The sequence below is a fragment of the Gopherus evgoodei genome, chromosome 3, assembly GCF_007399415.2.
Source record: "Gopherus evgoodei ecotype Sinaloan lineage chromosome 3, rGopEvg1_v1.p, whole genome shotgun sequence".
In the NCBI taxonomy this organism is placed as follows: domain Eukaryota; kingdom Metazoa; phylum Chordata; order Testudines; family Testudinidae; genus Gopherus; species Gopherus evgoodei.
This window is the reverse complement of record NC_044324.1, coordinates 8455302-8743659: the sequence shown is the minus strand read 5'-3', so window position 1 is coordinate 8743659 and position 288358 is coordinate 8455302. Positions and strand designations below refer to the sequence as shown.

Below are 288358 nucleotides of genomic sequence, written 5' to 3'. Positions count from 1 at the left end.
TAATCTTTTTTAAAATAAACTGTTCTGTGTTTGCCCAGCTGTCTGTGCTGTCAGCTCAGCAGATGTGTGGGGCTCATGGACGGCTCCCCAGCTTGTGCAAGACCAGAGCTGGCAGCAGAGGTGATGTGTGCCCTGCCCTTCTGTCCCAAACTGCGCTGATTGCCAACAGCCCACAGGGCCCAGGCACAGCCCCACCCCGCCAGCAAGGGCTGGAATGGAAGGCGTCTGTGCACTGTGGCAGTTATTCACTGAGTGTCTGGAGCACTAGGGCTGTCAAAACCCTTGCATTTGCCCCTGTGTCCAGCAGCTTCCAGGCCCCCGCCATGGCAAAGTCCTTTGCTGCATTATCTCTGCAGGTGGAATGATGGACGTTGGAGCTGAAGGTTCGAGGTGAGGAACTTGCCTTGAACAGTCCTGTGTTCTAGAGCTATGGGGGCACCCCCTGCCTTTGCTTTAGGCATCACATCACCAGGGCACTGACAGCCAGGAGCTCTGGTGGGCATTGTCCTTGACTCTATAATCAGCTCCCTCCTAGTGCGATCACAGCATCCCTGCACCTCCAAACGTGGTTTGGCGGCATTCTGAGAAAAACAAGGTTATGGCACAATTCTCACACCAGGGAGCAGAACTGAGCTTTCTGGCCGGGCTGGGCAGTCAGTCCATTCCTGGGCGTGTAGCCAGCATGGCATGGAATAACCATTCCCCTTTCCCCAGGGCCTCTTTAGCATTTGGTACCCTAGCATTCTGGCTGCTCTGCACCACCTGATCAGTAGAGACTGAGGGCCTACGCTTCACCTCTGCAGTTCCCGACCCTGGGGCCTGCAGGCTGCTCTAGCTTAGTCTGGATGCTAACACTCCCCAGGGCAGAAACAGGCCAGAGTAGTAGCAGGGCTGCTGGCCCCAGCCCACCTTGTCATGAGAGAGGGTTTGTTCTAACTGCAAGTCAACTCCTGCCCCTCTGCTGAGCTAATGGTCCTGTGGCTCCATGGCCAGACTGCCGGCAGCATGGCACAGAGTAGCCACCTCGTAGCCATGCCTGGCCCACAGATGTCTCATAGACTCATAGACTCTAGGACTGGAAGGGACCTCGAGAGGTCATCGAGTCCAGTCCCCTGCCCTCATGGCAGGACCAAATATTGTCTAGACCATCCCTAATAGACTTTTATCTAACCTACTCTTAAATATCTCCAGAGATGGAGATTCCACAACTTCTCTAGGCAATCTATTCCAGAGTCAAACCGCTCAGGCCCAGCATGCACCTGCCAGGCCACACACGTTACTGTTCTTCATCATCATCATCATCGCTTGGGTGTGTCGGAGCGCGTGGGGCCAGGGGGAGGTGGAGGAGTGCTCAGGAACATGGAAGTGGGGGGCAATGGGGCCTGGGAGAGCACATGGGTTCAGGCATATGGGGAGGGAGTGTTGGGCATAGGAGGGAGTCAGGATTCATGAAGAGGAGGTGTTGGATGTGTGGCACTGAGGCAGCTGGGTATGTAAGAAGGAATGAGGGCAGGCCTGGGGAAAGAGGATGGCAGGTCCATGAGAGAGGCAGGCAGGTGGAGGTGAGGGGGTAGGTGCATGGAACTGGGAGGGGATTGGGCACATGGATTTGGAGAGCTTGGGTGTGTGTGTGGTGGCGTTGAGCACGTGGAGGTGGAGGGGTTGGGGGGTTGAGCATGTAGAGGTGGAGGGATTAGGGAGGTGTGGCGCTTGTTGGTGGCCTGCGGTGTGGTGTGAGGCGTGGATTGCCAGGCACAGAGTTGGAGCGCTACGATGGAGGCGGAGGTAGCAGGTGCAGACACACTGAGGATGACCGGATGCGGTAGCTGCGGCATGTACATGGTCCTAGAGGGAGCACCTGAAAGGAGTTTCATCTGCATGAAGTGCCGCCTGATAGAGCTGCTGGAGGAAAAGGTAAGGGGACTGGAGATGCAAGTGGAAACTCTGGCTGAGTTTAGAAGGGGATTCGAGCAGTTGATGGAACACAGACATGATGAGGCACAGGGGACAAGCTCAGACGAGCGGATAGAAGCAGGACCAAAGGACTCTGAGGAGGGGCTGCTGGGTGAGGAAAGTGGACGGTGGAAGCATGTGTCTAGGAGAACCAGGCAGAGGAAAAGACGGGCCAACGATGGAGAAATAGAACTCAGGAACAGGTTTGCTGAGTTGGGAAATGAAGATGGAGCACAGCAGGCTGCTGAAGGACAAAGGGCGAGGAAGAAGAGGCGAGCAGCTAGTCCTGCAGAAGGAGGGGAGGAGTCGATGGAGGCGACACCAAGTATGAGCCCTAGGAGGACTGTAAGGGCGAATACAAACCGAAAGGAATTGCGACCACCTGCTGTGGGGGATAGACCGCAGAATCGCACTGTCGCCAGGAAAAGGCAAGTCTATGTGATTGGAGACTCTTTACTGAGAAGAGTAGACAGGCCTGTAACTAGACCTGATCGGGAGAACAGAAGGGTGTGCTGTCTGCCGGGGGCTAAGATACAGGATGTGGACCTGAGGCTGAATACGATCTTAGCGGGAGCGGGAAAGAATCCGTTGATTGTGCTTCATGTGGGAACGAATGATACGGCTAGTTACTCGCTGGACTGTATCAAGGAGGACTATGCCAGACTGGGGAAGAGGCTCAAAGACATCGAGGCTCAGGTGATCTTCAGTGGGATTCTGCCAGTTCCTAGAGCGGGGCGACGAAGGAGTGACAAGATTATGGCGATCAACAGATGGCTTAGGGAGTGGTGTTATAAGGAGGGCTTTGGGATGTACGGTCACTGGGAAGCGTTTACGGATAGACGACTGTTCGCTCAGGATGGACTTCATCTAAGCAAGGAGGGAAATAGAATTCTAGGATGGAGGCTCGCTGACCTCATCAAGAGAGCTTTAAACTAGGAAGTTGGGGGAGATGGTTGGGAGATGTTCGGGAGATCTCCACGCTGGAATATAACCTGGAGAGGAAAGTAAACAAAGTGAGAGGGGATACCCTTGCGGTCCCAAGAATTGATCCAAGGAGGAATAGTGGAGAAACCAGAGTAACGGGTGATGCTGGTGGTAAAAGGTCTCTGCATGATGGGGGAAAGAATGTCACTGACGCCAAACGCCGAAAATTAAAAGGTCTGTACACTAATGCGAGGAGTCTAGGTAACAAGATGGAGGAACTGGAGTTACTGGTGCAGGAAGTGAAACCGGATATTATAGGGATAACTGAAACCTGGTGGAATAGTACTCATGACTGGAGCACGGGTATTGAAGGCTATGTGCTGTTTAGAAAAGACAGGAAGAAAGGCAAAGGTGGTGGAGTAGCCTTGTACATCAATGATGAAATTAACTGTAGCGAAATAAGAAGCGATGGAATGGATAAGACAGAGTCTGTCTGGGCGAAAATCACACTGGGTAAAAAAGCAACTAGAGCTTCCCCTGAGATAGTGCTTGGCGTGTGCTACAGACCGCCGGGATCTGATTGGGATATGGATAGAGACCTCTTTAATGTCTTTAATGAAGTAAACACAAAGGGGAAATGTGTGATTATGGGGGACTTCAACTTCCCGGATATAGACTGGAGAACGAGTACTTGCAAGAATAATAGGGGTCAGATTTTTCTGGATGTGATAGCGGATGGATTTCTTCATCAAGTAGTTGAAGTACCTACGAGAGGAGATGCCATTTTAGATTTGGTGTTGGTGAGCAGTGAGGACCTCGTAGAAGAAATGGTGGTAGGGGACAACCTTGGTTCGAGTGATCATGAGCTGATTCAGTTCAAACTAGACAGAAGGATAAACAAATGTAGATCTGGGATTAGGGTTTTTGACTTCTCGAGGGCTAATTTTAAAGAGTTAAGGAAATTAGTTAGGGAAGTGGATTGGACGGAGGAATTAGTGGATTTAAATGCGGAGGAGGCCTGGAATTACTTTAAGTCGCAGCTGCGGAGACTGTCGGAAGCCTGCATCCCGAGAAAGGGGGAAAAAAACATGGGCAGGAGTTGTAGGCCAAACTGGATGAGCAAGCAACTCAGAGAGGGGATTAGACAAAAGCAGAAAGCTTACAGGGAGTGGAAGAAAGGCAGGATCAGTAAGGAAAGCTACCTTGGTGAGGTCAGAACATGTAGGGATAAAGTGAGGAAGGCTAAAAGCCGCATTGAACTGGACCTTGCAAAGGGAATCAAAACCAATAGTAAAAGGTTCTACAGCCACATAAATAAGAAGAAAACAAAGAAAGAAGAAGTGGGGCCGCTATACACTGAGGATGGAATGGAGGTTAAGGATAACCTAGGCATGGCCCAACATCTAAACAAGTACTTTGCTTCAGTTTTTAATAAGACTAGTGAGGAACCTTGCGATGATGGAGGGATGATAAATGGGAATGTGGATATGGAAGTGGATATTACCGCAACTGAGGTAGAGGCCGTACTTGAACAGCTCGATGGGACGAAGTCGGAGGGCCCGGACAATCTCCATCCGAGGATATTAAAGGAACTGGCTCGTGAAATTGCGAGCCCGTTAGCGAGAATTTTTAAGCAATCGATAAACTCGGGGGTTGTGCCGTATGACTGGAGGATTGCTAATGTAGTTCCTATTTTTAAGAAAGGGAATAAAAGTGATCCGGGTAATTATAGGCCTGTTAGCTTGACGTCTGTAGTATGCAAGGTCTTGGAAAAAATTTTAAGGGAGAAAGTAGTTAAGGACATAGAGGTCAATGGTAATTGGGACGAATTGCAACACGGATTTAGTAAAGGTAGATCGTGTCAAACCAATCTGATCTCCTTCTTTGAGAAGGTGACGGATTACTTAGATAAAGGAAATGCGGTAGATATAATTTACCTAGATTTCAGTAAGGCGTTCGACACGGTTCCGCACGGGGAACTGTTAGTCAAATTGGAAAAGATGGGAATGAATATGAAAGTTGTAAGTTGGATAAGGAACTGATTAAAGGGGAGACTCCAGAGGGTCGTATTGAAAGGTGAATTGTCAGGCTGGAAGGAGGTCACTAGTGGAGTCCCTCAAGGATCGGTTTTGGGACCGATCTTATTTAACCTTTTTATTACTGACCTTGGCACAAAGAGCGGGAATGTGCTAATAAAGTTTGCGGATGACACGAAGCTGGGGGGTATTGCTAACACGGAGAAAGGACAGGGATACTATTCAGGAAGATCTGAACCACCTTGTAAACTGGAGTAATAGAAATACAATAGTGAAAAGTGCAAGGTTATGCATTTAGGAATTAATAATAAGAATTTTGGATATATGTTGGGGGCGCATCAGTTGGAAGCGACGGAGGAGGAGAAGGACCTTGGGGTACTGGTTGATAGCAGGATGACTATGAGTCGCCAATGTGATACGGCTGTTAAAAAAGCAAATGCGATTTTGGGATGCATCAGGCAGGGTATTTCCTGCAAGGATAAGGAAGTGTTAGTACCGTTATACAAGGCGTTGGTGAGACCCCATCTGGAATACTGTGTGCAGTTCTGGTGTCCCATGTTCAAGAAGGATGAATTCAAACTGGAACAGGTTCAGAGACGGGCTACAAGGATGATCCGAGGAATGGAAAAACTGCCTTATGAAAGGAGACTCAAAGAGCTTGGCTTGTTTAGCCTGGCCAAAAGAAGGCTGCGGGGGGATATGCTTGCTCTATATAAATATATCAGGGGGGTTAACGTTAGGGAGGGAGAGGAATTATTTAAGTTTAGTACTAATGTAGGCACGAAGACGAATGGGTATAAACTGGATATTAGGAAGTTTAGACTTGAAATTAGACAAAGGTTTCTAACCATTAGGGGAGTGAAGTTCTGGAACAGCCTTCCGAGGGAAGTAGTGGGGGGCAAAAGACTTTCCTGGCTTTAAGACAAAGCTTGATAAGTATATGGAGGGGATGTTATTATAGGATTGTTAATTTGGGCAATTGATCTTGGATTACCACCAGATAGGTCTGCTCAATGGTCTGCGGGGAGATGTTGGATGGAATGGGAACTGAGTTACTGCAGAGAATTCCTTCTTGGGTGCTGGCTGGTGACTCTTGCCCACATGCTCAGGGTTTAGCTGATCGCCATATTTGGGGTCGGGAAGGAATTTTCCTCCAGGGCGGATTGGCAGGGGCCCTGGAGGTTTTTCGCCTTCCCCTGCAGCGTGGGGCATGGGTCGCTTGCTGGTGGTTTCTCTGCAGCTTGAGGTCTTCAAACCAATTTTGAGGATTTCAATAACTCTGTCCTGGGTTAGGGGTTGTTATAAAATTGGATGGGTGGGGTTCTGTGGCCTGCCTTGTGCAGGAGGTCAGACTAGATGATTAGATTGGTCCCTTCTGACCTATGAGTCTATGAGTGTGGGGGGGTTGTGGAGGTGGAGGGGTTGGGTGTGTTTGTGGGGGCTTGAGCACATGGAGGTGTAGGAGGTGGGGTTGAACACATGGAGGTAGGCATTTGGGCATGGGAGAGAGAGAGTGGAGTCAAGGGCATGGAGGTGGGAGGGGGTTGGCACGTGGACGTGGGACAGGGCAGCCACATGGGGTGAGGGGGGTTGGGCATGTGAAAGTGAGAGGGGTTGGGCACATGGCGGTGTGGGAGGTGTCATGTGCTGCTTGTACCTGGGAGGTTGCAGGGCTGCTACTAGCAGGTCAGGCTCTTGTACCAGATATGGACTCGCTACAGAGCCTCCTTTAGGGAGACAGAGGATGCCAGAGATATGTCTTCCTAAAGACCCTTTAATACACTGCTGGCTACATTGCCACTAGCTCAGGTCACTGTCGACTAGTGGCTGAACAGTATAATATAGTCTAATTCCATTCCATCTCCTCCATTAAGTGTTACGTTCCCCGCATTTACATACTATAATGCTGTTTTTAAATTTCAATATGTGTCAGTCTATTAAATGTCTGTGAATCATAGTGTTTTTTCTAATTACATGACCCAAACGCAAAACTACTTGGCCATCTGGCTATCCATTAGTTGCACCGACTGTCTCTGGCAGGTTTGGAATGTTTTGCATCTGTAGAGTTGTCTCTCTTGATAGTTCTGTGTGAGGAACAAACTGAAGATGTTGATGGTTTCTGTTGAAATCTCCACTATTAGTCTCGCACACATATCACCTGGCCAATTAGTTGTTTTTCTTTATGACAGCTGGAGTTGTCCAGCCTTTCTCTCCATCTTGTTTGATGCAAACATGGTCACCAGCTTCTAGATCCAGCAGCTCTCTGAGAGATGTCTGTTGTAAAGGCATTCATAAGCTCTTTTTATCCTAGTTGGCTACTCTTTGTGTCTGGCCACTTTGTAGATACACTGAGGGCCAAAGTTGGAACAGTAGTTCTGAGTTATCTTCCCATCAGGCATTGTTCTGGACTCTATCCATGAGCCACTATGTGTTGATCTGCACCTCAGAAGAGCAAGGAATGGATCTTCTGGCTGCAGGATTTTCTTACCTCTCTGTACAGCTCATTCAGCCTCTCCATGTACATGTGGGCTGCTAGTAAAATGATTAAAACCATTTTTCATTCAGAATGACTTAGATTCTGGTGCAATGAATTGTGATCCACTGTCCATCACTAATTGTTCAGGAATAGTGAAATGAGGAAAAGTGGACTTCAGTTTCTCACTGCACTGCAACCTGTTACATCTGTCAAACACATTATTTCTATATGCCTGGGAAAATTGTCCCCTACAACCAGATAACAGTGTACTCTGACTTTGTATAATCTGCAGCTAGTCTCTATCAAGGTGTGTCTGGGGGAGGTGGTGGTGTTAGAAGTTCTTTGTGTTGTGTTTGTCTGTTAGTTCTGTAACATTCACATGCAAATATTTTGTCCATACTCAGGCCTGGCCACCACAGTGACTGGTTGGTGCATTCATGGCATTCAGTTTTTGATGTCTTCATCGATGAGGTTTAGGATTTTTCCTTTCATTGCATTTGGAATTGTGATTCAGTCGCCTTTAATTGTGAGTCCATTTGACTAATTTGGTCCATGTACTACGAAGTATTCTCTTGTCACTTCTTTAGTGAGCCATACTATTACAAGGGAGGGTCAGGTGCACGGCGGGAGGGGAGGGGAGGGGTGGGGCATGTCAGAGCAAGTGGGGTTGGATGCATTGAGGAGAGGAGGAGATGTGGGGTTTGTTAGTGAGTGGGGTTGGATGTGAGGGTGGGAAAAGCTAGGGGGAAATTAACCCAAAGTAGGGAGATAAGAGGTGATGGAGGAAGACAAACCCATGTGCTACCCTGGGAAGGGCAGGATCTGTGCAGCAGTGCAGGGAGCCAGGCCAAGAACAGCATCTCTGAGACCTTGGCTCCTCCACTGAGATTTTTCAGGCTGCACAACATCCCATTTAAGCAGCAACTGAATTAATGATGCCCTATTTAACAGGACACAGTCACACTAAAATCTGCTCCCACAAACACAATGGCTTTTAACATTGTGACCATGATCACAGCAGAAGTCATAGAATATCAGGGTTGGAAGGGACTTCAAGAGGTATCTAGTCCAACCCCCTGCTCAAACCAGGACCAACCCCAACTAAATCATCCCAGCCAGGGCTTCTTCAAACTGGGCCTTAAAAACCTCTAAGGATGGAGATTCCACCACCTCCCTAGGGAACCCATTCCAGAGCTTCACCACTCTCCTAGTGAAATAGTGTTTCCTAATATCCAACCTAAACCTCCCTGTGGTTGTCTCTGGGAATTAGCTCATCCAGCCTCCGGAACACCCCTGCAGGCTGGTGTCCTGCTGTTGCTTGGCCCCCATGTCCCTCCCAGACCTGGTGCCCCATTATCTGGGGTGCTGCCCCCTGGCAGTAACCGCTTTGTCTCAGGGTCTCCCCTCTCTGGGGAGCCCCCACCCACTATCCCCACCTTGCCTCAGTCGTAGGCTACTGCCAGTCACCAACTAGCACCCGCACCCTGGGGCAGACTGCAGTCTAAGCCACTCATCACAGGCAAGGTTGGGTTTGGACCTGCTGCCTTTCTCTGCAACCCAGTACCTCTGTGGGGCCTTGGACAAGGCCCTGCAGCCTGGGGAGTTGCTAGTCTGGAGCTCCCCAGCCCCTCTGGCCTTTCCTCAGCCCCTTGCAGCCAGGTCCCTCCCTTTCAGAAGCTAGAGGGAGTTTGCTGAGGTCTTGGCTCCCAGCCTCTTTTATAGGGCCAGCTGAGGCCTGATTGGGGCAAGGCCCAGCTGCGGCTGCTTCCCCAGTCAGCCTATTAGCTGCTCTTCCTGCCACAGCCCACTCCCAAGGCTGTTTTAAGCCCTTCAGGGCAGGAGTGGGATAACCACCCTGCTACACTCCCCCACTGCAACTTGAGACCATTACTCCTTGTTCTGTCATCTGCCACCACTGAGCACAGTCTAGATCAGGGGTTCTCAAACTGGGGGTTGGGACCCCTCAGGGGGTCATGAGTTGCCAGCCTCCACCCCAAACTCCGGTTCACCTCCAGCTTTTATAATGGTGTTAAATATATAAAAATGTGTTTTTAAGTTATAAGGGGGGGTCACAGTCAGAGGCTATGAAAGGGGTCACCAGTACAAAAGTTTGAGAACCACTGGTCTAGCTCCATCCTCTTTGGAACCCCCTTTCAGGTAGTTGAAAGCAGCTATCAAATCCCCCCTCATTCTTCTTTTCTGCAGACTAAACAATCCCAGTTCCCTCAGCCTCTCCTCATAAGTCACGTGCTCCAGCTCCCTAATCATTTTTGTTGCCCTCTGCTGGACTCTCTCCAATTTTTCCATATCCTTTTTGTAGTGTGGGGCCCAAAACTGGACACACTACTCCAGGTGAGGCCTCACCAATGTCAAATAGAGGGGAATGATCACGTCCCTCAATCTGCCAGCAGTGCGCCTACTTATACAGCCCAAAATGCCTTTAGCCTTCTTGGCAACAAGGGCACATGTTTGACTCATATCCAGCTTCTTGTCCCCTGTAAGCCCCAGGTCATTTTCTGCAGAACTGCTGCCTAGCCACTCGGTCCCTAGTCTGTAGCAGTGCATGGGATTCTTCTGTCCTAAGTGCAGGACTCTGCACTTGTCCTTGTTGACTTCATCAGATCACTTTTGGCCCAATCCTCTAAGTCATAGATCCCAAGACCAAAAGGGACCGTTTTGATCATCTAGTCTGACCTCTTGTATAACACAGACCAGAGAACTTCCTCCAAATAATTCCTAGAGCAGAGCTTTTAGAAAAACATCCAATGGTGACTGAAAAATTGTCAGTGATGGAGAATTCACCACAACCCTTGGTGAATTGTTCCAATGGTTAACCCCTCTCACCATTAAAAATGTACACCTTACTTCCAAGGTCTATTTGCTTAGGTCTTGTGGCACCTTATAGACTAACAGACGTTTTGGAGCATGAGCTTTCGTGGGTGAATACCCACTTCTTCAGAGACATGCATCTGAAGAAGTGGGTATTCACCCACGAAAGCTCATGCTCCAAAACGTCTGTTAGTCTATAAGGTGCCACAGGATTCTTTGCTGCTTTTACAGATCCAGACTAACACGGCTACCCTCTGATACTTGCTTAGGTCTGAATTTGTCCAGCTATAACTTCCAGCTATGGGCTCATGTTAGACCTTTCTCTGCTAGACTGAAGAGCTCATTATCAAATATTTGTTCCCTATACAGGTACTTACAGACTCTAATCAAGTCAGCCCTTATCTGTCTCTTTATTAAGCTAACTAGATTGAGCTCCTTGAGTCTATCACTACAAGGCATGCTTTGTAATACTTTAAACATTCTTAAGGCTCTTCCCTGAACCCTCTCCAATTTACCAATATCCTTCTTGAATTGTGGACCCAGAACTGGACTCAGTACTCCAGCGGCAGTTGCACCAGTGCCAAATACAGAGGCAAAATACTATTCCTACTTGCGATTCTCCTGTTTATGCAGATCCAAGGATCACTTTAGCCCTTTTGGCCACAGCATTGCAATGGGAGCTAATGTTCAGCTGATTGTCCATCATGACCCCAACTTCTTTTCAGAGTCACTGCTTCCCAGGATAGAGTTCTGCAGCCTTTACGTATGGACTACATTTCCCCCCTGAGCTGTATTGTATACATTTACATTTATCGACATTAAAACACCTATTGTTTGCATGTGCCCAGCTTACTATGTGCTCGATTGCTCTGTCTCAGTGACCTGTCCTCTTCGTATTTACCATTCTCCCAATTTGTGTGTCATCTACAATCTTTATCAGTGATTATTTTATATTTTATTCCATGTTAACTAGCACAGGGCCAAGACCCAGTCCCTGAAGGATACCAATAGAAACACATATATGCCCAATGATGATTCCCCATATACAATTACATTTTGAGTTAGCCAGTTCAAGCCATTTAATAGGGTCCATGTTATTGAAGGAATCTTTTTTTGTGTGCTAGCACAGAATATCAGGGTTGGAAGGGACCTCAGGAGGTCATCTAGTCCAACCCCTGGCTCAAAGCAGGACTGATACCCAGACAGATTTTTACCTCCTTTCCCTAAATGGCCCCCTCAAGGATTGAACTCACAAACCTGGGTTTAGCAGGCCAATGCTTAAACCACTGATTTTATATCATTCTAGTTTTTAAATCAAAATATTGAGCTGTACCAAGACAAATGCCTTACAGAAGCATATTACATCAACACTAGTTCCTTTATTAACCAAATGTACAATCTCATCAAAAAAGATATCAAGTTATTTTGACAGGATCTATTTTTCCATAAGCTTGTGTTGCCTGGCATTACTTATACTACCTTTTTAAAAAACATGTATTAGTTGAATACCATATCGCCCACCCTATTGTGTGGCTCAGGAGCGATGTCAGACTGACAGGCCTATAACTATCTTGGTTTTACTTATTGGCCCAACATTAGCTTGCTTCCAGTCTTCTGGAACTCACACAGTGTGCTAAAATTTATGGAAAATCAACATTAACAGTCCAGTGAGCAACTCAGCTAGTTCTTTTAAAACTCATGGATGCAACAGGAGCATCTAATGGGAGTTTTGCAAGGGCATTCTCCAGGTGAAGGAGGAGCCATTACATAACTCTTGGGGTAAGATTGTTGTCTGTAGTGTGTGTGTTTGTGGTGTTCTTGCTGCTTGACTGACAGGGGCAGCTCCAGGCACCAGCACACCAAGTGCATGCCTGGGGTGGCAAGCCACGGGGTGGGAGGGTGGCCTGCTGGTCGCTATAAGGGTGGCAGTCAGGCTGCCTTCAGCTGCATGCCTGTGGGAAATCCGCCAGTCCCGCGGCTTTGGCGGCAATTCGGCAGCGGGTACACTGAAGGCATGGAACCGGTGGACCCCCGCCCCAGTCGTGCCGACAAAAGCCACCTGACTGCTATGCTTGAGGCAGCAAAATATATAGCGCTGCCCTTGTTGACTGAAATATACCATGTGGTCTGTTTGCTTGGGGCCCATGTGCTGAGCCTAGTGGCCTACTAGGCAAGGCTGAGAGCTTCTTAATGAGACTTTGATCCCTGAGCCCTTTAGCACCGATCAACCCTTAATCAGGGGGTGGGGCTACTCAGGGAGACCAGGGCTTTAAAAAGCCCACTCCTAAATGACCAGAGGAGCTAGTGAATAGGGGAGTTCTGTGAGGGAGTTTACAGGGGCAATGTGGGAGGTGTGGGGCTAGATACACTTCACATTCTTTAAACTTAAGGCTAAAAACACCCCCTGATAAAAACAAAACATCAACAAAGGCAGGAGTAAAAAGATAATGCAGGTGTAATCAGGGCTGGTGCTTCCATTTAGGCGACCTAGGTGGTCGCCTTGGGCGCCAGGATTTGGAAGGGCGCAGGCAGCTCCGGTGAACCTCCCGCAGGCGTGGCTGCGGAGGGTCTGCTGGTCCCGCGGCTCTGGTGGAGCATCCACAGGCACGCCTGCAGGAGGTCCACCGGAGCCGCGGGACCACCGGACCCCCCGCAGGGACATCTGCGGCAGGTCCACCGAGCTGCGGGACCAGCGGACCCCCTGCAGGGACGCCTGCGGCAGGTCCACCGGAGCCGCGGGACTACCGGACCCCCTGCAGGGACGCCTGCGGCAGGTCCACCGGAGCCGCAGGACCGGTGAGCTGGCCCTGTGCCTAAGGCGCCAAAAACCCTGGCACCGCTCCTGGGTGTAACGCTGACAGAGCCCAGTTGTCAATGGGCGGGATCAAACCTGGGCCTTCTAGAGCTTAGGGCATGAGCCTTTACCACATGAACTAAAAGTCAACTGCCCATTAGCTAAGGCTGTAGAGCAGACTCGTTTTCTCTCTCTCTAAGTGGTGTCTGTGCCACGAGATGGGACAGAACACCACACCCAGAAGGGATGTGGATTACACAGGCAGAAGTCCAGCAACAGAGTGGGGGCTACCCAGTTTATTGCAGCCAGTGCAGCATGTATGGTTACCTGCCCTATGGGCGGGTGGCGTATGTGTGCAGTCGGTGCAAGTAGCTCCTGGTCCTCAGAGACTGTGTACGGGCTTCACAGAGCAGAGTGGCTGAACTGGAGGAGCCAAGGGGAGACGGAGACGTACATAGATGGGACTTTCCAGGACACAGTGGAATGGTTCCACCCCTGGTCTGACAGCCTCTGTGTTGTTGAGGAGGATGAAAGTCTCAGGGAAGGAAAACATCCAATTGGACCAAAGGAAAACAATCCCATAGTTGGGACCCTCCTTCCAGATGATGATGTGGTATCCTCTTGCACTGAGGACACTTCTCAGGGGGAGGGAACTCCAGTTATGAGTAAGAGACAGGTAATAGTAATGGGGGATTGAACCATTAGAAACATATATAGCTGGGTTTGCAATGACCGGGAGAACTGCATGGTGACTTGCCTGCCTGGTGCGAAGGTTGCGGATCTCTCTAGACATCTAGACAGACTTCTGTGTAGTCCTGGGGAGGAGCCGGTGGTCGTGGCACATGTAGATAGGGAAGGACATAGGGAAGGACAGAAGAGAGGTCCTGGAGGCCAAATTTAGGCTATTAGGTAAGAGACTGAAGTCCAGGACCTTCATGTGAGCCATTCTCTGAAATGCTTCCAGTTCCATGCGCAGGGCCAGTTAGACAGGCAGAACTGCAGTGTCTCAATGTGTGGTTGAGATGATGGTGAGGGGAGAGGTTTAGATTTATTGGGAACTGGGGAGCTTTTTGGGAATGGGGAGTCTGATGGCACCTTAAAGACTAACAGATTTATTTGGGCATAAGCTTTCATGGGTAAAAAAAACCACTTCTTCAGATGTGTGGAGTGACAATTACAGATACAGGCATAAATATACTGGCACATGAAGAGAAAGAAGTTACCTTACAAATAGAGAACCAGTGTTGACAAGACCAATTCAGTCAGGGTGGATGTGGTCCACTCCCAATAATTGAGGAGGAGGTGTCAATACCAAGAGAGGGAAAATTGCTTTTGTAGTGATCCAGCCACTCCCAGTCCCTATTCAAGCCCAAATTAATGGTGTTAAGTTTGCAAATGAATTGTAGCTCAGTAGTTTCTCTTTGAAGTCTGTTTTTGAAGTTTTTTGTTGCTGAAGGATGGCTACTTTTAAATCTGTTATTGAATGTCCAGGGAGATTGAAGTGTTCTCCTACTGGCTTTTGTATGTTACCATTCTTGATGTCTGATTTGTGTTCATTTATTCTTTTACGTAGAGACTGTCCAGTTTGGCCAATGTACATGGCAGAGGGCATTGCTGGCACATGATGGCATATATCACACCTGATGGTGTCATTGGGTCCTCTGATGATGTCACTAGAGTAGATATGGGGACAGAGTAGGCAATGGGGTTTGTTACAAGGATTGGTTCCTGGGTTAGTGTTTCTGTGGTGTGGTGTGTAGTTGCTGGTGAGTATTTGCTTCAGGTTGGAGGGGTTGTCTGTAAGTGAGGACTGGCCTGTGTCTCAAGATCTGTGAGAGTGAGGGATCATTTTCTAGGATTGGTTGTAGATCATTGATGATGTGCTGGAGAGGTTTTAGCTGGAGGCTGTACGTGATGGCCAGTGGTGTTGTGTTGTCTTCCTTGTTGGGCCTGTCCTGTAGTAGGTGACTTCTGGGTACCTGTCTCACTCTGTAGTAGTTTGTAGTTTTAAGACTGCTTGATAAAGATCTTGTAGGTGTTTTGTCTCTGTCTGAGGGACTGAAGCAAATACAGTTGTATCTTAGGGCTTGGCTGTAGACAGTGGATCGTGTGATGTGTCCTGGATTGGAAGGGACCTCAGGAGGTCATCTAGTCCATGTAATGGTAGACAGCTAAAAAGTGGGGGGGGGGAAGTGCTTATATACAAATACTGGAAGTCTAAATAATAAGATGGGTGAACTAGAGTGCCTCATATTAAATGAGGATATTGATATAATAGGCATCGCAGAAACATGGTGGAATGAGGATAATAAATGCGACATGGTAATACCAGGGTACAAAATATAACAGAACAGGTTGTGCTGGTGGGGGAGTGGCAATATACGTGAATGAAAGCATAGAATCAAATCTTAAATGAACCAAACTGTACCATAGATTCTCTATGAATAATAGTTCCATGCTCTAATAATAAGAATATAGCAATAGGGCTATATTACCAATCACCTGACCAGGATGGGGATAGTGACTGTAAAATACTCAGGGAGATTAGAGAGGCTATAAAAATAAAAAATGCAATAATAATGGGGGATTTCAAAGATCCCCATATAGACTGGATACATGTCACCTCAGGACGAGATGCAGAGATAAAGTTTCTTGATACCTTAAATGACTGCTTCTTGGAGCAGCTAGTTCTGGAACCCACAAGAGAAGAGGCAGTTCTTGATTTAGTTCTAAGTGGAGCACAGAATCTGGTCCAAGAGGTGAATATAGCTGGACCTCTTGGTAATAGTGACCATAATATAATAAAATTTAACATCCCTGCAGGGAAAACACCACAGCAGCCCAACATGGTAGCATTTAATTTCAGAAGGGGGACTACACAAAAAATGAGGACATTAGTGAAACAAATTAAAAGGTAAAGTGCCCAAAGTGAAATCCCTGCAAGCTGCATGGGAACTTTTTAAAGGCACCATAATAGAAGCTCAACTTAAATGTATATTCCAAATTAAAAAACATACTAAGGGACCCAAAAAAGTGGCGCTGTGGCTAAACAACAAAGTAAAAGAAGCAGCGAGAAGCAAAAAGGCATCCTTTAAAAAGTGGAAGTTAATTCCTAGTGAGGAAAATAGAAATTAGCATAAACTCTTGCACGTGAAGGGTAAAAACATAATTAGAAAGGCCAAAAAAGAATTTGAAGAGCAGCTAGCCAAAGATGCAAAAAGTGACAGCATAATTTTCCTTAAGTACATCAGAAGTGGGAAGCCTTCTAAACAACCAGCGGGGCCATTGGACAATCGAGAGGCTAAAGGAGCACTCATAGACTCATAGACTCATAGGTCAAGGACAACAAGGCCATTGCGGAGAAATTAAATGAATTCTTTGCATCCGTCTTCATGGCTGAGGATTTGAAGGAGCTTCCCAAACCTGAGCCATTCTTTTTAGGTGACAAATGTGAGGAACTGTCCCAGACTGACATGTCATTAGAGGAGGTTTTGGAACAAATTGATAAATTAAATAGTAATATTGGTATTCACTCAAGAGTTCTGAAGGAACTCAAATGTGAAATTGCAGAACTACAATGTAATCATTTAAATCAGCTTCTGTACCAGATGACCTGAAGATAGCTAATGTGACTCCAATTTTTTTAAAAGGGTCTAGAGGCGATCACAGAAATTACTGGTCGATAAGTCTAACTTCAGGACAGGTTGAAACTATAGTAAAGAATAGAATTGTCAGACACATAGATGAGCATAATTTTGGGGGGAAGAGTCAACATGTTTTTTGTAAAGGGAAATCATGCCTCACCAATCTATTAGAATTCTTTGAGGGAGTCAACAAGCATGTAGACAAGGGTGATCCAGTGGATATAGTGTACTTAGATTTTCAGAAAGCCTTTGATAAGGTCCCTCACCAAAGGCTCTTAAGCAAAGTAAACTGTAATGAGATAAGCGGGAAGGTCTTCTCATGGACTGGTAACTGGTTAACAGAAAGGAAACAAAGGGTAGGAATAAATGGTCTGAACTGATCACAGAACTAAAAATTATAGTTTAGGTGTAAATGACCATCACTTGATCATATTTATAACATACAAAGAGAATAAATATTTACTAAACATTTCTGCCTTTTCTGCATTATTACTGATAATTCTACCATTTCCATTTAGTAATAGACCATTATTAGGCTTCTTTTTGTTTCTAATATACTTTTAAAACTCCTTATTGTCCTAACTCTGTTACTCATAGATTTCTCCATGTGTCCTTTCGATTCCCTTATCAATTTTCTACAGTGCCTGGCTTTTAGTTTATATTTATTGCTATCAACTTCCCCTTTCTTCCATTGTTATATGTTATCACAGTATAATTCCCCACTCTGAACCTTAGCGTCCAAAAGATGGGGTACCAGCATGAATTCCTCTAAGCTTAATTACCAGCTTAGAACCTGTAGCGCTGCCACCAGCCAGGAATTCCAGTGCCTGGTACACTCTGGTCCCCCCAAAACCTTGCCTGGGGACCCCCAAGACCCAGACCCTCTGGATCTTAACACAAGGAAAGTAAACCCTTTCCCTCACCGTTGCCTCTCCCAGACTTCCCCTCCCTGGGTTACCCTGGAAGATCACTGTGATTCAAACTCCTTGAATCTTAAACAGAGAGGAAAATTCACCTTCCCCCTTCCTTCTCTTTCCCCCTCCCAGACTTTCCCTGAGAGAAACAGTAATCCTAACACAGAGAGAAATTAGCCTCTCTCTCCCCCTTCCCTCCTTTCTCCCCACCAATTCCCTGGTGAATCCAGACCCAGTCCCCTGGGGTCTCACCAGAATAAAAAAACAATCAGGTTCTTAAACAAGAAAAGCTTTTAATTAAAGAAAGAAAAACAGTAAAAATTATCTTTGTAAATTTAAGATGGAATATGTTACTGGGTCTTTCAGCTATAGACACTGGGAATACCCTCCCAGCCTAAGTATACAAGTACAAATTAAAATCTTTTCAGCAAAATACCAATTTGAACTCCTTCCAACCAAATACACATTTGCAAATAAGAAAAACAATCATAAGCCTAACTCGCCTTATCTACCTAGTACTCACTATTTTGAACTTATAAGAGCCTGTATTGGAGAGATTGGAGAGAAACCTGGTTGCACGTCTGGTCCCTCTGAGCCCCCAGAGTAAACAACCAAAAACTAACAGCGCACACACAAACTTCCCTCCCTCAAGATTTGAAAGTATCCTGTCCTCTGATTGGTCCTCTGGTCAGGTGATAGCCAGGCTCACTGATCTTGTTAACCCTTTACAGGCAAGAGAGATGAAGTACTTCTGTTCTATTAACCCTTGACTTTCTGTTTATGACATATGTATTATAACTGCCTTCACTTTCTCTCAAAACCTGGTCAGTTTTTTAAAATCTCTGTGGCCTTTTCCCTTGTTTGTGGAATTATGGTATTTTGGGCATCTAGTAAAGTGTTCTTAAACAATTCCTAATGATCATTCACAGTTTTCAGATTAAATTCTTCCTCCTAGCTGATTTGGCTCATAATTGTTTTTAGCTGTGTGAAATTGGCTCTTTTAAGGCACCAACTATATAGAGCAGGGGTCCCCAACGCAGTGCCTGTGGGTGCCATTGCGCCCGCGGGGGTATCTAAATACACCCACGTCCTGGCTGGCAGTCGAGCATCTGCCGAAATGCCACCAAATTTCTGCGGCATTTCGGCTGCGACACCTCTCAATGACACCGCTTGCCATTGAAAAGCTATGTCATCGAGAGGTGTTGCCGCCGAAATGCCGCAGAAATTCGGTGGCATTTCAGCGGATGCTCGACCACCGCCACGGTCCTTTGTCTGGCACTTGCCAGACGAAAAGGTTGGGGACCACTGATCTAGAGTACTGATCTGGACTTTATTCTCTTTGCACATTATAAATATGATCAAGTGATGGTCACTTACACCTAAGCTATAATTTTTAATTCTGTGATCAGTTCTTTATCTGTCAAGACTAGGTCTAATACACTATTCCATCATGTTGGATGCAACAGTTTGAGTTAGGAAATGGCTTGTGTATTTAGAAATTTCAGTGATGTTTTAGTACTGGCAATATGTGACCTCCAGCATGTCACTCAAATTGAAGTTCCCCCATGATGATGCAGCTTTTTTTCTACACTTTAGGCAGGGATATAAGGAAACTGTGACTTGGCAGTTTGTAGCAAACACCTGCTAATACCCCACCTTGTGCCTGTTACAACAGTGATCCATGAACATTCAAGATGATTTTATTCTGAGTTATCAGTGACTTGGAAACAGGTAATGCCATTTTCACATACAGTGCCCTCGCACTCCCCTTTTGCCCACGTGATTCTTCCTAAAGAAGTAGAATCCAATCTTGTGAATCATTCTACTGGGTTTCAGTACTACCAACTAGATCACATTTATGTTCAAGAATGAGCAACTTCCATGAGCTGGGAGTATCGTAGGCCAGGGGAGGCTCCCCTAACCCAGGCCGTGACCCCACACACGCTTCTCCCCACCCTCGCTCCCCCTCTCCCCTGCAACTGGCAGGGGTAGGGTCCTGCTCAGGTCAATGCTCAAGTCAGCCATAGGGTTGCCAGGTGTCCGTTTTTTGACTGGAATGAAAAGGGACCTTGGTGGCTGACCAGGCCATTAAAAGTCCAGTTGGTGCCTGTCACAGAGTGGGGTGCACCTCCAGCTTCCTGCAATTCACCATGACTCTCAGCCAGCCAGTAACACAGAAGGTTTATTTAGATGACAGGAACATAGTCCAAAACAGGTCTTGCCGGTACAGACAACAGGACTCCCTTTAGTTAGGTCCATTTGGGGACCCCAGGGAGGCCACAGACCTGTTGGTCAAGGCGTCCCTCTTTATTTCCCAGCCATCTCCAAAACTGAAAAACCCTTCCACCGTCTCCTTTCTCACTTTCCCCCGTCTCCTCCCCCAGCCTTTGTGTCCTTTGTACAGTTTCCCGGGCAGAGGTGTTACCTGGCCTCCAACCCCCCTCCTGGGTTCTCATGTTACATGCTCAGGTGTCCTCCCTTCCCCAATGCAGGCAGTCCCAGCACAACTCCCCTGCAACCTTCCCAGGTTAATACTCCCCACTCAGCATTCACATAACACAGCAAGAAAAAACGGTTACCCACCTTTTAGTAACTGTTGTTCTTCGAGATGTGTTGTTCATGTCCATTCAAAGTAGGTGTGCACGCCAGCCGGAAGATTTTCCCTAGCAGCATCCGTAGGATGGAGAGGACCAGATTCAGGTCCCAAGCAGGGGTCGGCTGATGCACATGCGGGAAGAGCCTGTCCATACCCTTGAGGAAACGCCCAATCAGCGGGTTCGCAAACACCGAGGTACCCCCCCTCCCGAATGAAAAGCGGATATGGCCACCAAGTGAACATGAATGGAGGAAAGGGAGAGGCCCAGTTGTCTTAGGTGAAGCAAATAGTCGAGGACAGCAGGGATTGGTACCCCCAGCGGGTCGTGACCCCACTGACCCAACCATATGGAGAAGCGCTTCCATTTGGCCAGGTAGGTGGCCCTAGTTGATGGTTTCCTGCTACCTAGCAGCACCTGTCTGACCTGTTGGGAGCACTGCAACTCCACCGGGTTCAGCCATGGAGCATCCAGGCTGTGAGGTGAAGTGACTCGAGGTTCGGATGGCAGAGGGACCCCCGGTCCTGCGTGATCAGGTCCAGAAGTAGGGGCAGCGTCAGGGGCGCCTGAACAGACATGTGCAGGAGTGACGTGTACCAATGCTGGCACGGCCACGTCAGAGCTATCAGGATTAACCTGGCATGATCCCTGTGAATCTTCAAAAGCACCCTGTGTATCAGGGGGATCAGAGGGAAGGCGTAGAGCAGACCGACCTCCCACGACTGTAGGAAGGTGTACCTCGAAGCAAACAGGTCTAACCAGGAAAAGCCCTAGAGCTGGAAAATTGAGCGCATCATATCCCATCGGAGGGACCACTTGTGACCCTGGAACGAGCAGCTGAGGGTGTCCGCCAAACCGTTCTGCTCCCCTGGAAGGTAGAACACTGTCAGGTGGGTGGCATTGTGAACGCAGAAATCCCACAGCACGAGGGCTTCACTGCACAGGGGAGAGGAGCGTGCACCCCCCTGTTTGTTGATATAAGAAACTGCCGCTGTGTTGTCCGAAAGGACTGAATACACCTGCTGGCCAGGTGAGACCAGAAGGTCAAACACGCCAGGCGGACCACTCTCAGCTCCCTGACATTGATATGCAACTCAAGGTCCTCCGGCGACCACAAGCCCTGCGTCCTGAGGTATCCCAGGTGTGCCTCCCAACCTCGATCCGAGGCATCCGTCACCAGGGAGAGGGAGGGCTGCGGGGCAGCAAAGGGGACACTCATGCAGACTTTCCGTGGGTCGAGCCACCACAGCATCGAGCTCAGCACCAAGCAGGGAATGGACACTACTGAGAACAGGGGGTCGCTGGCCGGGTGATAAACTGTCGCTAACCAGGACTGTAGTGGGTGAAGCCAGAGTCTGGCATGGACCACCATATAGGTGCACGCCGCCATGTGGCCCAACAGCCGGAGGCAAATGGGTGCCATGGTAATCGAGGTGCAGTGCAGTCCGAGGATGAGCTCGGAAATTGCACGGAACCTGGATTCTCGTAGGTACGCTTTGGCATGGGTGGAGTCCAGAACTGCTCCTATGAACTCTATTCGTTGTGTCGGAGACAGGGTGGACTTGGCTTCGTTTAAGAGGAGGCCGAGATCGAGAAAGGTCCGCCTGATGAACAACACCTAGGTCTCTACCTGCTCCTTGGAGCAGCCCTTTATGAGCCAGTCGTCCAGGTAGGGGAATACCTGCATGCCCTGCCTGCGCAAGAAGGCTGCCACGACTGCCATGCACTTTGTGAAGACCCTGGGAGCAGCTGACAAGCTGAACGGGAGCACCGTGAACTGCAGATAGACACCGGCCACGACGAACCTGAGGTACCAATGGTGCTGGGGAATTATGGCAATGTGGAAATAGGCGTCCTTTAAGACGAGGGCGGCATACCAATCTCCTGGATCCATGTAGGGGATTATCGAGCACAGGGAGACCATGCGGAACTTGAGTTTTCGCACAAACTTGTTCAGCCGCTGCAAGTCTAGGATGGGTCTCAGGCCCCCTTTTGCCTTCAGTATTAGGAAATACCAGGAATAGAAGCCTTTGCCCCTGAGCTCCCGCGGGACTTCCTCCACCGCCCCTGCCTCTGTGAGGGACTTCACTTCTTGAATTAGAAGTTGCTCGTGAGATGGGTCCCTGAAGAGGAACGGAGAGGGGGGCTGGTGGGGCGGGAGGAGGAGAACTGGATAGAATATCCTCTTTCTACCATCTGTCCAATGTGATTCAGGACCAGGCACGGTAGAAGTGGGACAGACGTGACCCAAAGGTAGGGGTAGAATGATCCAGAGTCTCGATTGGTAGGTCGCCCTCGACTATACCATCAAATAGGGGGTCTAGGCCCTGATGGTGGTCTCGATTGACCAGACGCCTGGCCAGAGGGGCGGCGTTGGTGATGCCTCCTACCATTTCTGCCCCGCCTGCACTCCAGCTCCTGGCGAGTCTGTGGCTGGTATGGGCGAGGGGCCGCCTGCGGCCTAAATTGTCTGCGCTGGGTCGCAGGGGTATGCAAGTCCAGCGAGCGAAGCGTGGCCCTCGAGTCCTTTAAGCTATGCAGATGTTTGTCCGTTTTCTCCGAAAACAGCATCTGCCCTTCAAAGGGGAGGTCTTGAATTGTCTGCTGGACTTCATAGGGCAGGCCCAAGACCTGGAGCCAGGCTCCCTGCCGCATGACCAGGCCTGTGGCCAGGGTGCGCGAGGCTGAGTCCGCTGCATCTAGGGCGGCCTGGAGAGAGGCTCGGGAGATCAGTTTGCCCTCCTCCACTAAGGCCGAAAACTCTGACCTTGAGTCCTGGGAAAGGAGCTCCGCAACCTTTGACATGGCCAAACACGTGTTGTGGCCATATCGGCTTACTATTGCCTGCTGGTTGGCAACGTGGAGTTGTAGGCCCTCCGTGGAGTACACCTTTCTACCAAACAGCTCGTCTTTTCACGTCCCTGCTCTTCGGTGTTGATCCCTGAAACCCTTGACGCTCCCGCTGGTTGGCCGCATCTACTACTAGGGAGTCTGGGAAGGATGGGTGTATAGGCGTTCGTGCCCTTTACAGGGGACGAAGTAGTGCCACTCTGTCCTCTTGGCAGTAGGGGCCAATGAGGCTGGTGTTTGCCACAGGGTGCGGGACGTATCTGCTATAGTCTTTCTCAGCGGGAGGGCCACCCTGGATGGCCCTGAGGGAGTCAGGATGTCCACTACAGGGTCCGCATCCACCTCAGTTTCCTCCGCTTGGATTGCGAGGCTCTGAGCTGCTCGCTGAAGCAATTGTTGGAGGATTCGAGAGTCCTCTAGGGCTGGTGCCACAGCCGTGCCCGAGACCGCCTCGTCCGGGGAGGATGACGAGGAGATTACATGGAGTGGCCCTTCCTCCGGTGCATGCGGCCCCTCGGGGTCCTGCAGCACACAGTATTGAGGTTGCAGTGCTGGTTCTGAGTCTAAATGCGGCACCGCGACCGGTACCAGGGTCACCAGTGAGCAGCTTGGCGTATCATGCAATGCCGGCGGAGCCCGAACTGAAGCCGTTGCTGGTGCCGCTGCCCGGCTAGGGGGTGCTGAACTTGGCAATGGCACACCCCTGCCCGGCGACGGTGCCGGTGGAGGAGGCAGCTGCGCCGGGGCCACCGACGTCGAGGACACCGAGGCTGACCGTGATCAAGGACCAAACGCCTGGCTTACTGACTGATGGTAGACCCAGGGAGTCCAAAACGGCCACTGCGAGGGTGGCTGCCATTGTTGCTGCCACTGCAGGTAACATTGGTGGCTCGCCCCCGAAACCAATCTCCTGCTCTGCGACCGGCTGGAGCGATAGGAGTCTGCCTCTGAGTCTGAGGTCTCTGAGTATGAGGACCTGGGGGGAGCAGCACCCGGTGCCGATGGAGAGCGGTGCGGAGCTGGCGGGGAGCCTCTCATCTGGTCCGGTGCCACCTTCACGGCGCGGTGCGGGGAGGGAGGCAACAGCATAGCCGGCTTGCCCCTAGATTGCACTGGGGGACGGACCACAGTAGGCAACTCCCTACAATGTGGGGAGGCCGGCACCAGGAGACCCATTAGATCTGAGGCCACCTTGAATGCCTCCAGCGTCGACGGGGGGCGTATGTCTCCGCTGAGGTCCGGGGAATTAGGCTGGTCCAGACTTGACCGCCCTCTCCACGATGCGGGAGTCGACGGAACCGGCGAGGGCTGTAGCCCAGCCTGTCCGATTGTAGCCACAGATGACGTTGGCCTCGGATCCTGGTGGGGTGACCGATCTCTCACTGGCTTCCTTCTCTTGGCAGGCACCGGCGAAGGTGAGCGGTGCTGCACTGAGGCCGACTTCCTATGACCAGACTCCGTCTGGTGCCGGGTTTTTGACTTGGGCTGGGCCCTAAATCTTGATGCTGGTGCCGGGGCGCTCTGCACTGAGGACGACGTGCTGGGCACCACCTTGACCGGTTCCGGGTCTGAGGGTGGCCGCAGGGCCGACTCCATCAGGAGGACTCTAAGTCTTTGAGCCTCGTCCTTAAGAGTTCGCGGGTGGAAGCCTCTACAGATAGAGCACAGGTCCTTTTGGTGGCTCTCTCCGAGGTACCTCAAACAAGCAGAGTGCGGGTCACTCCTGGGCATGAATTTCCCGCAGTCCTTGCAGAGTTTGAACCCGGGGGACCCAGGCATGCCCCAGTGAGCGACAAAGACTCAGGTGGTGGGGGGAACCCCCCAACTACGAAGAACTGTATACAAAGATCTACTTAACTAACTATAATGTAACTGAATACACGGACTAAACAGTAAGGATAGGACACTGCCAACCTGCTATGCGCAAGAGAAGTTCCAGCTAGCCGTCACCAGTGGTAAGAAGGAACTGAGGGGGTGAAGGGTCGGAGGCAGGGCTGTCCTTAGCCATAGGCAGAATAGGCAGCCGCCTAGGGTACCAAAAGGTCTGGGGGCACCGCTCTGCAGGGAGCCCAGACAGAGGGGAAGCAGTGGAGAATGTAAGAGCAGGGCTGCTGGGTCCTAGAGAGAGCCGAATGCAGCACAGTCTGAAGGAGGAGATTGGCTGCTGGGAAGTCTCTGGGAAGGGGTAGGGGAAGGAACTCACCTGCAGAGGTGAAAGCTTATAGGGGCTCAAGGTGCTCAAGCACCAGGAATATTCAAGGCTGGGGGCTGTGCTCCACCAATATTTGGAGCTGGGTTTCTCCTCTGCCCCCACCTCAGAACTTCCCTGGCTGAAAGAAAACAGCCAGTGCCTCTCTCCTTTGTTTGGGCTGCTTTTGCCTAAGGCTATAGAGATCATTGGGAGGCAGCCTCTTGGAGCACTGGGGGAGGGGAAGAGGAAGAGAGGAGGGGGAAGGAGGCACACACATGCTTGGGAGCTCTCTCCCCCGCCCCCACCCGGCACTCAGTGGCAGCAGCAGGGATGGGGAGGCCACACATGATGGCAACCCCCCCGCCCTGGTACCCATCATAGGGGAGGCGAGTGGGCTTTCTGGACCTGAGAGAGTCACTAGGAGCATGTGCAGTGACTGTGGTGCAGAGTGAGTGTGCTGCGGGTGGGGGGCAGGAGAGAGAGGAGGGGTCCCTTCCCTGGAGCTTGCTTCTGCCAGTAAGGAGTGGGGAGAGTCCTCTCTGGCCCCAGCCCTGGGCAGCCTGTTTGCATCCCAAGTTCCTTATCCCGAGCCCTGCCCCACCCCAGAGCCTGCGCCCCCAGCACCCCAACCCTGAGCACTCTGCTGCAGTGTGAACCCCTCATCCCTAGCCCCATCCCAGAGCCCTCACTTGAGGGGAAAAACATGCAACTTAAATTTGGTGGTCAGTTTGGAGTATCATTGTGTTTAGCACAATACTTGATTATTTTACACCCTTTAAAGTATACAGGTGTTACAAAGTGGGAATGTTCTTAATGTTTTCTCTGAATACTGTGTGGGTGCCTCAGTTTCCCCTATGCATTTCTCAAGGATCTAGATGGTGGGATAAAGATGTGTGATTGTTGTAGAGCCCTAGAGTGCCAGTGTGATGCCGTTTGCATAGAGAATGGCTGAAATCCTGTCTCCAGGCAACTGATGGCCTGGGTCGCTCTCCTGCAAGGTGCCAACTGAAGGTGTTGGAGAACAAAGAGATCAGGTGGCCTCCTAATGCCTGGAAAAGAGACAAAGGCCAGAGGAGAGAGTGTCAGTGCCTGTTTGGACTTCCGGGAAGTGCATGGTGTGGAAGAGGATGCTGGGATGCTTTGGAACTACTCCATACAAAGCCAGTCAGGACTCTGGGGGAGCCTCCTCTCTCTGAGCATACTGTCTCCAGAGCAAGATGCTTACACCTTCCTGGGTCTGGCCTCAGAGCATTCAGCATGCCCTTCCACACTGTGCGCTTTCCGCAGCAAGTCTGTCCAGGCAGGTCCTGGGGCAACCAGAGGTTCCTGCATCCCAACTCTGCAGTCAGACGTGACTGTCAGCCAGCCAGTAAAACAGAAGGTTTATTAGATGACAGGATCACAGTCTAAAACAAAGCTTGTAGGTACAGAAAACAGGACCCCTCAGTCAGGTCCATCTTGGAGGGTGGGGAGCCTAGACCCAAGTTCTGGGCCTCTCCCCATTTCCCCAGCCAGCTCCAAACTGACACTCCCTCCTCTAGCCTTTGTATCTCTTCTGGATCTCTTCTGATCTCTTTGTCCCCAGCACCTTCAATTGGCACCTTGCAGGGGAAACTGAGGCACCCACACAGTATTCAGAGAAAACATTTAGAACATTCCCACTTTTTCACAAGTGCAACAAAATATAATACTGTATATTGAAGCAGGCAAGTGCTGCTTCTGAGTTTACACTTTTAATTGACCCTTGTAATCTTGTGGTGCCAACGCATTGTAGCTTCATTTTATATCGGCTTACAGGGCGACAGCGGGGGAGAGGGGGGCGGGCACCACCATTTTGGGCACCACCAAAAATTATACAAACTTGCTGCCTATGCTCACCTGTGAGTGTGACTCTTTCCCCTGGCGTGAGGGCTGTCAGGGCTGTGTTGGGTGAGGTGCTGGGGGGGGAGGTGAGGCTGGCTGCCTACCTGCTGAGGAATGACAGTGAAAGTGACTCACTTCCTTGCAGGCAGCCAGGATTGGAATGGTCACACATGGCTGGACTGGGGATAGCCAGATAGCATGTGCGAAAAATCAGGACAGGGGGTTGCAGTAGGGTGAGCAGATGTCCCACTTTTATAGAGACAGTCCCATATGTTAGGTCTTTTTCTTATATAGGCTCCTATTGCACCTCACCTCCCATCCTGATTTTTCATACTGGGGGTAATTGGTGCCTATATAAAGCCCCAAATATCGAGACTGGCCCTATAAAATCAGGACATTTGGATCTGGTCACCCTAGCTGGGGAGTGCATCTCTCCCCCGGACTGGCAGTGATCCATCTCATCCGGGGGGAGCTGCACAGGGCAGGATGAGCTGCTGTGGCTCCATGGGTGCCCCGTCCCTGAGATCAGATGCTGTGCTAACTTCACCATGGTCCGTTGAGCTGGCGGTGGTGCCCATTGGTGTGTGATCAGACCTGAGGATTTGCTGCTGCTGTTGCTGCTCTGCACCCCAAGATGTGGATTTTGGGGTCCTGCAGTTTTCCACCTCTCCTCTTCTACTGCAGCTGTTGAACCAGCAGGCTGGGGGGGGGGGGTGAGCCAAGCATGCAAGCAGTACTGTGTTGCCATTTTGATTGTCATTGAGCAAATTTTTTTGCTAAAAATGCTTGCTAAGAATCCTGAATTCAATTTCAATATATATTTTTTAAAAAAAAAAATCAATATCTTAGCCAAAAACAGAAAATTAAGTTGTTGACAATTATTTGTGACAATTTTGGAATGGGGAAGGGAGTGGGCCAGTTTTCATCAGAGAAACAAAAAATGTTGACTGACTTTCCTATAGCCTGTTACTGCTAAATAGAGCCCTCCAACAACTGTAATATGCTCATCTCCTTACTAGTGTATAGAGCAGGGGTCGGCAACCTACGGCACATGTGCCAAAGGTGGCACATGAGCTGATTTTTGATGCCACGCAGTGATGGGCTGAATGGCTCAGCCCGCCGCTGCTCTGGGATTCCGGCTGCTGCCCCATTGCCACTGAGGGTCCCAGCTGCCAGCCCCATTCAGCACCCGCTGCTGGCCTGGAGACCCCCAAGGAACCCCAGGCTGGCAGCAGGCTCAGCAGGCCGGCGGCTGAGACCCCAGCTGAGCCACTCAACCCGCTGTCGGCCTGGGGTTCTATTCATTCAGCTGACAGCAAGCTGAGTGGTACTAAATTCAACGAAATAGGAAAACAAGAGCAACTAATGACAAAGTGCAAGAACCTAGAACAGTGGTCACCAACCTTTTTCATCTGGCGGGGACCGTGGTGGTGGACGAGCATCCGCAGAAATGCTGCCTAAATTCGATGGCAAGCAGTGTCATCCAGAGGCATTGGCACCAAAATGCCACCGAATTTCGGCGACATTTCTGCAGATGCTCGTCCTCCGGCCAGTATGTGGGTGCACTGAGAAGCCCCTGTGGGCGCCATGGCACCCGCGGGCACCACGTTGTGGATCCCTGACCTAGAGAGCCTCCTGAAGCACGGTGATCATTTTGATTTAAATGGACTTGAACTGTACGAAGAACTGAGTTGTTGCCACATGCAAAATCAGTGATGGACATTGTACAGTTTATTCATACCAGCAAACTTGCCACTCGTATTCTACTGACAATTCCTGTAACAGTAGCATCAGGAGAATAGAGTTTCTCAAAACTAAAGCTCATTAAAAACTATCTGCACTCTACAATGAGTCAGGAACCTTGACTGGTCTTGCTATTCTTACAATCGAACAAGACATCACTTTGTCTTTGTCATACGATGACATTATTACTGATTTTGCCGCCAAAAAAGCCAGAAAGACTGCTTTTAATTAAAAACTAATCCTTGTTTCAATACCTCTTCATATAAATTTCCAATAAAATGTTGACAAATTTAAAAAAATATATTATTTGCATCATTCTGTCAAATCAGAATTTTTTCTATAGTGCGACTTTTTAGTGTTAGTTCGTCAGTATTACAGTGTGCTTAATTAAGTTAAACTGGTTTTAGTAACATGCCTGTGGCAAGTTTTCCAATACTGTAAGCTTATGTTTGTGTTGCTAAGAGCAAGACAGGCACGGGGCACCAGTTTAATAATCCCGCCTAGGGCACCATAAATCCTAAGGACGGCCCTGGTCGGAGGGCCCCTTTATAGGGTGCCGTGGTGGCGCCACTCCAGGGGGCGCCCGGGCCGACCCTACAGAGGCTGCTAGGGAAAATCTTCCGGCTAGCATGCACGCGGTGCGCGCACACCTACTTTGAATGGACATGAACAACCACTCGAAGAAGAACATTCCCACTTCGTCACAGCGCCGTAGCGGGGCTAAGGCAGGCTCCCTGCCTGCCCTGGCTCCAGGTGGTCGGGCATGTCCCTGCAGCCCCTAGACACAGGGGTGATCAGGGGAGCTTCACATGCTGCCCCCGCCCTGAGTGCCGGCTCCACAGCTCCCAGTGGCTGGGAGCCAATGGTGCCGGAACATTTTATTAGTGGGGGTACTGAAAGCCACCTCCCTTGCCTCCTGTCCATCCCCCCCCCCAACCCCAAGAACTGGGGCCATGAGCAGTGCCGTGTCTCCGGGGGGTGGGGGGGGGACCCAGACAGAGGTAAGGGAGCCAAGGCTGTGGCCACATCTGGGGGCAAGCGCAGGGCAGGCAGCCAGGACCCTCAGGCACAGGGCCAGCAGTCACGTGCATGGCCAGAAGTGGAGGCATGGGGCCGGCGGCTGCATAGGGTGCCAGAAGCAGAGGTATGGAGCTGGTGGCCAGGACTCCCGGGCCTGGGGCCAGGACCCAGTGTTCCTATGCCGGAACTGCAGCCAATGGGAGCTGCAGGGGTAGTGCTTGAGGGCAGCGCACAGAGCTGCCTGCCCACCCCTGCACCTAGGAGCCAAACATGCCGGCCGCTTCTAGAAGCCATGCAGAGCCAGGGCAGGTAGGGAGCTATGCCGCAGACCATAAGCACCAAATTTCCCTCATGCCAATGGATGCTCACTCCCCTCTGCCCTGACTCCACCCTTTCCCCGTCCCCTACTCCCACCCCCATTCCAACCCCTTCCCCAAATCCCTGCCCTGGCCCCACCTGTTCCCCGAGCGTGCCTGTTACGGAGTCCCTGGGTGCTGCTCTGGAACTGCTCCCTACAAAGCCAGACAGGACTTTGGGGAGCATCCTCTCCCTCGGAGCAGACTGTCTCCAGGGCAAGAAGCTCACACGGCTTCACCTTCTGGGTCTCTCCTAGGTGCATTCAGCATGTGCCCCTCCATGCGCTTCCCAAAGTGAGTCTGCTGAGGCAGGGTCCTGGGGAAGCCACTGGGTCCTGCACCCCCCACTTCACAACTCTTAGCCAGCCAGTAAAACAAAGGTTTATTTAGACAACAGGAACACAGTCCAAAACAGGTCTTGTTGGTACAGGCAACAGGACCCCCTTTAGTTAGGTCCATCTGGGCCCCAGGGAGGCCACAGCCCCGCTGGGAGGCCAAGCCCTGTCGGGACTCCCCTACATTTTCCAGCTAGCTTCCAAAAAACTACCAAAACCTCCTCCAGCCCCTCCTCTCTGGGCTGTCTCTCTCCCGGGCCAGGAGGTCACCTGATCTCTCTGTCTCCAACACCTTTAGCATCCCCTTGTGGGGGAAGGGTGGGGGTGTAGGGCCTGGCCCTTAGTTGCCAAGCAACAGAGGGTCAGCCAGAACTGAGGCATCAACACAGTATTCAGAGGAAACATTAAAACCAGTCCCACTTCATCACAGTGCCCCATTCACCTTCCTCCCCCCCCCCGCCCACCCAGCTGTGCGAAACAGCTGTTTTGTGGTGCAAGCACTGGGAGCGAGGGGGGAAAAGCAGGCATGCCGAGTGCTCAGGAGGCGAGCTGGGTGGGGAGCTGCCCGTGGGTGCTGAGCAGCCACCAGTTTTTCCCTGTTGGTGCTCCAGCCCCGGCACACCCCGAGTCGGCGCCTATGCTGCAGCCTGAGAACCACCTGAGCCCACACCACAAACCTCTGCCCCAGGTCAGAACCCCCTCCTGCTGCCTGCGCCCCAACCCCTTCCCACATCCCAACCCCCTGCTGTAGCCCTGAGCCCCCTCTTGCACCCAAATTCCCCCCCTCCCCGGAGCCTGTACACTGCACCCCCTCCCATACCTCAACCCCAGCCCTGAGCCCCCTCCTGCACTCCAAACCCGCAGCCCCACCCCAGAGCCCACCCCCCCTGCACCCCAACCCCTTGTCCCAGCCCTGAACCCCTTAGTGCCAGCCCTGAGCCCCCTCCCACAGCCTGAACCCCTCATCTCTGGCCCACCCTGGAGCCCGCACCCCCTTCTGCACCTCACCCCTTGTCCCAGCGCAGTGACAGGGCGTGGGGGGGGCAGGAGCAGGGGGCCTGGGGAAGAACTGAGGGGGGGTGCAGGGGCCTCAGGGCACGGGGTGCGGTTTGGCGGTAACCCGAGCCGGCTGGCATGGCTGCGGGGCTCCGGCCGTGGGGGCGGGATGGCTGCCCAGCCCCCAGGGCGAGGGCGAGGCCGAGCCGCGCGCCTAGCACGGGTGTTCAGGCAGCTGCGGACGGTCCGCTCGGCTTGTCCTGCGGGCCCGGGCTGAGCTCCAGGGCTGGAGCGGGGGAGGGGGGCGCTGCCAAGGGGGGGGGAGAACAAGCGCTCCCCCCCCAGGTGTGGGTGTGTAGGGGCGCCCCGCCCCCACGCGGGGGGGGGTCTGTCTGTGGGGGAGGCGGGAGGGGCAGCGGGGCCATGGGGGGAGGCCGGCCTCATAAATATTCCGTCTTGTTAAGTTGGGGGAGGAGCCAGGGCAGCCCCGTCCCCGCCCTCGCCCCGGGCCGGGAGGCGGAGCTGTCCCGTCTCCAGGCAACGGGGAAGAGGCGCGGGACCAGGTCAGGCTGAGGGGCCCGAAAACGCAGCAGTTTACAGTGGGGGGAGGGGCCAGGGGCACTGGGTGAGGGGAGCAGGGGGCTGGTACTGGGGGTCCCGGGCAGGCACAAGTGGGCGGAGCCAGGGCCCTGGCATGGGGGAGGGGAGGGGCAGGGCACAGGGTGAGGGGAGCAGGAGGCTGGTACCAGTGGGGGGCACAAGTGGGGAGGAGCCAGGGACATGGCATGGGGGGAGGGGAGCAGGGGGCTGGTACTGGGCAGGGGGCATGAGTAAGGGGGGAGCCAAGGTCCGGGCATGGGGGGAGGGGCCAGGGGCACAGGGGGAGGGAAGCAGGGGGCTGGTATGGGGGGGGAGCCAGGGCCCTGGCATGGGGGAGGGGCTAGGGGCACTGGGTGAGGGGAGCAGGGGGCTGGTACCAGTGGGGGGGCCCAGGGGGCACAAGTAGGGGGGATCCAGGGCCATGGCATGGGGAGAGGGGAGCAGGGGGCTGGTACCGGGGGGCATTAGGGTTCATCCCTCAGCTCCCCTGGTCTGTGAGCTGCTCTTGCTGCTCCCTGGGGAGAGGTGTGTGTAGGCTGTTGAGCTGTCTTTTACTATATCTTTTTCCATTCTGTCTCTCTTGAGGACGCACTATGCCCCCCAAGAGAAGGCAGAAACTGCAGCAAGAGCAGAAGGGGCAGCCAGCTGTGGCTGCACCCCTGGAGGGAGCTGCTGAGGGGGCTGTAGCCAGCAGAGAAGAGGTGCTGCTGCAGCAGGAGTACAGCCACCTTTGCAAGGAGCTGGAGGACATGAAGGGGGCACGTGTTCAGCTTCAGGAGGAGAACGAGTTCCTGCAGCAAGAGGCCCAGCGCCTCCGTGCTGAGAGCCAGGAATTCATGTGCTATGTGGCCAAGCGGGCCCAGCGGCGCCAGGATGCCATCGTCTCCCTGAATGATCAGAACAAGCAGGCCGTAGAGGAGATCCACAGGGAGCAGCAGGAACTGCTCACCCTCTACCAGAGGAAGGAGGCAGCTCTGCGGGAACAACTGTTGCACAAAGAGGGTGAACTTCTCCGCCTTCGCAAAGAGGTTGAAGGCCTGCGGGAGATCCAGGCACTGCAGCAGGAGCAGGCTGCCCACATCAGGGAGCTGCAGGGAGAGCTGGTGACCACCAGGCAGCAGCACACTCAGCACCTGCAGGAGACCAAAAGCCATTTCCTGCAAGAGAAGGCTGCCTTTGAGCAGAAGTCCCAGCAGCAGGTGCTCTGCCTGCTGCAGCAGGCACAGGAAGTGGTTGCACGATGCATGCAGGAGCATAGTGACCAGGTGAAATGTGAGAACCAGGAGCTGCGGCAGGAGCTGCACCAACTTATCCAGCGATCACGCACACTGCATTTACACAAGCGCCGGTTAGAGAATCAGGCCCAGCAGCTGCTGCGAGAGCGTTGCTACATGCAAGACATGGCTCGCCTGTACCACACCCACCAGGGCAAGAAGTAGCCCTAACTGTGACCCCAGGAATGAGCTGACAGAGAGGTGGCCACTACTCACTGCCATGACTTGCTTTTGGTATTAGAATTATTTAGGTCAGGGGTTCTTCAAACTGGGGGTCGGGACCCCTCATGGGGTCACGAGGATATCACATGTGGGCATCAAGAGTGGTCAGTCTCCACTCCAAACCCCACTTTGCCTCCAGCATTTATAATGGTGTTAAATATATAAAAAAGTGTTTTTAAGTTATAAGGGGGGGTCACACTCAGAGGCTTCCTATCTGAAAGGGGTCACCAGTACAAAAGTTTGAGAACCACTGCTTTAGGTCAACATTCTTCAGTAACAGCTTTGTTAATAAGCTGAGAAGGAAATTAAATTCCCAGAGGATACTGAACTGGGAGGAACTATAACTTCCAACAAAAAGATCTGATCCAAAAGGCTTTAGTGAGACATTGGCAGGGAACAATTTATCCAGCTATCGCGCATGGGTCTTATATGGGCCCCATTGCTGAAGTATCCAAGTGCCTCACAAACTTTAACATATTTATCCACAAAGCAGCACTGTGAGGTAGGGTGATGCCACAGTTGAATATTTTTCTAAAGGATCTATTCTAGGCGATGTTTTCTGTCTTGTGTTAAATGGATGTCAGATATGATCACAGTGGTCCCTTCTGGTCTTGGAATGTGTGAATCTATGAATCTGTTATCCTCATTTTACAGCCTGTGGCAGGGCATGGAATTAATCCACGTCTTCTGAGTTCTGGGCTAGCATTCTAACCTCTGGGCTGTCCCTCTGCACAGAGATTGATCCTGGGCCAGCTCTTGTGCTATCCTGCCGAGTCTTGTGATCTTTAGAGAGAGACAAGTCTTTATTGGAGCAACTTCTCTTGGCAAGAAAGACAAGCTTTTGAGCCACACAGACTATCCCCCCCACCCAGAAATGTGCCCCCAATGTATATCTGCAAGAAGACGAGCTCTGTGTAGCTCAAAATCTTGTCTCTCTCACCAACAGAAATTGGTCCAATAGAAGATATTATCTCACCCACCTTGACTCTCTGGTATCCTAGGACCAGCACAGCTACAACTACACTCTTATAGACTAACAGACGTTTTGAAGCATGAGCTTTTGTGGGTGAATACCCACTTCCTCAGATGCATGTAATGGAAATATCCAGGGGCAGGTATATATATGTGTGCTAGCAAGCAAGCTAGAGATAACGAGGTCAGTTCAATCAGGGAGGATGAGGCCCTGTTCTAGCAGTTGAGGTGTGAAAACCAAGAGAGGAGAAACTGGTTCTGTAATTGGCAAGCCATTCACAGTCTTTGTTCAATCCTGAGCTGATGGTGTCAAATTTGCAGATGAACTGAAGCTCAGCAGTTTCTCTTTGAAGTCTGGTCCTGAAGTTTTTTTGCTGCAGGATGGCCACCTTAAGGTCTGCTATAGTGTGGCCAGGCAGGTTGAAGTGCTCTCCTACAGGTTTTTGTATATTGCCATTCCTTTCTGTAGAGAAAAGGATACGGAAAAGGATAAATGGACACAAATTTCTCTACGGAAAAGGATAAATGGACACAAATCAGACATTAGGAATGGCAATATACAAAAACCTGTAGGAGAGCACTTCAACCTCCCTGGCCACACTATAGCAGACCTTAAGGTGGCCATCCTGCAGCAAAAAAACTTCAGGACCAGACTTCAAAGAGAAACTGCTGAGCTTCAGTTCATCTGCAAATTTGACACCATCAGCTCAGGATTGAACAAAGACTGTGAATGGCTTGCCAATTACAGAACCAGTTTCTCCTCTCTTGGTTTTCACACCTCAACTGCTAGAACAGGGCCTCATCCTCCCTGATTGAACTGACCTCGTTATCTCTAGCTTGCTTGCTAGCACACATATATATACCTGCCCCTGGATATTTCCATTACATGCATCTGAAGAAGTGGGTATTCACCCACGAAAGCTCATGCTCCAAAACGTCTGTTAGTCTATAAGGTGCCACAGGATTCTTTGCTGCTTTTACAGATCCAGACTAACACGGCTACCCTCTGATAGTTAACTACACTCTTGTGATCTTTGTTTTTAAATCACAGGATTCCAGAAATACCAAACAAACAAAAACCCCTCAGATTTTCTCCTAAAGAATTTGGTCTTTTTCCTGTCTAATACCAGAAGAACAAGGGGACATTCAGTGAAATAAAAGTGGACAATTCAGAACTAACGAAAGGAAATACTTTTTCACACAATGTGTAATTGGATTGTAGAACTCACTGCCACAGTGATGAGTGTGGTTCTGGCCTAGCTCTGCTTAGCACCCCAGTTCAGCTTAGCAATAACACAGCAAGGCCTACTGGTTAATTTACTGGCTGGGATAGACAGACCAGCACAGATATCTGTGTGACTTTACTAGATAAGAGAATGCATGTAGAGGCTGGGAAAGAAAAATGCTTACAGACACTTTTTAAAGTAACATGTATTCTTTTTTGTACTAATCATGAAGTTATCAAGAAGTAACAGTTGTTCTTTGTTTTGTATGCTGGGAACAAATGCTGGGAAGGTACAGTGATGATGCGACGGAATAGCTAATAAAAAGCAGTTTGAATTTGTGAAGGGGAGCTGGTTCTGTATGGAGTGAGATGGGCAGTTCTCTGTTGTATGGCATGCTACAATAAAGAACTTGATAGTGGGAATCTTGCTGGTCGTTGCCTGTCTCTTTGCAGTCGGGGAAACCTGAGCCATCTGGGATAAGAGAGATACCCGACAAATTTGGCAACTCCGTGTGGGACTCGTCCGACTCTCCGGCGGGGGAGTCCGTCTCCGAACGCAATGCAGCGCGCATTCTTCGATTGAGAGGAGCCTTGCCTAGGAGTCGGATCTCACGCTGGCGATAAGGCATTGTCTCATGAACCAGCCTGAGCCCATTTAAATCCAGCAACATCCACTTGCCCTTTGAGCAGGAGTCCTGGGAACTAGGTAAGTGAGCGCTCGGTACAGGAAATGGGACAAGGTGGCAGTAAATGCCCGGGGGACACCCCATTATCCCTCATTCTGAGAGATTGGAAGGATATATCCGGGACAGCTGGATTGTCCAAGGCTAAGATGACAAATTTGTGTTGGATCCAGTGGCTGTCATTTACCTTTCATTTGTCCCCAGCTAGAGACTGGCCGGAGTGTGGAACCTTTTCCACAGATAGGATGAACTCCTTAAAGGATATTTTGGTCGATCTTAGGCTGGGACAAATGGATTATTTGTTTATGTGGTATAATTATAAACCCACGGAGGGACAAGTAGCTTTTGAAGCTGTTTGTATGGAGAGCTCTTGTAAAAATCCCCCACCATATGCCCCAGAGTCACACCGGGAGGAGGACGACTTTGTTCCTGTTCATCCCCCTGTCCGGCGGAGTGCAAGGATTCAAGAACAGCAGGCTAGGGACAGAGAAGAATCAAGGGAGGGCTCAGGGTGATGTTGCCTCATCCTCAGAGGGATCAGGCAGCCTCATCCCCTCTGTGCAGCCTTCAGCCAGCCTTTTGCAAACTTGGCCAGGGGCTACTTCTCAAACACTCCCAATATTACAGCAGCCCTCATCCTTGCCCTTGCGGACCCCCCCTCCCCAGTCACTTAAGTCTGTGAGGGAGGATGTTTCTGAGACACCCCTGATATTACAAGCCCCGTTGAGAACTTATCCGGTTCCACTGGTTGCTGGGGGACATGCAATGGTTTTCACCCATATCCTGTTTGCAACTTCAAATTTGCTTAGTTGGCTTCACACTATGCCTCGCTTACGAGACAATCCTGAGGCAGTGGAAAGAATGTTCTACACAATCTTTTCCACTCATGTGCCCACTTGGGCAGATGTATGTCAGTTATTAGACACTCTCCTGACAGAGGATGAAAGACAAAAGGTAAAAGAAAAATTTGCAACTCATTTGAATGCATCTTGGCCAATTGATGACCCTAAGTGGAATCCCAACAATTTAGCTCACTAGACAAGTTTGGATAATTTTTTGAAAGCTGTTTTGAAAGGCATTAGGGAAGCAGGGGAAGCTACTCCAAATTGGAGTAAGGTGACTGCTTGTGTTCAGCGTCCAGACGAGTATCCCTCTGACTTTTGTGCTCGACTGATTCGTGAAGTTAGAAAGCATGGGAATTTGGATCCTGAAACTGATCATGGAAAGGATATACTTAAACTGGTTTTCATGTCACAATGTGCAGAGGATATTGCTAAGAGATTTAGAGAGCATCCAGACGGTATGCAAGGGAAAAGTTTGCCTGAGGTAGTTAGCATTGCACCACGATTTCAACAGCTTCCACCCCACCATCAACCTCAGCCTGGACCAATCTACACGGGAGGTCCACTTCCTAGACACCATGGTGCAAATAAGTGATGGTCACATTAACACCACCCTATATCGAAAACCTACCGACCGCTATGCCTACCTTCATGCCTCCAGCTTCCATCCCAGGCACATCACATGATCCATTGTTTACAGCCAAGCACTGAGGTACAACCGCATCTGCTCTAACTCCTCAGACAGAGACCAACACCTACAAAATCTCCACCAAGCATTCTCAAAACTACAATACCTGCATGAGGAAATAAGGAAACAGATCAACAGAGCCAGGTGTGTACCCAGAAGCTTCCTACTGCAAGACAAACCCAAGAAAGAAACCAACAGGACTCCAATGGCCATTGTAGAACTGATAAATGAAATTGTTTTTAATTGCTAATGTAACTTCTGTTCACCATTCACTACACTTGCCTACATTGTAACTTCTGTTCACTGTTTGCCATATTGTAATTCAAACCCCATTTTAAAACACTCACTCCATTTTGTAAAAACTTCCACCAACCTTCATTTTTGCAAACCCTGCTGTAATCTTATTAGTTTAGTTTAGATGTGTGAATGAGGTATGTATGGATGACGGAATCAACCTCCAGCCCCAGCCTGTCCTGATGAGATAAAGTTCAAATACCAACGGCTGAAGACCTAGACAACAGCCCTAAACAAAGTAAGAAGCATCTACCCTAAAAAGAAAAGGACAACAGAACAACAGAAGGAAGATCAAAGCCGGGTTCAAGGCTGAAAGTCACGCCTGCAGTTGATGGGTGATCAATCCAAACCCAGAGGCACCGTGACACAGCAAGACCTATAGACTTTGAATCCAGACTAAAAGCCTATAAAAAAGAAGGGTGAGATGAGAGACTCTGGGTAACATTCTGCTGCCAACATGGAAGGACATCAGTGCCTGCCCAACAGAGGTCCAGCTTGTCCTTGTGCCCGGCTTTCCTGGCCAGTTAGTTGCCACAAGCTATGAAGCCAAGCTACAAAATCAAGCTTTGAACTTAAGCTATCTTCAGGACTGGTAACTATGCAGCAGCTGCAGAACATCTGATGGATGTGTGTGTGTGAATGTGTGTGTGTGTGTGTGTGTGTGTGTGTGTGTGTGTATAGGTATTAGGTATAATGTGTGTGCATCAGGACTGGTAACTATGCAGCAGCTGCAGAACATCTGATGGGTGTGTGTGTGTGTATAGGTATTAGGTATAATGTGTGTGTATAAGAATTAAGATATTAGTTGTTAGTCATGAATCAAATTATCATAATAAATGTGGCATAGACTCATAGACTCTAGAACTGGAAGGGACCTCGAGAGGTCATCGAGTCCAGTCCCCTGCCCTCATGGCAGGACCAAATACTGTCTAGACCATCCCTGATAGACATTTATCTAACCTACTCTTAAATATCTCCAGCGATGGAGATTCCACAACTTCCCTAGGCAATCTATTCCAGTGTTTAACTACCCTGACAGTTAGGAACTTTTTCCTAACGTCCAACCTAAATCTCCCTTGCTGCAGTTTAAGCCCATTGCTTCTTGTTCTATCATTGGAGGCTAAGGTGAACAAGTTTTCTCCCTCCTCCTGATGACACCCTTTTAGATACCTGAAAACTGATATCAGGTCCCCTCTCAGTCTTCTCTTTTCCAAACTAAATAAACCCAATTCCTTCAGCCTTCCTTCATAGGTCATGTTCTCAAGACCTTTAATCATTCTTGTTGCTCTTCTCTGGACCCTCTCCAATTTCTCCACATCTTTCTTGAAATGCGGTGCCCAGAACTGGACACAATACTCCAGTTGAGGCCTAACCAGCACAGAGTAAAGCGGAAGAATGACTTCTCGTGTCTTGTTTACAACACACCTGTTAATGCATCCCAGAATCATGTTTGCTTTTTTTGCAACAGTATCACACTGTTCACTCATATTAAGCTTGTGGTCCACTATGACCCTTAGATCTCTTTCTGCCATACTCCTTCCTAGACAGTCTCTTCCCATTCTGTATGTGTGAAACTGATTATTCCTTCCTAAGTGGAGCACTTTGCATTTATCTTTATTGAACTTCATCCTGTTTACCTCAGACCATTTCTCCAATTTGTCCAGATCATTTTGAATTTTGACCCTGTCCTCCAGAGCAGTTGCAATCCCTCCCAGTTTGGTATCATCCGCAAACTTAATAAGCGTACTTTCTATGCCAACATCTAAATCGTTGATGAAGATATTGAACAGAACCGGTCCCAAAACAGACCCCTGCGGAACCCCACTTGTTATACCTTTCCAGCAGGATTGGGAGCCATTAACAACTACTCTCTGAGTACGGTTATCCAGCCAGTTATGCACCCACCTTATAGTAGCCCCATCTAAATTGTACTTTCCTAGCTTATCTATAAGAATATCATGCGAAACCGTATCAAATGCCTTACTAAATTCTAGGTATATCACATCCACCGCTTCTCCCTTATCCACAAGGCTCGTTATCCTATCAAAGAACGTTATCAGATTAGTTTGACACGATTTGTTCTTTACAAATCCATGCTGGCTATTCCCTATCACCTTACCACCTTCCAAGTGTTTGCAGATGATTTCTTTGATTACCTGCTCCATTATCTTCCCTGGCACAGAAGTTAAACTAACTGGTCTGTAGTTTCCTGGGTTGTTTTTATTTCCCTTTTTATAGATGGGCACTATATTTGCCCCCTTCCAGTCTTCTGGAATCTCCCCCGTCTCCCATGATTTCCCAAAGATAATAGCTAGAGGCTCAGATACCTCCTCTATTAACTCCTTGAGTATTCTAGGATGCATTTCATCAGGCCCTGGTGACTTGCAGGCATCTAACTTTTCTAAGTGATTTTTTACTTGCTCTTTCCTTATTTTCTCTTCTAAACCTACCCTCTTCCCGTAAGCATTCACTATACTAGACATTCCTTCAGACTTCTCAGTGAAGACCGAAACAAAGAAGTCATTAAGCATCTCTGCCATTTCCAAGTCTCCCGTTACTGTTACCCCCTCCTCATTGAGCAGTGGGCCTACCCTGTCCTTAGTCTTCCTCTTGCTTCTAATGTATTGATAAAAAGTCTTCTTGTTTCCCTTTATTCCCATAGCTAGTTTGAGTTCATTTTGTGCCTTTGCTTTTCTAATCTTGCCTCTGCATTCCTGTGTTATTTGCCTATATTCATCCTTCGTGATCTGACCTAGTTTCCATTTTTTATATGCCGCCTTTTTACTTTGTAGGTCACGCAAGATCTCAAGGGTAAGCCAAGGTGGTCTTTTGCCACATTTTCTATCTTTCCTAACCATCGGAATAACTTGCTTCTGGGCCCTTAATAGCGTCCCTTTGAAAAACTGCCAACTTTCCTCAGTTGTTTTTCCCCTCAGTCTTAATTCCCATGGGACCTTGCCTATCAGCTCTCTGAGCTTACCAAAATCCGCCTTCCTGAAATCCATTGTCTCTATTCTGCTGTACTCCTTTCTACCCTTCCTTAGAATAGCAAATTCTATGATTTCATGATCACTTTCACCCAAGCTTCCTTCTACTTTTAAATTCTCAACAAGTTCCTCCCTATTGGTTAAAATCAAGTCTAGAACAGCTTCCCCCCTAGTAGCTTTTTCAACTTTCTGAAATAAAAAGTTGTCTTCAATGCAGTCCAGGAACTTATAGGATAGTCTGTGCCCCGTGGTGTTATTTTCCCAACATATATCTGGATAGTTGAAGTCCCCCATCACCACCAAATCTTGGGCTTTGGATGATTTTCTTAGTTGTTTGAAAAAAGCCTCATCCACCTCTTCCGCCTGATTAGGTGGCCTGTAGTAGACTCCCAGCACGACATCACCTGTGTTTTTTACCCCTTTTAGCCTAACCCAGAGACTCTCCACCCTTCCGTCTCCTATGTCCATCTCCACCTCAGTCCAAGTGTGTACATTTTTAATATATAAGGCAACACCTCCTCCCTTTTTCCCCTGTCTATCCTTCCTGAGCAAACTATACCCATCCACACCAACATTCCAGTCGTGTGTATTATCCCACCAAGTTTCAGTAATGCCAATAATGTCATAGTTGTATTTATTTATTAGCACTTCCAGTTCTTCCTGCTTATTACCCATACTTCTTGCATTTGTATAAAGGCATCTAAGATACTGGTTTGATCTTGCCTCCCAGCTTCGCCCTGACCCTCCTTCCTCTCTGCCATTATAGCCCGTGCTCCCTCCTGTTTCCAACCCATCTCCCAGGTCTTGTTCCCCACTTACCTGTGGGCTTTGCTCACCTGTCCCCGTCGAACCTAGTTTAAAGCCCTCCTTACTAGGTTAGCCAGTCTGTGCGCAAATAAGGCCTTTCCCCGCTTCGAAAGGTGAACGCCATCTGTTCCTAGCAGTCCTTCCTCAAATAGCATCCCGTGGTCGAGGAAGCCAAAGCCCTCCTGGCGACACCATCTTCGCAGCCAGGCATTCACCTCCACGATGCATCTGTTTCTGCCCGGACCCCTACCTTCAACAGGAAGAATCGAAGAGAATACCACCTGCGCTCCAAACTCCTTAACCCGTACTCCCAGAGCCCTGTAGTCACTCTTGATCTGCTCAGCGTCACACCTCGCAGTATCATTTGTGCCCACATGGATGAGTAGCATGGGATAGTAGTCAGAAGGCCGGATAATTCTCGACAAAGCCTCTGTAACATCTCGGATACGGGCCCCTGGCAGGCAGCATACCTCCCGGGATGAACGGTCAGGGCGACAGATGGGTGTCTCCGTCCCCCTCAGCAGAGAGTCTCCAACCACCACTACCTTACGTTTCTTATCAGTGGTGGCAGCAGACCTCCCAGCCTTAGGGGTACGAGGCTTCACCCCCTTAACTGTTGGGGGTGATTTCTTCTCTCCTGTATCAAGAAGAGCATAACAGTTATCTTTTACCACAACAGGAGGGTTCGCAGCAGCGGTGGAGCACTGCCTGCTGCTAGAAGTAACCAGCTGGCTGTGTCCACCCTGAGCCTCCTCCTCCACTGGTGTGTCAGATACACCCTGAGGCATCTCCTCCTCCACTGGAGTGTCAGTAGTCCTGTGAACTGGGACAGCACCATCAGCTTTCTCCACATGGATACTGTCCAGGAATTGCTCATGGACATGGATGTTCCTCAGCCTGGCCACCTCCTCCTGTAGCTCTCCCACCTGCTTCCTGAGAGATTCCACCAGTAGGCACCTTTCACATTGGATGCCACCCCCAGCCTGGATATCAGTAAGTGGAAATTGCAAATTACAGTCTTTGCAAGCCCACACCAGAATCTGGGTAAAAGCATCCATGCTTTGGTGCTCTGTCTGGCTACAGGCGCAGGTGGAGGAGACAGAAGCAGTGCTGGCACAGGTGTTGCGGGTCCTCCTCACCATTGTAAGCCTCCCTCTGTCAAACTCTCGCAAATTCCCGTCTACAGTTCCCTGTCCGCTCCTCTCTGCTGTAAACAGAAAGGTTTTTGATGTGGCTCAGGTTATGGGTTCAGGGGACCAACGGGTCACAAATGAGACCGACAAGGGACCACCCCCCTTCCTACTCCCCTTCCAAACTCCCTTGCAAAACTCCCTGTTAGCAGCTCCTGTTCGCTAAGCTCCCTGATCGCTTGTGCGCAGCTTTATAAAGCCCTGGCCTGAGTGAATGCCCCGCCCACTGGTTAAGGTTCAGCCAATTACCAGAGGCTTCTAGCTTTCAAACCTTCCTAGTAGCTCCACCTCCAACTGCCAGCTACAGCACACGGTCCTTCAAACAAACAAACCAAACAGACAGACTGACAAACACAAGCTCAGCACACAGCAAGTAACCCCCAAACACACACACAAACCCAAACACTGCAGACAGTCACTTACCCCACAGATGCTGTATGTGCTCCTCCTTCACCTGGAGAACTCCCTTGCAAAACTCCCTGTTAGCAGCTCCTGTTCGCTAAGCTAAGCATCTTTGTCTTGTCCCCTTTAATAAGATCCTGCTGGTTTTTACTGGTCTAATATAATTGGTATAACATTTTGGTGGAGAATAGTGAAAGGGGGATTATTGGTATTTTTGCCTCACTTATTGTAAACCAATCTGTATGCACACAGCCGGCTCTACAGAGCACGGTTCTATTCTTGGTTAACCAAAACCTGCTGGCGCTCGTGTGGGTAGCAGGAAAATAAAGAGCTCATAAAATTGTTAACAAAACCTGCTGGCCTCCGAAGAGGTAGTATGCAGGAAGGAAACAGACGCAGACAGCTCGTTTGCTCAGGAAAGCGCCCCGTTGCCAGGCGAGGCAGCCTTTTTATTCTTTCAGTTACAGTGTCATGCATAACTTACAGCCTGTTTACTTGTTTCGCATTGGTGGAGGACTCTTTCTTCCCCTTTTCCCCTCACCCGCCTGCATGTAGGCAGAACGTGCTGTGCTCTTCTAATCTTGTGATAATATGGAGTCAGCATTCCGTGGCAAAAAGGGGGTTTTGCAGGGGGCGGTTTCTGGTGGCCTGCCAGCCAGGACCGATCCCTACATCTCCCCCTTTTCTTTTAAAAGGAGAGGGCAGGCGTTTGTTTGGACCATGGGCACCCTTGGGTGCACAACGAAATTAAGGAGGGGATGCACTGAATGCCACAGCAGGCGAGTACGAGGAATAAAAGGCAGAGTCCTCCATAGGTTATTAACTGATGTAACCAACCCCATCCCGGCAGCCAGCTAGACAGCCAGTTCCACCAGGAGGAAAATGGGTTACTGTTAATTTGGATTTGAGCAGTAAGATTCTTAATAATGGCTAATTGATTATTAATAGCATGAGAATGATCAGAAATATTAAAACAACACATATCATTAACTTTTTTACAACCATAATGATGCAGAAGCAAAAGATAATCAATAGCAGCCCTATTTTGCAAAATGCCATGGCGTAATTGCATTTGTTCCTCATTAAGCAATGCCACTGCAATGGACGTGGCATTAAGAGCTTTAGCTGCTGAACAGGCTAACCGGTTAAGATTTTTACTATTCATAATTGTTAAGCCAGGTATACCAACCAAGGAGGCAGCTAGGGCCACATATTCGGTTTTGGACAGGAGATCGACTTTGGAGTCGCAATCAGCTGACAACTGAGTGTACGAACGCTTTGCTTGTGGTGTATGCTCGGACCGGGGAAGAAGAATAAGGGACAGGCGGCTGATGCAGCAATAGGTGCCATCAGTAAGATTAGCTGGAATGTAATTAAAGGTTCGGTTAGTGCATGTCCAGAACCATCCAGGGGGCAATTTTATGTGCTTGTAAAGATAAGAGATATTGTATGGCCTGGAACAATTAAGGGGGGTGGCAGGGAGAGTGACACAGGTGTGCGCTGTGCAATTGGTTATACGTGCACAGCTAGCATTTAAATCAGCAACATAAGGGGTAAGCAACTGAACAGCCCCATCTGGAAGGCGTTGGGACTGGGGTCCCCAATTATGATAGGCTGAAAAGCCCAAATTCTTAATTGTGGTGTTGCTTTCTAGGCTGGAGTAAAACCAGGTACTATTTTCTATCTCATTGGCATCATGGCAAACTGGGATAAGGCATGTACCAAGTAATTGTCCTACTGCTGTTTGCTGGGAAAGGCAAAAATCAGTACGATTAATGGAAAGAGCCAGGACCTCCCACACATTGGTAGCTGGGGAATAGGGGGAATGCATTGCTGCCTCAGACCCCAAGGGCAGACAAACAACAAGTATCATTATGCTCAATAAAACACAAGAATTAGCATGCAAACAAGTAATGAGGGCAAGCAACAAATTTTCTGGGGACTTTTCCTTATTTTGTTGTTCTAGCAGGTGTTCAGCTTGCCGGGAGAGGGACTTTATTTGCCCCCACGTCACTGGAGCATTGGGTGGACCACGGCGTCGCTCTTGAGACAGAGTCACTGTTGTGGTCACTAACGAATTAAAGTTGGGAATAGGATTGTTAAGGCCCTGGTGCCACGCCATGCTGTGGGTCGCTGGTGGGGTCCTCCTTCCACGGACGTATGTAACGAGCTGGGACCCACACCGGTCCTTGTGGTGTGCTGACGGCCGCGTATCCCCGCCCCCAGGTTATCAAAGGAACTGGGGCACTCCACGTAGTGCCGGGGAGTTGTCGATACGTCACTTTCGGGGCGGGGAGTTCCTCCTTGCACCTAAAATGTTTTTGTAAACGGGAAACATAATGGGTACCACCAAAAACAAGATTTAAATGGTTGATTGTGTATAAGACGTGTGCTAACCACTCTTCCTTGTCTGGCAAGGTGGGCGGAATTCCCTCTTTTGTTTTTTGTTGGAGGAGAGCTGTTTTTAAGGTGCGGTTGGCGCGCTCCACAATGGCCTGGCCCTGTGAATTGTAGGGGATGCCAAAGGTGTGCACAACGCCCCAACGGGAGCAAAAGGCAGCGAATTGCTGAGAACAGTACGCGGGCCCATTATCTGTTTTGAGCTTGGCCGGGATGCCCATAACAGAAAAGCAACGAACAAAATGGTTGATAACGTGTCGAACACGTTCTCCTTTGTGGGGTGTGGCCCAAAGGTAACCTGAGTAAGTGTCAACAGTAACATGAAGAAAATTCCAAGGGGAAAAAGGGGGAAAACGTGTGACATTCATTTGCCAAAGCTGATTGGCGCCGAGCCCGCGGGGGTTAACGCCAGTGGGAGGGTAGGAATGAAGGGAGGAACAGTGCGGGCATTGTTGGACAACAGCCTTAGCTTCATCCAATGGGATGGAAAATTGTCGAGCAAGCGCTTTAGCATTTTGATGATGAAAGGCGTGGCTGGAGGTAGGGGAGTGAACCCAGGAAATGCGCACTTGTGCATCAGCATAAGCGTTGCCTTTAGACAACGTCCCGGGAAGGGGAAGGTGGCTACGAATGTGTGCAATGAAGAATGGATGGGTCCGGGCACGTAACAACTGCTGGAGGGTAAGGAAGAGGGCAAGGAGTGACCGCTCCATGAGCGGAGTAACATAACTTTCGGCTATAGCAGTGCCAACATTTGCAACATAAAGACTGTCTGTTATAACATTGAGTGGGATGTCGGGGAAGTGAGAAAAGGCCAAGCAAAGAGCAGCAAGTTCTGCTCGCTGAGGGCTGGTTTGGGGAGTAGTAAATTTTGAATGCCATTGTGCGTCAGAACGCCAAGAGACCACACCGCGGGTAGGGCAGCCATCAGTAAAAACTGTAAGTGCGTCAGCTATAGGGGTGTGTTGGCAAAGGTTATGAAACACAGTGGGAATGTGACGAATGGCATGTAAGCGGGGATTCTTGCTAGTGTGATAAGAAAGAGAACCCACAAAACCTGCCAGAGCCAATTGGAGGGCATTAGAAAAGGCAAGGGCTGATTCGGTGCTGCGTAATGGGAGAGGAAGAACAATTTCCACAGGATCCAATGCAAAGAGGGCGCGACAGCGGTGTCGGCCTTTGGTAATGAGCTGGGCAATTATGAGCTCCAAGGGGGACAAGGTTTTAGGAGAAGAATGTGGGAGGTAGAGCCATTTAAGAATATGTAGCGGGGCAGCAGCAGGCTCCTGAGCCACAATGGCGCAGGGCTGCAGGGTGTCACAGAGACAGATTAATTTTGGTGGCACATTTTTGCAGGCACGGTCCACCCAGCGTTGGGCTAAAAGCTGATTTAATGCAGTTAAAACAGCCAATTGTTTAGTAGAAAGGGTAATAAGATCTGAAGGATGTTTGCCTTGAGTGAGGGCCATAAAGAGGGGACGCAGTGTTTGAGTGGTAATTTGATAATAGGGGCGGAGCCAATTAATAGCTCCCAAAAGTTGTTGTAAAACCACATAAGTAACAGGGTTGGGAAGGTGAAGAGAAGGAAGGATTGGTACGGAATAGGTGGCATGAAGCTTATGGCCCAAATATTGAAAGGGTTTATGGAGTTGAACCTTTTCAGGGGCAATTTGTAGCCCGTAATCCTGCAGAGAAGAGGTTAATTGACTAAGCCACTCCCTTGGGAGGACAGGGGCGGCGACCAAGATGTCATCCATATAATGGTAAACAAGGAGAGAGGGGAACTTTTGCCGAAAGGGGGTTAGGGCAGTGTTTACATAATGCTGGCACAAGGTGGGGCTATTAAGCATGCCTTGAGGGAGAACAGTCCACTGATAGCGTTGGGTTGGGCAAGAATTATTAAGGACAGGAACGGTAAAAGCAAAATACTTTTTATCTTGGTCCTGGAGCGGGATGGAGAAGAAACAATCTTTTAAATCGATTACAGCCAACTGGAAACCTTGGGGGATAAGATTTGGATTTGGGGAGCCGCATTGCAGGGGGCCCATGGGCTCTAGGATTTTATTAATGGCTCGCAAATCATGCAATAGCCGCCATTTTTCTGATTTCTTTTTTATCACGAAAACAGGAGTATTATAGGGACTGGTGGTGGGTTTAAGGTGTCGGGCTGTACATTGTTCCTGAACTAAGGCATTGAGTGCGGCCAGCTTTTCGGCGGGAAGGGGCCATTGTTCCACCCAAACAGGGGAATGAGGTTTCCATGAGAGGGCTAAGGCGGTGGAAGCAGCTGCCATATGAAGGCAGAGAAAAATACTTTAACTAAAGGGGTGGATAGAAAAAGAATTTACGATAAAGGTGGTCCAACTGTTCCCAGTTGGGAGGTAGGGCACTTAAGGCTAGACACCAGTCACGGTCCTCGCCGTACTCCTCATAAAACGCCGCAGGCGGCTGGCTGGGGTTGGTGGTTATAAAATACACTTCAAAGCGGCCTCCTATTTGTCGAATATACAGAAATGGGTGAAGGGCCGCAGGGCAGGAGGTCTGTGAGTAAGAGCGTCGGACAAACAACCGGTTACGGTGAGAGGGATCACATATTACTCTATAGGCATTTTGTGCAGCTGGATTGGAGTCATTACAGTGTATGCCATTATTAAGGAGGGGGCTAACGAAAGCCGTGTAAACTTCGGTTTGAGGCCAGCTTTTGTTGTAATAATGATTGTGATACGGGTGCATAAGTTTAAGGAAGTACAAGCGTAGCTCCTAACTGAGAAAGGAGATCTCGGCCCCACAGGTTGAACCCAATGGGAAGGATACAGGGTTTAATTTGAGCCACTGTTAATTGTGTGGCAGGGTCCACCACTGGTAGCCAGTTGCTACTTTGTTTGGAGGCTTGGCTACCTCCAACACCCCACACCGAAGGGGCCACTTCGGAGGGCCAGGAAGGGTCCCACTTCTTGTTTGCTATCACTGAGACGTCAGCCCCAGTGTCTAAGAGCCCCGTCAAAACCTTACCGTGGATCTGATAAGAACAGGTAGGCTTACGATTGTGTATGTGCTGGAGCACGGCAGCGACATGAGGGTGGTAAGTTGAGTCAGTTGTTACCTTTTCGCCGTTGGTGGGCTGCAGGGGGTCAGCGCGTGTGGAGCCAAATCCCCCTGTACGTTCCTGTAGGGAAACTACGGGACAATAGTAAGGAAGCAACAACAATTGGGACCAGGACTCCCCTTTCTTAAGGGACAGCGGAAGCTGCCCCCAATATTGGGCATAGATGGTGCCAGTATAATCAGCATCAATGACCCCTGGGACGGTCATAATGCCTTTATAGTGAGCGGAAGAACGGGGGAGCACAAGCCCCACCGTTCCAGGAGGGAGGGGGCCCCGAAGTTGAGTGGGCATTAGGAGTACCTCCCCGGGGAGCTGAGAATTCATGTCTTGTGCGTTTTCCAGATCGATACCCGCACTGCCGGAGGTGGCAGGGGGAGGGAAACCGCTCTCTCCCTCGGTTAGACCGGGGCCCGAGGGGAGCCCGACTGGGAGTTTCCCGAAGGGGTAGAGCGGCACTGATTAGCCCAATGGAAGCCTTTGTTACACTTGGGGCATTTTTTGTTTGGGCGGTTTCCACCCCCTCCTCCTGGTGGTTGTCCCCGCTCGCGGCTAGCTCCTCCCCCCGGCGCCCGGCACTCTCGGCGAAAATGGCCCGGCTTGTTGCAATTAAAACAATTGCCCAGAGGTTTGCTGCCGGTGCGCAAGGCTCTGGCAAGCAATGCCATGGCATGGGTTTGTGTCCCCACCTCGGCACAAGCCTGGATCATGTCCGCCAAAGAGTACTGCGCGCGGTGAATGACTGTTTGGAGAATACGGCGACAATCGGCATTAGCCTGCTCTGCCGACAGCCGACGAATTAGTTCTTCTTGGGCTTCTGGGTTGTCAATTTGTCGGGAAATGGCTTTTTTTAATCTATCTACAAACTGATGAAAGGGCTCAGAAGACCCTTGTCTAATACTAGTGAATGACGACAAGGGCTTGCCAGTCGCGGGAACGCGACGAAACGCTCGCATGACGGAGAGTGCAGTGCGTTTGAAGGATTCTGCCGGGAGCGGCAATTGCGCATCCACCTCTGCAAACTGTCCCGACCCATAAATTTGTTCAGGAGTGTTCTGTGCAGAGGAGCAGGCCAATGCCGCAGCCCGAAACTTACTGTCCCATACACAATACTGTGCGGGGGATAAAATCATTCGGAACAGATGTTTCCAGTCCATTGGTAACATAACATAAATTGTGCCTAGTGCCTCAATGAGACCCTCCACATAAGTGGACTTGAGGCCGGATTGGCGAATCCCGTTATTCAGCTCGCTAATAACTTTGAACGGCAACGGGTTATGTGAAGCAAGTGTTTCTCTGGCCTCGTTCAAGCTATAAGTAACTGGATAAAGGGCTGGGAATTCTCCCTCCCATTCCTCCAACAAGGGGGAAGCGTCTGTCGCTATCGCCTGCTGGAGAGCGGCTTGCACCGCGCTCTGAGCCGGCGAGGGCGAAGGAGAAGGAGAAGGAGGCGACGGTAACGGGGGATCAGAGAGGGTAGGACTGGGAGCCGTCGCCCTAGGGACAGGACAAGGGGGTTTAGGTTCCGTGACCTGGGATGAAGTTGGGATAGGGGTGGGAGAGGCAAGCGGGAGTGCTTCCTTCCACAAATGCCCGATTGCCTCTGCGCAGCGTTGCCACAGCAAGATGTGTTGGATGGGCGTTCGTGGCTCCTTTCGAAGCCGTTCACCTACCTTTTGCCAGTCAGAAACCTCGAGAGACCCTCTCTCGGGGTACCAAGGGCACTTAACCTCTATAACATGGAGCAAATCCTCCACATGTTGCTGTGATGCTGTTATGCGACCGGTTACCTTGAGTAACTTAACCAGCTCTTTCGCATGAGCCTTCTGTTGCACGGACAAGTCCCCCCCCATACTCACGAGGGAGTGCGCAAAGACGCACTGTGGTGCACCACGGCTCGACCGGCCGGTGGGTACGGAGGGCTGGAATCACGTCGGGGTCACCAGATGCGGGAAGGAAACAGACGCAGACAGCTCGTTTGCTCAGGAAAGCGCCCCGTTGCCAGGCGAGGCAGCCTTTTTATTCTTTCAGTTACAGTGTCATGCATAACTTACAGCCTGTTTACTTGTTTCGCATTGGTGGAGGACTCTTTCTTCCCCTTTTCCCCTCACCCACCTGCATGTAGGCAAAACGTGCTGTGCTCTTCTAATCTTGTGATAATATAGAGTCAGCATTCCGTGGCAAAAAGGGGGTTTTGCAGGGGGCGGTTTCTGGTGGCCTGCCAGCCAGGACCAATCCCTACAGTAGTAGAAAACATAAAATTGTTAACAAAACCTGCTGGCCTCTGAAGAGGTAGTAGAAAACATAAAATTGTTAACAAAACCTGCTGGCCTTCGGATAGGTAGCAGGAAAAGAAAGAAAAATCGGGCAGCAAGAGGGTCCCAGGGGTCAGCAGTGCTGCTTGCTGAACAAAATTTAAAATGTTTAAGAAAAGGCAAGGGAAAACAGTCTCAGAGGGAGGAATGGAGTCAAAAGTAGCTTCTACCTCACCTTTTATTAAAGAGATAATGCCTTCTAAACAAATCCTCCAGAGATATGGGCACAGTCCTTAGACTGAACAAGCCCTTGCAGATATCTGCACCATTTCGGACCTAGAGGATAGGTTGGCCCAATATATCCTCATATGTAAACCCCCAAATGCAACAAAAAGAGTTGCTGCAGGGATCTGGCTGTTGTGGGAGGCTTGTAATGTCAGCTACCTCCACCTAACAGCCTGAAAAAAGAAAAAAAATCTTTAAAAGAGAAACTATTCCAACTAAAAAAAAAAAAGGAACATTTGAGACCTCAGAAGAGGCAAATTTTTGGGACCCTTCTGGAGAGTGGAAAGGGGAATATTTGGGTAGATTCTTCCTCCCAGAGCCAGAATGCCATTGCAACAGTAACAACAGTCCTGCTTCTGCCTCAGACCTCCAGGCCATGGCCAAGTGGCTGGAGATTTTAAAATAAAAAAATCTTAAGTCACAAAGAAATGCACCACTTAATTAGCATTTGTGCAGCCCCAAGTACCGAACACACTGTGGCAGAGACTGAGCAGGGTCTGCCATGTGGGAGCACTGTGCTAATTTGTTTCTAAGCTTCTGTCTTTCAGGCTCTGGACCAAAACATCAGGAAAGCTGGTACCAGCTGAAGAGTTATAAAATACCATGGTTATAGTATCGTGACAAAGTCTGTGTTCAGTGTTCTGTGTTGCATGTTCTGTGTCTTTCTCTAGTGGTGTCCTGTGCTAGCATTGGTCCAGAAAAAAGAAATTCTACACTAGATAGGGCAAATGTCTTTTCCTTTTTCTACTTCCCCATGCCCTAAAGGGTAGTTCTTGGGCCCCCATAACCTGTAAGACCTTGGCCCATAATTGTAGGGCCCCATCTTTCAGGTCCCCAGAAACCTCTTGAAAACAACTGTTAAAAATAGGGGATTCTGCAACATTTTAGCAACAAAATGTTAGTTTAAGTCCAAATCAGCTTAACCTTGCATAACAACTGTGGTCCTCCTACAAAATCTTATTTGTTGTGTGTGCTTAAGGAGGTCCTGAACTCAGTAACTTTCATTGTTTAATGGCTATTGCAGCATCAAACTTGGTCCTCATTTTATTTGTCAATATACCCAAGAATTATAATGGTTATGGTTTTATTGTATTCCCAATTAATATAACTATAATTGTTTTCATTTGTGTCTAGATTATATCTGGTGTTTAGTCAATTGTAATGAGTTTAGTTATATTCACCTAGTTATATTTGTTTGGTTTGGTTGCAACAAATCACCTTGCCCTACAATGTCAACAACTACTGTAATGGTCATAAATCAAGGGGCAAAGTGTTGTAGAAGCAGCCCACCTGGTCAGCAGTTCTAAACATAATTTTTCATCCCCTCGTCCTATTAGTAATCCTAACTGTTATATTGGTTCTGCCTTAAAACAATTACATAAACTGTGACCCATTCAATGCCCCTGGATTGAAGGGTCAAAAGGGGGACAATGTAGAACTGATAAATGAAATTGTTTTTAATTGCTAATGTAACTTCTGTTCACCATTCACTACACTTGCCTACATTGTAACTTCTGTTCACTGTTTGCCATATTGTAATTCAAACCCCATTTTAAAACACTCACTCCATTTTGTAAAAACTTCCACCAACCTTCATTTTTGCAAACCCTGCTGTAATCTTATTAGTTTAGTTTAGATGTGTGAATGAGGTATGTATGGATGATGGAATCAGCCTCCAGCCCCAGCCTGTCCTGATGAGATAAAGTTCAAATACCAACGGCTGAAGACCTAGACAACAGCCCTAAACAAAGTAAGAAGCATCCACCCTAAAAAGAAAAGGACAACAGGACAACAAAAGGAAGATCAAAGCCGAGTTCAAGGCTGAAAGTCACACCTGCAATAAATGGGTGATCAGTCCAAACCCAGAGGCAGTGTGACACAGCAAGACCTATAGACTTTGAATCCAGACTAAAAGCCTATAAAAAAGAAGGGTGAGATGAGAAACTCTGGGTAACATTCTGCTGCCAACATGGAAGGACATCAGTGCCTGCCCAACAGAGATCCAGCTTGTCCTTGTGCCCGGCTTTCCTGACCAGTTAGCTGCCACAAGCTACGAAGCCAAGCTACAAAATCAAGCTATGAACTTAAGCTATCTTCAGGACTGGTAACTATGCAGCAGCTGCAGAACATCTGATGGGTGTGAATGTGTGTGTGTGTGCGCGTGTGTGTAGGTATTAGGTATAATGTGTGTGTATAAGAATTAAGATATTAGTTGTTAGTCATGAATCAAATTGTTACCATAATAAATGTGGCATCTTTGTCTTGTCCCCTTTAATAAGATCCTGCTGGTTTTTACTGGTCTAATATAAGTGGTATAACACCATCACATACAGCCCCCAGCTAAAACTCCTCCAACGCATCATCAGGGATCCACAATCCATCCTGGACAATGATCCCACACTTTCACAGGCCTTGGGTGGCAGGCCAGTCCTCGCCCACAGACAACCTGCCAACCTGAAACATATTCTCACCAGTAACTGCACACCTCACCATAGTAACTCGAGCTCAGGAACTAATCCATGCAACAAACCTTGATGCCAACTCTGCCCACATATCTACACCAGCGACACCATCACAGGACCTAACCAGATCAGCCACACCATCACCGCTTCATTCACCTGCACGTCCACCAATGTAATATACACCATCATATGCCAGCAATGCTCCTTTGCTATGTACATCGGCCAAACTGGACAGTCTCTACGGAAAAGGATAAATGGACACAAATCAGATATTAGGAATGGCAATGTACAAAAATCTGTAGGAGAACACTTCAACCTCCCTGGCCACACTATAGCAGACCTTAAGGTGGCCATCCTGCAGCAAAAAAACTTTAGGACCAGACTTCAAAGAGAAATTGCTGAGCTTCAGTTCATCTGCAAATTTGACACCATCAGCTCAGGATTAAACAAAGACTGTGAATTGCTTGCCAACTACAAAACCAGTTTCTGCTCCCTTGGTTTTCACACTTCAACTGCTAGAACAGGGCCTCATCCTCCCTGATTAAACTAACCTCGTTATCTCTAGCTTGATTGCATATATATATACCTGCCTCTGGAAATTTCCACTACATGCATCTGATGAAGTGGGTATTCACCCACAAAAGCTCATGCTCCAAAACGTCTGTTAGTCTATAAGGTGCCACAGGATTCTTGGCTGCTATTGCTACTAGAGTGTTTAATGGAAGAGAGGAGAAGAAAGAAGAAGAGAAAAGGAAGGAAAAGCAGAAGGATATAAAGGAGCAAGTGTCACTGCTGACAGTAGCAATGACTGGGGGAAGGGGAAGAGGTCCTGGATGGAACAGAGGAGGAGCAGCAAGAGGCAGAGGACGTGGAGAAGTCAGAAGAAGTGGTGTCATTATTGTGGTGCAGGACGTTGGAAGAGAGAATGCCCAGTGCGCCCTAAAGGAGGAGTATAAGCCAGAGGCAGCAGGGCAGTTCGCAGAGAACAGCAAATGAAGGGAGGCGCCGCTCCCCTGGAGTCCTGAGATTTATGAGGCTGGACTTGTGCAATTTAAATGTGATGCCTGGTTCCCTGTGATTCCTCTTGAAATAGGGAACGAGACTTTTGAACTGTTAGTGGATACCAGTGCTACTCATTCAGCTGTTCCCGAGGGAGCAGCCTCAAAAGGGAACATTGGAAAATGTGTGACATTGGAGAGACAGAACCATGTTTTATGACCAGTGAATGCATAGCCACTTTAGGCCCTTTAAATATTCAGCATTCCTTTTTGCTTATGAATGGACCAGTAAACTTGCTTGGGCGAGATTTGCTGTGTAAATTGCATGCTCAAATTTTTTGTAATCCGGATGGCATCATTCTAAGGTTCCCATTGGAAAAGGCATATTTGTTAGCAGGGCTGGAAGTTCAAGCATCTGGTAAAAGCCTCCCTGTGCGAGTGCAAAATGAAGTTAACCCTATAGTGTGGGCAGGGCCAGCTCTAGCAATTTCGCCGCCCCAAGCACGGCGGCACGCTGCGGGGGGTGCTCTGTCGCTCGTCGGTCTTGCGGCTCCGGTGGATCTCCTGCAGGCTTCCCTGGGGGGGGTCCGGTGGTCCCGCGGCTCCAGTGGACCTCCCGCAGGCGTGCCTGTGGATGCTCCACTGGAGCTGCAGGACCAGCGGACCTTCCGCAGGCACGCCTGCGGGAGCTCCACCGGAGCCGCCTGCCACCCTTCCGGCGACCGGCAGAGCGCCCCCCGTGGCATGCCGCCTCAAGCACGTGCTTGGCGTGCTGTGGCCTGGAGCTGGCCCTGAGTGTGGGGAGGAAAACATGCAGTGGGACTAGTGAAATCAGCTCCCTTTTTAAATCCAACAGTGACAAGTGAGATGCCTCCTCCTGCCCGGAGACAATACCCTTTGAACCCTGAAGCTGTTCAGGGGCTAGGGTCTCTCATACAGGATTTAAAGGAGAAGGGAATTTTGGTGCCATGCGTCTCTCCTTGCAATACCCCTATTCTGGCTATTAAGAAGCCTCAGCCTGGGCCAGATGGAAAACCAGCGTATCGAATGGTTCAGGACTTAAGACTGATTAATCAGTATGTGATCCCAGAACACCCTGCAGTGCCAAATCCTAGCACCATACTGGCAATGGTGCCACCAGACGCAAAATGGTTTACTTGTCTGGATCTGGCAAATGCTTTTTTCTCTGTACCAGTTGCCCCAGATAAACAATACCTTTTTGCATTCACTTGGGGAATACCAGGTGCAGCTGGGCAAAGGGGGGAAAAACAGGAAATTCCACCCCCAGGGCAACTCATGTGGACTAGAATGCCCCAAGGGTATGTGGAGGCACCAGGAGTGTTTGCTAGAATTTTAGCAGAAGATTTAAAAGATGTCCAGGTACCCTGTGGCTCTACTTTGGTAACTTATGTTGATGATATCTTAGTGGCATCAAAAACACAGGAAGATAATGAAATTGATTCCATCTATCTACTTAATCAGTTGGCAATGAAGGGACACAAAGTCAGCCTTACAAAACTGCAATGGGCAAAACAAGAGGTGAAATGTTTGGGTTGTACTTTAGGGCCTGAATTCGTTGCATAGACCCCTAGAGGGTAAAAGCAATTTTAGATATTCCTTTTCCCACAACAAAACGAGGAATGAGAGGCTTTATTGGAATGATTGGATTTTGTCGTTCATGGATAGTGGCTGCCGGTGAATTATTGAAGCTGTTACATGAGTTAACTAAAGAAGGGGCAGAGGAACCTTTACATCCAAATGCTGAGCAGTTAAGAGCCTTTAGAGCACTCAAGGAGTCCCTTGTTCAGGCCCCCGCACTAGGGCTCCCTGATTATAACAAACCCTTTGATTTGTATGTACATGAATTTAAAGGAGTGGCATCTGGAGTGTTAACACAATTATTTGGAGGCTTTCCTCGACCTATTGCTTATTTGTCAGGACAATTAGACCCGGTAACGCAAAGCCATCCAGGCTGTCTAAGAAATGTTGCAGCAGCTGCTCTCATTGTGGAAAAAGCTCAAGAAATAGTACTAGGACACAGCCTTACAGTGCATACGCCTCATGCTGTGGCCAGCCTGTTAAATTCACAATAGCATAAGCATCTGACTAACTAACAATTGTCAAAATATGAAATTGCTGTCCTAATGACTCCTGGGGTAACCCTCAAACGATGTGCCACGTTAAACCCAGCTTCTTTGTTGCCCCAGGAGGGAAGTAGTGGATATGTGCATGATTGTTTGCAGGTTTGGGATTTAATTCCCACCCCTTGCCCTAACCTTACTGATGTTCCCCTCCAAGACCCTGAAATGGAGGAGTTTGTGGATGGATCTGTCTTTGTCCGTGAGGGAATTAGATACTCTGGATATGCAGTTACTGATAGCAAGACTGTCTTAATAGGGAAAGCTCTTTCACCCGGGGTGAGTGCCCAAGCAGCAGAGTTGAAAGCCCTGACTACAGCCTGCCTCTATGCTAAAGGGAAAAGGGTCAATATTTATACAGATTCAAAATATGCTTTTGGGGTGTGCCACGCCACAGATGCAATTTGGAAGGAATGAGGTTTCATTACCTCATCTGGAGCTCAGATTGCCCATGAAAAGAAAATTGCTAAACTGCTTCAAGCCATTCAGGCTCCTAGGGAGATTGTGGTGATACACTACAAAGCTCATACCAGGCAGACTGATCCAGTCGCAATGGGAAATCGCTTGGCTTACAGGGCCACCAAGGCAGCAGCCTTCCAAGGGGCTCAGTTGGACCTGATCTCTTCCTTAGCTCAATGGCAATTACAAGCTTCAGATACTGAAAAGGCAACATGGGAAAAGTGGGGTGCAAAAATTAATTCAGTGGGAATCTGGGAATGTGATGATCGTCCTATCCTACCTAGAAGCTATCAACGTGAGGTACTACAAAAGGTTCACAGTAACACCCATCTAGGAGCGAATAAAATGGTTCAAATCGTTCTTAGGCAGTTTGTATCCCCTGGATTAAGTGAAATAGCTAAAAGAGTAGTGGAAAGTTGTAGTCTTTGTCAGCAATGTAATACTAAGGGAACATGCCAACAGGCGCCACCTGGTGGGCGCAGATGGGCTCATAGGCCCATGCAGCACATTCAAATTGATTTTACTGATTTACCTTCTTCAGAAGGAAAGAAACATCTGTTAGTGATCGTGGAGCAACTTTCAGGATGGGTCAAGTATCAGAGGGGTAGCCGTGTTAGTCTGGATCTGTAAAAGCAGCAAAGAATCCTGTGGCACCTTATAGACTAACAGACGTTTTGGAGCATGAGCTTTCATGGGTGAATACCCACTTCCTCAGCATCTGAGGAAGTGGGTATTCACCCACGAAAGCTCATGCTCCAAAACGTCTGTTAGTCTATAAGGTGCCACAGGATTCTTTGCTGCTTTTTCAGGATGGGTAGAGGCCTTTCCCACTGCCCAAGCCACAGCCAAAGCAGTTTGCAAGGTGCTTCTTAATGAGATCATGCTAAAATTTGACCCTCCTGAAAAGACTGATTTTGACCAGGGAACACATTTTACAGCAAAAATTTGCAAGGAACTCACTGAGGCAGTTGGGACAAAATGGGTTTTTCATGCCTCCTGGTACCCTCAGAGCTCAGGCCAGGTGGAGCATATGAATGGAACTCTAAAGACCACCCTAACTAAGCTGTTTAAGGAACTCAAGATGAAATGGACTAAAGTTCTTCCTTTGGCTTTGTGTATTGTCCGGACTACCCCGAATTCTAGGACTAAGCTAGCGCCCTTTGAGATACTTTTTGGACATGTACCACCTTGTTTTACTTCTCTGGTTTCAATGCCTAGTGACACTGATCTGACTTGTGAAACAGAAGCTTATATAAAAGCTTTGCAGCAGCATTTAACAACATTACAACAGTACTCAGCACAGTCTCAATCTTTACCATTGTGGGAAGCTGTTCATTTTATTTTGCCAGGTGACCCAGTGGGGATCAAAACTTACCAAAAGACTCCACTTCAACCCCAGTGGCTAGGACTGTTCGAGATGATCCTGGTGAGCCCTACTACTGTTCAGGTCAAGGAACTTCCTACTTGGATTCATCATACCAGCGTCAAACGAAACCTCGCTAGGGAGCCCGACCTGGTAAAGGGTTCCCCAGAAGCAGACGGCATTGGACTTCGAGGGAGCCACGCATGTTCACCCCACCAGGAATTGGGTGAGCCAGTAGCAGACAACCTCTCTGCCCAGGACAAATGGACTGCTATTCCTTTGGGCGACCTGAGGCTAAAATTCAAGAAGTATACTGGTGCCCATTCTCCAAGGAATGGCAGCGAATAGTCGCATGGGGAGTTGGTGGACTCATTTGTGTATTGTTTGTTGTTTTTCTTTTCTGGTGGTTGGATTAACTAGGGGATATGAACATAATGCCTTTATTTGCTTTGCTCATGAAATGAAAGCCCGTATGCCAGCACTAAATAACATTTCATGTTGGGTATGCTACCTTATCATGTAATCTAAGTTGTGTTCCTTGAGTCCCCTTAGTGGGTCCTCTAGGAACAAAGGGGGGAATTGATGAGTGTGGTTCTGGCCTAATTCTGCTTAGCACCCCAGTTCAGCTTAGCAATAACACAGCAAGGCCTACTGGTTAATTTACTGGCTGGGGTAGACAGGCCAGCGCAGACATCTGTGTGACCTTGCTAGATAAGAGAATGCTTGTAGAGGTTGGGAAAGAAAAATCCTTACAGACACTTTTTAAAGTAACGTATTCTTTTTTGTACTAAGCATGAAGTTATCAAGAAGTAACAGTTGTTCTTCTTCGAGTGCTTGCTCATATCCATTCCAGTTAGGGTGTGCGCGCGCCACGTGCACATTTGTCAGATTTTTACCCTAGCAACACTCGGTGGGTTGGCGTGGCGCCACTGTGGTGCCGGATATATACCCCTGCCGACCCATCCGCCCCTCAGTTCCTTCTTACCGCCCGTGTCAGTCGTTGGAACAGTGGAGCGTGGCTTAGCTGATCTTCACCTCCCTAGCTATTCGCTTGTTTCTAATCGTTATTGTGTATATAGTTCAATATTCTATATTTCTAGTTAGTTTTATTAGTTCTTTGTAGTTGTTATTGTATATAGTTAAGAGGGATTGGGGATTAGCCCCTTCCCCTCACCCGGTACCGGGGCCCATGCCCGGTTCACCGGGCTTCAAACCATGCTCGGCCTGTCATAGGCCGATGCCTACAGGAGACCCTCACGACTCCTGTCTCAAATGCTTGGGTGAATCCCACCTTGCAGACAAGTGCCGCATCTGCAAGGCTTTCAAGCCCCAGATGAAAAAGGAGCGGGACCTTCGTCTCAAGCAGCTCCTGATGGAGGCAGCTCTAACTCCTCCATCTTCGGCACCAACTGCTGCACCAGGGACAAGTGCCTCTTCTGCACCAGAGCGCACGGGCACCGTGAAGGCTCCTCGGCACCAGCCATCACAGGCCCAGGCTCCTGCCCGGCACCGCTCTCTCTCCCCAAGGATCAAGAAGCATAAGACTCCTGCGGCTTCCGCGTCTACGCCGCAGTCAGAGCACCTAACTAAGTCGGAACGCCCGGCACTGTCAACTGCCGCAGCACCGACGTCTTCTGTGCTGTTGTTTCCGATCTCGCACGCCGTGGTTGAGCTTATCATGCCCTCCACGCTGGAGACATTCTCTATGGCAAGGGAGTTGATTGCCTTGATGGAGCCTGAGCTGCCTCAACCCCCAGCACCGCCGGTGCGGGTTGTTCAATCATTAGGCAAGCCCTCCCTGCTGAGACCATCCTCGCCCAGCACCACTGAACGTCGCTGGTCGCGATCCAGGTCCCACAGACACTCTCGGTCCCGTCATCGATTCTGGTCCCGATGCTGCTCGCAGTCCTGGTACCACTATCCATCTAGGTACTGGTTGTACTCGCGGCACCGTTCGAGGTCCTGGTCGCCGACCCGATACTCTCGGCACTGATCCAGGTCCCGGCACCGCTCACGGCACCATACCTGTCGCAGCCAATCTCGACGTGGGGATTCAAGGTGCCGGTCGACCTCCCGGCACCACGCCAGTTGCAGGTCCCGGTCTCACTCTCAGTACCGGTACGACTCCCGGTACCGTTCTCCGGTGCCGCGTGGAGACGGATTGAATAGACACAGAGACCCTCCTCAAATGGTCTCAGCTCCTCCGTGGCCTTCTCGTCATCCACCCGTATCATCCCATGCGGACAGTGCTTCCTATGGGGATTCGGATACTCACAGCAGGTTCACCCAAGGACCCCACGGTCCAGACCAAGGACCTCATCAGTGGTCCTTTTGGATGCCTTGGGCTTATCACCAAGCCCAAGGTGAACCCGCTGTGCCATCACGCTCCGTTCCTTCAGAACACCGCGTGCCAGAGGCCACTGTCAGCTGACCTCCCCCTGCCGGTACGGAGGAAGCTCCTGTCCCCGTGCTGGACCCCCACGATCTTCTGGCTCCGGATGTCCCCCCAGGATCAGGAGTCAGTACAGGACCCACTCATCCCGGGACTTTCATCCTCTTCTTCTCCAGATGAAGCGGTAGTGCGGACATCATTGTCGGGCCCACCTCCAATTGACCTCAGGTCACACCAGGACCTCCTGCGGCGTGTTGCCCAGAATATCAACTTGCCAGTAGAGGAAGTTCCAGAGGTGGAGGACCCGGTGATAAGTATATTGTCGGCGGAGGCACCAACCAGAGTGGCCCTGCCATTCATTCGTTCAATCCAGGCTAAGGCAGACACCATTTGGCAATCCCCAGCATCTATCCCGCCCACAGCCAGAGGGGTCGAACGGAAATACATGGTGCCCTCCAAGGGATATGAATACTTATATGTGCACCCCCCTCCCTGTTCATTGGTTGTACAGTCCGTCAATGAGCGGGAGTGCCACGGCCAACAAGCCCCTGCACCTAAATCAAGGGAAGCTAGGCGAATGGATTTGTTGGGACGGAAAATCTATTCCGCGGGAGGCCTCCAACTCAGGGTAGCGAACCAACAAGCCCTGCTGAGTAGATACAATTACTACACCTGGGAGGCGATAGGGAAGTTCACAGAGCTGGTCCCGCAAGACTCCCGCCAGGAATTTACAGCATTATTGAAGGAAGGAAAGAAAGTAGCGTGGACCTCCCTACAGGCCTCGCTAGACGCCGCCAATTTGGCAGCTAGAACGGTCGCCTCTGGAATCGCCATGCGACGTATATCATGGCTGCAAGTGTCAGGCCTGCCACCTGAACTTCAGCACACTATACAAGACTTACCATTTGATGGCCAGGGCCTATTCTCACAGAAAACGGACCCTAGGCTACAGAGTCTGAAAGACAATCATGTAATTATGTGTTCGCTCGGAATCCATATGCCACAGACTCAAAGAAGATCCTTCCGCTCCCAACCTCAGCGCCCTTACCCCCCCGCCTAGGCCAAGACAAGACTTTACCAGAAGGCGAGGTCGTACCAACCGCAGACATGTCTGGACCTCAAGGGGGTAACAATTCCGGTCCCACCAAGCCAACAGCAGGACCCAAATCAAACTTTTGAGGGTGCGCCCGAGAGCAGTGTACCAATTGTCTCCCAGGATCCTTTTCAGTTTTACAATCGCCTTTCCCCGTTCCTCCCTGCGTGGTCCCGATTAAACTCGGATCTTTGGGTCCTACGCACAGTGGCGTTTGGATATCATCTTGAGTTTATTTCACCCCCTCCCTCTCAACCCCCCTCCTCGTCCCTCTTCAGGGACCCCTCTCACGAGCAACTCCTCCTGCAAGAGGTTCGGAGGCTCCTTACAATGGGAGCTATAGAGGAGGTACCGAAGGAATTAAGGGGCAAGGGGTTTTATTCCCGATATTTCCTAATCCCTAAGGCGAAAGGGGGCCTCCGGCCTATCCTAGACCTGCGACGACTGAACAAATTCATGAAAAAGTTCAAGTTCTGCATGGTATCCCTGAGGACCATCATCCCTTCCCTGGATCCCGGAGATTGGTACGCCGCTCTCAATATGAAGGATGCGTATTTCCACATTGTAATTTACCCTCCGCACAGACGGTATCTACGCTTTGTGGTGATTCATCAACACTATCAGTTTATGGTCCTTCCCTTTGGCCTCTCCACAGCCCCTTGGGTATTCACGAAGTGTATGGCAGTAGTCGCTGCCTCCCTCCATCGTCATCGAATACATGTCTTCCCATACCTCGACGACTGGCTTATTCGAGGGACCTCCGAGGCGCAAGTCACCAGTCATGTGAGCATCATCAAGAACCTATTCATGCGTCTAGGCCTGATAATCAATTTGGAAAAATCTACTCTAGTGCCTACGCAAAGGATAGAGTTCATTGGGGCCACTCTGGACTCCAATCTTGCAACGGCCAGTTTGCCTCTATCTCGTTTTCAGGCAATAGTCTCGCTTATACAAAGACTTCAAAGCTTCCCGAGAACCTCAGCTTGCACCTGCCTTGGCCTCCTCGGTCACATGGCTGCATGCACATTCGTGACAAAGCACGCCAGACTGCGCATGTGTCCCCTTCAGACTTGGCTCGCCTCAGCCTACCATCCAGGCAGAGACGCCATAGATAGTGTACTCACGATTCCACCGAGCATCCGCGGCTCCCTCGACTGGTGGCTGACGCCATCCCTGGTGTGTGCAGGTCTGCCGTTCCATCCACCACAGCCCTCTGCGTCCCTAACAACGGATGCGTCATCTCTTGGCTGGGGTGCTCACTTAGGGCACCTTCGCACTCAAGGCCTGTGGTCGTCTCGGGAGTTGGCGTTACACATAAATGTCAGAGAACTGAGTGCAGTCTGACTGGCGTGCCAAGCGTTCCAACGCCATCTACAGGGTCATTGTGTTGCAGTGTTCACAGACAACACAATGGCCATGTATTACATAAACAAGCAGGGAAGGACACGATCTTTCCCCTTTGTCAAGAGGCGATGCAACTATGGGACTTTTGCATAGCCCATTCAATAGACCTGGTAGCGTCTTTTCTCCCAGGAGTCCAGAACACTCTGGCAGATCAACTGAGCAGATCCTTCCTGTCTCACGAGTGGTCCATCTGTCCGGACATTCTCCATTCTGTCTTCCGGAGGTGGGGGTTTCCCCACATAGACCTCTTTGCCTCCCGGGAGAACAGGAAATGCCAAGTGTTCTGCTCCCTGCAAGGTCGCTCCCTGGGCTTCCTCTCGGACGCATTCCTAATTCCATGGAAGGGGCACCTATTTTATGCCTTCTCATCCTTTCCTCTCGTCCACAGAGTCCTACTCAAGCTCCGCAGGGACAGAGCCCATCTAATCCTGATTGCTCCGGCATGGCCGAGACAGCATTGGTACACCCTGTTGCTCGACCTCTCTGTGGCAGACCCGATCCCCTTGCCACTATGCCCGGACCTCATAACACAGGACATCATAGATTCATAGACTCTAGGACTGGAAGGGACCTCGAGAGGTCATCGAGTCCAGTCCCCTGCCCTCATGGCAGGACCAAATACTGTCTAGACCATCCCTGATAGACATTTATCTAACCTACTCTTAAATATCTCCAGAGATGGAGATTCCACAACCTCCCTAGGCAATTTATTCCAGTGTTTAACTACCCTGACAGTTAGGAACTTTTTCCTAATGTCCAACCTAAATCTCCCTTGCTGCAATTTAAGCCCATTGCTTCTTGTTCTATCATTAGAGGCTAAGGTGAACAAGTTTTCTCCCTCCTCCTGATGACACCCTTTTAAATACCTGAAAACTGCTATCATGTCCCCTCTCAGTCTTCTCTTTTCCAAACTAAATAAACCCAATTCTTTCAGCCTTCCTTCATAGGTCATGTTCTCAAGACCTTTAATCATTCTTGTTGCTCTTCTCTGGATCCTCTCCAATTTCTCCACATCTTTCTTGAAATGCGGTGCCTAGAACTGGACACAATACTCCAGTTGAGGCCTAACCAGCGCAGAGTAGAGTGGAAGAATGACTTCTCGTGTCTTGTTTACAACACACCTGTTAATGCATCCCAGAATCAAATTTGCTTTTTTTGCAACAGTATCACACTGTTGACTCATATTTAGCTTGTGGTCCACTATGACCCTTAGATCTCTTTCTGCCATACTCCTTCCTAACAGTCTCTTCCCATTCTGTATGTGTGAAACTGATTGCTCCTTCCTAAGTGGAGCACTTTGCATTTGTCTTTATTGAACTTCATCCTGTTTACCTCAGACCATTTCTCCAATTTGTCCAGATCATTTTGAATTCTGACCCTGTCCTCCAAAGCAGTTTGTCATAAACAGACAGTTAAGGGTTAATGTTTCTTTTACCTGTAAAGGGTTACAAGCAGTCAACCTGGACCACCTGACCGGAGGACCAATCAGAAGACAAGATACTTTCAAATCTCAGTGGAGGGAAGTCTTTGTTTTGTGTTGTTTATTCGTTGGTTGTTCTCTCTGGGTTCTGAGAGTGACCAGACATACCTACAGGCTCTCTAATTTTCTGTTCACATAGTAAGTACAAGTAGAAGGGCGGTTTGGTCTTTTTGATTGTTTTATTTGCAAATGTGTATTTTGCTGGAAGGATTTTAATTTGTATTTGTGCTGGGGGGAAGGCTTCTCTCTAGTGTCTATAAGCTGAAAGACCCTGTAACCTTTACCATCTTAATTACAGAGACAACTTTTACTTTTTTCTTTCTTTTATTAAAAACTTTTCTTTTTTAAGACCTGATTGATTTTTTTCCCCTTGTTGAGGCTCAAGGGAATTGAGTCTGTACTCACCAGGGAATTGGTGGGAGACAGGGAGAGAGAAGGGAGGGGGAAAGGTGGAATTCCTGTTTTAGATTCACGAAGCTTGAATCTGTATTACCTCTTGGGGAGGGGAAAAGAGGAGGGGGGAAGGTGCATTTCCCTTTGTTTTAAGATTCAAGGAGTTTGAATCACAGTGATCTTCCAGGGTAACCCAGGGAGGGAAAGCCTGGGAGAGGCAACGGTGGGGGAAAGGGTTTACTTTCCTTGTGTAAGATCCAGGGGGTCTGGGTCTTGGGGTCCTCTGGGAAGGTTTTGGGGGGACCAGAGTGTACCAGGCACTGCAAGTCCTGCTTGGTGGCAGCACTACACGATCTAAGCTGGTAATTAAGCTTAGGGGGATTCATGCTGGTACCCCATCTTTTGGATGCTAAGGTTCAGAGTGGGGGTTATACCATGACACAGTTTCAATCCCTCCCAGTTTGGTATCATCTGCAAACTTAATAAGCGTACTTTCTATGCCAACATCTAAGTTGTTGTTGAAGATATTGAACAGAGCCGGTCCCAAAACAGACCCCTGCGGAACCCCACTTGTTATATCTTTCCAGCAGAATTGGGAACCATTAATAACTACTCTCTGAGTATGGTTATCCAGCCAGTTATGCACCCACCTTATAGTAGACCCATCTAAATTGTATTTGCCTAGTTTATCGATAAGGATATCATGCGAGACCGTATCAAATGCCTTACTAAAGTCTAGGTATACCACATCCACAGCTTCTCCCTTATCCACAAGGCTTGTTATCCTATCAAAGAAAGCTATCAGATTGGTTTGACACGATTTGTTCTTTACAAATCCATGCTGGCTATTCCCTATCACCTTACCATCTTCCAAGTGTTTGCAGATGATTTCTTTAATTACTTGCTCCATTATCTTCCCTGGCACAGAAGTTAAACTAACTGGTCTGTAGTTTCCTGGGTTGTTTTTATTTCCCTTTTTATAGATGGGCACTATATTTGCCCTTTTCCAGTCTTCCGGAATCTCTCCCGTCTCCCATGACTTTCCAAAGATAAAAGCTAGAGGCTCAGATACCTCCTCTATTAACTCCTTGAATATTCTAGGATGCATTTCATCAGGCCCTGGTGACTTGCAGGCATCTAACTTTTCTAAGTGATTTTTAACTTGCTCTTTTTTTATTTTATCTTCTAAACCTACCCCCTTCCCATAAGCATTCACTATGTTAGACATTCCTTCAGACTTCTCAGTGAAGACCAAAACAAAGAAGTCATTAAGCATCTCTGCCATTTCCAAGTTTCCTGTTACTGTTTCTCCCTCCTCACTGAGCAGTGGGCCTACCCAGTCCTTGGTCTTCCTCTTGCTTCTAATGTATTGATAAAAAGTCATCTTGTTTCCCTTTATTCCCATAGCCAGTTTGAGCTCATTTTGTGCCTTTGCCTTTCTAATCTTGCCCCTGCATTCCTGTGTTATTTGCCTATATTCATCCTTTGTAATCTGACCTAGTTTCCATTTTTTATATGACTCCTTTTTATTTTGTAGGTCATGCAAAATCTCGTGGTTAAGCCAAGGTGGTCTTTTGCCACATTTTCTATCTTTCCTACCCATCGGAATAGCTTGCTTTTGGGCCCTTAATAGTGTCCCTTTGAAAAACTGCCAACTCTCCTCAGTTGTTTTTCCTCTCAGTCTTTATTCCATGGGATCTTACCTATCAGCTCTCTGAGCTTACCAAAATCCGCCTTCCTGAAATCCATTGTCTCTATTTTCCTGTACTCCCTTCTACCCTTCCTTAGAATTGCAAACTCTATGATTTCATGATCACTTTCAGCCAAGCTTCCTTCTACTTTCAAATTCTCAACAAGTTACTCCCTATTTGTTAAAATCAAGTCTAAAACAGCTTCCCCCCTAGTAGCTTTTTCAACCTTCTGAAATAAAAAGTTGTCTGCAATGCAGTCCAGGAACTTAGTGGATAGTCTGTGCCCCGCGGTGTTATTTTCCCAACATATATCTGGATAGTTGAAGTCCCCCATCACCATCAAATCTTGGGCTTTGGATGATTTTGTTAGTTTAAAAAAAGCCTCATTCACCTCTTCCACCTGGTTAGGTGGCCTGTAGTAGACTCCTAGCACGACATCACCCTTGTTTTTTACCCCTTTTATCCTAACCCAGAGACTCTCAACACTTCCATCTCCTATGTCCATCTCCACCTCAGTCCAAGTGTGTACATGTTTAATATATAAGGCAACACCTCCTCCCTTTTCCCCCTGTCCATCATTCCTGAGCAAGCTATACCCATCCACACCAACATTCCAATCATGTGTATTATCCCACCAAGTTTCAGTGATGCCAACAATGTCATAGTTGTATTTATTTATTAGCACTTCCAGTTTTTCCTGCTTATTAACCATACTTCTCGCATTTGTATATAGGCATCTAAGATACTGGTTTGATCTTGCCTCCTAGTTTTGCCCCGACCCGGACCTGCAGTCCCTTCATCTGACAGCATGGCTGCTGTCTGGTTGAGCGAATCTGAGTTGCGTTGTTCCACCTCAGTACAACAGGTGCTGCTGGGAAGCAGAAAACCTTCCACGCGGATGACGTATCTCGCCAAGTGGAAGCGCTTCTCCCACTGGTGCGCTCAGCGTAACTCTATCCCCGAAGGTGTATCAGTCCCCATTATCTTGGACTATTTATGGTCCCTCAAGGAGCAGGGCCTGGCGATCTCTTCTATAAGGGTGCATCTTGCAGCTATTTCCACCTTCCACCCTGGGGAAACTGGCAGTTCAATCTTTTCTCACCCCATCGTTTCCAGATTCCTCAAAGGTTTGGAGCGGCTGTACTCTCAGGTCAAGCGCCCGACCCCTACCTGGGATCTAAACCTGGTGTTGGCTAGGCTTATAGGTCCCCCTTTTGAGCCTTTAGCCACATGCTCGCTGCTGTACCTTTCCTGGAAGACAGCCTTCATCGTCGCTATCACCTCGGCTAGACGAGTCTCGGAACTCCGAGCTTTGACTGCGGATCCCCCATATACGGTATTCCACAAGGACAAGGTACAGCTGCGACCGCACCCAGCATTCCTCGCTAAGGTGGTCTCTGCCTTCCACGTTAATCAAGACATCTTTCTACCAGTCTTTTTCCCGAAGCCGCACTCATCACGTCGGGAACAACAGCTGCATACCTTGGATGTCCGCAGGGCTCTTGCCTTTTATATCGAGAGGACCAAACCCTTCCGACGCTCGCCTCAGCTCTTTGTAGCTGTCGCAGAGCGCATGAAGGGCATGCAAGTCTCTTCCCAACAAATTTCATCTTGGGTGACATCCTGTATCCGGACATGCTATGACTTGGCTCACGTTCCGACTGGCCATCTCTCCGCCCATTCTACGTGGGCTCAAGCCTCATCTGCCGCTTTCCTGGCCCATGTTCCCATCCAGGAAATATGTTGCGCGGCTACCTGGTCTTCCATCCACACCTTTGCATCACACTATGCACTGGTCCAGCAGTCCAGAGACGATGCCGCCTTTGGCTCCGCGGTCTTACATTCCGCAACGTCTCACTCCGACCCCACTCATAGACTCATAGACTCATAGGTCAGAAGGGACCAATCTGATCATCTAGTCTGACCTCCTGCACAAGGCAGGCCACAGAACCCCACCCATTCAATTTTATAACAACCCCTATCCCAGGATCGAGTTATTGAAATCTTCAAAATTGGTTTGAAGACCTCAAGCTGCAGAGAAACCACCAGAAAGCGACCCGTGCCCCACGCTGCAGGGGAAGGCGAAAAACCTCCAGGGCCCCTTCCAATCCGCCCTGGAGGAAAATTCCTTCCCGACCCCAAATATGGCGATCAGCTAAACCCTGAGCATGTGGGCAAGAGTCACCAGCCAGCACCCAAGAAGGAATTCTCTGCAGTAACTCAGTTCCCATGCCATCCAACATCTCCCCGCAGACCATTGAGCAGACCTATCTGGTGGTAATCCAAGATCAATTGCCCAAATTAACAATCCTATCATAACATCCCCTCCATATACTTATCAAGCTTTGTCTTAAAGCCAGGAAAGTCTTTTGCCCCCCACTACTTGCCTCGGAAGGCTGTTCCAGAACTTCACTCCCCTAATGGTTAGAAACCTTCGTCTAATTTCAAGTCTAAACTTCCTAATATCCAGTTTATACCCATTCGTCCTCGTGCCTACATTAGTACTAAACTTAAATAATTCCTCTCCCTCCCTAACGTTAACCCCCCTGATATATTTATATAGAGCAAGCATATCCCCCCGCAGCCTTCTTTTGGCCAGGCTAAACAAGCCAAGCTCTTTGAGTCTCCTTTCATAAGGCAGTTTTTCCATTCCTCGGATCATCCTTGTAGCCCGTCTCTGAACCTGTTCCAGTTTGAATTCATCCTTCTTGAACATGGGACATCAGAACTGCCCACAGTATTCCAGATGGGGTCTCACCAACGCCTTGTATAACGGTACTAACACCTCCTTATCCTTGCAGGAAATACCCCGCCTGATGCATCCCAAAATCGCATTTGCTTTTTTAACAGCCGTATCACATTGGCGACTCATAGTCATCCTGCTATCAACCAGTACCCCAAGGTCCTTCTCCTCCTCCGTCGCTTCCAACTGATGCGCCCCCAACGTATATCCAAAATTCTTATTATTAATTCCTAAATGCATAACCTTGCACTTTTCACTATTGTATTTCATCCTATTTCTATTACTCCAGTTTACAAGGTGGTTCAGATCTTCCTGAATAGTATCCCTGTCCTTCTCCGTGTTAGCAATACCCCCCAGCTTCGTGTCATCCGCAAACTTTATTAGCACATTCCCGCTCTTTGTGTCAAGGTCAGTAATAAAAAGGTTAAATAAGATCGGTCCCAAAACCGATCCTTGAGGGACTCCACTAGTGACCTCCTTCCAGCCTGACAATTCACCTTTCAATACGACCCTCTGGAGTCTCCCCTTTAACCAGTTCCTTATCCAACTTACAACTTTCATATTCATTCCCATCTTCTCCAATTTGACTAACAGTTCCCCATGCGGAACCGTGTCGAACGCCTTACTGAAATCTAGGTAAATTATATCTACCTCATTTCCTTTATCTAAGTAATCCGTCATCTTCTCAAAGAAGGAGATCAGATTGGTTTGACATGATCTACCTTTAGTAAATCCGTGTTGCAATTCGTCCCAATTACCATTGACCTCTATGTCCTTGACTACTTTCTCCCTTAAAATTTTTTCTAAGACCTTGCATACTACAGACGTCAAGCTAACAGGCCTATAATTACCCGGATCACTTTTATTCCCTTTCTTAAAAATAGGAACTACATTAGCAATCCTCCAATCATACGGCACAACCCCCGAGTTTACCGATTGCTTAAAAATTTTCGCTAACGGGCTCGCAATTTCACGAGCCAGTTCCTTTAATATCCTCGGATGGAGATTGTCCGGGCCCTCCGACTTCGTCCCATCGAGCTGTTCAAGTACGGCCTCTACCTCAGTTGCGGTAATATCCACTTCCATATCCACATTCCCGTTTATCATCCCTCTATCATCGCAAGGTTCCTCACTAGTCTTATTAAAAACTGAAGCAAAGTACTTGTTTAGATGTTGGGCCATGCCTAGGTTATCCTTAATCTCCATTCCATCCTCAGTGTATAGCGGCCCCACTTCTTCTTTCTTTGTTTTCTTCTTATTTATGTGGCTGTAGAACCTTTTACTATTGGTTTTGATTCCCTTTGCAAGGTCCAGTTCAATGCGGCTTTTAGCCTTCCTCACTTTATCCCTACATGTTCTGACCTCACCAAGGTAGCTTTCCTTACTGATCCTGCCTTTCTTCCACTCCCTGTAAGCTTTCTGCTTTTGTCTAATCCCCTCTCTGAGTTGTTTGCTCATCCAGTTTGGCCTACAACTCCTGCCCATGGTTTTTTTTCCCCTTTCTCGGGATGCAGGCTTCCGACAGTCTCCGCAGCTGCGACTTAAAGTAATTCCAGGCCTCCTCCGCATTCAAATCCACTAATTCCTCCGTCCAATCCACTTCCCTAACTAATTTCCTTAACTCTTTAAAATTAGCCCTCGAGAAGTCAAAAACCCTAATCCAAGATCTACATTTGTTTATCCTTCTGTCTAGTTTGAACTGAATCAGCTCATGATCACTCGAACCAAGGTTGTCCCCTACCACCATTTCTTCTACGAGGTCCTCACTGCTCACCAACACCAAATCTAAAATGGCATCTCCTCTCGTAGGTACTTCAACTACTTGATGAAGAAATCCATCCGCTATCACATCCAGAAAAATCTGACCCCTATTATTCTTGCAAGTACTCGTCCTCCAGTCTATATCCGGGAAGTTGAAGTCCCCCATAATCACACATTTCCCCTTTGTGTTTACTTCATTAAAGACATTAAAGAGGTCTCTATCCATATCCCAATCAGATCCCGGCGGTCTGTAGCACACGCCAAGCACTATCTCAGGGGAAGCTCTAGTTGCTTTTTTACCCAATGTGATTTTCGCCCAGACAGACTCTGTCTTATCCATTCCATCGCTTCTTATTTCGCTACAGTTAATGTCATCATTGATGTACAAGGCTACTCCACCACCTTTGCCTTTCTTCCTGTCTTTTCTAAACAGCACATAGCCTTCAATACCCGTGCTCCAGTCATGAGTACTATTCCACCAGGTTTCAGTTATCCCTATAATATCCGGTTTCACTTCCTGCACCAGTAACTCCAGTTCCTCCATCTTGTTACCTAGACTCCTCGCATTAGTGTACAGACCTTTTAATTTTCGGCGTTTGGCGTCAGTGACATTCTTTCCCCCGTCGTGCAGAGACCTTTTACCACCAGCATCACCCGTTACTCTGGTTTCTCCACTATTCCTCCTTGGATCAAATCTTGGGACCACAAGGGTATCCCCTCTCACTTTGTTTACTTTCCTCTCCAGGTTACATTCTGGCGTGGAGATCTCCCGAGCATCTCCCAACCATCTCCCCCAACTTCCTAGTTTAAAGCTCTCTTGATGAGGTCGGCGAGCCTCCATCCTAGAATTCTATTTCCCTCCTTGCTTAGATGAAGTCCATCCTGAGCGAACAGTCGTCTATCCGTAAACGCTTCCCAGTGACCATACATCCCAAAGCCCTCCTTATAACACCACTCCCTAAGCCATCTGTTGATCGCCATAATCTTGTCACTCCTTCGTCGCCCCGCTCTAGGAACCGGCAAATCCCACTGAAGATCACCTGAGCCTCGATGTCTTTGAGCCTCTTCCCCAGTCTGGCATAGTCCTCCTTGATACAGTCCAGCGAGTAACTAGCCGTATCATTCGTTCCCACATGGATAATCAACGGATTCTTTCCCGCTCCCGCTAAGATCGTATTCAGCCTCAGGTCCACATCCTGTATCTTAGCCCCTGGCAGACAGCACACCCTTCTGTTCTCCTGATCAGGTCTAGTTACAGGCCTATCTACTCTTCTCAGTAAAGAGTCTCCAATCACGTAGACTTGCCTTTTCCTGGCGACAGTGCGATTCTGCGGTCTATCCCCCACAGCAGGTGGTCGCAATTCCTTTCGATTTGTATTGGCCCTTACAGTCCTCCTAGGGCTCACACTTGGTGTCGCCTCCATCGACGCCTCCCCTCCTTCTGCAGGACTAGCTGCTCGCCTCTTCTTCCTCGCCCTTTGTCCTTCAGCAGCCCGCTGTGCTCCATCTTCATTTCCCAACTCAGCAAACCTGTTCCTGAGTTCTATTTCTCCATCACTGGCCCGTCTTTTCCTCTGCCTGGTTCTCCTAGTCACATGCTTCCACCGTCCACTTTCCTCACCCAGCAGCCCCTCCTCAGAGTCCTTCGGTCCTGCTTCTGTCCACTTGTCTGAGCTTGTCCCCTGTGCCTCATCATGTCTGTGTTCCATCAACTGCTCAAATCCCCTTCTAAACTCAGCCAGAGTTTCCACTTGCATCTCCAGTCCCCTTACCTTTTCCTCCAGCAGCTCTATCAGGCGGCACTTTATGCAGATGAAACTCCTTTCAGGTGCCCCCTCTAGGACCATGTACATGCCGCAGCTACCGCATCCGGTCATCCTCAGTGTGTCTGCACCTGCTACCTCCACCTCCATCGTAGCGCTCCAACTCTGTGCCTGGCAATCCACGCCTCACACCGCACCGCAGGCCACCAACAAGGGTTGGGCTGCTCGCAGACCCCTGCCTCTTCTCTGGTCTGCCTTCCTGGTTCCTCTGCCTTGGTCTCCCCTGTAACCTCCCCCTGGAAACTCCCACTGAAACTCCCCTGTTAGCCGCTCTGTTCACCGCCTCCTGTGCCGCTGCAGCTGACTGTGCCGCTGCCTGAGTGCCTGGCTCCTTATATAGGACCCCTAATAGGGGGTCCTTATATAGGACCACTGCCTAGGTAAGGCTTGGGATTCACCTAACTGGAATGGATATGAGCAATCACTCGAAGAAGAAAAGACGGTTACTCACCTTTGTAACTGTTCTTCTTCGAGATGTGTTGCTCATATTCATTTCAAACCCACCCTCCTTCCTCACTGTCAGAGTAGCTGGCAAGAAGGAACTGAGGGGCGGATGGGTTGGCAGGGGTATATATCCGGCACCATAGCGGCGTGACTCCAGGGTGCGCCCTGCCGGCCCACCGAGTGTTGCTAGGGTAAAGATCTTCCGACGAACGTGCACGCGGCGCACGCACACCTAACTGGAATGGATATGAGCAACACATCTCGAAGAACAACAGTTGCAAAGGTGAGTAACTGTCTTTTCTTTGTTTTATATGCTGGGAACAAATGCTGGGAAGGTACAGTGATGACGCGACAGAATAGCTAATAAAAAGCAGTTTGAATTTGTGAAGGGGGGGCTGGTTCTGTATGGAGTGAGATGGGCAGTTCTCTGTTGTATGGCATGCTACAATAAAGAACTTGATAGTGGGATTCTTGCTGGTCGTTGCCTGTCTCTTTGCGGTCGGACAATGAAACCTGAGCTGTCTGGGATAAGAGAGATCTCTGACAACAGGAAGTCATTGTGTAAGGATGAGGCCTTTTCCTGTGGTCATATTATAAGGCCTAAAGCCTAAGCTTTTGTCTGCAGCCATATTAGAAGAGCAGCAGCCATGAGCTAAGAAGCAGGAAATCACATCCCATCTAAATGACATTGAAAATGTAATATCAGGCTGTTGAGCAGGAGATCCTGGTCTAACAGCACCCACTATCACCAGATAAAGAAACAGCTCTTAAGATGGTGAAAGAAAATGTAGTTTGCTAGGATTCTCTCTGGCAAGAAATCACTTCTCAATAGCTGTGGTTGTGAAATCCTCACTTCTTTATGTTCTGTCATTATGGACCCCACTTCCCAATTGTTTGTCTGATGTATGATCTCTGCCTTGTTTCTGTCGGATACATAATTAATTTTGCTAGGTGTAAATTAAGGTGGTGGGGTATAATTGGCTAGAGAATTTTGTTACAATGTGTTAGGATTGGTTAGTAAAATGATTGGTTAAGGTAGAGCTAAGCAGGACTCAAGTTTCACTATATAAATTAGGATCCAAAAGGAAGTTCTTTGGGAACCAACTCCAGGACACCGTCCCATCAGGGCTGCCGGAACTCAACACTCTGCCAATGACACCATGTAGAAAGTGGAATCTCCCAGATGACCTGATCCTGACTGGCCCCCAAGAAAAGTTCATCTGTCTTATTGGGACTGGTGAGCATTGTATGTGTAGCGGGTGCGTTCTTGGCTGGGTGATTGTTAATAAATAGGATAAGGATATTACTGTGTAAGGCTCTGTCACTGGTAAATGGTCCTGCGAACCTGCAGAAAATTGACAGGGTTACGCCTGAGCCCTCGGAACAGGGTAAATGTGGGTTCTCCTTGAGTGTGTGAGTAACAGAGAATTTTGTGTAGGTAACAACTGGGGCCGGGAATGTAAGATTCAAAAAGGGATTGGACATTTAGATAGATGAATATCCAGAGTTATATTTAATGGTAACAGAAATTTAGAGGAGGTGATAAGTACTGTAGAATTCTGTCCTGGAAGGAGAGTAAGGAGACCCAGAACAGCACATCCCAGTCTTCCTTGGGGAAGAAAGGCATTATTCATTTATTGTTGCTTCTAGCAGTAGAAACAGGGTCATGGATTCCTGCAGTCTCTTAGGGAGTCCCCATTTCTGATGCAGCAATTTTTCTCTCAGATGGAATTCAAAGTATTTTTTTGTGTCATCTGTAACAAGATTTTCTTCACCCTCAGCTCCTGGGATATGCAGGGAGGCTGCAGGGTTGGTGCTGAGGGTCATCGGCACTTGGGAGGGACTCTGCAAACCCAATTTAATCTGAAGATTTTTATTCCTCAGCATGTCTCCATTGAGAGCCCAGGGAACTCCAGCTGGGCTGGGTTGGAACTGGGATTCCAGAGAGAGCTCTGTAAGAGCCACCATTGGCCTAGTCTCTTGATTCTCACCTTCCAGTGAGGCTAACTGCCCTGGCAGTAACAGGGCCCTAGAGGGCTCAGCTGCATCATGCTCAGTTCTGTGCATAATTACTGACCTACAAGAGCCAGCTATTCCAAGAAATTTCTGTCCTTCCTGGACAAAGTTAGATTTTGGATCCTCCTCTCTGCCCTGTGAAAGCAGCTGTGATTGTGACTGTTCTGGAGGATTGATGGCCCTTAAGAGTCCCTGGTAAAATCCCCATTGGCACCTATGGGGTAATTTTTGAGACCCACTGATCCTGCTTACAGGGCTTTTTTCTGCTCCTGAGCTGGGCTTTCTCTCCCAGTAAGTGAGTTGGGCAGGGGGAGGTCTCATGGCAGGAAAGGATTCCTGGAACATGTAGGAGACACCCCATTTCATCTCAAGCTTCGTCCCGAGCTCCAGGTTCTGGTTACATTGTCCTTTGTTATTTCTGAACCATGTGTTCATGAAGCTAGTTCCAATTTCACTCTGAGCCCCATTGAGGAGAGCTGGTTGTGTGCTTGGTGGACTTGTACCCAGCAAAAATGTGTCCCTGGAGCCCTCAGTGTCTTCTGAAAGGTCACAATTCTCCTTCCCTCCCTGGAACACCAGGTGCTTTTTCTTCTCCCCAATCACTGGCAGCTCAGTTGTATCTGGGTTGAAATTCATAGACCATTCCAGCAGCAGAGACTCCTCTCCTGTTTTATTCTGTGGACATGTTCGGGTCTGACATCTCTGAAGATTTCTCATGCTTCCAGCTAGAGTGGTCTCAGATGTAGTGCCTAGTGTCACTGTGGTTTGTCCACTGCCTTCAGATCTCTGTGCTGTCAGACAGATCCTGCAAGTACAGGCCTCTGAGCTCCCACATGAAGCTTCACAAAGTCCTGTATGTGTAGAGGTAGATATAGAAACCTTCTCATCAAGCATGGGCTCCTGTTTGGCTGCCTCAGGAGGAATAAACCATTTCAAAGACTTCTGGATTCTCTTGGGAAGGCCCCATTTGCAATGCACCATTTTCTCTCTCAGGTGTCGCTCAAGGTGCTTACGCCTTTCTGCCCTGAAGAGTGGCCGCTGGTAGTCTTTAGACTCCAGCAGCGCTGTGCATTCCAGGAACTCTGGGATGGATGGGATGGATGCTGCCAGGGAGTTCAGGATTATATATGGCAAGCCCCACAGGAGCTGGAGTCTCTTTTTTCTGATGTGCGTGTTTAGCTGCTCTTTCACATCCTTGATGAGCAGCAAAGGATGAAGCAGAGAAGATTCCACAATAGCACCACTGCCTCTGCTCAGAGGAGGTGGGAAGGGACAAGACGACTCCATGACTCACCACTGCTCCTGGTGCAAGCCTGCAGCTGGTGATTCTTTGTCTTTGGAGGTGGTAGCTTTTGGCCTCGTTTCTCTCTTGATCCAAGGTTCTGAGGCTGCAGCATGAAAGCTGCTGAGGACTCACGTTCCAATTCCTGGCCTGTTAATTGCAAAGATGATAGTGTATAGGAAAATGCATGGATGATTGTGACACAGACACCACTGATGCCAACTGGCAAAAGAGTTCACTGTTCTTTACAAGCAACTCCTGGCTCAGATCTGAGAAACGTACTACACATTATACATGGTTTTCATGGGACTTATCCTTGAAGGACAGTTGGTGAGTTCTCTGCTGAAAGCTTGTAACTTATCAATACTTATGACTGTGAGAGGTGTATATGGGTAATGTTTAAGGAATAATGTAACTATATTGAAAATCATGCCCTTATGGTCTTGGAGTAAAAGGTAGTCACCAGGGAATCACGTGTCTTGATGAGGACCCATTCAAGCAGGAGGGAGTTGTCACTGCGCCATGGCTAGCTGATTATGTAATATATTGTTCAGTTCCCTATCCTTGCCTCATCCCAGAGCAGTCAAAGGAAAACCATTGAAGACAACTGCTAGCAATCAAAACCACATGGAGGTAAAACGGAACATTAATAGCCGACATGCGAGTGCCCTGTGTGTGGATAAAGACAGAAGACTCATTAGGTATATCACAGAGTGGAGAAAAAGACACTGCATCCATTCACTGAGGAGTGCTTTTTTTATGTGCTTACAAGTGCAGTTTACATGAGTGGTGTTTTTAAGGTAAAACTGGGTATGCTGCTGCTTTGGGATGAGACAATCTGGCATTTCTGGGAGTAGCCAGTGTCAGGGCCTGGCTATCACAGAGGAATACTTCAAGGGGACTCGGGTGTACCTCTTGTAAACCTGCAAGGTGAAGGAAGTGCTGGTATAGCCCAGAGGGGAGTGCTTTAGAGGTTCATGGGTGGGGGTGTCAAGGAGCTGACATCCAGATACCACAGGGAAGACTCTCCCTCACTAGAGGCAGGGGGTAACAAGGTGATCCGCAATCCTGGGACCCCTGAGAACAATCTCAGTGCTATTTCAAAAGCAGGGGGAAGCTTTTGCCAGATGCTTTTGTATTTCTCTGTTGAAATGGAATATGAAGAGTGGAGACTCATAAATCCTTATCCAGGCTGCAGGTAAACAGGGAACAAACACCTTCCCCATCCCCAAGCTCTGCAGAGGCTTGGGGCTGAAGGAGGGAAGACCAAAAGAGAGGAGACTCTTGTGGTTCAATAGACTTTATAGGGGAGGGGAAGGGAAGCAAAGGGAGCACTGGGTTTAGGATGTCTTCACCCATCAGTGCAGATTGTTCCCACCCAACACCGCACCGCAGCATAGCAAATCTCCCTTACCCTGAAGCTCGGGATACGCCTCCTCAGCTAGGACCCGGTAGTTTCCTGGAGTGTCCTGCTGCCCAGCAGCACTGTCCTGTGAGACTATGGGAGCTTTACTCCCAAGAAGTTCTGAGTGCTCTGATGCTAACCACCACCACTGTGAGGTCATCACTGCATCACATCTGTGCTGGGCTGGAACTTCCCTGGTGGTAGCCTGAGTCTATTTTCTTGTACTCTAACCAGACTGGAGCAGATGCTGCTCAGAAAGCACCTCTCCCTCTGTGACTAGGCCCTAGCATGACGGGCACATTACACTGGAACAGTCACCTCTAAGCAGCATGATGATACTCACAAGCTCGGAAGCTAGAGCTATTCCAGGAGCCAGACATAGACTGTGTGACTTGCTCCTGTAAGAGAGAAAAGACCTGGGGGGGGGGCCCTCCCCATCGCCAGCATTAAATGCACAGTTCAGATGGCTGAATTAACCCTCCCCTTAGCAATGTATTATGACTCTTACACATGCAAACCACAAAGGCCTGTAAACAAATCAAGCTATTGTTTCTGTAGGCTAGAGGGAACAAGGAGCTCTTGTTATTGCTATTTTTAATCTATGTGCAAGTTGCTCTGAAAGAATAGTCGCCAATCTTTTTACACCCAAGATCACTTTTTGAATTTAAGGGCAACCCAAGATCTACGCTGTCCCTTCCCTGAGGCCCCGCCCCTTCCCAAAGCCCCGCCCATTCCATCCCCCGCCCCTCTCCGGGCTCGCCCCTTCACCCTCACTCACTTTCACTGGGCTGCAATAGGGGTTTGGGGTTCAGGAGGGGGTGTGGGCTCTGGGCTCAGGCTGAGGGGTTTGCAGTGTGGGAGGGGGCTCTGGGCTGAGCCTGGGGCAGGGGGGTTGGGGGCAGGAGGGCATGTGGTGATGCAAGCTCTGAGAGAGACTTTGGGTGCAGAAGGGGGCTGAGTGTTGGGGTGCAGGAGCAGGTATGGGGTGCTGGCTCAGGGAGGGGGCTCCGGGCTGGGGGTTCAGCCTCCCTCTGGGCAGCACTTACCTCAGGCAGCTCCCGGTTGACAGTACAGCATAGCTTCCACTCAGGCAGGCTCCCTGCCTACCCCAGCCCTATGCTGCTCCTGGCAGGGACCAACGCATCCCTGCAGCTCCTGGGGTGTGTGCACGGGGCTCTGCATGCTGCCCATCTCTGCAAGTACCGCCCCCACAGCTCCCACGGATTTACTAAGAACAAATCATACCATCCCAGCCTGCTTTCCTTCTTTGACAGGGTAACTGGCTTGGTGGATGGGGGAATGCAGTGATATAATATACCTGGACTTCAGAAAGACTTTTGACACAGTCCCTCATGATATTCTGATAAGTAAGCCGGAGAAATGCGGGCTGAACAGAACTACTATTAAGTGGATACGTAATTGGTTAACAACAGCAAAGAGTAACTGTTAATGGAATGATGTCGGATTGGACGGAAGTCTCAAGTTGGAGTCCACAAGGATCTATTCTGGGTCCGGTGTTGTTTAACATCTTTATTAATGACCTGGATGTAGGAATAGAGAGCATACTGATCAAATTTGCAGATGACAATGCTGGGGCAGTGGGGAGGAAGGGGAGGTGTTGCCAATACTTTGGAGAATACAACTAAAATTCAGAGGGAACTTGATAAATTGGAGAACAGGGCTAGACACCACAAAATGAAATTCAACCAAGACAAATGTAAGGTACTACACTTAAGGAAGGAAAAAGAAATGCTCAAATACAGAATGGAGGACAACTGACTTGGCAGCAGCACTGCTGAGAAGGACCTGTGAGTTGTGGTGGAACACAACCGCAACATGAGCCAACAATGTGATGCTGCTTCAAAAAAAGCAAATGCAGTTGTAGTTTATATTAACAGAGGCATAGCAGGCAAGTGGCGGTAGGTGATAGTACCACTTGGCACTGGTTAGGCCTCAGCTGGAGTACTGTGTCCAATTTTGGTCACCAATGTATAGAAAGGATGTAGAGAAACTGGGAAGGATCCAGAAGTGAGCATCAAAGATTATTAACAGGATGGAATGCAGGCCATATGAGCAGCAGCTGAAGGAACTGGGTTTGTTTAGTTTGGAAAAGAGATGGTTAATGGGAGGACATGATAGTGGCCTTCAAATACTTGCAGAAGATGGAGAAAAGTTGTTCTTTCCACAGAGGGCAGGACAAAAGCAGTGGGTTCAAACTACAGCATAACATTTAGATTAAACCTCAGGAAAAACTTTCTTACTGTAAGAACAGTAGGACAATGGAACAAACGCCTAGGGAGGTCATGGAAGCTCCTTCACTGGAGGTTTAAAAAGCCCCCCCCCCAGACTTTTGGATGGTTTAGACTCAACAAATCCTGCATCCTATGATTCTATGTCTCTATGGTAAGCTAAGGACTTCCAGTGCTCTGTTCCAGTTGACTAATAAATCCTGCTCTGTTTTGAAAATCCTGCTTGGGTGTCACTGCAAATACTTGCTGAGGTCCATTAAGCCCTGGACTGTACAAGCCATTACCCGGAGTCAAGCCCAGCTGGACTTGCTGAGAAGAGCTCATGGTGAGAAGCAGGAGTGCTGGAATCTGGACGCTCAGTCTAGGAGACCGTGAGGTGCTATGGTTTACCCCCAGTATAAGGAGTGGTCTCCCTTGGGGGGTCTGCCACACTGAAGGGATTCCTCCAAGAGACTGATTAAAAGTTGGGGCATAGCACAGATCCTGTGGCTCTGTGACAATAATTAAATTCTATTAATAAGGCAAATAGATAGCAAATCAATCTACATTAGAAGCTACAAAGTATGGAAAATTGAAAAGGGAATGAAAGACATCAGGGGAAAATTCCTGGTGGGAAACGCTAGGGTCCATTGAGAAGGATTTTTTAAGAAGTATATTAGAACAAAAGAAATCCTAGCAATGATATAGGCCCATTACTAGATGAAGATAACATGGTTAATAACAACAATACAGAAAAAGCAGAGGCGTTCAGTGAATGTCTGTTCTCTATCTAAAAAGAAGCATTATGATTTATTTGTATCACATGAGGATAATGAAGTACTTTCCAGTCCTTTAGTAACTAAGGAGGATGTTAAATATCATCTGGTAGGGATAAACATTTTTAAAATCAACAGGTCCAGATAACATGTGCCTAAGAGTCATAAAAGAGTTTGCTGAAAGTTCTCTGGCCCCACTGATGTTAATTTTTAATAAATCTTAGATACTGGGAAAATTCCAGAAGACTGAAAGAGTGCTAATATTGTGCATCACAGTTCAGGACACCTACACCTGTTTTTCCTCTCTGTGATCCAGCAAGCACATTTATGCTATACTCCAGGCTCTTGAGCTATCACCTTTCAGGTGGAGACATGCATCTCCTGACAGCAGTATTGTCACACTGCACAACTTCCTGCCTAGCCTGTGAACTCCCTAGAAAGTCATGATGCCTAAGCAGGCTTGTTTTACTTTTCTGCTCAGGGATGGTAAACAGTGCAATTGCTACAGTTAAGCAACCACACAGTTCTTTCTAAGCAAGCACATTTATTCTAAAAAGTTATTAGCACAACAGAGGAAACATATTAAAAACAAGAAGCGACCTTACACATGTTAATCAGCTTACCAGAGATTAGCTTGTCCAACAGAGAAAGGTTCTGATTGGTGGCAAGAACATAAGAACGGCCACACTGGGTCAGACCAATGGTCTGTCTAGCTCAGCATCCTGTCTTCCAGCAGTCAGTGGCATCAGAGGGAATGAACAGAACAGGGCAATTATCAAGTGAGCCATGCCCTCTCATCCGGTCCCAGTTGTTGGCAGTCAGAAAGTAGGGATACCCTGATCATAGGGGTTCCATCCCTGCCCATCTTGGCAAAAGCCACTGACAGACCTATCCTCCATAAACTTATCAAATTCTTTTTTGAACCCAGTTATACTTTAGGCCTTCACAACATCCCCTGTCAATGAGTTCCAAAAGTTGTGTGATGACATACCTCCTTCTCATTTTAAACTTGCTCCCTATTAATTTCATTAGGTGAACTCTGGCTCTTTTGTTATGTGGAGTAAATAACACTTTCTTATCTCTTTCTCCACACCATTCATAATTTTATACACTTCTATCACATCTCCCATTAGTCATCTCTTTTCTAAAGTGACCAATCCCAGTCTTTTTAATTTCTCCTTGTATGGAAGCTGCTCCATACCCCTACTTATGTTTGCTGTCTCTCTCTGCACTTTTTCCAAGTGTAATATGTTGTTCTGGAGGTGCGGGTGACTAGAACTGCATGCAGGATTCAAGGTGTGGGTGTACCATCATTTTATATAGTAGCATTATGCTATTTTCTGCCCTATTAACTATCCCTTTCTTAATGGTTACTAAATGTAGGCCTTGCTGGAGCCCCATGTATAGCTAACAGTGTGAACCAAAGGGCGTTAACCAGAGTAGTCCTGGTCTTGGCAAAATAACCACACACTAGATATTGGCCAACTAAGTTAGCACATTTCTGACCAGAAAGGATGGTACAAAACCACCTTAAGTTCTCAAGTACCTACATAAACACATTCTGAAGAGATGGTACAGGAACACATCAAGCCCCTCATAAGATAAGGATGGGCTGACAGAATAATGTATATGATGTTTTGTTCAAACTAGCGGGTACAAGATGTAGGTTTGATAACTAGCGATGTCTGGAGTGCAGTATGTATCAACCTATACAAGAAGTCATAGGAGGGCACCTTTGTCCAGCCTAGGGGGCAGCAGCCTGGTGCACTGAGCTGGTACCATTGTCATTGATATACAACGTTAGTGTACCTGAAGGCATGGAGCCAGGGTGCTAGTACCAGGCTTTGTTCACAACAAACCAGGCTGAGTGCCTTTGCTACCACACTGATCCTGTGGTCTCTCTTTATGAGTAACACTTAAGTCTGCTGAATTAGTAGGCTGCACTCTCTCCTTGTGAAGCTAACGTCAGAGCTCCACGAACAGATGCACCAAGCTGCTGTAACAGCTTAGCAGTCTTGACAGCATTGCCACAGCAACAACATTCCTCAGCACTTAACTAACATCCTGTTTAATTTTTTGTCTTTTTTGCACACTGAGCAGATGTTTTCAGACAGCTAGTCGCAATGACTCCAAGTGGTAACAGCTAATTTAGACCCCACGGTGTCGTATGTATAGTTGAAATTCAACGTTGATAAATGCAAAATAATTCACACTGGAAAACAATCCCATCTGCCATTTTGTTGCTCAGTCACCCAGTTTTGTTACCTTTGTAACTCCTCATTGTCTGCTCTGGATTTTTTTGAGTAATTTTGTATCATCTAGAAACTTTGCTACCTCACTGTTTACCCATTTTTCAAGCTAATTTATGAATATGTTGAACAGCCCTGGCCCCCACTACAGCTCACTGTGGGATGCCACTATTTACATGTCTCAATTCTGAAAACTGACCAGTTATTCCTACCCTTTGTTTCCTGTCTTTTAACCAGTTACTGATCCATGAGAGAACCTTCCCTCTTATCCCATGACAGCTCACTTTGCTTAAGAGCTTTGGTGAGGGACCTTGTCAAAGACTTTCTGAAAGTCCAAGTTACACTATATCCACTGGATCCCCCTTGTCCACGTGCTTGTTGACTCCCTCAGAGAATTCTAATAGATTGGTGAAGTATGATTTCCCTTTACAAAAGCTGTTGACTATTCCCCAACAAATCATATTCATCGCTGTGTCTGATAGTTTTATTCTTTACTACTGTTTCAACCAGTTTTCCCAGCACTGAAGTTAGGATTACCAGCTTGTAATTGCTAGGATCACCTAGGAAGCTTTTTAAAAGCTGGTAACATATTATCTACCCTCTAGTCACCTGGTACAGAAGCTGATTTAAATGATAGGTTGCATACCACATTAGTAGTTCTGCAGCCAGAGGCCAAGTGCCAGAGATAAGGCTCACCAGCAGAGTCAGAAGTTGAAGCCCAGGGTCAGAACAGGATTACCTAGAGTGAGGCAAGGCAGGAGGCAGCACTGGGTCCAAGGCTGGGAACAAGCAGGTGCAGGAACTATCAGTCATGGTCAAATGGTTTGAGCTGCTGCTGCTTGGCTTAAGAGCTGGTCCACTGACCCTTCTAACCAAACGGCACCTCCTAGATCTAGGACCCAGTTTCTTGGGGTACTTCTGATGTTACTCAATAGGTCCTGAAGATGGATGTTTCTACTGGTTCCCAAGACTGTTTGTCCAGATCGTACCCTTCCCAGTCAACCAGGTACTGGAACCTTATCTTAACTTGCTAAGGGTCAAGGATTGGGTAGACCAAGTACTCCTCCTGTCCACAGACTGTTAGTGGTCATTGTTTGGGCATGGGTTCTTGGCATAGGGCTTTAAAAGTGAGATATAAAAGAGGGAGTGGATCTTTAAGGACTTGGACAGCTGTAACCTGAAAGCCACCAGTTCAACCAGTTTATAACCTTGAAGGGGCCCAGATACAGTCAGTCTAGTCTGGTGGACAGGCAGCTCAAGCTGAGTTCTGGGAAGAGAGCCACCCCTTGTCCCCTACAGCCAGATTAGGGCAGCCTAAAGGTCTTGGTGTTTACAGATTTATTTTGTGGATTGTAAGTATTCACTGCATTCCTGATTCACTGCTAAATCTGTGAATATCAGTACTGGAGAAGACAGAGGCAAATCTGGGTGGAAGCAGGGGTGAAAGTTATAGATTGCAAAGAATGGGCTGTGGAGTCAATGTGTGGACTGCATTGTTATATGCAAATTCAGGGTAGCACAGCAAGGGAAGCCAGTCATCCTGGTGATAGCGCAAAAAGGCAGTAGCGATACTACTCCCAAGATTTGATTGATCCTTTCTGTTTGTCCATTAGTCTGTGGGTGACAGGCAGATCAGGTGAGGGACTCAATGCCAAGAAGTCTTAGAAATTCCTACCAGAATTGGGAAATGAACTGGGGCCCCTGGTCCAATATAACGCCCATGGCTAAGCCATGGTCGCAGAAGGCATTTTCCAGGAAGTGCTAAGCCATCTCCCATGCAGGAGGAACAGCAGAATGTAGGATGAAGTGCACCATCTTTGTTAGGAAGTCAACGAAAACAGGAATACCAAGTGTCCTTGGGAGCTTGGCAGTTCTACAATGAAGGTTAGGTTAGGGTATACCAGAAATCTCAGATTTCAACCCTCTGAAAAGGGGAAAGGAGGAAGGCAAGTTAACTCTTGAAAGGTAACGTGCCCTTACAGAGTTGCCTCACATCTCTAAAATACCAAAACCCCAAGGATGTGGTTAAACTAAAAGCCTATGTTAAGGAAAACCCTGAGGTAAAGGAAAAGCTGCAAAGGTTCAAAGGGAATATTGAACAAGCGGACCTAAAAAATGATCTATCTAAACCAAAGGCTTAACAGAAATGACTGCGATTGTACACTTGTGTTAAATTTGCTGTTAATATAATTTTGCTGATGCCAAAAACTGTATAATTTGCATGGCTTATGGGAAACATCCTCAAACATGGTGGAAGTGCTACATAAAAACACACTATGTAATAGAAACCCTTATAATTATGCTGTTTGGTTCAGTAAGAACATACTTTGCATTAGAAAGCCTAATAATGTTGAAGTTTCACAGCTAATGCCTATACACAATCCTAAAACTTTCCACAGCAGAAAAACCATTACGAGCTTGGACTGCTGTGCAAGAAGGGAAACTGAGGAACAACATCTCACAGCCTTCATGGCTGAATGTCAAAGTGCTCTCTGGAGAACACTGATGTCTATGTTAAGTTAGCACATAGACTGAACCTTGAAATCAGTAAAGTGTTTCACAAAGTATGGACTAAGTTGTGAACCTGGGCCAAGGCATGCATCAATGATTTGGCCTTTCAAAGAATTCAATATAAACACAGCTCCTATCAATATTGGAAGGTCCTTAAGGTGTATCCAGGAGCTCTAATTGCTCCCTTCCACACCAATCTCGCGTTGGGGGTGTGACGTTATTGGATTAAACCATGCAAACCATTGTTGTTACCACTGTTACAGAATTGCAACAAATCTTATACAAAATGTGATGCATGGCTGGAAAGGGTTAAGTATCCTACAGGATAAATGATCCAGATTCAACCATTAGAGACATGTTAGAAAGGTATGTAAATGGTAATTAGGGCCATTCCAATTAGTGTGGTCAAAAAAGCAAACAGGATGTTAGGAATCATTAAAAAGGGGATAGAGAATAAGACTGAGCATATATTATTGCCCTTATATAAATCCATGGTATGCCCACATCTTGAATACTGTGTACAGATGTGGGTTCCTCTCCTCAAAAAAGATATTCTAGCACTAGAAAAGGTTCAGAAAAGGGCAACTAAAATGATTAGGGGTTTGGAGAGGGTTCCATATGAGGAAAGATTAAAGAGGCTAGGACACTTCAGCTTAGAAAAGAGGAGACTGAGGGGGGATAAGATAGAGGTCTATAAAATCATGAGTGATGTTGAGAAAGTGGATACGGAAAAGTTATTTACTTATTCCCATAATACAAGAACTAGGGGCCACCAAATGAAATTAATAGGCAGCAGGTTTAAAACAAATAAAAAGAAGTTCTTCTTCACGCAGCGCACAGTCAACTTGTGGAACTCCTTGCCTGAGGAGGTTGTGAAGGCTAGGACTATAACAGTGTTTAAAAGAGAACTGGATAAATTCACGGAGGTTAAGTCCATCAATGGCTATTAGCCAGGATGGGTAAAGAATGGTGTCCCTAGCCTCTGTTTGTCAGAGGATGGAGATGGATGGCAGGAGAGTGATCAATTGATCATTGCCTGTTAGGTTCACTCCCTCTGGGGCACCTGGCATTGGCCACTGTCCGTAGACAGATACTGGGCTAGATGGACCTTTGGTCTGACCTGGTACGGCCGTTCTTATGTTCTTATAGGCTAGAATTTTGAAATACAAACCTATATTGTTAGAAGTTAGAAGTGATACCAAGTGTATGATGTACTCATAAATATTAGCCATGTAAACAGACACTTCCTGTCTGTCACTATAACTACTGAATCAGATCAAAAGCTACAGTAAAGTGTGGCCATTGGGAGCTGCGAGCAGCCATACCTGTGGATGCTCAGGGAAACAAAGTGTCTTGTAGCCTGCCAGGGGCTTACCCTGAACAAGCTACAAACCAAGTGTGGGAACCCCTGGTCTAGCATCAACATCCAGTCAATAGATTGTGTTATACCTTTTTCTGCTAGAATGAAGTGCTTATTATTATTAAACATTTATTTCCCCTCCTCCCCCGGTACTTATAGATGGCAATCAAGTCCTCCCTTAACCACCTTCTTTGTTAAGCTAAATACATAGACTCAAGGAGCTCAAATCACTATAAGACATGGTTTCTAATCCTTTAATCATTATCATGGCTCTTCTCTGATGCCTCTCCAATTTAACAGTGCCATCTACAGAGGTAAAATCTCTCTTCTCCTACTCAAGCTTCCTGATTTTACATTGAAAGATTGCATTAGACCTTTTGACCATAGCGCCATACTGGGGACCTCATGTTCACCTCATTATACACCATGACCCCCAATTCTATTTTTCAGAGTCACTGCGTCCTCGGATAGAGTCTTCCATCCTGCATGGCTTAAATTTTTTTTCCTAGATGCATACATTTACATATTACAGATATTAAAACACATCTTGTTCGTTTGCACTCAGCTTGCCAGGCCATCCTGATCACTCTGTATCAGTGACCTGTCCTCGTCATTATTTACCTCTCTCCCAATTTTTGTGAGATCTGCAAACCTTCTTGGTGATGAGTATATGTTTTCTTCCAGGTAATTGACAAAAATGTTAACTAGTGCAGGGCCAAGACCCAATCTCTGCAGGATACCAATATGAAAACATCTGCTCAGTGATGATTCCCCGTTTACAATTACATTTTGAGACCTATCAGTTAGCCAGCTTTTAATCCATTTAACGTGCGCTAGGTTAAGTTTATATTGTTCCAGGTTTTTTAATCAAAATGTTGTGCAGTACCAAGTCAATGTCTAATACATCAACACTATTACCTTTATCAACCAAACTTGTAATCTCATTAAAAAAATTTCAAGTAGGTTTAACAGGATCTATTTTCCATAATCCCATGTTGATTGACATTAATTATTTTACCATCCTTTTGATTCTTTATTTATTGAGCTCTGTATCAGCTGCTCCATTATCTTGCCTGGGATCAAAATCAGAATGACTGGCCTATAATTACCCAGGTCATCCCATTTACCCTTTTCACTTGTTGACCCAATAATTAGCTGTCTTCTAGAACTTCCCCAGTGTTCCAAGATTTACTGAAAATCAACATTAATGGTTCAGCAAGCTTCTCAGTCAGCTCTTTTAAAACTCTTGGATGAAAGTTATCTGGACCTGCTGATTTAAAAATGTCAGACTTTAATAGCTGCTGTTTAACATCCTCCAGAGCTACTAGTGAAGTGGCAAAGCCTTTTCTGCATTATTATTGATAATTCTACCATTTCTATCTACGAATGGACCAACACCACTGTTAGAATTCTTTGTGTTCCTAATATATGCCTTTGACTCTTTGTGCCCACATATTTCACCTACATTAATGCAACAGGCTGTGAGGAGGGTTGGAGTGCTGGATAGAGAAGTGGTTGAAAAACTGAAAGTGAGTGCTCTTTGCCTCAGTGCTTAAGGGCATGCGTCCTATTGCCACCCACAACAAGTCCAGAGACAGGTAGTTTTGCACTCTTCTGCCCCATACTGCTAAAGTGGGGATGATTCTAAAGACACGATACACCAAAGAAACTATCACATTCTTGCATTGGTGACATTTTATTTCATTTTGTTCTGATCTTGCTGCTCTGACCACACATCTCACAGCCTCTATAGAAGAGCCCAGAAACCTGCCTCTTTAATATAGCACTGCAATCCATGACAACTGCAGGTCCCAGCATGAAATACAGCTGCTGCCCCTAGATCAGAATAGAGCATTGCATGTAGAGTCCAACAATCGTCATGGGTGTTAGTTTGTATGAGGCAAGAGGTGAGGGTAATTTGCTTCACTCTATGCATATTAGGGTGTAGCTTCTGTAAAATGGCCATGGCTGGGGAGAGCCTGGGTCCTACCCCCAGCCACAAAGGCAATTTGATTATACGGGTGAATGAACATCACTGCTAGAAACAAACACACAAATAAACCTGTCTGTGCCCTATGCACCTCAGGGAATCCGCTGTGAATTTCAGCACCAGCAACTTTGGCTGACGTGGAAGCTTTCACTGCAGCGAGATATGAAGGGTACTCTTGAGTGCTGGAACCTGCTAGCTGAATCCTCATGTAACAAACTAAAGAGCCAGCTGAGGCAGGGAACTGTAGCGGGACAAGACAGGAGAGGGTAAAGAGACATCAAATCCTGCACTTTTATGTCAGGGCATGTGAGCTGACATCAGAAATCCTGCAGGCTCCTTCTCTACCCAGCAGAGAATGGGGGTAGCTAAGCCTGCCAGAGATGTTACCCATTTATGGGTCTCAACTGGCCCTGCTGTACAAGTGGAACATGGCAGAACACTCATCATGCACTAAATTAAAACTTAATTCAACAGGTAAACAGGACCCCCTCCCTCCAGCCCTGACACCAACACACAGGAAGGCCCACTACCTAAGGCTTGTCCTGGTAAAGGTGGCAATCCCAGGAGCAGGCTACCACTAGCTCAGGGGAGAAGGCACCTGCAGAGCTGACTGACAAGGAGAAGCAGCTCCTACTGAGGCCTGAGGGAAGGAAGACACCAAACTAGGGCAAGGCCACCCCATGGCAACAAAACGCAGGGCTTTGCTACTGTGTATGAGCTCTGTCCTGCAGGTGGGGAGTGGCTGTTATGAAGTGTGAACCTGTAACACCGCACAAGCCATCTGCACTGATCTCACACATCCCCAGACTGTAGCGTGCTGGCAGACAAGTTTGCTGCCACGTGCCTCTGGAAGGCAAGGGTCTAGACAGCTGGTCCCTAGCCACAGACTGGAGGAAGAGCTCCCTCCCCACTTTTAGGGACCAGTCAGTGCTCAGCCTTAAAGGAGGCAGGTGCTGAAGGGTACATTAGCCCACTGCAAACACTCCTGCTCTTGGCAGGGTGATGTCTAACCAATTAGGCAAGCCTGGGTTCCTAAACTGCTGGGCAGTGCTGAGTTTGAAGGGATGGTGCTTTATGGCAATGACCTAAGGGGGAGACAGCACTCAGGTATCTGAGTCTCAGAGGCAGGCCCTTTAAGCACCTGAGGTAGCACTGGGCTGCAGGTGATCAAGCCAGAGCATCTATGCCCCACCCCAGAAACTGCCCAGGATCTGCACACACTACCCCAAAGGAAATCACTCCCCCAGCTGAGACCCGCACACTCAGCCCTAGAGATCCACCAAGGAAACCTGCCCTCACCAACGCTGAGGATCCCTAAGAGGACAACAAAAGCAGAGAGCTGTAACGGAGACTGAAACATTTAAAATCACTAAATAAGCAACTAACATAACCTGAACTCAGCCTATAACTAGGGCACAAACTACACTGCTAGGCCACTGTCCACGGAAGGGAGTGACTGCTATGCCATGACCTGGGCTCCTGGCTTCCTAGAACTGTCTAGTTCCTCTGCCTCCAATGATCTATTTCCTGCCTCGTTTGCGCATAGTTTTTGGAGTTTCTGCTCTCTGTGCAGCTTGGGGCTCCTCCTCCTCCTCCTCCTCGCTGCTCCTGCTTTCAGTGTCCACCAGCTGGGAATGCCCCCTCTTACTCCTTCTTCTGCTTCTCTCGGCCCCTGTACCAAGGAGCTTCTTGGCAGATACAGTCCCAGGCCTTTTCTTCCTGCTCCGAGCTGCGATACGCTTCTTTCGCTGCTTTCTCTGCTCATCTTCTCTCTGGCGGATTTTCATCAGCTTCTCAAAGCTTTTTTTGTTAGTAGTATTCACATCAAACCAGTCCTGGAGGGTTCAGAAGGCAGAAGGTTAGTACTGGGGGAGGAGATACAATGGGGGTGCCTGTCACGTTCTACTGCTGTAATTACCCACAGGGCAGGGATTAACAGAGAAATGGGATCCAAGAATTAGGCTGGCCAGCACAGCGTTATTTTTACCAGTTGCTGAGCAGATACTATCCTGCTCTCTGGGGACACACTGGATTCTGCAATGGGTTGGGTAATACTGCTGGATATGGAAGGTGCTGGCAAAATGAATAGAGTGGCAGCAGCATGGGACAAGGGCTAGGACATGGCACTTTTCCCCCATCCCTTTGAAGGGGGCAGGGCACCGCACTCTTCTCACCTGAGCATGCACAGAGTTGATGTGATACTTGACCCCGCTCTCTGATATGAATTCCTTCTCACATAGGAGACACTTGTATTTCCCAGCCACAAAGTCTCCCTGCCACCAAAACAGAAAACACATCACCAGATGCCACCCTCCTCTCTGCCCAGTGACACTGATAGGCCCAGACCCTGCACCCAAGGCATGGCCAGACGTGATTCAGTAGTAAGGAGACAGAGCACAAAATCCTTAACTCATCCAAGAGGGTGAGCACTCAGGCCACAGCAGCACAGAAACTGATGCCCAAGCGAGGCCTGAGAGAATGAGGGTGGAACCAGCTCCAGCTACTCCCAAAGTAACCTCCATCACTGCTGGAGGCCTTGCGGTCTCACGCAGGGGGAGTATCTGGTAAAGGTGTTCTTGTCACCATGAGATTGCAGGCAGGACAGTGACTCAGCTACAGGTGTAAGGGACATACAGTCTTACTGCCCCACAGCACATTTGTGATGCAGATCCATTAATCCTTGGGGAGGCAGCCAGATACTGTGGAGAAGTGGCTATTAAAGAGCCTTGACAGACAAGGATCCAGCAGGCCAATGACTGATATGCACGTATCTGGGGAACAACAACTGTGGGAGTGCATGTATGAAAGAGACTGCATAGAAATGGTACAAACCAAGGTGCAGGTGCCGAGGTGAGATTTGAGTCCTGAGACACTGCCATATACAGACTCACAGCCCTGAAATGAGAGAAGGGCAACAGCTGTCAGCAAGACACAGCTGAGAAATCAGTTCCCCATGCACAGAAATGCTTTTTTCTCTGGAATTGTCCTTCCTTAGAAGGGAGAAAGCAAAGAAAGGATACACAGTTTTATAAGACCAGACATGACAGGGATGGGGAGAAGAGAGCCCTTTGCAAATAGATTTGTTTAAGGCTCCAGTAAATGAAATAATTCCCACCCCTGGGCAAGCGTGCAAATCTCAGACAAAATAAAGAGACCCTAGCCAGCAATGAGCTGCTGATAGAGATGCCCATTCTACTAATCCCCCAAGTGAACTGATAGGGTTTGCATCATGCCCTGAAGGTCCACCAACCAGGGCTCTGTCCGAGAAATGGGTGGGGGTAATTACCAGAGACTGGGACTCTTCCTCCACATTCACAGATGGGGAAAGTACTGCAGCTGACCTCAATGGTCCCAGCTGTCACTGGGAAAGGGGCACCTCTATGATTAGACCCGATAGTGCTTTGAATACCAATCACACCACCTTGAATTGTGCTCATAAGGAAGCCAGTGCAGAATCTGGAGCACAGGGAGCAACATGCTTCATGTGGAAAATGCTGGTGAGGCACTGGCTGCTGCACTGGGTCATCTGCAATTTCTGAGGGTAACCACACATGCAAAACAACATTATAATACTCCAAGGCATGTTGATGATAGAGCCCTAAAAAAACACAGCAAGGTCCATTGCACAGAAAGGGTTGTAGTGGGGCAGCCCCCTGTCCCAGTCAAGAAGGAGTTAAAGAGCTCCTCTGGGTTCAAACAATCCCAATCTGTTGCACCTTGTCAGTCCTGGGGAAGGGTAGGGAGAATACTGGCTCAGGCATGGTTTGTGGGTGGCTTTCAGGAGCAAAGAGAGCTAGAGCTGAACTCCTTAGCCCCAGGAAACAGGGCCTATCTGCTAGTGAAACTTTGAGAGCACCCTGAGCCCTCTGAAGAAACAGAGGGACCAGTTTTTCCTTACTTTAATTTTCAGCATCCTGGGACTCAGCCTTGGGTTGTTTGGACATACAAGGGATAAGGAGCCCAGACCTTCCTCCTAAGACGACCGATCTTTGCCCTGCATGAGGCTGTGGGGACATGCCCCCTTTCATGGACTGTGGAGGTATTTTCACTTTTTCCTTTGGACTCCTCTAACCCCCTGGAAAAGCAGAGTCTCAAATCTGACCTGATAGCCTCTCCATCATGATGGAGGAGTGGCTCGGCCAAACCCGAGTGGTGCTCCGCAAGTTCAGTATAAAACCTTCTCAAACTGCCATCATTCTACTGAGACAGCAATCAAAGGAGCTAAACTTGCAGTTCATGTATCATGTGCCCATTAACAGTATTGTCTCACTTAGGAAACAGGGCTGGCAGTAGAGTTTTCTCACAGTGCACCACTTTTGTAGGGCTAGAGTGTTCACGGGGAGGGGCGGGGGGGGAGGAGGAATAGGACCAGGCACTCTGGGATACAGTTACTTTGACTCGGATCTGTGCACAGCAGTGTGGAGACCAGAGCCCTAGGTTCAAGCATGGGTCAGAAAATCCTTAACCTAGGGTTAAAATGCAGTGTAGACGCTCAAGCCCAGGGTTCTTGACATGGGTCAGCTGACTCAAATCCCACCAACCCAAGGCTTACATTGCTGTGTAGAAATACCACAAGGAGAAAGGATTACGAAACGTAAGAAAATGATTCCCAGTTCTTAGCCTAGGTTAGCCATAAAGGACATAAATTGCTGTGTAGACATAGCCTGACACCCATGGCTGTCCCATAATAGCTGACTCAGGCTGCAGGGCTGTTTCACTGCAGTGTAGACTTCTGGGCTTGGGCTGGAGTCCAGGCTCTAGGACCCTGCACAGTGGAAGGATCTTAGATCCTGGAAGTCTGCACTGTAGTGAAACAGCCCCAGGAGCCCAAGTCAGCTGGTATGGGGCAGCCACAGCTTTTTCTTTGCAAAGTAGACATACCCATAGATTTTGCTTATTACCACCAAAGGATCTTACGTAAATTAAGCTGTCATGGGATAAGAGGGAAGATCCTTTCATGGACTGAGAACTGGTTAAAAGACAGGAACAAAGGGTAGGAATTAATGGCAAATTCTCAGAATGGAGAGGGGTAACTAGTGGTGTTCCCCAAGGGTCAGTCCTAGGACCAATCCTATTCAATTTAATCATAAATGATCTGGAGAAAGGGGTAAACAGTGAGGTGGCAAAGTTTGCAGATGATACTAAACTGCTCAAGATAGTTAAGACCAAAGCAGACAGTGAAGAACTTCAAAAAGATCTCACAAAACTAAGTGACTGGGCAATCAAATGGCAAATTAAATTTAATGTGGATAAATGTAAAGTAATGCACATTGGGAAAAATAACCCCAACTATACATACAATATTATGGGGGCTAATTTAGCTACAACTAATCAGGAAAGATCTTGGCGTCATCATGGATAGTTCTCTGAAGATGTCTACGCAGTGTGCAGAGGCGTTCAAAAAAGCAGACAGGATGTTAGGAATCATTAAAAAGGGATAGAGAATAAGACTGAGAATATCTTATTGCCCTTATATAAATCTATGGTATGCCCACATCTTGAATAATGCGTACAGATGTGGTCGTCTCATCTCAAAAAAGATATACTGGCACTAGAAAAAGTACAGAGAAGGGCAACTAAAATGATTAGGGGTTTGGAATGGATCCCATATGAGGAGAGATTAAAGAGGCTAGGACTTTTCAGCTTGGAAAAGAGGAGACTAAGGGGGATATGATAGAGGTATATAAAAATATGAGTGGTGTGGAGAAAGTGAATAAGGCAAAGTTATTTACTTGTTCCCATAATATAAGAACTAGAGGCCACCAAATGAAATTAATTTGCAGCAGGTTTAAAACAAATAAAAGGAAGTTGTTCTTCACACAGCACAAAGTGAACCAGTGGAACTCCTTGCCTGAGGAGGTTGTGAAGTCTAGGACTATAACAGGGTTTAACAGAGAACTGGAAAAATTCATGAAGGTTAAGTCCATTAATGGCTATTAGCCAGGATGGGTAAGGAATGGTGTCCCTAGCCTCTGTTTGTCGGAGGGTGGAAATGGATGGCAGGAGAGAGATCACTTGATCATTACCTGTTAGGTTAAGTCCCTCTGGGGCACCTGGTATTGGCCACTGTCAGCAGACAGGATACTGGGCTGGATGGACCTTTGGTCTGACCCAGTACGGCCGTTCTTATGTTCTTATTACAGAAACTTCTATTACTTTTTGAAATTTAAGACTGGAACTCATTTGTGTGTATTATGTTTATCACCTGTTTTACCCTTGTAAATAACTCGTTTCCTTTTCCTATATAATAAATTTTACATAGTTTATTATAGGATTGGCTACAAGTATCATCTTTGGTGTGAGATCTAAAGTGCAACTGACCTGGAGTAAGTGACTGATCCTTTGGGACTGGGAGGAACCTGAACACTGCTGTGATCTTTGATGTAAGCGACCATCTATCACAAAAGTAAGCTTGCCTGGGTGCAGGAGCGGTGCCAGAGTTTCTGGCGCCCTAGGCAGAATTCGGAGGGCGGCATTTTGTGCGCTCCCCACAAGGCGTGTGGGAGCTTCCGGTTCCACTCCCATCGCGCCGCTGAAGGAGGACCCTCTGCCAAAATGCCACAGGCGACAGCGGCAGTCATTGAGCTGCTCAATTGCCTGCCGCAGTTTTCCGCGGCACGTCAGCAGAAGGTCCTTCTTCGGCGGTGCGATGGGAGTGGAACTGGAAGCTCCCGTACACCCCACAGGGAGTGCACAAAATGCCACCCCCTGAATCATGGCACCCTAGGTGACCGCCTAAGGTCGCTTAATGGAAGCGCCGGCCCTGCCTGGGTGGCAAGACAGATGGAAGTACCCGAGGGGACAGTCTGAGACTCCACTGAGAAGCTGTTATTGCACTTGAGGAGCATTCACTTGATAATCGGTTGACGAAATCTAACTAATCTAATAGAACTCTCAGCCAATTTGGGGTTTGTGTCCTGTTTCTTAACAGTCTTCCCTGAGGTTGGTACCCAGGCTCTTGAGCCACTGCAAGAGAGCTTGAGATGTATGTTATGTGATGGGGTAAATAACACTTCCCTGTTCACTTTCTCCACACCATTCAGGATTTTATAGACCTCTATCCTCTCGCCACTCAGTCGTCATCTCTTTTCCAAGCTGAATAGTCTCAGTCTTTTTAATCTCACATCATAAGGAAGTTGTTCCATACACCTAATCATGTTTGTTGCCCTTCTCTGTACTTTTTCCAATTCTAATATATCTTTTTTTAGATGGGTGACCTGAACGGCATGCAGTGTTCAAGGTGAGGGTGTACCAGGTCTGTTTAATTATCAATCCCTTCCCTAACGGGTCCTAACATTCTATTAGCATTTTTGACTGCCGCTGCACATTCAGTAAATGTTTTCAAGGAACTATTCATAATGACTCCAAAATCTCTCTTGAGTGGTAACAGCTAATTTAGACCCCTTCTTTTTGCATGTATAATTGGGATTAAATTATCTAATGCGCATTACTTTGCATTTATCAACACTGAATTTCATCTGGCATTTTCTTGCCCAGTTACTCAGTTTTGTGAGATCCCTTTGTAAACTGTTCACAATCAGTACTGGACTTCGCTATCTTGAGTAATTCTATAGTGTCTGCAAACTTTGCCACCTCACTGTTTACCCATTTTTGCAGATCATTTATGAATATGTTAAACAGCGCTGGTCCCAGTACAGATCCTTGGGGAACCTTGCTATTTACCTCTCCACTGTGAAAACTGACCCTTTATTCCTATCCCTTGTTTCCTACCTTCTAACCAGTTACTGATCCATGAGATGACCTTTTCTCTTACCCTATGACTGCTTAGCGAGGCAGGATTTCCATTTACAAAAGCCGTGTTGGCTCTTCCCCAATACATCATGTTAATCTGTGTGTCTGATAATTCTGTTCCCTAATAGTTTCAACCAATTTGCCCGGTACCAAAGTCAGGCTTCCCGGTCTGTAATTGCCAGGATCACCTTGGGAGCCTTTTTTAAAAATTAAGCGTCATATTAGCTATCCTCCAGTCAGGGACTGATTTAAGTGATGGTTACATACCACAGTTAATAGATCTGCAATTTCATATTTAAGTTCTTTCAGAAATCTTGAGTGAATACAATCTGGTCCTGGTGATCAGTTTGTTCCTAAACCTCTGGCACTTCAGCAGTCTCTGTAGGCTGCGAACCTCATGACAAATGTGGGCAAAGCCTCATACTATAGGACAGCCCCCCACACAATCACATACGCTTTAGTAATCCCCCCATGTAGTATCACCTGTTTCTTATTTGTCATGAACCTCAGCCAGCTCATTGCCATTCAAGCCCCTACCTCAGACAGACACTGGGAAAGTGGGGATGTATGGTCTGGATCCAATGAAAAGACAGAGCTGTATGTTGTCAACATGATGGCACAATACCCAAACTGCATCTCTACCCAACAAGTGGCCTCAGATATAAGAGGGCTGGGAATACAACTCTCCAGGATTCCTCACAGGAGTCCTTGGGCATGGATGAGCATTTGCCAACACTTTCGGAAGGATCTCTGACAGGGAAGTAGAGACATTTCTCTTCTATGAGGAGTCCCACAGTGCAGGCAGCCATGGGTAGGAAGGATAATATTGTAGGATGCTGTCATACTGAACAGAATTGGCACGGACATCTGGCCTTCATCCATCACTAACCAGAGAGATCAGTGCAGTGTCCACACTAAACCCAGACCTAAAGCCCAGGCAACAAGGAACTAGAAAATACCAGGATTCCGCCTGCAGGCAGAGAGGGTTCTCTAACTTCTCAATAGCCTTGCTCTGGAAAGTCCAGGTGGAGTTTGCAAGATTCTCAAACTTAAGTGATGGTTCCTAGGGAATGGACTAATGCCCATTCAGTTCTTACTCACCTTTGGAGAGACACTAACAGTGTCCACCAATGGACCCAATAGTTCCCCACTGGATTTTTCTAGCCATAACAACACAGGATCATCTCTTGAGAAGCAGCTTAAATGTTGCCCAGGCACATCCAGAACCTCAGTGAGAAACGGACAGATAGTCACCCTGAGAGCAAGTAGTGTTTGATTTTTCCAGACACAGAGATGAACCTTGATTTTGGCCTTGTGGAAGTCTCTCAACCCATTGCTGTACAGCCTGACCAGACTGAATTATTTTTCTAAGGTCCTCGGACTTGGTCTCTTCAGTGCTTTAGAAAGGACTGGGGGTTGGTTACCTGGTTTGGACAGTGGACCCTTCGGTACATCTTTATCTCCGATTTCCACTTGCACAACACATCCTGACTAAATGTGGGCAGTCCGGGCCGGGTGTATTTCAGCTGAGACAGAAGAATGGAGACAGAATCTGAAGTCAGATGGCAGGATGGCTACACAAAGGGTCAGGCATGCTCCTCTTAAGTTTTAAGTCTTTTTCCCCACAGTAGTCACTTCCCTTGTAGTAAACTTTCCTCCCGATCCAACAGTGAAACTCAATGAATAACCTCCCCCAGCACCACTGAGCAACTCTCCAAAAGCTTGGCTAAGCCCTCACTCCACTTCACTCCTGGCATCCAAAACCTCCCCCAAACTCACACTGGAGTGATTCTTCCCACCCTTGGTGACATAAATGAGTAGGACCTGGGCTCCTCTCCCTCACAGAATCACACAAATGTAGGCCTGAAAGGGATCTCAAGAGGTCATCTAGTCCATTCCCCTGTGCTGAGACAGGACCAAGTACCTTGACCATCCGGGACAGGTGTTTGTTTAACCTGTTCCTAAAACCCCCCCAAAGGTGGGCATTCCACAACCTCCCTAGGTAACCTGTTCCAGTGGTTAACTATCCTTAAGAGTTGGAAAGTTTTTCCTTACATCTAACCTGAATCTCCCTTGCTGCAAACTAAGCTGATTTCTTCTTGTCCTACCTTCAGTGGACATGAAGAACAACTGATCATCATTCTCTTTATACAATCTTTTTACATATTTAAAGATTGTTTTCATGTTTTCCTTCTACCCCCAAGCTATATTAATAGATTCTAAGGCCAGAAGGGACCACTATGATCATCTAGTTTGACCTCCTGTATAACACAGGCCATATAACTTCTCTAAAATGATTTCTAAAGCAGATCTTTTAGAAAAACATCCAATCTTGATTAAAAAAAATAGTGATGGAGAATCGACCACGATCCTTGGTAAATTGTTCCAATGGTTAATTACTCATGTAGGGGACTGCAGAAGACTGTGTCACGCAAGGGTATCTCCGCTTTCTCGGCGGCCTTGTGGAAAGCCACTGCTTGCTAAGTGGACGGTCATTGTAGGACACGGCATGCCAGTTATAACTTGCTTTTAACTGGTTGAAACCAGTTTGTATGGCCTTAGGCCAAAGGGCGGGCATAGCTTGTGGGAAGTCCCTTTTTGCATATGTATGAGTTGCTTTTGTATTGTGTATATATAACTGTATGCTCCCGGTCCCGTCTTTGGACTCCGACCCAGGCCGAGCTGAGCTTTGGTGCTGGGTTCCCCGCCAAAGTGACAGCAACGCCCGGGGTCCCCGTTGCGGATGTGTCACTTTACCTTCATTAAAGCCAAATAACTCATAGTGTGTGTGGGCCTCGTTCTTGCAGAGCATCTAAGCACGTTACATTTGGCGCAGCGAGCAGGATGCTCTGGAAGACGATGCCGCTTTGGCTGAAGGTAGGGGAAGTAGGGGAGCTGCTGCTGTCCCTACAGCGAATACCCAGGTGGCCCCAGACGGAACGCTGGGGGCCGGTAGCGTGGGTTCTGTCAGGGTGGACTGCCCCTGCCTAGTGGCTGGAATTCTGGCAGGTGGCCGGAGTGACTCTGGCACAGCTGACAGAGGCCTTACAGCGGGTGCGGGTGAACCGGCGTTCTGGGATGGAATGGTGAGCGATGGGGGAGCTTGGGTGGCTCTCCCTAACCGCCCTCCGGGCCCAGGATGAGGAGGTGTTCCGCTTACAGCGGGCCCTGGAAGACTATGGCCGAAGAGGGGGATTGTGAAAGCTGGCTGACCCCCCCCCCAATAGATTACAAGCGGCCAGTAGGTGGCGGGGGGGGGGGGTGACTGCTGCTCATGGACACAGCAGCCTGAACTTTTACACTATCTCTTTTCCTCTGCGTTTTTTTTCCTTATCCCTGTCAGGCTGTTAATTGGCTCTCAGCTAGGCAGACCCGATATTTCGGTAACAGTTTCTGGCAACTCCAGATGGGACTCTCCTAGCTTGAACACTGAACTCCAGACGGCTGCGGCGAACTAAGAGCGGCGCCACTGGGGTGCTTAACCCCTCTTCCTCACTTCCCCGCAGCCCCTGGGGTTCGTGCTCCAATAAGGTAAGCCCTAATAGGATAAGGAAATACTATCTGGTTCTGTTTTGTTTAACCAGTTACTGTTGTTTTTTTGCTTTGCATACATTTGGGTGTTAGGAGTGTGGGTGAAACTAAACCTCTCGTTCGTAATTCCTCGGAGTGGAAGCCATGTGTGCGAGAAAGCTCTGAGGTCAAATTGAGATCCTTCTGTCCCATCCCCTGTAGCAGTCAGTGTAATAAAAGTGGGAAAACCTGGATTAAATTGTAATTCCCTCTGTTCTCTGTGTAATTCTCTTTTTGTTTAAGTGTCAGCAAACAGATGGGTGGGTCTTATGTTAGAAATTATGTTTTGTTTTTTATGTTTTGTCTTGTGGTGTCTGTCTTGTGGCCGACATTGTTGTGTTTAGTGTTTCTATAGAATGGTCTGGTTTGGAATCAGGCAAAAGGGTTAAATTAAATAAACTTCGCAAAGTGGGTGTGCTTGTCCTGGCTTGTTGCTCCAAAGTTCTCTAATAAGGTTATTTTTAGTAAAAGGGTATATGTGGCATACATTAAACAATAAGACTAATGTACTGTGTAATGGCAATGTTTGTGTGTTCGTTGTTAAAAAAAGGTGTATAAGTAAAAGTTCCCTTTATAAAATAAAAAAAGCCAAAAAGAAAAGAAAAATTAAGTTAATTAAAAAAAAAAATAATAGCAAGCAGGCTAAAAATAAAACACTGGCTCCACTCAAGGACACTGCTCACAGCTAAGACTTGGCTAATAACCAAAAAAAGGGCGGGGGTGTGTAAATGTGCCCAAGCAGCTATAAGATCTGCAAAACACTGCCAGGCACTAATAAAATGTGTTAGGTTCCTTTTCTCACACGTAACGAAGCACTACCCAAAGACCCCTCCCCCTCGGGAGGATTTTCCTACTGATAATTAGCCTATTTCTCCTTCCAGCTCCACTGTGCCTTCTGAACAGCAGGGAAAAAAGGACAAGGTGAAGTGCTAGTAACCTCTCCCTTGTCCACTAACAGATCTACTGTGCCTTTGCATTGTTCTAGAAACAGCAAAACCATTACAGCATGATGTGCTAGTAACCTCTTCCCTGTAGGATACTGAACCACAACTGTTTCGAAAAAAATAAAGGAACACTCACTCTACTAACATTGCCAAAGTCCAGAAATTCCTAACTAAAAAAAACATTAAAAACTAACCCTGGCAAAAAAACAAAAAATTATATACTGGCAGAAAAAAATTTGTGGGACCCATGCTTGGGAATGTGGTATTAATTAAATTTTGGGGTTTATTCTACAGGTTGCGCCCTGTGTTCTGGATAAATCCTTCAGCATGTATTGCTCTCTCTAATTGGATTTTAAATAACAGGTATATTATACTACACCAAGGACAGATGGTATTAAATATCACCAAGGCTGGAAAGGCATTGCAGTGGGATCTAGTATGTTTGGAAATTCAGGATATCCTGAATGACCAGCTAATGGCCATTCGAAGCGATCTTGAGTACCAGACTTGGCCCACTGCCCTTACAGACACATCAGGAGTACCATCTAATCTGTGGTCACAAAAACATACTTGGACACTTTCTGGGTGAAAGTGTAAATATTCACAGTGCTCCTTCCAAGCATTTGGACCAGTTAGGGGGGTGTGGGCTCCCACATACCGAATCCTGATAGGTCCATGGAAAGAATGCATATGAAACTAAATTATTCACCAAAACATCTGGAAAATTACATCACCTGGTATACCTAACTAATTTATAGTCAGTGCCCCAATCCCTTAGTTGTCAGACAAACAGGATTTCATTCTTTTATTCGTGCACTCTTTCCTGAGGGGGGGGCTTATACTCACATTGGGAAAAAATGCTGTTTTTATGTCAATTATTTTGGCTCAATTAAATAGGATTTACAGGCTATTAAAAATCCTGCTGCTGTTCGCTATGCTGTATTTTTTGATCACACCTTTAATTTTGAGGACCCTCTCCCAGCCCTTGGGTCATGGTCACTGGCATCGCTCGAGAAAGCGAGGGGGGGAATGTAGGGGACTGCAGAAGACTGTGTCACGGCCTAGCTAGGGTATCTCCGCTTTCTCGGCGGCCTTGTGGAAAGCCCCTGCTTGCTAAGTGGCCGGTCATTGTAGGACATGGCATGCCAGTTATAACTTGCTTTTAACTGGTTGAAACCAGTTTGTATGGCCTTAGGCCAAAGGGCGGGCATAGCTTGTAGGAAGTCCCTTTTTGCATATGTATGAGCTGCTTTCGTATTGTGTATATATAGCTGTATGCTCCCGGTCCCGCCTTTGGACTCCGACCCAGGCTGAGTTGAGCTTCGGTGCTGGGTTCCCCACCAAAGTGACAGCAACGCCCGGGGTCCCCATTGCGGATGTGTCACTTTACCTTCATTAAAGCCAAATAACTCACAATGTGTGGGCCTCGTTCTTGCAGAGCATCCAAGCACGTTACAACTCTCGAAGTTAAAAATCAACTCCCAGCCTTTGGCTCATGTTATACCTTTCTCTGCTAGACTGAAGATCCTGCTATTAAATATTTGTTCCCCAAATAGGAACACTAAACTAATGGTACGGTTCTCTAAACTAAACATGTTCAATTTTTTCAACCTTTCCTCCCAGATCAGGTTTTCTAAATCTCTTTTTTTTGTTCATCTCTGCACACTCTCCAATATGTCCAAATTTTTCTTAAAACGTAGTGCCCAAGATTGGACATATTCCAGCTGAGGTTTCACAAGTGCTAAGTAGATCAAAAAAGATTGTTACTTATCTGTGCCTCAACTGTTGTTCTTCAAGATGTGGGTGGAGATATGTATTCCAATCAGGTGTGTAGGTGCCCAGTGCAGCAAAATTGGAGAATTTTGCGATGGGGTGGCACTCCTATGGTTATATAAGAGTGGTAGCACTCTGACCCCCCCAGTTCCTTTGCCCTGAAACCGCAGCTGCAAACTCAGATTCAGAAAGGACAGATGGTGGGTTGTAAAATACAAGTCTGCATCTATATCTCAAAGAACAGTTAAGACACAGGTAAGTAACAGTCTTTTCTTCTTCAAGGGTGCTGACATATATTTCTCTCAGGTGACTCACAAGCAGTTTCAGAAGGAGGTGGAACTCAGAGTCTATTTAAACAGTGACTGCAGAACTGTCTTACCAAAGTTTGCATCAGATCTCGATGCTAGGATGATAGCATAATGTCTAACAAAACTATGAATAGAAGACCTTGTTGGAGCCCTGCAAATATCCAATACGGAGACATTGCTAAGAAATGCAACTGATGTCACTTGAGCTCCTGCTGTAATGACTAAGCTGGTGTCATCTGAGCAACTCCGTAAGCCAAGGTAATACAGGCAGTTATCCACTTGGAAAAAGTCTGAGCGGAGACCAGTTATCCTTTCATCTGCTCAGCACAGAGTTGAAATAACGTACAAAGTGGCTTAGCCCTTTCTAAACAGAATGATAAGCACCGTCTGACACCTAAGGTATGTACTGTGAAAGACCCACACCAGTGGGGTACAGGAGTCTGGGACAGGGCAAATATACTGGTCACTGAATGAGTAGTTTTCTGTTCCCTGAGTGACCAGTGCAGGGGCTGCACTAGAGTAATCAGGAACCTGCTAGAATCAATTAAGGCAGACAGGCTGATTAGATCACCTGCAGCCAATCAAGGCAGGCTAATCAGGACACCTGGGTTTAAAAAGGAGCTCACTCCAGTCAGGTGGGAAGGAGCCAGAGGAGAGGAAGTGCATGTGAGGAGCTGGGAGCAAGAGGCACAAGGAGCTGAGAGTGAGAGGCTGTGCTGCTGGAGGACTATGGAGTACAACCGTTATCAGACACCAGGAGGAAGGTCCTGTGGTGAGGATAAAGAAGGTGTTTGGAGGAGGCCATGGGGAAGTAGCCCAGGGAGCTGTAGCTGTCATGCAGCTGTTACAGGAGGCACTATAGACAGCTGCAATCCACAGGGCCCTGGGCTGGAACCCGGAGTAGAAGGCAGGCCCGGGTTCCCCCCAAACCTCCCAACTCCTGATCAGACACAGGAGGAGTTGATCCAGACTGTGGGGAAGATCACTGAGGTGAGCAAATCTGCCAATAAGCGCAGGACCCACCAAGGTAGAGGAGGAACTTTGTCATAAGTGGTGTCAGAAGTGGGATTTGGTGTGCACAGCACGGCAGAAGGAGGAGGGCGATTAAAAAAAAAAAGGTAGAGGGTTTTTTTTTTTTTCCACCACAATGATGACTTAGTACGGGCATTGATACAAACTACAGCAGCCCAGCAGAAGACTATCCATGTCCAGGCAGCTGCCCAACAGAAGGCAGTGTGGCTGCAGCAAGAGACTAACTGCCTGCTGATGGACCAGGCTTCTCAAAACCAGGTTATGTTGCGGGAACTGGTAAACCAGGTAAAGACACTTACAGAGCTGAACCACGGCCGTGATAGGACGCAGATCATACGGGCCAGCCACCGGCTGCAGAAAATGACGTGGGAGGATGATGTAGAGGCATACCTTCCAGCCTTTGAGAGGACAGCCCTATGGGAGGCCTGGCCTCGAGATCAGTGGTCTGGCATCCTTGCCCCATTCCTGTGTGGGGAGGCCCAGAAGGCTTATTATGATCTGCCTGAAGAGGCTGCAGCAGACTACCCCCAGCTGAAAGCAGAGATCCTGGCTGGATCTGGGGTAACGGCTACAGTGCGGGCCCAACGGTATCACGAGTGGAGGTATCAGGAAAACAAAACCCCAGGGTCCCAATTGTATGACCTCATCCACCTCGGACGAAAGTGGTTGTTAACGGAGTTCCGGAGTCTGGAAGATATACTAGAGGTTCTGGTCATCGACCGATACATGAGGGGACTACCGCCAGACCTTCGTGCCTGGGTAAGCCAGAACGAACCCTCCACCTATGATGAGGCTGTTGCACTGGTAGAGAGGCGAAGGACGGCGAGGGAGCTGACCCAATCAGTTAAGGAAGAGGCACCCCGGGTTAAACTAGCAGCACCAAGCCCTAGAGCTCGGGTGACTGGGCCACCAGGAGGGCCCAGGTTGAAAAAGAGAGGGGCTGAAGGTCCACCAGAGGGCACAAAGAGTCGGAGCACAGAGGGAGAAGAGGATCATGATGTTAGATTGCCCAAACCAAGAGACCGGGGAATGCCTAGGGCTCCATACAGATGTTATGCTTGCGGGGAGCGGGGACATATAGCTGCACAGTGTTCAAATGCTGGAGCCGATGCAGCGTAACCTGGGGAACTGGGCAGACCCATGCTCCCGAATCCACCTTGTGGGGGTCTCACTAACCCCACATATGTACACCGGACCAGTAAAGCTAAATGGGGTAGAGACCACAGCACTGGCTGATTCAGGGAGTGCTATCACGCTTGTCTCGGGGAAGCTCATGAAGTGTAGTCAGCTGCTGCGGGCTAAGCGTATGGGGATAACATGATCCATGGGACAGTTGGTTATTACCCCACTATCCCAGTAAAAATCGAGATTCAGGGGAACACCACTGAGGTAGCAGCAGGTGTAGTCCCTAAACTCCCATACCTGGTGCTCATAGGGAGGGACTTCCCAGGGTTTGGAAACTTACTTCCAGTAGGAGGATTGGAGGAAAAGGGGAACCCTGAAGTTAGTGAGGCCTCCACAGTAGACTGTCAATCCCCCAGTCTTCTCTGAAATATCCCCAGATTTATTTTCCATTCCCAGACAGGGTAGAAAGTCAAAAAGGGAAAGGAGGGTAGCTAAGGCCTTGGGAACCCGAATACTGACTCAAAGCCAGAGGGTCGCTCTCGTAGGTAAGCGGACCCGAGCAGCTGAAAAGGAGGCCACCCAGGAGGGAGAAGCACCCGAGTCTGACCCTCACCCTAACGCTTCTGAACCAATAGAGGCAACAGAGACTGGGCCCCTAGATCTTGGGCAGATTAGCCCCAGGAGAGGAAATTTTGGACGGGACCAAGCTGAAGACCCAAGGTACGAAAACATTAGGAAGGAGGTGACTGAAATAGATGGGGTCTCTGTGGAAGGGAAAATCCAGGGACCAGGACCCTACTTCATAATGAAGAAGAATCTCTTATACCAGGTTGCACCAGTACAGGGCAGAAGGTACAGCAGATCTTAGTATCTCAAAAACACTAGAACGCTGTATTAAGTCTTGCTCATAGTCATCTTTTTGGGGGGCATTTAGGGGTAGAGAAGACCCTGGCAAGAGTCCTACGACGGTTCTTCTGGCCCGGAGTACATGAAGAAATATGGAGGTACTGTACGTCCTGCCCAGAGTGTCAGCTGCACAGTCCCCGTCCCCACTTGAGGGCACCTTTAGTACCCCTTCCCATCATAGAAGTCCCCTTTGAGCGAACAGCCATGGACCTAGTGGGACCCCTGGAGAAGACAGTTCGGGGCCACCAATATATACTTGTTGTTTTGGACTATGCTACTCGCTACCCAGAAGCCGTCCCCCTGTGCAACACAGCCTCTAAAACGATAGCCAAAGAGCTGGTGGGGATCTTTGCCCGAGTGGGGCTACCAAAGGAGATATTAACAGACCAAGGAACCCCATTTATGTCAAAGCTAATGAAGGACCTCTGTATGCTGCTCCATATACATACCCTGAGAACATCAGTCTACCATCTGCAGACTGATGGGTTGGTAGAAAGGTTTAACCGAACCCTCAAGGCTATGATACAGAAGGTGGTAAGTCGGGATTGGAAGGATTGGGACACCCTACTACCCTACCTTATGTTCACTATCTGGGAGGTACCTCAGGCCTCAACTGGGTTTTCCCCCTTCAAGTTATTATACGGGCGTCACCTCCATGGCATACTAGATATCGCCAAAGAGATCTGGGAAGAGGAACCCAATAAGGGGAGAAATATAATAGAACATGTAATACAGATGCGAGACCGGATAGCCCGGGTCACCCCTATTGTACGGGAACATTTGAAAAAGGCCCAGGAGGCCCAGAGAACCCATTACAACTGCCAGGCAAAAGTCCGACAGTTCCAACCAGGGGATCGGGTGATGGAATTGGTACCCACAGCAGAAAGCAAGCTTCTGCCCCAATGGCAGGGACCCTATGAGGTGGTTGAACCCATAGGGGAAGTAACCTACAAGGTGCGGCAGCCAGGATGCCGAAAACAAGAACAGATTTATCACATCAACCTTCTGAAACCCTGGCATGCACAAGAGGCATGCATAACTGTCCAAAAAGATCTAACCCAGGAAAACAAGGCTTCCAAACAGGTGAGAGTGTCTCCCAATTTAACACCAGACCAGAAGAACAGGAGGAGTTGATCCAGACTGTGGGGAAGATCACTGAGGTGAGCAAATCTGCCAATAAACGCAGGACCCACCAAGGTAGAGGAGGAACTTTGTCACAGTACATGTTGCTCTTTCACAGTTGAACATGGTGTGGAAAAAAAAGTAGGTAAGAAAATAACCCAGTTAAGGTGAAACAGATACCACTTGGGACAAAAATGTTGAGTGTGATCTTAAAGACACCTTGTCCTTGAAGAATTTAGCATCTGGAGGATCTGCCATTAAAGCTTGTATATTGCTGATTTTTCTTGAGGATATTATAGTCATAAAGAAGGCCCCTTCCATAAGAGGAGAGCCAATAAGCATGTTATCAGCTCAAATGATGGACCCATCAGCGCTGCCACCACCATATTAAATTCCCATGATGGCACCGTTTCCTTCACTGGTGGAAAAAGATGAACAATACCTTTAAACAACTTCATCATCATAGGGTTTGAGAATATTGACTTTCCTTGGATGGGAGGATGGAAAGCTGAGATTGCAGCCAAATGATTTTGCAGGGAGCTAAGAGATAGGCCTGAGAGTACAGAGTTGCTTGCAAATCCTTAAATGAACATAAAGTCTCAACCGTTTTGTCTTAGAATATAAATTGACCATCAGAAGATAGGTCTTCCACACTCTGTTGGATATCTGGTGCTATTCCTGAATTCTGCAACCATGGTGCTTTTCTTATTGTGACCACTGAAGCAAATACTTCGATAGCCATAACAGCTATGTCCAGGACCAAAAGAAAATATATCTTAACAACCAGGTGGCCCTCCACAACAAATGCCTTGAACTCCCCTTGAAAGGATTTTGTAATTTGTCTGTGAACTTGGCTACAGAATCCCAGTTCATAAAATTATATCTGGATAGCAGTGCCTGCTGGTTTGTAATATACATTTTTAAAGGAGGAAGTTGAATAAATCTTTCCACCCATGAGCCTACCTCTGTCCTGGGGCATGGACTTGTACCTCTCTTGATGCAACCGGTCATTGGCTGCTGTCACAACAAGCAAGTTAGAAGTAGGATGTGAATAAAAATACTTGAATCCCTGCATAGGGACATAATACTTGCCCATATGCTTTGCCACAGATGTCAAAGGGTGTTCCACAAGGCCATGGCAGATTGCAACAGTGCTTTGCTAATAGGGTGAGCTACTCTCCCTGGGGTTGAGGACAGAAGAATGTTCACTAATTTGTATGTGTTTTCCTGCACCAATTCAGCCTGATATACCCAAGGCTGAAGCCAGTTGTCTAAGGAGCTCCTGATGTGCCCAAAAGTCCTCAGGCACTGGAAAGGAAGCATCTGGTACTCAGGTGTAATCTGGTGATGATGAGGACTGAGGAAGGGGGTTCACAGGCCTTTCAGTGCAGTATCAGACCCTGCACATGTGTCTGAGGTTGCACATGTTCTGAGGTGTCATCCTCCACCTGAATTTGCACCTGGGCAGCTGGCACTGACAACTGTCGGAAGACAGGATATTGAGCTAGACCGACCTTTGGTGTGACCCAGTACAGCTGTTCTTATGTAGGTGGCTGGGGAGTGATGCCATGGATTTGCTGGGTGATCTTGCCCTGCAGTGAGTTGAAGATCAGGGCCTTAAGGAACAAGGACCATCCCATGGACTCCCATGCCACGATGGAGATGGGTAAGGAATCAGTGGCCAGTAAACAGTGAGTCCCTTTCTCTGCAGCAGGAAAAGTCCTGGTCAGTATCAGCAGGAGGTCTAGGCTGTCTTTAGACTGGCATTTGAAAGACAAAGGAATGGAGGACGACCTTGAGCTTGACCTAGACGAATACCCAGAATCATCCAGAGTTAATGAGGGAGCAACCCTCAAGAGGCAAGCCACCATCCAGCCTCCTCAGAGATCCAACATGGTGGTAACATCAATCCCAAGGCCGGTAAACAAACTAGTGCTCTGAAGATTGGCAGAGGCAACACACTCTCTCTTGGTACCGAAAAGAGGCATTAATGCTGGGGTCAGTACCAATCCTCATGACATGGTTTACATCATGATCACCATTGGTGCCTACGCAGACTGCTCTGCCAATGAACCCCTTGGTACCGGTGAAGGTGCCAGCCTCAACTGTGTACTCAGAGCAATATGCAGTGCTGGTATCTGGGACACCTGTGTAATTAACCCTGACGGTGGGGTCATTACTTAGGAAGTTGCAACAGCTGAATGTTCCTAGATAACTGGAAAATCAGGAACCAAAAGGCATAGCAGATCTGATACTGCCTGGTACACCAGAGGCGTGGACACTGTCAGTGTCAATGCCGTCACTACTTGGCTCAATGTACGATGCCAGAGTCAACGGTACAGCCTCAAGTTGATGTTGCCTGGTACCAGAGGGCAGGCAGAAGGCCCAGTTCCACCACACATACCTGAAGAGTCATGGTGCCAGTCTGCACTGATTCTGGCAAAGGAAGATAATGCTCCCTGAAATCTGGAGTGACTACAGTCCGTTTTATTGGTTCTTTTCTCGGTGGGCCTGAGTAACAGTCAACGATCCCTCTTCCTCAGTGTCTGGACAAGGAACATTGGCTTGTTGCGGCTCTGACATCTGAGGAGCTGGTACTATTTCTGGTGCTGAGGCAGGCCTCCTGGCCTGTCCCATCAGGTGCTGCTGGAGTCTCAAGTCCCTTGTCACTTGCGTTCTTTTCTTAAAGACTTGCCGATGAAGCACCTCTCCCAACACAATACACACTTTGTGTGGAGAATCACTATTAGGAATAGCCACCCCACGTGACAGATAGTGCTTGAATCCTGATGAAGGCATTCCACCAAAAAAGCAAAGCTATTTAACCTATCTCACTATTCTAATTAAGGTACTACTAGCTAACAAACTACTGTAATTATTTACAACTAAATCTCAGAAGACCGAGGTACGAAAATCAATGTGAAGAAACACCACACTGAGCGTTCTGACTAGCTCTGGGCAATGAGAAAGAAATTATGGGGATCAGAGAAGCGCCACCCTTATATAGCCAGGGCAGGGATTATGAGGGAAGAGCATGAGTGCCACTCCTAGGGTACTGCTAGGCAATATTCTCTGATTTCAGTGTGCTGAGCATACACACACTTCTTTAGAATACATGTCTGCAACTACTCAAAGAACAGTTACCTAGACTCATAGACTCTAGGGTCAGAAGGAACCAATGTGATCATCTAGTCCGACCCCCTGCACAAAGCAGGCCACAGAACCCTACCCATCCACTTCTATAACAAACCCCTAACCTTTGTCTGAGTTACTGAAGTCTTCAAATTATGGTTTGAAGACCTCAAGCTGCAGAGAATCCACCAGCAAGTGACCCATGCCCCACGCTGCAGAGGAAGGCGAAAAACCTCCAGGGCCTCTGCCAATCTGTCCCAGAGGAAAATTCCTTCCCGACCCCAAATATGGCGATCAGCTAAACCCTGAGCATGAGGGCAAGACTCACCAGCCAGCACTCAGAAAAGAATTCTCAGCAGTAACTCAGATCCCATCCCATCACTGACCACTGGGCATACTTATCTGCTGATAATCAAAGATCAATTGCCAAAATTAGGCTATCCCATCATACCATCCCTTCCATAAATTTATCAAGCTTAATCTTAAAGCCAGATATGTCTTTTGCCCCCACTACTTCCCTTGGAAGGCTGTTCCAGAACTTCACTCCTCTAACGGTTAGAAACCTTCGTCTAATTTCAAGTCTAAACTTCCTAGTGTCCAGTTTATACCCATTTGTTCTTGTATCTACATTGGTACTAAGCTTAAATAATTCTTCTCCCTCCCTAATATTAATCCCTCTGATATATTTATACAGAGCAATCATATCCCTCCTCAGCCTTCTTTTGGCTAGACTAAACAAGCCAAGCTCTTTGAGTCTCCTTTCATATGACAGGTTTTCCATTCCTCGGATCATCCTAGTAGCCCGTCTCTGAACCTGTTCCACTTTTAATTCATCCTTCTTAAACATGGGAGAACAGAACTGCACACAGTATTCCAGGCGGGGTCTCACCAGCGCTTTATATAACGGTACTAACACCTCCTTATCTTTGCTGGAAATACCTCGCCTGATGCATCCTAAAACTGCATTAGCTTTTTTAACGGCCATATCACATTGGCGGCTCATAGTCATCCTGTGATCTAGCAATACCCCAAGGTCCTTCTCCTCCTCTGTTGCTTCCAACTGATGCGTCCCCAATGTATATCTAAAGTTCTTATTATTAATCCCTAAGTGCATGACTTGCACTTTTCACTATTAAATTTCATCCTATTACTATTACTCCAGTTTACAAGGTCATCCAGATCTTCCTGTATGATATCCCGGTCCTTCTCCGTGTTAGCAATACCTCCCATGTTTTACATGGATGTAGTAACAGGAGTCTTCTAAGAATATCTGCATTTTTTGCAAGTGCATCGCACTGATGACTCATGTCCAATCTGTGATTCACTATAATCTCCAAATCCTTTTCAGCAGTACTACTGCCCAGCCAGGTATACCCCATTTTATATTGTGTTATAAATCAGCTCTTTCCACACCCAATCAGGTACTACTGGCCCATTGCCTGGAACCAGAAAGCACTATACAGTGTCATCTCCTAGGGGCCAGTGCAGGATTCTTCTATTGTGCAAGACCTGTTACTAATACAGTCCCCACCTAAACCCGTATACCTTCCGATCATCTGGGACTAGGTCCCGTAGAACCTTCTTCTTAGGCCACTCCTTGGCCAGCTCTTCATTAGCTAGCTCGTGAAGGTAATAGACTGCCACCTTGGCAGATTTTCTCTGGACTCTGCCTGCACTACTGGGCTCCAGGGTCATTTCCTTCAGACTCTCAGGCCTCCCTTCTTCATGGAGGAAAGTGACCTGCAAGGAAAGGGCAATAAGGTGAGCCCTATTCATCAGATCCCAGTTAGGCCACACTTGAGTGCCTAGAATGATCCGTCAAGGTCCTTCAGACCCAGGCCAAAATGCCCTATCCCAGTCACTTCCCCTCAAAAAAACTCAGGCACAAGAGTACCCTGGGGGCAGGAAAAGACCGTGAGATCCATGTATCAGGGCAGTTATGGGAAGAGAGCTCTCTGCCCAGACACAACAAGGCTTGAGAGCACCTGGGCTCAGAAAGAAACCAGAGATATGTGCCTTTGATGGGCTCACGCACTCCACCCCCATCTCTATTGAACACCTCAGGAATAACATTCATTCTGGTTCCTGTCCTGTCCCACAGAAGGATCTCAAATCTGGAGGGGAAAAAGAAGAGCAACAAGCAGCTCTCACAGGACATCGAACATGCCAGCACCATACCCCCATGGAGGAGGGAGAGGGGAGCTGGGGAAGGGCTTGCTGCCACCCAGACTACTTACGTATGAAGCTGTCCTAGCTGCAGAGCAGCAGAAGTCTCAATCACAAGGGGAGCACTGCATGTTCCCCTCCCAGATGAAAAGAGATCAGGAAGGAGTATTCTACTAGACAGGCAGGAGGAGGCTACCAGCCCTTACCACACCGCGAAGCGTGAAACAGACGAAACTAGGCTCTCCGGTGTACAGTGGGCCTGGGAAGATCAGAATCGATTGTCCAAAGTGGGCAAATGAAAGAGTGGCTTGGAGAAAGAGAGGTCATCACCCATAGCTCCTTTTCCCGATAACAATGGCAACTCATACTTACCGGCCCATGCTCAGACCTAAGGTGATAAACAAGCCCTGCCTTTGACTTGTATGCTTTCCCACAGTGACGACATTTCATCACCATTTTCTCCAACTCAGAGGCCTCCTTCCCACACTTTTTCATATGGTACAGGTATCCCATTATGCTGGTGAAGCTGCCTGTACATCCCTGTCAATGCAGAAGAGAAGAGCATGAAGCCAGAGCTCTGGCACATGTGGCAGACCCCATCCCTGGCTGACAAAGAACAGAAATAACCCTACTGAATCTGAAGAAGCCAATGGTCCATCCAGGCCAGGCTGATCGCTCTCCAGCAGCTGCCAGCCTCAGATGTTGCACATCATAAAACCCCCATAATGCATATCACTGTGTAATACTGTCCTGGGGAAAGCATTCATGGCTGGATGGTCACTGTTTTCCCTCTTTGCCTCGCTGCAGATGCCACCATTTTAAAGCTACAGAGCTAGGTAACTACTTAGCAGCTGCAGAACATTACAGATGTTCAAAGGGGCAAGAAACCCACCAACGGCAGTGACCACATGAAGAGATACCAATATTTATGGTGCTGTGGAGAACTGGGAAGTGATCACAACAACGAAATACGGCTGCCAAAATGAAGTGCTTGGGGACTAGAGACACAATAAATATAGAACACCCACATTAGACCAGTCCGTGGCTTGCTTCTATATCCCCTACCAGTGAGTTCCATGGAGTAATTGTGTGATACATACACACACACTTACTTTTGTCCATTTGAAATTTTCATCTTACAGTGTAACCCCCACACCTCCTGGGTGTGCTCTGTCCCATCTAGAGATTAATCAGTCTGCTCTGCAGCCTTAACCAACAGCTATACGGCTTTTAGCTCAGGCAGCAAAGGCTCATGCCCTAAGCTCCAGAGGTCCCAGGTTTGATCCCGCCTGTTGACGACCGGGGTCTGTCAGCGTTACAACAGCACCCTCCCATCCTCATTGATGGGGCACGATAAAGCATTGTCAGCCCCATCAACACAATCCATTGCTCTAAATACCTCTCATACCTCCTTGTACTCTTCCAAATGAAGCAGCCTTATGAGCAGATTCTGTCTGTCACTACAGTCTATTTACACCATTACATTCCTTTATGGATTACCACTTGTGTAAAGGAGTTCCCCAACTGGCATTCAGCTCTCAGAACAGCCCTATGCCATGCTCTTGCACAGCTGTTAGATCAGGGCAGGGAGTGTGTCTGTAGCACAATGCACTCCGGCTATTCTAGGCCAGGGAGCAATCCTCAGGTACCCATGCAAGATTGCTGTAACTTAGAGCTAGGCAGTGGCAGGCACTCAAGACAGACCCAAAATTCAGAGGGTGCAAAGGTGGAATAAAGCTACAATATACTACACCTTTCAAGAGGGACAGCACAGAATCTGGCCTGAGTCCTTAATTCCTCTTTGGATGGTGAATTCCTCTTTGGATGGGAGATGAAATTCAGTGTTGATAAATGCAAAGTAATGCACACTGGAAAACATAATCCCAATGCTACATATACAATGATGGGGGCTCAATTAGCTTTTACCACTCAAGAAAGAGATCTTGGAGTCATTTGGATAGTTCTCTGAAAACATCCACTCAATGTGCAGCAGCAGTCAAAAAAATGAATGGAATGTTGGGAATCATTAAGAAAGGGATAGACAAGACAGAAAATATCATATTGCCTCTATATAAATCCATGATACACCCACATCTTGAAAACTGTGTGCAGATGTGGTTGCCCCATCTCAAAAAAGATATATTGGACTTGGAAAAGGTTCAGAAAAGGGCAACAAAAATGATTAGGGGTATGGAACGGTTGCTGTATGAGGAGAGATTAGTAAGACTGGGACTTTTCAGCTTGGAAAAGAGATGACTAAGGGGGATATGATAGAGGTCTGTAAAATCATGACACATGCTGAGAAAGTAAATAAGGAAGTGTTATTTACTCCTTCTCATAACACAAGAACTATGAGACACCAAATGAAATTAATAGGAAGCAGGTTTAAGACAAACAAAGGGAAGTCTTTTTTCACTCAACGAACAGTTAGCCTGTGGAACTCCTTGCCAGAGGATGCTGTGAAGGCCAAGACTATAACAAGGTTCAAAAATGAACAAGATAAATTCATGGAGGATAGGTCCATCAATGGCTATTAGCCAGGATGGGCAGGGATGGTTTCCCTAGCCTCTGTTTGCCAAAAGCTGGGAATCGGTGATGGGATGGATCACTTGATGATTACCTGTTCTGTTCATTCCCTCTGGGGCACCTGGCACTGGCCACTGTCGGAAGACAGGTTACTGGGCTAGATGGACCTTTGGCCTGACCCAGTATGGCCGTTCGTTTGGTACCTTCCTTTCAGCCCCCCTATAAATAGCTGCCAAATCTTTTTTGTTGTCCTTCTTGGGATTTTACTGTTTTGTTTTAAATTTCTGTTCTGTCTTTTCTGAGATAAAATGATGAACACCAAATGCAGAATCTTAGGTGTGGACACACTGATGACAGCACAGATATTCGATGTCTGTCCCCTCCCATCCTGCTGTGAACTCAGCGCATGAGAAGTACCAAACTAAGGTCTTGTAAACTGAAACCCGCTTTCTGTAGAGCAGCTACAGCTTGGGGAAAAAAGCCTGCATACATTGTCTCCTGCCAATTTCTCTCTGCCCTTACCCAGACAGACTACCCACAGAGGCAAGAGGGGCTGTCAGTCTACATGGCTCATTCAGTTATTGACCTCATTCAGATTGTAGAGATAGGCTGGGCAATTTGTGGTGAAGTACACACCTGTTCACTGAGAATGGAGCTGTGGCCAAAGTTTATCCAAGCCATTGTACTTCCTAAGTATCTTACTCACTGTTTTGATCACTGCTGCACACTAAGCAGATGTCTGTTCTTTTCACAGTTACTCTATAGCTTCAAGTTTCAATAGATTAATAGGAATTTAAGGCCAGAAGAAATCATGATGATCATGTAGTCTGACCTGCACAACATATGCCAGAGATGTTCATGCAGAAATACCTACGTCAAGCCCTATAATTCGGGTTGAGCTAAGCCCACCAGAACCAATCACATCCCTAGGTAAGAGGTTACAATAGTTCAGCGAGTGCAGATCATTTAAATCATTCCTTCTAAACGTACATCACTTTACACTTGTCTATTTTAATCCCTTCTGCCATTGTGCTGTCCACCCAGTTACCTAACAGCATTAGGTTCTTCTGAAGAGGCCCATTGTCTTAAAACCATAACCAGAGCTTTGGCACAAGTCCCACTGACTGGCTCTTATAAGTGTGTCCAGCAGACATCGTGCAGTGCTCTAAACTCTGGCAAAGGCTGCTGCTTCATTTGGGACGCAAGATACTGCAGCTCACCTCCCTCATACACTTTAGCTTTCCCATTCGCTTCAGCACCTTCCGGAGGCGGTCTCGTTCACACTGCTCATCTAATTCACCTCCTTCCTTCACAACTGGCTAAAAGCAAGGCAGAGAGAAAAAAGGTGAGCACAGGACCCACAGCACTCTGTAATTCTACATTCTGGGAATTTGCTCCATAATCTAAGCACTTTCTAAATCTATGGCTGTGTAGGAAACCTTCCAAAAGTGACCTGAATGTATCTGATGAAGCAATCTCTGCTTAAGTCTGCGGGACAATGGAACAACTTTAAGAGGAATGAACTGTTCCATTCATCCCAGTGGGGTGATAACTATTTCACAGGTGATCATTTTAATATCCAACTAAAGGCCCCCACCCCGATGAAAAGCCCAGCCAACCTACAGCTGCTGGAAAGAGGAGTATATACGAGGACCTTATAAGGATTGGGGCTCCATTTCTCATATCAGCCTCTGACTCCCAGGTACCGGATATATTTCAAGTTACCCAGACCCTCTGCCCTCCAGAGTGGAGCAGCATTCTCTTTCTGCTGTTCCCATCCTGTGAGTTAAGGGGCAGGGGAGGCCTCTGTTACTCTGCATGTCTGCAATCCCCCCTCCCATTTCTTCCATTGTGTCCCCTCTTTCCTTGTGAATAACTCCTGCTGTCTCAGCTGTTGCTCAGAGCTTCTCAAGCAGTAGCAGCATGAAAGTGATACAATTCTCAGTGGTCTCACTACTGTCCTCAGGGTTCCAAACAGCAATAACACAACTGACAGTTTTGTTGGCAAACTCTGCAGCACAGATGGACAGCCCTGCATCAGTTATTTATTCTATTAGATATCGTGGTTATAAAAACTATATAAAAAGCAATGAGGGATAAATTCACCAAGCCTAGGAACTCTCTCCCACTCTTCTGAATGACATCTCCCGAAGGGTTTCACCCTTCGCTGCCAGACCTAGAGACAGAGGCTTCTTAAAGGTGACTAAAGGGGGAAAATGGGTTATGCCCTTTGTGTATCTTTATGCAGGATAACGGTGCACTGAAAGGTGTTTACTGCTTGCTTTTTTACTTTGAAAATGTCAGGATCTCAACTAGTCTGCTCTGTAATTGCTGGATGACTCTGATCTGTATTTTACAAAATCTCCCAGCCCTTTAGTGAAGGGGTGAGAAATACAGAGTCTTTAATAATCAGATCGTTTCTTCTGAGGGTTTTTTTTTTTAAACAGAGTATTTGATAAATATTAAAAACAAATTCACACCCAAGTGTTTTAAAGAGTTTGAATAGAAAGGCCTTCCCATCTTTATCAGCTGTCACTTGCCTAGCATTTCTGACATCACAATGCTACTAGGTTTCCAAGTATTCAGTCTTTCAGGAAAAACTGGTTAGATAAGACCTGAAATTTTTAAAGATAGAAAATGTTTGACAACCCACCACCTTTCAGTCTCTTTGTGCATCAAGGGAGCAACAAAGGGCTGTCTGGCCTGGAAGGTCAGGGCTTCTGCTAGACGTACAATATCAACGTTACCAGGTTGTTGTGATCTGCCATGATGTGGTATTTCATTCCTGCCAAAGACCTGAGCTGTTTTCCACAGTGATGACATGTGAACATCTCCTACAAGTAAAACAAGAGTGAAGACTGCATTAAACACAAACCTCATATATTGGGTGACTGTAGGAGAAATGGGGGAGCAGGCAGGGAGAAAACCTTGTATGGGTCAGATAACTGCACAGTGAGAAAAAACCCACCATGCATGTGGCAGTCAATGAACAGATTTACAGGGGTATAAAGACTAGAGAAAGAGACAGGGTAAAAAAAAGAGAATGGATATGTCTCTGCTCACTTTCCTAAAACCACAAGTAACACAGAGAGGAAGGAGCAGTTGACTACACTGATTCAGGACCGGATTAACTTCTTGTGGGCCCAGCGCCAAACACATTTGTGGGCCCCCCTGGGGAATGAAGAGGCCGTGGGCAAGAGCACAGCAGGCAGGGTGGATTTGATTTAAAACACTAGTTAGGAAGACTCGATTTAATCATGGGTTTCTACATAAAAAGTCCATTCTTGTTGGTTGTTATAACTTTATAACATATTCTTCACAATTCAGGCCTGGTCTATACTACGAGTTTTTTTCGAATTTAGCAGTGTTAAACCGAAGTAACACTGCACCCGTCCACACAACGAAGCCCTTTATTTTGATATAAAAGGCTGGTAATATCAATATCTGTACTTCTCCCCGACGAGGGAAGTAGAGCTGAAATCGATATTGCCATTTCGAATTAAGGTTAGTGTGGCCGCAATTCGATGGTATTGGCCTCCGGAACCTATCCCACAGTGCACCATTGTGACCGCTCTGGACAGCTATCTGAACTCGGATGCACTGGCCAGGTAGACAGGAAAAGCCCCACGAACTTTTGAATTTCATTTCCTGTTTGCCCAGCGTGGAGCTCTGATCAGCACGGGTGACCATGCAGAGCTCATCAGCACAGGTAACCATAACCATGCAGTCTGAGAATCGAAAAAGAGCATCAGCATGGACTGTACGGGAGGTACTTGACCTGATCGCTATATGGGGAGAGAATTCTGTGCTAGCTGAACTACGTTCCAAAAGACGAAATGCCAAAACATTTGAAAAAGTCTCCAAGGGCATGATGGAGAGAGGCCACAACTGAGACTCACTACAGTGCCGTGTGAAAGTTAAGGAGCTCAGACAAGCCTACCACAAAACCAAAGAAGCAAACAGAATGTCCGGGGCAGAGCCGCAGACATGCCGCTTCTATGCTGAGCTGCATGCAATTCTAGGGGGGGCCGCCACCACTACCCCACCCCAGACCGTGGATTTCGAGGAGGGGGTAATCTCAGCCATGCCTGAGGAGTCTGCGGACGGGGAAGATGAGGAGGACGACGACGAGCTTGTGGAGAGCACACAGCACTCCGCTCTCCCCAACAGCCAGGATCTTCTTCTCAGCCTGACTGAAGTAGCCTCCCAAGGCAGTATCCCAGACCATGAAGCCATGGAAGGGACATCTGGTGAGTGTACCTTTGTAAATATAAAACATGGTTTAAAAGAAAGTGTTTTTAAATGATTAATTTGCCCTCAGGCCTTGGGGTGCATTCGTGGCCAGTACTGCTACTGGAAAAGTCTGTTAACGTGTCTGGGGATGGAACGGAAATCCTCTAGGGACATCTCCATGAAGCTCTCCTGGAGGTACTCCAAAAGCCTTTGCAGAAGGTTTCTGGGCAGTGCAGCCTTATTCCGTCCTCCATGGTAGGACACTTGACCACGCCATGCTAGTAGCAAGTAATCTGGTATCACTGCATGACAAAGCCTGGCAGCATATGGTCCTGGTGTTTGCTGGCATTGAAGCAACATCTGTTCTTTATCTCGCTGTGTTATCCTCAGGAGCAGGGGTCAGCAACCTATGGCACAGGTGCCGAAGGCGGCACATGAGCTGATTTTCAGTGGCACTCACACTGCCCGGGTCCTGGCAACCGGTCTGGGGGGCCCTGCATTTTAATTTAATTTTAAATGAAGCTTCTTAAACGTTTTAAAAATCTTATTTACTCTAAATACAACAATAGTTTAGTATATTTTATAGACTTATAGAAAGAGACCTTCTAAAAACATTAAAATGTATTACTGGCATGCGAGACCTTAAATTAGAGTGAATAAATGAAGATTCGGCACACCACTTCTGAAAGGTTGCCGACCCCTGCTCAGAAGAGTGATATCGTTCATGGTAACCTGGTTGAAATACGGGAATTTAATTAAGGGGACAGAGGTGGCCATTCCTAGGGGGCTGTTTGCCTGTGGCTGAAAAGAAATCCTTCCCTGCAGTTAGCCAAGTGGCGGGGAGGAGAAGATTGGCGCTGAACTTTTCGTGTTTGGCTAGCAGGGATCTTCCCTGATACCAGCCATGCGGTGGGGGGAGGGGTGAAGCGATCATCCCAGAGAATTGGATGGGGGGCAGGGGGGTTAGTTTGTTTTCTGCTGCTGCACGTTAACAGGAAAACTGCAGCACTCAATGGGCTTTGCGTGGTAGGTGGGAAAAGAGAGTGCTGGATATATGAAGGCTGCAGAAGCCAAAAGACAAATGGCTTACCATGGCCGCATGCAAGTCGAATTCTGTTGCCTGGACCTGTGTCTGTGATCTCTAACACCAAAGCCACAGGCACTCAATATTAAGATGCAAAATGCAACCTTGTACTGAAATCATGTGTTATGTAATGTGAATAGTGTTGTTCACCATGAAAGAGTATAACCATTGTTCTGCAAAATGTATCTTTTAAAATACTTCTCTCCCTTTTTTCCCTCCCTCCCGCAGCTACAAGTTTTTCAAGCCTCGCTCCTCCGTCCCAAAGGCTATCTCAGATAAGGCGTCTGTAAGCAGGGGCGTTGCCGGGGCTCGACCCGCCCAGATGAGGAGGGGAGCCACACCGGCCTCGACCTGTCGTCTGAGGGTCTAGGTCCTTGGAACTGTAGCCCACCGTCCGGGTGGCTCGGTCCCTGGGGATAGAACCGGGTGGCGGCGCAGTCAAAGGGGCCCAGCCCTTGGTTTGGGCAGGGCACCAATACACAGTTATCTCAGCTCCGGCCCTCTTGGTTCAGGGACGGGCTGGCAAGGGTGCGGGTCGCTCGGGCCCTTTGGGACAGGACCAAGTAGTGGCACAGTCAAAAGGCCCAGCCCTTGGTTCGGGCAGGGCACCAATACACAGTTATCTCAGCTTAGCTGGCCTCTTCAGGCCGAGGGGAGAGAGGGATTCTGCCACCCGTGGACGGGTGGCAGGGGGAACGCAGGCCCACCCACTCCACTGTGTTCCAGCCTGGGGCCCTAGTAGCGGTGATCACTGCTTCAGGTGGTCAGTGGGGATCCTGACCGCAACACACTGCCATGGGTATCGGGGAAATCTGCAGCCTGACTCGGGACGGCTGCCCCCGGGCTACTTCCAGTATCCCCCTCCGAGCCTACCTGGTTCGTGGGACCCGCTTCGGGGACGTCCCACCACGGAGGCTCCTCATGGCCAGGGCTGGGCAGCAAGTCCGGCAGCTCCTCCGGGAAGTCCGGCCAGGCCTGTTCTGGGGTGTCCTCGGGGCGGCAGCAGGGGCGGGACGGTTCTGGCAGCTCCTCGTTGTAGCGGGCGCAGGGAAGCTCTGGCAGCTCCTTGGTATGGCGAGCATCAGGAGGCCCCGGCCAGTCCAGACACCGGCCTGCGGCCTCAGCAGCTTCCCAGTCAGGAGCTCCCGCTGACAGGTCTGCTCCTGACGGTGGCTGGTCCCAACTGAGGGCCGGCTTTTATCCTTCCGGGTCGCCGCTTGACCCTTTGAGGGGCAGGACTTCCGCTTAGTGGCCCCACCCCTCTGGGTGAGTGACGGGGCTCGACGCTCCTGGATGAGGAGGGGAGCCACACCGCCTCGTTACAGCGGCAAAAAAAAAAAAGGACGCAAGACGAAATGTTCTCAGAAATCATGGAATCGACCCGTAATGAAAGAGCTCATCTGAATGAGTGGAAGGTCACCCTATCGCAGTACAGGAAAGCTGCCAGTGAGTGTGAGGCCATGAGGGATGAACGTGAGCAGAGGAGAGGAGACACGCTCGAGATGAGAGGTGGCGGGATGCAACACTGGGGCTGCTGCGTGATCAAACTGACATGCTCCGGTGTCTCGTGGAGCTTCAGGAACGGCAGCAGGATCACAGAGTGCCGCTGCAGCCCCTGTATAACCACCCTTCCCCCTCACCATGTTCAATAGCCTCTTCACCCAGACATGTAAGAATGCGGGGGAGGGAGGCTCCGTGCACCCACCCACTCCACCCCAGTGGGTGGGTGCACAGAGCCTCCCTCCCCCGCATTCTTGGCCTCGATTCCCCAGTGGACAGGCCAAGCAAAACGCTGTCATTATTTTGAACTTTTTTAGTGGCCTTTTCCTTCCCTCCTATCCTCCTCCCAAATCCCACCTGGGCTACCTTGTCAGTTCTCTCCCTCTTTTTATAATCAATTAACAAAGAATACATGATTTCTAAATGATAGTGACTTTATTTCCTTAGAAAGCAAGCTGTGATTGAAGGGGGAGGGTGGGTTGCTTACAAGGAATGAGTCAATCTAAGGGGCGGGTTTTCATCAAGGAGAAACAAACCAAACTTTCAAACCGTAGCCTGGCCACTCATGAAACTGGTTTTCAAAGCTTCTCTGATGCGCAGCGCTTCCTGGTGTGCTCTTCTAATCACTCTGGTGTCTGGCTGCGCGTAATCAGCGGCCAGGCGATTTGCCTCAGCCTCCCACCCCGCCATAAAGGTCTTCCCCTTATTCTCACAGAGATTGTGGAGCACACAGCAAGCAGCAATAACAATGGGTATATTGGTTTGGCTGAGGTCTGAGCGAGTCAGTAATGTGTGCCAGCGTCCCTTTAAACATTCAAATACACATTCTACCACCATTCTGCACTTGCTCAGCCTATAGTTGAATAGTTCCTGACTACTGTCTAGGCTGCCTGTGTATGGCTTCAGGAGCCATGGCATTAAGGGATAGGCTGGGTCCCCAAGAATAACAATAGGCATTTCAACATCCCCAACTGTTAGTTTCTGGACTGGGAAGTAAATCCCTTGCTGCAACCATCTAAACAAAGTAGTGTTCCCGAAGACGCGAGCGTCATGAACCCTTCCCGGCCATCCCACGTTGATGTTGGTGAAACGTCCCTTGTGATCCACCAGTGCTTGCAGCACCATTGAAAAGTACCCCTTGCAGTTTACGTACTGGCTGCCCTGGTGCTATGATGCAAAGATAGGGATATGGGTTCCATCTATCGCCCCACCACAGTTAGGGAATCCCACTGCAGCAAAGCCATCCACTATGACCTGCACATTTGCCAGAGTCATTACCTTTGGTAAGAGCAGGTCAGTGATTGCTTTGGGTACTTGCATCACAGCAGCCCCCACAGTAGATCTGCCCACTCAAATTGATTCCCGACTGACCGGTAGCTGTCTGGCGTTGCAAGCTTCCACAGGGCTATCACCACTCGCTTGTGAACTGTGAGGGCTGTTCTCATCTTGGTATTCTGGTGCTTCAGGGCAAGGGAAAACAAGTCACAAAGTTCCATGAAAGTGCCCTTACACATGCGAAAGTTTCGCAGCCACTGGGAATCGTCCCACATGTGCAACACTATGCGGTCCCACCAGTCTGTGCTTGTTTCCTGGGCCCAAAATTGGCGTTCCATGGCTAGAACCTGCCCCATTAACAGCATGATCTCCAAAGCGCCAGGGCCTGCGGTTTGGGAGAATTTTGTGTCCATGTCCATATCGCTCTCATCGCCGCGCTGCCATAGTCGCCTCCTCCTCGCCTGGTTTTTCAGGTCCTGGTTCAGCATAAACTGCATGAGAACGTGCGAGGTGTTTACAATGTCCATGACTGCAGTCTTGAGCTGAGCGGGCTCCAGGCTTGCCGTGGTATAGTGTCTGCACAATTCACCCAGGAAAAAAGGTGCAAAATGGTTGTCTGCCGTCGTTTTCATGGAGGGAGGGGGAGGATGTACCCAGAACCACAAGCAACAATGTTTTTTGCCCCATCAGGCACTGGGATCTCAACCCAGAATCCCAATGGGCGGGGGAGACTGGGAACTATGGGATAGCTACCCACAGTGCAACCCTCTGGAAATCGACGCTAGTCTTGGTACATGGACGCACACCATCGAATTAATGTGCTTAGTGTGGCCGCATGCACTCGACTTTATACAATCTGTTTCCTAAAATCGGTTTCTGTAAAATCAGAATAATCCCGTAGCGTAGACATACCCTTAGAGATAGATTTAGGTTTCATTTTTAGAAAGTACACACTACACATTTTTAAACCATGATTTATTTTGAAAACTTTTCAGATGAGTTTTACAGCTATATCAGAAAATGAATGATTGTTTGGTTATTTCATTTACCAAAGGTAATTGAAGCAGATATTTATGAAGTCACTGGGAGGTGAACTAATCTCCAATTCAAGAGGTTAAAAATTAATATTTGGAGGATTTTCTTGCCAGGCTGTATCAGGAGCAGACCATCACCAGAGAGACATTTAAATTGTTTTATTTAACTAAAACAACAACGTTCAGTATTCTTGATTTTTTCCCTTCAACAGCAAACATAATATTTTAACAAAAAAAAATACGTCTCTCACTTCTCACATTTATCTCCAGACTTCTCCTTGTCCAAATCTATTCTGCCCGCAACAATCTTTTATTAATTGAACGTTTTGAAACTTTTCACTTTTAAAGAGAGGTAAGGAGTTGACCCTGTGTACACAAATTTGCAGAGGAACAATAGAGTTGAGGTCTGTTATTTCTCACCTCTATATATTTATTTAAAAACATTTTTGCTGTTAACAAGCATGTTACCTCTGGAGACACAAATCCACAGTTTGAGAACTGCAAAACTAAGCATCTCTGATGGTATCTTCCAGACTGAGCACTGGGTCCCATTGGGTAGATAGAAAAATTAACCTAAATAATCTATACAGACGTCTGGGAACCGCATAAGATTGGGTCCCTCAGCCTGTAGAACTGGTAAATGAAATTGTTTTTAACTGTTCACTTTATTAATGTAACTTCATAAGCTAAGTTTTATGAATGAAACAACATTCATTCATATAACCGGTTACCCCAATAACTGGCTAATTGACAATTAAGATACTTGTTAAGAGCCATAGCTGTTCAGCCAGTTGCCCTTGTAAATTTCACTTCCACTCCAATTCCTGCTTAAAACAATCACTGAGACTTGCACTGTTTCAGTATTGTAACTTCTGTTCACTGTTTGCCATTCATTACACTCGTCTACTTCTGTTCACTGTTTGCCATATTGTAATTCAAACTCCATTTTAAAAAGCTCACTCTATTTTGTAAAAGCTTGCTGCAGCCCTCATTTTTGCAAAACCCTGCTGTAAATCTTATTAGTTTAGATGTGTGAATGAGGTATGGATGGATGATGGAATCAACCTCCAGCACCAGCCTGTCCTGATGAAACAGAGTTCAAACACCAATGGCTGAAGATGCAGACAAGAGCCCTAACAAAGTAAGAAGATTCCACCCTCAGAAGAAAAGAACTAAGGTACAATAGAAGGAAGATCAAAGCCAGGTCCCAGGCTAAAAGTCACGTCTGCAATTGACTGGTGATCAATCACACCGAACCCAGAGGCAGCGTGACACAGCAAGACCAATAGACTCTGGATTCAAACTAAAGCCTACAAAAAGGATGGGTGAGATGGAAGACTTGGAAGGATAACATTCTGCTGCCAACATGGGAGGGCACACCCAGCCCTTCCTTGTGCCTGGCTAGTTAGCTGCCACAAGCTACGATCCCAAGCTGCAAACTCATGCTACGAACTCAAGCTATATATATAAAATCTGATTTTTTAAATTTAAAGTCATTGATTTTTATCCACCCTGACAGCTGGGCATGGGGGAGTGGGAAAGGATTGGTCCCTGCTGGAGTGAGGGAGGGACCAGGGGTGAGATGAGCACAGTGGGGCATAGGGAGAGGATTAGTCCCTGCTGACTGGAGCAAAGCAGGGGCTGGGGGCAAAAACACAGTGGGGTGAGAGCTAGGGTTGCTCATTGGAGCAAGGGAGGGGCCAGGAGTAAACTGCAAGTGCAGCAGGGCTAGGAAGGGGGTAAACAGGATCCCCTACCACCACACAGAGCGGGTATTTACCTTCTCGCTGGTCCTAGCCCATTCTCTTCGCCTCTCTCTGCATCGAGCTGAGGGTGGGGGTGCAGGGTCTGGGAGGGAGTTAGGGTGCAGGGGCAGGCTGAGGGTTGGGGTCTGGCCAGGAGCTAGAATGAGGGAGGGGGCTCAGGGTTGGGGCAGGAGGTTGGAGTGTGGAGCGCTTACCGGGGCAGCTCCCATTCAGTGCGAGGGGTATAGATGAGTATGTGGGGGGAAGAGGGTGCAGGAGCTCCTGTTTGGTGCTCACGGTGGGGATGTGGGGGGTGCAGGTGTCAGGGCAGGGGGTTGGGAATTTATGAGGGAAGTGCAGGGGTCAGGACTGGGGAGGTGGGCTGGGGTTGTGTGGATGCTCCCAGCCCCCACCTTGAGCAGTTCACAGCAGGGGGCCAGAGGGGGTATGCCCCGATTCCAGCCCCTTTCCCAAGGCCCTGCCCCTACCTCTTCTCCACTTCCTCCTGAAAGTTATTAAATGTTCAGAGCCAAGGAACAGATGGGGTAGAGGACTGAATTTTCCACAGCCTCCCTCACAAAATGTATCACCACTTTGTCTTTAGTTAATAATTATCCTTTTCAGGGGAAAATTGTGCACTTCTCTCCTTTGCAAAGTCCTGTGACCTCTTTCAGCTAAAGAAAACTTGTGAGTGCAGGTGATGCAATAGCTCTTCACCGCCCTTCCAGCTATAGTGGTGGGGGGATGAGTAAAGGTGGGGGTGCAGTGTTAAGGCCCCCGACCCCCAATGCCTGCACACTTCAGGGGACAGCAGCTGCTACTGGAAGGGGCATTTCCCTCACTAGTGTTAAGATGCCCGATGCTCCCATGCTGGGACAGCGTGGCTGCTACTCTAGCCCAGATTGGAGCTGGGAGGAAGGACATGGGTGCTCTTGTGCAAGGTCCCTCGCCCCCATTACGAGTTGGAGCAAGGACAGGGAACCAGGGGCAAGGAGTGGGGAAGTGGGAGGGGGGATCTGAGGGGGAGAGGGGTCCCCGGCTCGGGCAGAGGGAGGAGGATGGGGAGGAAGATCTGGGAAAAGGGAGCATCCTGAAAAAATATCATTTCCTTCTGGAGAAGCAGACTCACCCTGCCCAGGGTCCAGGTGGTGACGGCTTCTGCTGCTCCCCATCCCCCCAAACAGCTGATTCAGAGCATGGAGTGAGAGGAGGAGGGGCGAGTAAGAGGCGGGGGAGGGTGAGCTTTGGGCTACGTGCAACAGAAAGACAGAGCCCCGGCACAGCAGCATCAAGCTTCCCAGAGAAGAGAGGCTGGGCCAGGGCCCCTTTGGAGCATGGGGCCGGTGCCAGTGGCGCCATTGTAAATCTGGTATTGCACTGATTTACAGACAGGCAAATGGATGCCTCACACATTGATGCGATAGAAGGAAATGGTGTAGCTCTTGTTGGTCTGAAGGTTGTGTACTGCAGTCATTAAGCTGGGGAAAAAGGGAATGGGAGATGGTGCTATTCTGTCTCTCTCACCTGTCTGCAATTCGCCATATGTTTCTTCAGTCCCTCTACAGTCTTCCTGACCACAGCTCTGCATGTTGGACAGGTAACTCTGCCCTTACTTAGGATCTCCAGGTACCACTGTTCCTCCACACTGCCTGTAAGATCACAAGAATGGAGGCACAAGAAGAAAATCAAAACCAAAATGAAACACAACATAGGTTTTCTCTAGCTTTGGCAGAAGGGCTTTTCTTTAAGTTAATGGCCTGATTGCATTTCTGGGGAACAAATTCCCCATTCTACTAACTAAATCTGAATGTTGTGTTATCTCCTCACCCCACCCCAGATCTCCCACTGGAAACTAGGAAGGGAGCTGAAGGAATGAGGATTTCTGTGTGACTTCACTGTACATTAATAAATGGCTTTGCTACTTCATGCAAACATGGAATTGCTCCAGAAGACCATGCCACAAAACAGGCAAAGAAAAGCATACGGACAGGTGTGGCCTCCAGTCCCTGGCCCCTTTTGAGAATTAGCAGGAGAAGTTTCAGCTCCAAAGATTCTCTGGCCTGAAAATGGTTTCAGAGAATGAAAGCCAGAACTGGAATCCTTACGGTAATGTGCTCCAATACAGTTCCTCCTTATCTGTAACTCTAAAAGGTGCCCCCTTGAGACAGGGGGGAGGCTGCTGTGAATCAGACCATTAGATGGACCATTGGTCTGACCCAGTATGGCCGTTCTTATGTTCTTAATCATAAGGTCTTCTGAATAGGAGCTGGGAGTTGAGTGGGTGTAGTAGACACTCCACTGGTCACTCCGCCGATTGTAACAAAGACTGAATGTTATATGGTCCAACATTCTAGAAAAAAAGGTGTTACTGTACGGCTACAGACGGGGTTGCTTGAGCCTCTGGCTATCAGGCTATGGCGTGGGGTGATTTGTAGTAATGCCTTCATTCTGCTGAGTGAAAGAAATATGAATATTTTGCTGTCGTCTAGGCTGAAACCAGCTTGATGTATTTCTGCACAATTCAAGAAGTGATTCCCTCCCCAGGCACCACTGAACATGCATTGCCAGTACAAAGTCTAAATTTCCACGCCTTAGAAAGGGAACATTACCACAGAATAGGTTTAAATGACAGAAAGTGGTAAAGAGCAACATGCTGCAACCCCCACCATTAGATATTCCTACAATGCCATCGGGTCCAAATGACAATGCTATCCACACACTTTTGCCAAAAGCAAAGTAACTGAGATCATAGAAAAACATTACCCAGGACTGACCACACAGAACTACATTCACCTCTTACCTGTTGCATAAACACTGCTCATCCCTCTTACCTGCTGCATAGGTTGGTGGCTCTTTCCGCACATAACGCCCTTTGGATGTGGGATTTTGTTGCACCCCAGCTCGTTGCTTTTTCCTTGCTAAAATTTAAACAATGAGAAAAACCGTGAAACCTAATTCTAAAAACCATCATTAGACAGAAAGTGGAGCTCGTGGGGCAGGGGCCCTATTCAAGATGCTGGCTTGGCAGGCAAGGATTGCAAGGGTCAATTTCTCTCTTCAGAGAACTGAAGTTTATTTACTGATTTTAAAATGGAGTCCATTAGCTCAGCACCCAAAGCTAGTTAAATATGGCTCAAGAAATAAAGACTATAAAACACTACTGCACAAATGGAGATATAAAAGGCCTAAGTCAAGAGAGTAAGTGATCTATAGGACACCTGAAATTCCTGCAACTGGGGCTCTAGTGTGCCCCATAGGAAGCAGGTTCCTAAGGTGGGGATTTTTCTCTGAATCCCACACCACATAGCCCAGAGAATAAGCAACAGGAACACGCAGGAAGAGCAGCCCAGGAGACTACAACCACTATTATGGGATGTGAGGACAGAAGTGTGAAAGGAACATAGAACTGTAAGGACCTCCTGGATCATCAAGTCCCGTCCCCTCCTATAGCAGGAAACCCCATGATATAATCCTGTTCAGAAACTCATCAACCTCCATTGTAAAACTAGTTAGAAGCAGTAGGGAAAACAGCCTATCAGGAAGCTGCTCCAGAACCTCACTCCTCTGATAGTCAGAAATCTTCTAATTTCCACACCAAATTTTAAAATGGTCAGTTTATATCCATTTGTTCTTGTGCCAACATTTACCCTCCCTGGTGTTTACCCCTTTGATGTATTTACAAAGCGCAACAATATTCCCTCAGCCTTCATTTTGCTAGGCTAAAGAAGCTAATCTTTTTTCATCTCCTCTAGTCAGACCTGATCACCCTAGCAGCTCTTCTCTGCACCTGTTCCAGGTCCAACTCATCTTTCTTGAAAATGAGCTACCAGAACTGCACACAGTTTTCCAGAGGCAGTATTACCAGTGCCTTGCACGAAAGTATTAATACCTTCCTATCCCTTCTGGAAGTATCTCACTTCATGGCTGTGGGAACATTGGTGGCTTGTGGTCATTTTGTGACCAGTACATATACCCAGGTCTTTCTGCTCTTCTGTTGTTTCCAAATGAAGAATTCCCACTTCTAGCAGACATTTTTATTGGTCAGTAAATGCATGACATCGCTTTTTACTATTACATTTCATCTCATTTATATTTTTCCAGTCCTCAAAGTCACCCAATTCTTCCTGTGTAATATCCTAACCCTCCTCTGTACTGACAATGCCTCACAACTTTGTGCCATCAGCAAATGTCATTAACGTAAACCTACTTTTTGTCCTAAGGTAATTAATGAAAATAATAAAAAAAGACTGGTCTCAAGACAGATCCTGGAAGAACTCCATTAGTTATCTCCCTCCAGCTGAATAGTTCTCTTTTCAGCACAACCCATTGACACATCCCTTTTAGGGAGTGGTTTTGGAGAGGAGGGATAGCTCAGTGGTTTGAGCATTGGCCTGCTAAACCCAGAATTGTAAATTCAATCCTTGAAGGGGCCATTTAGGGATCTGGGGCAAAAATCTGTTAGGGAGGGTACTTGGTCCTGATGTGAAGGCAGAGGACTGGACTCAATGACCTTTCAAGGTCCCTTCCAGCTCTATGAGATAGGTATATCTCCACTATAAACAAAACAAAACAAAAAAACCCAACATTTCCTTCCTCGCCTTACAATTCCCATGCCAATTCCCATCTTCTCCTTCTTACGTAATAATTCCCCAGGTGGTACCATGTAAAATTCCTTAATGAAGTCAAGATAGATTGGCTCTACTGCATTTACTTTGTTTAGGAAATCAGTCATCAAATCATAGAAAGATATCACATTAGCCTAGGATGATCTACCTTTGGAAACCCATGCTGCATTTCATCCCCTTTTCCATTTACCTCCATGTGCTTAATTAGTCTTTCTTCAAAATTTGTTCTAAAGCTTTTGTGGCAAACTCAGGACAATTAGCTACCAGGAGAGGGGTAGTAATTAGTCCCAGAGGGGTTAAAAGGCCTCTCCCTATCCATTGAGGGGAGATAGCCACGGAGAAACAAGGCTCAGCTGGAACAGGGGTTACCAGGGAACTAATTAGCTTCAGCTGGCCCCAATTGCTGGGGACCTTTTTAAACCCTCCCTGGCAGGGAAGAGGAGAGAAGTAGAGTAGCTGCTAGTGAGTAGGTGCAGCAGGACTCTGAAACTCTTCCTGCAAGGCAGATTGCACTCTCCCCAGAAGGTGAGAAAAACTGAGCAAGGGACTGACTGAGAAGGGATTGGCCAGACCCTGTGTGACCGGGAAGGGCTTTTGCTTTGCCCAACCCTGTGCCTCCAAGGCAGCAAGGGACTGAGCCAGCAGAGGAGAAGCAGGTACTTTGCCACACTTTACATACTGTGACAATGTATCCCATAATGCTTGAAGTTATGAATATTGGCTGTATACTTGCTTGATTTCTAAGTAAGCTTTGTAAGACATTTGGTCAGCTTCTTTAGAAAGGAATTCACAAAGTTAAGTGCCCAATCAAGAAGCACTTAAGGAACGATGCATCTTGGAATGCTCCAATACACATAAGAAGTCTTCCTGGAGACATTCAAGATATCATGTGGGCAATGCTTTCTGCCTGTAAAAACTGAGTCATGCATGGACATGTGACTTGCCCAGGTGACTCCAGAACTCCATCTTGGAGCTGGACTTTGCATAGGAGAGAGAAGAGGGTCTCCACCCACAAGAGAGTCTATTAAAGCCTGTGGGAGACCCCTCCATTTGGTCTTCCTCTGGCTAAAGAGAGCGTCTTCACCCCAAGGATATCTGAAAAACTGGAACAAAGGACAATAACCACAGGGGATGTGAGTGATTGCTGGACCCAGACTGTAAGGAGACTAATCTGTAAAAGGTGAGGTTTTTATCTGTACTCAGTTGTATTACTGTATTAGACTTAGATTTGTGTATTTTATTTTACTTGGTAATTCACTTTGCTCTGTCTGTTAGTACCTGGAATCACTTAAATCCTACTTTCTGTATTTAATAAAATCACTTTTTACTTATTAATTAACCCAGAGTATGTATTAATACCTGGGGGGAGGGAAACAGCTGTGCATCTCTCTCTATCAGAGTTATAGAGGGTTTATACAGGATAAACGGATTTATTTGGGTTTAGACCCCACTGGGAGTTAGGCCTCTGAGTGTTAAAGACAAGAACACTTCTGTAAGCTGCTTTCAGTTAAGTCTGCAGTTGTTAGGGGACGTGGTTCAGACCTGGGTCTGGGTTTGCAGCAGGCTAGCGAGTCTGGCTCAAACCAGGCAGGGCACTGAAGTCCTAAGCTGCCAGGGCAGGAAAGCAGGGGCAGAAGTAGTCTTGGCACATCAGGTGGCAGCTCCCAAAGGGGTTCTGTAATTCAACCCATCACACATCAGTAACATCAGACGAACAGGTCTACAGTTGCCCGGATTAACCCCCCCGCCCACACTTTCTTAAATATACATATTATATTTGTTGTTTTCCAGTCATTTTCCCCAATTTGATAGATCAGGTGTTCTCAAATTGGGGGTTGGGACCCCTGAGGGGGTCACAAGGTTATTACATGGGGAGTCGCAAGCTGTCAGCCTCTACTCCAAACTCCAGCATTTATAATAGTGTTAAATATATAAAAAAGTGTTTTTAATTTTTAAGGGGGTGGTGTCACATCCAGAGGCTTGCTATGTGAAAGGGGTCACCAGTACAAAAGTTTGAGAACCAATGTGCAAGATTAAAAATCCTTGCTACTGGACTTGCAATTTCATGCGCCAAATCACTCAGTATTTAGGGATGGAGATTCTCTGATCCCCTGATTTAATTCTTTGAGCTTTATTTCCACATTGGATGTGGTCACTTCCATTTCTACACACATTTCCACTAGCCATCCTGCCTTTGTTCCCATGTGCTACATTTTCATCTTTACTGAATACTGAGGCAAAGCATTGGTTTAGTTTTTTGGGTCATACCTAGATTATTCTTAATCTTTCCTCATTCCATAGTGGTTGCTCTTGTCTTTTTATTCTCTTTTATTTATATGTCTAAAGAATTTGTACTGCTTGTTTTAATTTAATTTTTAACTCAGCCTGATTTTTGGCAATTCTCACGTTATTCCTATGTTTTGACCTCCATGACATACCTTTCTTTCCTGATCAATCCCTTCCTCCATTCTTTTCAGGAAACTAATACTAAGGCCATTCAATGCTTCATAAACCGTAATCAACATTTTGAACTGTAGCCAAGGGCCAGCAGCAGACAACTGCTATCAAGCTCCTCTGACAGTAGAAGTTCACCTCACTCAAGGACAGATGCTACATCCTGTGCCAGCAAAAGCTTCTAGACTCTCTTTTCAAGGAGAGCCCCAAGTACAGCACAGTGAAGTAATCTTTGAAAAGAAAGCAACTGGTGTAGTAATATTTTAGTTCTATGTGCTCGATTCAGGGATGTGACTAAGACATTTCTTGTACTTAAAATTCAGTTAGTGTTTTAGAGAGACTACTTTCCTGAATACGGTGCTGTACATCAAGACTGAAAAGACCACTGCATTTCATTGTATACACAGCTCTAGCTAAGAGCATAATAAATGCTCTGCCTTTGCTACAGCACAGCCAAGCCAATACCATAAAAAACTACTATTGGAATAGCTTATCAGTGAGCACATGAGAGAAAAGGCTACAAATTATAGCCCACTTCTAGTCCTGAGTAACAAATCATGTATTTGACACCTTTTGGCTATTTGTGAAATTTTTGCATTTGTTCATTACAATTATTTACAGGGTTTCCAGCAAACATTCTTGCTTTGCTGATCTTTTGCAAATTATAAATTGGAAGCGGGGGATTAAATTACTTCATAAATCATGTGGAGTATTACTATATTCAAGGCTGTAGAAATGCCTACAATGAAGATTACCTAACATTTTCCACCAGAACTGCCTAATTTCAGCTACAGTTTCCCCCCCGATTTGGAATAGCTCTAGCCTGTGATTTGGAGTAGCAAGTAGGGTCCAAGAGGTGCCTTTTGCTTTTCCTGTGAAAATTCACCCATATTTGGCCAAGTTTAAAAAAACATGGTGGAAAATCACCATTTTTAAAACATGGAAAATCAGTTAGTTCTAATAGGCATATAAAAATGGTGAATGCTTTTAATTTTCTGAAATTTCCATCTGCACTGTTCATGCTCCTAGGCCCTGCTGCAATTCCTGCATTATATCCATAAACTTGGCACAGAGCTAGAGTAACAGACAGGCTTGCATAGGGCACAATCCCAACAGGAAGGTAGCCAAGAGCACGTGCAGGACCATGGCTCCAGCAGCACATGGTAACAACATAGGAAGCTGAGAGCACACACAGGTCTGTGGCTAGGAACTACAAGTTATTCATATTACCAGGAACTTTCTGCTTCTTTCTGGAAAATTCTTCATAATCTTCATCATCCTCTCGCTCAGATTTCCTCTTTCCTCTGGATGGTGATTCTCCTTGAGGTGTCAGAGAATGAAGACAAGTCAGTCCTCCTGAGGCTCAGGGAGTGTAACGTCACACCTATCCGTTCTCCATCCATTGCTTCAGTTTCCCCTTATCTCCAGTGATGCTCTCTGTCTTCAGCACGGTTTGGTTGCTGAGGTGACTTAGCCCTGTGGCCAAGTCCCAAAAAGCCCACACCCCTTTTGGTTCTGTGTTGGTTTGGACTTTGATATGCCAGAATAGTCTTCTGCCCTGCTATTAAGCTGGGCATAGCCTTTCCTTCCCAAGGGTTTATCTTCCCTTTCAACCCTGCCCTTCTCCTGGGCTCAGCTCAAGCCCCACCTGGGCTCTGTTCAGTCTCTCTATCTTCCCCTCATTCTCAGGGGTCATTACAGCTCCCTGCTAGGTGGCAGCATAGGGGAACTCAAATTCACCTCTTCAATGCATTCCCACTCCTGGGAACACAAACAACTAAGCTTTCTGCCTTCTGTCCCTCCAACCCACTGCTCTCTTCCTAATCTTTCATCCCTCCCAGATTCCCCTCAACACACTTTTTTATACAGTACTGAGTCCCAGGGCTGTTCTCTCTGCAGTCTCTCTATGACTGAATCACCAGCTCCCCTTATTTCCCCACCATGCCTAGTTAAGTCATATGACTTCGCTTATTTCCTCCACCTAGGGAGGCAAACTAAAAGTATGGCATAGGTGCAACTGAGCCTCAACCCTCTTAAAGGGCCAGCTTACCCTAAGACAGGAAGCAACTACTTGTGGGCAGCAAGGAGTACAGCTGACATGAGAGCCAGAAAGAACAGTCAGAGATCTGAAGGGTAACATCACCAACTGCTCACAGCCAGGTAAGCAGTAACACAGAACAGCCACATGCACCTCGGGGCCTTATGAGGAACAAGGCTGAAGACCTGGGCCCTGTCTACACTAAGAAATAACAAGTGGGTCATCCTGTCCAACCCTCAGCTAGAGCTGAAACTGATTTGGTGGTTAGTACAGATCAGAACCAGAAAGTTGTTAGGTTTTGGATTAACTCCTTCTGTAATGGATACTCAACATGCTTTGTCCCTGGGTTTCATAGTGGCCAAACTGCATACAATCCTAGTCAAAGGGAAGCCAAGGGAAGACTCAACAAGTGGAAAAGGGGTTAGTTAAGTGGGGAACACTGAACCAGTGGTTGTTCTGTCAGGAAGGTAGAATTTTTTGCAGGACCTTGAAAGGACTGGAAGTGCTGCACTGCTCCCCAGTTCTATGCAGAAAGAGAGAAGCCACACACACCCCACTGCCAGAACCAAGAGGATGGAGAATGCACTGGAAAGTTTGAGAGAAGGAGTATAAAACACCTTCCGGAAGACTTTGCTCCTCTGCAATATGCATGGAAATGGGGGCCAAACCAGGAGATAAGATGCAGGGAGGAGCCCCTTATTTGGGATCCTGAGGCCCATGTCCAGAACAAGGAACTGGCAACCAGCACTTAAAACTGACCCTCAGCTGCTGCTCCCAAAATTTCCAATCAGGTCCCCATTAGTCATGCAACTGCTGCAGAGACTGCTACAGAGTTGGCATTGGCTCATGTAAATCACTTGCCCACCACAGCCACTCTCAGGGGGAAGCTCCTCCATAACAGAAGAGATTCCAGGAAGGCTCATCTGACCACCCATTACTGCCTAGTTTGTATTCTGCTTGCTGTAAGGCACTGAGACACCATGAACACAGACAGACAGGGCTCCCTCCTGCCTCCCCTTAGCGCACTGGGAAAAGAAACCCACACATAGGACACAAATGCTGATGCAGCACACACATGGGATCTTTTCCTCTCAAAAATCAGGGTTACCAACTCTCATTGTTTTAGCATGACTCTTGTGATATATTTTGTGTTTGTCTTAAAGTCCCAGCTCTTGGAGTGATCTACTTTCATACTAAAAAACCCAGTAAGGTTCTACTCTCAAGGTTGCACCCAAGTGGATCTAAGAGCACAAAAGCCAAAAGGAAAATCCAAAGAAACAAACTTTTTAAAAAATGATTTTTAAGCTAATTTCATGATATTTGAATGCCTGGGGCTAGCAATACTGAGATTTTTCCCCTGCTGTGTACTGGTGTCTCAAAGACAGGTTTTCAACCAACATATGACCAATCCCTACACATGCAGAACCTTCTCAGCCAAGTTCATGCCTCCTATCACACTGCCCCCATTTTCATCCAGTATAGACACCTAAATATCAGAGGTCTTCCCCTAACAGGTTTCATCTTATGGGATATGACATGCAAGATGCATTAGTACATCCACACAAAAGGCCCGAGCCCATTCTAAATCAGAAAACAACAGATGTTAGAAATGGAAAGGACAACTTGGTGCCAGTTTCTAACCCCCAGGACTACTGCTGGCTTGCTCTCTTTTGTATATGTTCTAGTGTTATTTCTATTTTCTAGCCGTTTTAAAATTCCTATGCAAAGCATTCTCCTGAAACACTGGTAGAGCTCTCATCCACAGATAAAGCAGACCTGTAGTCATAGTTTCATTGATCTTAAAGGCCAGATCATTTAGCCTGATCTTCTGCACAAAACTGACCATAGAATTTTACCAGTAAGTTCTGCAGTGGAGACAGTTATTCTTTTGTAACCTAGAAAAGACACTATTGAGACCATAACTTGTGGTTGAACTGTAGCATATCTTTCAGAAAAACATTCAATCTTGATTAAAAGAATCAGTGAGAAGACAGCTGTGCCCAGTACTAAGGGCTCTAAAGTACCTTTCTTCTCTGAGGATTTATTAATATTGGTTTTTATTCCCCTCATTTCCAGCCAGTCAGTGGGTCTGCGAATAGCCCGCTTGCCCACAGATTCTGAGCTCCCGTTCACTCGACCCTTGGAATAGGTAGAAGAAGAATCACTGAAGGACTCATTGTTATTGTCCGACCCTAGAAGACTAGTTTCAAACTCCTCGGACCTAGAAAAAAAAAAATCCTAGATATAAAACAATCAAGATGGGTACATGCACACATACCGATACAATGAGTCTCATGACAGAGCATGCTGCTTTCATCTTCACAACCAGTCTTCAAGCCCACCCACAGTTCAGTAAACCTTCTAATTTCTTTTTTACTAATAGTAATGTAGTGTCATTTGATACGGTCTCGCATGATATTCTTATAGATAAACTAGGAAAGTACAATTTAGATGGGGCTACTATAAGGTGGGTGCATAACTGGCTGGATAACTGTACTCAGAGAGTAGTCATTAATGGCTCCCAATCCTGCTGGAAAGGTATAACAAGTGGGGTTCCGCAGGGGTCTGTTTTGGGACCGGCTCTGTTCAATATCTTCATCAACGATTTAGATGTTGGCATAGAAAGTACGCTTATTAAGTTTGCGGATGATACCAAACTGGGAGGGATTGCAACTGCTTTAGAGGACAGGGTCAAAATTCAAAATGATCTGGACAAATTGGAGAAATGGTCTGAGGTAAACAGGATGAAGTTCAATAAAGACAAATGCAAAGTGCTCCACTTAGGAAGGAACAATCAGTTTCACACATACAGAATGGGAGGAGACTGTCTAGGAAGGAGTATGGCAGAAAGAGATCTAGGGGTCATAGTGGACCACAAGCTTAATATGAGTCAACAGTGTGATACTGTTGCAAAAAAAGCAAATGTGATTCTGGGATGCATTAACAGGTGTGTTGTAAACAAGACACGAGAAGTCATTCTTCCGCTTTACTCTGCGCTGGTTAGGCCTCAACTGGAGTATTGTGTCCAGTTCTGGGCACCGCATTTCAAGAAAGATGTGGAGAAACTGGAGAGGGTCCAGAGAAGAGCAACGAGAATAATTAAAGGTCTTGAGAACATGACCTATGAAGGAAGGCTGAAGGAATTGGGTTTGTTTAGTTTGGAGAAGAGAAGACTGAGAGGGGACATGATAGCAGTTTTCAGGTATCTAAAAGGGTGTCATCAGGAGGAGGGAGAAAACTTGTTCACCTTAGCCTCCAATGATAGAACAAGAAGCAATGGGCTTAAACTGCAGCAAGGGAGATTTAGGTTGGACATTAGGAAAAAGTTCCTAACTGTCAGGGTAGTTAACACTGGAATAGATTGCCTAGGGAAGTTGTGGAATCTCCATCTCTGGAGATATTTAAGAGTAGGTTAGATAAATGTCTATTAGGGATGGTCTAGACAGTATTTGGTCCTGCCATGAGGGCAGGGGACTGGACTCGATGACCTCTCGAGGTCCGTTCCAGTCCTAGAGTCTGAGTCTAGGAGCCCAGTCATGGACCCGGACCCCAGTGGGCTACCCATTGTACAAACACAGAAAAAGTAGGCAGTCTCTGCCCCAAAGAGCTGACAATCTAAGTATAAGACAGGAGATAACAGATGGATACAGACAGACAGGGGAATACAAGGAAACAGAGGCAAGATAGAATACAGTCTGCAGGACAGGCATTCTGAATGTTGTATACTGTGTTGTTGGTGCTGTGGTCAGTCTCAGGATATGAGAGAGACAAGGTGGGTAAGTAATATCTTTTAGTAGACCAATTTCTGTTGCTGAGACAAACAAATTTTTGAGCTACACAGTGCTCGTCTTCGGGTCTGTGAAAGGTACTAAGTTGCTCCTGGGGGAATTCTGCACCACTGTGCAATGCATAATTTGCTCAGAAATTAATGTTGTACACACAGAATTTCATTTTTCTCCCCACAAAAATGGGCTGCAGACTGCCACTAGGGGCCGCTGGACCCAGAAGAACCCAGCTCACAAATAGAAGACACTGCTGGGAGGGGAAGGGAGCTGGAGGGTTCTCAGCAGCTACAGTTCTCAACATGCCCTGAAGGAAGGAAGCATCCTGCAGGAAACTCCATACAAGCCCAGGACTCAGCACCTGGCTGTTTCTTCCTCTGGCTCCCTGAGCTCCGTGTGTGTGTGGGGGGAGGGGAGGGAGTCCGCAGCTGGGCTCTGAGGAAGAGGGGATGCAGAAATAAGGACTGCAGGGTGCCTCGCAGCTGGGCTCTGTGGGAGAGGAGGCAGAGAAACAGAAACTGGGTTGCTCTAGGGGTTTCTTTAACTCTACTCCTGGAGGAATTTGTGTGTATGAGTGGATTATTACAGACATGCTGACAGATATTTTGAAATAGATTACCAAAATAATTGAAACTGACATGATTGCACAGAGCTATTTGACAAATAAAATATGCAGAATTTTAAAATAGTGTGCAGAATTTTTAATTTTTTGATGCAGAATGCCCATAGGAGTATAAGTGTCACAGCTAAATACAGTAACTCCCCACTTAACGTCATCTTGCTTAACGTTGTTTTGATTTTATGTCCCTGCTCAATTTGCTATAACGTTGTTTGGCTGCCTGCTTTGTCCACAGCTGGCAGCCCCCCTATCAGCTCCCTATGCCCTCTCCTGCCAGAGACCCCGCAGATTATTACCAACAAAAGTTACATAGACAGAAGCACCGATGTGGACAGCACTATGTTGGTGGGAGATGCTCTTCTGCCGACATAGCTACCGCCGCTCATTGGGTGTGGTTTAATTATGTCAGTGGGAGAGCTTCCCCCATCGGCACAGAGAGGCTACATGAGAGATCTTACAGTGGTGCAGCTGCATTAATACAGCTCTGCTGCTGTAAGGTCTCTAGTGTAGACCTAGCCTAAAAATCATGGTCTTAATAAAGCACTGGATTTATGGCTTATTTTGTCCTATGACTACAGGGGTGTTAACAGACCACTTCACCTCGAATGGTCCCTTGGAATATGTATTTAGCTGCAACACTCTGAGTGCCTTTCCCAGACCTGAGGAAGAGCTCTGTGTAGCTTGAAAGCTATTACATCCCCCACTCTGTCTCTTGCACATCTAAAAGGAAGTTATTGTTCTACATATACTTCACAGACATTAAGGAGCGCTACGCAAGTGCATTTGAAGCAGGGGTGTGTGTGTCAGCCTAGCCCTTAAACACCCTGAGCAGGAGTGGATCCACCTAATTCATAGAGAATATCTGGGTTTGAAGGGACCTCAGGAGGTCATCTAGTCCAACCCCCTGCTCAAAGCAGGGCCAATCCCCAGATAGATTTTTGCCCCAGATCCCTATAATGGTCCCCTCAGGGACTGAACTCACAGCCCTGGGTTTAGCAGGCCAATTCTCAAACCACTAATTCATTACAGCTTCAAAATCTTCAGAAGAGAATGTTTACTCTTCAGACGATTTTTAACACTTTTCATCCTTGGCAGAGGCCAGGGTCATGGGCCTGAGTAGGTCATCTGACAGAGGTCTGTTGGTTAGTGCCTTGGTAAAGGTCACTTGGAGCTTTCATCAGCACTGTCGTTTGCAGTCTGAGTGGTCAATAGCTCCCTGGTGGTGAGGAGCGGAGCTGCGCTGGCTAGGCAGAGGGAGATTTGGTATAGAAAGTCACGTGCTAGGTGAACCCAAGAGCCACAAATAGATAGCTGCATCTAACAGTGGAGTTCTGGAGGGTGTCACTAGGGACTCTGTGCTTGAAAGTAGTGGGACTGCGTGAGTGGTGTGTTTGGTCTGTCTGTGGGTTGGTTGTTTGACTGTTTATTTGCTCTCTGTGTACAGGCTGCATAGCTGGGTTGTGGGCCCTTGAGTAAGCAGATGAGACAGGCTTGTTTGCTGGTGCCTTGGTAAAGGCCACACAGCTCTAACCCTTGGAGCTTTGATCAACTCTGTTGTTTGCGGTCTCTGAGTGGTTAATTGCTCCTTGGTGGGGAGGGGCGGAGCTAAGCAAGGAGATTTGGACTATAGTCACTTGTCAGGTGAACTTGAGAGCCATAAACAGAGACAGCTAACAGGTAGTTTCAGAGGGCATTTGGAAAGGGAATGTGAGCAAGTAGAAATGCTACTGAGAATAGAGAAGCTGAGGACATCCCAGATAGTTAGGCTCAGGAAGCATCAGCATCCCTGATTCAAGAAAGAAAGGAACTTGCCACCGAGGAGCTGGAGAGAGAGGAAGTCAAAAAGGAGGCCTTGGAGCTCATAACCACTGGCGGAAAGAGGTCAAAGTGACACTCTACAGGACTGTAAGGAATTCCACAGCTATGTTTCCAAATGATACCACATCCAAAATAAGGAAACTGTGGACAACACCTCTCATGATCCAGTTGGTCCAAGGGAATGGAGAGCTGTATGGGACACACCTGTGGAAAACAGCTCAGCCTAACCTGTAAGAAAAATCAGAGTCCTCCAACTGTCCAAAGAAGACAGATTATCTTTGTTGGAGATTCAATATGCAGAAGAATCCAAACATTCTGCAAGGAACAGGCAAACAGTAGGACAGGCTTTTGAAGTCAACAGGATTGGATCCATTGGTGTTGCTTCATATCTGCAGTAATGACCGTGTGTCGCGGGATACCTTGCAGATAATAGATGACATCAAGGAACTCAGAAGCTTGCTGAAGAAGAATGACCAAGAGATCTTCTCTCAGATCCTTCATGTCCTACGAACAAAGGAAGACCTCAGGCAGAAGATTCTGGAAGTGAACCGCTGGCTATGTAGGTAGTGGAAACTTTTGGTTTTGTGGACAGTTGGTCTACCGTCTATGTGGTGAGCGGCTGAATAGTTTGGAAGGAAGACAGGCTGGCTGGATTAGTCAGGAGGACATTAAACTAGTAACAAAAGGAGCAGGGGAGCGGAGGGGGTAAAAAGAGGGAAGATATGAGCACTCAGCACACAACTGAAATGTTGAGAACAAAATTAATTAAGGAACCAAAGGACACGAAGAGTAGAAATTAGGGCTGTTGCGGGACTAAAAAAATTAATTGCAATTAATCATGCTGTTCAACAACAATAGAATACCATTTATTCAACATATTTTTGGATGTTTACTACATTTTCAAATATATTAATTTAAGTTACAACAGAATACAAAGGGCACAGTGCTCATTTTCTATTACAAACATTTGCACTGTAAACAAAAAATTGTAATTTTCAATTCATCTCATACAAGTACTGTAGTGCAATCTCTATTATGAAAGTTGAACTTACAAATGTAGAATTATGTAAAAAAAGCTGCATTCAAAAACAAAACAGTGTAAAACTTCAGAGCCTACAAGTCCACTCAGTCCTACTTCTAGGTCAGCCAATTACTCAGAAAAATAAGGTTGGTTACAATTTGCAAGACATAATGCTGCCTGCTTCTTGTTTACAATGTCACCTGAAAGCGAGAACAGGTGTTTGCATGGCACTGCTGTAGCTGGTGTTGTGAGATATTTATGTGCCAGATGTGCTAAAGAGTCATATGTCCCTTCATGCTTTAACCACCATTCCAGAGGACATGCTTCCATGCTGATGATGAGTTCTGCTTCATAACAATCCAAAGCAGAGCGGAGTGATGCACGTTCATTTTCATTATTTGAGTCAGATGCCACCAGCAGGTGGTTGATTTTCCTTTTTGATGGTTCAGGTTCTGTAGTTTCCGCATCTGAGTGTCACTCTTTTAAGACTGCTGAAAGCATGCTCCACACTTCGTCCCTCTCAGATTTTGGACAGCACTTCAGATTCTTAAACCTTGAGTCGAATGCTGTAGTTATTTTTAGAAATCTCACATCATCAGTACCTTTTTTTGCATTTTGTCAAAACTGCTGTGAAATGTTCGTTTTAAGAACATGTGCTGGGTCATCATTCAAGACTGCTATAACATGAAATATATGCAGAATGCGGGTAAAACAGAGAAGATGACAATTCTCCCCCCAGGAAGTATAGTCACAAATTTAATTGATGCATTATTTTTTTAACGAGCATCATCAGAATGGAAGCATGTCCTCTGGAATGGTGGCCGAACTATGAAGGGGCATACGAAAGTTTAGCATATTTGGCATACCTTGCAATGCCAGCTATGAAAGTGCCACACGAATACCTGATCTCACTTTCAGGTGACATTGTAAATAAGAAACAGACAGCAGTATCTGCCGTCAGCGTAAACAAACTTGTTTGTCTTAGCGAGTAGCAGAATAAGATGTAGGACTGAGTGGACCTGTAGGCTTTAAAGTTTTACACTGTTTTGTTTTTGAGTGCAGTTATGTAACCAAAAAAAAATCTGCATTTTTAAGTTACACTTTTACGATAAAGAGATTGCACTTCAGTACTTGTATGAGGCAAACTGAAAAATATTTCTTTTGTTTATCATTTTTACAGTTTGCACTTCAGTACTTTTATGAGGTGAATTGAAAAATACTACACCTCTACCCTGATATAACACGGTCCTCAGGACACAAAAAAAAATCTCATCGCCTTATAGGTGAGACTGTGTTATATCAAACTTGCTTTGCCCCTCCCCCCAGTTCCCTGACCGCCCCCTCCAGAGACCCCCATTCCTAATCACCTCCAGGATCTCACCCCCTACCCAACCCCCCTGTCCCCTGACTGCTCCGACCCCTATACACCTCCCCTCCCCCTGCCAGGCACTCACTGGCAGCAGTGGAAAGCAGAGCAGCCTGGCCCCAGTCCGCTCCACTTCACCAGCTCCCAGCTGCGACGCTCTGCTTCCCGCCGTTGGTGAGTGCAGGGAGGTTGGAGAAAGGATGCTCCCCCGCACTCAGCTGCGGTGGGAAGCAGAGCGATGCGGCCCCAACCCGCTCCGCTTTCCTTGCTCCGGCCCCAGCCATGTCGCTGGGGGGCAGCTGGGGAAAGGTCCTGCACTCTTTCTAGCACTAGCACTCTTTCTAGCACTCTATTCTAGCACTCGAAAAGGTTCAGAAAAGGGCAACTAAAATGATTAGGGGTTTGGAGAGCGTCCCATACAAGGAAAGATTAAAGAGGCTAGGCCTCTTCAGCTTGGAAAAGAGGAGACCAAGGGGGGATATGATAGAGGTCTATAAAATCACGAGTGATGTAGAGAAAGTGGATAAGGAAAAGTTATTTACTTATTCAGAGGCTATTAGCCAGGATGGGTAAAGAACGGTGTCCCTAGCCTCTGTTTGTCAGTTTGGCAGCCCCCCTATCAGCTCCCCATGTCCACTATTATAGTCCTAGCCTTCACAACCTCCTCAGGTAAGAAGTTCCACAAGTTGACTGTGCGCTGCATGAAGAACTTCCTTTAATTTGTTTTAAACCTGCTGCCTATTAATTTCATTTGGTGACCCCTAGTTCTTGTATTATGGGAATAAGTAAATAACTTTGCCTTATCCACTTTCTCAACATCACTCATGATTTTATATCCTCTATCATATCCCTCCTTAGTCTCCTCTTTTCCAAGCTGAAGAGACCTAGCCTCTTTAATTTCTCCTCATATGGGACCCTCTCCAAACCCCTAATCATTTTAGTTGCCCTTTTCTGAACCTTTTCTAGTGCTAAAATATCTTTTTTGAGGTGAGGAGACCACATCTGTACACAGTATTCAAGATGTGGGCGTACCATGGATTTATATAAGGGCGATAATATACTCTCAGTCTTATTCTCTATCCCCTTTTTAATGATTCCTAACATCCTGTGAGGACAGCCCCCATACTCACCTGCGGCGGGAAGTGGACTGCTGCAGCTGGGAGCTGGCAGAGTGGAGCGGGCTGGGGCCCGGCTGCTCTGCTTCCAACGCTGCTGGTGAGTGTGTGTGTGTGTGGGGGGTGGGGGGGGAAATGATCCCTTCCCCCAAACCCCCTCCCCCAAGTGACACGCCTGGGGCTGGGGTGAGGAAAGCAGAGTGGGCTGCTCCCGGCCCCCTGCTAATCCCCCGGGCCACTCTGGGACTGCGGGGCACCCAAAAGTGCCCTCCCACAGCTTCTGCCCCCCAGATCCTGGGGGGAGGAGAAGCCCCTGACCACCTCAAGACCCTCTGCCCCTTATCAAACCCCTCGGGCCCGGTCTGGCCAGGCACCCTTAACATGCTGCTCAGAGCAGCGTGTCAGAGCTTTACCATATTGTATGCGAACCCGCATTATATCGGGTCGCGTAATATCAGGGTAGAGGTGTATATCTTTTGTTTATCATTTTTACAGTGCATATATTTGTAACGAAAAATAATATAAAGTGAGCACTGTGCACTTTGTATGCTGTGTTGTAATTGAAATCAATATTGAAAATGTAGAAAAACATCCAAAAATATTTAATAAATTTAAATTGGTATTCCATTGTTATAAGTGCGATTAATTTGGAGGGGGAGTGGCATTATGTCCAAAATGGCATTACCTCTTTCCTATTATGATAACCAGGAAGAAAATTATCTTGAATATTTACGAATCAATGTCCTAACAGATACAGATCAATACCCCTTGTTGTGCTCCATCTGCTTCAGACCACCAAATCACACTAGTGAACAGGATGAGTGGGTCCTATAACGTGTAGGAAAAAATACCTGTGTGATCCTGGGATACCTTCAGTATGAGTAATGTATGCTGAAGGTCTCATGATGCCAGTATTAAAACATCCTTGGTATTTCTAAATTTCCTAACCCAGAAAGCATTACATCCAACATGAAAGCAGTCTATATGAAACCTCATCTTGACAGTTAAAGAGGAACTGATCACAGAAATAAAAATTAACAATAACTTCAGTACAAGTTATCATGACTTGATCACATTTATGTTCTGTTTGTACACTAAAGTCCAGACCAATGATATACATATATATACCTGGGGCTTTAAAAGGACCAATTTCACAAAGCTGAAAACAATCATGAGCCAAATCAACTTGGAGGAAGAATTTAATCATAAAATGTGACCTGATCATTTGGAATTGTTTAAGAACACTTTATTAGTTGCTCAAAAAGCCACAACTGAGGAAGAAGTCTGGATTGGTTAAAAAACAATTTGGTTTAGAAGGAAAGTGAAGACAGCTATATATAATACATATAAACAAATGGAAGAAGGGGGAAGTTCATAGCAATGAATATAAATCAGAAGCTAGGAATTGTAGAAAATTGATAAGGGAAGCAAAGGGACACAAGGAGAACTCTATGGACAGCAGAATTAAGAACAAGGAGGATTTTTTAAAGTATATTGCAGAAAAAAGAATCTTAACAAGGCATTACTAATTGATAGACTCATCAAATATAACACAGAAAAGGCAGAAGTATTCAGTAAATGTTTCTGCTCTCTGGGTAAAAACAAAAAACAACAACAAAAACCAGATCTTATATTATATGATAACACTCTTTCTATTCCATTAGTATCTCAGGAGGGTGTTAAACAGCAGCTACTGAAGTCAGACATTTTAAAATCAGTAGGTCTGGATAACTTGCATCCATGAGTTTTAAAAGAGATAACTGAGAGCTTACTGGATCATAATGTTGATTTTCAATAAGTCTTGGAACAGCAGTGAAGTTCCAGAAGATTGGCTTTCTCCTAATATTTTTAAAAGAGATGATTGGGTGATTATAGGACTGCTAGTCTGACATGGATCCCAGGCAGATAATGGAGTGGCTGATATGGGACTCAATTAATAAAGAATTAAAAGAGGGCGAGAAAAACCTATCAACATGGATTTATGGAAAACAGATCTTGTCAAACTATTTTTTGTGTGTGTGAGATTACAAATTTGGCTGATAAAGATAATAGTATTGATGTACCATAGATTTCTGTAAGGTACTTGACTTGGAACTCAACACATTTTGAATAAAAATTAACATGGCATATATTAATGGATTAAAAGCTGGCTAAGATGTCTCAAAATATAATTGTACATAGGAAATTATCATCAAATGGGTGTGGTGTCTAGTGGGGTACCAAAGGGACCTATTCTTGGCCCTATTCTATTTAAACACTTTTTTACTAACGACCTGGAAGAAGGCATAAAATTAGCACTGAAAGTTTGCAGATAACACAAATTGTGCAAGTGATAAATAAGGAAGAGGATAAGTCGCTGACACAGAGCAATCTGGATCGCTTGGTAAATTGGGTGCCAGCATACAATATGCATTTTAATATGGCTAAATGTAATGTATACATCTAAAAGCAAAGAATGGAGGCCATACTTACAGGATGGAGTACTCTATCCTGCGAAGCACTGACTCTGAAAACGATTTGGGGGTCCTGGTGGATAGTCAAGTGAACATGAGGTCCCCAGTGTGGTGCTGTGGCCAAAAGAGCTAATGCAATCCTGAAATGCACAAATTAGATAATCTTCAGTAGGAGCAAAGATGTTATTTTACCACTGTATTTGGCATGGGTGCAACCACTGCTCTAATACTGTGTCAAGGTCTGGTGTCCACAATTCAAGAAGGATATTGATCAGTTGGAGAGGGTTCAAAGAACAGCCACAAGAACGATTAAACGATTATGGGTTTAGAAAATAAGCCTTATAGTGACAGACTCAAGGAACTCAATCTACTTAGCTTAAAAAGAAAATGTTAAGGGGTGACCTGACTATAAGTACCTACACGAGGAATAATTAGAGAAAGGTATAGCGGGACATTCAAATTGTCTAGGTATAACAGGACTAGATAAATTCAGACTGAAAATAAGGTGTAAAAGCTGAACACAGAGCACTTCCATTGGAACAACTTACTAAGGTCATGGTGGATTCTCCATCACTGACAATTTTTCAATCAAGATTAGATATTTTTCTGAAAGATCTGGTCTGGGAATTATTTTGGAGATGTACTCTGGTCTGTGCTATACAGGAGGTCAGACTAGATAATCATAATGATCCCTTCTGTAATCTATGAAAAGGAGCCACTCAAATCCACATTCCAGGTCAGAGCTGATTTAATAATAGCCTTCCAAAGAGATGTAAATGCCAAGTTATGGAGTGAATCAGCAGCTGCCAGAAGAGGCTATTGCACCACCAGTACTACCAGAGAACACACCTCCAGAGAGTCCTTTGTAAGAAAATCAAGCCAGAGTCTGTCATCATGCTGTAGGTGCAGACTGCACAGTTGCGCAGTCTTGCCACTAGTGGACATTTGCTACACACACCACAATTTGAGAGCTTTTACAGCATGAGCTGCAAATACACAAATAATGTTTTACACTTGTGGCAACTGCTCCTACCTTTAGTTAGCATGGCTTGCGGCTCAGAAGACAGCATCATAACAAGTTCTGTGATTTACTCTATATTAAGACTTTCTGAATAGGGGTTTAGCGCTAAATAATGTCACCTATAAATGACCTGCTACCACCTGGGGTCAGATGGAGGGAGTGGTGTGCTCTCTTCTTCTCAAATTCTGCCCACAACCCTGAAGTACTTGGCTGTTTCCACTAATATGATCAGCAGCTAAATACTTTTCAATGTCAACATTTAAATTGTTGGTTGTTTAAGATGTTCAGAACTTTCATAAGACCAAATGTGGCCCCTATCTTCTGCAAAGCACATGTAAATGAGATTTGCACAGAGAACAGAAGAGGAACTGAAGGAAAAAAAATATCCCCCACCAATCTGGCATCATGGTGTGGAGTCACAGAATTATAGAATATCCAGGTTTGAAGGAACCTCAGGAGGTCATCTAGTCCAACCCCCTGCTCAAAGCAGGACCAATTCCCAACCAAATCATCCCAGCCAGGGCTTTGTCAAGACTGATCTTAAAAACCTCAAAGGAAGGAGATTCCACCACCTCCCTAGGGAACCCATTCCAGTGTTTCACCACCCTCCCAGTGAAAAAGTTTTTCCTAATATCCAACCTAGACCTCCCCCACTGCAACTTGAGACCATTACTCCTTGTTCTGTCATCTGCTACCACTGAGAACAGTCTAGATCCATCCTCCTTGTAACCCCCTTTCAGGAGTTGAAAGCAGCTATCAAATCCCCCCCTCATTCTTCTCTTCTGCAGACTAAACAATCCCAGTTCCCTCCGCCTCTCCTCATAAGTCGTGTGCTCCAGGCCCTAATCATTTTTGTTGCCCTCTGCTGGACTCTTTCCAATTTTTCCACATCCTTCTTGTAGTGTGTGGCCCAAAACTGGACACAGTACTCCAGATGAGGCCTTACCAATGTCGAATAGATGGGAATGCTCACGTCCCTTGATCTGCTGGCAATGCCCCTACTTATACAGCCCAAAATGCCTTAGCCTTCTTGGCAACAAGAGCACACTGTTGACTCATATCCAACTTCTCATTCACTGTAACCCCTAGGTCCTTTTCTGCAGAACTGCTGCTCCCTAGTCTGTAACACTGAATGGGATTCTTCCGTCCTAAGTGCAGGACTATGCACTTGTCCTTGTTGAACCTCATCAGGTTTCTTTTGGCCCAATCCTTTAATTTGTTTAGGTTCCTCTGTATCCTATCCCTACCCTCTAGCATATCTACCACTCCTCCCAGTTTAGTGTCATCTGCAAACTTGCTGAGAGTGCAGTCCACGCCATCCTCCAGATCCCAAGGGCTTCAGCCCTGGGTGGCGAGGCTCAGGTTACAGGCCCCGCACCTAGGGCTGAAGCTGTTGGGCTTTGACTTTGGCTTCTCCACCCGGGGTGATGGGGTTTGGGCTTTGGCCCTTGGCCCCTCAAGGCGGCAGAGCTTAGGATTTGGTCCCCCCTCCTGGGGTCAGGTAGTAATTTTTGGCATCAGAAGAGGGTCGCACTGCAATGAAGTTTGAGAACCGCTGATCTAGTCTGACCTTCTTTACAACACAGACCACAGAACTTCCCCAAAATAGAGCATATATTTTAGAAAAAATGTTTAATCTTGATTTTAAAATGGTCAGTGATGGAGAATTCACCACAATGCTTGGTAAGTTGTTCCAGTGGTTAATTACGCTCACCATTAAAAATGAAAATCTTATTTCCAGTCTGAATTTGTCTAGCTTCAGCTTCCAGCCATGTTATGCCGGTCTCTGATAGACCGAAGAGCCCATTATTAAATATTTGTTCCCCATGTAGGTACTTACAGACATGGATCAAGTCACTCCTTAAATCTTCTCCTTTGCTAAACTATAGAGATTGAGCTCTTTGAGCCTATCACTATAAGGTCTGTTTTCTAATCCTTTAGTTATTCTTTGTTGTTCTTCTCTGCAGTTTATCAACATCCTTCTTGAATTATAGACACCAGAAACTGAAACAGTATTCCAGCAGCAGTTGCACCAGTACCAAATACAGAGATAAAATAATCTCTACTCCTACTCAAGAATCCCCTAAAACAAAACCTTACAACTAATGAGGTATGGTGACCCCTGTAAGCCAGCTCAATTCAGGCCCTAGATAAGCTATGGAAAATGTGCCATTTATATAGCCCTTAAGGTTAAGGACATTGTTAAAAGGAGGGAATGGAATTCTGCAGTGAGAATTTCTCAGCTTTGTTCCTTGTTCTTAGCCAGATTTCACAAGAAACGTATGCATACTTTTTGTTTCCCAGAGATCTCTTGATCTTCTGTTGTCTGTGCTCAGGTCCTGTATCCTAGCAAAATAGAAAGAGGAACAATTCAGAATAGTACCATAAGGATTTTTCTTTGTGTGTTAGTTTTTTCAGCTCACATAATAAACTGCACCTTATTAATCTGTCATATCTCTTATGAAGGGGAAGCGCTGTCCTCTTCAGTGAAAAAGTTATTGTCCCCACCTCAAACCCAGGTGAACTTCTAAAGGAATTAGAATAGGGACCAACCCATGCAGTGGGAGATCTAATCTCTTCTCTTGCACTGGGGCACAATGAAGTTTTCATTATCCCAAGCCATTCATTGCCAATAAACTCAGCCTGGACTTTCTCTCCTGATGGCAACTGCATCAGATCCCCGGCAACTTGTGCCAACTGCTAAAGTATTATTTTTTCCTAACATTTTTTTCTATCGCAGTTTAAGCCTATTCTTACTCGCTCTATAGTAAGAATCACTAGTCTCTACCCTGGATTAAACATTTTTCTCCTGTCACCCTCCATCGCTGTTTCTGGGTTGTATACACTCCTGTCTCCTAACCTTTTCTCCTGAGTCTTATTCACCAAATCTTTTGCCATTTTTTCCACTCCAGTTTATCTGTCTCCATTATGAAATGAGAGGCTTCAAATGAATCCTCTCCAGGTTGGGAAAGCACTTAAGACATCAAGGTGATAGGTGCCATATGAATTCTGAAGAGAGAATAGGGACCTCAGCTGCACACCATTAGTCCCACCCAAAGTCTCATTTTCCACTTCCCTCCTCTGTAACATCTCAGGCCTAAGTAAGTTTCAATGTCAAGCAGACAGCACAACCCTTTTTCAATAGCCCTCTGTGCTTCAGGCTCGGGAACCCAGAGTGTATAGCTTTCTTGTTCTAAATGGGCTGGACATCTACATCTTCACAGCATTACAAAACTGAAGATATGGATGGCACAATGCTGAGAAAAGCTACACCAGTGGTTCCCCAAATCCAGTGCCCAGTAAAGATATGATTAACTCAGGTGACAGAACAGCTGTGGTCCAGGATGAGCGGTCAAGTTCTGTTATGGATTAGAAACTGGCTAAGAGACAGAAAACGAAGAAGGGCTAAATTGTCAATTTTCTTCATGGCAAAAAGTTAACAGCAGATGCCACAAAGTTCCCTTTCAAGGATGGGGCTTGCTTAATGTATTAATTATCTGGAGGAGGGGGTTAGTAGGGAGGTGACAAAATTTGCAGATGACACAAATTATGCAGACTGGTCTGAGACAGAGGCAGAGGCAATGGGGAGAAACTTCAGAGGGATCCTAACAAAACAGGAAATGAGCAGCACGATTGCAAATGAATGTCAATGAATGCTGGCAAATGAATGTTGACAAATGCAAAGAAACGTACAATGGACGGAATAATTCACTATTCACATATACTACTGACTTCTAAATGTACTGTACAAGTCAGGAAAGATCTGTGGATCACTGTGGGCAGAACCAGTCCAAAAAAGACAAAACAAAAAAAAGTTTGAATGCTTAAGGAATCAGATGGTGAAAAAAGTTATTATGGCTGTCAATCACAGTTAACACACGCGATTAATTCAAAAAAATTAACTGCGATTAAAAAAAAAATCAATCACTATTAATTGCACAGTTAAACAATAGAATACCAATTGAAATTCATTAAATGTTTGTGGATGTTTTTCTACATTTTCAAATATTTTGATTTCTATTACAACACAGAATATGAAGTGTACAGTGCTCACTTTATATTATATTACAAATATTTGCACTGTAAAAAAAAAAGTATTTTTCAATTCAGCTCATACAAGTAGTGCAATCTCTATCCTGAAAGTAACTTACAAATGTAGATATTTCTGTGTTACGTAACTGCACTCAAACAAAACAATGTAAAATTTTAGCACGTACAAGTCCACTGAGTCCTACTTCTGGTTCAGCCAACCGCGAAGACAAATTTGTTTACATTTATGGGAGATATTGCTGCCTGCTTCTTATTTACAATGTCACCTAAAAGTGAGAGCAGGCATTTGCATGGCACATTTGTAGCCAGCATTGCAAGGTATTTACGTTCCAGATGTGGCATACAAATGTTTAGCATTTCATGCTTCTGCCACCATTCCAGAGGACATACTTCCATGGTGATAATGCTCGTTAAAAAATACTGTGTTATTAAATTTGTGACTGAACTCCTTGGGGAAGAATTGTATGTTCCCTGCTCTGCTTTACCCACATTCTGCATATATTTCATGTCATAGCAGTCTTGAATGATAGATAACCCAGCACGTTGTTTGATTTACAAACACTGTTACTGAAGATTTGACAAATGCAAAGAAGGTACCTGTGATATTCCCCTCTGATGTTATCTGGACCAGTGATCTGCTAGGTCACTCCAATTCTTGACTCTGGGAACCAGCCTTACCCTGGTCTGCTGTGAAAACCCGCACGCCTGGGCTGTTTACGCACAGCCTCTAGCACGTAAGCTGCTCCCAGCTACTTGCAACAGAATGACACTAGCCAACAGCTCCAGTCCCAGAGACAACCCTAGCAACGTCCATCTTGCAGTGTCCAGTTATGCCTCCTGGACGCTGCAAGCTTATATGATGCCAATTTTACAGAAATTGATATGTACCAGGCTTGTTATCCCAAGGGGAGCCTCTGACACATTTCAAATCAAATGCATTGTGTGACAGACCAAGGCCAGTGGGGTGCAGGAGTCTGGTAGAGAGCAAATATACTGGTCACTGGGTGAGTAGTTTTCTGTTCCCTGAGTGACCAGAGCAGGGGCTGCACTAAAGTAGTCAGGAACTTGCTAGAACCAATTAAGGCAGACAGGCTGATTAGAACACCTGCAGCCAATCAAGGCAGGCTAATCAGGGCACTTGGGTTTAAAAAGGAGCTCACTCCAGTCGGGTGAGGGGGAGCCAGAGGAGAGGAAGTGTGTGTGAGGAGCTGGAAGCAAGAGGCACAAGGAGCTGAGAGTGAGAGGGTGTGCTGCTGGAGGACTAAGGAGTACAAGCACTATCAGACACCAGGAGGAAGGTCCCGTGGTGAGGATAAAGAAGGTGTTTGGAGGAGGCCTTGGGGAAGAAGCCCAGAGAGGTGTAGCTGTCACACAGCTGTTACAAGAAGCACTATAGACAGCTGCAAATCCGTAGGGCCCTGGGCTGGAACCCGGAGTAGAGGGTGGGCCCGGGTTCCCCCCAAACCTCCCAACTCCTGATCAGACACAGGAGGAGTTGATCCAGACTGTGGGGGAGATCACTGAGGTGAGCAAATCTGCCAATAAGCGCAGGACTCACCAAGGTAGAGGAGGAACTTTGTCACAATTGCTTCGCGTAGAACAAACAAAGTTATTAACTATAAAGATAGACTTTAAGTGATTATAGACTCATAGGTCAGAAGGGACCAATATGATCATCTAGTCTGACCTCCTGCACAAGGCAGGCCACAGAACCCTACCCATCCACTTTTATACAACCCCTAATCCAGGACTGAGTTACTGAAATCCTCAAAACTGGTTTGAAGACCTCAAACTGCAGAGAATCCACCAGCAAGCGACCCATGCCCCACGCTGCAGAGGAAGGCGAAAAACCTCCAGGGCCCCTGCCAATCCGCCCTGGAGGAAAATTCCTTCCCGACCCCAAATATGGCGATCAGCTAAACCCTGAGCATGTGGGCAAGACTCACCAGCCAGCACTCAAGAAGGAATTCTCGACAGTAACTCAGTTCCCATCCCATCCAACATCTCCCCGCAGACAATTGAGCAGACCTATCTGGTGATAATCCAAGATCAATTGCCCAAATTAAACTATCCTATCATAACATCCCCTCCATATATTTATCAAGCGTAGTCTTGAAGCCAGATAAGTCTTTTGCCCCCACTACTTCCCTCGGAAGGCTGTTCCAAAACTTCACTCCCCTAATGGTTAGAAACCTTCGTCTAATTTCAAGTCTAAACTTCCTAATATCCAGTTTGTACCCATTCGTCCTCGTGCCTACATTAGAACTAAACTTAAATAATTCCTCTCCCTCCCTAACGTTAACGCCCCTGATATATTTATATAGAACAAGCATATCCCCCCGCAGCCTTCTTTTGGCCAGACTAAACAAGCCAAGCTCTTTGAGTCTCCTTTCATAAGGCAGGTTTTCCATTCCTCGGATCATCCTAGTAGCCCGTCTCTGGAACTGTTCCAGTTTGAATTCATCCTTCTTGAACACGGGACACCAGAACTGCACACAATATTCCAGGTGGGGTCTCACCAGCGCCTTATATAACGGTACTAACACCTCCTTATCCCTGCTGGAAATACCTCGCCTAATGCATCCTAAAATCGCATTTGCTTTTTTAACAGCCATATCACATAGTCATCCTGCTATCGAATAATACCCCAAGGTCCTTCTCCTCCTCCGTCGCTTCCAACTGATGCATCCCCAACGTATATCTAAAATTCTTATTATTAATCCCTAAGTGCATGACTTTGCACTTTTCACTATTGTATTTCATCGTATTACTCTTACTCCAGTTTACAAGGTGGTCCAGATCTTCCTGAATAGTATCCCTGTCCTTCTCCGTGTTAGCAATACCCCCCACCTTTGTGTCATCCACAAACTTTATTAGCACATTCCCGCTCTTTGTGCCAAGGTCAGTAATGAAAAGGTTAAATAAGATCGGTCCCAAAACTGATCCTTGAGGGACTCCACTAGTAACCTCCTTCCAGCCTGACAGTTCACCCTTCAATACGACCCGCTGGAGTCTCCCCTTTAACCAGTTCCTTATCCACCTTACAACTTTCATATTCATCCCCATCTTTTCCAATTTAACTAACAGTTCCCCATGCGGAACCGTGTCAAACGCCTTACTGAAATCGAGATAAATTAGATCTACCGCATTTCCTTTATCTAAGTAATCCGTCACCTTCTCAAAGAAGGAGATCAGATTGGTTTGGCACGATCTACCTTTAGTAAATGAATGTTGCAATTCGTCCCAATTACCACTGACCTCTATGTCCTTGACTAATTTCTCCCTTAAAATTTTTTCCAAGACCTTACATACTACAGACATCAAGCTAACAGGCCTATAATTACCCGGATCACTTTTATTCCCTTTCTTAAAAATAGGGACTACGTTAGCAATCCTCCAGTCGTACGGCACAACCCCCGAGTTTATCGACTGCTTAAAAATTATCGATAACGGGCTCTCAATTTCACGCGCCAGTTCCTTTAATATCCTCGGATGGAGATTGTCCAGGGCCCTCCGATTTTGTCCCATCAAGCTGTTCAAGTTTGGCCTCTACCTCAGTTGCGGTAATATCCACCTCCATATCCACATTCCCATTATCATCCCTCCATCATTGCTAAACTCCTCACTAGTCTTATTAAAAACTGAGGCAAAGTACTTATTTAGATATTGGGCCATGCCTAGGTTGTCCTTTACCTCCATTCCATACTCAGTGTATAGCGGCCCCACTTCTTTCTTTGTTTTCTTCTTGTTTATGTGGCTGTAGAACCTTTTACTATTGGTTTTGATTCCCTTTGCAAGGTCCAGTTCAATGCGGCTTTTAGCCTTCCTCACTTTATCCCTACATGTTCTGACCTCACCAAGGTAGCTTCCCTTGCTAATCCCACCTTTCTTCCACTCCCTGTAAACTTTCTGCTTTCTCCTAATCCCCTCTCTGAGTTGCTTGCTCATCCAGCTTGGCCTACAACTCCTGCCCATGGTTTTTTCCCCCTTTCTCGGGATGCAGGCTTCCGACAATTTCCGCAGCTGCGACTTAAAGTAATTCCAGGCCTCCTCTGCATTTAAATCCGCAAGTTCCTCCGTCCAATCCACTGCCCTAACTAATTTCCTTAACTCTTTAAAATTAGTCCTCGAGAAATCGAAAACCCTAATCCGAGATCTACATTTGTTTATCCTTCCATCTAGTTTGAACTGAATCAGCTCATGATCACTCGAACCAAGGTTATCCCCTACCACCATTTCTTCTACGAGGTCCTCACTGCTCACGAAAACCAAATCTAAAATGGCATCCCCTCTCGTAGGTACTTCAACTACTTGATGAAGAAATCCATCCACTATCACATCCAGAAAAATCTGACCCCTATTATTCTTGCAAGCACTCGTCCTCCAGTCTATATCCGGGAAGTTGAAGTCTCCCATAATCACATATTTCCCCTTTGTGTTTACTTCATTAAAGACATTAAAGAGGTCTCTATCCATATCCAAATCAGATCCGGGCGGTCTATAGCACACCCCAAGCACTATCTCAGGGGAAGCTCTAGTTGCTTTTTTACCCAGTGTGATTTTTGCCCAGACAGATTCTGTCTTATCCATTCCATCGCTTCTTATTTCATTACAGTTAATCTCATCATTGATGTACAAGGCTACTCCACCACCTTTGCCTTTCTTCCTGTCTTTTCTAAACAGCACATAGCCTTCAATACCTGTACTCCAGTCATGAGTACTATTCCACCAGGTTTCCGTTATCCCTATAATATCCGGTTTCAGTTCCTGCACCAGTAGCTCCAGTTCCTCCATCTTGTTACCTAGGCTCCTCGCATTAGTGTACAGACATTTTAATTTTTGGCGTTTAGCGTCAATGACATTCTTTCCCCCGTCATGCACAGACCTTCTACCACCAGCATCACCCGTTAATCTGGTTTCTACTCCACTATTCCTCCTTGGATCAATTCTTTGGTCCGCAAGGGTATCCCCTCTCATGTTGTTTACTTCCCTCTCCAGGTTATATTCCGGCGTGGAGATCTCCTGAACATCTCCCAACCATCTCCCCCAACTTCCTAGTTTAAAGCTCTCTTGATGAGGTCGGCGAGCCTCCATCCTAGAATTCTATTTCCTTCCTTACTTAGATGAAGTCCATCCTGAGCGAACAGTTGTCTGTCCGTAAACGCTTCCCAATGACCGTACATCCCAAAGCCCTACTTGTAACACCAATGCCTGAGTCATCTGTTGATCGCCATAATCTTGTCACTCCGTCGCCCTGCCCTAGGAACTGGCAGAATCCCACTGAAGATCACCTGAGCCTCGATTTCTTTGAGTGTCTTCCCCAGTCTGGCATAATCCTTGATACAGTCCAACGAGTAACTAGCCATATCATTCGTTCCCACATGAAGGACAATCAACGGATTCTTTCCCGCTCCCGCTAGGATCCTATTCAGCCTCAGGTCCACATCCTGTATCTTAGCCCCTGGCAGACAGCACACCCTTCTGTTCTCCCGATCAGGTCTAGTTACAGGCCTGTCTATTCTTCTCAGTAAAGAGGCTCCAATCACGTAGACTTGCCTTTTCCTGGCGACAGTGTGATTCTCCGGTCTATCCCCCACACCAGCTTGCCGCAAGTCCTCTCAATTTGTATTCACCCTTACAATCCTCCTAGGGCTCATACTTGGTGCCGCCTCCATTGACTCCTCCCCTCCTTCTGCAGGACTAGCTGCTCATCTCTTTTTCCTTGCCCTCTCTCCTTCAGCAGCCTGCTGTGCTCCATCTTCATTTCCCAACTCAGAACTCAGGAACAGGTTTGCTATTTCTCCATCGCTGGCCCGTCTTTTCCTCTGCCTGGTTCTCCTAGTCACATGCTTCCACCGTCCACTTTCCTCACCCAGCAGCCCCTCCTCAGAGTACTTTGGTCCTGCTTCTATCCGCTCGTCTGAGCTTATCCCCTGCGCCTCATCATGTCTGCGTTCCATCATCTGCTCAAACCCCCTTCTAAACTCAGCCAGTGTTTCCACCTGCATCTCCAGTCCTCTTATCTGGATTATAAGTCAAAACAAGTCAGATTTGGTCAAATTAAATAAAAGCAAAATGCATTCTAATCTGATCTTAACACTTTCAGTGCCCTTACAAACTTAGATGCTTCTCACCACAGATAGGCTGGTTGCTCTTCAGCCAGGCTCTCCCCTTTGATCAGCACTTCAGTTGCTTGGTGGTGGTGTATGTAGATGCAGGTGGAAGAGAGAGAGAGAGAGAGCCTGGCAAATGTCTCTCCCTTTTACCATGTCCTTTCTTTCCTCTTGGCTTTGCCGCCTCTCTCCCCCCCCCACCCTCCACCCCCGACTTCAGAGTCAGGTGAGAATTACCTCCTCGCAGTTCCAAACTGACCAAAGGAAGGGGGGTGACTCTCTCAAGAGTCTAATAGATTCTTTTGTTGCTGCCTAGGCCATCACCCTTTGTTCCTGAGTGGTCGGGCTGGGTTTGTCCCATCCACGCCCTGATGAGGTGCGAACTGCCTCTCTGCTCTTGGAGAGTTTTTGCCTGGGCTTATTATAAGCCACGGGGATACATTTTCAGCCTCATAACTACATACATGAAATTATAACCTATAACATTACTGTAACAACAATGATCAGTGCATCATGAGCCTTCCAAAGACACCTGACATGACAAACTTTGCATTGAATACCACACAATCATTTTACAAGGATGAACATGGGTGTGCTGACTGTCCCCCTGAAGTACAGAGCATCACAGTACCAATGTGAGATTTCTAAAAATATCGAAAGCATGTTACCCAAGACTTAAGAATCTGAAGTGCCTTCCAAAATCTGAGAGGGATGAAGTGTGGCGCACGCTTTCAGAAGTCTTAAAAGAGTGACACTCAGATGTGGAAACTACAGAACCTGAACACCAAAAAAGAAAATCAACCTTCTGCTGGTGGCATTGGATTCAAATGATGAAAATGAACATGCATCGGTCCACTCTGCTTTGGATCGTTATCGAGCAGAACCTGTCATCAGCACGATGTATATCCTCTGGAATGGTGGTTGAAGCATGAAGGGACATATGAATCTTTAGTGCATCTGGCACGTAAATATCTTGCAACGTCGGTTACAACAGTGCCATGCAAACGCCTGTTCTGACTTTCAGATGACACTGTAAACAAGAAGCTGGCAGCATTATTGCCTGCAACAGTAACCAAACTTGTTTGTCTGAGCAATTGGCTGAAGTAGGACTGAGTGGACTTGTAGGCTCTAAAGTTTTACATCGTTTTATTTTTGAATGCAGTTTTTTTTGGTACATAATTCAATATTTGTAAGTTCAACTTTCATGATAAAAAGATTGCACTACAGTACTTGTATTAGGTTATTTCTTTTGTTTTTTACAGTGAAAATATTTGTAATAAATATAACGTGAGCACTGTACACTTTGTATTGTGTTGTAACTGAATATCTGAAAATGTAAAAAACATCCTTCTATTATTGTTTAGCAGTGCAATTAATCATGATTCATCATTTTAATTGCTTGACAGCCCTAGTTATAATGGCACTATTAGAGAGAAGGTGAGTGAGGTAATGTCTTTTACTGGACCAACTTCTGTTGGTGAGATAGAGAAGCTTTCAAGACCACTTTATCTCTTGAATAACCTGGCATCAACATGGCTACAACTACGCTGCATTCAATAATGGCATTATATAAGTCAGAGGTTCATCCTTCAGTTCTGGTGGCCACCCTATCTACTTCTGTATGACGAGAGATTGAAAAGATTGGACTATTTAGTGAGGTGACAGAAGAGCAGGGATATGACAGCAGGATAAAAAATGATGATTACATTTAAAACTGATAAAAGAAAATTTCTTTTTACATAATGCATAACCAACCTGGGGATCTCAATGCCACTATACTTTATTGAGGCCAAGAGGTTATCACAATTCCCAAAAGGACTGGACAGTTACATGGACAATAAGACAACTTTATTTAGTTATTGCAAGCAATACAGTATTAGCATTACTGTACACTACTATTTTTTTAATCTCTCTTTCAATCTATCCTGCTGTTTCTTCAGTCTGGATATTAAAAACAAAACAGTTCTAATTTTAAATCAGTCTGCTCTTAAAATGTTTTAGTGGTACACGCTAAACTATATCAAGAAAAAAAAGCCTCTGACAGGCTACAGTACCACACAAATGGGAAAGAGAAAAATACTGCTGTAGATGAGTTTTTATTAGTAGAGATAGCAGTTTCACTGTGCTTATGTCTTCACTGCAGAGTTAACTTGAGTTATGCACTCAAGTTAGTCAAGCTCAAGCGGTCACACTGCGAAACAACATTTGAGTTGCTGTGTCCACATTGCCATTGCACTCACTCTCATGTAACACTAAGGGTACATCCAAACTACCCGCCAGTTCGGCGGGTAGCAATCGATCCCTGAATGCGCTCCCTGTCGACTCCGGAACTCCACCAGGGCGAGAGGCGGAAGCAGAGTTGACGGGGGAGTCGTGGCCGTCGATCCTGCGCCCTGAGGACGGGAGGTAAGTCGATCTAAGATACGTCAACTTCAGCTACGCATTCTCATAGCTGAAGTTGGGTATCTTAGATCGACACTCCCCTACCAGTGTAGACCAGGCCTAATACATCTGGGGACACATCCCATGGTTCTCTGCACTGCATAAAACAGAGTTGCTCTATGAATTCTCCCCCAATAAGTTGCAAAGAAGTTGTCTGTCCTTACAGGGGGAACTTTGGGACAGCATTGGAGGACCAATAGCACTCAAGCAGAGCTAGCCTATGTCCACACTACAGTGGTCATATTAGCAGCTGACAAGTGGCACTAACTCAAGCTTTAGCTTATACCCCCAGACAAACCAATGAATATGAATCTAAAGCACCACCACACTCAAGTTAATAAGTTGTGTGGATGGAACTTGAGTTGTGGGTAACTCAAATTAACTTTGCTGTGAAGAAACCATGGGGCACAGTGTTCACTGAAGGCTTCTGGCTCAATGTTGTCCGAAACGTTATGTAACTTTAGCACCCTCGTGGCCAAGATGGAGTCTGCTCTGCAGGCAGCTCTGGCCAAGAAAAAGCACATGCAGGAATGCAGCAGGAGAAATCCCTTCCACCCCAGAGGCACCTGTTCCACACACACCCACAGGAAAAGTACAATGGATATAACGAAGGGAGATATTTATTTACAGAGGGATGAGAGGAGAAATAGAACAAGGGGAAATATAAGGGGAGCTGTAAAACAGGGCTGCATCCAAACCAAGGCCCCACGGGCCCAGTGGTAGCAGAGTCTGGAAGGGCAGACACTGGGCAATGTGTCTGCACACAGAGTTCAGGAGGCCTGAGCAAAGTTCCAGTCCAGTGGTGAGTCTTGGGTGCTCCTGGTTGTCTTTGGTGCCAATGAACTCTCCCCAGCAAACTCCTCTGGTGCCCTCTTCTGTCGCTCTCTGCAAAGCCCCACAGAGCGACCACCTTCCCACTTAACTAGCTACAACCTCCCTCCTTGTTCCTAGTGCAGAGTCACAAGCCCCAGTACTCACAACCCCATGCAGCTCTGGGCAGCCGTGATACTGGGTCCAGCTCTGGCCTGTCCTTCTCGGGTGATACCTCCCTGGCACAGTGCCCCTCCTGGCTCGTGTCCTGGGCTGTCTCCGATCAGCCCTGTCCTTCTCAGGCCTCTGATAGGTTCTCCCTGCTTCACTTTTCCAGTGCCTGCTCACTGCCTCCCTCTCTCCCTGGAGCTCCAGCACTGCCCCCTGGGGTTTCCCTCCTTTTTTCTTACTCTCCCCTGGGAAAAAGATTTAAAGGGGCCATGCTCTCTAAACCTCAAAGGGGTTACAGTTACAAAAGCACAAAAGCTTCCATTATGCCAACAAGAAGCAGGCACATGAAAAAGACAGTATCTTCACTGCAGGGCCATAACCCAGGTATCAGGCACCAACCTCATTTTACTGATATCCAACCAATTTCCAAATACTTAAAGAAAGGTAAGTAGACAAAGTCCCTTGTTAGAAGTACATAGATTCTAAAGAGACAATACACAAATTTAGGCACCGGATGGGATGTAACTTATGGGTCCCCTGAATACCAGGGTGGATAAAAACCAATGATTTTAAAAAAATTGGATTTTTTTGAAAAAATGCTTTTTGAGGAAAACACAGTTAAAGACAGTTTTAATTAAAATACATTATAGCTCAAAGATATTTCATCATGGAATAGAGATTATAAATTCTAATTCTATAGTATGAGACAATATATTCATGTAATGTTTAAGAAAAGTTTTGTAAATATGTTCCAATAGTTCATGGATTAGGGACCCAATTTTATGGGGTTCCAAATTAATCTATCTACCCAATGGGATCCAGTGCTCAGTCCAGAAGACACTATCAGGAAGATACCATCCCACAGTATTCTTGCCGCCAAGTTAAAGTATGGGCTGGATGAATGGACTATAAGGTAGACAGAAAGCTGGCTAGTTCATTGGGCTCAATGGGTAGTGATCAATGGCTCCATGTCTAGTTGTTAGCCGGTATCAAGCGGAGTGCCCCAAGGGTCGGTCCTGGGACTGGTTTTGTTCAATATCTTCATTAACGATATGGAGGATGGCATGGACTGCACCCTCAGCAAGTTTGCAGATGAAACTAAACTGGGAGGAGTGGTAGATACGTTAGAGGGTAGGGATAGGATACAGAGGGACCTAGACAAATTAGAGGATAGGGCCAAAAGAAACCTGATGAGGTTCAACAAGGACAAGTGCAGAGTCCTGCACTTAGGACGGAAGAATCCCATGCACTGTTACAGACTAGGGACCGAGCGGCTAGGCAGCAGTTCTGCAGAAAAGGACCTAGGGGTTACAATGGACAAGAATTTGGATATGAGTCAACAGTGTGCTCTTGTTGCCAAGAAGGCTAAGGTATTTTGGGCTGTATAAGTAGGGGCATTGCAAGCAGATCGAGGGACGTGATCATTCCCCTCTATTCGATATTGGTGAGGCCTCATCTGGAGTACTGTGTCCTTTTGGGCCACACACTACAAGAAGGATGTGGAAAAATTAGAGAGAGTCCAGCGGAGGGCAACAAAAATGATTAGGGGGCTGGAGCACATGACTTATGAGGAGAGGCTGAGGGAACTGCCATTGTTTACTCTGCGGAAGAGAAGAATGAGGGGGGATTTGATAGCTGCTTTCAACTACATGAAAGAGGGTTCCAAAGAGGATGGATCTAGACTGCTCTCAGTGATAGCAGATGACAGAACAAGGAGTAATGGTCTCAAGCTGCAGTGGGGGAACTTTAGGTTGGATATTAGGAAAAACTTTTCACTAGGAGGACGGTGAAGCACTGGAATGGGTTCCCTAGGAAGGTGGTGAAATCTCCTTCCTTAGAGGTTTTTAAGGTCAGGCTTGACAAAGCCCTGGCTGGGACGATTTAGTTGAGGATTGGTCCTGCTTTGAGCAGGGGGTTGGACTAGATGACCTCCTGAAGTCCCTTCCAACCCTGATATTCTATGATTCTATGGAAAAGTCTGGAGATAAATGTGAGAAGGGAGGGACAGGTAGCAGAAACAAAAGTGAAACTGTCTGAGCAGCATATTCCACAAGTCTTGAGGTCTTTCTGAGTGTAGCCTTCATTGATTTGAAATCTACCATGCCATTCTCTCACTAGAAGGGAAAGCCTGTAATGGCAGCTGGCTGTAAAAGAGACCCAGTTTGGGAATATTTTAATCAAGTTCCACTACCTGTGGGTAAGACAGGCATGCATGCAAAATGTAAACAGCATCATGAGAAGTGTTCCTTCTCAGAAGGAAGCTGCGTTGAAGATGATGAAAAGAACATGTCTGAACATGCAGGATCTTCAAGTTGGTAAACTTTTTTATTTCATACTTCTTTCTTAAGGACTGCCTGTGTCCCTTCTGGACTATTCTTGAATTCTCATGTTTGAGCAAAAAATATAGTTGTTACTTTATGGTATCGTTTTAGATGCAGTTGTGATAAAAAATAAATAGCTGAAATAGGCAGATCTTCCTTTTACAATTTCACCTTTAAAGTAGTACGAAGTGTCAGTGAATGCAATGAGTAAAACTAAATGAGCAGTACGGTAATAATAACTGCATTGACTAATTTTATTTAGGAGAATCCATCCTCAACATATAGGATTCTGAAGACTATCCACCTTCAAGATCACCATCATTTTCTTTAGTTTCAGAGTTATCTTCCAATGATAGTGTTTCAGTCACATCATGTATGTCACACAGCCACAGTATATTACCCGTAGCAAAAAGGAAAAAAAAAAAATTCTCCGTCATCCAGAAACAACCATAGATGAATTTGTGATAAGATCCAGCAGATTACAAAAAGAGGTAATTGATGAAAACAATGTCCGGTTTGTTTATGCAACAAACTCTCCTTTCTCTATGATTGAGAACCCACACTTCATTAACATGGTTCAGTCATTAAGACCAGAATACAGTCCACCCAACAGAGCAGATGCCACAGGCAAATTGCTGGATAAAGTGTATGAAAGAGAAATTGAGCAGTGTGCAAAAGGTCTAGAGGGTAAAATTGTTAACCTGAGTCTTGATGGGTGGAGCAATGACCACAATGATCCTGTTGTATGTGCTTGTGCGACAACAGAAGGGAATGTCTTCCTTACAGAAACAATTGATACATCAGGAAATGCACACACAGCAGAATACTTACAAGTAGCAGCAGCAAAAGCAATAAACTGTGGGGAAAAAAATGCAAATGTCTAGTACACAGCTTGGTCACAGACAATGCTGCAAATGTATCCAAGATTAGAAGAAATTTAGAATAGAGTCCCAAGCTAACAACATACGGTTGCAATTCTCATTTGATGCACCTCCTAGCCAAAGACTTCAGCGTTCCAGAAATAAAGGCTAATGTTGCTGACATTGCAAAATACTTCTGTAACAACCACTTTGCAGCAGCTGCTCTGAAAAAAGTGAGAGAAACCAAGCTACCTCTCCCATAAGATGTGCAATGGAACTCGGTAGTGGACTGTTCTGAGCACTATATGAACTCGCCTAATCTGATGACAGTTTGTGAACAAAATCATGAAAAAATAGATGGCACTGTCACAGCCAAAAATTCTGAACATTGGGCTTAAGAGAAATGTTGAACACCTGCTGAGTACCCTGAAGCCTATTTCTGTAGCCTTGAACAAAATGCAGGGAAATAGCTGCTGAAATTTTGAAGAAACTGAGTGAGATCTTTAAAAGAGAAATATGCAATGACAGAGTTAAATTACAAACATTAAAAAAATGAATGGGACAAGCACTATCTCCAGCTCATTTTCTTGCAAATATTCTCAACACTCCTTACCAGGGTCAAATCTTAACCGCTGAAGAGGCTGAGTTGGCTATGACATGGACATCTAGCAATTTTCCCTCCATAATGCCAACTATAATAAACTTCACAGCTAAGGGTGAACCATTCAAGAAATATGTTTGCTGATGACGTTTTAAAGAAAGTCACACCAGTGAACTGGTGGAAGTCACTAAAGCGCTTGGATTCAGAGACTGTTGAAGTGATAATCTCATTGTAACAGCAGTAGCTTCTTCTGCCAGTGTAGAAAAAATATTTTCTTCCTTTGATCTAATTCATTCCAAATTGAGAAATTGTGTGGGACCTGAAAAAGCAGGAAAGCTTGTTTTTCTTTTCCAGATTATGAACAAACAGGAAAATGAAGACTGAGTCAGCTGCAGAAGCCAATATTTTAGGTTTCTCATGTTGACCTGGCTGACATAGTAGATTTAATTTTTTTTTAAAAATATTTCATTTAACTATTTTAGTTTAATATAATTTTAACCAAAACAAATCTGATTTTAAAAAACTTGAATGTTTAACTAAATTAAAAAAATTCATATGTATGTTGTTAAAATATTATGTTTACTATTGAAGAAAAAAATCCAGAATACATAATGTTCTTGTTTTAGTTAAATATAAGAACATAAGAACGGCCATACTGGTTCAGACCAAAGGTCCATCAAACCCAGTATCCTGTCCTCTTGACGGTGGCCAATGGCAAGTGCCCCAAAGGGAATGAACAGAAAGGTTATCATCAGCTGATCCATGCCGTCACCCAATCCCAGCTTCCGGCAAACAAAACAATTTAAATGTCTGTCTGGTAATGTTCTCCTCCTAATAACGCATGGCAAGAAAATCCTCCAAATATTAATGATTAACCTGTTGAATTGGAGATAGTTCACCTCCCAATGACTTAATAAATAGCTGTTTCAACTACTTTTGGTAAATGAAATAACCAAACATTCATTCATTCATTTTCTGATATAAAACTAATCTGAAAAGTTTTCAAAAGTAATCACTTTAAAAATGTATAGTGTGTACCTTCTAAAAATGAAACCTACATGTATCTCTGAGTTGTGAAGAATACATATTAAGGTTATAACAACCAACAAGAATGCACTTTTATGTAGAAATCCTTGATTAAATTGTGTCTTCCTGACTAGTGATTTAAATCAATTTGATTTAAATCAAATCCACACTCCTGAACACTTTGAATCTTGCAGAGGTATTTTTAATTAACAACCATCAACAATTCCAGTGCAGTTATGTGTCTGATGAGAAGTTAATCAAGGTGCTTACAGATGCACATGGACAAGGAGTCAGCCTCAGCACCAAAAGTCCATGTGCTGTGTGTGGAAAAGTATATTCCCACTGCTAAAACTCTATTAGTTTCTATAGTTAACCAGGTTCAGAAGATCTGAATGAATGCCATTTTGGTTCCACCATACAACTCCCTAAAACCTGAATCTTCAGTTCCAATCCATCCAGCACTCTGTCCCTTTCTGAGGTGATCTGTGCGCGGACCTGGCTTTCATGTCACATTCAACCTCTGTCTAGACTCACCTCATTTTCAATGCCCTGCAACATTATAACACTTGAATGCCTGAACTGTCTTTGAAAGAAGTTTAAATGTTCGCATGCAGGCAAATGCTCTTCTGGTTCCAGCAGCTCAAAGCATAGGACCAATCTCTAGCACAGTCAAGCAAACTTGTACTAGATCAGTTTCCTAATATAGACTGTTACTATCTATAGTAACATAGAGCCTAGGAGCCCTAGCCATGGTCCAGGATCCCACTGTGCTAGGCCCTGCACAAACACAGAACAAGACATGCTCCCCTACCTCTGAGAATTTATAATCTAAGTATAGAGCAAGAGACACCAGATGGACGCAGACCTACTAAAGTGGAATCAAAGGTAACCTGAGGATAGGCTGTTGTCTCTATTTACAAGTTTTGTAGTTTGTGCCTTTCCCACCTTCAGAGACAAGCTGCCCCTTTCCGGCCGAGAACACGCCCAGGCCCCCCAGACAAGGAGACAACCCCTGCGGGTAACTCGAGCTGCCCCCCTCCCCAGACACAGCCCCTGCCCGTAACTCGAGCCAGCCCCACCCCGGACACGGAGACAGCCCCTGCCAAGGCTGCCGGGGGGGGGCAAGTGGGGCAATTTGCCCCAGGCTCCCACAATATAGTATTTTATAGTATTACAACGTTTTTTATGGAAGAGGCCCCCAAAATTGCTTTGTCCCGGGCCCCCTGAATCGTCTGGGCAGCCCTGGCCCCTGCCCTGGAGAGCTCACAGCCCAGTATGACACAAGGCACAAGTCAGTGGGGCACAAAGGGAGGGAGCTGGCGGGACGAGCTCAGCTAGGGGCTGCCACTTGCCCCCGGACCGGCGCCGAGCACAGCGCGGGGAGAGGGAGGCTGAGCTGCCTGAAGTGGGGAGGGGGCGAGCAACAAGCACTTACCGAACAACCGTCGCTCCACATGGCGCGCCTCACGACCACCTCATCGCTCTGCGCCACTCGCAAACAGCGGGGATCACCCACGTGACCCAAAAAGGCTCGCGGTGACATCATCTTACCGCGCCTCAACCATAGAGTCAGACCCTCCGCTGGAGCTGCCGTTTCCGAGAGTGCCGCGCCCCCTCCCGCTCTGGTGGACCAGCCCCAAGCAGGAGCAGGAGCAGGAGCAGGAGCAGGAGCGAAAGCGTGTGCGTGACCTCAGCCCCAGGCGGCGCGGGACCGGCCGCTTCCCCTGCCGTGCCGGTCCCCTTACCCCGTCCTCTGATGCCTGGCGCATGGCTGGCCCCACAGCCCCCTTTCCCTTATTCTGTTGACTCCCTTGGTGGCGTCAAACACAGGCTTCGGGCCTTTGTCTTGAGGCCCTTCCTAGCCTAGCCTCAAGAAAGCCGTCTCCTCGGAGTCACCACTGCTGTGAGCTCTTCAAAACCCAGCTAGCTGGCCATGCCCAGGCAGGCGGCCAGCTGTGAGTATTGCTCACTGAGCCAAAATTACTATTGGCATCTGGAGGAGCAGGCCAGGAGTGGGTGCCAGGAGTGGAGTTATGGGAGCTGGAGAGAGAGGCTGCTTGTGTGGTCTCCTAATCATGAACTACAACTGAATCACCTTCTGAGCAGGGGCGGCTCCAGGCACCAGCGCAGCAAGCGCATGCCTGGGGCGGGAAGCCGCGGGGGGCAGTCAGGCAACCTTTGGTGATGTTTCTGCGGTAGGTTCGCCTGTTTGGGCAGCAATTCAGTGGCGAGTACAATGAAGGCGCAGGACCAGCAGATCACCCGCAGAACCGCTGCTGAATCTGCGTGGCCGGCAGACCTCCTACAGAAATGCTGCCAAAGCCGTGCTTGGGGCGGCAAAAAATATTATAGAGCCGCCCCTGCTTCTGAGCCATCTGAATGGCAAGGTCACCTGTTCCTTCCGGCTTATTTGACTTCTCCCCCTCCCACAACTAGAGCAGCACCTGCCGAAACAAGAAACTCAGGACATATCTTTTGAGTAGCCATCAAACTGTCACCATAATGGTCCTGCATTCCCATTTGTGTCCTTTATGGTTTGTCTGGCCTAGATTATAAACCCAGAAAGGACCATTGTAATCATCTAGTTTGATTTAGAAGTGTGTTGTTAGAACATAGAATCATATAGGACTGCAAGGGACCTCAAGAGGTCATTTAGTCCAGTCCCCTGCTCTCCTGGTAGGACTAAATATTATCTGGACCAGGGGTCTCAAACTCAATGTACCTTAGGACCAGTGCCAGTCCTCAAATCCTCCCAGTGGGCCAATTATGTCACTCATGCCACCCAGAACCTGCCCCCCCCAAAACTCCACCCCCACCTGGTTCTGGGATAGGGTGACCAGATGTCCCATTTTTATAGGGACAGTCCTGTTTTTTGGGACTTTTCTTCTATAGGCGCCTATTACCCCCACCCTGTCCCATTTTTTCACAGTTGCTATCTGGTCACCCTACTCTGGGAGGGAGTTTGGGTTGGGGAGGAGGTCTGGGGTAGGGGATTGGGGTGCAGGGTTCAGGCTCTGGGAGGGAGTCTGGGTGCAGAAGGGGTGAGAGGTTGGACTCGGAGTCTGGGTGGGGGAGGGGGTCGGGTGCAAGCTCTGGGATGGAGTTTGGGTGCTAAGTGCAGGCTCTGGGATGGGGCAGGGGGTGCAGAAGGAGGATGGGGTGGGGTTGCAGGCTCTGGGAGGGAGTTTAGGAGCAGGAGGGGTGCAGGCTCTGGGAGGGAATCTGGGAGCAGAAGGGGATGTGTGGGAAAGGGGAGGGGGTACAGGCTCCTGGAGGGGGTCAGGGTGTGTGGCGCTTACCTGGAGCTCCAAGGTAGGGTGCGGCCAGGCTAGGGGGCCTCCACAAGCTGCTGCCCCCAAACACAACCCCCACAGCTTCCCATTGGCCGCAGAGGCACTCAGGATGGTGGCAGCACGCAGAGGTGCAGCCCTGCCCCAGGGCCACAACGAGGGGCTGGCAGACCCGTGCAGTGAGCAGGCAGAAGCCGCTCAACTCCGTTGCGCTGCTGGTGGTGAGTGGGGTCCTGGGCCATTTTAAATTGCTAAGGGAGCGGCCCGGGACGCCAGGTGGAGTCAAGGGAGAGACCTGGCCCCAAAATTGCTGGAGCCCCGCAGGCCACATTGGGGAGATTCTCAGCTGCAGATGGCCCACAGGCTGGGAGTTTGAGACCTCTGATTTAGACCATCCCTGTCTGTCTAATCTGCTTTTAAAAATCTCTAATGATGGAGATTCCACAACCTCCCTAGGCAATTTATTACATTGCTTAACCACCCTGACAGGAAGTTTTTCCTAGTATCCAACCTAAACCTCCCATGCTAGCTAATGTGTTATAGGATAGTTTAATGATTGAAGCACAAGCCTAAGGTTTGAGAGACTTGAAATCAATTCTCTGCTCCACCAGAGACTTCCTGTGTAACCTTGAGCAAGTCACTTAGCCTATCTGTGCCTCAGTTCCCCATTTGTAAATGGGGATAATAATACTTCTCTATTTCAAGAACCTTAGAAAAAAGACTAGTGTAAACAAAGCAGTGAAAATAAATTGGTTGCCTTAAAACCAAAGGAGAAGTCCCAGCATATTAGCTAACATACATCTTTAAATCTTACTTAGACAAAGTCTAGCATTCACACACTGGTAAACTGAGGAGAGTCTAGAGCAGGGGTCAGCAACTTTTCAGAAGTGGCATGCCAAGTTTTCATTTATTCACTCTAATTTAAGGTTTTGCATGCCAGTAATACATTTTAACTTTTTTAGAAGGTCTCTTTCTCTAAATCTATAATATATAACTAAACTATTGTTGTATGTAAAGTAAATAAGATTTATAAAATGTTTAAGAAGCTTCATTTAAAATTAAATTAAAATTCAGAGCCCCCTCGGACCAGTGGCCAGGACCCAGGCAGTGTGAGTGCCACTGAAGATCAGTTCATATGCTGCCTTTGGCACACGTGCCATAGGCTGCCTATCCCTGGTCTAGAGGTTGTTTTAGGAGTTGTGCTAAGTCTATTTGTATTAAGTCAACCGTTTATATTTCCACTTTCTTCTTTTGGCATTAAATGGACAAGTGAAAATTTTTCAGCCTCTCCTCATTGCCTTGGTCTCCTTGTCTGTTTCCTTCACTCTGATTTTTCTCTCTAGGACCCTGTCATAAACAGATAGTTAAGGGTTAATGTCTCTTTTACCTGTAAAGGGTTAACAAGCTCAGTGAACCTGGCTGACACCAGACCAAAGGACCAATCCGGGGACAAGATACTTTCAAATCTTGGTGGAGGGAAGTCTTTGTTTTGTGCTGTTTGTGTTGTTCTTTGTTCTCTCTTGGGGCTGAGAGAGGCCAGACGTGCAACCAGGTTTCTTCAAACTTTCTGAAACAGTCTCTCATGTTCAAAATAGTAAGTACTAGCTAGAAGGTGGATTAGACTTTTGTTTGTTTTCTTTATTTGCAAATGTGTATTTTGCTGGAAGGAATTTTACCTCTGTTTGCTGTAACTTGTATCTTAGGCTAAGGGGGAGGAAGTCCCTCTAGTCTATATGATTTGAAGACCCTGTAACATTTTCCATCTTGATTTTACAGAGATAATTTTTACTTTTTTCTTTCTTTAATTAAAAGCTTTCCTTTTTAAGAACCTGATTGATTTTTTTCCTTGTGTAAGACCCAAGGGGATTGGGTCTGAACTCACCAGGGAGTGGTGGGGGGAAAGAAGGGTGGGGGGAAAGGTTAATTCCTCTCTGTGTTAAGATTCAAGGAGTTTGGATCACAGTGATCTCTCAGGATACCCCAGGGAGGGGAAAGTCTGGGAGGAGGGAAAGGAGGAGGAATGGTTTATTTCTCTTTTTTTAAGACCCAAGGGGTTTGGGTCTTGGGTCCCCCAGGGAAGATTTTGGGGAAACAGGAATGTACCAAAACACTATATTTTTGGTTGGTGGCAGCATTATCAGATCTAAGCTAGGAATTAAGCTTAGGAGGGTACATGCAGGTCCCCACTTTCTGGACGCTAAAATTCAAAGTGGGAATAATACCTTGACAGACCCTAATCTCCCTTCCCCTTCTTTAGGATTTTTTCCCCTTCAGATTAAGTCTCAATAAATATTTATCTTCTGTATCTGGGATAAAAAAAAGATGATGCTGTCTCATCATATGGTGATAACACTCTTTCCATTCCACTAGTATTTCTGGAGGGTGTTAAACAGAGGCTAGACATTTTAAAATCTGCAGGTCCAGATAACTTGCTTCCAAGAGTTTTAAAGGTGCTTGCAGCGGAGCTCGCTGGACCAGTACTAATGATTTTCAATCAGTCTGTGAGCACTGAAAAAGTTCCAGACAACTGGAAAAAAGCTAATTTTTTAAAAGGGTAAATGGGGTGACCCAGGTTAATTAGAGACTGTCAGCCTGACAAGATAATGGAGTGGCTGATACAGGACTGATTGATTGATAGAGAACTAAGGGAGGGTAATGTAACTAATACAAATCAACATGGGTTTATGGAAAATAGATCCTGTCAAATTAACTAGATATCTTTTTTTGATGAATTACAAATTTGATTGATAAACATAATAGTGCTTATATAATATAATAGGCTTCTTCTGTAAGGTGCTTGACTTGGTACTACACAATATTTTGACTAGAAAATTAGAACTATATAAAATGAACCTGGCATACATTAAATGGATTAAAAACTGGCTAACTGATAGGTCTCAATAAGTAATTGTAAACAGGGAATTGTCATCAAGCAGATCTGTTTCCAGGGGGCCCTTACAGGATTGATTCTTGGACCTACACTATTTAACATTTTTATTAATGACCTGAAAGAAAACATAAAAATTGGGGAAATGGTAAATAATGAAGAGAGCAGGTCACTGATTCAGAGCAATCTAGATCACTTGGTAAATGGCACAGGAAAACAATGTGTTTTAATACAGCTAAATGTAATATATGCATCTGGGAACAAAGAATGTAGGCCATATGTACAGGATGGGAGACTCTATCCTTGGAAGCAGTGACTTTTACAAAGATTTGGGGGTTATAGTGGATAATCAGCTGAACATGAGCTCTCAGCGTGATGCTATGGCCAAAAGATCTAATGTGATTCCGGAATGCATAAATGGGGGAATTTCGAGTAGGGATAGAGAGGTTATTTTATGTCTGTATTTGGCACTAGTATGACCACTATTAGAATCCTGTGTCCCTTTCTGGTGCCCACAATTCAAGAAGGATGTTAATAAATTGGAGTGAGTTCAGAGAAGAACCATGACAATGATTAAAGGAGTAAAAACATGCCTCATAGTTATAGATTCAAGGAACTCAATCTATTTATCTTAACAAAGGGAAAGCTAAGGGGTGATTTGATTATAGTTTAAGTATAGAGCTCTATCATATATGGATAACAGATATTTAACAATGGGCTCTTCAGTTTATCAGAGAAAGGCATACCATGACCCAATGGACAGACGTTAAAGATAAACAAATTCAGACTGGAAATAAGGCATACATTTTTAACAATTAAATTCAAAGCAGATTGTGAAGAGTTACAAAGGGATCTCACAAAACTGGGTGACTGGGCAACAAAATGGCAGATTAAATTCAATATTCATAAATGCAAAGTAATGCACAATGGAAAACAATCTCAATATACATACAAAATTATGGGGTCTAAGTGAGTTATCACCCAAGAGAAAGATCGTGGAGTCATTTATGATAGTTCTCCAAAAATATCTGCTCAATTTGCAATGGTAGTCAAAAAAGCTAACAGAATCCTAGAAACCATTAGGAAAGAGATAACAAGCCAGAAAATATCATAATGCCACTAAATAAATCCACTGCACTCCCACATCTGGAATAAGGCATACAGTTCTGTTCACCCCATCTCAAAAAAGACATATTAGAATTGGAAAAAGTATAGAGAAGGGCAACAAAAATGATTAGGAGCATAGATCAGCTTCTCTGTTAGGAGAGATTAAAAAGACTTGGACTGTTCAATTTGGAAAAGATGACTGAGCTGATATATTATAGAGCTCTATAAAACCATGACTGGTGTGGAGAAAGTAAATAAGGAAGTGTTACCCCTTCACATAACACAAGAACCAGGTGTCACCCAATGAAATAAATAGGCTGGGTTAAAACAAATGGAAGTACTTCTTTATACAACACACAGTCAACCCATGGAACTCATTGCCAGGAAATGTTGTGAAGGGCAAAAGTATAACTGAATTAAAAAAAAATAGAAACATTATACAGGATAGGTCCAACAGTGGCTACTAGCCAAGATGGTCAAGGATGTAATCCATGCTCTGGGTGTCCCTAAACCTCTGACTGCTAGAAGCAGGTAGTGGATGATGGGAGTGGATCACTCAATACATTGCCCTGTTTTGTTCATTCCCTCTGAAGTATCTGGAACCGGGCATGGGCATCCTCAGAAGACAGGATACTGGTCTAGATGGACCATCAGTCTGACGTGGTATGGTCGCTCTTACATAGATGCTCACAATAATCCATTTTGGCCTTAGAATCTTTGAATGAATTTATCTTCCTCTCCTCTCCTGATCTTTCATGGAATTCCTCCTTCCCTTTCCTCTCAGGTCTGCTTTCTTCCCCTTCCCCAATGTCACCTTCCTGTCTTTCCACAGGTAGCGCACACTCCTGGCCAATAGACCCAGACCCACGAGACTCCCTTGCATTCAAGGGCCCCAACTACTCGTGCACCCGCTGGATGGGTTACCCCACCCCCAAGACACGCACACTCGTCGTGCTGCCTGCTCCCGCACGGCCACATCCCTTCCAAAGGGCGGTCAGGACCCTGCTGCCCATCGCACGTGCGGCGCCGGGACGCTCCTGGGAGAAGGCCTGTGGGCTGGCAGAGGACACGATGCCGTGCTGGGGGCGGCAGGGCAGCCAGCCCCGGAGCCAGTCGCTTTCTTTCCCGAATCCCGCCCCGGCGCTTACACTCCGCTCCCGACCGGAAGCGCTTTTCGATCTGCTCCGGAAGCGGAAGGGGCATTACAAGATGGCGGCGGCTGCAGAGGGGGCGCCGGCAGGAGCCGGCTCCGAGTCTTCGGCCCCGCCGGTGTGCGTGCTGGTGCTGGGCATGGCGGGCTCTGGGAAAACCACCCTGGTGCAGGTGATGAGATTAGACCCGGGGGAGGGGCCCCCTCTCGGGCCCGGGGGGCAGGTGTCTGCGGGGGGAGGGGAAGCGAGGTCTCCTCCTTTCCTTCACTTTCTCCCTCTTCTCCTCAGAGGCTCACTGCTCATTTGCACAGCCAGAATTCCCCGCCCTACGTCATCAACCTGGACCCCGCTGTGCGCGAGCTCCCCTTTCCAGCCAACATCGGTGAGTAGCTCGCGCTGCGCTGCGCTCTCCGGCCCGTGCGGCTGATGCGCTTTTGTGAATCTCTGCTGATGCCCTTTCATGCAACCCTGTTATAGGAAGTGCTGAGTCAGGGCTAATAATTGCTGGCTTAATATACAGACTCCTCTGACTACTGAGCCTATTTGTTCATCCCAATCACGTTTCTAAGGCGAGTCTAGCACCTCGCAGTTCATAATGTCACATGCAGTGGAGGGTTGAGCAGAATGAGCTCTTTCTCTTTCTTTCCTTACCCATGAAAGATTTATCTAGTAGTGCTGTCTGTGTGCCTTGTCCAATTGAGAGGGCTCTGGGTTGTAGGCAGGTTGTGATGAATACTGAGTTTGCTAGTTAAAAACATAGATACAAAATTTACTAGATGTGTAATTCACTGTATTTGCAATACTTTTGTAATTTTTGTATATCTTTGTTCAGAAATGGGAAGTTAGATGCTGTGAAGTAGTTGGCTGACTGGGTGGGAGGGATAGCTCAGTGGTTTGAGCACTGGCCTGCTAAACCCAGGATTGTGAGTTCAATCCTTGAGAGGGCAATCGGGGGCAAAAATCAGTAATTGGTCTTGCTAGTGAAGGCAGGGGGCTGGACATGATGACCTTTCAAGGTCACTTCCAGTTCTAGGAGATAGGGTTGTTTCTTCTGTTGGAAGAGTCTGAATTCTAAGCTGGGGATATATTTAGGGTAGGCTAACAGGGCGTAACTAGGGAGAAAAGAGTTGGTTTATTTTTTACATTGTATTAGCAACTAAGGACTCTAGTTAGGATTGGAATCCCATTGTTCTGGGCATGGTACAGATGCTCAGGTAAACAGCCCCTGGTTTGGAAAGTTTGCTGTCTAATTTGGAAGAAGTTGCAACAAACAATGGAGCGAATGAGGAATGAAGGCTAAGAGTAGTAGTAATATGCGGTGGTTCTGAAGCATTTGAAAGCTTTCTCTTTTATTTATAAATATTAGTTATAAATAAGTAATAATTGCCCTAGAACTGGAAGGGACCTTGAAAGGTCATCAAGTCTAACCCCCTGCCTTCAGTAGCAGGACCAAGTACTGATTTTTGCCCCAGATCTCTAAGTGGCCCCCTCAAGGATTGAACTCACAACCCTGAGTTTAGCAGGCCAATGCTCCAACCCCAGAGCTATCTCTCCCCACCACTTTTTGGCAGTTGCCACTTAGTCTAGCCATTTTCAAGTTGTGACTTCCTTTGTGAATCACAGAAGGAGTCTTGACAGAGGAAGCTGAAGGACAAGACTAATACTCTTTAAAAATAGTTCAGAGAAGAGCATTCTATTTTTAAGGGATGTCGTGGAAGGAATTGCAGAAGGGGACATGAGTGAGCAAGATTTTCAACTTTGAAACTGGAAAAGCAAAAAATATCAACTTCATATCAAGAAGTACTTGATGAGAATTTGATATGCCCTTCATTTATGATATTCAGATTGGACTAAACAGAGCATTGGAGGATATTTTAATCCCAGGTTGCCCTCTACAGTGTAAGGGAGTGAAGTTTTCTGACTTCCTTTTCCTGGTTTGAGTAAGGGAATACTACATATCAGCTCTCCCTTCTATTTCAGTCTCTTTTAATCACTGGGAACAGCCATGTTCTGTTTTAGGCATATGGACTAGATGTTGTTTCCATAGCACTCAGAACCCAGATATAACAGATGTTGCTGGCCAGAAGAATTTAAAATCTAAATAGAGTTGGAAGAAACTTCCCCCTGTGCATATTATTCCATAACTGTCAACTATGGGGTGTTGTGTATCTTTCTGTAAAGTATGTGGCATTGACTACAGGCAGATGTGTGTGACTGGACTAAAATAAACTACTGGTCTGATCCATCCTGGTAATTCCTGTATTTCTGTGAAATGGGGAAGAGATGATATTGTGGTAACAAAAGAATGTGAACAGGAGAGTACAGGGAGTGGATGATGGCTGGCTGAAAAATGAAAAGAGAGGTTAGAAAAAGAGAGTGAGAAACACAGTGGGCAAAGGGAGGGAGCGTTGATAGCAAAGGGTTTGCAGTGCTAGATGACAGGCGTATTTAGAGGATTACAAGTGAACAGTGCAATAGAGAAATACAAATTGTTGCTTTCCACAAACTGTGGGTCGGGACCCTGTTTTAATGGGGTTAACAGGACTGGCTTAGGCTTTCTGGGGTCCAGGGCTAAAGCCGAAACCCAAGCCCTACTGCCCGGGGCTGAAGTCAAAACTCGAATACTTCTGCCCTGGGCACTGGGTCTCAGGTTACAGTCCCCTTGTCTGGGGCTGAAACCTCTGGGTGGAGCTTGGTTGGACTCAAGCTTTAGTTCCTTCTCTTGGTGTTGTGTAGTAGTTTTTGTTGTCAGAAGGGGGTTACGATGCAATGAAGTTTGAGAACCCCACTTTACAGCTCTCAAGAGTGTTGGATACCTCACTGTTCAGATAAATACACATGTTTTGTTCACCATTGTATCTGGATCCAGCCCTGCTGATAGCAAATCTAAACCAAACAGTGATTGTCAAACATGTAAACTACTTGAAGGTCTCGTGTATCGATCTGATGTTTTACAGGTATGGTGAGGGTGGCTAGTGTTGATGAAGCATTAAAGTCTTTTATGAAACTAGTCCCACATGTACTGGCTTCCTTCATTGAGGCAGGGAGGGTAGGGGGAATTCTTACACCTGGGGAGCTGTCTTTCCCCGCTCATCAAATTACTATAATTTATTCAGTTGTGACTTTATCACTTTATTCTTTTTTAGATATCAGAGACACAGTGAAGTACAAAGAAGTCATGAAACAGTATCCTTTTCCTTTGCTTAAGATCACCTCTTCATACTCAACTCCTACAGACTACCATCTCTGTACACAGGCGAAAACAGAGAGGGTAGGGATTTGAGGTTGCTCATGGGTAAAATGTAGCCAGAGACCGTGAGAATTTAAACCAGGATACTGGTTGGCCTGGGTGGGTTGGAAAACAAGGGCTTTGGTTTGCTTGTTGGCTGCTCCTGTGATGGAATAGATTCAGAAAAAGACAACAAAAATTATAAGGGGTATGTAACAGCTTCTATATGAGAGAGATTAATAAGAATGGGACTTTTCATCTTGGAAAAGAGATGAGTAAGGGAGGATATGATAGATGTCTATAAAATCATGACTGGTGTGGAGAAAGTAAATAAGGAAGTGTTATTTGCTGCTTCTCGTAACCCAAGAACAAGGGTCACCAAGTGAAATTAATAGGCAGCAGGTTTAAAACAAACAAGAGGAAGTATTTTTTCACACAACACACAGTCAACCTGTGGAACACCAGAGGATGTAGGCTAGGGGTAGGCAACCTATGGCACGTGTGCCTAAGGCGGCACGCAAGCTGATTTTCAGTGGCACTCACACTGCCCAGGTCCTGGCCACCGGTCCGGGGGGCTGTACATTTTAATTTAATTTTAAATGAAGCTTCTTAAACATTTTAAAAACCTTATTTACTTTACATACAAGAATAGTTTAGTTATATATTATAGACTTTTATAGAAAGAGACCTTCTAAAAATGTTAAAACATATTACTGGCATGCAGAACCTTAAATTTACTTGTTACTGTTAGTTCAAGAGTATGCCAGACACCTATGTAAACAAGCAAGTAGTACCAGGTTTGGGAAAAAAAACCTATTAACATTTCTGTAACCTTCTTTCCTGAGCTGTGTGTCCAGATATGGTCTGGGCCCAAATGGTGGAATAGTGACTTCTCTCAATCTCTTTGCCACAAGATTTGATCAGGTACCAAGCTCTTTGTGCTTATTATATGAGGCTGTGCTGTATCTTAGTAAGAGGCAGCATGTAATTTACAAGCCATTTTCACATACTTCCACATGTGGAATTGCAGAGGGCATATTTTCACTGACAAGAAAAGTTAGAAGCTGCAGTAAGAAGTAATTGCTTTGAGGCAGGGCAAGTGCAGTCTGCTATATTGAACCACATATCTAGTAAATTGAGTAATGTTAAATCGAGTTTGATCCAGGGATTTGCTGCTGTGAGAGTAAAATGTCTCAGGGATACAGAGTGGAAGGGCACAAACAAATGACACCTCTCCCTGCCCCACTTGGCAAATAGAAAGCAGCAATACTGGCAGCGATGTGTTTCTCCCTAACTTTTGATGACCGGGTTTAAAGTGGAAGGGGAAAACATTATGGAGAGAGAATAGTTGCATTTGCAGCCATATCCCCTGATTATTATGGTGGTGATTATGGTTATCATTAATCATGTTTATTATGGTAGTGCCAAAGTACTAACCAAGAATCGGAGCTCATAATGCTAGGCATTGTACAAATGCAGAGTAGCAGACAATCTAAGCCCTGTGTTCTCTTATCTTGTAACTTTACCTGGGAGATGTATTTTTGTGCTTGCTCCCTTTTAAAATTATTTTTGGATGTTTGAAGGCAATTCACCTAACCATATTTAAGTTTGCTTAAAAATTCTACCATTTTCAAAATTTTCCTTGAAGACTCTTTGAATCCTGTAGCTGAAACAATGTGAAATTTTGAATATTTACAGTAATACAGTTGAACATAGGCTAATAAAACAAGAATTGTCTTTATTTAGTACAGAGATAGTTGCCTTATAAAGTTTGAATGGTTTGACAAGTACTTCATAAATTCTATGCAGAGTAAGAAAAACAGAGGAGAAATGAGAACGCTGCTGTTTGTATATAAATTCTACAAAGCAATATGAAGCAGGGGAAAATTGGGGATACTGCAGCTCACTAGCTTCGTAGTATTGTGTGGTCTAGCAGGAACCAGGATAGGGTGGCACTTCTAAGCCTTGAATTTTTTTTTAACCACCAACAAAATACTGCCTTTAAGTTAGATATTTACGATGTTGCTATATCACAATGAACTTGTTAAGATGAAGTTAAGTTTGCAGGCATATATCAGTGGTTTGAGTTTATTACCTTTCCAGAACGTTGGGTACATTCTGACTCTAACATTTAGAAACCCAGGATATTCAGAGTTAAGACTAAAGATACAAAAAAACAAAACTTTTGAAAATGTGGAGGTTCCATGGTAAAGTAGCCAGTCTGCCTTAGCTCTACTCCTGCAGAGATGCCAGCTTCTCATTGTGTGTAGAGTATAGAAAATGTGCACCACAGAACATCAGTTGTGTAATTTTTCATACATACTTGTCTTTGATATTATGTGTTCTGCTTTGAGACGTTCTGATTTTTGTCCTTTTCAAGTATGTGCTCTGATTTCTGGGTATCTGAGGCTCGTATATGGAGACTTGCTAGTGCTATCTAATGACACTTGAAAACTGGCTTCCATCTGGAATCACAGGGCCTGATCTAGTGAAATGCTGAGGACCTTTGATGAGGCATTGAACCAAACCACATCACACAAGATGAGACTCTTAATGAAGAGTGGGAAATTATTGCCTTCCTTGTATAATTTCTCTAATCAGGATATGGGCAGAGTTAAGGTTGACTTTATTATATGCAATGATTGAGTACTTACCCAATTTCTCTTAACAGTTAATTTCTATATTTTTTAAATGCTTGGGTTTTTAACTTTAGCATTCCTTAGTGTACATATATAGTAAAAAAAAAATTTAATTTGAAGTTAAAGCTTATCTCTTAATAAAGAGCATAGTCTTTGCTTTGTACTGGATCTAAATAAAAAACCTATTATTGATTCCTTTTCTTTCCAATCAGGTGATGAAGTTTATTGAAAAGCGACAGAACACATCTCAGTGAGTAATTCCAGAAGAATATACTATTCTGAAATCCCTCTAGGAAAGCCACTTGAAAGAGTTCCAGTACAGGGTCTTTACTTGAGCAAAGTTGTCTGAAATTACTAGTCTTGTGCTGGGAAAGATTTGTATATATCCAGGTGTAGGAATTGTCTGCTAGTTAGGTGTGTGGTGCTTGAGAAAAGAGCTACAGCTGGAAGCAGAACCACAAGCTTCCAGTAACTAGGACAGAATAATTTGGAGACTCATTCTCCTGGTCTCACACCTCTCTTGTGCTTTCCCAATACAAGACTGGTGATTTTATCTGTTTTTGTTCTGTAAGTTTCATAGGGGGAGAGGGGTGGGAGGGGAGTTCAGTGCCACCTGCTTGTTGGTTTTTCCCTTACCCTCAATATTGACAATATCTAAACAGAATACTTGGAATTTGATGGATAATTAAATTAATGTCCTCTGTGATATAGTCCAAATGCTAACAGTTTGAAGTTGTTAGAGGATGGGTCTGTTGATTGCAAAGCTCCCTTAATACAATTCATATAAGCCCCATTGTTCTATGTGATGTGTAAAAACTGATTCCCTGTGTTTGTTCTAGAGAGCTTACTGTCCAAGTCAGGGGTCTCAAACTCAAATGACCATGAGGGCTAGTTCATTGGCCTGAGTGCTGCATCACTGACACCCTCCCACCTTGCTGCCCCTAGCCCTGCCCCCACTCCACCCCTTCCATGAGGCCCTGCCTCTTCCCACCCCTTCCCTGCCTCCATTCCAACCCCTTCTCTGAAGTCCCTACCCAACTCTGCCCGCTCCCTGCCCCCAGATGGTGCATGAGGGGTATGGCAGGAAGGCGAGGTGCAGGCAGGGGGTTGGGGTGCAGGCAGGGGGCTCAGGGTGCAGAAGGGGTGTGGGGAGCAGCAGGGGGCTCAGGGCAGGGAGTTGGGGTGCAGCAGGGGGTTTGGGTTCAGCCAGGGGCTCAGGGCAGGGAGTTGGGGTGAAAAGGAATGTGGGATGCAGCAGGGGACTCAGGGCAGGGGGTTGAGGTGCAGGCAGGGAGTTGGGGTACAGAAGGGGGCTCAGGGCACGGGGTTGGGGTGTGGGTTGCAGAAGGGGGCTCAGGGCACGGGGTTGGGGTGTGGGTTGCAGAAGGGGGCTCAGGGCACGGGGTTGGGGTGTGGGTTGCAGAAGGGGGCTCAGGGCACAGGGTTGGGGTGTGGGGTGCAGAAGGGGGCACAGGGTTGGGGTGCAGAAGGGGTATGAGGTGCAGCAGGGGGCTCAGGGCAGAGAGCTGAGGTGCGGGGTGCAGGAGGGTTCCGAGGTGGCAGCGGCGCATGCTGTGGCCAGGGCAGGCTGCTGGCCCCAACCCCGGCCCCACTGCGCTCCGGGAAGTAGCTGGAACCATGTCCCTGTGGCCGCTGGGGGAGGGGGATGCAGGGCTCTGCACACTTCTTACTGCACCTCCAGGTACCTCCCCCAAAGCTCCCATTGGCCGCAGTTCCCCGTTCCTGGTCAGTTCCTGGTCAGTGGGAGCTGCGGGGGCATGCCTGGAACCAGGGCAACACATGGACGGAGCCCTCTGCTCTCCGCCTCCTCCCACCCCCCCGGCCGCAGGGACATGATGCCAGCTGCTTCAGGGAGCAGCTTGGGGCTCGAGGGGGCGCAATCCTGCAGGTGTCGTTTGCCCACCCCTGGACTGGAGGTAGGCCAGGGGGTGGATGCGGGCCGCTTGGCGGTGTCATAAACAGATAGTTAAGGGTTAATGTTCTTTTACCTGTAAAGGGTTAACAAAGGGAACCAAACACCTGACCAGAGGACCAATCAGAAAACAAGATTTTTCAAATGTCAAGGGAGGGAAGTTTTTGGGTGGGTGTTCTTTGTCTTGGTTCGGTGGCCCTCTCGGGTCTGAGAGTGATCTCTCTATCTCCAGGCTTTCTAATCTTCTATTTCCAAGTTGTAAGTACAAGGATAGTAAGACAATAGGTTTATATTGTTTTTTTGTATTTACATGTGTGTAGTTGCTGGAATGTTTTAAATTGTATTCTTTTTGGATAAGGCTGTTTATTCATTTTTTCTTTTAAGCATTTGACCCTGTATATTGTCATCTTGATACAGAGACCATTTTTATGTCTTTTTCTTTCTTTTTATATAAAGCTTTCTTTTTAAGACCTGTTTGAGTTTTTTCACTGGTTAAGGCTAAGGAACGAAGGGAGGGGGAAAATCTCTTTGTGTTAGATTTACTAAGCCTGACTTTGCATACTCTCTGGGTGAGGGGAGAGAGAGATTTGATCTCTCGGTACTTGTGTTTCAAGGACTTGAAGCAGGGAATATCCTAGAGTACCCAGGGCGGGGAAATCTGGGAGGAGGTAAAGAGGGGGAAGGGAAGTGGGTTATTTCCCTTTGTAGTGAGACTCAGGGCATCTGAGTCTTGGGGTCCCCCAGGGAAGGTTTTGGGGAGACCAGAGTGAGCCAGACACTGGAATTTTCTGGCTGGTGGCAGCGATATCAGATCCAAGCTGGTAATTAAGTTTGGAGGTTTCATGCTAGCTTCTCATGTTCTGAACTCTAAGGTTCAGATCTGAGTAGGAAAGTTATGACAGGCGGGCCGCAGGAAATAGCCCCATGGGCTACGTGCAACTTGTAGGCCGCGTTTTTGAGACCCCTGGTCTAGCTGTTATGTCCATGCTTTTGACTTTATCATTTAAATGTAATCTGCAGAGAACAGTAATGACCTTTTGCTGGCACCTTCAGTGAAGGAGATTTTCTGGTCCTTGCCTAAGGGTATATCTACACTGGCAAGCTTCTTGCGCCACAAATTACACCGCTTTTATTAAAACACTGGAATTAAACCACTGTTGCATGTCCATGCTGTGCTCCTTATGACGCTGGAGCACATCCACATTAGCAGCTCTTGCAAAGGCAAAGAGCAGTGCATTGTGGTAGCTATCCCACTGTACAGGGTGTTTTGGAAAGGGTTTGCAATGCCTCATGGGGCAGGCACAGCATCACATGATTCAGGTTTCCCAATCTCATTGTTCCATGGTGTGATGAAGTGGGGGTTTTTTTATTTTTTTTTTTTTCACCTTGCCATGTTGCATGTGAGTCTTACACACAGTATTAGTATAGGACAGTACCTTAGTTTTCCTGTGTACTCCACCAATACTTAGGTGGTGGTAATTGGGTGTGTGATTTTGCTGAGGCCCTCAGGGCAGGTGAGACTGCCCAGCTATTTGCAGCTATTTAACCTGAGACCCAAGATGGGGGTGCATCCAGATGACACCTTTAGCCTGGAAAGCGAGAGAAGAAGGAGGGGCTGGAGGCTGGCAGTCTGCTTGGGGGACCTGGAAGAGAGGGAATCCAGGGCGTCTGGGCCAGGATTTCGAAGATGAACTTGGCTGAAAGTCACTGATGTCTGTAATAGGAAGCTCTGTTCTATGCTGTGGTCCTAGGGGAGGGATAGCTCAGTGGTTTGAGTATTGGCCTTCTAAATCCAGGGTTGTGAGTTCAATCCTTGAGGGGGCCACTAAGGGATCTGGGGCAAAATCAGTACTTGGTCCTGCTAGTGAAGACAGGGGGCTGGACTCAATGATCTTTTTGGGGTCCCTTTCAGTTCTGTGAGATAAGTGTGCATGTATGTGTGCGTGTGTATATATATTTATATTTGAAAATGTAGAAAACATCCAAAAATAGGTAAATAAATGGTATTCCATTGTTTAACTGTGTGATTAATCTCACTATTAATCACAATTAATTTTTTAAATCTCTTGACTGCCCTACTTTTGACTAATTTTTTCTTTGTTTGTGGGGGTTTTCTTCTTCACAGATATGTTCTTATTGATACACCAGGACAGATTGAGGTGTTCACTTGGTCAGCCTCAGGCACTATCATCACTGAGGCACTGGTAAGTGGGTTTTTGCAGAACATCAGAGTGAGGCTGACTGGTTGCAGAATGGCATATTTTACTTAACTGAAACTTGTTTCATCCTGTTCTTTCAGGCTTCCACTTTTCCTTCAGTTGTCGTTTATGTGATGGACACATCTCGCAGCACCAGCCCGATCACCTTTATGTCTAACATGTTGTATGCTTGCAGGTAAGAAATTGTAGGTTCAGAAATCGAATATATCTCTTTTCAAAATGCTATCTGTCTTATCCTCACAAAGAAATGAGGGAGCCCACATTTCTTGAAAAGATCTTTAAATTGGAACAAAGTTATTGGATTTGACCATTCATATCTCACTCACAATATTTTTACCCAAAGAAAACAGTGCAACACTGACAGATTCAATCATTCTTCTCAACCGGGACCTGTGAGAACTCCGATAATCAGCTGCTCCTCACTGCTAAAAATCCCTTGTGGATTTTCACAAGGCTCAGTACCACCTCTATCTCTCCCCAGTATTTGAGACCTCTTAGAGAGGTTGAGAGGTGCTACGTGAAATCAGTTGTTTGCAGTGTTGTTATATCTGTGTTGGTCCCAGGATATGAGAGAGACAAGGTAGGTGAGGTAATATCTTTTGTTGGGCCAGCTTTTTTTGATGAAAGGGACAAGCTTTCAAGCTACACAGAGCTTTTCCTCACATCTGGAGAACATACCCAGAGTGTCTGTTGAAATCAGTGCAGTCTGAGAGTTCTTAATGTCTGCAAGATCAGTATCTTGATGAAGAGCAAACACAGCCAGGGCAAGAGTCCTATACTAATGGTGGGAGGGCAGAAATATTTTGTTTGCTAGCCAGGATACTGAGTAGATCTTTCATTAAAGGCATCTGCTCTGCCTTTTTTCAAGGTCATTTGATATTTGAGTATTACTGATAATCTTGGACAAAGTGGCAAAGAAATTGTTGCATCTACAGACATCTTGTCAGGATGCTTCATCTTTGCCCCTTGGAGGAGTATGTAGCTATAGCAGTTCACAACATTTGTCACCTCCTGGAAGAGCTATTTGAAATTCCATGTTGTCTTCCTCTTTAGTTCCAGATATAGGAAAGTTCAGTTTGCGCAGGATCCTATCTGCTTAGCTACAGCAGCCACCGAGAGCACATCACAGTGGCATGCTGCACCCTCTACTGAGTCTTGTTTTCTTCAATGCAAATTCAGTTTCTGTTCTGGCCTCTTTTTAAATTAATGGAGACATCCTATCTCCTAGACCTGGAAGGGACCTTGGAAGGTCATTGAGTCCAGCCCCCTTGCCTTCATTAGCAGGACCAAGTACTGACTTTGCCCCAGATCCCTAAGTGGCCCCCTCAAGGATTGAACTCACAACCCTGGGTTTAGCAGGCCAATACTCAGACCACTGAGCTATCTGTCCCTCCCTTTGCAGCTTGGGTTTTCCAGGTTTTTATACGCAGGCTAACACTTTCTTAGCCTGGAACCATCACTTCTTCCTGTTTAGTCTTTAGTCTTTATTTCTCCGATATTTTCAGCTGTGTTGTAGGGAGAGCAAGGTCCCTTTTATGATGTTGTTTTTTCCCTGTTATATCTTTTATTCACTTGTTGGAAAGCTCTTTAGCTGTGACCTGGGTCGAACAGTTCCCATGGTGTAGTGCTATCTCAGAGAGGTTTTTATTGTGCTTGTGTGCATTTCCTTAATAAGCCATTAACATTGTTTGGCCTTTTTACGGTTGTACCTGAAAGGCTGCTTGTGGGTGTTTTCAACCTCACAGCTTGTTTTAGTAACACATACATAGCCAAACTTTATAACTTCACATATGATAGCACATACAATTCAATGACATATTAATGTCTAGCAGATTAAGACTTTTAGAATGATACTTCACAAGGCATACTTTGTACAAAAAATGTCACACCCACCGTTTTCTGAACATGTTGCAAGATTCCCCTTTTTGCAAAAGTTTTTCTTGTAATAACTGAAAATAAAAGTGGAAATAAAAATCAAACCACCACAGTAAACAGAAGTTGCTGAACCTGGAATACAAAGCAGATTCCATTAAGGACAACTCTAAACAAATCTTACATGAGAACCATAGACTTATTAGGGGGGCTGGTTTGTCTTTTAGGTTAACTGGCTGATATCCACTCCAGGGCTACTTTTGCATGCAACATGTAATCAAGCTGTGTAGCTTCCTGCTAGAGGAAGTCATTGAGACTAAGAATTTAACAAAATTCAAAAAGATATTGGTTATTTATATGGCTAATAAGAATATTCAGAATTTTTGTTATAACAATACAAATTTTGAAAGGTCTTAAGCCAGTCTCTAACTATTAGAGATGAGGATGAGTTTTATATGGGGGATAGATTATTCCACATAAGCCTGCTGCACTGTTCTTATGTCATCCTCTGAAGTGTCTGGTTCTGGCCACTGTTGGAGACAGTATATTAAACTGGGTAAACCTGAGGTCTGATGCAGTTTAGAAATTCTGTATTCCTAAACAGAGAACTTACCCTTTCTAGTAACTATAGCTCAAAGTTCGTGGATCCAAAAATATGTCCAGTTGGATCTGCAGGCCTGTATTTATTTTGAGGTCATAGGTCAGTCCACAGATATCATCTCAACAATGCTAAAAGTCATGAGTCAAAATAGAAAAAAAAGAAAAAAGGAAGGTTAATAACAAGTAGAGCTGAAATAATAGAAAAACATCAGTCAAGCTCAGCCATGCACACAGGACAATTGCTGTTCTGCTGAGAGATGCTTATAATCTCTTTTTATATTTTGGTCCTTAATGATCTGAGAGAAAGATTACACTTTGATTTGGTCAGAGTAAAATGTCCTTTTCTACTAAAATCACAATTTTGGGGTTTGGTTTTTATGTGCAGGCCTATCTGTCTCATGCTTAATGTGAAAAGGCGTTAATCTATGTCTTATTGAAGTCTAGGCGACTTTTCTGACTGCTCCTCTTCTCTCCTTTCAGTATCCTGTACAAAACAAAACTACCTTTTATTTTGGCCATGAACAAGGTAAGTAGAATCTCTGTTGTCAGTGTCCAAGTGAACAAAATGCTTGTTAAACTTCTCTTATAATAGTGTCATCACCTCTCCTCAGCAAGAACATCATTGCCTTGGAGATGGATGAAGGAATACTGGCTACTAAAGGGCTCTAATTTAGTGGAGAATGGCATAACAAGAACCAATGGCCAGAAGTCAAAGCCAGATACATTCTAATTAGAAATAAGGCACAGATTTTTAACAGTGAGGGCAATTAACCACTGGAAAGCAGGGATGTGGTGAATTCTCCATCACTTGGAGTGTGTAAATCAAAACTAGATGCATTTCTGGAAGATATATTTTAGCCAAACACAAGCAATTTGGCTTCAATACAGGGTAATTGGGTGAAACTCTGTGACATGTGTTATACAGAAAGTCAAACTCGATTATAGAAGATCAGGGTTGGAAGGGACCTCAGGAGGTCATCTAGTCCAACCCCCTGCTCAAAGCAGGACCAATTCCCAACTAAATCATCCCAGCCAGGGCTTTGTCAAGCCTAACCTTAAAAACCTCTAAGGAAGGAGATTCCACCACCTCCCTAGGTAACCCATTCCAGTGCTTCACCACTCTCTGAGTAAAAAAAGTTTTTCCTAATATCCAACCTAAACCTCCCCCACTGCAACTTGAGACCATTACTCCTTGTTCTGTCATCTGCTGCCATTGAGAACAGTCTAGATCCATCCTCTTTGGAACCCCCTTTCAGGTAGTTGAAAGCAGCTATCAAATCCCCCCTCATTCTTCTCTTCCGCAGACTAAACAATCCCAGTTCCCTCAGCCTCTCTTTATAAGTCATGTGCTCCTGCCCCTAATCATTTTTGTTGCCCTCCACTGGACTCTTTCCAATTTTTCCACATCCTTCTTATAGTGTGGGGCCCAAAACTGGACACAGTACTCCAGATGAGGCCTTACCAATGTCGAATAGAGGGGAATGATCACCTCCCTCAATTTGCTGGCAATGCCCCTACTTATACAGCCCAAAATGCTGTTACCCTTCTTGGCAACAAGGGCATGCTGCTGACTCATATCCAGCTTCTCGTCCACTGTAATCCCTAGGTCCTTTTCTGCAGAACTGCTGCCTAGCCACTCGGTCCCTAGTCTGTAGCAGTGAATGGGATTCTTCTGTCCTAAGTGCAGGACTCTGAATTTGTCCTTGTTGAACCTCATCAGGTTTCTTTTGGCCCAGTCCTCTAATTTGTCTAGGTCCCTCTGTATCCTATCCCTACCCTCCAGCGTATCTACCACTCCTCCCAGTTTAGTGTCATCTGCAAACTTGCTGAGAGTGCAGTCCACAATCATTAATGAAGATATTGGACAAAACCGGCCCAAGGACCGACCCTTGGGGCACTCCACTTGAAACCAGCTGCCAGCTAGACATGGAGCCATTGATCACTACCCGCTGAGCCCGACAATCTAGCCAGCTTTCTATCCACCTTATAGTCCAATCATCCAGCCCATACTTCTTTAACTTGCCGGCAAGAATACTGTGGGAGACCGTATCAAAAGATTTGCTGAAGTCAAGAAATAACACATCCACTGCTTTCCCCTCATCCACAGACCCCGTTATCTCCTCATAGAAGGCAATTAGGTTAGTCAAGCATGACTTGCCCTTGGTGAATCCGTGCTGACTGTTCCTGATCACTTTCCTCTCCTCTAAGTGCTTCAGAATTGATTCCTTGAGGACCTGCTCCGTGATTTTTCTAGGGACTGAGGTGAGATAATCAAGTGGTTGCTTCTGTGCTTAAAATCTATGAATAGGAGGCTTATTTTTGATGTGGAAAAGATAAAGGCAGTTAAGCTTACCCATAAGGTAACTGACAGGAGTGATCAAATCTAGGAAAGTGAAGGTAGCATTTCAATTTTATAAGCCGTTAAATATTTGTGAAGGATGCTAGTTGTGTCGTCATGTCTGGTATCAAAATGGAAGAGTAGGACTGAGGAATAGAGAAGAGCTTTGTTCTACAGAAAAGTGACAGAGTCGCATGCGTCTGTTAGTCTATAAGGTGCCACAGGATTCTTTGTCACTTTTCACAGATCCAGACTAACACGGCTACCCCCCTGATACGTTCTACAGAAAATTATCCTTAAATTGGAGAAACTGCCAGACTCCTTCCTTTTCCTGTTATGTTTCCCTCTCTTTCTTATATCAAGCTGCCAAACTTTGCTGTGACACCTCAGTCTCGAGAGACCCTAATTTTGTGGGGTTCTGCCTGGATGTTAGGTTTTCAAAAACATGTATGTACTTAGAACCACAAATCGCATTGAGAGTGACCTATGCTCCTAAATCACTTAAAATTTAAAAAATGACCCTTGCCTCACGGAGGTTAGAATCTAAATATGAGATGAGACACAACAGGCAAGTTTGATAAGCAATAGGAGGGAGAAAGGGGAAGGCAGGGCCAGGGTAACAGCTAAGACTCTTCCGCTACAGAGATAGCTAGTGCACAATGTGATTTTTGATTCAGTTGAAAAGTTCTGCCATTTAAAAAAAATAGTATTAAAAGTTTCTGTTGCTGTTCTTGTGTTTGAACATGCTTATGTATGCCCACACACAAATGATCACCCCCAATTCTGCTCTCCCAGTACCCTTTCCAGGGTTTAAGGGCTGCCATCTCCAGCAGACAGCTTTGCCTAAAAAAAAAAAAAAAGAAATCATTGGGGCTTCTGAGGGATTGAAGAGCTTTTCCCCTGCTGCTTCTCCTCGCTTCTCTGGACCTGCCGGGAGAACTAGCTTCACATGCCTGGGTGAGGGCCCCAGTTAGTCTCTCCTCATCTGCAGAGAGTTGCAGGGCTACTCTAGTTGGGACTCCCTGTTTCCAACTGCTACACCTTTCCTTTGACTCCAGTCTTCTCCTTTTTACACTGATTTTGCATGCCATCTTCACTGACAAAGACCACATTTCTGCCACCTTTCACTTATACTGGATACCTTAACCCTTCAACTAGAGGTGTGATTCAGTACCTATCTTCATATCTACTCCCATAGTCTTGCCCTGCCCGAGTAAGGTAGGGAGAATTTTCTAAACCTACCACTTCTCAATAATGGGCTGAGTTTCCTTGCCCAACAGAAAAAGCACAAATGGAGTCCTGTAAACAAACTCCTTTCTATTGCCCAAGTTCCTTTTTCTTAAGGCGAGAGTCCTCTGTGCTGTAATGGGCATCCTTTGGCAAAGCCTGTTGGTGTTGATAGTTGACACTACTTAACTGTACACTTGGCAGATACCAGTCATCTTAAGGATATGTTTCCATTCCTTTTTATGTATACTCTTAAAGGAATGCTGTCAGCTTGAAGCCTAGTCCACTTTTACAAATGTGATAGTTATTTCAGATGCTATGTATTTCCCAGAGTCACTCCGTTCCTGAACTATTCCTTCTCTCTCTCACTTGCCTTGGCAACCCCCTGCCTTGAATGCCAGCCTCACTTCTCTCGCACTCACCTGATCAAAGACCCACTGTCCTGAGTGCTCACACTACTCACCCCTGCTCTAGAGGCCACCACCTTGCATGCCCCCTCCAAGCCTGTCTATATTACTCTGACAGTTTTGATTTTACATCTTCCTAATCTTACAATGTATCTCTGCTTTTGCTGTAAAAGAACCTGACCGGGTAATCACAGTGGAGCAGTGTAGCTGTCTACACACAGTGCTGTCTAGTGTACAAAGTCAGTAAAATGGAAAAATGACTATTTCGGTTACTGTGTATGCAATGGTGTGAAGTGACCCCTTTAACATCCCTCTAGTCATAAGGAGGAAAGGGGTGTGTGTGTGTGTGTGTGTGTGTGTGTGTGTGTGTGAGGGGGGCGGACAGCAGCTGCGGGGGGTTGTTAATGGGTTACAGGTTATTGTAATAAGCCATAAATCCAGTGCGTCTATTCAGTCCATGATTTTTTAGTGTCTAGCAAAGTAATGAATTTAAGCTCCTAGGCTTGTCTGTTGAAAGTACTGCATTATGGCTATATTATAGCTTAATGTGACATAAATTGTGTCGCTCAGGGGTGTGATCCCACCCCATCTAACATCCCATCACAGACCATTGGGCATATTTATCTGCTAATAATCAAAGATCAATTAATTGCCAAAATTAAGCTATACCATCATACCATCCCCTCCATAAACTTATCAAGCTTAGTCTTGAAGCCAGGTATGTCTTTTGCCCCCACTACTCCCCTTGGAAGGCTGTTCCAGAACTTCACTCCTCCAATGGTTAGAGTACCTTCCCTCTAATCCCATGACTGCTTTGTTTGCTTAAAAGCCTGTGGTGAGGGGCCTTGTCAAAGGCTTTTTGAAAGGCCAGGAATACTTCAGCCACTCGATTACCCTTGTCCACGTGCTTGTTGACACCCTCAAAGAATTCTCATAGACTGATGAGGCATGATTTTCCTTTACAAAAGCCCTATTGACTCTTCCCCAACAAATTATGTCCATCTATATGTCTGATAATTTTGTTCTTTTCTATAGTTCCAACCAATTTGCCTGTTACTGAAGTTAGGCTTACTGGCCTGGAAGTGCCAGGAGTGCCTCTGGAGCCTCTTTTTTTAAAATCAGCATTACATTAGCTACCATTCGGTCATCTGATACAGAGGCTGATTTAAGTGATAGGTTGCATACTACAATAGTAGTTCAATTTAGTATGAATTCCTTCAGAACATTTGGGTGAATATCATGTGGTCTTAGTGACTTATTACTGTTTGTATCAATCTGTTCCAAAGCTCCTCTATTGACACCTCAATCTGGGACAGTTCCTCAGATTTGGCAACGAAAAAGAATGACTCTGTTGCTGGAATTTCCCCCACATCTTCTGCAGTGAAGACCAATGCAAAGAATTCATTTAGCTTCTCCCCAATGGCCTTGTCTTCCTTGAGTGCTCTTGATATAATAAACTATATAGTTTCCACTTCGCTGCTGGACTTCTGTCTGCATTATTTTTACTCTTGCAGGTTTTCTTTTTGGCTGGGGCTGGTGAGTGATTAAAATGGCCTAAGTTTAGAGTATTTTTGTGAGGTGTATCTGCTTCACTCACTCACTCACAAAACTCCTGTTTACTGCTGTATTCGCTGCTTTCTCTGGCTGCTTAGGAGCTGGCTTTTTAAGCCCCCATTTTCCCTGATTTATCCCTGCCTCTTGTCAAGGGACCCAAAAGGATTTAAGTATCAAAGGATAGCAGGCTAGAGCCTCATTAGTAAACTCTCAGCCTAGCCTAGCCTAGCCTAGCCTAGCACTTGGCTTACCATGCAACCCCCAAAACAGACCACACTATAATCTTCACTATAAGGAATCACACGGCAGGCAAGCAAGCACAGAACAAACTGACAGACAGGCTCACCCAGTCTTTCTTCCTTCACTTGTAAAAGTCCTTTGCAAAACTCCCCTTTACTGCTCCTATTCTTTTGTCTTCCCTATTCTCCCCCAAATACATTTGTCTTGCATTAAAAATTATATTGTAAGTTTTATGGGGGCAGGGAATGCTGTACTATATATTTGCATAGCTCTTATTGCTGCGGTGCTCAGTGAGTAGTGTTTGGTCACTAATTAAAAAACTAAAGTTTTTCAAGCCAACCAACAGTGTGTGAGGTCATAAGTGAGGACTCAGCTTGCCTAGATCCCAATAATGCAGTCTCATACACACTTGCAGGGCCCCATTGGCCTCAGTGGAACTGCACACAGACCTGCGAGTTCTCCCATGTTGATCAAATTGCAGTAGCAATGCCTTAAACTCTAAACATGCCTTTTAAAAATAGTGTTGGGGTTTGTACCTTTTTCAAATTGAAACAGCTGAACTGGCAAAACAAAGCATGGGATATTTCAGGTCAGGGAGTGAATGTTTTGGAAAGTTATGAGCATTTGATAATGGAGTTAGAATGAAAACTGTTTACTAGTCTTAACTCTCAGGTACTATCAAGTGCCCATGCTAATACAGAACCAACCAACCACCATCATCTCTGAAAACTGACTTCCCATTTCCTTATACATTCCAGACAGATATCATTGATCACAGTTTTGCAGTAGAATGGATGCAGGATTTTGAGATCTTTCAAGATGCCTTGAATCAAGAGACAACATATGTTAGTAACCTGACTCGTTCCATGAGCCTGGTGTTGGATGAGTTTTACAGCTCACTCAAGGTAAGCCTCCTCCCCTGTTCACTACCCCCTGCACAGGGATCTCTCTTCACTGCTCTCAGCCTTTATTCCCTTGCTGAGTCCTGCACCCTGGGACATAGAGAGGACTGATTTCTCTGCATCATTCTTCAGAGAATAAGGGGCAAATGCTTTGGATTACTTTATCCTACCTCAGGGGAGAAGGGGTGTGCAAGCTGGGAGAGGGAGTAATTTAAAATTAAATTGCAAATAAATCACCAGAGAAAGCAAAGAATGAAGTAGTCATGTTCCTAAGAAAGCAGTGTAATTGTTGGAGTGGATAGTGTCCTTTCAGAGTCTCTCATTTGAAATGCCTTGTACTCTAGCAGGGTCAGCTAAGCCCTTCATTCTTTTTAAAGGAGTCCGATTCAGTTCTGTAGGACTTACTGAAGGAGGTTGTTTTGGTCATGACCATAGAAACAAAAATCTAGCCCATATGGTAAATGGGAAGATATCTTTTCCTACCCCGCTGAGATTGGGAGGCTAAACCCATTACTATAAAGTACTTAAATAATCCAGTAATGAGTGCCATTGTAAAGTCTATATAACAGGGAGTGCCAGTGATCCCATAGCTGTTTCATTGGGGTTGCATGGTGTCCCTCCCGTAATGTCCCCTTGCTGCAGAATTGTGCTCCCCATTAGCTTTCAGCTTTTAAAAAAAGTGTTAAATTTTTTTTTTTTAACCATTGTGCTTTCACTCATGCTGCCCCACATGCTTGGCAGGTGTTTCCTATAAACATCCACAAAGGTACCTCATTATCCACCTTGAACTCCCTCTTCAAAACTGTCCTTTGTCACAGTGCCTACAAAAAACTTGACAATAGTTAAGTTGTTGGTGTGCAAAGACTATTGTCTATAATGCAGAACCATACTGTCTCCTTGTTCACTTGTACCCCTCCATCTGCCCATTCCATCTGTGGTCTCTTGCCTCATACTTGATTTTAATCTCTCTGGCTCTTTTTGCCCTGTATCTGTATAGCAGGGGTCGGCAACCTACTGGGTCCCGGCTGCCGGCCTCACTCAGCCTGCTACCGGCTGAGCGACTGGAACCCCAGGCCGGCAGGAGGCTGAGCGGGACCAGCGGCCAGGACCCCAGACCGGCGGCAGGTGCGCCCCCCAGTTCCCCCTCACCATGCTTGGGTTCTGCAGCTCCTGGAAGTGCGAACCGCCAGGGCACGGAGCCCTGATCCTGCTGCAGGAGGGGCAGCGGCGGCTCACACTCCCGGGAGCAGCAGAGCCTGAGCATGGTGAGTGGGGAGCCAGGGGGAGCACAGGGACTGCCGCCCGCATGCATCCACTCCCTGGCCCCGCCCTCACCATGCTCGGGTTGTGCGGCTTCTGGAAGTGTGAGCTGCCGCTGCTACCCCCCCCCCCCGCAGCTCCCCCCACCCTGCTGCCCCAGTACGCTGTGGGGGAGGGGCTGTGCGCGCGGCAGCCTGGCAGCATGTTTTGCCTCCATAGAGCCAGCATCTGACTGGCATGGGCATGGTAAGGGGATTCCTGGGAGGGGTGGGGGGGCAGTCAGGGGGCAGGGGGAGGGTTGTATGGGTCAGGAGTCCCGGGGGTCTGTCTGGGGGCAGGGGTGTGGATAAGGGTTGGGGCAGTCAGAGGACAGGTAGTGGGTAGGGTTCTAGGGGTACAGTTAGGGTGGGGGGGTCTCAGGAGGGGGCAGTCAGGGGACAAGGAGAAGGGGAGGGTTGGGGGTTCTGACCAGGCCAATCGGGGTGGGAAGTGGGAGTGAGTGGATGGGGGCAGGGCTAGGGCAGGGCTCTCCCCTCTTTTTCTGATTGTAGAAAGATGGTACCCCTAGGCGAGGGAGAAGCAGGGGGGCGCATGGGGGCTGGCAGCCGCATACATCCACTGCAGCCTTCAGGAGCCCCACTAGTGGCACCGCCACCTTTCCAGGGCTGCTGCCCCCCTACACCATGCTGGCTCCCCCATGGCTGGGGCTCGCTGCTGCCGCAAGCCTTTGTTCTGGCTCTCCAGTGCCTCTGGAAGGCGGCTCCTCCCTGCCAAGCTGCTGCAGCGGCCCAAGCCCGGCAAAGCTAGTGAGTGGACTCGGGGCGGAAGCCACCGGGGTTGGGTGGGGAGGGCTTGGGGGGTGCTATGCACCCTCCAGGGGAGTTCAGGAGGCGGGGAGGGAGGAACCTGGTCTGGGGAGCAATCCCTGGACACGGCTGGCCCCCGGGTTCTATAAAGGCTTGTTGGGATTTGCCCCTCAATGAACTGAAGTGCAAGGGGCAGGAGTGCAAGGTGGAAATTTTGCCTAGGGCGCAAAATATCCTTCCACTGGCCCTGCCCCAGGGGGTACATACACCCCAGGTTAAGAACCACTGCACTAAACTGATAAGATCTGCATTTTAATTTAATTTTAAATGAAGCTTCTTAAACATTTTTAACAACTAGTTTACTTTACATACAACAATAGTTTATAGACTTAGAGAGAGAGACCTTCTAAAAACATTAAAATGTATTACCGGCACACGAAACCTTAAATTAGAGTGAATAAATGAAGACGCGGCACACCATGTCTGAAAGGTTGCCGACCCCTGTTGTTTAGCATCCAGCACGATCAGGTCCTGGTTCCAAGGCATGCTGGTAAAACTACAGATGATAATAATTAAGTGGAGAGAGTGTAAGCTGTTGCTGTATCTTCTTCCTGAAACATTAGCTCTATGTGAACTGCCCCATTCATCATAACACGATGGTGACTTTGAGATATGATAATTTAAAATGTCGATTCAAGTGTTTCACTGATAATTTTAGTAGAAACATCCAGCTAATGAGTTTATTCCATAATTCCAAATGGCTTCCTCTGTCTCCTTACTGCTAAAAGTTCCAGCAGCCTGCTCCCACTGCGTAGCTGTAAAAACCCTTCTGCTTTCCTCCCTGAGAGTTCTGTGATGCAGTTAGGTGTTGTCAGTACACAAATCTACACGTATTGACATCTGAAAATGTGTGGAAAACAATGCTGAATTCAATATCAAAATAAATAACACCTGCTGCTGAATCAATAATGCCATTTCTTATATAGCACTCGTCTTCAGTATATCCCAAAGTGCTTCTGTGACGATGCGGTTCTGGCGGGACCCAACTGAGAGTGCCAATTCAGGACCAATTGCTTAAACAGGGCAGTCACAGCCCTAGGCTGGGGTTTTTCCACCTCTAAGGCAAACCAAACCAGCCAGACAAAGAGGACTTCGGTTTCACCCCACTGGCTAACCACAAGTCACACAAGTAATTTCCTTAGACACTCCAGTCTCCCAGTATCACCACCAGTGCCACCCGTCCTGGGGATGAATGGTTATGAAAACCAACACCCCAGTAAAAGAAAAAGTTCTCTCGATCCCAAAGGGCCAAGCCCCAGACCCAGGTCAATATACACATCAGATCTTACCCACAAATCACGTTGTTGCCAATCCTTTAGAATCTAAAATCTAAAGGTTTATTCATAAAAGGAAAAAGATAGAGATGAGAGCTAGAATTGGTTAAATGGAATCAATTATATACAGTAATGGCAAAGTTCTTAGTTCAGGCTTGTAGCAGTGATGGAGTAAACTGCAGGTTCAAATCAAGTCTCTGGAGAACATCCCCCGCTGGGGTGGGTCATTCAGTCCTTTGTGCAGAGCTTCTGTTTGTAGCAAAGTTCCTCCAGAGGTAAGAAGCAGGATTGAAGGCAAAATGGAGATGAGGCCTCCGCCTTATATAGGCTTTTCCAGGTGTAAGAACACTCCTTTGTTCCTGCTGTGGAAAATTACAGCAAAATGGAGTTTGCAGTCACATGGGCCAGTTTCTGCACACCCTGCTGAGTCACAGGGCGTAACTGCCTTCTCTTGATGGGACAATTGTGTAGGTGATGGTTCTTAATGGGTCATCAAGCAGGCTAAACAGAGCTGACACCAACTTGTCTGGGATCTTTCCCAGTAACACAGCACAAGTTTGAAATACAGACAGTATACTGCCAATATTCATAACTTCAACTACAAAATGATACAGACATACAGACAGCATAATCATAATCAGTAACTCATAACTTGGTCTTAGACACCTTATATGACCCCCTTTACCTAGGATTTGGTGCCACTACAGGACCTTGGTTGCAACCCATGTTCTATATGGTCCCAGTTTATATCAAGAACGTCACAGCTTCCTAATCTTTAACGAAGTTGTCCTCACAACACCTTGTCAGTAGCTACCCGTGTGGTGCTCTGCTCTTGTTCGATGATAACAGTCAGTTGCGTGCATGTTCCCTCTGTGTGTTGCCCCAGTTCTGCACAGATAGCTGATACAGCAAACCCCGAGAGAACCCCCAAAGACCATTGTCAAATGAAGCACAGTAGTAGTTTCCTATAGACTCTACAGGACATACTACGAATTTGTGCCCCTTGGCAATGGACCGGCTCAGTCAGTGGTGGGACTTTCCACTGCCCCCTAGGCTGGAAAAAGATGCGCACTCCGGGACCTACTTTTATACAGTTACAGGACAGATTACTCATCCCAACTGACATATTGAAGTACAGCCCCTTGACTCATTGGGGGCTGTCTCCCTCTCAGATCATGTCAGTTCAAACAAATCTATCCATCATGTTGTCCTTTTGACCCTGTCTTTAATATGCACCTGCTTGTTCCTTGTTATCTCTGTGGAGTGTTCTGATGCTATCTTGGCACAAGTTCCTCTTATTAGCACTTATATGTGGATGCATCTGCTTCTAGCTGCCCTCTTCTTGCCAACTTCTGTGAGTGGAGCCTGCCTCTGGCTCATAGCCCAGCTTTTGCTTAGCAATCCCTGGAAGTACTTTGGTTCAGGTTTCAGGCCTCAGACTGGGCCTCTGACACAAGAGTTTGTTTCGGGGCCTCCTCTTACTACACACCTGTTGTTTAGGGAGGAGTGCTATCCCCATTTTACAGATGGAGAACTGAAGCAGAGAGAGGCTACGTAACTTTCCCAAGGTCATATAGGAAGTCTGTGGTGGAGAAGGGAATTGAACCCAGTTTTCCCATGTTGTAAACCAGTGTCCTGCATGGATCCTTTGGCCAGAGCATAACTTAAATATACTCTACTGATTGCGTGATTTGTTTTCATACCTAATTCAATAAAATTCTCCTGTTTTGTATGTAAATAAATATCTCAGATTTTCTGGTCTGTATCACTAGAGAACCACAGAAATCGGGTGGATTTTACCACATACTTTAGGCCTTGATTATATTGCAAATATTCTTGTACTTTATAAAAATTGCTGCATACCCTGGATGTTTGTTAGTTGTGTTATGGTAGCATCAAAAGGCCCACGGTCTGGGCTGCATTGTGCTGCATAGACAGAGGAAGACACTGCCCCTGCTCCAAAAGCCTTGTAATCTCAAGACCAAAATTAGATGAGATGGCACAACATATAAACAAAGTGATCAGGGTCATGACAGGCCATGTCTGTATTTCCATCCAGGGAAATGGGGCACAAAGGCTAAATGAATTGCCCAAGGTCACACAGTAAGTCTGTAGCAGACCACAGAATTGAACCCCAGTTTTCCAAGTTCCAGGCTAGCCCCTGGCCTATCCTCCCTCTCTAGAAAGCTCTGGGATGCTTTGTTTTCCATTGAGTTATCTGTAAGCTGTTCAGGACAGGGACCTTATTGTCTGTCCTGTCTATAACCTTGTGCTCCTGCTCAGTTGTCTCATCATTCCTTCTGCTTGCCCTTTCATTCACACCATCCCCCTTTCCGACTTCTCCACTCCATGCAGCACCCCAAATTATGATAAGCCTTAGATTTAAAAAAAAGGCTGTTTAGGTCAGAGCAGGGACTATGTCGTCTTCTTCGTTTTTAAAGCCCCTTGAATCATAGAAATGTAGAACTGAAAGGGAGCCCAAGAGGTTTTCTAGTCCGCCCTACTTCGCTATGCTGAGTCGGGATCAGTTAAATCTAGATTGTCCCTGACAGCTATTTATCCAACCTGTTCATAAAAAATCTCCAGTAATGAAAAGTCCACAACCTCCCTTAGTAACCTATTCCACAACGTAACTAACTTTATAGTTAGAAAGTTTTTCTTAATATCTAACCTAAATCTCACTTGTTCCAGATTAAGACAATTCTTGTCCTGCCTTCAGTGGACATGGAGATCAGTTGATAATTATCTTCTTTGTAACAGCCCTTAATGCATTTAAAGACTATCATCAGGTCCCTCTTCCCTTCTACGGACTAAAAAGGCCCAGTTTTTTAACTCTTCCTCGTAGGTCAGGCTTTCTGAATCTTTTATAATTTTTCTTGTTCTCCTCTGCACTCCCTCTGATTTGTCCACATTTTTCATAGTGTGGCACCCAGAACTGGACACAGTACTCCTGCCGAGGGCTGACCAGTACCACATAGAGCAGAACAGTTGCCTTCCATGTCTCACATATGACATACCTGTTAATACATCCCAGGATATTGGTCTTTGTTGGCTCATATTCAGTTTGCTATCCACTAAAACACCCAAATCCTTTTCAGCAATATTACCACCTTGCAGTTATTCTCTATTTTGTAGTTGTGCATTTGATTTTTTTCCTTTTTAAGTGTAGTACTTTGCACTTGTCTTTACTGAATTTAATCTTGTTAAATTCAGACCAGTTCTCTAATTTATCAAGATCACTTTGAATTCTAATTGGCATCACATTAGCTATCTACCAGTCATTTAGTACAGAAGCTGATTTAAGTGAGAGGTTATATACCACAGTTAGTAGTTCTTCAGTTTCATATTAGAGTTCCTTCAGAACCATTGGGTGAATGTCATCTGGTCCTGGTGATTTATTACTGTTTAATTTATCAATTTGTTCCAAAACCACCTCTAATGACACCTCAATCTGGGACAGTTTTCAGAATGGAGAGAGGTAAGTAAATGTCCCCCAGCGATCTGTACTGGGACTTGTACTGATCAACATGTTCACAAATTATCTGGAAAAAGGGGTAAACAGTGAAGTGGCAAAGTTTGCAGATGATACAAAATTACTTGAGGTAGTTAAGTCCAACGCAGACTGTGAAGGGTTACAAAGGATTTCATAAAACTGGTTGACAAAATGGCAAATGACATTTTTTATATATATTTGCCATTTTTTAAATTATATATATAATCCCAACTGTACATACAAAATGATGGGGTCTAAATTAGCTTTTAGCACTCAGGAAAGAGATCTGAGAGCCATAGCAAGTAGTTCTCTGAAAACATCTGTTCAATGTGCTGTGACAGTCAAAAAAGTGTTAAGAACCATTAGGAAAGAGGAAATAAGACAAACTCTCCATCGTAATGGTACTCTGACATCTTGAATACTGTGTGACATTCTGGTTGCCCCATCTCAAGAAAGATATTTTGGAAAAAGAACAGAAAGATCAACAAAAATGATTAAGGATATGGAACATCTTCCCTATGAGGAGAGATTAAAAAGATTGGTACTATTTAGCTTGGAAAAGAGACTGCTTGGGGGGGGAATGTGATAGAGGTCTATAAAACCATGAATGGTGTGGACAGAGTTAATAGGGAAGTGTGGTTTACCAGTCGCATAACTCAACAACCGGAGCTCACTCAATGAAATTAATAGGCGGCAGGTTTAAAACAAACAAAAGGAGCGACTATGGTAGGTATAGCTCAGTGGTTTGAGCATTGGCCTGCTAAACCCAGGGTTGAGAGTTCAATCCTTGAGGGCCATTTAGGGTACTGGGGTAAAAATCTGTCTGGGGACTGGTCCTGCTTTGAGCAGGGAGTTGGACTAGATGATCTCCTGAGGTCCCTTCCAACTCTGATAGTCTATGATTCTATGATTTCACACAATGCACGGTCAACCTGTGGAGTGCATTGCCAGGGGATGTTGTGAAGGCCAAAAATATAACTGGATTAAAACAAGAATCAGATAAATTCATGGAGAATAGGTCCATCAATGGCTATTAGCCAAGATGGTCAGGGATACAATCCTTGCCTTGGGTGTCCCTAAGCCTCTGAATGCCAAACACGAGATGGATCACTTGATTACCCTGTTCTGTTCTTTTCCTTTGAAGCATCTGGCATTGGTTGCTGCCAGAAGACAAGATACTGGACTCAGTGGACCGTATGATCGTACCCATATGGCCATTCTTATGTATTAGGAAACAAACGGTAGGAATAAATGGTCAGGGAGAGAGGTAAATAGTGGTGTTTCCAGGGGTCTGTACTGGGATCAGTCCTATTCAGCATATTCATAAATGATTTGCAGGTGTGGTTACCTCATCTCAAAAAAGATATATTGGACTTGGAAAAGGTACAGAGAAGGGCAACCAAACTGATTAGGGGTATGGAACAGCTTCTGTATGAGGAGAGATTAATAAGATTGTGACTTTTCAGCTTGGATAATAGATGACTGTGGGGGGATATAATAGAGGTTTATAAAATCATGATTGGTGTAGAGAAGGTAAATAAGGATGTGTTATTTACTCACAAGAAGTAGGAGTCACCAAATGAAATTAATAGGCAGCAGGTTTAAACAAACAAAAGGAAGTATTTCTTCACACAACGCAGTTATCCGGTGGAACTCTTTGCCAGGAGATGTTGTGTAGGCCAAGACTATAACAGGGTTCAAAAAAGAACTAGATAAATTCATGGAGGATGGGTCCATCAATGGCTATTAGCCAGGATGGGCAGGGATGGTGTCCCTAGCCTCTGTTTGCCAGAAGCTAGGAATGGGTGACGGGGATGGATCTCTTGATGATGACCTGTTCTGTTCATTTCCTCTGGGGCAACTGGCACTGGCCACTGTCAGGATGGAAGACAGGATACTGGGCTAGATGGACCTTTGGTCCGACCCAATATGGCTGTTCTTATGTTTAATCCTGTCCTCCAAAGTGCTTGCAACCCATTCTAGTTTGGTGTCATCCACACATTTTATAAGTATGCTCTCCACTCCATTATGCAAATTATTAATGAAAATATGAATAGTACCTAGACCCAGGGCTGACCCCTGCGGGACCCCACTAGATATGCCCACTCTTTGACAGTAAAGCCACTTTATAGTAATTTCAACTAGATTACATTTCCCTGGTTTGTATATCGTAATGTTAAGTGGGAATGTTGTCAGATGTCACTGGTGTGGTGCTCTGCTCTGTTCATTTATAACAGTTGTCTGCGTGCGTGTGTTCCCTCTGTGTGCTGGCCCAGCCATGTGCAGAGAGCTGGCACAGCAGACCCCCAAAAAACCCAAATGACCACAGACTCTAATAAGATCTGAAGGCACCCAGCCAGGTTTATTGCCAAATGAAACACAGTCTTTGCCTCCCTGGATCAGATGTCTACAGTTCTGCTAGTATGTATGTGCTCCCTGACAATGGACCAGCTCACTCAGTGGCGGGATTTGCCACTGCCCCCTAAGCCAGACCAAGACATCCACTCGGGGTGCATTCTTATACACAGGTACAAACAGGTTACACATCACTCCTGACATATTGAGGTACAACCCCTCTACGCATTAGCGTGCTGCCTCTCCCCTGGTACAGGTTGGTTCAAACAAACAAGTCTATCCATCATACTGTCCTTCTGACCCTGTCTTTAGGATGGGTCTGCTTATTCCTTGTTATCTCTGTGGACTGTGTTCATACCGGGATGTTCTGGTGCCATCCTGGCACACGTTCATCTTATTAGTGCTTATATGTGTATACTTGCTTTTAGCAGCCTTCTTCTTGCCAACTTCTGTGAGCAGGGCCTGCCTCTGGCTCACAGCTAACTTTACTTTATGTTAGCAAAGTCTTGACCATTACTTCAGTTCAGGTCTCAGGCCTCATACTGGGCCTCTGATATCAAGGGTTTATGTCTCAAGGCCTCATCTTACTATAGGGACTATGTCAAAAGCCTATTAAAAGCAAGATATATCACATTTAATGCTTCCACTCTTTCTACTAGGCCAGTAACCTTGTCAAGGAAGGAAATTAAGTTGGCTTGGCATGATTTGCTCTTGACTATACATACTGGGTATTTCTTATTACCCTATTGTCCTTCAAGTGCTTAAAAATTGATTGTTTAATCATTTGTTCCAGTATATTCTAGATGTTGAGGTTAGGATGACTGGTCAATAATTCCCTGGGTTCTCTTTTTAAAGATGGATGCTATGTTTCCCCTTCTCCAGCCCTGCAGTGCATCACCCATCCTCCATGAGTTCCTGAATGTAATCGGCAAAGGGTCCAAGATTGCTTCAGCTATTTTCTGAAGTACCTTAGGGTGAATTTTATTCTGATTTATCTAAATATTCTTTATTCCCTATTCTGGCTTGTGTTTCTTCCCCCTTGTCAATTTTAATTGTGTTAAGCATCTGGCAAATCATGGCATCATATAAATCATTAAAATAGTGCTATGCATACTTATCATGCTAAATAGTTAATTGTACTGAGCTGCTTTATAATACAAGACCTAAACTCTGAATGGTAACTTTCTGCACAGATTTTGAGGCCAGGAGAGACCAATAGACAGTTCCATGACTAAAGTGTGGATGCCCTTTGGTGTAACAGAGGGTATTGAGTATCAGAGGGGTAGCTGTGTTAGTCTGGATCTGTAAAAGCAGCAAAGAGTCCTGTGGCACCTTATAGACTAACAGACATTTTGGAGCATGAGCTTTCGTGGGTGAATACCCACTTCGTTGGATCACCCATGAAAGCTCGTGTTCCAAAACGTCTGTTAGTCTATAAGGTGCCACAGGACTCTTTGCTGCTTTTACAGAGGGTATTGAGGTGCAAGGTGGGCTCCACCAGGGGTCAATGCTTAGTCCCTCACTATTCATAATTGTGTTGAATTTCATCAATAAGAAAATCAGAAATGGAATATTTTACGAAGTTGATCTGTGTAGACAATGTTGCTCTAATGCCCACTGCTGAGGAAGATTTGGTCCAAGCAACTGATGCCTGGAACAGGGAACTAACAAATTGTAACCTCAGAGGGAGTAGAGCAAAGACTAAAATCGTGTGGGTGGCTTGGGTGGAACCAAGATAGATGAATACCAACATTGAGAGCCAGCACCTAAATCAGGCTTCTGCGTGTAAGTATATTTTGGGCTGATTAATGGCAAATGGCAAAATCAACCGAGAACCACAGGCAAGGCTGTTGAGTGCAGGAGAAGTCTGGTGCAGCAGAAGTGTAGTGTTTTGTAGTGCAACTTAAGGGACAACTGCACAAACCATGGTAAAATCAGCTCTTCTGTACAGATCAGAGACATGGGTGACCAAAGAGAGGCACTTGAGAAGACTTGAAGCTATTGAAGTGACATGTTTGAAGGCACTGAAGGAGTGACATTGCTGGGCCTCATGTGGAATGATGTTCTCATGAGTGAGACCAAGATCTGTGGTGTTGGAGCTGGGATGTTTGGGCATGTACGAAGGATCAATGAAGAGAATCCTGTTAGGGAGATGTTTGAAACTAGAGTTCGTAGGCAGAGAATAAGAGGACCCCTGAGAAAATTGTGGATAGATTGTGTACAGGCTCACAAAATGGGTATGGATTGAGCATTAGACTGGCAATCCTGTCACAGACTGATCCAATGACTCAACCCCAGCTAGCTGGGAAAACAGAAAGAAGAAGAAGAGATACCAGTGGTTCTAGTCTTACCTGTATAAATACAAGGTTCCCTTCTGGCCTTAGGAATGTATGCATTTGCCTCAGTATCACTCTAGGAGCCCATAACATATATGTTTAAAAGATGAGTTTTTAGTTTCTGTCCCAGAATGAGAGAGTTGCTCTACTCCCCACAATAAGCCATCTTTTCTTTAATTAGAAAACAGTCTTGATTTTTTTCCCTCTGCACTTGCCCATCCTCTCTACTATATACAAGGAATTCATTATTTTCATGCATTGGGTTGTGTTGCCCATGTTTTTTTACTAGGATTCAACTGAACATTATGAATGTAAAGATACTATATTCTCAGTGTCACATTGTCTTTATTTATGCTGTGGCAGTGCTTAAAAACCCCAGTGAGGACTGGAGCCCTGTTGTGCCAGGCACTACACGCATGTATAGGAAGGAGCCAGTCTTTGCCCCCAAAGAACTTAGTCTAAAGACAAGACAAAATAAGTGGGTGTAACAAACTCAGTGAGTGAGGAAGAGATGTTGAATGTAGCAATGACAGGAACATAGGCTGTATACACAGCTTGATGGTTCTGGATCATTTAAATTTAAATTGATAGCAGTCCCAATGGGTCATTTCCCTAGTCATTGTCTTTGATTGGTAACTCTAGAATTCATCTCCCATAAAGGTTATTTATAATCCTTTGTATGAATTGTGTCTCATTTAGTTTCTGGAACATACATTTCTTTTGCAGGTGGTTGGTGTTTCTGCCGTGCTGGGTACAGGACTGGATGAATTTTTTGTTAAAGTCTCTGAAGCTGTAGATGAATATGAGAGGTGAGGTGGTTATTTTCAGTGTGAGGGAAAGTGTCCTTGATCTAAAGAATGCTGCTCAGCTTCCAGTTCATGGGCTTGTTCCTTTGCTTGAATGTGTGCTGGTCTTTTGCAGCTCAGTTGGCCTAGAGCAGTGGTCCCTGAACTTTGGGGTGTGCCCCCTAGAGGGATATGGAGGAATGTTTAGGAGGGTGTGGCAGGGCCCAGACCAGCCTCCACAGGGGATGGTGAGAGAGTGCTGTTCAGTCCAGCCACTGCTCCGCTCCTGGCTATGACTCTGGCCCCATTTCTTGCTCCCAAGCATGGCTCTGGGGTGTGTGGGGGGGAGGAGGGGCGACAACCAAAAAGGTTTGGGGACCACTGACCTAGAGTATTTGTTATAAAACACCTGTCCTGTGTATGCTAGAGTACACAGCATGTACTCTATGAAATAAGACATTCAAACACACAAACTGTCCAGACATAAATTTCAAAATTGGTAACTGCTCAGTAGAAAATCCAGAAAACACTAGTACAGATAACCCCTTCAACCCACCTCGTCCTTAGATGCCTGAGGATAGACTAGGTTTGCATTGTGCCCAGAAAGCAAACACAACAGGGCTCTGGCAGACTCAGTGGTGAGCAAATTCAAAGAACCTTCACAGAAGACATCCTGCCAGCAGGCCCTCTCCTGTTTAAACTGGTGAAGCTCCAGGTCAGGCATATCTGCAGATTGCAGTTGTGCTTCTGCCCTCATGGAATACTGCCAGATTGTTTGGTTGCCTTATACCAGTGGTCCCCAACCTTTCCGTCTGGCAGGCCCCAGACGAAGGACCACGGTGGTGGTGGAGCATCTGCCGAATTTCTGCGGCATTTCGGCGGTGACGCCTCTCGATGATGTCGCTTTTTGGTGGCAAGAAGCGTCATCGAGAGGTGTCGCCACCGAAATGCCGCAGAAATTCGGCGGCATTTCGGTGGATGCTTCACCACCGTCCAGGACGTGGGCTCATTTAGATGCCCCTGCGGGCACCGCGTTGAGGACCCCTGCCTTATACAATCAAACTCAACACTTGGAACTCCAACTTGATGCCTCTGAGTAGACTGTAGGTCATGGATCGCTAGTGAGAGGTGCTGCCTATGTGAAACCCTAATTAATAAGTAGCACTCTGCAATAGCTTTAGCTTCCACATAATCCCATGATGTAGCACCATGTAAAGTGTGCCAGAGTAGTTTAATCGTGAGGTGACAGAGTCTTGGAAAACTGTAACAAGTCCTGCATCTGTGAGAGGTAAATCTTTTTTTTTTTTTTTTTTCACTAGGTACAGATGCAAAAAGTACTCTAGGCTAGTGAGTGCTGCCAGGAATTAGCCCTTCTAATCAGGCCCCGAAATTGCAAACCTGTGAGATACTTGTCCGTACTCCTAACCCTAGTTGTCACCTACCACCCCACACTGGAACCCCTATGGAGTATTATGAAACAGCTGCAACCCATACTCGATAGGACATCCCACTCCCCAATACACCTTTCAAGATCAAGGGTCCTACACATCTCTATCACAACATGTGGTATATCTCATCCAGTACATTTTAAATTTCCCAGTAACAGCTATGTGGGTGAAACCAGACAATCACTATGCTCTTAAATCAGGAATTCTCAAACTGGGGGTTGGGACCCCTCAGGGGTTTGTGAGATTATTACATGGAGGGTCATGAGCTGTCAGCCTTCACCCCAAACCCTGCTTTGCCTCCAGCATTTATAATGGTGTTATAAATTAAAAACACTTTTTTGGTATATTTAAGGGGGGTTGCATTCAGAGGCTTGCAGTGTGAAAGGGGTCATCAGTGCTAAAGTTTGAGAACCACTATCTTAAATGAACTCTGACAGGAAAATCATAAGACAAAAACACCCTATCACCTGTGGGTGAACACTTTTCACAAAGCAATCGCTCCATGTCTGACCTATCAGTTTCAAAAGATGATATGGGAGCTTAAATTCATGACTTTACTAGACACTAAAAATCATGGTCTTAATAAAGACATTGGATTTATGGCTTATTACAACAATCTGTAACCCACGAACCCCTTTTTGTCCTATGACCACAGCAGTGTTAATGGGCCACCTCACCTTGAATGGTAGGGCTAGTCTACACTAGAAGCACTTTAGAGAATCATAGACTATCAGGGTTGGAAGGGACCCCAGGAAGTCATCTAGTCCAACCCCCTGCTCAAAGCAGGACCAACCCCAACTAAATGCCCAAAATCCTAAATGGTCCCCTCAGGGTTTGAGCTCACAACCCTGAGTTTAGCAGGCCAATGCTCAAATCACTGGGCTATACTCCCCCATCAGTGCAGCTGCACTGCTTTAGCGTATCTGGTGAAAATGTTCTATGCCAGTGGTCTCCAACCTTTTTATGCCCAAAATTACTTTTTGAATTTAAAGGCAACCCAGGATCTACCTTGTCCCTTCCCCGAGGCCCTGCCCCTTCCCCAAAGCCCTGCCCCACTCACTCTATCCGCCCCTTTCTTCGTCGCTCATTCTCGCTCACCCTCACTCACTTTCACCGGGCTGAGATAGGGAGTTTGGGCTTGGGAGTGGGTGCGGGCTCTGGGCTGGGGCCAAGGGCTTCACAGTGTGAGAGGGGGCTCTGGGCTGAGCCTGAGGAAGGAGGTTGGGGTGCAGGAGGGGTGTGGGATCTGGGAGGGAGTTTGGGTGCAGGAGGGAGCTCCAGGCTGGGGCAGTGTGTTGGGGTGCTGGCTCAGAGGGAGGGGTGCAGGAGGAGGTGCAGTGCTGGCTCTAAGAGGGGGTCAGGGCAGGGGGGTGGGGTGCAGGAGGGAGTTCAGGAGGGGGTATGGGGTGCTGACTGAGAGGGGGCTCAGGGCTGAGGGTTGGGGTGAGGCATCCTGCAGGGTGGCACTTACCTAAGGCAACTCCTGGTTGGCAGTGCAGCGACGCTAAGGCAGGCTCCCTGCCTACCCTGGCCCCACGCTGCTCCCGGAAGGGGCCAACACGCCTCTGTGGTCCCTGGTAGGGCGCAGGGGGCACGTGGCTTTGCATGCTGCCCCTCTCTGCAAGCGCTGCCCCTCTCTGCAAGCACCACCCCTGCAGCTTCCATTGGCCACAGCTCCCTCTTCCTGGCCAATGAGAGCTTCAGGGGTGATGCTTCCAGGTGGGAGCTGTGCGTGGAGGGAGACCTCCACCTGCGCGGCTGCACTGGCCGCTTCTGGGAGCAGCACAGGGCCAAGGCAGGCAGGGAACCTGACTTAGAAGCAACTCCGCTACACTGCCAAAGATCACGATCAACTGGGAGTTTCTCTAGAATCGACCCATCAATCACTACTGCTCTGTGCCAAAGGGAGAGCACTCTCCCTCCAGCATAATTACTCCACCTCCATGAGAGGCGGAAGCTATGTCAGCGGGAGAGTATCTCCTGATAACATAGTGCCATTGTGGACCTCGCTTAGGTCAGTATAACTTGCGTTGTTCAGAGGGCTGGGGGCTCTTTCAAAATCTTGAGTGACGTAAGTTATATCAACTTAAGCAGTAGTGTAGACCTGCCCTTAGAATATGTACTATCTCTTTGATCTTGTATTTAGCTGCGACACTCTGAGTATCTTTCCTTGACCTGAGGAAGAGCTCTGTTTAGCTCAAAAGCTTGTCTGTCTCACCAACGGAAGTTGGTCCAATAAAAGATATTACCTCACTCATCTTGTCTGTCTAATATCCCGGGACCGACATGGCTACACCAACACTGTGTACAATGTCATCCTCACCAATTCTGGCAGTTTCCCTCATCGTAGCAGCCTTACCTCAGTCATCTTTGGGTTCAGTCTCTGCCAGCTTGCTTGTGTGAGCAACAGCTGCAGTTTTTGTATTTGTCCTTAGCTTCTCATCTTCTGCCTTAAGAGGGACAGCCCAGGTATTGGGCAACATTCCTATATGCTTTTTGAAGAAAAATCTCTCTTGAATAAGGCACCATTTGTTCACTCAATGTCTGGTTTATTATGGGTAATTGAAAATTCAGGGTCTGTTCTAGTTGCAGCTGTAATGTTAAATGTTGTCTTAATTGTTGGATTAATGGAAATATGCTCAGAGGCTTAGGTAATGGACAGATGTTGTTTATAAGTAAATGTTCAAAATGTTTCTCTTTTCAGGGAGTATCGTCCAGAATATGAGCGTCTGAGAAAATCACTGGTAAAGATTTACAAGTATTTTACACACAGGCAGTGTATTTTGGGGTCAGAGTGCCAACTAGTCTGCTCCAGTTTTCCTTCAGGACCCCAGCTTTTGGGGGTATAGTCTGGTTATTTTTCTTAAAAGACTTATCCAATCTGGATTTAAATTTCCACTGCACTGCAAAGGCCCATTATTTAATTTACTAATCACACTTATGGTGAAAAACCTTTTCCCAAGACCCATCCACAGTCTCTCCTTTGCTAGATTTGGTATGGTGCGGTTTTATTTTCTACAGCAGTCTTTTCTACAAACCATGCATTCTCCAAATGCTTTAGTGCTAGTAATTGAATGTGGTATGACTTGGACAGAGTGTCTGTCTGAGAGCCATGAGGAAGGAAATAAGGTGTAGAGTGTGTACGGTGGGGAATAGATTCTAAAGCAAGGAGCGAATAATTCTATTACACAAGCTGTAGAGAAATTACTCTTGGAATCCTGGGCATGGTTATAGTCACTTAGCTTCAAGGGGGATCTAATCTAGAAGGATTCATGTACCTTGAGGGGTGGAGGACACCATTTGTTATGACCTTCCAAACTGACTTTTTAGGTCTTTGTACCTCAAATTCCCACTTTGGCTTACGTAAAGATATCAGGTGTGTTAATAAAGTAGAAGACAGAGATGTAACTTTCATGTTAGAGATGAAAAATGTCTTCTGGCTACCCTGTTTTATGCAAAGTTTGGATTCTAACTCCAGTCTGGTAGGTTACTGTACCCTTTTTTCTCTTTCTCTGGGCTGTCCTTTGCCATCCTGAACTTTTCTGTTACCATAGAATAGAATCATAGGACTGGAAGGGACCTCGAGAGGTCATCTAGTCCAGTCCCCTGCACTCATGGCAGAACTAAGTATTATCTAGACGAGAGGTAGGCAACCTATGGCATGTGTGCCAAAAGCGGTGCATGAGCTGATTTTCAGTGGCACTCACACTGCCTGGGTCCTGGCCACCAGTCCAGGGGGCTCTGCATTTTAATTTAATTTTAAATGAAGCTTCTTAAACATTTAAAAAAACTTATTTTTACATTTACATACAACAATAGTTTAATTATATATTATAGACTTATAGAAAGAGACCTTCTAAAAATGTTAAAATGTATTACTGGCATGCGAAACCTTAAATTAGAGTGAATAAATGAAGACTCGGCACACCACTTCTGAAAGGTTCTAGACATCCTTGATCTAGACATCTCTGATAGGTGTTTGTCTAACCTGCTTTTAAAAATTTCCATGGATAGAGATTCCACAACCTCCCTATGCAATTTATTCCAGAGCTTAACCACCCTGACAGTTAGGAAGTTTTTATTAATGTCCAACTTAAATGTCCCTGGCTGCAATTTAAGCCCATTGCTTCTTGTCCTATCCTCAGAGATTAAGAACAATCTTTCTCCCTCTTCCTTGTAACAATCTTTTATGTACTTGAAAACTGTTATGTCCCCTCTCAGTTCTCTCTTGTCCAGACTAAACAAACACAATTTTTTCCCTCATAGGTCATGTTTTCCTGACCTTTAATCATTTTTGTTGCTCTTCTCTGGACTGTCTCCAGTGTGTCCACATCTTTCCTGAAATGTGGCGCCCAGAACTGGACACAATACTCCAGTTGAAGCCTAATCTGTGCAGAGTAGAGCGGAAGAATTATTTTTCATATCTTCCTTACAACACTCCTGCTAATATGTCTCAGAATGATGTTTGCTCTTTTTTTTTTTTAATTTTTTTTTTTTTTTTTTTTGGCAACAGCGTTACACTATTGACTCATATTTAGCTTGTGGTCCACTATGGCCTCCAGATCCCTTTCCACAGTACTCCTTCCTAGGCAGTCATTTCCCATTTTGTATCTGTACAACTAATTGTTCTGTGCTAAATGGAGTTCTTTCAATTTGTCCTTATTGAATTTCATCCTATTTCCTTCAAACCACTTCTCCAGTTTGTCCAGATCATTTTGAATTACAATCCTATCCTCCAAAGCACTTGCAACCCCTCCCAGTTTGGTATCATATACAGACTTAATAAGTGTAATCTCTATGCCATTATCTAAATTATTGATGAAGATATTGAACAGAACTGGACCCAGAACTAACATAGAATGTTGATCAGTTGAGCATTTTTGACTCTGGAACTTACTGTGCCAGTTCTCCAAAGACTCTGCTGGCTTTCTGTTCAGTGTATTCCACTGAAACAAAACAGATTGTACCTCTACATACTTTGAGTCCTGGCTATCCAAGAGACACTTCTCAATGCACTAGTGTGACAGTTTAAGCTATTCAGTCTCAAGTGCTTCTGGTGGAGGTCTCTCAGCTCTGGAATTCATTTTCCTCCTCTGGTCCAACACATTCTGCTGTAAAGTCCATTTATTGACTCATACCTTTACCCATCGTTTGGGTAGTCCTCTCTTCTAGAGCGGAAATATTATTTTACTTGTATTACTTGAACTGTGTCCAGGGACCCTGTGGTGGGTGTTATATTAGTCACATTAAAATGTTCCCTTGTGTAGGCGAAAGCCCAGAGCAAGCAGCAGAAAGAGCAGCTGGAACGTTTGCGGAAAGACATGGGCTCTGTGGCTATGGAGAGCAATCCACTTGCAGGTAATGAAAGGGTTTTGTGTGGTGGAGTAATTTAACTTCAGAAGGTAGAGTTTGCCTTGAAAATTCTGTCGTTTTTCTCTCTGCCACAAAAGTATAAAAGCAACTTAGTCCCAGTGAAGGGCACAGACCATTTCCCTGTGGGATGGTCTCATCTTCTGTGCCAGTGGTTCTCAAACTTTATTTTCCATGGACCACTTGAAAATTGTTGAGGGTCTCACTCACTTAGTGATCTTTCCAAATGTTGTTTGTACCATTAGCTAGCTATTGTAAATTGCTTTGGGTAAAAGTGCTATATTAAAAAAACATTAATAATAATAAACATTTTTTGTTCTACAAATAAAAGCACACAACTCATATTTTAATATCAATAGTCTTACCTTTCCAATGCGATGGATGTGCCCTCTCCCCCTCCCTTCACCCCCCCCAGCAGCCACAGAGCTGAGAAGGGAAGGAGGGCTGTCTTTCCCTGGCAGCCGCAGCCCTGGAGCTGGGGAAAGTCACCTCTTTCTCTGGCCACTGCGGCCCTGCACATTCCAAATTCCTGCACATCCCAAATTCCCCCACCCCCCTCTTCTCACCCCACTGTCCCTCCCACCTACACCCTATTGCCCCAAGGCCACCACCTCACCTTACATGTGCATCTTCTCCAGGGTCCTGGCACCTAATTAGTGGAGCCACACTTGCGTGGCTCCACTAAGTAGGTGGGTGGGCCTTCATTCTGTCATGTGCGGCCACCCAGGCACACACTTTAGAGGGAACCGTCCGTGCGCCACCTGAATGGAGCTCTCAGACCACTGGTGGTCGACGGACCACAGTTTGAGAACCTCTGTTCTATGTGTTAGGCCCAGCAGAGGATCAGGGAAAGAAACAACCCTGGTGCCTAGCCAATAGGGGAGTGGGCATGCTAGAAATAAATAGATTGCGTTGATAAAATATTCCAGGCAGGGTGACATAGCAATTAAATTGACATCGAACAAGAATTCAACAATATGAGGTGGGGCTGTAATCTGTGGGGTTCTACAGGGAACATGCTACTGTGTAGCATCTCACATTTCTAGCACATGTATTTGTGTCTGTGCGGGCCATGAGGTGTTCTCCATACTTGTAGGGTAGGTACCAGTAGCTGTGGTTGCTGTGTGCAGATGCTTTCATTATGAAATATTAGGGAATTAGGTTGTTGTCAGTATGAGACTTTGTCTTTAGAAGCTTCTATTTCTCACTAGATTCTTCTGACACTTCTGCATTGGGCCCCTCTGACTTGATCATGACACGAGGAACTTTGGATGAGGAAGATGAAGAGAGAGAGAGTGATACTGATGATATTGACCATCAAGGTAAGGGAAAGTGAGGCTGTCTGAGGCTTGGAATTACACAACATGCCCCTTGAGAGGGGAGATCAGAGGTCAAGTTCATGGCTGTTATGGTGAGTGAGAGAGCTGATTCAGTATTGAAGGTCAAATGAGGTGGGAGGCCAGGGATCAGACAGGTCATCAGTGTAGCCATTGGAGACACCAAGGGTGGGAAATTGTAAAGAGAGCAAGAGCGAGAGCTATGAATCCAAAATTGGAGAGGAAGGTGAATGGGTCAGAGTCAGGGAGAGGGAGGTAACTCTGATGTGGAAGGGGGGAGTCAGATGGAGTCAGTCTTCAAAAGAATGAGGTGAAGGAGGAGAGGTTGGAAATGGAAATAATGGAAGAGAAACCTGTGCCCACTGTGTGGGACAGTTCAGAGCAGCTGCACCTCTGTTTCCTCTCAGTGGTCCATCAAGAACACGTAACTCTCATGCTTCCAGCTCTTCAGCAATTGCATTTCTTGAGCACTGCCTTCCGACTCAGGTATTCCCATGCTGCACAGTTCCTTGCCTTCACTGTATTATTCCCAGCAGAGGCAGGCTACCCTAGCACAGCTGCATGCTTTCTCTTCAGACAAGGAAAATTGTGACTGTCCACAGTTATGGTTAGTTACAGCTCAGCTCTTTTTATGCAAGCCCATTTTATTCTTAAGGTAAAAACACTGCAAAGGAAAACGTTAAGAACAATGAAGAGCCTACACATTTGCTAATAAGCTTACCAGAGATCACCCCAACCCTAACATGGGCTCTGGCAGGAGCAGTCCTTCAACATCCCATCTAAGGGATTTCCTTGTGGATTCATGTTCATCACACCTCCAGCGTAGCCCAAGCACATAGCCTTATGGTGTTAAGTATTAGAGGGGTAGCCGTGTTAGTCTGGATCTGTAAAAGCAGCAAAGAGTCCTGTAGCACCTTATAGACTAACAGACGTATTGGAGCATGAGCTTTTGTGGTTGAATACCCACTTCGTCAGATGCATGTAGTGGAAATTTCCAGAGGCAAAATTTCCACTACATGCATCCAGCGAAGTGGGTATTCACCCACGAAAGCTCATGCTCCAATACGTCTGTTAGTCTATAAGGTGCCACAGGACTCTTTGATGGTCTTATGGGTACTCAGTAGGCCTAGTCCTTCCAATTCTTCCCTAAGAATTAGGGCCGTTTGTGGACTTGGGGTCCTGTCTATTTGCTGGATCAGGAAGAAGGCCCAGAGATTATTTAAAACCAGGGTATTTATTCAAAAATCCTTTTTGTCTGTTGGTCCATGGAGAATCCTTGACGTTAGCAAAGCTTTTGATATGGTCTCCCACAGTATTCTTGCGAGCAAGTTAAAGTAGTATGGGCTGGATGAATGGACTATAAGGTGGATAGAAAACTGGCTAGATCATCGGGTTCAACGGGTAGTGATCAATGGCTCCATGTCTAGTTGGCAGCCAGTATCAAGCGGAGTGCCCCAAGGGTCGTCCTGGGGCCAATTTTGTTTGATATCTTCATTAATGATTGGGAGGATGGCATGGATTGCACCCTCTGCAAGTTTGCAGATGACGCTAACCTGGGAGGAGTGGTAGATATGCTGGAGGGTAGTGCAGGATGCAGAGGGACATAGACAAATTAGAGGATTGGGCCAAAAGAAACCTGATGAGGTTCAACAAGGACAAATTCAGAGTCCTGCACTTAGGAAGGAAGAATCCAATGCACTGCTACAGACTAGGGACTGAGTAGCTAGGCAGCAGTTCTGCAGAAAAGGACCTAGGGGTTACAGTGGACGAGAAGTTGAATATGAGTCAACAGTGTGCCCTTGTTGCTAAGAAGGCTAACAGCATTTTGGGTTGTATAAGTAGGAGCTTTGCCAGCAGATCGAGGGATGTGATAATTCCCCTCTATTCAGCATTGATGAAGCCTCATCTGGAGTACTGTGTCCAGTTTTGAGCCCCACACTACAAGAAGGATGTGGAAAAATTGGAAAGAGTCCAGCAGAGGGCAACAAAAATGATTAGGGCCTGGAGCACATGATTTATGAGGAGAGGCTGAGGGAACTGGGATTATTTAGTCTGCACAAGAGAAGGAGGGGGGATTTGATAGCTGCTTTCAACTACCTGAAAGGGGGTTCAAAAGAGGATGGATCTAGACTGTTCTCAGTGGTAGCAGATGACAGAACAAGGAGTAATGGTCTCAAGTTGCAGTGGGGGAGGTTTAAGTTGGATATTAGGAAAAACTTTTTCACTGGGAGGGTGGTGAATCACTGGAATGGGTTCCCTAGGGAGGTGGTGGAATGTCCTTCCTTTGAGGTTTTTAAGGTCAGGCTTGACGAAGCCCTGGCTGGGATGATTTAGTTGGCGATTAGGTCCTGCTTTGAGCAGGAGATTAGACTAGATTCCTCCTGAGGTCCCTTCCAACCGTGATGTTCTATGATTCTATGAACTAATATATGTGAACCTTTCCAGGGGATGGCGTAACTGGAGGAATTACATTAAATTAGCGTCCCCTTCCTTTGACGGGAGTTACATAGAAGCTTGAGGGTAGAGGATGAGAGAAGAAGGCAGCAGAAGCTGTGTCTGAAAGGAATCTGAGTTTGAGAGCACCATGGGTTGGAGGGAGAAGGACATGAAAAGACTGCAGACTCTTATTGGAGATGGAATGGGCATTTCTTAGGAAGCAAGGAAACAGGGAGGCAGGAACGGGTTTGAGGATAGAGGTGAGTCTAGTGAGGTGGTATCATCAGATCAAGACTGGAGGCCTTTTTGGAAGAAATCCTTTACCCAAACACAATTTGTGTGGCTGCATACATAGGAACTGGGTAAAATTCCATGGCCTGTGTTTATTTAGAAGGTTAGACTAGATGATCTTGTAAAGTCCCTTCTGGCCAGTGAATTAAAAGTTAAGCAGAGAATCATGGGTGGTAGAGGGATGCCCCTTTTAAAACATTTATATAGCTAAATGAAGATAGTTATATTAAAGCCTATATCATCCATGAATTACAATTAAATAGAGCTGGGCAAATAATGGATCTTCTCTTTTTTAAATTGGTGAATGGAAAAAGTCTAAAAAATTTCATTTCCAGTCAAATTAAATGTTTTGTTTTGATTTCAGCCATTTTAAAATGTTTGTTTTTAATAAAATTAAAGGAAATTTTGAAATGAAAAGTCATTTCAAACCAAAATATCAAAACATTTATTTTTGAAAATGTTGAAATGAAAAATTGAGGGGGATTATTTTATTTATTTATTTTTTCATTTTAAGGTTTTTTTTGTTTTTTTTCTTCCCCTTTTAATTTGGTGACATTTATAGAAATTTGCAAAACATTTTGATGGCATTTTTTGTCAGTTTCATGTGAAAAATTTTGCCAGGCTGTAGAATTTAAGGCTATTTTGTTGTGAAGAAATACGTTTGTACTAGATATGAATGTGTTTATTAGAATATAAGAGAGTTACTTAGTCATTTCCTTGCTATTTCTGTTTGAATTTTGAAAGTTGCCTGATAAGTAAAGAATTTCATGGAATCATAGACTATCAGAGTTGGAAGAAACCTCAGGAGGTATCTAGTCCAACCCCCTGCTCAAAGCAGGACCCAACCCAACTATTGTCAATTAACAATCTTAACTGACTTCTGAAATTGTTTTTTCTTATTGTTTTGAACTGTACCCAAAGATGTGACTTATAATGAAGGTAGCTACAAGCATAATGGCTGAAAGGGTGGGAGTAGGAGAGGATGACAACAAATAAGGTTGTTTGGCAATTCCAAATTGTCACTTTTTGGTACAATTTAAAAAATATATTTTATGTCCCTATTGTGGATTCTTGCCTGACTGGTTCATGTGGGCAGTGCTGCAAAAATGGTTTTTACAACATTACAATTCATAGTCCTATCCGGCCTTGAAGTAAAATCTGTTATGATGATCTGATCTGAAGTCAGCATAACACAGGCTAGAGAACCTCACCCAGTAAGTCCAGCATTCAGCCCTTAACTTCTGTTTGAGTGATAACGTATCTATTAGAAAGCTATCAAGTCTTGATTTAAACAGTTCAGATGATGGAAAATTCACCACTTCCCTAGGTAAATTGTTCAAAGATTAATTAAACTCTATTTCTTGTTTTAAATGTTTCTAGTTTCAGGTTTCATAGATTTTAAGACCACAAGGCATCATCAGATCTAGTCTGACCTCCCGTATAACACAGGCCATAAAATTTCATCCAGTTACTCCTGTATCTAGCTCAATAACTTGTATGTGACCAAATCATATCTTCCAAATGCTTCTAAGCCTAAACTTCAGTCCAAGCCACACCTTCTAAGCACTATCTATGTAGCTATTTCTATTTCTGTCAGTCAGAGCTGAGAGACACCAAAATGTGTCTGATCAACATACCCATAATATCTCATTCTAAGGCATTTTTTTCCAAGCTTCCAATAACTTTTCTGTTCTGCACCCTCTCCAGTTTTTCAGCAGCCTTCCTAAAATGTGGACACCAGAATTGGATTCATTAGTCGGTATTGTTCTCACTAAAGCTGTATACAAAAGTAAAATAATCTCTCTACTCTTACTCACTGCTTCCCTGTTTATACTTTTTGGCACAGCATTGCATGGGGAGCTCATGTTCAATTATTTGTGTACTATGATTCCTAAGTCCTTTTCAGACGAAGCCACTGCTTTCCAGGATACAATCTCCCATTCTGGAGGTATAGCCTGCACTTAGACCAACTTCAGAGATGTGCCGCTCCGATTCAGTGCTGAGCATATTAGCCTCAGTACAGAGTGCTCAACCAGCACTGGGCCCTGCCCAGCACCATTTGCCATCCCCAGTGCTTAGGGGAAGGCACAAGAAACAGCACACTGAAAGAAGGCACTCCCCAGTGCCAAAGAAGAATAGGCGGGGAATGGTTGACAAGGTGTTGGGCCACTTGTCCTCTGCAGAGTGGCAATCAGTGGTGGCAACTTCACCCAGGGCACCGAGCCTGGTCCAGGATCCACCACTGACTCCTGGAAGCAGTTGGGGCACCCTACACTTGTGAGCCCATTGACGCTGGAGGCATTCCAGGTGTCAAGAGACGTAATGTCGCTCCCAGTGCCACCCAAGAACCTCAACCAGTGGAATCGTTGATGGCAGCCTCCACCAGAGAGAAACCCTCTATGAGTCCACTTCAGTGGTCTCCGGCTTTGGCACACTGGTTGCCGGATTCTGAGTCGCCAGCTTCATGGCACCGATCCCCAGCTTTGTGACACCTATCTCCGGTCCCATGACAACCATCGCCTACTCCATTGCTCTGATCTCCAGCTTCCTGGCACCACTCCCTGGTTCCCCATCACAGCTGATAGGTGGAAATGGCAATGGCTCCACCATTGTCTCTGAGGGAAGAGTCCTTGTCAGAGTACAGCTGTGAATCCATCCCTCCCCCAAGGAGACACTGGTATCAGTTTGTACACACTGGACTTCGGTGCCAGACCTTCTGCAGGCACTTGGCCACCAGGGCAGTCGCCAGTGCATTGGCAATATTGGAACCCGGGGGTGGTGAGAGTTGTTTCCCGTCAATGCTGGGACCTTAGTCCCAGATGTTGTCCTTGGTGGTATCTGAGAGGCGAACCACAGCACTGCCCCAGCCAGTGCCGAATCTTGACTCAGACCCCAATACTGAGACCCAAGCAGTGGTCCAAGTGGAGGCAGCCCCGCTGGTGGAGGAGGAGCCAGCTCCTCCTATGGTGGTGGCCTCTTCCTCATTGTCCCCAGACCAGGTGGTTGTGGGTCCGGCCAATCCCCTTCCACCGGATGACTTCAGGGCTCACCAAGAGCTCCTCAAGCGGGTTGCCACAAACTTGGGGCTGGAGGAGGAGGACCTCAAGCCCATGGACAGCCTGTTTGACATTTTAGCTTCAGTGTCCCCCTCCAAAGTGGCCCTACCAGTTCACAAAAGGGTGTTGAAGCTGATTAGGGTGCTATGATAGACCCCATCTTTCCTACTCCGACCTCAAAAAGGGCAGAGAAAAAATATTATGTCCCAGCCAAGGGGTGTGAATATATGTGTGAACAAATGAGCAGGACAGTCAGGGGCAGGCAAGTGCCTCCCTTAAAAATAAGGCTGCAAAGAGACTCCATTTGTTTGGTTGGAAGATATATTGAACAGTCAGCCTACAGCTTCGTATCTCCAAACAGTAGGCACTGCTGGGAGGTACGATTTTAATATCTAGAACTTGATGGCCAGATTCAAAGACTCGCTGCCACAGAGGTCAAGGCAGGAATTCTTGGCCATCCTGAAGGAAGGCAAGTTGGTGGCCAGGGCCTCGCTTCAGGCTGCCTTGGATGCAACCAATTCAACAGCCAGATCAATGGTGTCAGCAGTGTCCAGGCAACACAGCCCATGGCTGCAATTATCGGGTCTTTCTCACGAGGTGCAGCAATCAGTCCAAGACCTCCCAGGTTGCGTTCTTCTTGGAACAGACGAACACTAAAGAGTGAAGGACTCTAGGGCTACGCTGCACTCCTTGGGCCTGTACACATCCCTGCCCTCCAGGAGACATTTCCGGCTGCAGCTGCCTCAGGTTCTCAGGACCTCCCAGGGATGATCCCTATAAGAAAAAAAGGGAAATGTTAAAAGTGCCAACTCCTGCACTGTCCAGCTCTGCCTCTGTCAAACTCAGGAACATACCCCAGTCACTTAAGGCAGACCTTCTGAGGGTGCACCCAAAGACGGTGTTCTGGACTTGACCCAGGATCCATCCCCTCTTTTGTTTTTGAACCATTTGTTTCTTTTTGATACTGCATGGTCCCTAATAACTTTGAATCGTTGGGTACTCAACACCGTGGCAGTTGGGTATACCCTGCAGTTTTTGTCCATCTCCCCCTCCTATTCCTCAACCCTGTTCCTCTTCAGGGATCCTTCTCACAAGCAACTCCTTATCCAGGAGGTGGAAGCTCTCCTGCGCGTGAGGGCCATAGAGGAAGTTCCTCAAGATTTGACGGGCAAAGGGTTTTATTCACGATATTTCCTAATCCTGAAGGTCAAAGGGGACCTCAGGCCCATCCTGGACCTGCATTGCTTCAACAAACATCTCAGGAAGTTGAAGTTCCATATGCTCTCTCTGGCCTCCATCATCCTCTCCCTGGATCTGGGAGACTGGTACGCTGCCCTTGATTTAAAGGATCCATATTTCAATATCTCCATCTTCCATGGACACAGGAGATTCCTCTGGCTTGTGGTGAGGCAGCACCATTATCAACTAACTGTACTCCTCTTTGGTCTTTCATCAGCCCCAAGGGTTTTCACAAAGTGCATGGTGGTGGTTGCAGCTTACCTGAGACATCCAGGTGTGCAGATTTACCCATATCTCAATGACTGGTTAATCAAGGGCCGCTCACAAGCTCAGGTCCAACATAGCGTCAACGTTATATGGGCCATGTGTTGGGAGCTGGGTCTGGTTATAAATGAGCAGAAATCAACTTTGATCCTGGTTCAAAGAATGGAGTTTATAGGAGCAGTGCTTGACTCCACTCAGGCCAGGGCATACCTGCTGGAGGCCCAGTTCCAGATGATGTCAGACCTAATCACCAATGTCAGGGCCCACCAACTCATGACCACTCAGATATGCCTCAAGCTGCTGAAATACATGGCAGTGTGTATTTACCTGGTGCAATATGTGCAGATGCGTCTCAGACCTCTGCAGATGTGGCTAGTGTCAGTCTACTTTCCCGCAGGCACCATTTGGGCCTAATTCTCACAATCCTGCTGACTGTTTTAGCATCACTGACTTGGTGGACGGAACAGTGCATGATGAACAGAGTCCCCTTTGCTGCCCTGTACCCGTCAGTGGCATTGGTCTCAGATGCTTCAGACCTGGGGTGGGGGGCTCATACTCTCCCTGCACATAAATGTCAGGGAACTCAAGGTGATATGCTTGTCCTGCCAGATGTTCTGTCCCTACCTGTCAGGCAGGGTAATGCAGGTCTTGACGGACAACACGGCCATGATGTTTTACATCAACAAGCAAGTCAAGGTTCACTCCTCGGACCTGTGGCAGGAGGCTCTTCAATTGTGGGACTTCTGTGTGGAACATGCCATTGATGTCAAGGCATCACACCTCCTGGGGGCCCAGAATGCACTGGCGGTTCTCCTCAGCGGGTCATTTTCCTCTCGCTATGAGTGGTCTGTTCATCCAGAGGTCGTCAGTGTTATCTTCCAGAGATCAGGGACTCCCCAGATGGACTTGTTTTCCTCCAGACAGAACAGGAAATGGCAGCAGTTTTGCTGGATGCATGGGCTCAGCGAGGGCTCCCTGTCTGATGCCTTCCTGCTTTCGTGGGCAGGGGGGACTATTGTATGCCTTCCCACTCACACGCCTGGTCCACAAGGTCCTCTTAAAGATCAAAAGAGAGAAGGCAAGGATTATCCTCATAGCCCCAGCATGGCCGCACCCGCATTGATATGGCACACTTCTGGACCTTTTGGTAGCAGCCCTGTCACAGCTCCCAACTTGATCTCGCAGAACCAAAGTTGGTTGCTTCACCTGAACTTCACGTCTCTGCATCTGACAGCTTGGCTGCTGCGTGGCTGAACCCTGAGGAATGGGCCTACTCAGAGCAGGTCCAGCAAGTCTTATTGGGTAGCAGGAAACCCTCTACCAAAGCGATCTACTTGGCCAAGCACGTCACTTGTTGGGCCTCTGATTGGGGTCTTTCCCCATCTCAGTCCAAGATAGTCATCTATGCAGTCCATCTACTCCACCTGAAGCACCAGGATCTGGCCCTATCATTGGTCAAGGTACACAAGGTCGCTGTCTTGGCCTTCCATCATCCGGTCCAGGGTAAATTAGTCTTCTCACACGAGATGACAGTCAGGTTCCGTAAAGGCTTGGGAAGACTTTATCTACAGGTTCGTGACCTGATTCCCCCATGGGACTTGAATCTGCTACTGTCAAAGCTCATGGGGGGGCCCCCTTTGAGCCATTGGCATTTTGTTCCCTGTTACTACTGTCATGGAAGGCGGCCTTCTTGGTGGCAGTTGGGTTGGCCAGAAGGGTCTCTGAAATCAGAGCCCTGACTTCAGAACCCCTTATATGGTGTTTTTCAAAGATGAGGTCTAACTGCATCCCCACCCAGCCTTCCTCCCAAAGGTGGTTTCACAGTCCCATAACAACCAGGACACTTTTCTGCCCATCTTCTTTCCAAAGCTTCACGGATCAGATGAGGATCGTCGACTTCATACCGTAGATGTTAGGTGGGCCCTGGCCTTCTACATCAAAAGGACTAACCCCTTCTGCAAATCAGCGCAGCTCTTTATAGTGGTGGTGAACAGGATGAAAGGTCTGCCAGTATCATCTGAAGATCTGGATAACTGCCTGCGTCTGGGCATGCTATGAGCAAGTGAAAGTCACGCTATCAGCCATTGTGACAGCCCACTGTACAAGGGCCCAGGCTTCATCAGCAGCATTCCTTGTGCAGATTCCAGTCCAAGACATCTGCAGGGCCGCAGTGTGGTCATCAATCCATACCTTCATATCCCACTACACCATCATCCAGCAGGCTTGTGACAATGCCAGTTTTGGGGGAGCAATGTTGCAGTCGACACCTCTGTGAACCCCAAGCCCACTGCCAAGGATACTGTTTGTGAGTCACCTAGAATGGAATTGACATGACCAAGCACTCGAAGAAAAAACGGTTACTAGCCTTCTCTAATTGCTGTTTTTTGAGATGTGTTGCTCATGTCTATTCCATGGCATGCCCTCCTATCCCTTTGTCGGAGTTGCTAGCAAGAAGCAACTGAGGGTGTGGGGCTGGCGGCACCCCTCATATGGGCATGTAAGTGTGGGGCTCCAGGGTGTGCTAGGGCTGTCCCTACAGATACCACTAAGGGGAAAATCTCCAGCAATTGTGCATGTGATGTGTGCACAACTAGTATGGAATGAACATGAGCAACACACCTCGAACAACCGTTATGGAAGGTTAGTAACCGTTTTTTGTGGAGCAGTGTCCCATTGTGCAAGGTGCTGTACGAACACAGAACAGAAAGATAGTACTTCCTAAATAAAGGACAAAGAGATAACAAATGGATGGAGGAGTATATGGAATCAACATGATAAACAGTGGTCTTAGCTCACCGGTAGCCTAACCATTGTCAACATTTTTGTAGGCATCATGGCAAAGAGTTTTGAGGAGGGATTTGAAAGTGGAGAATAAGATAGCTTTGTGGAAGTTTGAGGGAACACCTTCCAAGTGTGAGGAGCAGCACTGGAGAAAATGCTTGTTTGAAAGTGTAACAAGTGTGCAGTGGAGGCTGCCACCACGGGTGGATCAGAGGCAAGCATCAACAGCTCATTAGCAGATGAGATGATTGGTAAAGGGGGATTGACCATGAAGGGCCTTGAAAACAAATGCAAGCAGGTTTATGTTTGAGGTGATAGAGATGGGAGAGCCAGAAGAGGCATGCAAGAGATGGGTGACCTGGTCAAAGAGAGAGGCTAGGAAAATTCCTTGCAGCCAGCATTCTGAATGGATACAAGCAAGGCAAGATTGCATTTGTCAAGGTTAGCAAGAAGAATGTTTCAGTAATTGATGTGAGACTTGGATGAGAGTTTTAGCTGTGTGGATGGATAGGAAAGGCTATGTCTTAGGCTATATCTACACTGCAGAGTTTTGTCACCAAAAGTTATGCTGTTTAATTAAAGCACTTTAATTAAACCACTGTTGCATGTCCACATTATGCTCCTTGTATTGGCAGAGTGCATCCACACTAACATCGACACTGAGAGCAGTGCACTGTGGGTAGCTATCCCACTGTGCAACTGGCCGCAGGGTGTTTTGGGAACGGTTTGCAATGCCTCATGAGGCAGTTAACAGTGTCATATGATATAGATTTTTCAATCCCATTGTTCCATGGGGATCCTACTAGATTGCCAGCCGCTTTTCAACTAAAGTGTGTGTGTTGGGGGGGAGACAGGGAGCGTGTGAGGGAGAGACAGAGACTGTGTGTGTGTTCCTCTTCCCTGTCCAGTTCTCTCTAGCTTCTCATATTCCTCTCCTGGGAATTTCTAGGACTTGAGTGGGCCAAGGAGAAGGGAATTGCAAGTAGATGAAGACCTAGACAGACATTTTCCATCTTACTCTAAGTGTTCCCAGTAGCCTTATTCCCACCTTAACTCAGAACCTTAAGCAGGGTAGGAGCTGGCTTAGTACTGAATTATGTTTTGTTTTTTTGCCCCCCAAGTGACTGAGGAAAGCCACGAAGAACCAGCCTTCAGAAACTTCATGCAGGAGACAAGGATGAAGTACCAGAATAGAAGCAGCCACTAAGAGAGACTTTCAGAAGCAAAGTGCTGCAAACCCTTCGACTGGCGAGAACAGCAAGAGCAAACTGTCCACCACCTTCTGTGCTGTGAAGACACCAGTGCAGCCTTGTATGCAATCTAACTTCTGTGAAGCATTTTCTCTGATACTTAAATATCTGTACTTGAAAAATCAGTTGGTTACTGTGAGCTGGAGTTCTAACTTCAGGTGTTTAAACTTTTGCCATTGTGACTTTTAAAACAAAATAAGGATTGCACTTTTCCCTTTTCTCCAAATAGTTTTGCTCTGCCTTGTTGGGAACTTGAATTCCTGGTGTGTCAGCATTATTGTCTGGAATTTTGATCCACCCCTGGGAGTTCAACACCATCCCCACATTCAAAGCTCATGGTTTCTCTTGGATGCAGGGGATGGGTGAGACCTCTGCTGGAAGGCTCTTCTGAGAATTGTCTCCATTTAGTTATGATGGTGGCTCAAATTAAGAGGGTTGGGGCAATAGTGTTGTGTGATAACAGCCAGAGCCTCAATTTTAAATATATTCCCTATTAAATTCTGCAGCTAAAATTTGATCAGAGGCTAGAAAGGTTTTTTCAGGAACTTTTCTAAATGGAGTTTTCTCTGAGTGACTGAAACAGGGTAACTGAAATGTCACTGCAATCCCATGTTTGACATTTTATTTTGTTCTATAATTTATTATAAAGTATTTTTTGCTATTGACAAATGGCTTAGTGGTGATTGGGAGTGACAGAGTTGGACTCTTTCTTGCTGTGAACGGTTCATTGAATAAGCTTGCTCTGCATGCTTGCAGCACACCCAGAGGCACAACACTGGGAATGAGCTGCATGCCTGAAGCCACAGTATCTTAGCTGTGAAGCTAAATGGCATTTCATCTGGTGACCAGAGACACTGAAAATGCAGGTGCTACAGGAAGTGTTGTTAGTGATTCAGTAGCTGGTGCTCTTCCCTCTGAATCAGAAATGAACCAATACCCTGCATAGTGTTGTGGTGGGTACTGTGCTGCCCACCTACAATTACTCATCCATTTAATCCTTATTCCAAATAGTTCTAAAACTTTTTGGCCCCAAAGACAAGCAAAATGAAGGGTGCTATCCAAGTCGGGAAGAGGGAAATCTTCCCATTACTTACAAAAGCAGCAAAGAATCCTGTGGCACCTTATAGACTAACAGACATTTTGGAGCATGAGCTTTCGTGGGTGAATACCCACTTCGTTGGATGCATGTCACCCACGAAAGCTCATGCTCCAAAATGTCTGTTAGTCTATAAGGTGCCACAGGATTCTTTGCTGCTTTTACAGATCCGGACTAACACGGCTCCCTCTGATACCATTACCTACAGTTACACTTATTTCCTATATACATTATCCATCATCAGGAGGTTTCTTTCTTAGATTTTAAAGCCAGAAAGGATCATTAATATCATGTAGCCCAACCACCTACATGCACAAGCCATAAAATCGCACTCAGTAAGTCCCATAATTTCTTTTTTGAGCTATATCATTGTCATGGTATAAACCACCACTCTGAACCTTAGCGTCCAAAAGATGGGGTACCAGCATGAATTCCTCTAAGCTCAATTACCAGCTTAGTACTTATAGCGCTGCCACCAACCAGGAATTCCAGTGCCCGGTCCCCCCAAAACCTTGCCTGGGGACCCCCAAGACCCAGTCTCTCTGGATCTTAACACAAGGAAAGTAAACCCTTTCCCTCACCGTTGCCTCTCGCAGGCTTTCCCTCCCTGGGTTACCCTGGAAGATCACTGTGATTCAAACTCCTTGAATCTTAAAACAGAGAGGAAAATTCACTTCCCCCCCTCCTTCTCTCTCCCCCTCCCAGACTCTTCCTGAGAGAGAAAGTAATCCTAACACCAAGAGAAGTTAACCTTTCTCTCCCCCTTCCCTCCTTTCTCCCCACCAATTCCCTGGTGGATCCAGACCCAGTCCCCTGGGGTCTCACCAGAATAAAAAACACTCAGGTTCTTAAACAAGAAAAGCTTTTAATTAAAGAAAGAAAAAACAGTAAAAATTATCTTTGTACATTTAAGTTGGAATATGTTACAGGGTCTTTCAGCTATAGACACTGGGAATACCCTCCCAGCCTAAGTATACAAGTACAAATAAAAATCCTTTCAGCAAAATACAAATTTGAACTCCTCCCAGCCAAATACACATTTGCAAATAAAGAAAACAAACATAAGCCTAACTCGCCTTATCACCTAGTACTTACTATTTTGAATTTATAAGAACCTGTATCAGGGAGATTGGAGAGAAACCTGGTTGCACGTCTGGTCACTCTCAGAACCCAGAGAGAACAACCACCAAACACTAATAGCACACACACAAACTTCCTTCCCTCAAGATTTGAAAGTATCCTGTCCCCTGATTGGTCCTCTGGTCAGGTGACAGCCAGGCTCACTGAACTTTTAACCCTTTACAGGCAAAAGAGACATGAAATACTTCTGTTCTGTTAACCCTTAACTATCTGTTTATGACAATCATATATTTTACAAAGATATCCAGTCTTGATTTTAAACGTCAAGTGAGAGAATCCACTGTGTTTCTAGGTATGTTGTTCCAATGGTTAATTATAATCACTATTAAAAATGAGCTCTTAATTTCTATTTTGTTTGCAGTATTGTAGCTGTGCTGGTCCCAGGATATTAGAGAGACATGGTGGTTGAGGTAATATTGATTGGACCAACTCCTGTTGGTGAGAGAGACAAGCTTTCGAGCTACATAGAGCACTTCTTCAGGTCTGGGAAACTATTCAAGGGGAAGTGGTCCATTAACACCTCTGTGGTCATAGCCCCAAAAAGGGGGTTAGTTGGTTCCAGATTGTTGTAAAAGCCATATCATAAGAGCGAACACTTTTTCACAAAACAACCACTCCATATCTGACTTCATTTCCCATCCACATGGGATACTTGCACCCCACCTTAAAAAACGAGCCTGAGAGCTTAATTTAATAATTTTGATGAATGCTAAAAATCGTGGTTTTATTAATGACACTGGATTTATGGCTTGTTACAACAATTGGTAACCCATTAACCCCCCTTTTTTGTCCTATGACTGCAGAGCTGCACACCCTTCAACAAGCTAGATCGCCATTCTGGCTTCCGCCTCCTCTGCCTCAGTCAGGATTGTGAGGTGTTCTCCAGTCCAGCTCCTACAGAAGAAGGAAAAAGACAAGGGGGTTTAGGCAACAGCACACTTCGTCTTCCTGCTCTTCTGCCCAGCCTACCCCCTCTAGAGACCAGGAAAGCCAGAAACATGCATTTTGAGGATGCATGCAAGGATGGCACCCCAGCCGCTGCCCAGGATCCACCTTCTGCTTTTTGCGCAACTGTCTATGCCCCCTCCGGTCAGTCTGGTCGCAGGTGATTTCGGACTGTTGGGTGCTCAACACAATTTCTTTGGGCTACATCCTGCAATTTGTGGCACCCCCTCTTCAAGCCTCTGGCTTTCTGTTCTCTCCTCTTCCTTTCTTGGAAGGTTGCTTTCTTGGTTGCAGTAAGTTCAGCCCACAGTGGCTCTGAGATCAGAGCACTTACATGGAATCACCCTATACAGTCTTTTACAAGGACAAGGTCCAGCTGCATCCACACCCGGCTTTCCTGCCCAAGGTGGCCTCCCAGTTTCATATGGGCCAGGACATTTATCTGCCTGTATTTTTTCCAAAGCCTCATAATCTGGAGGAGAGTTGGCTGCATTCCCTAGATGTCAGAAGGGTGCTAGCCTTCTATATTGAATGGACCAAATCATTTCGCAGATCAACACAGCTGTTTGTCATGGTGGCTGACAGGATGAAAGGTCCGGTGTCCGCTCAAAGACTTTCTTCTAGGATCACCGCCTGCATTTGCTACTGCTATGACCAGACGGAGGTGCCACTTCCAGCAATTGTCACCGCCCACTCAATCAGAGTGCAGGCCTCTTCAGCAGCTTTCCTAGCCCAAGTGTCTATCCAGGACATCTGTATGCCGGCCATCTGGTCATCTGTCCACACGTTCACATCCTATTACATGCGTACCCAACAGGCCTGGGACAATGTTGGCTTCGGTAGAGCAGTACTGCAAGCAACTAAGCTGTGAACTGAGCCCACCTCCAAGGATGCTGTTTGAGTCACTTAGAATGGGACCAACATGAGCAAATACTCAAAGAAGAGAAAAACAGTTACCTTCTTTTCATAACTGTTGTTCTTCGAGATGTTTTGCTCACATCTATTCCATTACTTGCCCTCCTGCCCCTATGTTGGAGTTGCTAGCAAGAAGGAACTGAGAAGATAGTTGGCGCCTGATATACCGACGCATGACTGCAGCACTCAAGGGGTCATCACAGATGACCCCGTGGATACTACTAAGGTAAAAGTCTCCGACGACTGTGCATATGGACGCGCATGCGCACACACGCGCATGCACGCGCGCACACACACACACACCCCTAGAATGGAATGGACATGAGCAACACATCTCGAAGAACAACAGTTACAAAAGGTAGGTAACCGTTTCTTCTTTGCCCTTCTGAAAATTTAGTCACCTCCATGAGTGATATGTCCAACTTGCACTCAAAGCTTCTTTTCCTACTTGTATCCCCTAAATGTTCATTAGAATCTCTGAGTTGTGAACTGACCAGTCAATCACACACCACATTTGGAACTGGAAGTACACAATCGGGCAGTAGCAGAGACCAAAAAAACACAAATACAGTACAGCACTGTGTTAAACATAAACTACTAAAAAAAAAAAAATTGTCTCATTAATCTATTGGAATTCTTTGAGAGGGTTAACAAGCACGTGGCAAGGGTGATCCGGTGGACATAGTGTTCTTGAACTTTCATGGATCAGTAACTTGTTATCAGATAGGAAACAATGGGTAGGAATAAATAGTTTTCACAGTGGAGAGGTAAATGGGGTCCCCTAAGGATCTGTATTATGGCTACTGTTCAATGTATTCATAAATGATCTGGAAAAAGGGGTGAACAGAAAGGTGGCAAAATTTGCAGATATTACAAAACAACTCAAGATAGTTAAATCCAAAGGTGACTCTGAAGAATTACAAAAGAATCTCACAAAATTAGATTACCAGGCAACAGAATGGCATACGAAATTTAATGTTCATAAACACGAAGTAATTCACATTGGAAAACATAATCCCAATTATACATACAAAAGGGTGGGGTCTGAATTAGCCAAAACGAGACCTTGGAGTCATTGTGGATTGTTCTCTGTAAATGTCTGATCAGTGTGTAGCAGCAGTCAAAATAAGCTAACAATATTAGGAACCATTAGAAAAGAGAGAGATACTAAGACAGAAAATATAGTAATAACTATAGAAATCCATGATATGCCCACATCTTGAATACTATGTGCAATTCTGGTCTTCCCTATCTCAAAAAAAATATTAGAATTGGCAAAAGTACTGAGAAGGGCAACAAAAATTATTAGGGGTATGGACCAGTTTCCATAGGAGGAGAGAATAAAGATGGAAAAGAGATGACTGAGGAGGGGATATGATAGATGTCTAGAAAATCATGAATGGTCTGGAGAAAGTGAATAGGGAAGTGTTATTTACCCCTTCATATAACGTACAAACCAGCAGTCACCCAATTTAATGGGCAGCAGGTTTAAAACAAACATAAGGAAATATGTTTTCACACAATGCACAATCAGCCTGTGGCAGTTGTTGCCAGGGGATGTAGAGAAGGCCAAAAGCATAACTGGGTTCAAAAAAGAATGAGAAGTTCATGGAGGATGGGTCCATCAAAGGCTATTTGCCAAGATGATCACTGTTGCAGAGCAGTTTTTAAACTAGGAGATGGGGGAAAGCTGACTGCTGCAGAGGAGCATGTGGATCGGACAGAGACTTCTCTTAGGGGAGAGTCTATTGATAGAAATTCTCTAGGTTATAGTCCAGGAGCAGAGGATGGAAGAGGATAATGTAAGGGCCAGATCAGATGAGAAACTTTCACATAAAGAATCGGACACATGAAGACAGGGCAGACAAATAAACAGGGACAAGTTTTTAAAGTGCTTGTACGCAAATGCTAGAAGTCTAAATAATAAGATGGGTGAACTAGAGTGCCTTGTGATAAAGGGGAATATTGATATAATAGGCATCACAGAAACCTGATGGACTGAGGACAATCAATGGGTCACAGTCATTCCAGGCTACAAAATATATCGGAAGGACCGAACAGGTTGGCGGGGAGGGAGGGAGGAGTGGCGCTATATGTGAAAGCAAATGTAGAATCAAACGAAGTAAAAATCTTAAGTGAATCCACATGTTCCATAGAATCTCTATAGATAGTAATTACATGCTCTAATAAGAAAATAACATTAGGGATCCATTATCAACCACCTGCCCAGGACAGTGATAGTGATGATGAAATGCTAAGGGAAATTAGAGAGGCTATCAAAATTAAGAACTCAATAATGGTGGGGGATTTCAATTACTCCCATATTGACTGGGAACACGTCATCTTAGGACAAAATGCAGAGACAAAATTTCTCAATACTTTAAATGACTGCTTCATGGAACAGCTGGTACGGGAAACCACAAGGGGAGAGGCAACTCTAGATTTAGTCCTGAGTGAAGTGCAGGAGCTGGTCCAAGAGGTAACTATAACAGGACCGCTTGGAAACAGTGACCATAATATAATAACATTTAACATCCCTGTGGTGGGAAGAACATCTCAACAGCCCAACACTGTGGCATTTAATTTCAAAAAGGGGAACTATGCAAAAATGAGAGGGTTAGTTAAACAGAAATTAAAAGGTACAGTGACTAGAGTGAGATCCCTGCAAGCTGCATGGGTGCTTTGTAAAGACACCATAATAGAGGTAGAGGCTCAACTTCAATGTATACCCCAAATTAAGAAACACAGTAAAAGAACTAAAAAAGAGCCACCGTGGCTTAACCATGTAAAAGAAGCAGTGAGAGATAAAAAGACTTCCTTTAAAAAGTGGAAGTCAAATACTAGTGAGGTAAATAGAAAGGGGCATAAACACTACCAAATTAAGTGTAAAAATGTAATAAGAAAAGCCAAAGAGGAGTTTGAAGAATGGCTAGCCAAAAACTCCAAAGATGATGATAAAATGTTTTTTAAGTACATCAGAAGCAGGAAGCCTGCTAAACAACCAGGGGCCCCTGGATGATCAAGATACAAAAGGAGCTCTTAAAGACAATAAAGCCATTGCGGAGACACTAAATGGATTCTTTGCTTCAGTCTTCACGGCTGAGGATGTTAGGGAGATTCCCAAACCTGAGCCAGCTTTTGTGGGTGACAAATCTGAGGAACTGTCAGAGATTGAAGTGTCACTAAAGGAGGCTTTGGAATTAATTGATAAACTCAACATTAACAAGTCACTGGGACCAGACGGCATTCACCCAAGAGTTCTGAAAGAACTCAAATGTGAAGTTGCGGAACTATTAGTTAGGTTTTGTAACCTGTCCTTTAAATCGGCCTCTGTACTCAATGACTGGAAGATAGCTAATGTAACACCAATATTTAAAAAAGGCTATAGAGGTGATTCTGGCAATTAAAGACCAGTAAGTCTAACATCGGTACCGGGCAAATTAGTCAAAACAATAATAAAGAATAAATTGTCAGACAACTAGAAGAACATAAATTGTCGGGCAAAAGTCAACATGGCTTCTGTAAAGGGAAATCATGTCTTACTAATCTATTAGAGTTCTTTGAAGGAGTCAACAAACATGGACAAGGGGGATCCAGTGGACATAGTGTACTTAGATTTCCAGAAAACCTTTGACAAGGTCCCTCACCAAAGGCTCTTACGTAAATTCAGTTGTCATGGGACAAGAGGGAAGGTCCTTTCATGGACTGAGAACTGGCTAAAAGACAGACAACAAAGGGTAGGAATTAATGGTAAAATTTCAGAATGGAGAGGGGTAACTAATGGTGTTCCTCAAGGGTCAGTCCTAGGATTAATCCTATTCAACTTATTCATAAATGATCTGGAGAAAGGGGTAAAAAGTTAGGTGGTAAAGGTTGCAGATGAAACTAAACTGGTCAAGATAGTTAAGACCAAAGCAGACAGTGAAGAACTTCAGAAAGATCTCACAAAACTAAGTGATTGGGCAACAAAATGGCAAATTAAATTTAATGTGGATAAATGTAAAGTAATGCACATTGGAAAAAATAACTCCAACTATATATGCAATATGATGGGGGCTAATTTAGCTACAACGAATCAGGAAAAAGATCTTGGAGTCATCGTGGATAGTTCTCTGAAAATGTCCATGCAGTGTGCAGAGACAGTCAAAAAAGCAAACAGGATGTTAGGAGTCATTAAAAAGGGGATAGAGAATAAGAAGGAGAATATATTATTGCCCTTATATAAATCGATGGTATGCCCACATCTCGAATACTGCGTACAGATGTGGTCTCCTCATCTCAAAAAAAATATGCTGACACTAGAAAAGGTTCAGAGAAGGGCAACTAAAATGATTAGGGGTTTGGAATGGATCCCATATGAGGAGAGATTAAAGAGGCTAGGACTTTTCAGCTCAGAAAAGAGGAGACTAAGGGGGATATGATAGCTAAGGGTTAATGTCTCTTTCACCTGAAGCACCTGACCAGAGGACCAATCAGGAAACCGGATTTTTTCAACTTTGGGTGGAGGGAATTGTGTGTCTGAGGTCTTTGTTTTCTGGCTGCCTGCTTTCTCTGAGCTTTGGAGAAGTAGTTCTGTTTTCTAATCTTCTGTTTCTAAGTGTAAGGACAAAGAGATCAGATAGTAAGTTATATGGTTTCTTTTCTTTGGTATTTGCATGAATATAAGTGCTGGAGTGCTTTGATTTGTATTCTTTTTGAATAAGGCTGTTTATTCAATATTCTTTTAAGCAATCGACCCTGTGTTGTGTCACCTTAATACAGAGAGAACATTTGTATGTATTTTTTCTTTCTTTTTATATAAAGCTTTCTTTTAAGACCTGTTGGAGTTTTTCTTTACTTCAGGGAATTTAAGTCTGTACTCACCAGGGAATTGGTGGGAGGAAGAAATCAGGGGAAATCTGTGTGCGTTGGATTTGCTAGCCTGATTTTGCATTCCCTCTGGGGAATAGGAAAGCCCTTTTTGTTTCCAGGACTGGAAACGGAGAGGGGGAGTCACTCTGTTTGGATTCACAGAGCTTGTGTCTGTGTATCTCTCCAGGAGCACCTGGAGGGGGGGAAGGGAAAAAGGATTATTTCCCTTTGTTGTGAGACTCAAGGGATTTGGGTCTTGGGGTCCCCAGGGAAGGGTTTTCAGGGGGACCAGAGTGCCCCAAAACACTCTAATTTTTTGGGTGGTGGCAGCAAGTACCAGGTCCAAGCTGGTAACTAAGCTTGGAGGTTTTCATGCTAACCCCCATATTTTGGACGCTAAGGTCCAGATCTGGGACTAAGGTTATGATATGAGTGGCAGTGGGTGGGATATAGACAGAATCCAGAAGCCAGTAGGAATATTATATATATTTTTTCTCTGCTAAGGGCTTTTTAGCAGAGAGAAACAGTTTGGTTTTAAAAGGGAACCAGAGAGAATTTTTTTTTCTGCTCTTTCTGGCAGTTTGTGGCTTGCATGTTAAGCAAGAAGTCGTTAAGGTGCTATCACGAGTCTTTTGTCACACAATAGCACTCCCATTGAGAGTCATTACCAGCACTATATAAATGCAAATAAAGTGGTTTTTCAGGTTTACTTAACATTGAAGATTAGCTAAAGGCACTGTTGCTAGGCAGACTTCAGGAGGCAACAGAGCCTGCAGTTCAGAAGAGAAACACCGGAGGGCACCCCAACACAAGAAAACAGGAACCATGTCTACCAAGACAAAAATGGAGGCTGAAGAGCACTTCAAAGAAGCTGAACACAGGTGAGAGATGGAAAAACACAAACAGGAACTAGAAATAAAACAAAAAGAGATGGAGCTGAAAGAAAAGGAAGAAAGCATCAAACTGGCAGCCTTCCAAAGAGAACAGGCAGCCAAAGAGGCAGCACACAAAAGAAAACTAGAAGAAGAAGAGGTGGCCTACCGAAGGAAACAAGCAGAAGAAGAGTTGGCCCACCGCCGAGACATGGAAAAACAACAAAAAGAAATGGAAAAACAACAAAAAGAGTATGAAGAGAAGGAAAAACAGAGAAAACATGAACTGGACTTGGCAAAAGCTGGGCTGCATGTGCCAGCCAATCCTAACAACCCATCGCCCATTATTGCTCCACAGCACAGGAAATTTCCCACCTACAAGGCAGGTGATGACACCGAGGCCTTCTTGGAAAATTTTGAAAGAGCCTGTCTTGGGTACAGCATCCCCGAAGACCAGTACATGGTAGAATTAAGGCCACAACTCAGTGGACCTTTAGCAGAGGTGGCAGCTGAAATGCCTAAGCAGCAAATGAATGACTATAAACTTTTTCAAACCAAGGCCAGATACAGAATGGGGATAACCCCAGATCATGCCCGTCGGCGCTTCAGAACCCAAAAGTGGAAACCAGAGGTGTCATTTCCCAAACACGCCTACTACATTGCAAAAAACTATGAGGCCTGGATAACAGGAAACAACATTCAAACCTTGGAAGAACTGAACCTCCTCATACAAATGGAGCAGTTCTTGGACGGTGTTCCTGAAGACATCACACGGTACATACAAGATGGAAAACCCAAAAATCTCGCTGAGGCGGGGGAGATTGGAGCCAAATGGATGGAACTGGCAGAAAGCAAGAAAGCTACTGTCAAGGGGAACGATTACCCCAGGGGGCACACAGACCATAAACCCTACAACCGAGGACAGCCAAAGACCCCACATACCACCCAAGTAAAGCCACAGACACCCTACCCTTCCACCTCACCAGTCTCCAGTAACTCACCTCGGCCCAGTGACCCATCAGATGGAAGATGCTTTAAGTGTAATGAACTGGGACATATCAAGGCCAACTGTCCAAAGAACACCATGTGAGTGCAATTCATTACACCACCATCACACCAAAGATCCCCAGGCCCGGATGCCTCTCAAATACCCTTGGAGCGAAGGGAAAATTTGAGAGTGGGCGGAAAGAAGGTTACTGCGTGGAGAGACACGGAGGCACAAGTGTCAGCTATCCACCAATCCTTCGTTGACCCCAAATTCATCAACCCAGAGGCCAAAGTTACAATTTACCCCTTCATGTCACAAGCTGTAGACTTGCCTACAGTTCAACTGCCTGTCCAGTACAAAGGCTGGTCAGGAATGTGGACTTTTGCAGTCCATGACAATTATCCTATCCCCATGCTACTGGGGGAAGACTTGGCCAACCAGGTGAGGCGGGTCAAGAGAGTGGGAATGGTTACACGTAGCCAAACCAGGCAAGCTTCCAGACCCATTCCTGTTCCTGAGCCGTCCACAGAGGCCCCATCTGTGTTACCAGAGACAGAGGTAGTGGACCCGGATTCCATGCCTACCACTGAAACAGCCACAGCATCTCCAGTCCCAGGCCCGGAACTGGAACAGCAACCAGCACCAGCGATTGCAACCCCATCTTCAAACTCAACGCCAGAGGGCGCCAGCGAGCCAGAACTGGCAGAAGCACAAGACAGCCATACCCAAAAGGCTCAGCCAGAGCCTGAAATACCCTCAGGTGCACCAGCGGGGAGCGGTTCACCAGCAACGGAAACAACCCCATCACCTACATCGCTTCCAGAGGGACCAAGCCCAAGTCCACAGTCTGAGGAAGAACTGGTGACCCCAGCCTCAAGGGAACAGTTCCAGACTGAGCAGGAAGCAGATGACAGCCTTCATAAAGCGTGGGCGGCTGCACGGAGCACCCCACCGCCTCTCAGCTCTTCTAATCGATCCCGGTTTGTTATAGACCAAGGACTTTTATACAAGGAAATTCTTTCTGGTGGACACCGGGAAGAATGGCAGCCGCAAAAACAGTTGGTGGTTCCAACTAAGTACCGGGGGAAGCTCTTAAGCTTAGCCCATGATCATCCCAGTGGCCATGCTGGGGTGAACAGAACCAAGGACCGGTTGGGGAAGTCCTTCCACTGGGAGGGGATGGGCAAGGACGTTGCCAAGTATGTCCGGTCTTGTGAGGTATGCCAAAGAGTGGGTAAGCCTCAAGACCAGGTCAAGGCCCCTCTCCAGCCACTCCCCATAATTGAGGTCCCATTTCAGCAAGTAGCTGTGGATATTCTGGGCCCTTTCCCAAAAAAGACGCCCAGAGGAAAGCAGTACGTACTGACTTTAGTGGACTTTGCTACCCGATGGCCAGAAGCAGTAGCTCTAGGCAACACCAGGGCTAACACTGTGTGCCTGGCCTTAACAGACATCTTTGCCAGGGTAGGTTGGCCCTCCGACATCCTTACAGATTCAGGGTCTAATTTCCTGGCAGGGACCGTGAAAAAACTGTGGGAAACTCATGGGGTGAATCACTTGGTTGCCACCCCGTACCACCATCAAACCAATGGCCTGGTGGAAAGGTTCAATGGAACTTTGGGGGCCATGATACGGAAATTCATCAACGAATTCTCCAATAATTGGGACCTAGTGTTGCAGCAGTTGCTGTTTGCCTACAGGGCTGTACCACATCCCAGTTTAGGGTTTTCACCATTTGAACTTGTGTATGGTCACGAGGTTAAGGGGGCATTACAGTTGGTGAAGCAGCAATGGGAGGGGTTTACGCCTTCTCCAGGAACTAACATTCTGGACTTTGTAAGCAACCTACAAAGCACCCTCCAACACTCTTTAGCCCTTGCTAGAGAAAACCTAAAGAATGCTCAGGAAGAGCAAAAGGCCTGGTATGACAGACATGCCAGAGAACGTTCCTTCAAGGTAGGAGACCAGGTTATGGTCTTGAAGGCGCAACAGGCCCATAAGATGGAAGCATCATGGGAAGGGCCATTCACGGTCCAAGAGCGCCTGGGAACTGTAAACTACCTCATAGCATTTCCCAATTCCTCACTAAAGCCTAAAGTGTACCATGTTAATTCTCTCAAGCCTTTCTATTCCAGAGACTTACAGGTTTGTCAGTTTACAGTCCAGGGAGATGATGCTGAGTGGCCTGACGGTGTCTACTACGACGGGAAAAAAGACGGTGGCGTGGAAGAGGTGAACCTCTCAACCACCCTGGAACGTCTGCAGCGGCAACAAATTAAGGAGCTGTGCACTAGCTTCGCCCCATTGTTCTCAGCCACCCCAGGACGGACTGAACGGGCATACCACTCCATTGATACAGGTAATGCTCACCCAATCAGAACCCCACCCTACCGGGTGTCTCCTCATGCCCAAGCTGCTATAGAACGGGAGATCCAGAACATGCTACAGATGGGTATAATCCGCCCATCTACCAGTGCATGGGCATCTCCAGTGGTTCTGGTACCCAAACCAGATGGGGAAATACGCTTTTGCGTGGACTACCGTAAGCTAAATGCGTTAACTCGTCCGGACAACTATCCAATGCCACGCACCGATGAGCTATTGGAGAAGTTGGGACGTGCCCAGTTCATCTCTACAATAGACTTAAGCAAGGGGTACTGGCAAGTACCGCTAGATGAACCTGCCAAGGAGAGGTCAGCATTCGTCACCCATGCGGGGGTGTATGAATTCAATGTCCTTCCTTTCCGCCCTCGAAATGCACCCGCCACCTTCCAGAGGCTGGTAGATGGTCTACTAGCTGGACTGGGAGAATTTGCAGTTGCCTACCTCAATGATGTGGCCATTTTTTCAGACTCCTGGCCCGAACACCTACTCCACCTGGAAAAGGTCTTTGGGTGCATCAGGCAGGCAGGACTAACTGTTAAGGCCAAAAAGTGTCAAATAGGCCAAAACAGAGTGACTTACCTGGGGCACCAGGTGGGTCGAGGAACCATAACCCCCCTACAGGCCAAAGTGGATGTTATCCAAAAGTGGCCTGTCCCAAGGTCAAAGAAACAGGTCCAATCCTTCTTAGGCTTGGCCGGATACTACAGGCGATTTGTACCACACTACAGCCAAATCGCTGCCCCATTGACTGACCTGACCAAAAAGACCCAGCCAAATGCAGTTAAGTGGACTGATGAGTGTCAAAAGGCCTTTACCCAACTTAAGGCAACGCTCATGTCTGACCCTGTGCTCAGGGCCCCGGACTTTGACAAGCCATTCCTAGTAACCACGGATGCATCTGAGCGTGGTATAGGAGCAGTGCTCATGCAGGAAGCAACAGATCACAACTTCCATCCTGTCGTGTTTCTCAGCAAGAAACTGTCTGAGAGGGAAAGTCACTGGTCAGTCAGTGAAAAGGAATGCTATGCCATTGTGTACGCCCTGGAAAAGCTACGCCCATATGTTTGGGGACGGCGGTTCCAACTACAAACTGACCATGCTGCACTAAAGTGGCTTCATACTGCCAAGGGGAACAACAAGAAACTTCTTCGTTGGAGTTTAGCTCTCCAAGATTTTGATTTTAAGATTCAGCACATCACAGGAGCTTCTAACAAAGTAGCTGATGCACTGTCCCGTGAGAGTTTTCCAGAATTCAGTAGTTAAACAGTGTTCTTAAAATGTAGAAGTCTGTTAGTTATATACTTAGGGGTATATGTAAAGGTGCATGTGTTGTATTAATCTGTTTATTTTCAAGTTCTAGAAGGAAATCGCCGCCAGTGAGCTTCCCCACTGTCTGCAATTTGGGGGGCGTGTCATAAACAGATAGCTAAGGGTTAATGTCTCTTTCACCTGAAGCACCTGACCAGAGGACCAATCAGGAAACCGGATTTTTTCAACTTTGGGTAGAGGGAATTGTGTGTCTGAGGTCTTTGTTTTCTGGCTGCCTGCTTTCTCTGAGCTTTGGAGAAGTAGTTCTGTTTTCTAATCTTCTGTTTCTAAGTGTAAGGACAAAGAGATCAGATAGTAAGTTATATGGTTTCTTTTCTTTGGTATTTGCATGAATATAAGTGCTGGAGTGCTTTGATTTGTATTCTTTTTGAATAAGGCTGTTTATTCAATATTCTTTTAAGCAATCGACCCTGTGTTGTGTCACCTTAATACAGAGAGAACATTTGTTTGTATTTTTTCTTTCTTTTTATATAAAGCTTTCTTTTAAGACCTGTTGGAGTTTTTTTCTTTACTTCAGGGAATTTAAGTCTGTACTCACCAGGGAATTGGTGGGAGGAAGAAATCAGGGGAAATCTGTGTGCGTTGGATTTGCTAGCCTGATTTTGCATTCCCTCTGGGGAATAGGAAAGTCCTTTTTGTTTCCAGGACTGGAAACGGAGAGGGGGAGTCACTCTGTTTGGATTCACAGAGCTTGTGTCTGTGTATCTCTCCAGGAGCACCTGGAGGGGGGGAAGGGAAAAAGGATTATTTCCCTTTGTTGTGAGACTCAAGGGATTTGGGTCTTGGGGTCCCCAGGGAAGGGTTTTCAGGGGGACCAGAGTGCCCCAAAACACTCTAATTTTTTGGGTGGTGGCAGCAAGTACCAGGTCCAAGCTGGTAACTAAGCTTGGAGGTTTTCATGCTAACCCCCATATTTTGGACACTAAGGTCCAGATCTGGGACTAAGGTTATGATACTCCTCATCTCAAAAAAAATATGCTGACACTAGAAAAGGTTCAGAGAAGGGCAACTAAAATGATTAGGGGTTTGGAATGGATCCCATATGAGGAGAGATTAAAGAGGCTAGGACTTTTCAGCTCAGAAAAGAGGAGACTAAGGGGGATATGATAGAGGTATATAAAATCATGAGTGATGTGGAGAAAGTAGATAAGAAAAAGTTATTTTACTTATTCCCATTATACAAGAACTAGGGATCACCAAATTAATGTGCAGCAGGTTTAAAACAAATAAAAAGAAGTTCTTCACATAGCGCACAACTTGTGGAACTCCTTATCTGAGGGGGCTGTGAAGGCTGGGACTATAACAGCGTTTAAAAGAGAACTGGATAAATTCATGGAGGTTAAGTCCATTAATGGCTATTAGCCAGGGTGGGTAAGGATGGTGTCCCTAGACTCTATTTATCAGAGGGTGGAGATGGATGGCAGGAGAGAGATCACTTGATCATTACCTGTTAGGTTCACTCCCTCTAGGGCACCTGGCATTGGCCATTGTCGATAGACAGGATTCTGGGTTAGATGGACCTTTGGTCTGACCCAGTATGGCCGTTCTTATGTTCTTATGGGTACAACCCATGCTCTGGGTGTCCCTCATCCTCTGACTGCCAGAAGCTGGGACTGGACAATGGGATGGATCACTTGATAATTGCCCTGTTCTGTTCTTTCCCTCTGAGGCACTGGCCAATGTTGGAAAACAAGATATTGGGCTAAATGCACCATTGGTCTGCTCCTGTATGGCCATTTTTACATTATGTATTCAAGTTGTACGGGAACCACTTCCAGCTTATTCTCCAGTGTTTGATAATTTCTGACATTCTCTTGGAAACAGAGTATGTTCCACCAGTTGTTCCTATTGATATAGTGACTCAGGGACTCTGACATCACTTTGTCTGATAATGTGGACTAGTCATCTGTAGCTCTTCTCCCTAACCACAATGACTTTCAGCTATTCCATGATCAAGTTGAAGACAGCTGACCCCCTGTTACATGGCCCACAGAGAATGCTCAGGCACTTTAAGCTCCAAGGGTGGAAGTATCCTTTAGATTTTTCAGGTCCTGAGGTCACAGCTGATAATTCTTTTAGCAAGCTCTAATTATACTATAGTAACTGGGAGAGTGGGGGCATAAGGGAGAGAACGGTCCTAGCTGTGCAGACAATCTAGATGGATCTTCCCCATGGAGGGCCGGAAGTCCCAGATCTTCTGCCTCCTTTTGATTACTGGGGCTGTATTTGGTGAAAGCTCAGGTCATTAATGGTGATGGGAATATGAGGATAGCTCTTACCTGGGTCATTAACACCAGTGATTTATTTGGGTCATATTGACTGTATTTCCTCAACTGAGCACTGATAGTATGTCATTTCTGAGAAAGTTAGTCTCCAGCAATCAAAAGGGATTCTAACAAACCTTAATCCAAAGCTCTCCTGATGAGGCCTGGGAATCCTCTGGCCTCTTTCTGTGGGTTCCAGGCCTTTATTTGGACTAGAGGTTTGGAACTAGAGACTTTCAGCAGAAAAGTGTGGGCTGGTCATAGACTTAAAGCTTCCAGAGAAGATCCCCAAAGTGTGATACTGCTGTGCATGTGTAGAATGGCTGGTGTTCACCTCCCTATGGTGGATGCACTGATCCTGTTTATACCTGAGAAGCACAAGGAGATCCCTTCTGTCTAGCTTTTGTCTGTGGTCGCTTATTTTGTGGGGTGCCAGAATGAGTGAAGTTTCCCCTTCCTCCTGCCTCTGCAGGGTTTGTTCATGTTCCAATTCCAACCCGAAAAATCCTCCCATTACAAAGGGCTAATGCTCAGCCAGTATTATCAAGGCACCCACAAAGAGAGAACATGAAGCAGCTTATCTATGGGAAGGAAAATGAGATAGGTAAGTGCCTGAAGAGCATCCTCCGTCCCCACCCAATGCTCTACATGGGGACAGTAACTCGGTCTCTGGAGCCCCATAGTCTCCACCCCCTTATCTGGCCCCAGCACCTACATTTTGTGTAGAGATAATTAATAACGATCTTTGTTGTACCTTAGTTTATGTCTTCATCCGCATTAACAGTGCAGGGACAGTCCTGCCCTGCTCCTCTGAACAGCTGGGAACAAAGACGTGGATGGATCAAGTTTACAGATGGACCAAGGACACTGGGCAGGAAATTCAAGGTGCTGTAAGTCCTCCAACCTCCCTCCTAGGACTGAAGCTCTCTGTTAATTCCTCTGTGTTGGCTAGGCAGCTGGCATGAATCAGGGCCTCCCTTCATTAGGATGGAGAACCTACAGGATATTACCCCTTTTGTCTCTTCTCTGCCCTGCAAATGGTTTGTATTAGATCCAGTATTCTGTAAGACCTCTTCTGGTGTATTCATGTGTTCCTGACCACTGCTGGCCTAAGAGCCTGAAGTCACTGCTTTGCTACTGAACAAAAAAGGTGCTCATCCAGCTTTTCTCTGTGATTAATTCATTGGCTGCATTGCCTCCTCTTACTTGTAAGAGTTGAGTATATCAGCCTTACTGGCTGTTACAAATGCTTTGAGCACACTTTGTGTCAGTTTAGCCTGTTGTCAGTCACCAGCACAAGGAACTAGTCCAGCTTCTAGTGTTGTTGTGTTGGAACCAGCATCTCCAGCTCACTTTTTCACCTTTAGGGTGAAATTTACCCCGGGACAGAAAGCCTAAGAGCACCTGAATCTTTCAAGACTTGTCCTGATCTTTTCATGTGTGCAAATTCACCCATAGTCCTCAAATGTTTCTCAGATGTATTGTTATCTGGCACCTCCATTTAGGACAGAATCATGGATTCTAAGGACAGAAGCCAACCATTGTAATTATTTAGTCCAACCTCCTGCATAGCACAGGTCAGAGCATTTCATCCAGTGTATCCTGTATCAAGCCCAATAACTAATCTTTGAACAAGTGAACGGCCCCATGATACTTGTAAGACTTTGGCACCTATTTCCAATGGAGCTGCAGCCAGCTCCTCAATTTGGTTTTAATTAGGGCTGTCGATTAATCGCAGTTAACTCACACAATTAACTAAAAAAATTGTGATTAAAAAAATTAATCGCGATTAATCGCAGTTTTAATTGCACTGTTAACAATAGAACATCAATTGAAATTTACTAAATATTTTGGATGCTTGTCTACATTTTCATTTCTATTGTATTCTGTGTTGTAATTGAAATCAGTATATATAATTTTTATTATAAATATTTGCACTGTAAAAATGATAAAAAATTGTATTTTTCTATTCACCTCATACAAGTACTGTAGTGCAATCTCAGTCATGAAAGTGCAACTTACAAAGGTAGATTTTTTTTTGTTACATAACTGCATTCAAAAACAAAACAATGTAAAACTTCAGAGCCTACAGGTCTAATCAGTCCTACATCTTGTTCAGCCAATCGCTAAGACAAATAGTTTGTTTACATTTACAGGAGATAATGCTGCCCTCTTCTTATTTACAATGTCACCAGAAAGTGAGAGCAGATGTTTGCATGGCACTTTTGTAGCCGGCATTGCAAGGTATTTACGTGTCAGATATGCTAAACTTTCGTATGTCCCTTTATGCTTTGGCCACCATTCCAGAGGACATGCTTCCATGCTGATGACACTCATTAAAAAATGTGATAATTAAATTTGTGACTGAACTCTTTAAGGGGAGAATTGTATGTCTCTTGTTCTGTTTTACCTGCATTCTGCCATGTAATTGTTATAGTGGTCTCAGATGATGACCCAACATACGTTCATTTTAAGAACATTTTCACTGCAGATTTCACAAAAATTAAAGAAGGTACCAATGTGAAATTTCTAAAGATAGCTATAGCACTTGACCCAAGGTTTAAGAATCTGAAGTGCCATCCAAAATCTGAGAGGGACAAGGTAGGGAGCCTGCTTTCAGAAGTTATAAAAGAGCAACACTCTGATGCGGAAACTACAGAACCTGAACCACCAAAAAGAAAATCAACCTTCTGCTGGTGGCATCTGACTCAGATGATGAAAACAAACATGCGTTGGTCCACACTGATTTGGATTGTTATCGAGCAGAACCCATCATCAGCATGGACGCATGTGTTCTGGAATGATGGTTGAAGCATGAAGTGACATATGCATCTTTAGCGCATCTGACGCGTAAATATCTTGCAATGCTGGCTACAACAGTGCCATGAGAACACCTGGTCTCACTTCAGGTGACATTGTAAACAAGAAGCGGGCAGCATTATCTCCTGCAAATCTAAACACACTTGTTTGTCTAAGCAATTGGCTGAACAAGAAATAGGACTGAGTGGACTTGCGGGCTCTAAAATTTCACATTGTTTATTTTTGAATGCAGGTTTTTTGTACATAATTCTACATTTGTAAGTTCAACTTTCATGATAGAGATTGCACTACAGTACTTGTATTAGGTTAATTGAAAAATACTATTTCTTTTTTTTTACAGTGCAAATACTTGTAATCAAAAATAAATATAAAATGAGCACTGTACACTTTGTATTCTGTTATAATTGAAATCAATATATTTGAAAAGGTAGAACAAAATCCCCAAATATTTAAATAAATGGTATTCTATTATAGTTTAACAGCATGATTAATCATATGAATAATCGTGATTAATTTTTTTAATTGCATGATTAATCATGATTAGCTTTTATAATTACTCGACAGCCCTAGTTTTAATGGATTTATCCTTCATCCAGGGCACCTGGGTCTCCCAAGCTGAAAGGAGTCAGGGCACCAGGCTTGTACATGAGCATTTAGGGCATGAAATTGTGCCTTCAATTTTTAGTACATGTAGAGCCCTGCAGTATGTGTGCACAACTGATGTTTAGACAGTTTGCTTGTAATCATGTCATTTGTTTGCACGATCAAGGAACTTCTGCAGATGAAAGGTGAGGCTCCTTCAAAATGTGCTACTTAATTGTAGACTGATAAACTTTGGATAATGTACAGGAGAGGAAGAAGTTGAGAGTAGATGATGTAAAAGGCCTTTTCCATCTGTCTTACTTTTCTGATCCTGTAATATAGACAAGACTTCAAAGAAAAAAACAAGGGATGGAAGAATCTACCATGAACTCAGTCATTTTGATGCCAGTGCCCCAAGATGACCCCAGATGGGGCTGTGCTGCAGGAAGCAGTATTGGTGACATAGTAGGATGTGCTCCCCCCCTTGAGCCGGTACTGACCCCAATGCCTCAGAATTGTGCTGGGAGTGGGGCTGTGCTGCTGGAAGTGCCATTTTTGGTCCATATTTGAAACTGAAGACCTGTGGAAATTTAATTTTTGTTTCCCTAAATTATTGCCTCCTCCCTATAGCTTCAGTTGGATGTAGGGTTCATCTTTACTTCTTTTCTTAAACTGTTGTGCATTAGGGATGCTTGACTGTTAAACATCTGCTATATAACACCCCATAAATGGCTGCATTTTTCAGTGGTGGGGGAATAGATCATATATGTGTGAGTTTTTTAAATTGCCTGTTAGCCAATATATGTTAGGTGTAGTATACACCACATTAATGGGTATTATGCTCACATTATTTATATAATTAGTCTATAGTTAGACTATTTATATACATTATATAAATAAAGTGCTGGGAAGGTTTGTTAACTGAATGTATTATGCTCTTCCCATAAGTCTGTTCACCCATGTCAGGCCTCGCACAGCACTGTCCAAAGCTGAAGTCAGCTTTGACATTAGAAAATAGGAAACTTGTCAAGGCAAAGGTGCATGGATACTTTGTATGAAGTATAGTTAGGAAGTGCTTTGTGGCTTATCAATGGTTGGAATGTTGTATTCAAAACAAGGAAGTGTAGGGAAGTACTAATGGCAAGCTGGCACAAACTAGCGGGTTAAACTTAAACTTCTAGTAATGCATAACTTGTAAAATCATACTATCTGAAATGAGTGTCTTCGAAGCACACTTGTGTAATGTGAACATGCTGCAAGAGTTTGCTTCCTGGAAGGAGAATATGTATATCTCTCTTTCATATTGTACTGCTTTGTCTTTGGACAATAAATTTGGCCAAAATTAGTTATTTGGTTTCTTGAACCTTTATAAGAATGAACTGAGAGTGTAGTCAATGTGCCCCAGGATGTGTGGTTAATCTGTTGGATTTGGAGTTCTGTGACTGGAACAGAAGACCACAATCCATAATCTCTCCATCTCTTCTAGATTCCAAATATTGCTCCATACTGGAGAATGGATCCCTAGCCTTCAAGGACTTTGGCCCAGAGCAGTCTGGAATCTACAAATGCAGTGTCTCCTATTCCAAAGAGGACAAGCGCTACACAAAGCACTTCCATTTCTTTGTCAGGGGTATGATATGTAGTAAAGCTGCCCAAGGTGCAGAGAGGTGCAGGAGAGGGATTGGTTGTTTTGTGAAGAACAAGTCAAGATGCCAGAGATAAATGATTGCCATGACCAAAGGGGGGAGCATGATCTCCTATACTGGAGAGACCCAGGGAGTCTGAGTATTGATGGAGGTTAGGGTGTTGAGGAGAGTGCCAGTGGGAATAACTGTGGGTCACTAAGGGTATGTCTACACTGAGATTAAGAAAACCCATGGCACAGCCCCAAAGCTAAGGAGGAGCATGAGCAGGCACTGCCCCCACCCCCGTACATTTGTTTACTCCTGTAAATAAGATGTTCCAGTTTTTCTTCCCCAGTTTCTTATTCTGAGTTTGCTCAGATGAGTGACTGTAGTACTAAAGCCACAAAGTAGTAGTCACAATTCTAGTAGCCCTTGGGCGTAGGGTGTGTTAGTGACCTTGTTTCAGCTAAATGAAGTGTGGTGACTGCATTACATTGCTGCCATAATAAAAGATGTGCAAGAAAGTCTCTGCAAAGTGAGGACGCATGGTTCTATGCTTGAGTTTCTGTGACCAGACCCTGCCTGCCGGTTTGGACGGGAGTCAAGAATTCCTTTCAGACAGAGGGAGGCTATATTTTATAACCTGTTTAATATCTTGTGATAGCTTTTTCCATAAACAACACTTATTCTGAAGTTATGGTATTAAAAGGCAGACCTTCAATGAAAAGATCAGATTTATTAGAGTCAAATTGGTTGTCTTTAGCCATATTATTCTTCCGAACAAGATATACTGGACTCAACGTTTGTTTAAGGCTAAGTTGGCCACACACAGTGAATGTTGGACAACCAAACAGCCACATGACAACCTTTCATACATCCTCTATACCAGCGGTTCTCCAACTGGGGTCCACAGACCCCCTGGGGCTCCGTGAGGGTACTCCCTGGCGTCCGTAAGTCATGTCTGGCTCTAGGCAGTCCACAAGTCATGTCTGGGGCCAGCAGCCCTGCTAATCAACTCCTCCCCCTCCCTCCCAGTGCCTCCTGCATGCCACAGAACAGTTGTTGAAAACTCCCCCCGAGCGGAGTTTACAAAAATGTGTAAATCAAAATGGGGGTCCTCAGCTTGCTAAAGTTTAAGAACTGCTGCTCTATACTTCTCCAAAAATGCATGTGTTTTGAAACATCATAGTCAGTGCTGTCTCAAAAATTTTTCTCTTTCTCCAAGCTTGTGTACTTTTAGGGGTGCTGGATGAGTTGGTTTTACCAATTAACATTAAGAAATGGATTGTGGTATCTAGTGAAATCTGTGACTTCCAAAGACCTCTGTGACTTCAGCCAGCTGCCAACTGGGAGCTGCAGGATGCCGCCACCATATATGGCAGCCGGGAGCTGCAGCGTACCCCTGCCACCTGAGGTGGTGTGGCCCTCCGAGCTCCTGTGGGCGGCAGGGGTACCCCAGAGCTCGCAGGTGCGGGGGACCCCACAACTCACTGCTGCTGCCCCACAGCTCCTGCCTGCTGCTGGGGGGCAGGAGTACCCCGCTGCTTCTCACCACCATGGGCGCCTAGGGGCTCCGAGCCGCTGCAGGGGACCCTGCAGCTGCTGACCACCTCTGCGGTTCTGAGCCATGAGGGGAGGGGGACCCTGGAACTCCGAGCCTGCACAGGTGGCGGGAACCTCCCGGAGCTCCCAGCCAACCCCCACAGTGACTCCCCATTTTGTCATGGATACTTTTTATAAATGCCAGGGACAGGCCACGGGTTTCCATGAATTTTTCTTTATTAACCTGTCCCTGACGTTTACTAAAAATATCCATGACAAAATTTTAGCCTTAGTTATGGTGTCACTTATTTATCTCTTTAGTCATTTGAATAATTGATGCCCTTGCATGACTTCTATGGGTTCAGTTTTATTTTTTGTTCGTTTTTGTATTTATTTTTTTTTAGGTTTTACAAATATTTAACATTGAATTTTGTTATTGTATTGTATTTCTATCATGTCAATGTATTGATATTATATGTTGATAGTTTATATACAAAAAATACACCCATTTTAAGTTTTACCTTCTCAATATCTAATCCAAACAAGTCAATCAAAGGACACAGTGATTCCAATTTCAAGAAGTCTGGAGAGCTGGTAGAATAGATTGCTGAAAAGCTTTGTATAACTTGGTGGTGTTCTCAACAAGTTTCCTTTGCAATTCACCCTTGGTTTCCTTGATCAGTTTATGATAAGCTTGGGACTACTGGTGCCCATTTACACTTTTGAACCGTGGTAAGTGGGAAGAATTGTCTCCTTTCTTAATTTTCCATTACTAAGATTTTGTTTTCTGTTTTCAGAATGCTTCACTGTTTTTCCAATAATTTTAATGGTCCATCATTGTCTTTGCTGGGTTGTACAATGCTAGGTACTTGGAACTTATGTCATCTGTTTGGGGAGGTGGCCCCTCCCTGTCTGATTGTTTTACTTCCCTGTAATGAGGTGGAGCTTAATGCTGTAGCAAAAATTATGAGCACAGTTTTATGTATACAAATACATAAAGCCACAATCTATGTACATAACAATTAATAGTCATCAGGTTCAGAACATTACAAGCTTTAACCCTGTGGTCAGTCAATCTAGGAGTTCCCCTTCCTTGACTCTGGAGTAGTGTCCCAGGCCCCCTGGGCAGACCATATAAGGTTTCTTATGGACTCTAGGGGTGCGTTCCAGTTTTAATCAGCCCACACTCTTTCTATTCCTGGGGGAATTCTGCGCCACTGTGCAGTGCAGAATTTTGCAGAAATTACTGTTGTACATGCGGAATTTCCTTCCTCCCACAGAAATGGGCTGCAGTGCTGCTAGCCACCACTAGGGGCTGCTGGACTCAGCATAGCCCAGCTCACACATAGAGACATTGCAGTGGGGAGGGAGCTAGAGGGTTCCTGGCAGCTGCATGCCCTGAGGGAAAGAGAGTGGCACGCAGGAAACTCAACACAAGCCTGGGACCAAGCATCAGAGAACCTATGTACCCCCAATGCAGATAGAGGTGTGAAACTGTTTTCAGGCTCTCTGCCCAGATACTGCGGTTGAGAAGGATTTGGAATAGCCCTCTGAGGGAAGGTATCAGAAGGAGACCCCATTGGCCGGAAGGCACGGGATGCATTGTCCTAGTGATGGGGGTTCCATGACCACCACTCCCAAGAGGAGGAGATGGGTGGTAGTGGTTGGGGACTCCTCCCTAAGGGGGACAGAGTCATCCATCTGCCGACCAGACTAGGAGACTTGAGAAGTGTGCTGCTTATCTGGAGCTAGAATCCAGGATGTGACGGAGTGTTTGCCGAGACCGATCAAGACCTTGAACTGTTACCTCTTCCTACTTCTCCATGTGGGCACCAATGATACTGCCAAGAATGACCTTGAGCCAGACCACTGCAGACTACTTGGCTCTGGGAAGAAGGATAAAGGAGTTTGAGGCACAAGTTGTGTTCTCGTCCATCCTCCCTGTTGAAGAAAAATGCCCAGGTAGGGACCGTCAAATTGTGAAGGTGAATGCGTGGTTATGCAGGTGGTGTTGGAGAGAGGGCTTTGGATTCTTTGACCATGGGATGGTGTTCCAGGAAGAAGGATTGCTAGGAAGAGATGGGGTCCACCTAATGAAGAGAGGCAAGAACATCTTCGCAGGCAGGCTTGCTAACCTAGTGAGGAGAGCTTTAAAATAGGTTATTCCAGAGAGGTAGGAGAAGAGAATTAATGAGATCAGATGCTGTAATCATCTTAATGATTTGCAAGATGCCTCATGTAGATGCAAGATTGGATTTTTCTTTGAGTGTGGGAAGCCTCTTAAGGTGTATATAAAAGATGAGAGGGAATCAAATTGCATAGCTAGGCTTTTTTTCCAGTGTCAAACAAGGCTGAATAAAGAGCTACTAGAGGGAAAACACCTTACAATAGGATGCATTTGTAATGCTAGATCATATAAACACAAATCTGGCAACCTCATACCTCCAGTTGCCCAGGATTTTTTAAGGATCTTGTGTGACAAGCAAGGCTGTTTTTTTACCCATATAAATTGCATGGTAAGTCTATTTATTCGAGAAAAGAGCAAGGAAGAGAACTTGAAAGGCAATAGGCTAATAATAAATCTAAATACAAAATGTAAATGTGAAAAAGCAGTAATATATAAAACAAATCATTCATAGTATATGAAATGCCCTGCAGAAATGAATAACTAGTATGAATTAAGATATAGGTTATAATCTGCTTTACATGTCAGGAGTGTTGACTATTCCAAGGGATTAGTGGTTGTTGTAACACAATCCATCAGAGGCAAATCTGGTGGAGAGAATCTGTCTGCCAATGCAAATTGTGATGATTAGTGCACATAATACTTCCATCTGTAGATGGCGCTGTATACCCCAGTTTACTGTTAAACTATTTCTCTGTGCTTTGCAGTGCTACACAATTGTCTTTACTATTTGGTTCTAAAGGAGATCAATAGAAGAGTTCAGTGCAGCTGGTTATCTGCTTGTGGGGAGGAATAGCTCAGTGGTTTGAGCATTGGCCTGCTAAACCCAGGGTTGTGAGCTGAATCCTTGAGGGGGCTACTTAGGGAACTGGGGTAAAAATCTGTCTGAGGGTTGGTCCTGCTTTGAGCAGGGGGTTGGACTAGATGATCTCCTGAGGTCCCTTTCAACCCTTATATTCTATGATTATATAAGTCAATACCATATCTACAAGGATACATAGGAAAACCATACTGATTTTTAAACTTGTTGAAGTATGGGTTTTTTTTTTAATCATAAAAAGCATCCTCGTACTATTGGTCAAATCTGATCTGTCTTAGGAACGTCTGCCAACCTTCAGAGGGGGTTTTGCAAAAATCTTGTAGAGACTGCTTAATCCATACAGAAGGTGGATAGGTACTTGATGCTGTATCTGACATTAGTCCCCTTCAGGATTTGTTTTATGCCATTGAATGCAGCCTTCCTTTTCTTAAACGCAGCTGAGAAGTCAGGAAAAAAGAGAAATTCTGTGGCCTTAGTACATAAGGGTTTCAGCTTTTCTGGCAGCATTCATTAGCGTTACTTTGTCACTGAACTTCAGCAGCTTGATGATGATGAGATTCCTGCTTTCTAGTACCAGGCATTGGATGAGCCCTTTCAATAACTAATGGGAGCAGCTGGGGTCCAATTTAAGTAGGTCAGGGGCAGCTTCTGAAGAAAGTTGATAATATCTATCCCCTCAAAGCCCTCAGCAGTGCCCAAGTGGCAAAAGTTGTTTTTTCAAAATCTGTTTTTTAAATCACTCTGATTTTCTTCCAGTTTGTCTAATCTGAGCTTTAAGAAGTCAGTTTCTTCTTTAATTTCACTGTTTCAATGGTAGTCTTTTGTAGCTCATTTTCCAAGTGAACCATTCAGGAATTTACATCACATATATTTTTAGAGAGGCCATGAATATCTTTCAGTATTGAATCTAGTCAGTCTGTGAAGAATTCTTTCAGTGTCACAATATCCTGGGTTAGGGTCTGCTATGGCCTTGCATTCTCCCACTTCAGCTGTTGAGATAATTCAGGCTTAGCTCTTTTGTTGCCTCTCATTTTGTCATTGGAATCCATAGTCAACAGTTTGAAGTTTATCCAGGGGCTTAATTTAAACTTTTATGACAGAAAGTTTTTGGCAGTTTGCTAGGAAAGTAGTTATTAGAGACGACTTGATATGTGGGGAGTGAGAAATCTGGCACTAGGCAGCCATCTTCCTTGCAGGTAACATGTGACACCCACCCACCTGTTTGAAAATGATTTTATCACACCTAAGGATGAGCATGACCCATGAAAGAAAGAGAAACAATTCTCCTGTCCATATGAAAGTGATCTGACTTGAAAACTGAACTTTGCATGTCTTTGTGGAGGAATTAAGGCACTATTATCCAAGAAGACTTCAACTTTAGTGTCATGAACAGTATTTACGTCACATAGCACTTTCATGTTCAGGTCTATACTTTTATATTTCTGAATCTTTGAATTTTTGTGCATGCTTGAATATTTGCTATGCTGAACAATCACATAAACATGCATTTTATTTTATCTTATTTCATAAAAATAGTTTTAAAAGGCTTCTGATTAAAACTGTGTTTTTCACTCAGTACCTGAACTTATGAAGGCAAACCTCAGTCTGCCTCCCGGAGTCAATGTCCTAGCTGCAGGGAGTGGCACCAAGTCTCAGAGCCTGGGTCTCTGGGTTTCTAGGGCTTGGGCTGGAGGGCTAAAATGTAGACATTTGGGCTTGGGCTGTAGGTAGCCCATGCTCTGAGACTCTACCCTCTTGCTGAGTGTCTGAGCTCATACTCCTGCCTGAGCTCGAACATCTACACTGCAGTTTTATAGCCCCACAAGATCAATCCCCATAAACCTGAGTCAGCTGACCTGGGCCAGCTGTGGCCATGCCATAGGTCTTTTATCACAGTGTAGACATACCCTAAAAGGATTAGCTCCCCCACAGGATAGATGGGGAGGATGCTGCTTGTGCAGCACTATGGGAATTAGCAAACTGTATGCAAATTGAGTGTTTAATAGAGTTAACGCTGTCCTTTCCCTTTAGCTTATCACAGGCCAGACAGGAGTGTGGAGATCCAGTCTGCCTTTTACTCTCCTCTCTGCAGCTCAGCAACCAACAGCATCTACATCCATAGCTTTCTGGAGCATTTGAATGGGCTAGTGAGGAATCTCAGCTGTGAGGTCTTTGAAAAATACACTAAGTGCATCTGGCCCTTGCAGGAAAGGAACGACTCTGAAGTGTGGATGACTGTGCTGAGTAAGAGCAGAGCTTGTTACTTAACCCTCAGTGTGTTTACAAATAGGAAATTACACCCATGATCTTTCTGGCTCTTCTCATCACCATTGCTTCTGGACATGTATTTAATCACAGTTTGCATTTCCAAGCCTCCTTCAGACAGCCAAAGCTACTCACCAAAGGTGACATGAATAGAGTGGTGGAAACCCAAGATCAGAGTACAAACCAGGCTTCAAGCTGCTGCAAAACTGATCAGATAACAAAATAACACAAGGGCCCCTTTCCTCTTGCAGTGGCATAAGTCAGGTGTCACTCTGCTGACATCAAGAGTTATGACTAGATAAGCTAGAGGAGAGTTTGTCCCAAACAGTTTATGTCGTCAATTTACTAAACCAACATGTATTGGAGAAGCCTGGGGCCTGGGTTACAGCATCTGGCGAAGGCTATCTTCAGGATTGCAGCTGTCTGCAGGAGGCTCGGAAATGTCTATGGGAATTGTACATTCAGACATATTGCATATTGTTTTCCGACAGGGGCATGCTACTTAAAACCAGTACTGTTGAACATGGATGCAAGTAACACGTTTATTTGTCTTGTTCCTGAGAGAAAAGTCAGTTCCCAGTGTTCAGGATGGAATCAAGGCTAGAACTCAGAGCCAAGCCTGAGGCATACAGATGCTTCTCAGAAATGACAGCAACTTCTTTGTAGCTATGCTTTGTGGATTGTGTACAGTGTCTGGAATGATCTGGACATCAATAGCCATTTACAGATGTGAAATGCTAACATACGAGGATGGATGGATAAATACTATGAAACCGTGCAGGAGCTGTCAGTGACCATATTTGCTTTGTTATTTCACCACAGTGTTTCCTTATGGAGTCATGTGGGAAATTCATTGCCCGCCAGAAAGTATGAGCAAAAACTGTGAACAAGACATTGAGGATCGCTCTAAAGAGGTAATGTATCTGCTGTAATTGGTACCAGATGCCAAATCAGTATCAGAGTCCTAGCTCAGAAAGCAAAATTGTCTACAAAACACACCCTAGAGGAGTTGCAGATCATTATGGTTGGAAAGCTGGGGCAGTGTCCCAGGTTCCTGATCATTCATAGATTCCAAGGCAAGAAGGAGCCATTGTGATCATCTAGTCTGACTTTCTGTAAAGAAAGGCCAGAGAAATCCCGCAAAATAATTCCGAGAGCATATTCTGTAGAAAACGTTCCAGTCTTGATCGAAAAATTGTCGGTAACGGAGATTCCTTCATTACCCTTGGTAAATTATTTCAGTGGTTAATTACCCTTGATTGTAAAAGTGTAGGCCTTATTTCCAATGTGAATTTGTCTAGTGTCAACTTCCAGCCATTGGATCATGATAGAGCTTTCTCTGCTAGTCTGAAAAGCACATTGTGAAATGTGTTTCCTGTGTAAATGCTTTTAGACTGTAATCAAGTCACCCCTTAACTTTCTCTTTGTTAAGTTAAATAAATTGACCTCTTTAAGCCTATCACTATAAGGCATGTTATATAATCCTTTATTCATTCTCATGGCTCTTTTCTGAACTCTCTCAAATGTATCAACCTCCTCCTCGAATTGTGAGCACCAGAACTGAACACAGGATACAGAGATAAAATAACTTTTCTCTGCTACTCAAAATCCTCCTGTTTATACATCCTATGATTGCATTAGCTCTCTTGGCCCCAGCGTCTCACTGGAAGCTCATGTTCAGCTGATGGTCCACCATGACCCCCAAATCTTTCTCAGAGTCACTGAGTCCCCCTCTTGTAAGTATGCTCTACATTCTTTGTTCCTACCACCTTATCCGGAGGTGAACACTTTTCACAAAACAATCAATCTGTATTTGACCTACCAGTCCTCAAAGGAAACCTGCACAAGACTTTCAAAAGATGAGCCTGGGAGTTTAAATTCACTAATCTGCTAGTCTCTAAAAATCATGGACTGAACAGAGACACTGGATTTATCGTTTATTACAACAATCTGTAACCCACTAGCCCCCTCTTTTTGACTTATGACTGAAGAGATGTTAATTGGCCATTCTACTTTGAATGGTCCCTTTATACAATATGTACTAACTACTTATACTAAAATAACAAGGAGTCCTTGTGGCACCTTCGAGAATAACAAATTTATTTGGGCATAAGCTTTCGTGGGCTAGAACCCATCACCAAATCATCTGCTTTGGATGATCTATTGTTGGTTTAAAAAAAAAACAACTCATCCATCTCTTCTCCATAGTTAGGTGGTATATAGTAGACCCCCTGCCATGACACCACCCTTTTTAAACTCCTTTTATCCTTATCCAGAGACTTTCAAATGATCTGCTTCCGCTTCTATCTGAACCTTAGTGCAAGTGTATACATTTTTTATATACAAGGTAACACCGAACACCTCCCATTTTTCCCTGCCTGCCATTCCTGAACAAGCTTCTTCTATACCAATATTCCAGCCATGTGAATTATCCCACCAAGACTCTGTGATGCCAATTATGTCATAATTGTGATTATTCACTGGTATTTTTAGTTCTTCCTGTTTATTCCTCCTACTTCTTGCATTAGTATACAGACATGTAAGATGTTCATTCAATTTCCCCTCTATATTCCCTCCTGTCTCCTTTGCCCTGCTATGATTGCCCATGTTCCTCCCAGATTCCAACCCTTCACCCAGGTCCCTATGTTTTGGACCTATCTGTGGGCTTTTGTCTTCTGCCCCATCTAACCTACTTTAAAGTCTTCCTCACTAGATTAGCCAGTCTGTATCCAAAGATACTCGTCCCCTTTCTTGATAGGAGAACCCCATCTCTACTCAGCATCCTTCTTCTCAGAACAACATCACATGGTGGAGGAAGTCAAAGCTGTTCTGTCGACCCATCTGCACAGCCATGCAGTCACCTCCAGGATGTGTCTGTCATTGCCTGGACCCCTACCATTGACTAGAAGGATAGATGAGAACACCACCTGTGCCTCCAGCTCCTTCACCATGACTCCCAGATCCCTGTAGTCGCTTCTGATATGCTCAGGGTCATACCTCGCAGTATTATTAGTGCCCACATGGATGAACAGCATGGGATAGTGGCAAGAGAGCCGCATGATCCTCAGCAATCCTTCTGTAATGTCTCACATACAGGCCCCTGGCAGGCAGCATGTCTGTCTGTCTGGCAGACAGATGCATCCTTCCCCATTAGAAGAGAGTTACCAACCACCACCATTCTTGATTTTCTCTTGGGTGTGCGGTCCATGATCCTCCCAGTCTTGGGACTACATGGTATCTCCTCCTCCATCTTTGGGGGCGTTTCTTCATCCCTCATTGCCAGGGCAGCATACTGATTTTTTTATCTCTGTGGATGGTAGGCTGGGATCCAGGGGAAGTGGGAAATATAGATGTTATTGACCTGATAAATATTGCTAATTGTTTTCTTGACTCCTCACAGGCCTATGAGAGAATTCATCACTCCATTGAGGTGTTGAATGAGTTTCAGATCCGTGAGGGGAATTTGCCTCCTTTACACTACAAAGCTGGGTCACTTCTGGCCTATAAAGTGGATCACTGTAAGCCAGGGTTTGGTAAAAGTAACACTACAGACAGGTGTTCCAACTGTTGCAGTAAGTCAATTGTCAAAAATCTTTCCACTCAAACCCATCAGTGGGGCACGATCCTCACTGGGGATTGTTCCTATCACAGACTTCACATTGGAGCCACTTTTTATACTAATGTCTAGAAATGGAGTTGAAGATGCAGTTATTCTTAAACACGTCATGTAAAAATTAATTACGAGTATATAGAGACTGTAGGAAAATGTTGTACACACAAAACATTTCTTTTCTTGATGAGCCATGGGATATCCATTAATAAGATGCTATTTCCTGCACCGGCTCCATCACTCTAATCTTTAACCCTGATAGGAATCCTCAGTCTGAGTCTCTGACCCTGACCCTGAATGTCACTGCATCTCTTCTTTTAATGGTTTTACAGTTGCTTGTTCCCCAGGGCTGTACAGCTCACTGAATACAGTCACATGTACCACTTGCCCCCTGGGTTCTTACAATGAGCATTATGGGAAGACAGAGTGTGAGACCTGCACAAAGAGCTTGGTGACCTATCACAAAGGGGCTACGTCCAGTGAAGACTGCAGTAAGTAGTGAGGGCTTTCCTAGTCCAGCAAGTAACGCTTCTGAAGTGACGGTAAAGCATGCTTCCCAACAGGAAGTAGTCCTGTGCAGCTCAGACAGGAGGAATCATTCCCAGTTGATAGAATCTTAGCACAGCTTCTGCTGTCTCTGTGGCTCACCTATTAGTGATACAGCAACCTAGGAGTTGCAAGATATGGTGACAGAGAGAGTGCAGCTTCTGAGCTCTGCTCATGTTTGGTGTCTGGATCCCAGTTGTCATACATCACACAATGCTGGGAGCTCCAGCTCCAAGTTCCTGTCTGTGAGATTACCTTTTCCATGCTGGTCCCAGCAGCTAGGCTAGGTAGAGTCTACAGAAACCCAAGCCACTTAGTCTGTTCACCCTCACCTTTGACAAGTCTCCCCAGCTAGTCTTCCATGCATTGAGGGTTGCAGAAATCCATCAGGCATTGATCTCCACTTCAAGTAATGCTGCTGTATCTATTTCAGTCCCTGCCATCTCACGTCTGGTGCTGCTGCTGTGTGTATTCACCTTTGGAGTCACACCACCCATCCTCTTTGTTTCAGTGTACATGTAGGTCTGGTTTTAGATTCTTTAAATAAAAATAGGTAGCAAGGTAGAACATTCCCCAGTTCCCTTCTCTCATTACTGCTTTAGTGGGCAGTCTGACTATTGGGTGAAGCTGAATCTGGAACACAGAGATGCAGCATAGGGCACCCCCTGCAGTTTGGAATGGATGAACCCATTCTTAAGGAACATAAAAGAGCTGCTGCAATGAGAATTTGAGACTGAACTAGGGAATGTTGCTCGGTGTGTCTGTAGTGCCCAGTGCATTGCACCCCGCCCCATCCTGACCCTTGCGATTCTGAGTGGGGCCTTTATAGACTATAAAGTATTTCTGAGGCTCCCTCCTGCAGTAGGGACTTGGTGCTACCATAATGAGCTAGGCCTTAACTGAACCCCATGGGTACGAGGAGCGATGCTATAGAACTACTGTCCTCATAGCTGGTGTTACACAAAATGGAGCTGATGTGCTTCCCACTTCTTCCACTAATATTTTTTCTCCAGTGTCATGCGACTGTTTTTTCCTCGGACAAAGTTGGGCAAAGCTCTGCTCCACAAGGAGCTGGAGTTCCTGCACAAACTGACTCTGTGTGATGGGGCTACATCTAAGAAGCCAGGCGGAGAATCCAAGAGACCAAGGAAGGGGGAAAATTTGTTCCAATTTCTCCAAGCTGCCCCAAATGCTGTGAGGCCATTCCCTGGGCCAGAAGCTCCACCACCAGAGATTTAATCCTCACTTTGGTCCTAGGCACAGTTATGTGTCTTTGCAGGAAATTGAAACAAAATTTTCAAAAGTGTAGAGAAATTTCAGGCCAAATAAATCTAAAGAAAATCATTAAGAAGGGCGGGTCCTGAAGCTGACTGTGCAAGGTGTGCGGTGCAAGCTTATAAACAAATGACTTTAGAAGAGCATCACTTGCTCCTATCGCATGTGTCTTTTCACAGCAGATATTGAAATAACAAACTGCCTGAGGCCATAGGTGCCAATTTTCCCCAGCACCGGTCATTGCTATTGCCCCCCCGTCTCCAGCCCTGCCCCAGCTCCCTCCTTTCCCCACCCCTGCCCCACCCCCATTCCAACCCCTTCCCCAAAGTCCCTGCCCCAACTCTGCCCCCTCCTTGCCCCTATTGGACCCCTTCCCCAAATTCCTGCCCCAGCCCCGCCTCTTCCCCGAGTGTGCCTCATTCCCCCTCCTCCTAGCTGCATGAAACAGCTGTTTCACGACGCAAGCACTGGGAGCTGGGGGGGGAAAAGTGGGCATGTGGCATGCTCAGGGGAGGAGGTGGAGGTGAGCTGGGGACGGGGAGCTGCCAATGGGTGATGAGCACCCACCAACTTTTCCCCCTGGATGCTCCAGCCCTGGAGCACCCACAGAGTCAGCGCCTATGCCTGAGGCAACCCCTTGTTGTGCAAGTTAGTGAGAATATCCAGTGAGAACAGCAGAAACAGCCCTAAGCACCAGCTTCCAAAACATAAACCAATTTAATTCAGTTTAATGAGAGTTTAGAGAGCCATAGAGTCTAAATCCAGAAGGCACTACCAGCACCCTCACACTAAACCCAACAACCAAAATGAGATCAAAGTATTACAGCTCACAGGAGACTAATGTGCCACAGGCATAGACTAGGAGGGACTGAGGTGTGCCAGGCGTGAGGGGCCTGCAATGGCAAGGAAATGATTAAGTGAGATATACCCAGATAATCCTGGCACATGACCCCACCCGCATGCTGCAGAGAAAGGCAAAAAACCAAACCAAACCAACCAATCAATCAATCAAAGGTCACTGCCAATCTGATCTCTCCCTCTGGCACATAATATTCTAGTCTGTGTGGTCTGCAATACTTGGTTTAATTTCAGTTGCTAGGTTTAGTATGTGGGTGCTGAGTGGTGTTGGTAGCCTGTGATATCCAGGAGGTCAGACTCGAGTAGGGGTTCTCAAACTGGGGGTTGGGACCCCTCAGGGGGTCACATGGTTCTTACATGGAGGGTCGCAAGCTGTCAGCCTGCACCCCAAATCCTGCTTTGCCTCCAGCATTTATAAATGGTGTTAAATATATACAAAGTGTTTTTAATTTATAAGAAGGGGTCGCACTGAGAGGCTTTCTATGTGAAAGGGTTCATCAGTACAAAAGTTTGAGAACCACTGGACTAGATGATTTGGTGGACCCTTCAGCCTTAAAATTTATGAATATGCATTAGACCGTGAGCATGTAAGCAGGGTCTGAATGAGCTCTCTCTCGACATCTAGTGATGAACTATGGGGAAAAGAGTTCAGGAGCATACAGTATTTGCATAGACACAACTGTGCTGCCTAGGTGCTCAGCAGATGGAGCTGCTTTGCTAAAGAGATCAATTTTGGCTGGATTTGGGTTACGTTCACTGTAGTATTGAATGTAGGGATAATTATTGTATGAGTAAAGGGCAGCAGAGCTGTACTTTAGCATGCCCTGCTTGAGGGGTCACCCTAAACTGAAACTCACTTGCTAAGCACAAGTAGGAATGCCAAATGCCAGGGGAAAAGAGGGTGGAGTGTTGCACTCTGGGAGTGTAGAGTCTGTGTGATGAGTTCTAGAGACAGTGTTTGACTTTCTTCTCCCCTCCTTGGTGTTTAATGACAGAGTTTATTAAACATCCTTTTTTCTGTCCTGAGATTAGCAGAGGTTAATCACTGATAAACAAGTCAAGTGGTTAAGTGTTGCAGTAAAAAACAGCTCAGAAGCTGTACAGGTAGTGAGGGTCCCTACTTTCTGGTGAAATCACTAAGAGCTGGTATAAGTGATGGAACCTCAGAACATGGTATCAAATCCACTGGATTGACATTATGGCCCCACCTTGGAACCCCCTTCAGTGTGCTAGCCTCCCTAGGCATTTCACCCTTCCTCCAGAGAGGAAGGGAAGTTCATAGCCCTCTGGGTCATTGATTGCTAGGTGCAAATGTCCTGGCACTTGGCTGCACCATTGTCTTCTCAGTACCTTGCCTCTTCCCGGATGCTCTGGACCTGGATCCAACTGCCGAGATTTGGCCCAGCCCTAAGAATATGCGGCACGTGTCATCTAGAACTGCAGAGGCCTGATCCAAAGTCCATTGACGCAAATGGGGTTCTTTCCATCAGCTTCATTGGGTGTTGGATCAGGCCTATCGGGACTGTGTTTAATTGGGTCAGGGTTGGGAACAACCATCCTGAAATTGCGGCTGAGACTAAGGCCTGGTCTACACTACAATGTTAGGTTGATAGAAGACACCATAAGACAACCAAATAATGTGTGTGTGTACACTACTTCCGCCAACCTAAGTTGCCTGTAATGGTTACTTCTGTACTCCACCCCTGTGAGAGGCACATCGCTTAATTTGATATTCACAAGCCAACACAGAGATAGTGTAGACATTGCATTGAATAAGTGACCGCTCTGGAGAGTGTTTTCAACTCTACTGTGTGGTATCCTGGTACAGAGAAGCAGCCCTGCCCCTGGCAAAGCCCTGTGAACTTTTTGAATTTTCATTTCCTGTTTGATCAGCATGGATAACTTACCAGCACAGCTAATCATGGAGACTCAATGCCCCAAAGGCACTCCAGCCTGGAATACACAGGATGTGGTTGATCTTATTGCTGTGTGGGGAGAAGACTCCGATCCAGCAGAAGAAACACTGACATCTATGCAAAGATCACGTGGGGCAAGGAGGAGAAGGCCTGCAGCGGGGGAACACAGTAATGCCATGTGAAAATAAAAGAACTTTGGCAAGTGTACCAGAAAACAAGGGAGGTGAACAGTCTTTCTGGCTGTGCCCAACAGACATGTCACTTTTACAATGAGCTGCATAGGATTCTTGGCAGTGACTCAACCAGTAGCCCAAAATGCAGCATGAATACCTCCTCAGGCAACAATGAGGAGGACATTGTGGATGAGGAAGAGCAGTATGAGGAGAATGGGAGACAGGCGAGTGGTGGATCCATTCTTCCCAACACCCAGGATTTGATTTTAACTCTGGAGCCCAGCCAGTCTCAGGACAGAGAGATGGTCAACTGTGATGCCAGGGAAGTCACAAATATCTATAGTCACAAACTCATTTGCAAGCAGCTCAATAGTGTTGTTAAAATCCATTCCATGTTCTTCTTTCCACTTTCTTTTGCACAGCAAGTCAATGTCATTACATCTCAACTGAGCATGTCCTTAGTTGGCTGAGATAGGTTAATTTCAGGTGAGTCTCCCTTTCTTGCCAGGCTGGATTTGAATCAACAGTGAGTGCCCAGAGCCAGGGGAAAGAGGGCATTCACCTGACCTGAGCTTGGCGCTGCAAAGAGCCAAGAAAGTAGATTTCAAAACAAAAATCCACTAGCTGGACCCATTAGTCTGTATACTGTGACAAAGTTCCTTCTCTACCTTGGTGGGTCCTGCACTTATTGGCAGATTTGCTTGACTCACAGATTCACCCTGTGGGTTGGGAAACAGCCCAGAGACCTTCCCCTCTGGTAGAAGCCACAGTCCAGATCAATTCCTCCTGTGTCTGATCAGGAATTGGGAGGTTTGGGGGGAACCCAGGCCCACTCTCTACTCCAGGTTCCAGCCCAGGGCCCTGTGGATTGCAGCTGTCTATAGTGCCTCTTGTAACAGCTGCATGACAGCTACAGCTCCCTGGGCTACTTCCCCATGGCCTCCTCCAAACACCTTCTTTATCCTCACCACAGGACCTTCCTCCTGGTGTCTGATAATGCTTGTACTCGGTCCTCCAGCAGCACATCCTCTCACTCCCAGCTCCTTGTACCTCTCACTCCCAGCTCCTCACACGTGCACCACAAACTGAAGAGAGCTCCTTTTGAAACCCAGGTGCCCTGATTAGCCTGCCTTAATTTATTCTAGCAGCTTCTTGATTGGCTGCAGGTGTTCTAATCAGTCTGTCTGCCTTAATTGTTTCCAGAAAGTTCCTGATTGTTCTGGAACCTTCCCTGTTACCTTACCCAGGGAAAGGGGACCTACTTAATCTGGGGCTAGTATATCTGCCTTTTATCACTCTCCTGTAGCCATTTGGCCTGACCCTGTAACATATCCCTCCCCCCTGCCCAACACCACGGGGTTGGGCAACTTGGGACATCAGGCAGTCTACCCATGACAAGCCATCTGCTTTGCCATGGTGGCATCCAGCCTGGTGTTGTATGGTGAATTGGAAAGGTTGTAGGGACAGGAACCATCTAGTCACACTTGCGTTCTTCTCTTTATTTCACTGCATCCACTGGAGGGGTGCATGGTGGATCACAAGGGTCAACTGTCCCAGAAGGTAATAACGTAGTGTTTCCGTGGCCCATTTCACAGCTAGGCGCACTCTCTCAACCACGGCATACTTCTGCTCTCTCGGGAGGAGTTTCCTGCTGAGGTAGAGGATTGGGTGTTCTTCATCTCCGACCATCTGCGATAGGACAGCTCCCAATCCTACTTCAGATGCATCTGTTTGTAAAATGAATTCCTTGTTGAAGTCTGGGGCTATAAGCACGGGGTTACTGCAGAGGGCTGGCCGTAGATCCATTAATACTTTCTCTGTGGCATCTGTCCACTTCACCATGTCTGGACCCCGGGCTTTTATCAGGTGTGTCAGGGGACTTGCTCTGGTAGCAAAATGGGGAATAAATTGTCGGTAGTACCCCACCACACCCAGGAATGTCCAGACTTGCTTTTTCTGATTCAGCCAGGGCCAATTTTGGATAGTCTCTAGTTTTGTTTAGTTGGGTCTTGATCATGCCCCTTCCTACAATGTAGCCAAGGTATTTAGCCTCAGCTAGTCCTAATGCACACTTGGCTGGGTTGGCTGTGAGGCCAGCCCATCTTAGCGTGTCCAGAACCACTTCCACCGTTTCCAAAGGAGTCTCCCAGCCGGGGATGTGAATAATCACTTCATCCACGTACGCCGCTGCATAACTGATATGGGGCCGTAGGAGCTTGTCCACAAGACGCTGGAAGGTGGCAGGTGCCCCATGCAGTCCAAAAGGAAGAACAGTATATTGAAACAGACCTTCTGGGGTAGAGAATGCCGTCTTTTCTTTCGCATCTTTGGCAAGGGGAATCTGCCAGTATCCCTTTGTTAAATCAAGGGTGGTCAAAAATCGGGCATTGCCCAGGCGGTCAACTAACTCACCGATACGGGGTATGGAGTATGCATCAAATTTGGATATCTCATTCAGCCGGCGAAAGTCATTACAAAACCTCATGGTGCTATCAGGTTTGGGCACCAACACAATCAGGCTTGACCACTGACTGTGGGACTCTTCGATGACTCCCAGCTCCAACATCCTTTTTACCTCTGCCTTGATCTCCTCCCTTTTTGCCGCTGGGACCTGATAGGGCCTTAAAGTTACCTTTGCCCCAGGGTCTGTGATAATGTGGTGATATACTTCAGTGGTCCGACCTGGTTTGGTTGAAAACATGTCCTGGTATCAGTTGATCATCTCAGTTACCTCCTTCTTCTGGTTTGGTGTCAGATCAGTGAATATCCTGATCTGCTCCTGCATGTTATTTCCTTGGATCAGGGTCTCCTGGGCCACTATAAAATATATATATAGGAGATAGCCTATCTCCTAGAACTGGAAGGGACCTTGAAAGGTCATCAAGTCCAGCCCCCTGCCTTCACTAGTAGGACCAAGTACTGATTTTTGCCCCAGATTTCTAAGTGGCCCCCTTGAAGATTGAACTTACAACCCTGGGTTTAGCAGGCCAATACTCAAACCACTGAGCTATCCCTCCCCCTACACAGGCCTCTTGTTGGTGCCAAGGCTTTAAGAGGTTAATGTGATAAATTTGTTGTTTCCAGCATCCTGGCTGCCGCACTTTGTAGGTTACTTCCCCCACGGGTTCAACCACCTCATAGGGCCCCTGCCATTGGTCCAAAAGCTTGCTTTCTGCTGTGGGTACCAATACCATCACCCGATCCCCTGGTTGGAACTGTCGGACTTTTGCCTGGCAATTGTAATGGGTTCACTGGGCCTTGCGCCTTTTCCAAATATTCCTGTACAATAGAGGTGACCCGGGCTATCCGTTCTCGCATCGCCAACACATGGTCAGTTATATTTCTCCCCTCATTGGGTTCTTCTTCCCAGATTTCTTTTGCAATATCTAGTATGCCACAGAGGTGGCGTCCATATAAGAACTCAAAGGGGGAAAATCCAGTTGAGGCCTGAGGTACCTCCTGGATTGCAAACATAAGGTAGGGTAGCAGGATGTCCCAATCCTTCCCATCCCGACCTACCACTTTCCTTATCATTGCCTTGAGGGTTCGGTTAAACCTTTCTACCAGCCCATCGGTCTGCGGATGATAGACTGAAGTTCTCAGGGTATGTATATGGAGCAGCGTACAGAGGTCCTTCATTAGCTTTGACATAAAGGGGGTGTCTTGGTCTGTTAATATCTCCTTTGGTAGCCCCACTCTGGCGAAGATCCCCACCAACTCCTTAGCTATCGTTTTAGAGGCTGTGTTCTGCAGGGAGACGGCTTCTGGGTAGCGAGTGGCATAATCCAGAACAACAAGTATATATTGGTGGCCCTGGGCTGTCTTCTCCAGGGATCCCACTAGGCCCATGGCTATTCACTCAGAGGGGACCTCTATGATGGGAAGGGATACCAAAGATGCCCTCAAGTGGGGACGGGGACTGTGCAGCTGACACGCTGGGCAGGATGCACAGTACCTCTGCACTTCTTCATGTACTCTGGGCCAGAAGAATCATTGCAGGACCTGTGCCAGGGTCTTTTCTACCCTCAAATGCCCCCCAAAAAGATGACTATGGGCAAGACTTAATACAGCATTCTAGTGTTTTTGAGGTACTAGGATCTGCTGTACCTTCTGCCCCTGTACTGGTGCAACCCAGTATAAGAGATTCTTCTTCATTATGAAGTAGGGTCCTGGTCCCTGTGTTTTTCCTTCCACAGGGACCCCATCTATTTCAGTCACTTCCTTCCTAATGTTGTCGTACCTTGGGTCTTCTGCCTGCGCCCATCCAAAATTTCCTCTCCCGGGGCTAATCTGCCTGAGATCTAGGGGGCTGGTTTCTGTTGCCTCTACTGGTTCAGAGGCATTAGGGTGTGGGTCAGACTCAGGTGCTTCTCCCTCCTGGGTGGCCTCCTTTTCAGCTGCTCGGGTCCACCTACCTATGAGAGTGACCCTCTGGTTTTGAGTCAGTATTTGGGTTCCCAAGACCTTAGCTGCCCTCCTTTCCCTTTTCGACTTTCTGCCCTGTCTGGGAGTGGAGAACAAATCTGGGGATATTTCAGAGAAGACTGGGGGATTGACAGTCTACTGTGGAAGCCTCACTAACTTCAGGGGTTCCCCCTTTCTCCAATTCCCCTACCGAGAGTAAGTCTTCAAACCATGGGAAGTCTCTTCCTATGAGCACCAGGTCTGGCAAGTACACAGGACTTGTACCTTTTGACACGGCTGGGGCTGAGTATCCTGTGCTCTCCCCCGCATGGGGTTTAGGAATAACTCTGTCCCTACCTGGGGCCCAGAAGCACACAGTGCCCGCTCCCTCATGCTGGCTACCTGAGGTCCCGGTACGAGTAGACCCAGGTTGTCCCCGATGTGGCTGGATGCCTCAAACACCACTGCAGGTGCACAGGACTCAGAGCGGACAGCAATGTGGAGAGCCGCGCATAGCCTGGCTGCTCCTTCCCCGATCACCACCACCTGCAGTTTCCCTGAGGTCATTATCCCACCACGCAGCTGAGAACAGGCAAAGCAAATGGGATGACAGCTGGGGCATAGGCCTTTCTCAGTCCCACCCCACCCCCCCCCCCACTACCTGAAAACTCCCTGCAAATGCCACAACCCCCCAAAGTTCTCCATTGCCCCATACCCCTAAAACTCCCCCAGCCACTCCCTCCAAACCCTCTCCTCACCCACACCCCCATAAATGCCCCCCTATTTTCTCCCCCTGTCTCCTCAATAGGACAGGCTCCTACCCCGTTCTCGGGCACAGAACCACAACCAAAACTTGCACAGACTTTGTCTGCATCTCACAGACACTCAGCAGATTCCCACCAGCCGTTGCATTGGCTTAGTCACCGGGGAAAAGTTTTATAGTCTGGCACCCATTTCCCCAGCACCTTCCTATCACTGATCAGAAACAAACTAGTTACACAAACAGGGACCTCTTGCCAGGTGCTGAGCACAGGGGCTGTTTATACAGAAAGAACAGTGAAAGCATTTTTAGAGTTATGTTTAAAATAATATTTTAGAGCTGCCCTTCAGTCCTTCAAAAATGGTGTCTACTAATAACTAGTACGTTTTTACAATGAATCAAATGTTTCTCTAGAAACACAAGTTTCTTCTGTTTCTATATGATAATATCAGGTCATTTCTGAGCCCACAGGATACAACCTTCCTCTTTGGTTACAACAATATTGATGTGTTCTATTGTCAACATTATATATTTTTGTTCTTGTTTGCCAAAAAAATACATGTAAGTGCTTTAGTGTGCAGCAGATTCAGCACCAATACTAGGTATATTTGTCATTATTTTTTGAATCAAAACTAAATAATTTATAACTATTTCAGAAATATACTAAACAGCATTTTGTTATGTGCTAACTAAATTATACATAATACCTGTCTGATTCTTAAAGAAATAAATAAAGTTTAATTTTGATAAGCAAGTAACTACTGCAGATACTTCAATTTTCCCATTTTAATTTTTCCCATGCCTTCAAACTTTCCAGCTATTTTACACTCCAGCTGTTTATACAGAAACCCCGCAGTCAGTGCTGAGAGGTGGCCGGTGGGACATGGGGGCTGATTATACGGGAACTCTTCACCTGGTCCTGAGATGCTGCTGACTCTGGGGTGGGGTGGGTTGCAGGGGACTATTTATACAAGGATCCCTCGCCTGGTTCTGAGATGGTCACCTCTGGGGTGAAATATGGCTGGGGGCAGGACTGGCGCTAGGGTTTCTTGCGCCCTAGGCACATGGCCATTTTGCTGCACCCCCCCCCCCGCGCTGATCCCGCAGCTCCGGTGGAGCTGGCACAGTCATTCCTGCGGAGGGTCCATTGGTCTGTGGCTCTGGTGGAGCTGCCGCAGGCATGCCTGTGGGTGGTCCACCGGAGCCGCGTGAGCAGCTGACCGTCCGCAGGCATGACTGCGGCAGCTCCACCGGAGCCACGGACCAACAGACCCTCTGCAGGCACCACTGCGGCAGCTCCATCGGAGCCGCCTGCCGTCCCCCCCCCGAAAAATGCCACCCTCCCCCCCCCCGAATAATCCTGGCGCTCTAGGCGATTGCCTAGGCTGCCTAAATGGTAGCGCCGGCCCTGGCTGGGGGACATTTATACAGGGACCTCTCGCCCAACCCTAAGATGCAGCCGCCTCAGGGGTGGAGTGTGTGGGCTGTTTAACAGCCAAACAGCAACACCACACAAGCATTTCGGACAGAAAGTGAAAGATAATCCTGCTTCCAGCTGACACTGCAGGGGATCTGTGGGGCCAGGACACTAGACGGGAGCTGCCTGGGGCTCTCTACCAGCACAACAAGATGGGGGATGGGGGTCTCATTGCCTTACCCTCGGGTGGCGGTTGCCCCCCAGCTGTGCCCTGGGGCTCTGGCAGAATGGATGCCCCCCCACACACCCCTAACCCCAATCCCACTTCAGGCTCTTCACTTCCTCATCTGAACTTCAGTGGGAGGTCAGGATCCTGGGTTTCTTGTGTCTGCTTTTCCTGGCAGAGGCGATGCTTGATCTGCACCACCTCTCTCGCTAACAGCCCTTCAGCTGGTGAACGAAGGCTGGAATCTGAAAGGACAAGGGAGTTCTGGGTCAGTGATATGCAGAGGGGTCCTCCTCTTACAAACAGCTCACAGGTGGGCTAGGAAGGGTATAGCTGGATCCCCTCTATCCCAACTAGACTGCAGGGCTGAAGCTGAGCAGGTGTCATCTCCCTATGCAGGGAAAAGGCCTGGGTAGGGATCGTTGAATTGTGGAAGTCAACGAATCACTACGCAGGTGCTGTCGGAGAGAAGGCTTTGGATTCTTTAACCATGGGATGGTGTTCCAAGAAGGAGGAGTGCTAGGCAGAGACGGGCTCCACCTAATGAAGAGAGGAAAGAGCATCTTCGCAAGCAGGCAGGCTAACCTAGTGAGAAGGGCTTTAAACTACGTTCACCGGGGGAAGGAGACCAAAGACCTGAGGTAAGTGGGGAAATGGGATACCGGGAGGAAGCACGAGCAGGAGAGTGCAAGAGGGGAGGACTCCTGTCAGGCTGAGACAGCGGGACAATCAGCAAGTTATCGTAAGTGCCTATACACAAATGCAAGAAGCATGGGAAACAAGCAGGGAGAACTGAAAGTCCTGGCACAGTCAAGGAATTATGATGTGATTGGAATAACAGAGACTTGGTGGGATAACTCACGTGACTGGAGTACTGTCATGGATGGATATAAACTGTTCAGGAAGGACAGGCAGGGCAGAAAAGGTGGGGGAGTTGCATTGTATGTAAGAGAGCAGTATGACTGCTCAGAGCTCCGGTATGAAACTGCAGAAAAACCTGAGAGTCTCTGGATTAAGTTTAGAAGTGTGAGCAACAAAGGTGATGTGGTGGTGGGAGTCTGCTAGAGACCACCAGATGAGGGGGATGAGGCTTTCTTCCGGCAACTAGCAGAAGTTACTAGATCGCAGGCCCTGGTTCTCATGGGAGACTTTAATCACCCTGATATCTGCTGGGCGAGCAATACAGCGGTGCACAGACAATCCAGGAAGTTTTTGGACAGTGTAGGGGACAGTTTCCTGGTCCAAGCACTGGAGGAACCAACTGGGGCAGAGCTCTTCTTGACTTGCTGCTCACAAACAGAGAAGAGTTAGTAGAGGAAGCAAAAGTGGATGGAAACCTGGGAGGCAGTGACCATGAGATGGTCGAGTTCAGGATCCTGACACAAGGAAGAAAGAAGAGCAACAGAATACAGACCCTGGATGTCAGAAAAGCAGACTTTGACTCCCTCAGGGAGCTGATGGGCAGGATCCCTTGGGAAAATAACACGAGGGGGAAAGGAGTCCAGGATAGCTGGCTATATTTTAAAGAATCCTTATTGAGGTTGCAGGAAAAAAACATCCCAATGCGTAGGAAGAATAGTAAATATGGCAGGCGACCAGCTTGACTTAACAGTGAAATTCTTTCTGATCTTACACGCAAAAAAGAAGATTACAAGAAGTGGAAGATTGGACAAATGACCAGGGAGAAGTATAAAAATATTGCTCAGGCATGCAGGAGTGAAATCAGGAAGGCCAAATCACACTTGGAGTTACAGAATCATAGATAATTAGGGTTGGAAGGGACCTCAAGAGATCATCTAGTCCAACTCCCTGCTCAAAGCAGAACCAATCCCCAAATGACCCCCTCAAGGATTGAGCTCACAACCCTGAGGTTCACATGCTCAAACCACTGAGCTATCCCTCCCCTCAACTTCTAAGGGAGCACCTGGAGTTGCAGCTAGCAAGAGATGTTAAGAGTAACAAGAAGGGTTTCTTCAGGTATGTTAGCAACAAGAAGAAAGTCAAGGAAAGTGTGGGCCCCTTACTGAATGAGGGAGGCAACCTAGTGACAGAGGATGTGGAAAAAGCTAATGTACTCAAATTATTTTTTTGCTTCTGTCTTCACAAACAAGGTCAGCTCCCAGACTGCTGCACTGGGCAGCACAGTATGGGGAGAAGGTGGCCAGCCCTCTGTGGAGAAAGAAGTGGTTCAGGACTATTTAGGAAAACTGGACGAGCACAAGTCCACGGGGCCGGATGTGCTGCATCCGAGGGTGCTAAAGGAGTTGTCGGATGTAATTGCAGAGCCATTGCCATTATCTTTGAAAACTCATGGTGAACGGAGGAGGTCCCGGATGACTGGAAAAAGGCTACTGTAGTGCCCATCTTTAAAAAAGAGAAGAAGGAGGATCTGGGGAACTACAGGCCAGTCAGCCTCAACTCAGTCCCTGGAAAAATCATGGAGCAGGTCCTCAAGGAATCAATTCTGAAGCACTTAGAGAAGAGGAAAGTGATCAGGAACAGTCAGCATGGATTCACCAAGGGCAAGTCATGCCTGGCTAACTTAATTGCCTTCTATGAGGAGATAACTGGGTCTGTGGATGAGGGGAAAGCAGTGGATGTGTTATTCCTTGACTTTAGCAAAGCTTTTGATATGGTCTCCCACAGTATTCTTGCTAGCAAGTTAAAGAAGTATGGGCTGGATGATTGGACTATAAGGTGGTGTGACAGACCCAAACCAGTGGGGTGCAGGAGTCTGGTAGAGAGCAAATATACTGGTCACTGGGTGAGTAGTTTTCTGTTCCCTGAGTGACCAGAGCAGGGGCTGCACTAGAGTAATCAGGAATTTGCTAGAACCAATTAAGGCAGACAGGCTGATTAAAACACCTGCAGCAAATCAAGGCAGGCTAATCAGGGCACCTGGGTTTATAAAGGAGCTCACCCCAGTCAGGTGGGAAGGAGCCAGAAGAGAGGAAGTGTGTGTGAGGAGCTGGAAGCAAGAGGCACAAGGAGCTGGGAGTGAGAGGATGTGCTGCTGGAGGACTGAGGAGTACAAGCATTATCAGACACCAGGAGGAAGGTCCTGTGGTGAGAATAAAGAAGGTGTTTGGAGGAGGCCATGGGGAAGTAGCCCAGGGAGCTGTAGCTGTCATGCAGCTGTTACAGGAGGCACTATAGACAGCTGCAATCCACAGGGCCCTGGGCTGGAACTTGGAGTAGAGGGTGGGCCCGGGTTCCCCCCAAACCTCCCAATTCCTGATCAGACACAGGAGGAGTTGACCCAGACTGTGGGGAAGATCACTGAGGTGAGCAAATCTGCCAATAAGCGCAGGACCCACCAAGGTAGAGGAGGAACTTTGTGACAGTGGATAGAAAGCTGGCTAGATTGTTGGGCTCAATGGGTAGTGATCAATGGCTCCATGTCTAGTTGGCAGCCGGTATCAAGCGAAGTGCCCCAAGGAGCCTAGGGCTGGTTTTGTTCAATAACTTCATTAATGATCTGGAGGATGGTGTAGACTGCACTCTCAGCAAGTTTTGCAGATGACACTAAACTTGGAGGAGTGGTAGTATGCTGGAGGGAAGGGATAGGATACAGAGGGACCTAGACAAATTAGAGGACTGGGCCAAAAGAAACCTGATGAGTTTCAACAAGGACAAGTGCAGAGTCCTGCACTTAGGGTGGAAGAATCCCATTCACTGTTACAGACTAGGGACCGAATGGCTAGGAAGCAGTTCTGCAGAAAAGGACCTAGGGGTTACAGTGGACGAGCAACTGGATATGAGTCAACAGTGTGCCCTTGTTGCCAAGAAGGTTAACGGCATTTTGGGCTGTATAAGTAGGGGCATTGCAAGCAGATCGAGGGATGTGATCATTCCCCTCTATTCGACATTGGTGAGGCCTTGTCTGGAGTACTGTGTCCAGTTTTGGGCCCCACGCTACAAGAAGGCTGTGGAAAAATTGGAAAGAGTCCAGCGGAGGGCAACAAAAATGATTAGGGGCTGGAGCACATGACTTATGAGGCGAGGCTGAGGGAACTGGCATTGTTTAGTCTGCAGAAGAGAAGAAAGCAGCTATCAAATCCCCCCTCATTCAACTACCTGAAAGAGGGTTCCAAAGAGGATGGATCTAGACTGTTCTCAGTGGTAGCAGATGACAGAACAAGGAGTAATGGTCTCAAGTTGCAGTGGGGGAGGTTTAGGTTGGATATTAGAAAAAACTTTTTCACTCAGAGCGGTGAAGCACTGGAATGGATTACCTAGGGAGGTGGTAGAATCTCCTTCCTTAGAGGTTTTTAAGGTCAGGCTTGACAAAGCCCTCGCTGGGATAATTTAGTTGGGAATTGGTCCTGCTTTGAGCAGGGGGTTGGACTAGATGACCTCCTGAGGTCCCTTCCAACCCTGATATTTTATGATTCTGTGATCTCCACCTCTCCCCAGATGTGCGCTGGGTGCTAGGCCTGTGAGTTAGTGGGATGACTGTGCAAAAGGATCGTACATTGTGAGCAGGGCCTAGAGATTTTTAGGCCTGAAAAGCTGAGGGAGGAGATGGCTGCTCCCAGGTATCGGGGAGATTAAATGCAGTGGAAATGCCTGCGCTGGGGAGCAGCTCAGGGTGGACATTAATGGCCAAGGGAGACAAGAGCAATAAATCATCTCCCGGAGTCCTCAGATTGGGAAACCCCTGAGCAACAGGAACTGAAAAGGCCAATGCCCTCTCTGGTGCTGCCCCGGTCGTCCAGGGCCAACAAGCTGGTCATAGGAGGGGAGCCGTAGGGCAGCACTGGGCTTTTCCACCACAAACTGGGCAGTTGAGGGGGAGCTGGAGGGTAGTGCCATGGCAGCCCCTCCCCCCAAGCTGGGCAGAGAATGGGATTCCCATCTCTCCTGGTAGTAGGGCGGGTGCTCTGCTCCCTCCTACCTGCCCCTTCCTCTGACCCTGGTCTGATCAGACACTAGCCTGGCTGAGACCAGACCCTGCCCTGATACCCTGTGTGTAGCCCCCCCATTGATGCAATTACCCCTGGTGGCCAGGTGGGACAGTGCCCTGTGTGTATCCCCCAGCTTCCACCCTCACACACATGGGGGGAACGAGGGGGGCAGTGATCTCTGGCATCCACACAGAGAGCAAGAGAGTGTGTGTACGCGCAGTGACCCCTGGTGGCTAAGTGAAGCAGTGCCCTCTGATTATTCCCTCCCCCACACACTGAGGCAGTGACTCCTGCTGGCCAGCTGGGGCACTACCCTATGTCTAGCACCATCAATTAGAGCAGTGACCCATAATCCCCTTAGTGGTCAGGTGTGGCAGTGCCCTATTTATATCCCCGCCACCGTTGCGGCAGTGACCCCTGGTGCCCAGCTAAGACAATGCATGCTGTGTGACCTCTCGTGACCAGTTTGGACAGTGGCCTGTGTGAACCCCACTGTCCATCACCACCATTGTGGCAGTGCCCCCTGGTGGCCAGGCGAGGCAGTGCCATTAATGTACCTTACAAATGGGAGCAGAGTCTCTTGGTGGCCATGTGGGGCAATGCCCTTCGTGTTGCTCCCTATTGGAGTAGTGACCTGCTGGTGGCCCTGCGAGGCGTGCCCTGCATGTATTGCCCCCCATTACTGCAGTGACCCCTGGTGGTCAGGCTGGGTAGTGGCCTGTGTGTACTCCTTTTGGGGCAGTGACCCCTGGTGGCCTGGTGCTAAGATACAGCCACCTCTGAGTTAGGCACTAGGGATGGACCTATGCAATTCCCAGCAGGACTGGGATGTCTGGTCTGCTGGGCAGAGGATTCCACCCTGTATTTAGCTGTGAGGCTCAGAGTACCTTTTCCAGACCTCAAGAGGAGCGCTGTGTAAGCTGGAAGATGTATTGCCTGCTGCTTGACACCCCTGCACAGTCAGTTTCCCCCCCCTGCGCAGCCTCTGCCCACCCCACTCCCTGAACAGCGGCGTTTAATGCCAAGTCAGGGCAGAGTGAGGGCAGCAGCTTCAGTAGCTGCCACTGATCACGCGCCGTCGGTCGACGCGCGCATGCTCAGTCCCAGCCAAGCCGCTGACGCAAGGCACGGTGCAGGCTGAGTCAGTGAAGCTGAACCTGCCTTCGGGTGCGGAGCAGCGAGGCGTTCATGCCGCCGCGGCATAGACACCGATCACAGGCGGACCCAGATACAGAGACGGGTAGGGAGAGGATTTCTACGAAACGGGTGGGTAAGGGGATGACAGTTTGATCGGGCGGGGGGGGTGGTCAGGTGGACCCCGTGGCTGGCCCCGAGAAGACGGAAGCGCCCCCGGGGCAGGCTGGGAGGTGTAGTCCCTGATGCTCATCTGACGGGAAGTGACGTTGGCCCCCAGCGCTGGAAGCGGAAGTGGCCCGTCTGCCCTGTGTTCTTGCCGGGGCACGCTGGGAGACGTAGTTCTCTCGGCCTTCTATTGGCGGAGGGTTAGCATGTGCATCAGTGCGCCAGGCCCGCTCCCTGGTTGGCGGCCGCTCGTCTCCCAGCCTGGTGGTGGAGTGGGGGCGGTAATATATGCCTGAGGTGTGGGGGACCCTGAGCTTGGCTCCAGGCAAGGAGCCTACAAGGGCCTAACATGTTGTCCACAGCCTCCTCTGTAGTGAGCGGCCCCTGATGTGAAATGTTCTCCAAGACTAGTCCCTCCGTCCCGCTAGCGATCCCACAATAACTGACAGTCCTCTCCAGTTTCTGTGTGGGCTCATGGCCTGCACAACGGAGAGAAAATCCTGGTGGACATTTTGCCCCTTTTCGTTCCATCTAATAATGCTGTGACCAGGGCCGGCTCTAGCAATTTCGCCGCCCCAAGCACGGCGGCACGCTGCGGGGGCACTCTGCCGCTCGCTGGTCCCGCGGCTCCGGTGGACCTCCCGCAGGCGTCCCTGCGGGGGGTCCGGCGGTCCCGCGGCTCCGGTGGACCTCCTGCAGGCGTGCCTGCGGATGCTCCACTGGAGCCGTGGGACCAGCGGACCCTCCACAGGCACGCCTGCGGGAGGTCCACTGGAGCTGCCTGCCGGCAACCGGCAGAACACCCCCCGTGGCATGCCGCCCCAAGTACGCACTTGGCGCGCCGTGGCCTGGAGCTGGCCCTGGCTGTGACAGTCACTCAGGTTTCACCGCTTTCTTACCAGCTAGGGACCCTACTGCTAGAACCGCTGCCCCCACCCTCACATTATCCCACTTCCCTCTCTCACTTGTGGAAACTCATCCGAAATGCTCCATGTTTCCACCTTTCTCTCTGTAATGACCAAACAGCAATTACAACCGTGTCAGATTTTCCCCTTTTCCCCTGTGTAATTATCAAATGTCTGTTAAAAAGTGTTGTGGTATTCCTGTGTTGAGTTGCGGCAACTTTTCCATTTCTAGAGGGAATTTGTTGCCTTGAGCCATTCTCTATCCTGGTGGTTGCATGGGACTAAATAATCAACTTTCCCCTCTTGTTTGAGACTCCTTTCTTTCTCCCTTTATCTCCATTAAAATGTTGGCTGATGAAAGTGACTTGCCCCATATTTAATACACATCAAAGCCGGAGGCCTCCCCATGTTTGGGAGATTGGTGTGTCCCAGGTGCTGACAGGACAGTTGACTGAATCCTTTTCTTTTCCACAGAGGGCACAGGATGAGGGGTTCACTCTGTGATGGGCTCCTTGCTGCCTCAGGCAGTCCGCAGATTAGCTGAGAATTTCCATGCTACTGTGTTAACCCCTCACCACAGTCACCAGTAGTACAGTATCTCCAAAAAAACCCCACTCATGTTGAATGGTCTCCATGAGGGGTTCTTCCTGTAGCACTGCTCAGGGTGGGTCTATGGTAGCCATTATTTTCCAGTCACAGGGCCTGGAAATGTCTTAAAAATTTTGGCTCCTTCATGGTGTCCATTCTCCTGTTAAAGAAGCATTATCCAGGGCTACCAACATCTTTGTGAATGGCTGGCAAGGGCTCCTGATAAATGGATAGAAAGTTATCGAATGTTGATATGAAACCACCACAGATTTTGCTTGCCTCCTGCCTTTCAAAAGTGCAGCAACAGCAGGTTTTGGAGGGAAAACTGTTGCTGTGAATCCGTCTCAGAATATGGGGAGTGAGGGAGAATGGAAGGAGGTTATAACCCCCTTCTGCAATTATCTGTTTAAAAGGATTCTGGCCTCATCCCTCCTGAACCATGTTTCTGGTCTCGCTGAGATGAGTGTTAATCCAGACTCATTTTAAGGAAGAACAAGGAGTGACTCCAAATTAACATGAGGGTGAATAAGATATGTCCATGTGGGGAGGGGTTTCAGTTGTTGCTAAAGGGGGGAAAGATACTCAGTTTCTCTCTCTTTCTCTGCTCAGGATATTAGGGTGGAGCTTCCTGGGTCAGATGCTGCTGCCTCCATTGTAATCTCAGAGCCTAGGCTGAGCAGCTCCTGTTCCCTGGTGGGATCTGGGCTGGGGAGTGACTGTGAGTAAAGCTTCCTCTGTGCCCAGCCAAGGTGAGGACTTTCTCCAGCTGCAATTAGTCTCATAGGTAGGGCCTACCAAATTCATTGTCCAAAGATTTTAAAAATCATAAATTTAATGATTTCAGCTATTTAAATCTGAAATTTCACGGTGTTGTAATTGTAGGGGTCCTGACCAAAAAGGTGGGGGGGGCATGGGGTCACAAGGTTATTGTAGGGGGGGTGCAGTACTGCTACCCTTATTTCTGCATTGCTGCTGATGGTGGCGCTGCCTTCAGAGCTGGGCAGCTAGATAGCAGCAGCTACTGGCTGAAAGCCTAGCTGTGTAGGCAGAACCACTGCCAGCAGCAGCACAGAAGTAAGGATGGCATAGTATGGTATTGCCACTCATAATTCTGCGCTGCTGCTGGCGGGGCACTGCCTTCAGAGCTGGGTGCCTGGCCAACATTTGTTACTTTCCAGGCAGAAGTAAGGGTAGCAATACTACAACCCCTGTAAAATAACCTTGCAACATCCACTGCAACTCTCTTTTTGGTCAGGACTCCCAATTTGAGAAACACTGGTCTCCCCCGTGAAATCTGTATGGTATAGGGTAAAAACACACAAAAGACCAGATTTCAAGGGGGGGGAGACCAGATCTGTGATCATGGGGGTCTGTGACACGTTTATCATGTCTGTCAGTTTGGTAGGACTCTACCCATAGGTCAACCCTTAGGCTCAGCCCACATCAACACCTGAGCCAGGGACTCCAGGTGATTAATAGAGAACTCAGGGAATGTGCTGGGGATGGGCATGAAAGTGACTCTGCACAAACAGGGGAGGGTCTGAATTACTTGCCCCAAAGTTGCAGACTTAACTGAAAGCACCTTACAGAAGTGTTCTTGTCTTTAACACTCAGATGCCCGACTCCCAATGGGGTCTGTAATCCAAATCCATTTTACCTTGTATAAAGCTTATACAGAGTAAACTCATAAATTGTTTGCCCTCTAACACTGACAGAGAGATATGCACAGCTGTTTGCCACCCCCTCCCAGATATTAATACATACTCTGGGTTAACTAATAAATAAAAAGTGATTTTATTATATACAGAAAGTAGGATTTAAGTGGTTTCAAGTAGTAACAAACAGAACAAAGTGAATTGCCAAGTAAAATAAAATAAAACATGCCAATCTATGTCTAATACAGTAAGAAACTGAATACAGATAAGAGCCTCACCAGTTCCAGAATGCTTTCTTTTACAGACTAATCTCCTTTTAGTCTGGGTCCAGCAATCACTCACACCCCTTGCAGTCACTGTCCTTTGTTCCAATTTCTTTCTGGTAACTTTGGGGTTGGAGAAGCTTTCTCTTTAGCCAGCTGAAGACAAAGTGGAGGGGTCTCCCCTGGGCTTAAATAGACTTTCTCTTGTGGGTGGAGACCCCCTCCTCTCTCCTATGCAAAGTCCAGCTACAAAATGAAGTTTTGGAGTCACCTGGGCAAGTCATATGTCCATGCATGACTGAGTTCCTTACCAGCCAAGCCACATTCCTGGGAAAGTCCAGATATGGATTGGTGTCTCCAAGTTCATTGTTGGCTTAAGTGTTTCTTGATGGGGCACTTACTGATAATAGTCTTTTCTCTGAAAGCTGACCAACTGCTTCACTTCAGCCTACTTAGAATCAAACAAATATGCAGCCAATATTCATAACTTTGAATACAAAAATGATACATTCATACAAATAGGATTAATAGATTCAGTAGATTATGACCTTTACAGAGATATTCCATAAAGCCTTATGGGTGGTGGTGTCAGATGCTACCAGTGTGGTGCCCTGCTCTGTTCAATGCTGATATCAATTGGCTGCGTGCGTGTGTTCCCTCTGTGTGCTGTCCCAGCTCTGCACAGGTAGCTGACACAGCAGATCCCAAGAGAACTCCCAATGACCACAGAGTCTAGTAAGGTATGAAGGCGCTTCGGCCAGGTTTATTGTCAAACGAAGCACAATGATAGTTCCCTCTAGATTTTACTCTACAGGACATACTATGAGTGTGTCCCCCCTGGCAATGGACTCAGCTCAGTCAGTGGCGGGACTTTCCACTGCCCCCTAGGCTGGACAAGACACTGCCCCAGGGATGCATTCTTATACACAGGTACAAACAAGTTACACATCACTCCTGACATATTGAGGTGCAGCCCTTCTACGTAGCAAGGTACAGCCCCTCTATGCAGTAAGGTGCTGCCTCTCACCTTGTACAAGTTGGTTTGAACAAAACAACTCTATCCATCATATTACCCTTTTGGCCATGTCATTGGGATGGGTCGGCTTGTTCCTTGTTATCTGTGTGGAATGTACAAGTATGCAAATGTTCTGGTATCTGGTGTCCAGTACCTTTTAGGTATGTCTCTTTTTGCAGCATCAGCCCTTTCCTTGCCAGCTTCTGTGAGCAGGGCCTGCCTCTGGCTCACAGCTTAACTTTGCTTTACATTAGCAAAGTCTTGACCATTACTTTAGTTCAGGCCTTAGGCCTCATACCAGGTCTCTGATACCAAGGTTTATATCTCAGGGTCTCCTCTTACTACAGATGGCACCGTCACACACTCCTTTTGTTCTGCTCTTCTCTCCCATTTGGTTCCCAGAGTTTGTAACTGGGAGGGTTTCAAAATGACTCAATGGTTTAGTTCTGGTGGGAAGGACTGGGTCAGTGCTATAATAAAGTGACCAAACATTTCCCCAGCATAGAATTGTGGAAATGTAGGGCTGGAATGGACCTTGAGAGGTCCTCTAGTCCAACCCCCAGCACTGAGATGTTTGTCCAACCTTCCACTACCACTCTTGCTAATCTAGTCCAGTGCTTAATTAGTTTTTTTCACAATTGAATCACATCATTGACTCAGCTTCAATTTGTGATTCACTATAACCCTGGATCATTTTCAGTAGTACTACCCCCTAGCCAGTTATTCCCCACTTTTCAGTTGTGCATTTGACTTTCCTTCCCTGAGTCTAGTACTTTGCACTTGTCTTTACTGAATTTAATCTTTTCATTCAGCCCACTTCTGCAGTTTGTAAATGTTATATTGAATGTAGAGGATGTAGAAAAAGCTAATGTACTCAATGATTTTTTTTGCCTCTGTCTTCACAAACAAGGTCAGCTCCCAGACTGCTACACTGGGCAGCACAGTATGGGGAGAAGGTAGCCAGCCCTCTGTGGAGAAAGAAGTGGTTTGGGACTATTTAGGAAAACTGGACGAGTACAAGTCCATGGGGCCAGATGCGCTGCATCCGAGGGTACCAAAGAAGTTGGCGGATGTGATTGCAGAGCCGTTGGCCATTATCTTTGAAAACTCATGACGAATGGGGGAGGTCCCAGATGACTGGAAAAAGGCTACTGTAGTGCCCATCTTTAAGAAAGGGAAGAAGGAGGATCCGGGGAACTACAGGTCAGTCAGCCTCAACTCAGTCCCTGGAAAAATCATGGAGCAGGTCCTCAAGGAATCAATTCTGAAGCACTTAGAGGAGAGGAAAGTGATCAGGAACAGTCAGCATGGATTCACCAAGGGCAAGTCATGCCTGGCTAACCTGATTGCCTTCTATGAGGAGATAACGGTCTGTGGATGAGGGGAAAGCAGTGGATGCGTTATTCCTTGACAGTAGCAAAGCTCTTGATATGGTCTCCCACAGTATTCTTGCTAGCAAGTTTAAAGAAGTATGAGCTGGATGATTGGACTATAAGATGGATAGAAAGCTGGCTATATTGTCGGGCCCAGCGGGTAGTGATCAATGGCTCCATATCTAGTTGGCATCCAGTTTCAAGTTGAGCGCCCCAAGGGTCGGTCCTGGGGCCGGTTTTGTTCAGTATCTTCATTAATGATCTGGAGGATGGCATGAACTGCACTCTCAGCAAGTTTGCAGATGACACTAAACTGAGAGGAGTGGTAGATACGCTGGAGGGTAGGGATAGGATACAGAGGGACCTAGACAAATTAGAGGACTGGGCCAAAAGAAACTTGATGAGTTTCAACAAGGATAAGTGCAGAGTCCTGCACTTAGGATGGAAGAATCCCATTCACTGTTACAGACTAGGGACTGAATGGCTAGGAAGCAGTTCTGCAGAAAAGGACCTAGGGGTTACAGTGGACAAGAAGCTGGATATGAGTCAACAGTGTGCCCTTGTTGCCAAGAAGGCTAACAGCATTTAGGGCTGTATAAGTAGGGGCATTGCAAGCAGATCGAGGGATGTGATCATTCCCCTCTATTCGACATTGGTAAGGCCTCGTCTGGAGTACTGTGTCCAGTTTTGGGCCCCTTCAAAGAGGATGTGGAAAAATTGGAAAGAGTCCACTGGAGGACAACAAAAATGATTAGGGGGCTGGAGCACATGACTTATGAGGAGAGGCTGAGGGAACTGGGATTGTTTAGTCTGCGGAAGAGAAGAATGAAGGGGGATTTGATAGCTGCTTTCAACTACCTGAAAGGGGGTTCCGGAGAGGATGAATGTAGACTGTTCTCAGTGGTAGCAGATGACAGAACAAGGAGTAATGGCCTCAAGTTGCAGTGGGGGAGGTTTAAGTTGGATATTAGGAAAAACTTTTTCAGTCAGAGTGGTGAATCACTGCAATGGGTTCCCTAGGGAGGTGGTGGAATCTCCTTCCTTAGAGGTTTTTAAGGTCAGGCTTGACAAAGCCCTGGCTGGGATGATTTAGTTGGGAATTGGTCCTGCTTTGTGCAGGGGATTGGACTAGATGACCTCCTGTGGTCCCTTCAACCCTGATATTCTATGAATTCTAGTCCTGTCCTGCAACATGCTTGCAACCCCTCACATCTTGTGTTATCTGCATATTTAGAAGGCATGATCTCCAGTCTGTTATTCAAGTAATAACTGAAAATATTGAACAGTATCAGATCCAGAACTGGCCCCTGTAGACCGCCTTTTATACATCCTCCCAGTTGGACAGTGAACCATTAATGATTACTGTTTGAGTACAGCCTTTCAACAAAATTTGCACCCATTTTATAGTACTTTAATGTACACCACATTTCCCTAGTTCGCTATGAGAATACCATGGAGGCCTATCTCAAAAGCCTGACTAAAATCAAGATATGTCCTATCTGCGATGACCCCTATATCCATAAGCCCAGTACCCCATGAAAGCAGAAAATTAGATTGACTTGGCATGATTTGTTTTTGGAAATCCATGCTGGCTATAACTTATCTTACTATCCTCTGAGTCTAGGTGCTTAGAAATTAACTGTTTAATAATTTGTTCATTCCAGATACCTACATGAGGCTTGACTGGTCTTTATTCTCTAGGCTTCTTTGTTCCCCTTTTTAAAGATAGGTACTATGTCTGCCCTTTTCCAGTCTTCTGGGACCTCACTATCTTTCAGGAGTTCTCAAAGATAATTGTGAATGGTTCCGAGTTTGCTTCAGCTAATACCTTGAGTACCCTAAGATGAATTTCGTCAGGTCTCACTGACTTTAATACATCTAATTTATCTAAATTTTTTTTAACTTGTTCTTTCCTTATTGTGGTTTCTGTTTCTTTCTCCTTGGTTAATATTAATTAAGACCCTACCTGATTTGCAGGATTATCTTCAAATAATTGCAGCTGTGTTGCCGAGAAGACTTGAAAAATTGTGGAAAAGAAATAATGGATCTATATTAAGTGCAGTAATTTGGAAAAGCCACAGTGGACCTATTTGTTTAAGAAAAATCTGCTGGAACAATATAAACACTTTGACCCCCAGATCTTTTCTGCAGTACTCCGTCCTAGGCAGTCATTTCCCATTTTGCATGTGTGCAACTGATTGTTCCTTCCTAAGTGGAGGACTTTCCATTTGTCCTTATTGAATTTCATCCTATTTACTTCAGACTATTTCTCCAGTTTGTCTAGATCATTTTGAGTTTTAATCCATTGTCTTTATTTTCCTGCTCTAACGCTTTCCTTCTCTTAGAATCATGAAATCATCATTTTACGAACACTTTCATCCATATTGCTTTCCACCTTCAGTTTCCTAACTAACTCCTGCCTGTTAATCAGAATCAGCCCTAAAATGTCTGTTCCCCTGGCTACTACTTCCATCTTCTGAAGCAAACAGGTGTCCCCCACACGTTTCAAAAATTTATTGGACACTTTGTGTTTGGTTGAATTCCTTTTCTAACAGGTGCCTGGGTAGTTAAAGTCCCCCCCCTCCTGTTACTAATTGTGTTTTGAATTGTGTTTTTAATTGAATTGTGTTATTACTATTTGTTATTTGCGTGACAGTTTAGAACATCAGTCTGTGGGGAAAGAGCTGGGGGGAATTGTGATGTGACGTTGCTGTTCTGACATGTCCCCAATTGTCCTGACAGACTGCAGTATAACGTCCCATCCTTTTGAAGGACAGGGAAGGGAAATGGCTGCTGTGGAGCCAGTGCAGGTAGGGATTATCAGGTAGTTACTGGTGGGTTCCTGTTGGTGGGAAAAGGGCAGTAAATACATAGGCGGTGGGCACTTCTGGAGGAGGTAGTGCTCTGGAGGGAGAAGGGGGCAGGAAATACAGAGTGTGAGGAAGGGAAGGGGGACAGGGTGTGACAAACCTGCTGGGATTTGTTTACTGTAGGGCCTGGATCCTAGCAACAGACCCAGGTGGGTTGTGGAAGTTCCCTAACTTGTGGAACAGGAAACAGCCCCCCTGGACTGGCCTGGGGAAACTCCAAGTGCTGGAGCCTGAACCTATTAGCTAGAGGATGCTATAAGATATGAAGGGGTTTACCCACCAGGGAAGCCCCTCTTATCTGGCTGCTGGCAATGGGGAGGGTGTTGAGATTGCCAGTCGGGAGTTGTTTCTGGGCCCTGCTGGAGGCTCCCTCTCCTGAAACAGCCTCTGGCTAGTAGGTGAGTGATGAATGTGAAGACCCCTGCCATCTCTGTCTGCTAGAATGGGTGAGGGGTGCTCTCTCTTTTCCCCTCACGTTGATGCTTCCTGGCTGCTCTGATGCGGTGAGGGTGGGACTCTGCTGCCTGCCTGCCTCCATTGCTTCCATGTGATTGGCTCTCCTCTCCTGTGAACAATGGGGTTGTCACTGGGCAGCAGGTACTGAGTGTGGGGCTCTTCTTCTTTCAGGGGCTGGTGACCTTCGAGGAGGTGGCTGTGTATTTCACCAAGGAAGAGTGGGCTCTGCTGGACCCTGCTCAGAGAGCCCTCTACAGAGACATCATGCAGGAGAATTATGAGAATGTGACCTTGCTGGGTAAGAAATCCTGTCCCCTCGATGTGACGAACTGGGAACGTTTTTAATATTTTTTCTGAGTACTGTGTTGGTGCCTCAGTGCCCCCAGGCAGTTCATAATTATCTAGGTGGTGGAATAAGGGTGTGTGATTGCACCAGAGCAAAGGACCAGTGCACCTAAATGCCTGGCCCTCTGTCTCCTAGCAACTGATGGCCTGGGCCCCTCCTCTGCAAAGGTGCCAACTGAAGGTGTTGGAGACAAAGGGATCAGGTGACCTCTTGGCCTGGGAAAGGAACTAAGCAGAGGAAGAGGGGCTGAAGGGGTTGGAGTCTGGAACTGACTGGAGACGAGGAGTGAAGTGCAGACGTGGGGGTCTGGCTCACTGCCCCCCAGAATGGACCGGGACGAGGGGTCCTATTCGCTGTACCTACAAGCTCTGTTTTAGACCATGTTCCTGTCATCTAATAAACCTCTGTTTTACTGGCTGGCTGAGAGTCACATCTGACTGCAAAGTGGGGGTGCAGGACCCTTTGGCTTCCCCAGGACCCCGCTGGGGCGGACTCGCTGTGGGAAGCGCACGGAGGGGCAGAGGATGCTGAATGCTCCAAGGAGAGACCCAGGAGGTGAAGACTTGTGAGCTTCTTGCCCTGAAAACAGTCTGCTCCAAGGGAGGGGAGGCTCCCCAAAGTCCTGACTGGCTTCATGGGGAGCAGTTCCAGAGCATCGCCCAGGGACTCTGTGACACCCGGTTATTAGAAGGAGAAATGAAGCGTGAAGGCTCACAACACCCCACAATTCAGCCTCAACTCTGTCCTGTTTTAGCAACACCACATCAGGCCAGTGACACATAGACTAGCACTCTGCTCTCCCCGCTATAGAACACTTTGGGAACAGAAGCTACCTATCCCTGGCCTGCACTCAAACACTGAGCCTACTGCACACAGTCTATCTCTGACTTTCATAATGTCACCATCCCTTTACCTTTGCAGTGAGGATTCCTTCTGAGGCACTGCCTTCACTTATGCCTCACTGAGGCCTGGAGACAACGAGCATGTATGTCACCAAACAGCTGACAACCCTCTTGGCAGGAACACACCCTTGTGCACCTTTATTGACACTACCTACAACACTCAGCACTGAAATGAGCTACTATCCAAGGCAAAAGGACTGAGACTAGGAGACAGAGAGAGGGAGAGATGAAATCGAGAAGGCTTTGGAAAAGCCGGGCAGATTATTCTGCCAAAATGAATGTAGAGTTTAGTTTTACTTTCCCAGAGTGACCAAGGGATCTGTAAACTCTGTGTTCCAGTTGCCTAAGCAGTGCGGTCTTGTTCTGAAAAAGCTGTATTGTGTTGCTGCA

General features: G+C 46.4%; 6 protein-coding genes across 21 annotated transcripts in view; 4 read left to right on the top strand and 2 right to left on the bottom strand.

Annotated features, from left to right (window-relative positions):
- The first annotated feature begins 31048 nt into the window (after window positions 1–31048).
- LOC115649472 (coiled-coil domain-containing protein 166-like) lies at window positions 31049–33789 on the top strand. 2 transcript variants are annotated; one of them, XM_030558406.1, is made up of 2 exons: window positions 31049–31210; window positions 32704–33789. In XM_030558406.1, exon 2 carries the CDS (start codon window positions 32712–32714, stop codon window positions 33555–33557), a length of 846 nt encoding a protein of 281 aa, XP_030414266.1. In that variant the 5' UTR covers window positions 31049–31210; window positions 32704–32711; the 3' UTR covers window positions 33558–33789. The 2 variants fall into 2 exon arrangements, with proteins under 2 accessions (XP_030414266.1, XP_030414265.1); XM_030558405.1 differs by lacking the exon at window positions 31049–31210 and adding an exon at window positions 31976–32081.
- A 41682-nt stretch (window positions 33790–75471) lies between these two features.
- LOC115647966 lies at window positions 75472–79932 on the bottom strand. 4 transcript variants are annotated; one of them, XM_030554938.1, is made up of 3 exons: window positions 79104–79932; window positions 78153–78358; window positions 75472–77839 (listed from the first exon to the last, which is right to left on the bottom strand). In XM_030554938.1, exon 3 carries the CDS (start codon window positions 77692–77694, stop codon window positions 76018–76020), a length of 1677 nt encoding a protein of 558 aa, XP_030410798.1. In that variant the 5' UTR covers window positions 77695–77839; window positions 78153–78358; window positions 79104–79932; the 3' UTR covers window positions 75472–76017. The 4 variants fall into 4 exon arrangements, with proteins under 4 accessions (XP_030410798.1, XP_030410800.1, XP_030410799.1 ...); XM_030554940.1 differs by having other exon boundaries at window positions 79438–79932; XM_030554939.1 differs by lacking the exon at window positions 78153–78358.
- A 616-nt stretch (window positions 79933–80548) lies between these two features.
- Window positions 80549–169658, bottom strand: ZNF512 (zinc finger protein 512). Of its 8 annotated transcripts, XM_030554928.1 has the most exons (16): window positions 169577–169658; window positions 152038–152093; window positions 138577–138773; window positions 135745–135834; window positions 130267–130353; window positions 128960–129084; window positions 119312–119398; window positions 117785–117883; window positions 114411–114578; window positions 113418–113612; window positions 99385–99486; window positions 93041–93103; window positions 92383–92481; window positions 91857–92043; window positions 90300–90449; window positions 80549–80635 (listed from the first exon to the last, which is right to left on the bottom strand). In XM_030554928.1, exons 1-15 carry the CDS (start codon window positions 169595–169597, stop codon window positions 90322–90324), a joined length of 1704 nt encoding a protein of 567 aa, XP_030410788.1. In that variant the 5' UTR covers window positions 169598–169658; the 3' UTR covers window positions 80549–80635; window positions 90300–90321. The 8 variants fall into 8 exon arrangements, with proteins under 8 accessions (XP_030410788.1, XP_030410787.1, XP_030410793.1 ...); XM_030554927.1 differs by lacking the exon at window positions 80549–80635 and having other exon boundaries at window positions 89896–90449; XM_030554933.1 differs by lacking the exons at window positions 80549–80635; window positions 152038–152093 and adding an exon at window positions 148746–148866 and having other exon boundaries at window positions 90356–92043; window positions 169577–169641.
- A 6128-nt stretch (window positions 169659–175786) lies between these two features.
- GPN1 (GPN-loop GTPase 1) lies at window positions 175787–245107 on the top strand. 2 transcript variants are annotated; one of them, XM_030554935.1, is made up of 14 exons: window positions 175787–176748; window positions 176865–176958; window positions 179723–179762; window positions 180663–180729; window positions 182657–182694; window positions 186503–186581; window positions 186677–186771; window positions 189549–189594; window positions 195593–195739; window positions 208047–208129; window positions 212258–212297; window positions 214821–214911; window positions 216135–216245; window positions 244835–245107. In XM_030554935.1, the coding sequence occupies exons 1-14, from the start codon at window positions 176233–176235 to the stop codon at window positions 245086–245088; spliced, it is 1701 nt and encodes a 566-aa protein (XP_030410795.1). In that variant the 5' UTR covers window positions 175787–176232; the 3' UTR covers window positions 245089–245107. The 2 variants fall into 2 exon arrangements, with proteins under 2 accessions (XP_030410795.1, XP_030410796.1); XM_030554936.1 differs by lacking the exon at window positions 244835–245107 and adding an exon at window positions 227449–228242.
- Window positions 232015–265150, top strand: LOC115647646 (zona pellucida-binding protein 2-like). The gene is made up of 7 exons (XM_030554341.1): window positions 232015–232031; window positions 245122–245247; window positions 249251–249394; window positions 255968–256180; window positions 257024–257115; window positions 264660–264803; window positions 265088–265150. Exons 2-7 carry the CDS (start codon window positions 245199–245201, stop codon window positions 265148–265150), a joined length of 705 nt encoding a protein of 234 aa, XP_030410201.1. The 5' UTR covers window positions 232015–232031; window positions 245122–245198.
- Window positions 265151–277404: 12254 nt separating this feature from the next.
- The window catches only part of LOC115647964 (zinc finger protein 436-like), a 37333-nt gene continuing 26379 nt past the window's right edge, over window positions 277405–288358 (top strand). For all 4 annotated transcript variants that reach the window (XR_003999420.1, XR_003999421.1, XR_003999422.1 and 1 more), the window contains exons 1-3: window positions 277405–277533; window positions 286137–286204; window positions 286892–287018. Coding sequence is in view for 1 of the 4 variants with exons in the window: in XM_030554937.1 (XP_030410797.1) it covers window positions 277482–277533; window positions 286137–286204; window positions 286892–287018 (247 nt within the window). In the remaining 3 variants the exon portion in view is untranslated. The remainder of the gene's footprint in view (window positions 277534–286136; window positions 286205–286891; window positions 287019–288358) is intronic.

Excerpts from the sequence above, each read along its gene's own strand:
- LOC115649472 (XM_030558406.1), top strand. The coding sequence starts at position 32,712 with ATGCCCCCCAAGAGAAGGCAGAAACTGCAGCAAGAGCAGAAGGGGCAG.
- LOC115647966 (XM_030554938.1), bottom strand. The coding sequence starts at position 77,694 with ATGGAGTCGTCTTGTCCCTTCCCACCTCCTCTGAGCAGAGGCAGTGGT.
- ZNF512 (XM_030554928.1), bottom strand. The coding sequence starts at position 169,597 with ATGTGGAGCGACGGTTGTTCG. Across the intron at positions 93,104-99,384 it reads GGGTCCACTGTCCAAACCAG|GGCTGTGAGTCTGTATATGG; the intron begins GTAACCAACCCC and ends CTCTCATTTCAG. Across the intron at positions 92,482-93,040 it reads ACCTCGGCACCTGCACCTTG|GGAGACTTTGTGGCTGGGAA; the intron begins GTTTGTACCATT and ends TTTTGGTGGCAG.
- GPN1 (XM_030554935.1), top strand. The coding sequence starts at position 176,233 with ATGTCACCTTCCTGTCTTTCCACAGGTAGCGCACACTCCTGGCCAATA. Across the intron at positions 180,730-182,656 it reads TTGCCACAAGATTTGATCAG|GTGATGAAGTTTATTGAAAA; the intron begins GTACCAAGCTCT and ends CTTTCCAATCAG. Across the intron at positions 182,695-186,502 it reads AAGCGACAGAACACATCTCA|ATATGTTCTTATTGATACAC; the intron begins GTGAGTAATTCC and ends TCTTCTTCACAG.
- LOC115647646 (XM_030554341.1), top strand. The coding sequence starts at position 245,199 with ATGGATCAAGTTTACAGATGGACCAAGGACACTGGGCAGGAAATTCAA. Across the intron at positions 245,248-249,250 it reads CACTGGGCAGGAAATTCAAG|ATTCCAAATATTGCTCCATA; the intron begins GTGCTGTAAGTC and ends CATCTCTTCTAG. Across the intron at positions 256,181-257,023 it reads AGTGTGGATGACTGTGCTGA|TGTTTCCTTATGGAGTCATG; the intron begins GTAAGAGCAGAG and ends ATTTCACCACAG.